Raw genomic sequence first — 236,748 nt, 5'->3', positions numbered from 1 at the left:
ACAATCACCTATTCTAATGGTTATACATGAAAAATCTAAAATCTCTATAGATAGGTGAAGTGGTCATCTCCAGGTCAAACACTTAGCTTGTGATGGAACCAGAATTAGAATTCACTTCTGTCAACTCCTAATTTAGCATTCTTTTTTTTTTTTTTTTTTTTTTTTTTTGAGATGGAGTCTTGCTCATCGTCCAGTCTTGCTCATCGCTGGGATTACAGGCGTGAGCCACCGCGCCCAGCCTAGCATTCTTAATAGCGATTATTTTGCTACACATTTAAAGAGGCATATAGCATATATAAATGAAAAATTCCATTAAATTATGGAAAAAAGTGTGTCTACTGAGATGTTGAGTAGCTCACTGTATCAGATTCTAAAAAGTGAGTTGTTTAGGGAAAGGTATAATGAAATATACCTGATAAGGCAGTGAAATGAGGTAGAGAGAGCCTGATGGGATGCACATGCCATTGCAAAAAGCATTATGATGCAGGCTGCATGATGGAGCTGTAACTTCCAGAGGAAAGCTAGAAATGGAGGAACGGATTAATAGCAGCAAAATCACACGGTCTGGCAGGAAAGGCAGGGCCACTGGAGAGAGCACCTACTACAGGAGTCTTCAGCCTGGTTTTGCTATGAACTAGCTCTGTGTCCTTGAGCCATTGGCTTCACCTCTCTGGGTCTCCTCAGTGTTTTTGCCCTGGAGTTCTCACTGTATGTCAGACATTTTGCTAAGCCTGCTACCTCATGAAATCATTGCAACAACTCCATATGGTGTGCAGAAATCTCCTGCCTGCCCCTCTGGAGCCATTCTTTCCCCCATTCTTCACCTGCTGTTGCTCTGCCCGGGGGACTAACTTTTATGCATGGCATCAATGGAGTTCTTGTGCTCTCTGGATGACCAGGAGTCCAGTGGGAGATGGGAGAGTGGGAGGGGAGGGAAGACAGGGTGTTATTCCTTGTAAGGTTGCCTTGAGCTGGCTGTGTTTTTTGACTGAAAGATATCACTCCTTTCTAAGAGGCCTATCTACCTGATTCTCTCTCCTTCTCAGTTCCTGAAACCTCTCCTCCCCTGCCACTTGGGCCTAGGAGGAAGCAAACTCGTAAAGTGGATCTCTGGGTTTGGGTTGGTCATGAGCAGCTCAAGGATAACTTCCTTGATGAGGGCAAATAGGACCCAGGTAGTTCACAGTAAACGGTGGCATCATGAAGACTCAAATTATCACTGAATGGGGTAGTGAATAAAGTGGAGGGCAAGGTGCTGGGAGATCAAGCAGTTCTAATACTTTGTTACTAGGGCAACTGCGGTATTTTCAAAAATTATGGCATCACCTGATTCTTTGCATGACCCTAGAGAACATACATGGGGAAAAAGACAAATTAAAAGCTATGACTATGCACAGGGAGAACTGGAAGTCCTCCCAGGAAACTTTAAAGGAGTCCCTCCTCTCCTACAGCTGCAGGGACCATAGGGATATGGACCAAACCCAAGTTGCAGCACTAATTAAATGCCAGACCCCATCAGGACTCTTCAGGACACGAGCAGGGAAGGAGTAACACCAAATAACATATGACTTAACCTACCCGTGTAGAACTGGGTACCTTTCCCAATAAATTATATAATTGAACTTGCTCAGAAATATTCCATTATAAAATGGAAATCGTATGTATATAGGGAAAACAGCCCATTCATGTCAAGAAAGCACCAGTAACCCACACAAACAAGCGATTTTGACTCCTGTGGTAACTCCAGGTAACAGCTTTGCTGCCTTTCCCTCAACCATATGTTGACTTCATGGGGAATTCCCTGTGACCAGTGAATAAATGAGAAAAAAGCATGAACCTATTTCTGCACAGTATGCCAGCACCAGCCAGAAGCAGACAGCGTCGTCTGTAACCTTACTCACAGGAGACCATCAAAGACTGTGGTGGATGGAAATTTTCCCAGTGGACAGAACTTCAGGCAGTACATTGAACTGTCCACTTGGGCCTGAATCATGGATCTACACCAACTCATGCAGTGGACGATGGGTGACTGGCTCACTGAGGACTTGAAGCTAATTGGTGGCCAGAAAAATTAGGAATTTAGGAATTCCATGTGTGGAATGGGCCCTGTAGTGTGAAGATATAGTGCCCCATACAAATGCCTATCTGAGAGCAACCATAGTGGTAGACGTTCTCCATACGACTCATGCTGTCATGAGTCATGACTTATGCTTTCATTCATATTAGTTGGCCCCTCTCTCTAGCCACCCTGATGCTGGCTCAGTGGATCCATGAACAAAATGGCCTGTCAGCAGGGATGGAGGCCGTACTTGGACTCAACAGCATGGCTGTCCTCTCACCAAGGCCCATTTGGCTACTGCCACTGATGAGTGTATGACCTGCTCACAGCAGAAGCAACTGATAAGCCATTGATGTGGCAATATCTCTCAGGAAGGCCAGCGGGTTATATAGTGTCAGATTGATTTCCTTGGACAATCGCCATTATAGAAAATGTAGCAGTCAGTCTTCACAGAGGATAGACTCATATTCTGGGTATGAATTTGCCTTTCTTGCCCATAGTGTTTTCACTAGGGTGTCTGTTTATGGACTTTGAATGTTTTATCCATCGCAATGATATCTTTCACAACATTGTCTGACCTGGGTCACTGGTCTTACCACTTTTCCCATTACCCAAAGGTGGAATGACCTGATTCAGGCTCAATTACAGCATCAGCTAGAAGATAATACCTTGTGATATTAAGATGCTATCATACTGAATGCAGTATATGCTGTAATTGGGGGCCAATATCTAGTGCTATCTACCCATAGAAGGGATCATAGTTCTGGACACTAAGGGGTAGAGATGGGTGATGCCTCTCGTTATTATGCCTAATAACCCACTTGAAGAATCTTACTTTCTGTTTCTATAGCTTTGGTCTCAGCAGGTTTGGAAGTCCCAATGACCATTGGAGAAATGCTTGCACCAAGGAAGACTTCTGGTTCTGATGAATTAGAAGTAAATACTGCCTCCTAGTGATTTTGGGTTCACTGAAATGGTGAGGTGAATGTCCTAATTACCTGGGGGAAATCGGGTTGCTGTTGCATAAGGAGAATATGAAGTACTGGGTTTGCAATGTGGGAATTCATCTGATGTACCTTTTCATACTCCATTGCCCAAAAGTACTGGTCAACTGAAAACGCAACATGCCAAGAATTCAAATCTTGTGGGAATGAAAGTTTGGGTTATCTGACCAAGGAAAGAACCTCATCTAACTGAGATGCTGGCTAAGAGTAAAAGGAATAGAATGGCTGGAAAATATGGCAGCACGACGGAGTAGAAGGTGCATGTAGACAGTCCATCTCTTACTAACTCTGTAAGACACAATATTTTAGGGTGACCAACTGTCCCAGTTTTCCAGGACTGAGGGACTTCCTAGGACACAGGACTTTCAGTGGTAAAACCAGGAAAGTCCTAGGCAAACCAGACAAGTTATCCTACTTATGATCTGTGCTTTCTCCTTCACTACCCTGACAGTAAGTAATAACTGTCTTACCTACCCAGCAGGTGCATATGAAGATAATGGTCAATCTAGATATTAAGCCCAGCTCTGCCACTTACTTGTGGAATGACCTTGGACAGATGACATAACTTCTCACAAAGCTTCACTCTCTTCTTCAGGCCCACCGTTACCTAACTTACTTATTAGCATTAATGAACTCCTTTGGCCTGCTGTCTCTTCCATGTCACCCTTTCTTTGACACCAAACATGTCTGCCTCTCTTCTCCACTGTGTCTAGAGGCTCACCTGACTTGGAGGTTCTGGTGTCCCTTGACCATCTCTCCAAATCTTAATACTCAAGTTTAACATTTCTAGGGTGTATGGAAGGTGCTAAACACTGTGGCAATTGATTTGAGAATGGTTTGTTTAATTGTTGCAAAACTGTATTTTTGGATTAGGGAAACTGAAACTCAGGGAGGCAGTCAATTGTTTAAAATTCCACAAGAGGTCAAAATAGTAGATCTGGGCTTCAAACCCCACAGAACGCTGGAGACAAGCATCAACATGCAAAGGCCAAAATGCAATACTTCAAGCCTTGATCCATAGCAGGTGTCATGTGTACAAACGGCCTCAGGACCGGACTCGTCACATGAATAAGAGACATGGGTTGGGTAAGAACTCTAGCAAACTGAGAGAGTAAACACTGTGTACATAGATAGGGTGGCCACTTAGCAGCTCCACTGGATTTGTGGCCTCATAGGAATGCCCACCCAGTGTGGCCAGAGAATCCAGATTTTTACACAACATGTTTCTGTTTTAAAACATTGACAACTATTCCAGTTTTGAAAAAGCACTGTAGGAATCAAGCACATCAAGTCTGCTGGCCACCAGGTTTTAACACCTGCCCCCTAGTCATGGAAGGAGAAGTTGATTGAGTAAGGACTCAGTCAGAGGTGATGATCATAGCAAAAAACAAAAACAAAAACAAACAAACAAACAAAAAACAACAGTTATCATGCACTGTAGAAGCAATCCCACTGATGTAATTTGCAGTTTGTAAAGATGACAGAATGACAACCACTCCCATTGTGTTTTTGCTGAGGTAGAAGCTAGAAAGAACTTGAGAAACAGCAAAAAGGACTAAGATTAGAAATCAGAATCTAAAGATTTGAGGTACCAGAATAGTTTACCTTGGGCTACACCTCCTTTCTAGATTTTTAAGGAAGAATGATGCAATCCCATTTCTGGGAATATATTCAAAGCAAATGAAATCAGCATCTCGAAGAGGTATCTGTATATGCATGTTCAATGCGGCATTCTTCAGAATAGCCAAGATTTGGAAATAACCCAATTGTCTGTCGATGGATGAATGAGTAGAGAAGTTGTAGTGTGTGTGTGTATGTGTACGTATGTGTATATGCACACACACACAATATGCATATAATGGAGTATTAATTGGCCTTAGAAAAGAAAGAAATTCTGCCACTTGTGACAATATGGATGAAGCTGTAAGACATTATGCTACGTGAAATACGCCAGACACAGAAAACACAACTACAGCATGATTTCACTTATACATGGAATCTACAAAAGTTGGAACTCATAGACACAGAGTGTAGAAGGGTGGCTATCAGGGGATGGGTCGGGGAGAGAGGAAGCTGTTGCTCAAAGAGTACACACCTGTGGTTATAAGAGGAACAAGTTCTGGAGACCTAATGTCCAGCATGGTGACTATAGTTAATGACAATGTGTTGAGTACTTGAAATTTGCTAAGAGAATAGATCCTAAGTAGTCTCATCACAAAAAAGGGCAACTAGATGAGGTGACAGATATGCTAACCAGTTTGATTGTGGTGACCATTCCACAAAGTAAACAAATATCAAAACATCATAATTGTAGACCTCAAATATATATAATTTTTATTTGTTGGTTACACTTCAGTAAAAGTATAAGAAAAAAGAAAAGAGAGAATAATGAATTACCTTCAAGTTTACTAGTAAAGGCTGATCTTAGTTTTCATAAAGTCAGTTTGACTTCCCCTCTCCTTTGTTCCTTCCTGAAAATGCCATAAATGCCATATGACACACCTACCAGGGCCGCGTTCCAGGAGTCTTTTTTGAATTCCCTTTGCCAAGAAGATGTCTTTTGAATCACCCCCTCCCTGGGGCCAGATGACACTCCATCAAAAATTGTAATCAGGCTCCTTAATCCAAATCACTTTATCACAGTTAAATTTCTCTTTTGGAAATTTCCATCAGTCTGCCCTTGGCTTTTACTGGCACATCGACCCTTCAGGTGCCCCCAGAGGAAGCGCCTAGCTTAGTTAGAATGGAGACAAAGGAGAGGTGGAGGGAACTGTGGGAGGGTGAGAGAACCGGTTGCTGACTGGCTTCTCTCGCCTTCCCTCCCCGGACCCTGGCTGCCTCTCTAGGGAACATTCTGTCGCTGGCTAGATCCAGCTTCCTCTAAGTCTCATTCTTTGTTCTGGTGTTTGTCGCAAGGGTTCATAATATTCTGGGAAGAGCTTGAATTTGGAATCAGAAAACCTGTGTTTGTGTCTGCCTCTTACTATCTGCATTCTCCTGGGAAATCATCTAACCTCTCAGAACTTCGTTGATAAAATAAGGGTATCTACCACTTGTGGTTCTTATCAGACTCAAACACATGTATATGAAAGGCTTTTTCTAAACCACAAAAATCCACATAGACATAGGTCAGATTGCTCTTGGCCATCGATAGTAAAAATATCTATCTTTAATCACAAAGGGGAGTGTGGCAGAGGCAAACATTCAAACACATTTCATCCTTTTGCAGTATAGAATGGTCAGTGGGAAGTGGCTGCCCTGACAAGGATAATATCTCCTAGTCTCCGTTGCATGTGAGTAGGTTGAAGTGACCAGCTTTTACTAATAAAAAAATATGAGTGAAAGTAATGAGTACTACTTCAAAACCAAGGTAGTCAGAAGTGTGTGTGTGGGCTTTTTCTAATTTTTGTTCCATCTACTGCTAGACGAAGAACACTCCAGGGCCCCAGAGGCTGACAAAGTTACAAAATAGAAGGAAACTGAGTCCCTGAATCATCACATGGATGAAAGCCACCTGCTGACCAAGAACATCTTTATTGGATTATTACAGGAGTGAGAAATAAAATTTTATCCTGCTAAGGCATTGAAATATTGGGGTTTATTTATTACAGCAGCTACCATTGCCTTAATGATAAATGAGCCAAAGAGGTGGGCATGTTGTGGCTATCACTAAGAAGTGCTGAAAATGAACACATGCACAATGGCTAACAACGTCTTCTTCATATTGACTAATACATAGGCCATAGGGCCAAGGAGTTGCAAAGGGGCATCTGCAATGGTATGTCAATTAAGGTAGCTGGGCAGTTTGAGTGTGTGCATGCACGTGTGCATGCATGTGTGCACACGCACACACACACTGCTTTTGTGTATATTCTAGGACCACAATATTAAGCTAGAAGTAATTGGCTTCAGAGGTCTTTTATGAAAACCTCACTTATAGTTCAGGAAATTGTGATCCAGAGAGAAGATGGATCCAAAGAGAAGAGGGATTGTTAGTGGGGGCATCTAAACTAGTACCCAGGGCTTCAGATTCCTGGGATGCGTTCCTCAACTCTCCTCCTATTGTTCATTCCATCTCCTGTTTTGACAAAGCCTAACACCTGGATAACCCAGAAAGGACTCAGAAAATGGTAGTGATGATGGGCACAAATGGATTTTGTGATTTTGTATCTACCATTTAATCTGCTAAAAGACTTTTTTTTTTTTTTTCATTTTTAACTTAGTGACTGGCAAAAAAAACTGAATGAGGCTTTTAGTCCAACCTCTTTCCCTGCCTGCTTTTTGTGCTAATCTGTTACACTCACAAATCCCATTGACATCTCGTTCTCAGGTTCCATGGTAGGAATTGTGTTCCTGATGCTGCTTTCTCAGCCCCATTTTTGGCCATAAGTTTAAGCCCAGGACCCTATTGCAGACAACTTCCAAACCTCAGCAGAAGGCACAGTGGGGCCACAGTTAGGATCCACCTACCCTTAGCCTTCCTCTTGACTTTTATCCTAGCCATGCTGACTGCTGCCATTCCATGACTGTGCCATGTCATGCTTTATGCGTGTGCCTTTGAATGTGCTGTTCACTTTTTGTCCATCCTTCAGTATGAAGCCCCTCACCAAAGTAAATCATGATTTCATCTTCCTTCGAGATCCTACTTACCTGTTACATTCTCTGTGAAGTCTTTCCCAATTCTTCCAGGCTGAGTTAATGTTTCCTTCCGTTGTGTTCCCATGGCACTCTGTTTAGGTCACTTTTAGAGTCCTCAGGGCATAGGACTGCCATTAGCATTTGCACTTTGGTGTCCACATGCATCATAAACCCCTTCCCATCACTTGGCTTTCAGAAGGGGCAATAGTACCTACAATGTGATCATCACCCTCCTCTCCACACCTGGGTTGTTTGTACCAAGAGTGAACATTTGACACAAAGCACCCAATCCACAGGCACCCCAACACTGTGACTGCCTTCTACAAAGGATTCTGCCTTCTCAGAATGGCCCTCTGGAGATGGAGAGTTGGCCATATTCTCTTGATTGAGAATTTGCACTCAGAGGAAAAGAGGGAAGTTCCAGTTCATTGTGGTGACCAAAGCTGTGAGATCATGATATAATGTCAGGGCTGGTGACTGTGCTGGGCTGTGTGTAAGAAAATAAATCAGAGGAAGCACCTTGGGAGATAAAAGAAGAAGATGGGCCCAATGGGCAGAAGGAAGCAAGGGTGAGAGAGACCAGGTGGCCTGGGGAAGGTGGGGAGAGTGGGCTCAGTTCCTGATGGCTTTCAGGCTCCTACAGCCTGGCGGCTGTGCCTCCTGCCTTGGGTTCCACAAGATCCCCCCACCAGGCCTTCGCAGCATTGCCCCATTCTTTGAACAGGTTTAGTGGGCTTCTGGATCACTTCCCTCATGTAGACTGTGAGATTTTTGTTTGTTTTGTTTTGTTTTAGACAGAGTCTTGCTCTGTTGCCTAGGCTGGAGTGCCGTGGCACAATCTCAGCTCACTACAACTTCTGTCTCCTGGGTTCAAGCAATTATTGTGCCTCAGCCTTCTGAGTGACTGGGATTACAGGCATGTGCCACCATGCTTGGCTGGCTAACTTTTAAAATTTTTAGTAGACCTGTTAGCCAGGCTTGTCTTGAACTCCTGACCTCAAGCAATCCACCTGCCTCTGCCTCCCAAAGTGCTGGGATTACAGGCATGAGCCACCATGCCCAGCCTAAACTGTGAGTTTCTTGAGGTCAGGAACTATGTCTTGGTCTTCTTTGTATCACCAGAGTGTCATTCAATATATTCAACATGCTCCTTAATTGTTTGTTGAATGAATGATGAATAAATGAATGAGTGAAGACATGTCTGTTGGTAATAGGTTCAGGGCATTGTTTTCCTAGCTGGAGTCTGGCACGGCCAATGCCTTTCTGATACAGAAACCTCCTTCCTCCATAACTACCACAGCTCTTACTACTACTTACATCTTCCAACTTCGCAAAGTTCAGGTTTTGACAAGTGGCTTTTTCCTGAAGTACTTTTGCTTAAAATATACTAGGTTTGACACATTGGCACCTGAGTGTGAGGGGTGGTGACACCTTGACCTGAGTCACGTCTCCTCAGAAGAAGCCCACTGTGGCCCCCTGGACCTTCCACTGAAGAAACACAGGGAGAAGCAAGCTGTATGTAGAGAGATATAAGTATAGCTTTTATTTTTTTTTGAACCAACCCAACATTTCCACTGGCAACTGTCAACATAGCTTATGACATGAGCACTGTTTCTTTTTTAGTTATTTTTTTCTTAAAAAATGTGTTTAAAATTAACAGGTGTTTTTCAATTTCTCCCCCCCTTAGAAAATGTATTTATGTCAATGCAGAAAGCCTAAAGATCCGTGGGCAGTTTCGTGATGACATCTTATGTCTGTTTATTTGCGTGTATGTGTGTGTGTGTGTTAAAGCCAGGTCCTTCCCACATTTGTTGGGAAAAGGTCTGTAGGGCACAGAGATCTCTTTCTCTAAAAACTCAGGCTCCACAGGATGATGACAACTAAGATTCCTCTTCCTGGAGCAAGAACTACCCCATAGGCTGGAAAAAGAGCTTCATGAAGTTTAAAAACAAGCAGGAACGTGGGAGAAATGAAGAATTCCAGTTCCTATCTTGTAAAAATGCTTTCCTGTGTGACCTGAGGGACCAGGAGAGGTGAAGGGAGCCCCTTGTTCTCTTATAAAATCTCTAAGTTTTTACACTACTTCAAGAAATATAGTCAGCCCTCTTTGTATAGAGCATTAGGAAGCAAGAGAGTGGTGAAGGTGACATTTCTCAGGCACATTGACATTTAAAATACAAACTTTTCACTTAAATCTCTCACTGGTTGGATAGCTCTTTTCTCCTGCCTCAGGTACAAAGTCAAAGATACTAAGAAGGGCTGAATCCCTTTTGTTCTTCCAGTAGCCCTTTGTCATCACACACCATTCCTATTTTTGTCCCATCTCTCCTACTTGGTGGGTCTTCCTGCAGAAGGATACACAAGTGGACATGGACACGGTAAGACACACAGAACTGGAAAGACTTGGGCAAAGAAGGACAATTGCTTTTTGTATTTGACTTGATTCAACATAAGTATAAAAAGCTCCTCCTGCTCCAGTTGAAGCTCCTGTAAGATCTTTAGTACCCTGCATGGGTGAGTGAGCTTATTTCTACCCCAACGCCATCACTCCTCCCGAGAACTCAGAGAAAACAGTGAGATGGGGAACTGGATCTTGATGGAGCCAAGGGGTGGTGGGAGAGCATGTGTCTGAAAATTCATGTTTCTCTCTGTTGGCTCAGACCTGTAATTCCTTCGTGGCACCTTTTTCACTCACCTCAGAAAAAAAAAAAAAAAAAAAGACAAAACAAAATAATAAGCAAAACCTAATGGCAAAATGAAAGCAACCACAATAATGATTACAATGAAAAAAGAACCCCACCCTAGCCACATGAGTGTGACTCATTTTCACGTCTTATCAGCTGAGTGAGATAATAGGGACATATGGAATTGGGCAGAGAGGAGAAACCCTGCCTCCAAAGAAATGAGAGGCAAAGGAATAATCAGAAGGTGGAATAATCAGAAGGAGGTGAAAGGCCCTGACCTTTGCTTTGGGTCAGGGATACGAGGAGGAGATGGGGTGGAGGTGGATTTGTTGCTGTTGTTTGTTTGTATTTAATTAAACACTGTGTAAAGTCGGTGATTCCTCCATTGTTTGATTGATTAAGACTTTGCCCTTTCAGTTCATTGCCAGGGCCTAAGTTGGGTGAAGTTCCTGGGGCTTGGGTCCTGATGCTGCCTCTCTAGGACAACGCAGCCTGGAGAGGTCACTGGTGGGGAAGTGCCCTTCTCTTAGGAGAAGTCCTAGGCCTGCCCTGTCGGAGGCTCTGTTCTGCGGCTCAGAACCCCTTAATGTAGCAATAGGCCTCTAGTGTGGCAAAGAGTATGTAGAGGAGCCACAGGCTTACAAAGAGCCATGTCGTGGCAAGCTTGCAGCCACGGGGGCCACCAAGCTCCCCTCCCAGTTGTGGCCGCCGTCTGTACAAGAGCACGCTGATGCAGACAAATGCAAAGATGGTGAAGAGGGTGACGGAGAAGGCCAGCGTGCCAGCTGATACGTGGAACTCCTGTCCCTGCAGAGCCCAGTAGATGGCGGCCACGGACCAGGCCAGGCCAATGCCCAGGAAGACGTTGACGGCGTTGCTGCCCGTCACGTTGCCAATGGAGGCGTCTGCATATACATCCTGGAGGGCAGCAGCTTTGCTGGCAAACGTATCTGGAAAAGGACAGAGACACATGGGAGCTGGCAGGAGGCTAAGGTGTGCAAGGTCTGTCTTCCAGTATGCGCAAAAAGCAGCTTGAGCTGGTGGGCTGAGCCCAGGAATGAGAGACAAGGGCTAGGGGGCCACTCCTACCTCCTAGCTCTGCCACAAGCAAGCCGTGCGGCTCTGGGTAGGTCACATCCCTAGTCTGGGATTCCCATCCCTCATCTGCAGTGATCTAAAAGGTTCTGAAGGGCTTTCCAGTTCTGATATTTACTGAGTGGGCTTATTGTTCTCCTTTGACTACTTTTTCGTTAAGGGAAGTTTGCCATCCCATAATATCTCCCCAGGGAACCTTGACACCGTGGGAAGCTGCTTGGAGTAGATGCCTGATTTTAACTGTCATATGGGGCATTTATTCACAAACCACCAACAGTTATTGAGCAATGCCTACTGACTCAGCACTGGGCGAGGTACTGGATTTTGGGGACAGAGGACACACTGGGGAAGCATGATGGTGACATGCAGGGTGAACTGTGGATTCAAGGAAGACGGGGCTCTGTCTTTGTGGTTTTTATGTGTATCACAGGGCCTTGCAGGGTGTTTGACTTTAGATCTTGGTACAGATTGTAGCTATAGGGAGGACTGTCAGAGACATCTAGCCCAATCCTTTTATTTTACAGGTAAAAATAAGAGTCAAATAATTTACCCAAGGTCACATAGGATGTTAGCAAGAGACTTGACCCTAAAGCCCACAGTTAAGGACCCTTCCCATACCATCAACTATATCCAAAGAACTTCAGCCAAAGCCACTAAATCAGATGAGTGGATCACAGGATAACCTTCTTAAAGCCTCAAATGCTGTTAGCTGTTGTCTTGGCCAATTGCAAGGACTTGGAGCTGCCCAAAGATAGCTGCCTGGTTTGCTTCATTATTGCCATTTTTTTTAGATCTCCCAGAGAAAACCTCTTACCCTGTCTTGCCTATGGCCTTGGTTTTTTTGTTTGTTTTTGTTGTTGTTGTTGTCGTCGTTGTTTGCTTCTGATCCTCTGATATTTCTTCCCACCTCTATGCTTTCCCCCATATTTCCTCCCTCCCCTCTGACAGTTCAGGTTCCCCAAGGCTTGGAGAACAGAGATCACAGGGCATCTCATCCACAGGCCTTCCCGGGATCATCCATCTAATTTCCAACCTCCTGATGCATTTCCACGATAGCTAAATCTCTTGCATCACTAATGGACAAATAATCCCACTGGTCTGCGCTGGGGTTTTGGAAAGAGGTTTTCCTAGAATTTGATGTGAATTCAGCTACTGTCTTGAAGGATATATTTGCTTGGTACAGGAAAGATTTCTCTTGGTCCAGCCAGAAGAGTCCTGTCTGATGAGATTTAGCCTAACCTCCTGCAGGAGGATGCGCTCTGTTTCTTTCTGGGGCAATTGGGATGCCAGCTCCCTGGCAGAAGTTCAGAGTTCAGAGGCCCCAAAGCCCCTAACTAAATTTAGTAAAGAACCTGGGTTAGTACAGCCCCTCTCTACCTGCTAACTCTTACATTCAGGCCCAGCTTCCGTCCTTATGCAGTACCTTTTCTTTTTCTTCTTAGAATTTAACAAGATAACTTTAATTATAGTAGTTGAGTGTTATCTCCTTCACTAGATTATAGACTCCACGTGGAGAAGGAAGCATGTGTATCTTGCCTTTCGCTATAGTCCCAAAAACTAGCACAATACTGTAACAGGCATAATACGTGCTTAGTAAATATTTATTCAACGAATAAAGGAATGTCTGCTCCTTTTTGTTTGTCTCTGAGTGTTCCTAAGAAAAAGAAAAAGTATGTAATTCATCCTATAAAAAGATAAAAGCTATGGAGCTTCCTTTGCCTGTTCTGCTAGGAGATGCTTTGTACTCACAGTGTCCTTCCAAGTAGAGGAGGCCAAGAATGTATGCGGGCATTTCTCCTTTGATATCTTTGAGTTGGCTAATCTTTAACCTCTCAGAGATCACCAGAGGTAAATAGAAGGAGAACAATATCTACATTCTTTTAATTTCACTGTTTGCACCTATTCACATAATGTGGAGGTTAAGAAATTGGACCACTTACTTGGGCATGTAGCTTAATCTCTGTGGGCCTCAGTTTCTTTGTCTGTGAAGTGGGGATAATAACTTACTATATTTAATAGGGCTTTGGGAAACATTACAGGGAGAAAATGTAAACGTGTAAATTGCTGAACACACATAGTGTCTGTCACATTGAAAGTGCTCAAGAAATATTAGCTGTCATTGCTAATGTCATTAGTTATCTCTTTGATTGACTTTTGTGCACTTTAAGGGCAGAGGCTCTGTTAAGTTCAGATCTGAGATGGTATGGAAGATAATCAGATGGAGTCCAGTGGTCCTTTGAACCAGGTAAAATCCTCTTTGCAAATTCAAGCACCTCTCACTCTCACCTGGGACAGAGGTGCCAAATGCCACGAAAACAACAGCTGTGACTGAATCCTTGAGACCAATGGTGCAGCCAAAGTGCGAGGCCAGGTCCCCAATGATGGCGGTGAGCATGCCGATGATGAGGATGGAGACGGCGAAGCAGGCCCAGCCGTGGCAGTACTCTGTGGGGGGCACACAGGCAAACAGCACCTTCCAGAAGACTGTCAGGAAGTGCATGACGTAGTCAAAGCAGGAGGGCAGCCTCTCCTCCCCGGATTCATCCTCATCCTCATCCCCTGCTGGAGGCAAGATAAACAGGCAAGAGAAAGGGTAGTGAGGTCAGATAATCATTCACAAGGAAGTCAAGTCCAACCTGCACCACAGGCATCATCCGCTAGAAGGGGACTCCAGCTGTCTTCTGGGCAGCTGACGGGGGCCAGGGCCAGGATGCCAGAAAATAGTTGGGAAACAATTTGGTATGCCTCACCGGTCAGTTTGAATGCAGGGCACCAAGGCAGAGTGGGAGAGAGAGGGCCAGGGAATAAGGAAGAAAAGAAAGAAGGAGATTAAGACGGACAAGACAGTGGAGCAGAAAGAAAGGAGGATGCAAACCATCATTCTCAGCAAAATAACTCAAGAACAGAAAACCAAACACCACATATGCTCACTCATAAATGGGAGCTGAACAATGAGAACACATGGACACAGGGAGGGGAACATCACACACCAGGGCCTGTCAGGGAGTGGGGACTAGGGGAGGTATAGCATTAGGAGAAATACGTAATGTAGATGACGGGTTGATGGGTACAGCAAACCACCATGGCACGTGTATACCTACGTAACAAAACTGCATGGTCAGCACATGTACCCCAGAACTTAAAGTATTATTTTAAAAAAAGAAAGAAAGGAGAATGTACAGGCTGCATTTTGTCGTCTAGGCAAAGAAAAGTGAAATCAGGTCAGCATGGCCACTCTTCACTGGACACCAGCAGGGCTCCTCTCAAATTTTCTGACTTGACTGCTGCAGTAACCATTGTGGTTCTGGTCATTATCTGTCCCCTGAGGAATGGCTGTCATTCCAGGTCATGAGAATATATTGCAGAGCCAGTGCCATCCTCCAAATATCTCATGGGAAAGAGCAGGATGGGCCTTGATTGTCCTTGCCAGGAATGTGGGCAGAGTTGCCCACTCAGCAGCCCTGGAGGGGAGGGTGTGCTGAGGCATGCCTGTGCCTTGCCAATGGCAACCTCTGTCATGTTTTGGCATAACCGGTAGAAGCTGGGTTTTGAAAGAACAGGAAGTCAGAACACTTGGGTTCTCATTCCAGCTTTGCCATGAAGAAAATCTGTAAGCTGGGGTAAATAATCTCTTATTTCTGAACCCCAGGCCCCTCCTTTGTAAAAGGAGCGGGGTAGATGATGTGGCCTACATTCCATGTATTGTCTCAAAGGGGCACAGTCAGGTCATCAGAGGGGAGCTAGAAAGATCTAAAGCAGGCAATGAGAAAAGTGGGGCAGCAGCAGCAGCAGCAGCAAACCTCTCTTCCTGGCTGTCCTTTTGCTCTGGCTCTGGGGCCATGGGGATATGACCCTGTGGGTTGCTATGACAACAAAGCCTCTCAATAAAATACAAGGCCAGTAGTCCTCGGCAGTGCAAGGAGGCCTCAGTGGTGCTGAGGTGATAGTGACGGTGGTTGGGAGACCCTTTCCGTCCTTGTTCCAACCAGCAGTCCCCACAGCCTGCTAGGACTCCTGGCTGTGCTGTGGGTCGTTACTGAGGGAGCCTGTCAGTAAATGCCGAGGGAGGGGTTTGGAATCATCCAGGGTGTTTTGTTGGACAGTTGATGCAACACATTTTATAAACTCCTAACTCCCACATCTCTAAATCAGAATTGTCCCACATTTTACAGAAGAGGGGGACCAAACAAAAGAAAAGGAAGAAAGACAGAAATCAGAATTTATTGAGTTTGGATTTTATACAAGACTCTGTACTTTTCTACCTTTCTGAGAAAGGTAGCAGTAGTTCCCCTTTGGGATGAGGACATTGAGGTCAGAGAGGCTACATTGTTCCACTTCACACAGCAGAGCAAGGATTTGAAACCAGAGATAGCCATGTTTTTCAGTTACGCCACGGTTCTTTTCCAAAGTGATCCAGTGAGGCAGTAGGCACCTAGGACTAGAGCTGGGAAGACTGAACACACAGGCCTGCCCAGGGACTGGCCGACTGTTAACGTGGCTTTACGCTTCCTTCTCAGAGGTTGCCTGCTTCTCCCAGCAAGGCCAGCCTGAGACGCTTCTTACCTGCACTGACGGTGATGGCCTCCATGAACTGGTCCCTCCAGGAATGGGTCCCCACAACCAAGGCCAGGTTTGTCTTCTTGATCAGTTTGTCCACCGTAGTCTGTTAGGAAGAGAAAAACTTGGAACCATGAGGTTAGAATGCTCAGAACCAATGAGGAGTCTGGTTCTTCAAAGGAATGAAAGATGCCCTGTCTCCAGGGTGTTCTGACAGTTATGCATGGAATGGCCTTGGGCGATCTCTTTTGAGGCAATCCTATTTCCATTTGTTTTTGGTTGTAATCTTTTTGTTTTGTGTTGTTTGAGACAGGGTCTCACTCTATCACCCAGGCTGGAGTGCAGTGGTGCAATCATGGCTCATTGCAGCCTCAACCTCCTGGACCTAAGCCATCCTCCCACTTCAGCCTCCTGAGTAGCTGGGACCACAGGCATGTACAACCATGCCAAGCTTATCTTCATTTTGTTTTATTTTTTGTAGAGATAGGGTCTCCCTATGTTGCCCAGGCTGGTCTCAAACTCCTAGGCACAAGGGATCCTCCCACCTCGGCCTCCCAAAGTGCTGAGATTACAGGTGTGAGTCCCTCACTGCCTGGCCTGGTTGTGACTTTTGAAATTGGCTATTTAGAGTAATACAATAAAGAATAATAATAATGATGTTAATATATCTTGCCCTGTAGTAGTGAGTTTTAATATTTTTGCTTTAAAAATACAGTTAAACAGTAGTGATAATACATCTCAGGACTTTCTAGCCCACTTATTTCACATTCTATGCTATGTTTCCTCACAATATTCCTCGCATACAAATGGCCAGCACTATTTGTTTCATGTTACAAATGGAGAAACTGAGACCTGGGGTGAGTAAGTGATTTGTTCAGTTTCAACTGCACATATTCACTAGTGAAAGTGGAAAAAAACACCCCAGGTCTTCTGCCTCCCACTTTAATTTATTTATTATTCAATTAGACCTCACTGTTTGCCTGACCTTGAACTCATAGGACTCTTCGATGATGACTTCTAGTTTGGGGTGTTCACCCAATACTGGCTTTCCCATCTCTGCTATCCTCTTGGCCTCTTCTTCCTCCATAGTCAGCTTCCTGTCTGTCAACTCTGCAACAAAACAAAATCGGACTCACCTTAACACCTTTTCCATTCCCTGAAAGGATACAGCTCAGAGTATTAGACATGGGCAGTGGCTACAAAGCAAGTAACTCTTGGGAATGGGGAATTTATATATATTTTTAGTGCCTCTTTTTATGAAGTACTAAACACTTTATAATCAGACCATGAGAATGTGCCTTGCAGGCTGGGATAAGCATTCCTCTTTCTCTTTTATATGTGGGTGGACAACCTGATCCAAAGGTCTCCTGAGAAATAGCATCAAGTGAAGTTCTCAAGACATTCAGTGAGATGTTGGGGAACTGGGAAGAAAGGGCAAGTGTTTTGACTCTGAACTATTTTGAACTGTTGGGCCTGTTTGTTCAACCACTTCCTGTAAGAGTTCTTGAAGGTGCAGAAGCACATTTATTCCACGGAAATGTCTACTGGTTTCACAGCATCTTGACTCATTTACCAATAGTCCCTTCTCATGTTGAACAGTTTTTTTTTTTTTTCCATTTTGGCTGGTGAGTCCATTTTAAGACCACTTCTCCATGAAGACATGTTTTCTGGATTAGAGTGATATAGAGATTGAATCTTTTTATTCCCCTTTGATTTGAAAATTGCTCTTGGCAGCTTGTTTCTTTCAGAGCTCATTTAAACATCTTCCCATCCAAGTCCACATTCTCACAAGCAATTAATTCTTTTATTCAGCTCCTTAATTGTTTTCATTCCACACAGTAAACCTCCCAGGGGAATCCTGTAGTCCTTGGATAATCTCAAGGACAAAATGGGTCAGAGGCCAAGAAGGTCTTTTCTCTCTAGCTGGGTAATTGGTGAAGCAAGGGGAGTCCTGAGACTCCAGCTCTCGAGTTTGCAAGGAAAGAAATTCACTGAAAAGACTATAAGCCAAGGGTTTAAGTTACCAAACAGAGAGCCTTATATTTTATGTAAGAATTTTCCTAGTTGGCCTGCAGGAAGATGGTATGAGAGTGTGCGGAGACTTCCTGAGCTCGCTGTTTTGCTCAGTGTTTCCGGCACCAAACACAGAAGGCAGTCCTAAAATGTCTGGGAGCTGTCCGTGGTGCTGTCCTTCCTCTCGTGCTGGTGGCCAGTTTTGGAAACAATGTTTTCTCAAGGATCCATGTCTTTCTGCATATTTCCAAGTCAGCAGACATCCTCTAGCAGCCTGACTTCATTTAGGCTATTGAATTTGAGTCTCTGATTAGTTAATTCTGAAGGTAAATCTGGGTGAATCTAGGGTTCTGTCTATGAGGTCAGCAACCCTAGAAGCCAGACTGCGAGCTACTCTGGGAAAAAGCTCTTAGAAAAACACACACAGACTCCATTACTTTTCCTTTACTTGCAGGTTTAAGCACCATATCACAATGCCTATCTTAGCAGTGACAGTTTTATTCCACTCCTTCCTCCTCAATTCCCCCATGTCATACTTTACATGTGACACAATAACTTTATACCAATATAATGAGCTCTCCAGTGACATATAAATGTACCTGTCTAACCCCTTGTCCACCTATCAATCTAGCACCATATCCATCTGGCAGGATATTGATCTACTTACTGACCTGTCCACCCCTGTGGTGACAGTCAGTTTTTCCATCTAGCTTTCTGCAAAAAATCCCATTGGCAAATAACCAGTCCTCTATCTTTGGATCTCCCACAGTCCCACAGAGGCTCTCTGTATATATTTGTTAATTGATTGAGTCACATGCCTTTAAGTTAATTCTAGTTTCTAGTTTCTTGGTTTGGCAATAATTCCTGCCTTTTTCTGTTTTTGTCATGATCATTCCTTTAAATTCAAATTTTGTTTATTTCTTGAGATAACTATAAGTCTCCAATTCAGAGGACCATAGTGATTCTGATCACTTGTTTATGTGACTCCTCAGAATTTCAAGTAAAAAGAATAAATGGCAGGTGATCTAGATATTCAGACTGAGTAAATAAACTCTCAGTTCTAGGAACAGGAAGAGAGGCTGGAAGGGGAGAGAGAGATAGAACATGAATAGGATGGAAGATTGAACAAATATTGAAAGGACAAAGAGCTTGCCAGGCCAGGCAAGAATAGGACGTTGTGAACACTCTGCAGAGTGATGCAGCTAGTGCTCTTCCTGCAAGGTGCCTGAGCTTGAGGAGGGTGGCTCAGAATGAACATATTCACTCTCTGTCTTTCACCACCAGGCACATTAATCATGTTTGCCTGTCCACCTAGGAAAATTAAAACCAGGATTTGAGGTTTCCAATGAGTTGAAAGGCTAATCAAGTGCTCCTAAATTAAAGATGTGCAGATTGAAAGAGCTAGGAAAAGAAACATTTCCTTTTTCCCATTTTAGCTTCTATTGATGTTTGCAAATATGTTAAAAGTAGAAAGAAACTTAAATTAAATCACAATCTTTGTTATGCATATATGTGGGGTAGGGTGGAACAAAGAAGGCTTACATACCTTCACAGGCAAGAGGATGAGTGAAGTAGAGAAGAAAAACCCAGTGCTAGGAAATCAATACCCTGGGAGAAGAGTGAAGAACAGAGGGTTGGGGATAGCCCTTATCTTGTTGGTATAAAAAAGAAGCAAAAAGCCAAGGAAGCTGGAGTGATTGTGTTTTCTCCACAAAATAAAAATGTAGGAGTTACCTACATTTTTTTTTTGTTTAAGGCTCCCAGAAGGCAAATGTCCTTACTATGTACACCACCCCTTCCTGAATCCAGGATGTAGCCTGTAGGTGACTTTGAATACCAATGAACTCTGTAAGATGTTTTGCCTCTTAAGTGACCTTAACATTTTTTTTCTGTGTTCAAAGAACTGATGAAATGTAAGATGTTCTTTTAAAATATACTGAAACTGTCTTGTGTAGGCCTCTCTGCTTGCACAAAGAGTTATAGTATTGCTAGACATGCTGAAAATGTTTTCATATCTGCTCAGGAAGTTGAATGTTGTTTATGATTGGTTTCCACTCACACAAGCATACTCTCAAAGTAGGTGCATGTCCTCTACAGCATCTAGATTCTGCATGAGAATCTCTCCAAACTAAATTCTCTAAAATTTATATTTCCAGCCAGAACACTGCCCCAACCCCCTATCCTAATTCATCTTGTTCATGGTACATAGGACTTTAAGGGTCAATGACAAATGAACCAAAATTCTAGCAATTTAAGCCTCTGCTGTGATGAGATGGAAGAGCTCCAGGACTGGTAAAATTCCAGATTATTTAAAAATTGCTTTTCCTATTCTCACAGCAGGTTTGGTGATTTTCCCTGGAGCCCTTGGGATTAAAGCTTTTTTTTTTTTTTTTTTCAAATCCTATCACAATTACGTTAGGAGATTCCAGCTCTGAATCTCACTGTCTCTTCCCCCACAACATGAGATGGCAGATGAATTAAGACTCAGGAGAAGTCTATGACCCACCATCTCCTTGGTAAGCTTAATTTCTCTTCCTGGTCCCAGAGAGGATCAGCTGTGCTTTTACCCACATTCACAGACAGAAGTGATGCTCAAAGAATTGCCTTCCTCACAATTGCTTTCTCATAATTGCTTCATGTGGGAAAATAAATCTCCCAGTCTTTGGGAGAAATTGTCAGGTTAACTTGAGCCTGCAGTTCTTATTCAAAGGACATTGGTCTTAAACCAAATAATGGCACTGGCAAGAAGTGGAAAGAAAAGAGGGGGACAAGACACCTCTTACCTGGAGATAACAGGAGCGCTGTTTGCAAATGGATACCAGACAAGTGGAAGAAAGAAAAGGAAAGAACATTAAGGTCCCATCTTGAAAGTATTCCCAGGTTTTGTGGTTGCTGGCAGCATAAGGAAAGCAGTGAGCTTAGTAGGTGAGAGCTCAGCAGCCACATGCAAAAAGCAGCTTTGGAGCATGCACAGAGCAGCAGCAAGAGGTGTGAGCCACCAGAGAGGCTGCTGAGCACCAGGTCCCTGGTGAGGGCATTTGCTCCCATGCTTTCCTGGCTGCCCTAAGGGCTAGGAATGGAGGAATGAGGATGGGGAACCAAGTGGGTGGGTTGGTCACTCATGACTGTGTAGGATATCAGGTTATCACATCCATTCTGTAAAAAAAGGAGTGAGAATCCAGTTATCATGAAAACTGTGTAAGTTGCAACCCTGCCAGAGTGGCTAACTTATCAGTGGCAAAAATGACCATGGGGCTTGAATGGGAGCTCAAGGAAATAGGTAGTATTGTGCAAGAGTAGAACAGTGCCCAGGTCTATGTCTTCCATCCCTAACAACTTAGTTGAACTCATGCTCAGCTTCTCAGTACCCATAAGGTTTCCATGACCACAAATGCCTTCCTAGCTACCATGTTGACTAGAACTTTGACTTCCCCTAAAAGGATGACTTAGCAAAAATGTTAAGTCCTGCAGAATGTTTTCCTTGAATGGTTTGTCTTTACTATAGATCTATCCTGGAGGTTAGGGCTATGGGCTCCTGCCATTTTGTATCACCTCTGCTAAGCAAAGTCCCTGCATGTGGTAGTGTTCAATTAAGTTTGGCTGTTTGCTGTCTATTTTGGCAACTGTCTTTTCCATAGATCTCATGGTGCTGCATCTCTTGTTGGGTGATCTTTCTGTTTCAGAAAGGACAGGCTAAATCAGAGTCCAGGTATTCTGGAACAGAGAAACAGTCATACCAACATACCAACATAGATGGGAGATGACAAATGCAAGGTTCCTATGTGGATTGGGAAACTGAGTTAAAGACACACCCAATACAGGTTGTCTCTAGCCCTTGAATTTGTACTTATGCTGAACCCTCTTAGAGTTTAAGATCTAAGAATTAAGGAAACTCTTGTGACACACCACATTTTCATTTCTATGGTATCTTAGTACAGCCCCTCACTCCTTGGCTCTCAGATAAAGGTCTGGGAAGAGCTTGCCACATATTCGTGGTGTAGTTGGTGACTAATAGAGATTGCTGAGGAAGGAGTGTGTGTTGTGGGGGAACCAGGAGGGACATGTCTGTGAATTTTTCTTTTTTTTCTAAGAATCTGCAGGAATGCAACTCAGGCCTGTGATCAATCACCCTATATTCATAGCCACTAAGACATATGTGGATCCAGAGTCTCCATGATACATAAACAAGGCAGTTCACTTTTTTAGGTATCTCCCATGTAGAATTCCAAAGGTTAATGGATCAATGATTTTCCTCACTACATTGAGATAGATAAATACAGATAGGCAGATGGATGAATAGATAGATAGATAGATAGATAGATAGATAGATAGATAGATAGATAGATAGACAGACAGATCGATAGATAGATAAGCAAGAGCTTGTTTATTCTGCTCCTTCCAGGAGTTTCCATGGAAGAGCTCCTCCTGGCCCCCAAGTTCCAGGGGAGATCAGAGATCCCAGCACACAAATGAACACAGGTGGGTCAAAGGCAGCTCTTCCAGAAAGGTCCCTGATGCCCTGGTTTTCACTCATACATGCCACCGAACATCTGGCCCATCCCTAGAGTAGTGAGAAGGCCTGCAGTCCGCTGGAATTCCATCATTCTCTGGTCATTGTCTCCATGAATCCAAGACTCTCTGCTTAGCAGTTATAGATGGGTCAGTGAGATCTGGGTAGGCCAGCTTTGACTGACACAATACCTCGAGGGTGTTTTTCCTGCTGCTGCTCATGAGAGAAGCTGGAGCTGAACTTTCCCCTGTATTGATCTCCCAGGTCAGGTGAGAGTCATTTATTCCTGCTCAGACACTCCAGGGACAAGCTGGAAAGAGCGTAGCATGGTGAGTAATTAGGAAGCATCTGGGCAGCTTGTCAAGATGAGCCCATGGATGTGGAAAAAGGAGGACCAAACAGGTCCCATTCTCGAGAGAGAGAGAGAGAGCTTTTCTTTCCACCTCAAGGCTTCCAATGTCCAGGCCCAGGCCCAACAGTTTTGATTATGTTGCTCAGTGTTGCTCTCAGAAGTCCACTTCTAGACTCCAGAGCAATGTGTTTCCTATTCAGTCTCCCTTTTTTCCTTCCCTTTTTTCCAACCCCCAGCTCATCCAGAGCTTTTGATCTCAACTCCGAAGTCTGTTTTGTTTGCCAAAAATAGAGTCTCCTATTTCAAAACCAGTCTTTCATTTTTTAATGCAATTGTCATTTTGACCATGCAGAGACTATGCCATTCTGAATGTTTCAGACTCTCCCATGCAGTAGTGATAATGAAAAGCAATTTCCACTGTTGTGTCTCTCACTCTGAGAACAGCGGGGAATTCTGGAAATTTGGATGGGTTTCCATTTGCTTCTGAGTCTAGACAATCAGGTTTTATGACCTTTCACCTTATGGTCTAATGTCAAAATACGGGAAGGACTGAAGAAACTGGAAATTAACCCCCTAGAAAATGTAGACAATAAAATAGGCAGCTGGGAAATTGACACATTTCTTGTTGGCACTGTTCATCTTGGCATCTCGGTCACTGGGGAGATCTGGAGGCACATCACACAGACAGCTTGCTGAAATCCTTGTCTTCTCACCTACTCCCTCCACCAGGGTGTTGCCAACATTTCCTTGGACAAAGAATCCAGTGCAAAACAGGAAGATGTCCTCAAATGGGGATTAGCCATAGACATTTGCATTTATTTAGGTCTCCTGAAGACTTACCTTGGGTCACTCTCTGTCTTACTGTTGGTAGAGGTTTTTAAGGGAGGCATAAAAGAAGACCCTCTTTACTGGTGGAATAAAGGAATATATGGACTTCCAACTCTTCCTCTTGTCTGGAGCCACTGCCTTCCTTCCTGTACGCTGTACAATCCTTTGTGCTGCTTTCATTTGCATCTAAGTAGTTTGGACTGTGGAAAGTGATGAAAGTGACACTTACAGTTGGCCTTGGGTATCTGCTGCTTCCAACCAATTATGAATATGTGGAATAAATGCTTAAGAGAGGTGGCAATGAGGTAGGACAGGTACTGAATCAACCTCTGAGAATATTATTGGTGGCAGGAACTGGAAGTCAGGCAAGAATACAATGTGGAAAACAATGGAACCAGAGATAATTTCTTTCTTCCAGCACTCTTTGGTAGTCAGGCTGAGGGCAACATTTTATTGAGCGGCTGAGAAGAGAACCAGCAACGGAAGATGGAGAAGAGTTCTGCCCCTAGAGCATCAGGTATGTCCAAACCAGTGCAGGCACAGAAGTGGTCAGCTCTGCAGGAGAGTCCCCAGCAGACAGTGAGAACTGACCTGATCACACTGAAAAGGCCTGTAGAGGATCCTTTGGGAATGTTGCTGAATCTCTTAGATCTGTCCTCGTGCGGAAAGTTTTATGCTGCTCTTCGTCACATGAATATGAACTAGTTGCAGTATGATCACCCCTTTTTGACAAACAGGTGGATTTCACTGCTCCATTTGCTAGGAGGCTCCCAGCAGCATATCTCTCCTGAATGGGAGTATGAATGTCCTCTTGCTATTTCCCAGGAGCACCCTAACCTATTCCCACATCTATGCCTCCAACACATTCAAAGTAGTGGCTTCTAATCATTTTCTTCAAGGGAAGAAATCCTTCCTTATATCTACCCTGGTTGCAACATAATCAGCCCCTGAGGGAAGAGCCCCTGGCAGGTATTCTCGGAAGTATGTCCTAAGGAAAGCAGGAGATGAAGCCACTTCTCTAGTGTGGGGTGAGGGCTATCTTGGGATCTGGGCGATACGCTCACTTGCAGATGCCAAACAAAGGCAGACATCTGTGAACTTTCCAATACCTGTCTTTCAGGGATCAGCACCAACTGCATCATTTAGAGTCTCTTCTGTTGGAAAAGCCACAAGTCAACACTCCAGGCCTACCCAATGTCAGTCCTTTTCTGGAGCCCCTGGCTACAGGAATTTTCATACCTGGAACTACTTCCTTCCCTTCGGGAACTCTCAATTTTCTGCTTTAGAGGTTGCATTGTCCCAAAGTAGCCTGAATAAGGTACTTAACCTTGGGCTAGAAACAAACAGAGAATGGGATGGGGTGGGATGCCCCGAGGAGGAAGAATAGCTCAGGATTCCAGATTGCATGATTACTTCGGAAGTCAACTCTCTCTCCGAGAGCTCTCAGAAGCCGTGGCCTCTGACAATTGGTACACTTTCCCATGCCACAGTCTGCCCAACCGTGAAACAGTCAGACAATACACTTACCTCCTCGAAGGGCAGAGGGGCCTATGGGCCACTCCACAAGTGAATAACCTGCCAAGCATTCAAAGGAAGTTGGGGAATGCAGCAGAAAACTGTCAAAGCATCATTGCAACCCAGGCCCCAACCCCCATCCCAGACCCTCCCACATTCAATCCAGGCTAAAGAGTGGGGGAGGGGGGACGGGGAGGAAGGCAGGGAGGGGGACAGGCATGCACCGCATCACATTCCTTTCTTTTTCTTCTCCTCCCCACCCACCAAGGAATTTTCACATTTACAGATTACAGTGTAGGGGTGGAGTGGTGGTGAATGCAGGGGCCCATGGCAATTGAATAATTGTAAAATTGTAGCAAAACAGGGAAATAACTCATTAGGGTAATGAGGAATTGAGGCTGCAGTGCTGCCCAGAAGGCGGGAAAGGAGGAATTTGGAATAAGCTAAGGCTAAGAAGGCAGAGATGATACCGAAACAGGGTGAGAGCGAGAATACAGGAGGGAAAAGAATAAAAAAATCCGTTGGTCAAAAAGAGAAAGGAGGAGAAGGGAAGAAAAGGAGGGAGACAAAAATATAGTTGCTTTTTCTTTCTTCTTGTTGTTTTTCAGTTTGTTTTAATTTTTAATTTTTATTTTTTTGTTGTTGCTTTGTTTTTAAAAAATCTCACACCTGATATTCCACGTTCCATCCATTTCGGTTCACCAAGGGCAATGAAGAAATTCTCTTGCCTTTCGTATTCCTCCTCATCTACTATTTTAACCCTTATGGTTTTCCTGTAGGGACAACAAGAGAGAGAGTGTGTCGACTGGGTCGGTAGATTGGTTGGTCACCTGGAGCACAGCCTTTAAAATCATTCCCCATCATTCCTGGCACATGCAGTCCAGTCCCACCAAGGTGGCTTTTGACAGGACCATGGTGGATTGTGTTGTTCTCAGGTAATAAATGGTCTTAGCTTTTCTTGTCTCCTTGGTCATAGTTGTTCTTATGGGTGAGAGGGGCAGGGAGCCAGGAGGCAAGGAAAGTTGGGCAAAGGAAGGGAGCCAGAAGGACAGGAGGGGATGAGAAGGCAGAAGGCGGGTAATGGTGTGCAGTCATTTTAGACCTTGCCAACAGTTAGTAGGAAGTGAGTCGGGCAGCACATTCCACCGGGTGTCACATGGTAACAGTGGCATTTCTCTGGGCAACAGGTAAACTACTGACCCACTGGGAATGACCCAGGGTCTTCCCACAACAGGAAATATGTCAGCAGAACCCAGGGTTTGTGTCCCTTCTTTGTGTCTATACTCACTTCCACTGTGAGTTTCAGAAAGAAAATTTTAAAAGAAAAGTATTTATGAGGAAGGGAAACCAGAGAGAGGAAGAGAGGAGGGAGACAGAGAGATAGAGAGAGAGAGAGAGAGAGAGAGAGAGAGAAGAAAGGGAGGTAGAATTGTGTGATCTTCTCATTCTTTATCTCATAGGGCTTCAGTGGTGGGAACTAAAATAAATATATATTAACCCCAATATGACATAGGAATCCTTTACTATTTACAGCTGATGCACTTCTGGGAAAATGTGAAGACAACGATGTAAATCATCAAATTCTAAATCACCTTTGGGCTTCTATCACTTAGGGGTGATGTGTCCCCAAACTGGCTTCCTCAATGTGAATTATCATGGATCTGGGGCACAAGGTGATGGAAGTTTCTGTTCATCTCTGGGTATCTCAACAAAACATAGCATCTTTTAAAAACAAATCACCCAGGGAAGAAAAGGTTCCTTGAAATTCACTCCCCTCCAAAGACTGGCTCTTTGTCATTGGAGAAGTTGCCTTTTGGGCCTGGTTCTTCCTATGTGGTTTCTTCTGGTCCTTCATGGAATCACAATGGTGGCCAGCAGGTCCTACTAGTGAGCCAGAATTGTAATTTTCTGCTTTGTTTTTCTTTTTCTTCTTTTTTGGGGCAGGGGGGAGATTGGGGGAGGGGAGGCCTAAGAACTAAATGCTCTAAAGGGTAAAGAGCATTTACCTAAATGTCTCTTCAGATCCTCTGATGTTCCTGCTACCTTCTGTGGATGTGCTTGGCTTTGCCATTTATAATGTAGTAGACTGACCCAAGGGAGTTTGTAAGGCACAGGACTTGCTGTGCATTTGTGGAGTGTGTACTTTACAAGTACAATCACATGCCACATAAAAACGTTTCACTCAATGAGAGACCACATCCACAATAGTGGTTCCATAAGGCTATATACTACCATATTTTTACTGTACATTTTCTATGTCTAGATATGTTTAGATTCACAAATACCATTGTGCTCCAGTTGCCTGCAATATTTAGTACAGGTACATGCTGTACAGATTTGTAGCCTAGGAGCAATAGGCCCACATAGTGCAGGTGTGTCGTAGGCTATACCATCTAGGTTAGTGAAAGTACACTCTATAATGTGCTCACAACGACAAAATTGCTTAAGGACACGGTCCTCAGAATGTATCCTTATTGTTAAGTGATGCACGACTGTACATTTTTATTACCTTTTTGGGTACTTCTTTCGACATCTTTTTATACCTTGCTCAGCGGACAAAAGACAAAGCTCATGGATTGTCAAGAGGCATTTTTGGGGAATATTTCTGTTGGCCCTAGATATGGGACCCCAGTGCTGTCTACAAGGTGTGAGCCTGTTTTTCTGCTGCAGGAACTCTGCTGTGGGATGGGATTGGGGTGCTCTGTGACCACAGGCATAGACTGGAGGGCATGAGGGACGGCTTGGAAGGGGAAGGAACATTGCCCTCAGTACTGGCAGCTCCCTGCTCCACAGTATGATCTATTCAGGAAAGGACTTCCTGACTTGCCTATTGGAGGCCATGGGATGTATGGGGTCATTGAAGTAGAAGGCAAAGGTTCCATCCGCTCTGAGAAGCCCCCTGGACTTCTTGGGGAAGCTTCCATTTGGGTCAGGATGATCTCCACCACTATTGTAACTCTCCGCCCCACACCTGGGTGTTCTTAATAGGAAACACAGAGGAAGACAAATGGGTATTTGACCTAGATCTGGAACTCAAACTTGTACTTTCAGCTTACTCAAGGTCAGGAGGAGAAACAAGTCTTAATAGTAGCAACACAGCAGATAAGGTGGCTCCTAAAGCCTGCTTTTGGGAGGGGAATGAACTATAATCCAAATCCATTGATTCTCAACTTCCTGGGATTGTAAGCTTAGCCCTGAGAATAACTGCCCCGTGGAAATCTGTGTTGAGAGCCTGTTTCTCAGTGCTGCTCTTCTGCCTGGTGCTGGGCTATCTGGTTCCCTTTCCCCCCAGACACCCAGCCATTCAGAAGCCAAGAGTTGCACATGACACTCCCAGCATTTTGACTCTTTCTTTCCCCATACTCATTTCCTCATCCCAGAAAAATTACCACTGGTCTTGAGCATCCCTTGTATGGATGCCATGTGTCAGGCTGGCAGGTGTTAGGACAGAGCTGGGGGCAGAGAGAGGACAGAGGAGAGGGAGGAGTGAAAAGAGAGCAGAAGAGAGAGCAAGAGAGGAGACAAAGGAAAAGGAACCAGAGAAATGGAAGACAAGAGGAGGAGGAGACAAATGGTTTGGAGAGGAAGAAACAGAAGAGGAGAGAAGAATGTTAGTGTTAGTGTGGAGGACAGGGTACTACACCTTTCTGAAAACTCATATCCACCATGCGGGGGCCCATCATCTCAATGAAGTAATTCTTGTTTTTCTCATACGCCTCATCATCAATTACCTTGATGTGAATTGTTTTGCTGTGGATGGAAAAATAAGTATCATAAGCAAGGAGTAGAGTGTGGGACAAGTCAGTCAGGAGACAAAAACAGGAAGAGAAGGAAACAGTTAAAAGATTCAGAAAGGTCCAAGTTTGCCCCAACACCATAGGGGCACGGAGGAGAGTGGCTGCCTGTGGACCCCTCCAGCCTCACTGGGCTCCTCCTGGGCTTTGTGCTGCTTCATGGTGTGATCATATTTGAAGACTGAAAAGAAAGAGCTCAAGCTTCACAGGCGAGGGCTCTGAGTTCTAATCCTGGATATGCTGTGTAATCTTGAACAAGTAATTTAACTGATAAACAAACAGGATGAATCATGCTTACAGCATCCCAGGGCAGTTGTGAGAGTAATGAAATAACATACACATAAAGGCTCGGCCATGAAGGTCCTCTTATGTCTGCTTCCTTATCCGCCTTGCTTTTGGGACAAGGGAAATGTTTTTGACTTTTGCAATCAGCTGACATTGATCCAAATGGTTTATTTCATAACAGCAGAAAGGGACAAACTGGTTTGTGGAAATCTTGCCCAGAAATAGTAGAACTTCTCTTTTTCTGTATGGCAGTGACTATCCCAGGGGAGCTGGCAGGAGGGTTGGTGGGGCGGGGGGGGTGGTGGATTTGGCTCATGTCACACATTCTGGCAATTCACAGCGGGCCTAGAAAGCTGCTGACACTGTCTCCAAACAGGCTTCTGCAGTCACAGGGATGCGCCGGCTGGATCACATTAACCTAGGGCTCTCAGAATTACGATTCCTTTCTCAGTCCTACAACGATCCTGTGCCTAGCACAATTATATTGCTTTTCATGTTAAAAGGCATTATTTTGTTAATATAAACATTTGAAAATATATGCCCATTTTAATCACCCTGTTCTGCATTTCTTCTTCTTTCTTTCTTCCTTTGTTTATTTATTTATTGGAGCTTTAAAAACAGATGTGGCCCTGGGCCTCTCCAGATGGTTGCTTACTGCAGGGACATTTTGGGACCAGTTCCCAGGGAAGATGTTTAGACCTCTCCTGGTGGGTGTGAGACACTGCTAGGTGTGTGGGTGTGGAGCTGGGTCTCCCCTCAGTTGTGGGAGTGAGGAGGCCTGAGCAGGAGCCCTGGGCAGTGGCGATGGGTCTGCACACCCTTTCAGACTCTGCTACCCCGTGACCTGGCCTTGTTGGAGGAGACCGAGGCCTTCAGCAACTCCTTTTATTCTTTTTTCATAAAATAGGAATCTTTACATTCTAAACGGGGACAACCTCCTTGCCCTCCTGAGCTTTCCTAAGTCACCATTAGACCTTTGGATGTCTACGGAGCCTCTAGTGTACACACTGTTGATCCTGAAGAATCAGATCTGGTCCTTTGATCCTGAAGTGAATGCAACAGCAGTTACCAAGACACCTGGCCCCCACCACCCCACCACACGGACTCCAAACCCTCATCACTTGCCACACCCACCCCAGTCATGGACAAACGTGGCTCGCCACCATAGAAAGTGTAGCTCTTCGACTTGTGAAAGGCCATGATGCTTTGGCCTTCCTTCTTCCAGGTAATGGAGACAGATGAACCGGATTCAAATCCCGCCTCCACCCCTCACTAGCTGGGTGACCTTGGGCAATGCTCTAAAGTTCTTCAAGTCTCATGTGTAAGGTCGAATAATAGCACCTACTTTGTGGTGTTCTTAAATGAAATAATTTACATGAATTGTTGGGCAGGGTTTGTGTTCCCTATCAAAAGTTTCACAAATAGCAACCATTATCACTAAGAGTAACAACAATCCCAGTTTGGTGGTTTGAGAGTAATATGTAAGGAAAGCTTATCATCTTCAGCCATTAAGTCAGAAAACTAGGGGAACTCAATAAGTACAGTTGGTGAACCAAGAGGTGGTTCAAGCTGGAAATAGAAATCAGGTCATGAAAGGTTTGGATAAAACAGTATGATAAATCCTAAATGGACTATTACAGGGGTTTGGAATGTTAAGCGTGGTAACAGAGAGCAACCCCCATATTCTCTCAAAATCTAGCCCATGCCCCTATCAGCAACGAGCTCTGGGCTGGACAGGCAGCATGTCATGTGACATAGCATGACTTGTGCTATTTGGATTGACATCTTAGGTGGGGACAAGAGATGCCATTGACATCTCATGTGGGGACAAGAGAAATGAGGACAGGTGTTAACTAGTGGCAAGAGTAACTTAGGTTAGCCAGCTGGAACCACCATCGGAGCAAGGAATGAATGGAGGAGGCAGGGTATAGGATTCTCCCATTGAGATCATTCCCTGGAAGGGCATCACTGTTGGGACTTATGGTATTACCTTGCCTGGAGGCTAGGAAAATCCCTTCCAGCTCTTGAACACTGGAGAAAGTTCTCACTTCTGCTCAAGTCACAAATGAGGCTTTAAGTTTAATACGAGTCACCAGCCAGATCTTGAGTTTTCTTTCCAAACTTGTTCTTTCCCATTTCTGTCAATGGCACCATCATCTAACAAATTGCCAAGTCCCTAAACCTGGAATCACCCCTCATTCTTTCCTTGCCCTCACGCCTCCCTCTCTTCCCCAGCACAGTTAATTTACTACCACCCTTCCTTCTGCCTTTAAGACCTAGATCAAAACACCATCTCCTGGCCAGGCACAGTGCCTCCTGCCTGTAATCCCAGTGTTTTGGGAGGCTAAGGCAGGTAGATCGCTTGAGGTCAGGAGCTCAAGACCAGCCTGATCAACATGGCAAAACTCTGTCTCTACTAAAAATACAAAAATTAGCCAGGCATGGTGACGCATGCCTGTAATCCCAGCTACTTGGGAGGCTGAGGCAGGAGAATTGCTTGAACCCAGGAGGCAGAGGTTGAGTGAGCCGAGACTGTGCCACTGCACTCCAGCCTAAGCGACAGAGTGAGACTCCTTCTCAAAACAAAACAAAACAAACACTAAAAAAACAAACAAACAAACAAAAAACACCATCGCTTCTCCCTTGGACTTTGCAATAGCCTCCTAAGAGGTTTTCCTGTTCCTGCTTTTGCCCTCTGTATTCAATCCCTTCCCCACGTTATAGCCAGGGTTAACTATTAAAAATGCAACCCAGGTCCTATCATGCATCCTGTAATTGTAGCACATACAGAACCCTGACCATGGCCTATGGAAGCTTGTATGATCCAGTCACTGCTGACCTCTCAGACCTCATTCATAACGTCCTCCCCTTGCTTGTGTGCCCCAGACACACTGGTCTTCCCAGTCCTCAAATCAAGCCCTTTCCCAACTAAGGGCAATCCCCTTGTTATTCCCTCTGCCTGGGACACTCTTCACCAGGGTCTGCGCTTATCCTGATCCTTTGGGTCTCTGAGTAAACATCACCTCTTCGGAGAGACCTTCCATGGCTACCTTATCTAGAGGACTCCCAGCTCTACCACTTTCGGGCCCTCAACACAACCTGAAGTTAGTTAGTTACTAAGTTAGGACGTAAGCTTTGCAAGTGCAGAGAACTTGTCTTTTTTTTAAAAGCCTGCAGCATCCAGTATCTCCAGGCAGTCTCCCATTCAGGGACTAACCAGACCCCACTCTGCTTACGTCCAAGATCAAGCGAGTTCTTGTCCATCTGACTTGCTATAGTAGTCCCAGTGCCCAGCACAGTGCCTGGCATAGAGAACGCCCTCAATCATGACTTGCTGAGTGACTCACAGTGAATTTCTAACACACCTGAGACTTCATAAAATGCATCTACTCATCTTTTTGCAGTAAAAATATGTCAATAGACACAAAAATATTTTGAAGGCTACTTTCATGGAATGCCTGAGGATTCTCAGTGTGACAAAGAAGCTGCAGACCCAGTATCATAAAACCTAGACCCCCAGTTTACTTAACATACCACATTTGTCTACTCCAAGGAAGATCTCTCTAACAGCAACCCAGGATATAACTTACTGGTTCAAGTGAGGGTTTTCAATTTTTTGGGGGGCTCCCTATTTCCAGTTCTTCTTCCAGCATAGTGGCAGTTACTTAATGGTCTTGGGGACAGATTCTCCTGAGCAGCTACTCCTAGAGCCAGTAATGCTGTCAGAGACTCCAGGACCTGCACCTGCCTCTCCTCCAAGCTTTCTGCCGAGGGAGGTGCCAAAGCACACAGTGTTCCCAGAACAGACCTGGCTGAGCTGCTGAGGAAAGCTGCTCCCAGGAGATCTTCTATCAAACAACCTGCAGACGATTAGGAAATGCATGTCTGGGCTGCCTGGCTGGCCTTTTAAAATAGTCCTTTGCATTGAGGACATTCAAATCAGGCCTCTGATCCTCAGGGTACTGCAAAGAGGAAGGGTTCTCCTTAGCCATTGAGTTCTTTTAGAGTGAAAATAGGAGTAGACAGCATTTATTAGTTGAATGGATGATTAATACATTGGAGGAGGCCTTCTTTATACAGCAAGGAAGAATTCTAAGATAATACATATGTTTACATTGTGTTCACCATCAAGAGAACCATGAGAAGAACCTTCTTATTTCATTCTTCTTATTTATTTATTTATCTATTTATTTATTTAGACAGGGTCTCACTCTGTCACCCAGGCCGGAGTGCAGTGGTGTGATCATGACTCACTGCAGCCTCAACCTCCTGTGCTTAGGGTGTCCTCCTGCTTGAGTATGTGGGGCCACAGGTGCATGCCACCAGCCCAGCTAATTTTTAAAAAATTATTATTGGTAGAGATGGGACCTCACTACATTGCCCAGGCTGGTCTTGAACTCCTAGGCTCAAGTGATCCTCTCACTTTGACTTCCCAAAGTGCTGGGATTACAGATGTAAGTCACCATGCCCGGTCTCTTATTTCATTCTCACTTCTACTGTATTAACATAGATATTATTATTACTTACATTTTATTTTATTTATTTATATTTGAGACATGGTCTCACTCTGTCTCCCAGGCTATACTGCAGTGGCATAATCTGGCTCACCACAGCCTCAACCTCCTGGGCTCAGATGATCTTCCCACCTCAGCCTCCTGAGTAGCTAGGACTACAGGTACCTGCCACCACGCCTGGCAAAGTTTTGTATTTTTTCTAGAGATGGGGTATTACCATGTTTCCCAGGATGGTCTCAAACTCTTGGGCTCGAGCAATCCACTGGCCTCGGCCTTCCAAAGTGCTAGGATTATAGGTGTGAGCCACTGGGCCTGGCCAATTATTATTACTTCCATTTTAAAGAAGAGAAAACAGATGCTCAAAGAGGTTAAGTAACTTGCTCATTTGCACAGCTATTAAGTAGCTGAGCTGGGATTTTAGCCTATGTCCTCCTATTACACCTACAGCTTATTTCTTATGTGGGTGGGTAAGCTCTGGATATCATTCCCAAGCTGCAGCCACAGTGAGGAGGCACAGAATTTCTGCACTGAAATCCCAGCAGCACAGGCAGGTAATAAGTGGATCTGCCTCTGTAATGTATCTTGAGTAGGTGGCCTGCGAACCCTTCGGCCCTCCCATGCCAGAAATAATCTCTGAGTACAGGCTGGGCTTCTGACTCTGTGACCTCTTCCCGCCTGATTTCTACTGAACGAGTCTTTACCCTGTCAAGAAGGGTTCCCTTTCATCACTTCTAAATGTATCCTTGCTGCTCCAAGCCAGCTAACGCTCACAGAGCTGCCTTGACCTGGGGCAGCCGGACCGAGCAGGTGAGGAGCTGTGAGCCTTTCTATGGGAGCTTTCAGAAGCCTCACATCTCTGTGCTGAGTTCTTCTTGTAGTTTTCTTTATCTTCCCCATTGGGTGTCCCTGCCCCATCTATTCTCCTGCCAGGTTTCTGGCTCTTTGAACGTGGACTGAACCCCCCACCGCTGCCTGCCACCAACAACCCAACACTGACATTTCCCTGACCCCTCTCCCAAGGTCTGAGGGTAAGGCCCCTGTTCCATGAGAAGGCTTAAGGTCTCTAATCGGTGTTCTCTTTAAAATAAGTGTGTCATCTGGCCCTGAAAGCTGTGCTTCTCAAACTTTCATGTGCACATGAATCACCCGGGCATCTTGTTAATGTGCGGATTCTGATTGGGTAGATCTGGGGTGGGGCCTGACAGCCTGCCTTTCTAACAAGGCCCCAGCCTGTGCGGATGCTGCTGGCCCATGACCAAAAGATCCCTTGGAGAAGTCTTTCTGTCTCTGTTAAAGACCCGGGGAAAGAGGAGCAGCAGCTTGAATGCTAGTGCCAGTCAAGGATGAGGGGCTGGAGTCAAAGTCTAGCATTTCAGCCAAACGCTGGACTAATTAGGTCAATTCAGACACTACATCTTGAGAGGGACTTTGGAGTACATCCAGAGTAGGGTGACTAGGGTGATGAGAGATCTAGAAACCACCTTTCAAATTAACTTACTAATATTTATGTAGTGCTTATTTTGTGCTAGGCAGAGCTCTAAGCGTTTTGCTTATATTAAGTAATTTAATCCTCACAACTAACCTGTCACATAGGTAGAGGCCAGGCCAGGTACTATTTTCTCTGCACATATTATCTCATTTAATATTCATAATGACCTATGAGGTAGGTGCTATTTTTATCCCCATTCCCACACATGAAGAACCAGAGGACCAGAAAAATTAAGAGATTTGCTTAAGGTTATAACTAAGTAAGTGACAGAGCTGGGATTTGAATTCACACAGTGCGGCTCTAAAGATTTTGCGTCTAGCAGCTACTAATAGTTTAACAACCAATGTGTGCAATTACTAAACATTTAAGTCAGCTCTTGCGAGCTGGTAGGAGTCTGCTCTGGTACACCACCGACACTGTCAGATTCTCCCAATGTGTTTGAGAAAGATTGTGGTGGGAAAGAATAGTTCTGATTGATTTACAACTTATTTTACCACATGCTAGTGTTTGCTCAAAGTGGGTAAGTGTCTGATGAAGCGAGGCAAAAATGTGCTTATTCAAAAAAGTCTTTGGGGAAAAAAAGGCTTCAAGATTTGCCCCAGCACTTTGGGAGGCCGAGACGGGCGGATCACAAGATCAGGAGATCGAGACCATCCTGGCTAACACGGTGAAACCCCGTCTCTACTAAAAAGTACAAAAAACTAGCCAGGCGAGGTGGTGGGCACCTGAGGTCCCGGCTGCTTGGGAGGCTGGGGCAGGAGAATGGCGTGAACCCGGGAGGCGGAGCTTGCAGTGAGCTGAGATCCGGCCACTGCACTCCAGCTTGGGCGACAAAGCGAGACTCCGTCTCAAAAAAAAAAAAAGGATTATGGGTGAGTGGGGAGGCAGAGTTTCTAAAATGGTCCCCTAAAGATGTTCTGCCCTAATCCCTGGAATGTGTGAATATGCTGAGGTATCACTCCTGAAATGTTATATGGTATCACAGTTACCTTTAAAATAGGGACATCATCCAGGCGGGCCTGATTGAATTGCATGAGCCCTTAAAAGCAAAGAACTTTCTCTGGCTAAAGAAGAAGGGAAAGCCAGAAAGATGCGAGCCACAAGGAAGATTCAACATGCTGCTTTGGTTTGAAGATGAAGGGTGTCTTGTGAACAGGAACATAGGCAGCCTCTAGGTGCAAAGAGAGGCCCCTGGATGACAGCCAGCAAGGAAATGGGGACCTCTGACTTCAAGCCACAAGAGACGGGATTCTGCTGTTGGCCTGAATGAGCTTGGAAGCGTATATTTCCTCAGAGCCTCCAGATAAGATCCCAGCCTGGCCGATACCTTGGTTTCAGCCTTGCGAGACCTTGGACAGAGAATCCAGTCAAGCCTGCCTGGACTTCTGAGATACAGAACTGCGAGATAATAAATGGGTATTGCTTTAAGCCTCTATGTTTCTGAGAATTTGCTACACAGCAACAGACAACTAATATGGAAGGCTTATTGATTTTATGGAGGCAGGAACCTGAGCTAAATGATCTCTTGGAACTAGCCTGCACCATCTATTCTGTGAACAGAAAGAGTGTTTCAGGGTGTGTGTGAGAGCATGCACAGACTCCCCTTTTGCTTTGGTATCTATTCTGGACCCTCCTTTGAGCCTTCTACTGCATGCAGCTTCTACATACCTGTGACTAGCTGGACTCATCAGAGATAACCTACTGAGGACGTGGCTTCCCCTAGGGAAAGTGTAGGAATATTTTGTCTCTACTGACCGTAAAGACCTGACTGCTGGACATGTTTATGGATGTAGACCCACATATTTGAGGACTTAATGCTCATTCTGTTAATTCTGAAATGTCTGGGTTTATAACTGGGCATCACAACCCATGGGTACCCCTCTGCTCTCCTAATTATCCACTTTCCCAGTGCCCGGAGAGCGTGTTACCTGTGGCTAGAGGGAAAGAGACATCTGAGGTAACTGGATGATTATGGACCTAGGATTCAGGGTATGATCAGAGGCAAGGCAGTGCCAAAAACCTCAAAGGGATCACTCGCTCTGTTTCCCAAAGACCAGGGCAAAATGAGGGAATTTCTAATTTTTTGGACATTAGTCTTTTCAAGTAGATGCCTTTTTCTTTTTGAAGGTTGTCATGCCTTGTCGGGTAGCTCTACAGGGTAGAAAAGATTTTAAAATCACAAAATTTTATTCTCCCCTTCCTTTCTTAGAGAATAAAGACTTACTCCTTCATCCTAAGAATGGAAACTCTCTGTAATGTCCATCCATCTGTCCATCCATCCATCCATCTCTGCAACCTGATCTTTTCCTTTCTTTTCTTTCCCTTTCTTTTCTTTTCTTTTCTTTCTTTTGTGAGAGAAAAAAAAGAAAGCTCGCTCTGTCACCCAGGCTGAAGTGCAGTAGCATGATCTTGACTCACTGCAACCTCTGCCTCCCAGGCTCAAATGAATCTCTTGCCTCAGCCTCCCAAGTAGCTGGGATTACAGGCATGCGCCATCACACCCAGCTAATTTTTGTATTTTTAGTCGAGACAGGGTTTTGCCATGTTGGCCCGGCTAGTCTCAAACTCCTGACCTCAGGTGATCCACCCGCCTTGGCCTCCCAAAGTGTTGGGATTACAGAGGTGACCCACTGTGCCCGGCTCAGGCTGGAATCTTACTGTCCAGAAATGCAGACATTTACTCTGCCCTGCCTCCCAAAGTGCTGGGATTACAGGCATGAGTCACCACGCCTGGCCTGCCACCTGATTTTTTCAAAATTTTCCACACAAACTCTGCACTTCAATTCTCTTCATTGTGCCCTAAACATGTCATTCCTCTGCTCACCCCAAGAATCAATCCTTCCTTCCTTCCTTCCTTCCTTCCTTCCTTCCTTCCTTCCTTCCTTCCTTCTTTCCTTCCTTCCTTCCTCCCTTCCATAATAAAGATTTCCCTCCTTCTTTGCTGCCCTATGGTGGGAAGTGCTTTATATTACTGCTTACGCGTGTATTCACGTGAGTGGGGGTATGATGGAGTGGGCTGAGGGTTAGGAACATTGCACTATACATTAGAGGGAGGATCTGGCCTTCTTGCAAGTAGCCTCTATATGAGTATTACCCAGTTATTCTCAAAAGGGAATTTAATCTTCAACCTTCATATCAGCGGGCCTGTGAAGGTTTCATCTCTGCATGTGACTCAGTTACTTACAGATCCATTTGGGCCCCAAGTTTGTCCTGACTCACTTCAAGGCGGCTGGGGTGGGGGAGACAGGAATATTCACAACTCCAACTCTCTCTTTTTTCTAAGTCAAGAGAAGTAAATATATGTGTGTGTGTATATATGTGTGTGTGTGTGTGTGTGTGTGTGTGTGGTGTGTGTGTATATGCATGCCAATGGTCTGGGAATAAATGATTGCTGTGCCCTGAAGTTGACAAATCCCCTTCTTGGAAAGGCAGTGAGAAGAACCTATAAAATCATTTTATTTAACAGTGTGTCTTTTCCCAGCACTGAAGAGAACAAGTGGCTGGTTATAGGACTCATGGCTTTAGAGATGTTGGATCTCTCTGTCTTGTCTTCTCTCACTGCTGGGAATCTCATTTTGAGATAACAAATTTGATCCAAGCAGAAAAGAGAGAAGTTTGTATTGTATACACATGAAATGTTGGGTCCAAGCAAAACCTTCTAATGATTAGGAAGAGAGAGGAGCTGGCTCTTCAGGACTTGCATCAAATGCAGTCAAAAAGCCCTGCTTTCCACCCTAATTCTCTGTCCACTCAAGCTCTGAGAAAGCCCATATTTCTGGTGGATAATTTCTAGAGATCCTTGTAAATAGCAAATCCAGGAAAGATTGCTGTCCTTGGGTTGAGCAGAGAAAATATTTCAATTAGAGACTTAACTGCATGGGAGATTAGCTGATTCTATAGACATTTTCTTGACTGAACCAATCAGGGACGTCACTAAAGCAGAGCTGCAGCATTGCACAACCGCACTGGGCTTCAGGCACACAGAAGCCAATGAGAATGCTGCCCCCTGGTGTTGTGCAGCGCAGCAGCACTGGATGACAGAACAGCCTGCAAGTTGCATGTTAGCTACTGTCAGCATTTGGGGTGTGAATTGTGGATCCCAAAGGGGTTGTCAGAAATTTCCACCTGTGAGAATTCTAAATGACTTGTTTTCCAGTTCAGAGTTCTTCCCTTCTTCTCCCAGTCAAAGGGGAAATTCTTGTTTTATACCACCTGGAGACAATGTAGGACCCAGGCTACTGAAGGGATGGAGGTAGTGGGCCTAAGTGCTTGTCCCAGCTCGGCTGCAGGAATAGTGGATCCTTTGTGCTAATGTGACAATCTAGCCTGCTGCTAGTTTCACAGAACCTGGTGACCTTGGAAGGAATGTAGTAGGCAAACTTCTTGGGAAATAGACTTTAAAAGCAGAAGCTGAGATTTTCACAAAGGTGTGGAAGGGAGACAGAAATCCTATTTCCTTTATGCTTAAAGGTCTGATATGTTATCCTTATCGTCAAAGCAAGAGACTGATATAGAACAGAGAAGCATAGATCCAGGACAGGGATCAGGGTGAGACTAGTAAGTCAGAGGTGCAACATTTAAGGGTATACCTAAAAACTCAGTAATCAAGATCAATAATATGTTAATGCAATGCTTTTTAAAAGTTGGAATTAATGCAACAAATCCATGAGAAACAAAATATCAAAATGTTAAATAAAGACAGGTTCCTATCCTGCCCTTGCTGACTCACTTCATTTACCTCAGCCTAACCCTAACCCTAGGGAGGCAACTCTAGTGGTCCTCTGATGCCTTGTGGTGTAATAGACAGAATGACACCAGGTAAAGAGCAGAGTCTGAGTTCCGCTGCTGCTACTTACTTACTATAGGTTCTCCTAAGCCTAAACAAGGAAGACAAGAGCCTGTTTCCTCTTTTGAGATTGTTATGGGTCATGACATGAACAAAAAAATACAACTCTTGTTTTTGGAAACTGCAGGTCTCCTTCAACTGTGTGTATGTGTGTGTGTGTGTGTGTGTGGTGTGTGTGCATGTGTGTGTTTAATATAACTAGGGCTTTTAGTTCACCCTCCAGAGCTAACCCCTTAAGCCTTTCAGGAAACCAGACAACATTCTCAGCCTTTCAGGCTCTCTGTTCGTCTCTTCTGTCACTCCTCACTGGCCCTTCCTTGTCTTCTCTCTCACCAAAGGAAGTACCTGCCCTTTGCAAGAGCTCAGCTCTCATGTGCCTGCCCAAGGTTTGCCATAGGCCACATATGTTTCTTATCTTTAGACAATAGGGAGGAAATGGGAGGAGGGTGGAGTGTCTTCTTTGAGGACATTGCCTTTGAACTATACTCTGGACAGGTGTTGCCCAGTTTTCTCTGGCCCTCACTCTTGCCTTCTGCCTTGTCAAGCTTGCATGAATGGCATGCGCTTATTTGTCAGCGTGGTCCCCCTTGGCTTGGAACCCTCTTCTCTGCCACATGACCCTACTCAAACCACTTTCTCTTCCTACCCTGGCCTCTTGCAGTAACTACGTAATTTATCTCCCTGCTTCCATTTCTCTTAGCCTGTTATGGTCCATTCTCCCCTCAGCTGGAATGCTTAAAAACAATTTTTTTTAAAGAAAATTGTAACATGCTGTTCCCCTACTTAAACCTTCCATAGGTTCCCATTGCATTTAAAATTAAAATTGAAACTGCACAATCCAACTGAGGAATTCTGAAACTTTAGCATACTCGGAATCATCTGGAGGGCTCGATAAAACACAATGTGGGGCCCCATCCCAGAGTTTGTGACTCAGCAGGCCTGGGTAGGGCCTGAGAATTTGCATTCCTAACAAGTTCCCAGGTAACACTGATGCTGCTGGCTCCAGAACCACAGTGAGAACTGCTGATCAAGCCTGCAAAGCCTGACCTTGCTGTCCCCACTCCCCTACTCACCTTCCACTACTTTTCCACCACCCTCTTTGCCTGGCCATGCCTGCCTTTGTTTTGTTTTCTCAAATGTCTCGTCCTCATTCCTGCCTCAGGGCCTCTGCACTACCTGCTTCCTCTGCCTGGAGCTTTCCTTCTCCAGATGGTCTCACGACCAGGTTCTTTTTAAATGTCTCAGCTTACATGTCACCACCACCTTGTCTACCCGGTCTGCTTGGCCCTCCAGCTACTCTCCATCATATCATTCTGTTTCCCTTTATCTTGTTTATTTATTTGTTTATCAATAAATGGTGTGTTTCTTTCATCAGAACAAAAGCTCCGTGAGAGCAGAAACCTTGTCTGTGTTCTTTGCCAGCACCCAGCACAGTCTCTGGCACACAGACAATACCCAATATATATTTGTTGAATGAATGAATGAATGATTAGTGAATACCAGTAAGTGGTGGAGCCAGAATTTGAGCCCAGGCCTTTCTAACTGCAGAGCCAATCTTAATGCTTAGTGTGTGATTTGTGCTAGGGATGCTGAGACACACTTGACTGGTCTCCCTGACTCTATTCTTGCATATACTACTCCCTCTGGAGCACTATTATAGGGCTACTCTTAGGAAAAGTTCACCTCGATAGCTCCTGTTTCCCTTCCCAAACAAGTCTAACCTCCTTTTCCTGGCTTTCAAAACATGGATGAAAATAGTCACCTTGGCTGGAATCATGGCTCTGCTGTCAAGTTCATTTATTTGGTTATGACTTTGGTTAAGCATATTCTCCATTGTTCTTTCCGATGATAGATGCCATGAAAATCATTATTCATTTGATCATTTACTGATTAAGAGCCTGGGCCTTAGAATCAGAGACGTCTGGATGCAGTCATTATGTTTTAGAACTTTTGACAAATTAGCGAATCTCTATGAGCCTCAGTTTCCTTAATTTAAGATGAGTGCAATAATAAAACCTACCTCACAGGGTTTTTGAGAGGATTAAATGAGATTATGGAAGCAAAACCACACAGCACAGTAACTGGCGTACAATAAGCAGTCATACATGCCACTTAATTTGATGATGGTCTGTCTGTTTAAGTTATAACTGGAGCAACCAATAAAATGATTTTTTTTTCTTAATGCCCAGGACAGGGTCAGAAGAGGGTGAGAAGTTTGGCAGGTGTTGGTTTGGGACCAGGTAGAGTGTTTTCTGAATTCCGTGGTCTAGTCTGCGGAAGAACTACAGATGAAGGAGTATGCTTTAAGAGGTCTTGAGTTTCCACAACATTTCCTTATTATTTTATCACTGCATATCCTGTCTTAGGAATTCTGTTTGGAAGTGGGATCATCTTTGCACTGTAGGTGCAAAGGAAGCCAAATGCCTTTTCAGGGTAACATTCCCTGTTATCAAACACTGCTCTTTGGTCTCTCACAGGGTGGATTGTGGGCAGTTCATCTCCATGTTTCAATCCCATTAGTTAAACACAGACAGGCCTTCCAGGGTCCTGTTTTTATCTCCATGGAGGTATGTGTGGGAGAACCAATGGTATCAATATGTACTCTGGAGGGCTCCTCAACCTTGGATAAGGAGAAGTTCTCCATGGATGTCCAGAGGTGGCAACTGAATTTACTTCTTTCTAGCCCTGCTTTTATTGACAGATAAACCCCCCCACCCATGCCCATTTCTTTTCCCAGAAATGCCAGAATCTGATCTTTGGGTCCCAGTACCAATTTCTCAAGTTCCTTTTGCACCCTGCCCTCGCTTCAGTGAATTCTCCTGAGTCCTGCTCCTTTACTCTTTTGCCTGGGCAGACTGCAGTGGCAGAAAGAGTGTTTCCCCTGCAGAAGACGTCTGCCCTTCCTCCGATTTCCACTTTTCACCTCTGTTCAGGGACAGATGGCTTGTAGCCAATACTCATTTCAGGTGGACATTTATGTATTCCTGTCCTATTGAAGGAAATAAAATAAGCTTGGAAAAGCCTAGACTTATAGAGAGGTCATCACCAGTCGACAGGAGCCAGCCAGGAAAGCCTCTGGACCCCTCAGTTAAAAACATGTTTGTTTATATGGCACATCTCAGGGCTGCTACCTTTCCAATGCCATTCAGGTCACGAAAGAGTCAGGCCGACTCGTTCACCTGAAACAGGAGGTGGTGAAACTCTGGGGTGATAAAAGAAAGCATAACAATAGTGGCAGTAATATAATACATTTAAAATTCTACATCTACCTGGAGGGCCTTTAATCAAGGATTTCAAAGCACTTTCCCAGATCTTGCCCATTCATCTTTACCACATCCCTGGGAAACAGCTGGCAGGTAGATAGCAGAGCATTAAAATTAGGGTACTGTGTCATTATCTTTGATACCAGCACTATCTGTTTAGACAGCATTTTCTCTGAAGGACTAAAGAGCTCCATACACATTGTATTATCGAATTCTCACTTATTCATACAACATCCCCCATATTTGCTGCCTTGCAGGCGGTTTGGAAAACTTTGGATCCACAGAAATGCACAACTTTACTGCCTACTCCCTCCCCTCCCATTGCTGCATAATTCACAGACATTTCCCAGTGCTGATCTGGCTGACCGTAAGCCACCAATACCATGGGCTGGACCACCTACCTTGTCTATCACCACGACACAAGCACCCTCAGCACACGCATTCAGTTTTATGTCAGTGAAACCAAAGGTGGTAGGAAGAACAAGTCATAAATTCCCTCATCAGATTTCATTTGAGTCTAGTTTGTTGGGTTTTAAAACCTCACTTGTATGGCTATCAGATGGACTTCATGGTTATTATGAAGATACAGCATTGGGAATGGATCTGCGGGGTCCACCGATCATATAAACCCATGGTTGAGGCTAAGCTTCAAGCACAGTCTCTGTCCACCTTGAAAGTGGGCATCAGCTTTACAATTGGCCCAGGGGATTGCTTTGATTTGTAAGAACTTCTGTATTTCCCTTCCACTGAAGTCATCAGGCAAGTGACATTCTTCTGTTATATACTTATAGTACATGTTACAGTTGTAAAGAATCAATCTTGTAATTGTTTTCTTATTTGTCTTCTCCACTATCCTAATAAGCTCTCTAAGGGCAGGAGCTGCATTTGTTTTAATCACCCTTATATCTCCAGAGTTAAGCACACATCAGATGCTTAATAAAAGTATCTGTTGAATGAAGCTGGGCACAGTGGCTCACACCTGTAATCCCAGCACTTTGGAAGGTGAAGGCAGGTGGATCACTTGAGTTCAGGAGTTCGAGACCAGCCTGGCCAACATGGTGAAACCCTGTCTCTACTAAAAAATACAAAAAATTAGCTGGGCGTGGTGGCAGGTGCCTGTAGTCCCAGCTACTCGGGAGGCTGAGGCAGGAGAATGGCGTAAACCCAGAAGGCAGAGCGTGCAGTGAGCCAAGACCGAGCCATTGCACTCCAGCCTGGGCGACAGAGCGAGACTAAATCTCAAAAAAAAAAAAAAAAAAAAATCAGCCAGGCGTGGTGGCACACGTCTGTAATCCCAGCTACTCAAGAAGCTGGGACATGAGAATTGCTTGAACCGGGGAAGCAGAGGTTACCGTGAGCTGAGATGGTGCCACTGCACTCCAGTCTGGGCAACAGAGTGAGACTCCATCTAAAAAAAAAAAATCTATTGAATGAATGAGGGAACGAATAATGGCATTTATCACATTGAACATTCTCTGGCTTAGGGCTTCTAATCACATCCTTTCTGCACTGGTGTAAGTTCCATGTCTGGGCATCATAATGGCCCCCACCCCCATGCCATATCATCATGCACCCTGGGAAACGCAGCCTTGCCAACACTTTCCCCTCATTTTCCTCAGTTCTTGAGACACATAGGCTCTGCTTAGATAGAAGCCTTATATTCGGCCCAGTCTCTTCCAATAATTTAGTTGAGCTCTGGGCTCAGAATATTTATATGGCCTGCTCAAAAAGCCCAGTGCTTCCAGCAAAATCTCTCACTTGCACCTGTCGCTGTGGTATGGCGAGAAAAACACATAAACTCTGGGGCCACAGAAACTTGAGTTAAAATCTTAGTTCTATTGCTTATAGCTGTGTGACCTTGGCCAAATCTCTTACCTCTTTGAGCTTTTGTTTCTTCAGCAGTTACCTGGAGATGATAACATTCACATTGGGTGGTCGTGCGGGTGACATGAGAAAGCACAGGCAGCAGGCTCAGTAAATGACGGTTCCCTTTCCTTCCCTTCTTTCCTTGACCCCTTCCTTTGACTCATCCTCCCTCCCGGCTGCCAGTTATCGTCTGGATGCCTCTAGCTGTCATCCCCTAGATTTTAGGCTCCATGCTGGAAGAGTTGAGACTCAGACTATATTTAGATGCCTTAGTGCTTTCATTTTTTTATACCACTGTGTTGCTATGGTGATGGTGGAGAGGGGAGGGGAAGGACAGCTTGAAAGGAAAGATGGAGCTCAGTGGTGAAGATTGGTGGCCCTGGCTGTGGACTGTTCCTGGCTGGTACTCTCCAAGGAGATTTACCTGTGCATTCCATCAGGAGATGCAGCAAGGAGATAGGAGGAGGCACTGCTTAGTAAAGGCTCTTAGGAAAAGAGAAGATAAAGAGGACTGACTGTTGAAAACTGCTCACTCCACTGGCCCAGACACAGCCTTAACTCCAGGAACCTTCCTTAAGTGGCTTCTCTAGCAATTGAGTCAGGAGACAGCAAATGGGGTTGAGTGGAGAAATGACATCAGTTATGTTGGAGTTTGGAAGATGTTCAGACCAGACTCCTTCACAGGAAGAAAGTCCCATCTTTATACCATGGCCCAGGATTGTCATGGATTCTGTTCATTAAGGAAACCAAAGTTGTACAAGGGCAGAAAAGAGGAGAAGTCCTTGTATTTGGGTACAGAGCTCTATTGCATTTTATTTGTGCACAGAGCTCCACTCACTGGATTTGAATGTAAGCATGGTAGGCTCCAAGCTGATGTAGAAACTTGCACTGTAGAATGATCCAGTGTTCCCAAAATGGTTACACATCATTTCACTGGGTCCTCAAAAATGGCCTGGTGAAGTGGGATTATCTTTACATGAGAAAATGACATAGGTTGGCAACTTGCCCAATGTCACATAGCTGGTAAATGGCAGAGCAAAGAATTGAACTCAAGCCACCTGGACTCCAACTCTAATGTTCTTTCCAGTATACCAATGGCTACCAAAACCAATTATTTAAAGCTGAAGAAAATTTATGTGAAGATGAAAGCCTTTGGTGAAATAGAACCAAACAAAGCGGATATAAGCAGAGATGCTGAAGTTGAAGTGGAGAATCTCCCTTCGACAAAACCTCCTTCCACTTCACCTGCCAGAAAAGAGGGTCCTAGGCAGCACTCTGTAAGGGTGGTGGTTGAAGCACCCATATTAGAAACATCTGGTATAACTGTAAAAGTGCCAATTACTAAGTCCCAGTCCCAGATTCTGATTTGTAGATCTGGGGTACTTTTCTTTGGACAAGCATCCAGGAAATCTGGATAAATACTAATTTAACTGGAGTTAAACAAACAACTCTTGACTCAGAAAATTGGGAGATGGAACAAAATTGCATCACCTATCTCTTTTTCCTATCTGATTCCTCAAGCTCATTTTTAGCAGCCTGAGGTCAGGCATGCCAAAATAATCAGGCTGGATTGTCTTGTGAAGTTTTCCAACTGCCCTCTGGGCCTCCATCAGTGGCTGATCCCTGGGCTCTAGTCTATGTGGGTCATCAGGGTCCAGGTGAGGCCACAGCCACTGTTTGACCTTGGTGGGGTCATCACTGTGCCTAACAGCAGATGCAAGGAGACTCTGGGTGAAGGGCAGGGAAGAAGGGTATCATATTCAAGAGCTCAGGAGGGGATGTTTATCAGATGAAAAGTCCCAAAGAAGCATGCAAGATTGGGACTAAAAATATATTTATTGGCCAAAGCAGAAAGTTTGGGAAAATCTGCAGGGAAATGAATACTTGATTTCTCATTCATCAAAGGGTTGAAAGAACAGTATGGAAAATGAAGGAGATTCTGAAGGTGCTGTTGAAGGGAGAATCAGTGTAAGATTTTTAGTTCCTCTAAATTCTGAGGACCTTAGGATGCTCCCCTCACTTATAAATAACAGCTCCCTGTGGGCAAACACTGTGTGTGACATACATTTAATCCTTCTCGTTGAATCCTTCTCAGAGCACTATTAAGTACTAGTAGCATTTCTATTTTGCCCATGAGGAATCTGAACCTATTAGAAGTCAGGTAACTTTGTCCAAGGTCATCCAGCTAGGAAGTGATAGAAGGAGGATTTGATTCCAGTGGTCTGATTCCAAGACCCCTGCATACTTGTCCAAAACCTACTGACCCTAAATAGATGTAAATAGGCCAATTAAATATCCATGATAAGATTTTTCTTAAAATATCAGATTATTTCAATTTTTTCAAATAATTTGTTGGGGGGTGACCCTACTAGGTGAAGCTTTTAGGTAATCCAGCACCAGGTAGGTAAAGGAACATCTGCAAGGGAGTTATATTCCCAATCTCCTTTGCTGCTTCCTGCTCTGGCAGGAGATTGCATTTGTTCAGTTGTTTTTACAAAGTCTTCTTAAAGCAAAATCTAGTTAAATCAACAATAACAACAACAACAAGGCAATATATTTATTATGCAAGCCCTGCATACGAGGCAGAGCTGAGATTCCATCTCCTGAAGAAACTTTCCTCATGACTCAGGCCCACAAGCCCTTTCCCTCTTCTGAACCTGGTCTCATTTCTAGTCTGTAGCTACCACGTGGCACCCAGCACACACAACTTCTGTCTTCTCTCACCTTGCCCTGTGAGCCCCATGGGGGTGTAGCCGTGTCAGACACCTCTCTGTTTCTCCAATGCTTGGCCAAGTGAGGCTAGCTTAAGCTATCAAGCATTCCGCTGAACCAAAGGGAAAATGAAATTGAAGGAGGCCAAGGAATTATGGGCACAGAGGGAGGTGAGAATGGGTAGCCCAAATTCACCAGCCTTCTGTGTAATTTCAGTATTGATGGAAATGCTCTTGAATGAATTTCTTTCTTCCCCATCTGTACCAATTCCCTTAGGTCATAATTAACTTTCATATCCCGGCACTTTGTCCTGGGGTCAAGGAAGGACAGGTAGGGACAGGAGGTAAACAGGGGCAGGAAGTAGACATGACCTAGTCACAACTCACAATCCAAGCTCATGGTCCAAAGGAAGGTGACCAATTCTGGTTTTAAAACCCTTCATAAGTTTAGGTTCCACATGATTTGTTTCTACTGTTCCATTTTGGAGACTGACCTAGCTCCTCTCCCCAGCATCTCCTTTAGATTCTGACAACATATGTAGAGTCATTGTTTTTCCAAGAATCCATGCCTCAAGCATGAAGCCTTCTGATGAGATTTATCATCTCTGGAGAGCTCTTTACAGTGGACAAAATGCTTCCCCATGCATGACCACTCAAGGGTTTCCCAACCACCCTGTAGGCTGGGCAGGGCAGTTATTAAGGATCTCACTTTATTGCTGAAATGAAATTATGGGGTTAGTTTTGGGGATATATTGGCCTATTTCCTCTCTCCCAAAGGAAAACAAAATCCTGTTGGGGATTCAGCTGTAAATGTCTTAAGTTTTGGAAGAAGAAGAGAAAGAGAGGAGAGTCCTTTTTTCTGGAGACAAAATTAACTCTAGCACTGGTCAGCAGACAATTGACCATATTTCCTATAACTTGTTGCCTACTACCAACTTCTAATCCCTGAAGGGTAGAGAATCCCAATAATCCTTTGCATGTGCACTAGGCACTTCTGTTTACAGTTATTTCATTTTATTCTCTTAACAGCCCAGTGAAGTCTATGCAGTTATGTTCCCTTCCACTTGAGAGTTACAGGAATTGAGACCTAGTGGTATCCAAAAATCTGCCCAAGTTCACATAGATGGTAAATGGTACAGCTCAGCTTAGGCTCATGTCTTCAGAAAATGAGGTCAGGGATCTTTTTAATACTCTATTCCTCTCTGTCTTTGAGCATTACCCAATTCATACCTGGACATTCTGGAGGCAACAGAAGCAGTATCTGAAGATGGTCCATTTCCATGGATCAAGGGTATTACAACACATGAGAGAAGTTAAGAATGAAGATCTTGTAGTCAGGTTAACCTATGTTTGAGCCATGACTGACCACTTATAGCTGAATAACATTGGGAAAAGCACCTTTTTAAGCCTCTAAATTCTCATGTGTAAAAGGATGATGGGATGATTAAGTGAGATGCTCTCCTGCAAATTACTTAGCAGAAATTGCTCAATATAAACTCATTGCTGTTGTGATTCTTGACAATGCTCCTGACATTAATCACTAAGTCTGTTTTAATGAAGGGGTCCTGCATAACATTATATCACCTTGGTTATTTTCCAGGATGGAGGTGGTATCTCACATGCTTAGACATCTTCTCTATTTCACCAACTTTCCTATTTGCTTTCCTAAAAGCGGTATAATGTTGCTTCTTAAGCACACCCTCCATTAAGAGTAGTTTCAATGTCTGTTGTTGTCAAACTTCTAGGGCTTGAGGATATAAATCCTGTGAGTGGGTGGTTATCTTATCTTTTCACCCTGCTGGTCATTATTCAGCCAAGCTGAACACATTTCTTTCTTTTCATTTTTTTCCTCACACTCTGTCTAGTCAAGTTTCTAAAGAAGCAAACGTGTCATTGAAGTGATCAGACAGAACACTTAGCATTTTTCTCACACGCATACATTTTCAAAAGTACTTTTCCATCTCTCTCCAATGCTCAATGTCTAGAGGGAATCTGGTGTTTTGGAGCATGGCATTAAGAGAGGGGGGAAATTGAATGTTTTCTGGAATTGTTACACGCCTAATGGGGACTTGGAAAATATCCATTGAGAAAGAGGAGAAATGGAGTTGGGGTGAGAAATTAAGAAACTGTCTCAGCTCAGAAAACTGGATTTCAGGATCTGAAGAGCTCTAGGTCTCCAGATTCCTAGAATTCTGTTTCCCAAATGGTATTTTGGACCATGGAGCAGTGGAGGTTTCAAGAATGTGATGAAAGAAGATGCTTGAGGAATAATGTTTATAAGGTGGATGATGGGAGGGAAGACATGGTTAGACAAACTGTGTAGTAGGGGAGGGATGGAAAAAGGTTTTTCTGGACCTCAGAAATTAAATTCCATTTACAAATGGCTATTGAGTTTCCAGGGGCAAAGTATGTGATAGGCATTAGGGGGTAAAGAAGTTAAAAAGATGAGTAAGACATTGTTCTTTATCTTAAGAGCTTCACATGAGATGGACAAATATTGAGAAAGAGTGACCCAGAATCCATCAAGGCCAAATTCATAACCTACAGATTCTCTATCTGTGGAAATTTCTTCTGAGCACTGGTGTTGGGAAGGGGAATAGATTAGCACCCCATTTTTCATGCACAACAAAACAAAACACACCAACACACAAAACTGTATAGCAATAGTAATAATAATTATTATTTACTACTGATAAAACACATACAATCAGATTATGATTTCTTTCCTTCTATGCATTCTCCTTGGACTGTACTGGTATTGCCATGAAGGTGAAATATTGACCTGATTTCTCCTGGATAGCAATGTTTGCAGTTCAATCTGGTAACTACTTAATGTGATGCCCCAAGGCCCTTCTCTTACCTTTAACCTGACCCACCTCCCCACCTGCAATGACCCACATTGACCGAATCCCTACAACATGCCCAGTCCTGTTTGGCACCTAGTAAATGTCAGGTATCATAATAAGACGCCAACGCTATGTAGAAATGAATAAAACAGTTTCAAGATTTTACAGTCCAATGGGGAAAGCAGACATGTAAGCAGATATTTATACTGTAGTCTCTGATTTATGAAACTGGGAAGAGCCTCAAAGACTTCAGTGTTCCAATATGTCCTATGCCACACATTGTTTGATAAAATAACAGCTAATACTTACATGTCATTTAATATGCTCCAGGCACTACTATGTGTGGTTTATATGTATTAACTCATCAAATCTCCACAACACACCAGAGTAGGAACCATTATTACTCCTCTCTCAAAAATGATAAAAACTGAGGCACAAGGAGGTTAAGTGACAGCTAATAAATGATAGAGACAGAATGTGAACTGAGGAGGGCTAGCTCCACAGTCCACGTCCTTAGCCACTATACTATACTGCCTTTCAAATGAGATATAAAAATTGCTTTTCAATGAAATGGAGGGGATTGTGGCTTCTCTCGTCACCTCTGAGTCTCTCTCTGGCTTCTTTATAGCCAGCATTTATTAAGTGTTCCTTATGTGCCAGATACTATGCTAAGTGCTTTCAACACATCTCATTTAGGTCTCATTCAACTTGATGAGGCAGGTACTAGCATTATCTTCATTTTACAGAGGAGGGACTGAGAATAAGAGAGATTCAGTAAAATCCAAAGTTGCACAGAGAAGTGAGATGAAACCAGGATTCCAGTCCAGCTTAGTTGGACTCCAAGCCCAAAGCCTTCCCTTATTTAAAAAACATTATTTTCTTCAATTTCTTTTCTTTTCTTTTTTTTTCTTTTTTTTCTTTCTTTCTTTCTCCCCTTCCTTCCTTCCTTCCTTCCTTCCTTCCTTCCTTCCTTCCTTCCTTCCTTCCTTCCTTCCTTCCTTCCTTCCTTCCTTCCTTCCTTCCTTCCTTCTTCTTTTTTTCTTTCTTTCTGAGATGGAGTCTCACTCTGTTGCCCAGGCTGGACTGCAATGGCATGATCTCGCCTCACTGCAACCTCCACCTCCCAGGTTCAAGCAGTTCTCCAGCCTCAGCCTCCCGAGTAGCTGGGATTACAGGAGCCCGCCACCACACTCAGGCTAATTTTTTGTATTTTTTGGTAGAGATGGGGTTTCACCATGTTGGCCAGGCTGGTCTTGAACTGACCTCTCCCAAAGTGCTGGGATTATAGGCATGAGCCACTGCACCTGGCCAATTTCTTTCTTTTTTCCTAAGACAATGTTATAGCACCAAAGCCCCCATTTGACCTGAATATCTTCTTCCTCTGTCATGGGCTATTTTTGCTGGAATCTCAAGAATAATAGGATAACTATCCCTAGTTCCCTCTGCCTAAGACCAGACATGCCAAGCCCTCTGCTCTAGGAATGTGTTTGCATCCACCTCTTGCTGAGATGAATCAGATTCCATAAACCACCCTCTACTACCCAGAGTCAATGCTGAGTTAGGTGTGCTGGAGGGAAACCGATGGGGCTTTCAGCAGAGGAGTCCTATGAAGTTCCAAAGGCCCTGATCGACTGGAGGCAGGCTGCTGCTGATGTCAGCTTTCATAGGTACCACTATCCAAAGCCTTATGATTATCCGAGAAAAGAAATATTCTCAGGAATCTCTAGCCATCTAACATAGTTTTAACATTGCTACAATTGCCCAAAGGGAAAAATAATTCAGAATCATTCTTATCTCCAGATGTCCTTGTCAAAGTCCAGGCTAGCGTATCTTTAGGATAACCATCATAAAACCAAGAAAATAGAAAGCATTTAATGTGAAGAATAAGAACAGGCAGACACAGGCAGATGGCACTCTGAAGGAGCACTGCCCTCCTAAGGAAGAACTTAGGCTGCTGGGCAACTTCCGTTTATCTTCTCAAACTTCCTGGAACATTGGCCGCTGACATACCTTATCTATTTATTGATGGCCCAGAAGCCATATAAACACTATCTATCGATGGCTACCAGGACTTGTGTCCAGCAGGTTCAAACACTTGCCATTTGATCTCATTTATCTGCACTTTTTTTTTTCTTAATGTTCTGCCATAAAAAAAGTTAAAAGCGATAGTCTCCCCTTTTTCCTGTCTTAAGCAGTTACTCTCCATCAAATATTCAAATTCATCTTCTGAATGTACAGAAAAATCATTTGAGCTGTCATTCACAATTTTAGCTCTTAGGTAAATCAAACAAATTGGAAGCAATTGCTGTAAGAGCTATACAGGCAAACAAATTCAGCTCCATCTCTCATATGTTTCTGCTTCATGGAATTTGAGCTCCACGTATCATCCATCATTTCTACTTTATAAAAGACGTGTATGGACCAGAACTTTGCAGCCCATGTTAAATAGGAAATTAACTAACAAGTTCTCTAAATATTCATGGTGCATCTACATATGCAAGAAAATGTGCTACAAATTGACAAGGTATAAATCGGATTCTCTGTCCACCAAGAGACTGCAATATATGTGCATAATAGGTAATATTTCATAGTTATAGAACAGGTGCTACAGGAAGTGTGTAATAAATGGAGGGAATGTTCACTTGGTAGGTATTAAAGGGTTCTTGAAAGGGCTGGTCATTGGATGGAGCAGGTCATTGAGAATACATAAGATTCAGGTAAGTGAGGTGCGGAGATTGGGAAAAGAAGATTATGAACACTGAGGCACTGAAACAAGAAAATATGAAGTGCATTTAGCAGACAATGGGTAGGCCCATGTGGCCAGAGCAGAAGGGTTGTGGGAGCAAGTAATGAGATATACATCTGTTTGGTGATGCTCTGATAACTACCAAAGCCCCTTTTCTAAATAGGAGTCCCTTGAGAATAGAATTCATCTAGGTAGGTTTTCTGGGGAAGCCAGTGCCCACCAGTCTCCTGTGGATACTGTGTTTTCTTTCTTAAGGACTGCTTTAGAAGCAAATCCCTGAGAGCTGTGTCAGCTAGGATAACTCTCTCTGCTACTCTCAGGTAATGGCTCCTTCCCTATTAGGCTATCAACCTTTCTCCTGCTGCTTCTGACACCTGAGTCACTGGGCTCAACATTGAAGACTTTGGTACCTGGCTCATAGGCTTCCTGCCAGCATCCTGGCTGACTTTAGTGGCCCAAGATAACTTATTAGAAATCCTTGGCCCTCAGTCCCTTGACCTTTTCCCTTTTAATAGCCTCAACCTTTACTTTACCCATCCACTCTCAAGTCTATACCCTGAGCATTATCATCACCTAGAACTACTCCTCATCAGAGAAATCAAATTCAAACATTCCATAGCTGAACTTCTTATTTTCTTTACCAAAGCTTCTTCTCCTCCTTTAACCCCCATGTCAGTGGATGGTACCACTACCCATTCTTGACTGCATTCTGGCTTCCTCTCCAGAGTACCCCATTTCCAATCAGGCACCAGATCCTGTTGTTTTTACCTATTTCTACCTCATGCATACATTTTCTTTTTTTCATTCCCTGCTAAAACTCTCATATATTGGCCACCATCACCTCTGGTCTGGATTCTGGTAACAGTCTCCTAACTCATATTCCTGACCTGATTTGTACCCACTCAACTTCATTCACCCAATACAGCTGAAGTCATCTGTTCAAGTGGCAAACCTCACTATGCTCTTCCTTCCCTCCAAATTTTGAATGGCACTCCTCTGTCCTCCACCCTTCTTAGCATGCTGAAAGAGGCCTTTTTCTAGAATGCTGTTACTTGTTCTCTTCCTTGCCCAGTTCCACACATCTCCGGATCTCAGACACCATCTTCTCTGAGATGCTTTTCCCAACCTCCTTAGGCTAGTTTGGGGAGCCTTCCACAGCTGGTGTTTGCCTTTGGGATGGCACTTAATATACTAAATACTCAATTGAAATTACTTGTTTATAAGACCACCTCCAGCACGAAGAACAGTTTCTAAACCATAACAGGAGCTCATAAATGCTTATGAAATGAATGAAAAGAGATGCAAGCGAGAAACACTTTGAATATAGGAAGGGGAAGTAAGACGAAGTAAAATATAAATTTAAGGTTTGCTACTGGTGAAAGAGGTGGGGATTATGGAGCAACGGGCAGAGGAGGAACTTCCAGAAGAGAAGAAGCAGGGTTTGAAAATGACACTTTCAAGTTGGGCATGCTGACTTGGAGAATGAGTAGATATGAGGGAACAGAGCCAGGAAACACAGATTTGAGACTTAGACACAAAGAAGAGATATTTTTATCCATCTGTGTAGATGATGTGTTTAATACATATTGTGTGGCTTCATCACACCATTGAGCCATTGTGACTTCCATTTGCTGTTTTCATACAATATGATGCTTGTTTATTAATTGGCTTCTACTGATTTTCCCCCAAAAGATAATTTCTTTGATCAACACATTGGATGACTATCGATTTATACATTTCTATTTATTTATAGAGAGAGGATCAGAGGACCAAGATTTGTATACGCAGGAAATTTTACCAATTATACAGGTAATTCAGGTATAAACGAGAGAGTTTTTCTTAATTTTTGAAATAATTATTTTCATTGTTTCTGATTTTGAAGATCTGCAGGGATGTTTTTCTCTTACAACTACCCTTTCTGTCTCTTTTTTGAACATACTTTCCTAACTGCAGCTGTTAATTTCCTCATCACACAATCAAGCCATTGTGACTTTTGTTTGCTGTTTTTATGCAGCCTGATGCTTGTTTTTCAATTGCCTTCTATTCTTTTCCCCGAAAGATAATTTCTTTGATCAACACATTGGTTGACCATAGATTTATACATGTTTTACCAGAAATATTCTTGCTTGCTCTCCCTCCTACCTCCTCTAAGTTGATTTCCCATTAAGGAATACTGTATTCTGAATTTTCTTCTCATCCCTTCCAAGTGAATAATTATTAGTACTTAAACTATCACATCATATGTGCATGTCCTCCTGCCTACTAATTAATTTCAGAAACTCAGTGCCCTTTAACAGATAAAAGAATGGTGCATTGGTACTTCACAGGGGTCACATTTTACCCCTAGGATCCCAAATCAGTCCACATTTTCCTAATCGTGGTATACAGGTTTGATTTAGTAAAGTCACAATTATCTTTCAGAGTTGAAATATAAACACAAAGCTTCATGAATCTAATCATATTCCTTCCTGCCACAGGAAGAACTTTTGGTCTTTTGGAAAAACTTGTATATAGTGGTTCTTATTCCAAGTAAATTAAATATATGGAATTCCTGACTCTTATAGAAGTATTACAATATTTCCTTGATGAACTTGTGTAGCTGGAAGCAGACCTGCCATGAAATGTGAAACTGCATCTCGCTTGTGTGAGCAGCCCTGGTCAAATGTGTAAATCTCTAAGTGTAGCAAAACCTCCCTTTGCTCTAGGAAGTAGTTCTTAGCCTTTTGGGGGATCACAAACTGCTTCGATGATTCAGGTGCTTCTTACCAGAAAAATGCACATACTCACACACAATGTTTTGTATATAATTTCAGGGAGTTCAAAGATCTTTGAAAACCTAGCCATCAATCCTCTAAAGGTCCATGGAATGCCAGTTGACAACCCCTGGACTAAGAGCTAAAGATCAATTGTTGATGGATGAGGAATTTCATAAACCTCAGAATGTGAAGAAAACAGCTGCAATGAAAATGTGCACTGCTGGGCAGCAGCTACAACTCACAGCAGGAGATGCGCGGCTTGTGTATAGTCAAGCCCAGCACTGGCATTGAGTGGGCTGCCATCTTCCTTTCTGCAGGACATCATGTATTCTACTCATTCTATTATGCGATTTAATTTTGTGGCAGCAGAGCTCTAATTTTATAATGGAAGTCAACACAAAATGGCTCCTTTTTTTATAACAAAAATTTGTCTTACAATCATTTCAGCTAAAACAAACTCGGTTTTTAGCAGGAGGGAGGATGGGGGAGGAGGAAGCTCCTGAGGTAAAAGAGCTGCTCACTTTGCCTCTTCTCCCTTCCTTCCTACAAACCCTGGCTCTTCACTTTCTTTAATATCTTATACTCCCTTGACTCCTACTCTCTTTTATTAGGTCTCATTTCATTTTCTTGAAGCTGGTACTTGAATATCTTATATCAGTTTCAATATTTCGATGTCTACTATTGATCTCATTTCACATTGCTTTGCAGATATCTGGTTTCAGAGCCACGCACCCTTCCCTTGAATCCTAACAGGGAAGCTTGGTGCTTTTGATCATTTGAATCACCATCTCTTATGTTCTATTTTAACTTGAGGCAATGTAATCTCCCTTCTTCAATACTTACTTCAAACTTAGCTGATCTTTGATTTTTCGAAGTCATGTTTAGAAGTGTGACCTGCAGGATATGCCAGCCTGATAACCACAAATTACAAACTGGACTATTTTGCTGATCTCACCATCATCCTCACAATTGCATTTATTACAATTTTAAATGTACATGAAAGCTCATTAGTTACTGAGACAATTTGAGATTTTTCTCTCCCTTTCCCCAAATCCTCTAAAACACCACTGTGCTGTGGATATACAGTTCTCAAGCCAACATTTCTCACCATGTTACTTCCTATCCAACCCTCACAGACTGTATACTTTGTTTTTCTTTGATTCTATTCTAAAGAAATCCTTGTAGGGTTCATGAAATCCTAACTCCACATGATTTTCAAAGGACTTTGATTTTTCTGTCCTTAACATCAGGACTTTATCACCTTCCTTCATGTCCCTTGGCCTCCAACACTACTGAGCTACTTGCCCTTCCCAGGTGCTCATATTCTTCTGCATTTTTGCTTATGTGATTGTTTCTGTCTGGGGTGCACTTCCTCCCTTGTACACCTCATGACTCCCAGTCATTCTTTGAGGGTGTGCTCAAGTTTCCCTCAGCATCTCCTGGAATGCTTTCCTGATGCCCCTCCTCACTTCAATCCAGACCCACATGGGTCCCCGCCCTGCCCCTGTCATGCCTCTCAGGGCTCTTGCGTTGCAGAGCTGGCAGCTCTGCTTTGTAGCGTTGATTACTTGTCCATGTCCACACCTCCCTCTAGACCAAAAGCTCCTTAAGGTCTGAGTATTACCACCTAGAGTGTCAACCTCCTTCCCACACCCATGGTTTGGGGTACCTTCATGCCTCTAACCCTAACCATGTTGCTCACATGGGAGTGGCTTTTTACATAGACTATCTCTCCCACAGAATGAATGGCCTGAACGTTCTTTGACAATCCATTTCCAACATTTAAACTGAAGATGTGGGCCTGAGGGCTGCCTGTAGTTATGTCTCCAGCCCAGGGGAGGGAACCAGTTTGAGAGAAAAAAGACGGCCTAAAAGAAAAATAAAGAATTCTGGAAACATTTAAATTCCTGGTTTTCATCATTCCTGGGACTTTCTTTCTCATGCTTTGCTTATGCAAGCCAAAAAAATCCCAATTTCTCCAAAGTGAATTCAAGCTGGGTTTCTGCCCTTTGCAGCCAAAGAATCCTCTGAAATAATATGGACCATCTTATTCATGTCTCTACCTTCAGTAGCTGACTCAGGTTTTGGCATTTAATATGGGCTTCAGAAACATTGGCATTGTTAGTTCAAAGCCTGAAATTGTATTTGTTGTAATGTGAAATCAGGAATTGAGGTCGGAGTAAGCACATGTCATACTGTGACAGATGTACAAGGCTTACACCTTAGAGCTGTACAGTGAAGTACTAACTCCACACATTCTGAGCATCTCTTTGGGTCTGAGTTTATTCTGTTGGTATTTGGCCTACCATGCTGCAGAAGTGTTGGCTGTTTCTTATCTAACAGAGAATGATTAGCTCTCCTAGGGTGTAGCCCTGAAAGACAAAATGAGGGAGAGCATAGCATGCATACTCGTTAGATGACTTGGTTGCCCAGTTGTCTTTCTGTTTGCGTGGTGCACAGGGTATTGGGTATGGGAGACAGAACAGCTGCGATGGACACTGTTTACCAGCTGGGTGGTCCTGGGAAGGCAGCTTCACTTCTCTGGGCCATTTTTTCCCCATTTGCCAAGTGGAGAGAGTAACACCTGTCTCACATACCTCACAGGACTATTGAGGGGATGAGATAACACATACGGCAATGCTTTGTTGTTTTCAAATCCTTTCTCGGAGAGTCATGTCTGGCCCTTTTCTAAACACAGAGGGCACTGCAGGGCTGACGGGCCGGCTTTGATAAACACATGGCTCAAGAAGGGGTCACTGCTTCAAGAACTGGCCTCATGCACATTTGTCAAGGAGCTGGGGTGAGCCTTCCCAACTCTGACATCTGCTTTCTGTCTTTTCTGTCCTCTTAACTCAATTGTCAAACAAAGCTTCTGGACACTTCCCATTCTGCCACTGCTCAGAAAGCCTCTCTGCTCAGCCTTTGGTTATGAAAATGGAGCCTGAGTCCCCTGCCTACCTGCCCCATTTGGGTAGAACACACCCTCTGGTACCTGCCCCAGCTCATGAGTTGGGTTGAACCTCAATGAAACCCGACAGGCTGTTCCCTCACAGGCTCCCACTAGTTTGTGCAGTGTCCAGGATGTTTCCGTTGAACACAAGTAACTCTGCATAAGACCCAATGTTGACTGCTAGCCGGACGGTGTGGGCCAGCATGGGAAAGTGGCCAGGGGAGCCCCATCTAGTTCTGACTCTGTTTCCTTCCTTGCTGACCTTTGCATAAGTAGCTTCCAGCAGCTTCCTAGTCTGCTAGACTGGAAAGGACATCTCCGACATCTCTGACACCCAGTCCATGGCCTCCCCTCCAATGGGAGGCAGTGGTAGAAAGATGGAGGCTTTGGAGATGGATTAAAATCCCAGTGCTACAGCCACCTACCTGTGGGAACTAGCACATACAACACAACATTGCTGAGTCAGACTCTCGGCCTGTGAAATGTGGATAATAAAGCTTGCATAACACTGCAACAATGGCTGATGGTTGGGTAGCTGCCTGGTATATAACAGGTGCTCCATAAATATCAGTTTCCTTTCCCATCCTTCAACTATAAAACCAACAGTTCCCATCATTACAACGTCTTACATTTTTGGAAGAAACTTGCATGCACAATCTGATTCCACAAATGAAAATATTTCAAAAAGAAATCTTGGAGGAAGAAATACATTTCCTTATCTCCCCAACCTGCTGAGACCCAAATTCTGGGTTCTGCATTCTCTCAGCAACAAGAGAGAACACAGCATGAGCTATACTCCTTCCCAGCCTGGGGACATTGAGGGAGGAGTGGGGTTCAGTTTGTCAGCCTGCTCAGGGTGAAGGCAGAATGTCCCCGCTGCTGTTGGTGGGGAGGAGGTGCCTCCAGAGCTCTGGGCTGGGTACAGCTCAGCAGAGCCCTCGGGGCTGAGGATGTGTGTCAGCAGCAAAAATAATTCCATCTGCTGGGGCTGCTTATGTTTTCAAAGCACTTTCTCGTCTTTTATCTGTTTTTCCCCATACAGTATCCATGTGAAATGGGTATCATTGTTCCCATCTGACAGATGAGGAAATGAAGCAGAGAGCAGCAGTATTGCAAGTGGCTAAAGCACAGGCACTTAGGAATCAGACACAGAGCTGTGCCCATATCCTGACTCAGGTGCATAACCTTGAATTAGTTGCTTATCCTCTGAGCCTCCATTTGCTTATCTGAAGTATGGATCGGAAAGTGCTCACCTCATAGAGACGTTGTGAGGTTTATGAGGGCTTGTCACATGGTAGAAAGAACACAGGTTTTGGAGATGAGTATTCGAATCCAGGTGTTCTAAGTGTTGGCTGTACCCATTGACAGATTAGCAAAGAGTTTTCTTCCATAACTTCACTTTGGTTGCTTCTGTCCTGGGGCTGTTGACCTGAGACTATTCTAAGAGGGCCCCAGGACCCCCCGGCCAGCCAGTGCTCTGAGTGGGCTCTGAGACAAAGTAGAGAAACCACATTTCCTGTAGAAATCAGACGCCACATCCAGTGACCTAGCATTGACACAAAGGCCAGAGATCTGGACCCCAGCCAGGTTCCTTCTGTGCCTCAGTTTTTCCATCTGTGAAAAGCACACAACTTACTTATGCTTTGAGCTTTTGAATTGTCACTTGGACCATGACAGCATCTTCCTTCCCGGCCTCCTTGCTGCCCATAGGCCTGGCAGTGGCATCTTTAGTCCATTTCCCTGCCCTTTGGCTGAATCCTTGACCCAAGCTTTCTCCCTGGAATGTGGAGTTTTAAGGATACTATGGTTGCATGAAACAACGATATGTCAACTTGGGAGGGTGGATCCTGATTTTTCTATGTGTATGATGCAGCGATGAAAAATCGTCTGAAGAGAGAGGGAAATGAGACAGAAGTGCAGAAAGAAGCAAGTAAGAAACCGTTTGGTTCCAGGGAAAAAGACAGGAAGTTACCGGCAACTTCCCAGTTCTTGTTTTCAGCACCTTTTGAGGCCTGTTTGCCCTTCTGTGAGTTCTACAAATACTCATATATCTTCTTTTTTTTTTTTTCTTTGATGTGGAATCTCACTCTGTCACCCAGGCTAGAGTGCAGTGGCGCGATCTCTGCTTACTGCAACTTCCACTTCCCGGGTTCAAGCAGTTCTCCTGCCTCAGCCTCCCAAGTAGCTGGGACTACAGGTGTGTGCCACCACGCCCAGCTAATTTTTGTATTTTTAATAGAGACGGGGTTTCACCATGTTGGTCAGGCTGGTCTTGAACTTGTGACCTCAAGTGATCTACCTGCTTTGGGCTCCCAAAATGTTGGGATTACAGGTGTGAGCCACCATGCCTGACACCCATATATCTTATACATTCAACTTTATAGATATATAAAAGGTGCCTTTACTGGGTTCCTGCTTCTTATAACCAAAACAGAGTGACAAGCATGCACTTCCTACCCTGCCTTTGGATGGGTTACATGGTCACTGGTTGTTCCTAGTCATGTCCAATTGTCACAGCACCCAGGTAAGTCCTTGGACTCAAAAGGGTGTCACTGAACACAAATCGTTGACAATGAACAAGATGAATGTAACTCTAGGACAGGTGACCACTGCTTTACTGTGCAAGAAGATTTCAGCTGATCTATCTCAACCTTTTCCCTGGATGTTTTCAAGTCAGAGGCAATATAGATTGGTAATTAAGAGCACAGGTCCGAGAATCAGACTGCCCAGTTTCACATCACAGCTCTACCCACTTACTAGTTACTGTGACCTTGAGCAAATTCCTCTATCACTCCACACCTCAGTTTACTCATGTATCAAATGGGGGTATTTACAGTACTCAGCTCACATGGATATTGTAAAGAATAATAAACAAATCCTCAATTCATGCCCCTCTTCATTCTCATGTCCTCAATAGAACAGAGAATGCATTTAGAGGAGAGGCTGTGGCAGGTGGGGCTTCCAGTGGATTCTGGTTTCATCTTTTCCACTTTGGTCTTTTGTGGGATGAGGAGGGAAGCTGGAAACTTCAGAGAAAACCGAGGCCTTGAAGAGGGGCAGGTCAACAAGCAGATAATCAAAGATAAACAAAGAGTCTTGTGAGTAAAGAAGGGGACCAACCTGCCAAGCCAAGTGAGGCCCTCGTAACCATCCTTCTGTGAGGTAACTGCATAGGAATGTGGGGAATTAAATGTTCTGAGGAAAGAGCTGCCGGACTGTGGGCTGGTGGCTGGAAAGGCTCCTGCTGCCTGGCAGTGTGAGGCAGGACACAGTTCTGCAAGAAATGTTGCAGGGACCATGGGCCAAGGGAGACATGGCAATCAATACAAACTAACTGGGAATATGGGTAGAATGGCAATGCAAGACAGTCAGAATGAAACTTGTGAAAATCTTGATCGTAAAGATTTTTATGAATTTAGATACCACCCTCAGAAAACCTCTTTTCTTTAAAAAAAAAAAAAAAAAAAGCCACCTTTTTGAAGATGAATGAAATCCCAGCAGCACATCTGCAGACTACTTTCAGGTCAACAATACAAAGTTACTATAAATGGTTCTGTGTACAGAACGTCATTTAAAATGTGTGACAGGCCAACAACAAGTTACCAATCTAGGACTGCAGATTCTCAAATCTGGTTGTCTGGGTACAAAACCTGGCTCCACCACTAATTAGCTGGAGGACCTCAAATGAGTTTCCCAACTTCTCTGTGCCTCAGTTTCCTTATTTGTACAATGGAGACTGTTTAAGTGTCTAGTCCATAGAATTAGGGAAAATGAGTTAACACATATAGAATGCCTAAAACACCATGTGGCACAGTAAAGGTTCAATAAACATTAGCTGTGACATCTGCCTATTTTTTTTAAATCTCTTTGTCTTGTAATACAAGAACACACAAACATGCACACACACACTCCAACAATCCAATGCAAACAACCACTCCAGCCTAAAGAGCTCTTTAAAGTACAGGGGCAGGTGAGGGCATAGTCTGGCTGAAAAGCACAAGCAAGAGTTCTCAGAACCTCAGCGGCCAAGGGTGCCCTTGGCATCAGATTCCAGCACCAATCACATGGTAGGTGTGCCATCTCTGACCCCCCAGATCCCGTTTTTGAACATAAACTTCCAATGTGTTAGCATTGTCCTCTCTTTCCTGCTATTGCTCTGTCTTCTTCTCTGCTACTATCCTGGCTGCCCCATCAGGTCTGTGGGAGGGGAAATCTGTGAGCAGCAACATCAATCACACTCCCTAGCGTAAGTGACACCCTGGCTGGGCCAACTGAGCTCATGAAAAAGGAGATCAGAGGTTCCCCTGACATGTGACCAGGACAGGTGTTATGGCAAGTGCCCATGGGCTTCCAGTGGGAAGAGCTAACCAGGGAACACCAGCCCCATACACCCAAAAGAGGTGCTCCATCCTTCCTCCAATTCCATAAAACCCTTTTCTTTAGAGGTTTTCCTCCACTTTCACTTAAAAAAAAAAATAACCCCTCTGCCCGTACAGTCCCCTGTCCCTACCCCCAATCCCTATCTCATTACGCAACTGCATGGGCTAAAAATACTTCTGGCAGCCGTGATCAAACCCAAACTGAGCAAGACGCAGATTTAATGAGGCTTCCATGGAAACAAGATTCCTTTTGCCAGGCAGAAGAAAGTGTCTGCGAGGGAAAGGAAGAGGGCAGGGAAGCATGTGGAGAGGAGACTGAGGTGTTGGTTAGATGGGAGCAGCGGGAAGTTGGAGGAAGCCTCTTGGCCCAGCAGCGCTTTCTGGAAGGGGTTCAGCCCACAGCTGGGGACTGCACCCACTGAAGACAGTCAGCTGTCCTGGTCAGCAGCATCTTAAAAGCCACATCGTGTGAGCTCATCAAAGGAAACCACAGCTTCTGCCAGGCTAGAGACAAATATTTACCACTAGAGTCCCTTGAACAGTCAAACACTTAGCAGCTGAAAAGTAATTAAATGAAAACATAAAAATGAAAAGGTGCCGACTCTGGAGTTCCTGACAGTGCTTTGATTAGAACCAAGAAAGTGCAGAAAAGAAAGGTTGAGAAAAGCCAGACAGATGTGATGATTTCTATCCTGCAGGTTTTCCTACTCCCTTCAGGAGGCATTTCCTTGCAGCCCATGGTTCTCTGGGCTGCTGGAGGTGTGAGGTTCCTGAAAGAATCTCAGAGGGAAAGCAGAAATCTTTAACAAATGCCAGGTGGTCCAATGATCCCCAGTTTCATCTTGCCAGAGCAGGGATATCACCTGATGTAATCCTGCTGCCTCTTCCAGGCCCTTACCATTTTCTTGCTATTTTCCATTGCAATTGCACTAATTTTTCACATCCTGAGAAGCAGGGTGCATACCAGTTAAAAAGCGGGGGTCAGCAAATGGTTCACAGACCAAATCCAGGTCCAATTTAACCCATGAGTTGTTCTTGTAAGGTTTGTAAATTTAAAATGTTTTTTACATCCTAGAGGATTGTGACAGAAAGAACAATACGTTACAGAGACCATATGTTGCCCACAAAGATTAAGATACCTACTCTCTTCCCTTTACAGAAGTAGTTTGCTAACCTCCGGTTAAAAGCAAAGACTGTGGAATCAGAAAGATTTAGTTGCAAATCTCAGCTACTTCATGGACTAGCAGAATGACTGTAAAGAATTTACTTAATCTCATTGAGTCTCAGTTTTCCCAATTGTAAAGTTGAGCTAAGAGTGCCTGTCTCATACAGAATGAAGCTAACAGCTTAGCACAGTGTTGGCCACATAAATGGTCTACAAATGTAGTGAGCACTACCATTGGGAAGGATGGAAAAGTAAGCTTGAAACGTGGCAGGAAAATGACCTAGACTTTTTTTTCAAGGATACGCTGCCTGCAAATATTCTGCCCCTTGGTTTGCACTAAGCACCAGATATGCATCCTTATGATTGATTCAGGGATTTTATTCAGAATTCCCAGAGTTCTAAGGCTACAATGCATCCCATGGGTGCAGGGATCCTGGGCCACAAGTTGTTTAAAAAGCATCTGATAATAAACTCCTAAAGCCAGAATCTGCTGCTCACCTAAATCACTACCTTACAGCATTGTGCTCTAAGTCTGGTCCATTATGCACGAGACCGCCTAAAACCAATGTTATCATGTTAAGATCCCTGTGCTGACTTACCCATGGCCTCTAGAATGTGGAATGGCAGAAAGGTGGCAAAGAACATGTACTTAGAAATCAAACAGTCTTTAATAGTACAAAGCCACTCTGGCCTACCTTGTTCTCCTCTTCATCTTTTATAAATGACTGGATAAATAAATGAGTTCAAAAGTCCTGAAGAGACACTAGCACTGCATTAAATCATCCCTTGGAATAAATAACTGGGCTTCTGAGCCAAAGTGGTGCTGAGAAGGTGGTGCTGATGAGGTCAAGGTTAAACCTGGATCAGCCACTCAACTTTGTGAGGTCAAACATTCAGATGGTGTTTCCAGCCTCGGCCCAGTTGTGCTGGGAATGTCTACACTGATCACAGAGGAGCTAGTGGGGGAATGCAGAGCTCAGCACATTCACTTCTACTTAGGGACAACAGCACACAAATGACTGCAGGGCTTCTCGATTGATGGCTAATTTTTTGGCGTAGTCTTTACTGGCTTTTTAAAAAAGATATTAGAATGTTTAAGATGCATTTTTGCAATAAGAAGGTTCAAGCAACTTTAGCTTTTAACAGGGATGGCAAAGAGCCTCACAAGGCCAGGAATGGAAATGGGGAAACTGCTCAGTGTGGGAATTAATGGGAGCAAAATGATTATAAGCCCTCACAGGACTTCCTTTGTGCTCACTGATATTTATTAAGGGCATAAAAAGCCAACATGATTCCAATCTGAAAAACTTAAAACATATTGGAAAAGGGAGATTATACTTTGCACACATTTTGCCCTATAAAGTAAGGATAGAAAGAACCCAGAAGAATGTAAGACCAAGCAGTATTCTGGAAAGAACTCCTGATTAGAGGCCAGGAGATTGTTCTAGCTGTATTTCTGCCTCTGGTACTATGAGCTACTGCCAAATCATCTGGCTTTTCTGTGTCTCAAAATCTTTATCTGATAATATTCACAATCTTCCTTATAGGGTTTTGTGAGGCTCAGAGGAGCTATGCAGAAAATCCTCTTTGAGAAGTATAAAAGACTATATGAATGTAAGGTATTACATTTATCATCAATGATAAAATGAATAGATGATCTAAAAGACAGAAGTCGGTTCATTTATTCAATAGGTACATACTGCATACCTACTAGATGCAGGCACTAATAATACTGTGGATGTGGTATAAATAAAAGAGACAGGATCTCTATTCTCCCCAACTGTGCATTCTGGGAAGGCAGACAGACATAAAACAAAACACACATAATTACAACTTAAATAAGCGCTTTGAAGGAAAAATATAGCATAAAACAAGAGTATGTGATGGGTGATGAAATCTAGACTGACTGAGCCAGGAATGGCCATCCTTAGGAAATGGTGGTTCAGTTATGAGGATGAGTAACAGTGGACAAAGAAAGAGAATGGTGGATCATCATTAATGGGGAAAGAATAACTTGTGAAAAAACCTAGTGGTAGAAAAAACCTCTCTCTCGAAGAAAGAGAGAAGACTAAAAAAAAGGTGTATGAGGGAGAAGGTGGTGCAATAAGAAACTAGAGAAATAGCCAGAATTTGTATCATGTGTGGCCTTGAAGAAGATGTTGTAGATCACAAAGTTATTCTAAGAGCAATGAAAAGCTACCAAGGGGTTTGGGGCAAGAAGTGACATGTCCCAGTTTGTATTTTTAAAATGATCCCTTGGACACAGGAAGGGGAACATCACACACCAGGGTCTGTTGTGGGGTAGGGGGAGGGGGGAGGGATAGCATTAGGAGATATACCTAACGTAAATGATGAGTTAATGGGTGCAGTACACCAACTTGGCACAGTGTATACATATGTAACAAACCTGCACGTTGTGCACATGTACCCTAGAACATAACATATAATAAAAAAAAGGAAAAAATGATCAAAAAAATAAATAAATAAGTAAAATAAAATGATCCAAGTTGAACTCGTATCTCTGGCCATGATGGAGGAACTGGTACTAGAAATGATCTCCCATTGAAAACAATCATAAAACTGGAAAAAATATTTGTAGAAATCATTTTCAGGTATTGAACAGAAAATAGTGCAAAATTATGACATTTGAGACGAGGGAAATGCGTGAAGCAATTACTACACAATTGTCCAGCCTTTTCTCTGCAGATACTTTCCTGTTGTGGAGCAGGAAGATGGAGCCCCCAGAGAGTGGCAGTTTAGCTCCCTGGAGGAGGCAGAAGATAAGAGTTCTGAGTTGTTAAGATGAGTGAAATTTGCAGGATAGGGTCCCTGAGAAAATGAGGCTATACTTGACGTTTAGCTTCCTAAACATCAAATATTGAGAGGGCCCAGATGTTTGCATGGGGATTTCCTGCAAGTCTTTGGCTGAAGGCTGAGCTGTCCAAGTGCAAGCAAGATCTCACAGGACCCAACAGAGATCTCTTCTTACAGGCCTGAGAGATGAATGATGAATACATAGGTAAGCCCATGCCAAGAAATGTTGCAGTTCCTGCTCAGGTGAGAACTCATTGACTATCTCAGACAATAGAAATAAATGTGATAGAAGTAAGGAGCATAAAATAGAGCAACAGACATACCCTAGGACTAACTTTAAAACTGAAATAGGCTCACTCTAACATAGAATAAGATCAAGTTTGACAGGAACAAAAGGTTCTACTAGTAATTTAGCTACTTCCAGAACAAAACTCAATACCCTTAAAAGGAAGATAATGTAATTGATACTGTTTACAATATTTCATTTCAATGTACAGCAAACAATAAATGATTACTAGACATGTGAAGAAACAGAAAAAAATGTGACCAAGAGATAAGGTAAAGATCACTCAATAGAAAATAGCCCCAAGATGACTCAGATGGAATTAACTGACAAGGACTCGAAAGCAGCTATTAAAATATGTTTAAGAGCTTAATATTGTGATCACAATGAATGAATAGACCAAAAATCTTAGTAGAGAAATTAATACTATAAATAATAACCAAGTAGAAATTCTAGATCTGAATGCCCTTAATATCAGATTGAAGGTGGCATAATAAAAAAAGGATAAGTGAACATTAATAGAGATCAAGATAAATTGTCAAATCTGAAGAACACAGAGAAAAAAATTGAAAAATGAACAGAGTCTTAGTGATCTATGGGACAACGTCATGCAGTCTAACATATGTACAATAGGAGTTCTGAAGAGAGTAGAAAGAATAGAGAAGAAAAAATATAAAATAATTGGCTTAAAATTTTCCAAATTTGCTGAAAAATAAAATAGTTCACAGAGGTTAGAAACTCAAAGAACACCAAGTGGAATAAATACAAACAACAATAATACCACTTAGGCCATCATAAACAAAGTGTTGATAACCACAGATAAAGAGAAAAATATCTGGAAAGCAGCCAAAGAAAAATAACACATTATATATAGAGAAAGAGCAAATAAAGAGTGACTTTTCCTCAAAAACAACAGAAATCAGAAGACAATGAAATCCAAGAGTATAGGAGAAAACTGCCAACCTAGATTTCTATGTCCAATTAAAATATATTTCAGAAACGAAGGCAAAATAAAGATATATTAAGATACATGGAAATAGAGAATATGTTGCTAGAAGTTCTGCAGTGAAATGCTAATGGAAATGACACCAGATGAAAACACGGTTATAGGTAAGACTAAAACAGATAAAAATGAAAAGAAAGCAGAAATGGTAAGTATGTAGGTAAGAATAAAATGTTATATGTATTTTTCTACTCATAAAATCTTTAATTCACAAGAGGATTTGGAAAAAGGTTATAACACTCTGTTGTGGATTTTACAATGTATGTAATGTAATACATATAATAGCACAAAGAATGGGGGTGTAAAGGGTCATAGACTGCTGCAAGCTTCTTCTATTTTATGTGAAGTGGTACAATATGATTTCTAAATTGTCTGTGGTAAGTATAGATATTGTTATCCCTAGAGCAAACAATAAAAAATAATACAAAGATATATAGCTATAAAGCCAATTGAGGAATTAAAATGGAATACAAACAAAATTAACTGAGAAGGTAATAAACAAGGAAATGAGGAACAACAACAAAAGATGGGAAATGTGACAAATAACAAGACAGCAGACTTAACTCCAACTGTATTGAAAAGCATATTATATGAAAAGGCAGAAATTGTCAGAAAGTAAAAATAATCAAGACACAATTAACTGCACACTGTCTGTAGACATGGACTTAAGTATAAAGGGATAAATAGTGTGAACCTAAGATAATGGAAAAATATAAACTATGCAAACGGTAAGCATAAAAAGGATGAAGTGGCTACATTAATATCAGCTAAAAAGACTTCAAGATAAAGAATATTACTAGAGACAAATAGGGACATTTCATAAATAATAACAGAATTGATTCATCAGGAATATACAACAGTCATAAATGTATAAGTGTCTAATAACAGAGTTTCAAATTACATGGAACAAAACTGACAGAACTAAAAAGAGAAATGGCCAATCCCACAATCATAGCTGTAGGTTTTTAACATCCTTGTCATAGTAATTCATGAAATAATTCTACAAAACTTAGTGAGGATATAGACAATCTACATAACTTTATCAATCACCTCATTGTCATACATAGAATTTCATACCCCATAACTACAGAATACACTTTCTTTTCAAGAGCACAAGGAATGTTCACCAAGATAAATCACCTGATAAAGATAAAGATTATGGAATTGGCCATTTCTCTCTTTAGTTCTGTCAGTTTTGTTTCCTGTAATTTAGACTCTGTTATTAGACACACATACATTTATGATTTTTGTATCTTCCTGATGAAGCAATTTTTTAAATTATTTATGAAATGTCTCTATCTCTGGTAATATTCTTATCTTCTTATCTCTGGTAATATTCTTAACACATCTGAAAAGGCTGAAACTTTATAATGTATATATTTGGACTGTAGCAGAATTAAATTAGAAATCAATAATAGTAAGATATCTGTGAAAGTCTTCAAATATTTGGAAACTAACTACATATTTCTAAATAGCCTATGGGCCAAAGAAGAACTCACAAGAAAAATTAGAATACATTGAATAAAAGACAATGAAAAGACAATATCGAAATTTGTGAGATACAGCTAAGGCAGTGCTTAAAGGGAAATGTGTAAAGGTTCACAATCAATGATCTCAGCTTCTGTCTCAAAAAGCCAGAAAAAAAATGAACAAATTAAACCCAAAGTGAGGAGAAGGAAGAAAAGAATAAAGATAAGAATTGGAATCAGTATAATGTAGATAAACAATAGGAAAAATTAGCAAAGCCAAAATGTAGTCTCTTGAAAAGTAATAAAATTGGTAAACCTCTAGCAAGACTTCTGTAAAAAAGCGAGAGAGGGAACATCAGGACAGATCTTACAGACATTCAAAGGCTAATATAGGAACATTATCAAAGACTTTGTTCTAATAAGTTTAACAACTCAGATGACATGGGCAAACTTCTTGAAAAACACAATTCATCAGAATTGTCACAAGGTAACATAGAAAATATAAGTACTGTGTATTAAAGAAATTGCATTATTTATCAAAAACCTTTCCCCAAGGAAGCTCTAAGTCCAAATAGTTTCTCTGGTATAATCTATTGATCATCTCTGAAACAAATAATTTCAATGTTGCATAAATTCTTTCAGAAGATAAAGGTGAAAATACTTCTCGACTTACTTTGTGAAGATTGCCTGATCTTGCTTTCTTAAACCCGTACAAAAATCTTACAAGAAAAAAAAATTGCAGACCAACATCTCTCATGAAAAAAGACACCCAAAGTACTTAACAAAATAGTATCAGATTGAACCCAGAAACATATAAAAAGGATAATATATCGATGATCAAGTAGGATTTATGCCACGAATTTAAATTTGCTTCACATTTGAAAATCAATAAATGTAATTAAACCATATTAGAAGCTTTAACAAGCAAAATGATATGATCATCTCAACAGATACATAAAGAACCGACAAAATTCAAACTCATTCATGGTTTAAAAAATTATTAGGAAATAATAGACTGAGTAATAACATCCTGAAATAACAACAGACTGAATTATTCAATCTGATAAAAAGCATCTATGAAAAACTGACAGAAAACATATTAAAGCAAACTGGAAACAAAGCAAGAATGTCCATTCTCGCCACTTCTATTCAATATACTAGAGGTTCTAACCAGTGCAATAAAACAAGAAAAAAGATACATGTGCCTCTTATCTCACATCTGGATAAATAAAATGTATTTTGCAACCCCTTTGTGCTAATATTCTCACATACTTTTTTTATTTTATGAGAAAAGAGAATATTCTTGGAAAATGGACTATATTTAATATCTGTGAATTGGATCTAAGTTTTATTGTAACAGAAATCTTAGTATTTAGAGGCACCTTTGGAAAGTGAAGAATCATTTTTATAATACGAGTAATTAACTCATACAATGTTGGTTTAGAAAGTTCATATATAATAAACTCTGTTTTAGTCATTTTGTGATGATGATGGTGTCAGGTTGCTGCTGCTTGTAGTGAGAATGGTAATAACCTTTATTTAGTAATAGGATAGAGCCTTATGTGCCTGGAAGAGTGCCAGTATGGAATCATGACCTCACTAGAGTAAACTGGGAACCTCATCATAGAGGAAGATCTCAGAGTTGAAGCCCATGTTCAATTTGATTTGATTAAATTCTTTATTTCATACTCTTTTATACCTCTGTTACAAAAAGTTGCACAGGGTGTATTTACTTGTCTGCCTTCCTACCGAATTGTGAGGATTTGAGGACATGGATGCTATGTTACTTGGCTTTGTATCCCAATGACAAACACAGGAACTGACCTATGGGAATCTAGTAGAAACAAACTCTCCAGCAGGAGCAGGAAAATTTTTCAGAAGCATTGAAATTTCAGCTGGATCATAAAAGATGAGAGAAATGTTTCCCGTCGAGAAGTGCGAAAGTACCAGTCTGAGCACAGGTCACAAGTTCAGGATCCCACAAATGGTTTACGGAGTAAGAGTAACAAAGAACAGGTAGGAGTTGAGGCTGGAAAGTTAGTTTGGAGCCAGATTTTGGATCCTTTGGCTCTGATTTCAACAGAATATGATTTAGATGGATTGGTTTCTATCTCCTCTACATAAAACCAAATAACCACACTCTGGTGACTGAGAAAGGACAGCATTTGGGGAGCAACTCTGTTTACTCCACAGACTAAAAGTGAACTAGAAAAAAAAATCCGATAACTGTAGTCAGTTACAGTGAAACCAGGCTCCTTATACATCTACTGTGGCTGATACTTTTTATCAGAATCCTTGAATAGAATAACCACTTCACATTCAGGTTGTAATAAATGTTGCCAGCAGCCACTGTGCAATTGTAGACATGCATCTATACATCAGATCCTATCGACAAGGGCACCCAAGGCATTTTCAGTCTCACTGTAGGGAGACATTTGGCTTGCCCTGTGCACAAAGCCTTGAGACATTTCAAATAGAAGCCAGCCTCTTGATTTGTAGAGACGCTACTGTAGATTAATTCATGCGAATACCATCCAGTGGGGTCCTAACACAATCACAGCAGCTCAAAGGGCCACACAGCACATCTTTTCACATAAGCTGCTTTCTACAATAGGGATGAAAGACAGGGAAGCCTGCAAACTCAGAACCAAAGATTTCCTTTCTGTCCATTTTAATACCAGAAATGACTCCAGCAGGAGCTCCCTGCAATCCTTTCAAATTTGGAGCTGGGGTGGAAAAGGATTAGAGAGAGAGTGAGGCACCACAGCAGATAAACGTTGCCGCCCAGATAATTTCCCTTGTCCTTCCCCTCTATTTTCCTTTCCAAAAACCTACTTTCATCATTCAGGTCAGGTCTGAAAATTCCTTTCTCTCTGATAGATGTTTGGCATCTGTGCATGTGTTTGCCCTTCGTCTTTCTTCTCTTGGATGTCTTTACCATGATTTCCTATGAGAGTTGCTTTCAACTCCCTCATGTCCACTTCATTGTAGGCTCTCCAATGGCAAAGATGTTGCCTATCTCATTCACTGTCATATCTCAGTGCCTGATTCAGCCTGACACACAGTAGAGTCTCAGTAAAAATTTACCAAACAACTGGGTGAGCAGCCAGAGTTATTTCTGAGATTCTCTTCCAAGTTGTCTCCAGCCACTGAATGGAAACTGTGAAGACAGACTCATTTGCAATATCCAACTGAAGGTTGTGGATTAAGAACAATGGGCCTGTAGTCCCAGCTACTCGGGAGGCTGAGGCAGGAGAATCGCTTGAACCCGGGAGCCAGAGGTTACAGTGAGCCGAGATCACGCCACTGCACTGCAGCCTGGGCTACAGGGCGAGACTCCATTTCAAAAAAAAAAAAAAAAAAAAAGAAAGAAAAGATAAAAGAAAAAGGCTCAGTACCTCCCTGCCTCTTTTCATTCTTACAATGTCCCTGTCCTCACAAGCCAACTTCTTTTGCTGCTTCATCTCCCGTTAGACTCATGTACTTCTCCAGATGGATCACTAGGTTCCTCCCAGAGAAAAATACCCCTTTATGAATCAGAGCTTTGTCTCACACAGCGTTTGGCAGGAGGACTGCTCTGAATTAGAGCAGCTGCTGCTCATGGTGGTGTGGTCCAAGTGTACACAAGTTTATTTAAGAATCTTCCATTCTTAGATAAATTAGCTTTAAAATAGCAAGTCATATTATTTTATAATGCAAAACTGCCTTCAATCTTCTATATTTCCCATTGCATTGAAATTCTAAACTACTTCCCTGCCTCTCCACCCTAGCCACAGTCCTGCCACACTAACCTTCTTCCACTTGTCACTTCCTTACCAGGCTCTTCTTTACCCTTGGCCTTTGCAAATGATGCTCCCTCTGCCTAGACTGCTCTTTCACCAATATCTGCCTGTTTAACTTCTATTCTCTCAGGTTGCACCTTAAATGTTGCTTTGTCAAGAGGCCTTCTCAATCTAAAGTTTATCCACTGATGTCTGTCTCAGCACTCTTTTATTTTATGTGTAGCACTTCTCACAAATTGTAATTTTATATTTATTTTTTATTTACAAGTTTTCCCTTCTAAATTGAAAATTCTTCAAGGAGAGGGACTTTGTTTTTATTACCATTGCATCCTAATCACTTAACACAGTTACTGGCACACAGAAGGCTCTTTTTTTTTTCTTCCACTTTAAGTTCTGGGATACATGTGCTGAACATGCAGGTTTGTTACAGAGTATACATGTGCTGAAGGTTCTTAACCTATATATATACACATATATACATATATATGTATGTATATATACGTACCTATACGTGTGTGTGTATGTGTATATATATTAAACAGAGTCTCACTCTGTTTCCCAGGCTGGAGTGCAGTGGCGTAATCTCAGCTCACTGCAACCTCCACCTCCTAGGTTCAAACAATTCTCCTGCCTCAGCCTCCCGAGGAGCTGAGACTACAGTGCATGCCACCATGATCAGCTAATTTTTGTATTTTTGGTAATGATGAGGTTTCACCATATTGACCAAGCTGGTCTCGAAAAGTCCTAACCTCAGGTGATCCGCCCGCCTCAGCCTTCCAAAGTGCTGGGATTACAGGCGTGAGCCACCGTGTCTGACCACAGCCCAATATTTTTAAATAAAAAATAAGAACAGAATATATCCTACCTAGCCATCTCCCTCCTACTTGTTAAAGCAGAAATGACCTCTATAGTATCATGGACAAATAAATAAAGAATCCACTACATTTTTTGACAGTTGTAGGATTAGGCTGCTCTGCATGTTATAAAGTTGTCTTTACATCAAGTCCACAATCCCTTCCTCTAAAGTTAACTGTCTGGTTCCAGTTTTACAATATGGAGACATGTAGAATACATCTACTTTCGTTCTTTTATTTTCTTATATACTTGTTTTTACTTTTACTTTTTGTGGGTATGTAGTAGTTGTATATATTTGTTGGGTACATATGATGTTTTGACAGAGGCCTGCAATGTGAAATAAGCACATCATGAATAATGGCATATTCACCCCCTCAAGCATTTGTCCATTGAGTTGCAAGCAATTTAGTTATACTCAAGTTTTTTAAAAATGTACACCTAAGTTATTATTTACTATAGTCACACTGGTGTGCTATCAAATAGTAGGCCCTACTCATTCTTTCTGTTTTGTTGTACCAGTTAACCATCCCACCCTCTCCCTAAGCCTGCCACTACTCCTCCCAGCCTCTGGTAACCATCCTTCTACTCTCTACGTACATAGGTTCAACTGTTTTGCTGTTTAGATCCCACAAATAAGTAAGAACATAAGATGTTTGTCTTTCTGTGCCTGGCTTATTTCACTTAGCACGCTCTCCAGTTCCATCCATGTCGTTGCTAATGACTGGATCTCATTCTTTTTCTATGGCTGAATAGTACTCCATTGTATAAATGTACCACAGTTTCTTTATCCATTCATCTGTTGATGGGCACTTAGGTTGCTTCCAAATCTTAGCTATTGTGAACAGTGCTGCTGCAAACATGGGAGTACAGATATCTCTTTCATATAGTGATTTCCTTTCTTTTGGGTACATACTCAGCAGTGGGACTGCTGGACCACACGGTAGGTAGCTCAATTTTTAGTTTTTTGAGGAACCTCCAAACTGTTTTCCATAGTAGTTGTACTAATTTACATTCTCACCAATAGTGTATGAGGCTTCCCTTTTTTTCACACCCTCGCCAGCGTTCATTATTGCCTGTCTTTTGGATAAAAGCCATTTTAACTGGGGTGAAATAATATCTCATTGTAGTTTTGATTTGCATTTCTCTGATGATCAATGCATCAGATTTTCGAGCACTAAATTTTTTTTATCAGAGATATCTACTGTAAACCTATTGAGATAATCTGCCGCATGATATACATAATACTTGTATCTACATGCATTTGTTTTTTATCACAATAAGATTACACTATAATACTCTATGTAACTCTTTTGCACTCCATAATATTTTTGTATGTCTTCTTATATATCAGTACAACCACTTTACTCATGAAAACTACAGTACCCTGACTACTGAATGATTCTTTTTTTAATCTTTATTTTATTTTATTTTATCTCTACTGTGTTTTCTTTATTATTATTATTATTATTATACTTTAAGTTCTAGGGTACATGTGCATAACGTGCAGGTTTGTTACATATGTATACTTGTGCCATGTTGGTGTGCTGCACCCATCAACTCGTCAGCACCCATCAACTCGTCATTTATATCAGGTATAATTCCCTATGCAATCCCTCCCCCCACCATGATAGGCCCCGATGTGTGATGTTCCCCTTCCCGAGTCCAAGTGATCTCATTGTTCAGTTCCCACCTATGAGTGAGAACATGCGGCGTTTGGTTTTCTGTTCTTGCGATAGTTTGCTGAGAATGATGGTTTCCAGCTGCATCCATGTCCCTACAAAGGACACAAACTCATCCTTTTTTATGGCTGCATAGTATTCCATGGTGTACATGTCAAGCACTAAATGTTTAAGCTGCCATGACAGTCCACAAATACTGCATTCACCCTATGGATGAAGTCCTATTCCAACTATAATAAGAAAATTTAGCCCAAGTAATAAATTTGTATTTTAAAATGGTGATAATGATTCTTAAATGATAAATATCTTAAGGATCAAGGGCCATGTTTAATTTGAAGCATTTTGTAAACCATCAAGTGTGATGCAAAGGTAAACTATTATTGTTATTTGTTATCATAAGTGAAGATCAATACAGAAGGAAAGATATGACCAATGTAGAAATAATCATTACAAGAGGCAGAATATAATGGGAAAAAATAAAAACAAAGAAGAGTTTGAAGACAGTGACATATGGGCTGGCAACTTACTTTTTGTGATGTCAGTTTCCACATTTGTCAAAGGACTCATAAATTCTTACCCTTCTCAGTTCCAGGATTCGTAAGGCTCAATTGAGAAAGTGAATGTGAAAACATTTTGGAAATGGAAACGCTATTCAAACATATGATAAGGTGACAGTGGTGATGATGGCAATGATAATTTGGGATAACTTTTGAAGTAAGTTCTTGATTTTGACAGGTGGTGCTAGAGGAGGAAAGGGGAGAAGACATAAAGGCTGAAAAACATCAGCAATGCCAGGGAACTTGAGCAGGAGAGTAAGTACAGGAGAATGGTGGGAGCTAGAGCTGCAGTTACAGTAAAGGGATTTGTCAGCCAGCTTGAGTCTTCTGCTGCAGAGGAATTTTTCTTTTTAGTAGGATAGAGGCACGTTCCCTCCAACTCAGACCTCAAGCGGTACTTTGGAAGACCTGCTTGCAGAAGGGCACTAAGAATGGTGAGGGAGAGCGGAAGGGGAGAGGGAGAGACTGAGTCCAGCCATTAGGTGAGAAGAATGGATGGCGCAGGGTCCCTGAGGTTGCCAGAGAAGGTCGAGATCTAGAGCACAGGTGAAGATAAGCAAGAGTTACATGCCTTCCCTCAGACACAGGAAGGGCAGTGCTCTCATCAGTGTCTCAGAACAAATCACCTCTTGAGGACGAGGCACTAGGGTGGATCCGGGGCTGTGCATGAGAAAGGTGAGAAAGGTGTGGACCAGTCACTGAGGGGACGGACTAGGCCATCAATGAGAGGCATGAAAGGCTTGCCACACAGCCCTGACAGTCTAGGTGGGACCAGGGAGCAGGATTTGTGGTGGAGACAATTCATGGGTTTCACAGCTTCCTGTCATCTCAAAGCCTGGATGCAGGAATGAAGAAAATGGGCTGTAGACAAGCCAAGTCTGAGGGCTTCTGGCTCTTTCCATTTGTTCCAATGGGCTTCCCAGACTCCTCTCCATCCTGAATGTATTAGTTTCCTATAACAAAGTACCACCAACTGGGTGGTTTGAAACAATACGCATTTATTGTCTCACAGTTATGAAGGCTAGACGTTTGAAACAATGGTGTCAGCAGGGCCATCCTGTCTCCAAAAGCCCCAGAGGAGGATGCTTCCTTGCCTCTTCCTAGCTTCTGGTGGCTCCTGGCAATTCTTGGTGTTGCCTGTCTTGTAGATGCCTCACTCCAGTCTTTGTCTCTGTCCTCACATGGCCTTCTCCTCTGTCTGTGTCCCTTTTCCTTTTCTTACAAGGACGCTAGTCATACTGGATTTAAGGCCCACTTTACTCTGGTATGACCTCATCTTAACTTACATTTGCAAAAACCCTATTTCTAAATAAGATTGTATTCTGAGGTTCTGGGTGGACTTGAACTTTTGGGGTCCAAAATTCAACTAAATACATTGGTCTTTGTGTCCAATGGAGACTTCAGCTTGGGGATGGTCTTGAGATATAGCACTGTCATGCCTCACTTAACAACTGGGATACACTCTGAAAAATTTGTCATTAGGCAGTTTCATCACTGTGCAAACATCATAGAGTGTACTTACCCAGACCTAAGTGGTATAGCCTACTGCACACCTAGGCTGTATGGTATAGCCTATTGCTCCTAGGTTACAAACCTGTACAACACGTTACTGTACTGGAAACTGTAGGCAATTGGAACACAATGATAAGTATGTGTGTATCTAAACATATTGAGACATAGAAAAGGCACAGCAAAAATATGGTATTATAATCTTAAGGGACTACAGTCACATATGCAGTCCACTGTTGACCAAAACATCATTATGCAGCACGATTGTATCTAGAACTGGCCTGACCAGTACATGTAGGAGAAAGCATATGGCATTTGCCAAGTGTATTAGAGCTGAGAAATCATCCTACTTCTTCCTTTTATCTTCTTTTATTTATAAAGTCATTTGTATTCCAGAAAAGACTGTTATTTAGCCATTCTTACCTCATTGTTGATCCCTTAACACAGAGAAAATGATCCTGCTAAAAGGAAAGAGAGATTAAAAATTAGGTGAATCACTAAATCGTTAACACTATAACCACAGGCTAAATCAATGTGCACAGATAGAGCCAGGATTGCTTAAAATTGGTTCAGAGAGCCACATCTGTGCTGAAGGAAGCTACTAGTTTTAAAGTATTTCATTAGGTCACATGCCTATCTTGTTCAATTATAGCAAGTTCAAGGTCAAATCAGAATCAGCAGCCTAACCTGACTGTAGCATAGGGGACATTTTTTTTCCTGATGTTCCCAGGTGTTCATGGAATTTTCTTCTCTGAAAATTTGAGAATAAGTCTCATGAACTGCCAGCACCAGGACTAACTCAAACCATGCCCTCCCTACATGGCATTCATAACCCAGAAAGCTAGATCCCTTTTACCTTCTTCTCCAAGAAAGTTTGCAAACTAAAGCCCCAGGTTCTTGGATACTTAGATGGGCCTGCAAAGTTGTGTACAGAGGTAACTGAGGAGTCTTGGGTGGAAGAAATAATTTGAGCAGGAAGAGCCTCACCGCCTGCGGACCACCTGACATCTTACCGTGCTGGGCTTCAGCACTGTTGACATCTGAGGATCATCTAGGATTTTAGAGTTGGAAGGGACATTAGGATCATTTGGTTTAAGCTTCTCATTTACAGGTAAGGAAATTGACAGGGGAAGTAACTTGCTCAAGGACACAATAAGGGCTTTTGGCTGAGCTGGGAATAGACTGAGATCTCTTACTCAGCCCAGTCATACTTTCAGTACCTGCAACAGCATTCAAAATAAAACTGTAGCTGCAAGAAGGTGAACCCAGCTCTCACATACACCTGCTCCGATTTAATTGGCATTGTCCAATTTCTGCCCTGAAAATTCAGGTTCAGAAATGCAATGGCTGAAATTGTTGGAGGTTGGTTTCTTTTATTTATTTATTTTTAATTCTTCAGCTAAAAGAGCGGAAGAGGTGATTTATTTTAGGGTTGTTACACTCGGCCACAAACACAGAAATAGTCCAGAATGTCACAAGTCCAGGGCAGAGGACCAACATGGGCAGTTTTGTTTATGAGCAAGGTGGGTCTCAGAGGTGATCGGCGATCAGAGGGCGATGAAGTTCTAGATCCATTGAGACAAGCTCTAGACAGTAGCATGCAGTCCCACAACTTGTACCAGCATCCCCAGCGCCTGGCATTCCATGTTTCTGCTCCTGTGGCCTCCACGATGCAACAAGCTAGCGTTTACTTGGACTTCTGCCTCATCTTTCTTCTTTTGCGCTTCAGCCTGTGCATTCGCTTCTTCCTCCACTTGGCTCTCATGGCACAGAGGTTTCCAGAAAAACGGCGCTAAGGCCGAGAGCAAGAGGTCGGTTTCAAAAGCACTCTCTAACCAGCTCTCCTCCCTGCCCCCATCCCTACCATCCTCTGGCAATTCCATTAAAAATAACTCTGATTTTAAATTGGCCTAGAGATCATCATCGACTCTGGAATTATATAACCCTTCAACTGAACGCATTATCATACCAAGCAAGACCCAAATGAGTTTACAGCATGATTGTACTACCTGAGAGGAAAGCCAGACCCCTGTTGGGAGTCTGCACAGGCTCTGAGGAGACTTAGATGTGCAGGTTCCTCCCCTCCTGAGCTGGTGTGTGAGTGGGAGAGAGGGCGTGCTCCACAGAGTCGGAGCAGTGGAGTTTCCTTGTCTCTTCCTCTCCCATGACCAGGCAGGGCAGATACACAGGGGACTTTGCAGAGCCAGGTGGGGCTGATAGACGAATGTCTGGCTCCCTCATCAGGAGACATGACCTAGAATTCCTTACACAGAAATAATTGGAAGGATATAGAATCCTAGATTCTGAAAATGCTAGTGCTCTAAGGATACTTAAAGATCATTTTGTCTGTAGATCTTTACCCTTGTTTCCTCAGATGAAGGAGCTGAGGCCCCACGAAAGGAGGGACTTCCAGGAAGCACTTGGGAAGATGGCGGCAGAGTCAGGACTAGACTCCAGCGCAGCGCACTCGACTCTCGATGTGCTTTCCTTGCCCGAGCTTTGGATTCAGTCATCTTTCTTCCCCACTCCTCTCCCCTCAAAATTTGAGGAAGGAGCCCCCTTCTTCTGATAAAGTACTAAAGAAATTACCCTTTGCAAAGATGACCCCGGATAGCAGCCTTTTCATTATTGGCTACTTGCGCAACATAGTGTAATGGTTAAAAGTCCAGATTCTTTGGTTTGACTCCCATTGCCCTGGTTTTCCCTTCTGTAATAATGGCTCTAACTTTACAAAGTTATTATAAAGAATAAATGGACAAATTCATGGCAAGTACTCAGCACAATTCCTGGCACACAGTAAGGTCTGATACATACCAGGTGCTCTTCTTACTCCTCGGCCTGTGCATGAGGAGAGGGGTGATGGGAAGAGCAGCAGGAGCAGGTGGAGGCTGCCCTAAGGGAGCCTGAAACGTGGATGGTGGAAATAAAGAGGTAAGTGTGCCTCACTAGCTGAGCACACAGCCAGCGACCACATGGGCTGGGATATTTATGCTGGACTTTTCACTTAGCAATTCTGTGAACTGTGACCTGGGACAAGTTACCAAATCTTTCTAGGCCTCAGACCTGCAAAATGAAAGAGTCCAACCAGCGATGTCTGAGGCCCATTCCAGCTCGAACACCTGTAGATTTCTAGAAAAGTCTTCCTTCCCATTGTGAGAAGGGAAGAAGCAGAGGTCCTCTGCCACCTGAAAAAGCATCTCCCAGACCGTCCCTCCCTCCACTCATTTAACAAAGCCTTTGTCAGATGCCAGACCCAAGTTTCTCAAAGGAATACATAGGCTTATGTTTATTTTGCAACAAGGGATGATGAGAAGAAAAAGATTTGGCACCTCCCTCCCCCACAAATAGAGGTAGTGCTGAAAGCTCAGAGAGAGGGGATAGACTTTGAACTTGGAAGTAGCCTGGGTCGGGGTAGCTGGGGAAATAATAAATATGGCTCTTGGGTCTTCCTGACTCTCCTCCCATCTCCCAAAAATATTAATAATTGTCTGAGAGGCCAGGAGTGGAACCAGATGCCTCACCTATTTGGTGCATACTAACTAAATGGCAAGCACTGAGAACACTGTGTGTGTGTGTGTGTGTGTGTGTGTGTGTGTGTGTGCGTGCGCGCGCGCGCGCATTGTGTGCAGGGTGGAACAGGAAGGATCTGTGGAGCCCAGCAGAAAGCACAGGTTGAGAACTTTGGCTCTAAGGAACACGGCGCTTCCACGTGCAGTGAGAGCTGGCTAACAGCCACGTTGTGTATCATCTCCCCGTCAAAGCAGGCCCAGGCCTTTACAGGTGCCAGACACATCACCCACTTCATCACTGGTTCTCAGGTACACCAGTAAGTCTGTAATATACTGGCTGAAAGGTCGGAGGAAGCAGTGGTATGCCTTTATGTGTGGCTCTCGAACAAGTAATTCTCAATAAATTTTTCTCCTCTCACAAAAGGGGAGCTCCAGCCACCCTTTCTGACAGGGCTGCTGTTTCTCCATTTGAGAGGAAGTTGGTGCTCGCACAGAAGGTTTAGAAAGGGCACGAGCCTCTGCCTTTAAAAACAAATCATTGAGAAAGAAAATGATGCAGATTCGATTCTCCCCATGGAATTTTTAGCAATAGTACTGCTATATCACAAGCATACCAATAGATAAACTTTATCCAAGCAGAATCATCAACAACATCTGAGTGTGATTCTCAGACTTTTCAACATGAGTAAGCCAATCTGGTTCAGTGGCTTTTCCTAGCAGAAAATTGAGATATCTTACCACATAGCCTCAGACACATAGCTTGATTTTTTAAAAAATTACCTGTGTTCTCCAGGGAATCCCTGCCTGGGATTCAGCCTACTTCCAGTTCTAGTGGATGCTAAGGTGTGCAGCCCAGATTCCCCTTTGGGACTATGCCCTCTTCTTCTAGTTGCGGAGAGTCTTGGTGCCCAGTGTGGCTGAGTGCCCCTCTTAGGATGCCCTGTGTCCAAAGAGCTCTCTCACTAAGGTCATGCCCCCATGGGGTGGAGTGGGAAGCCCACATCCAATGACTGGCATGATTCCTTTCCCCAGTTGAAGACATTTCTGAAGGGCCCTCTGTGCTTAGAGCTCCTCATGGCCCAGGATCCACTGAGGTCTTTGTGTTACTGGCATTGTGTTCCACTTTCTGTGCCCAGTTGGACTTCTTTTACTTCCTCCATAGGTATGGAGCCTTAGGGCTTAGTTTGAGCATTAAACCTCCTTCATGCAAATCTTCATCTGAGAATGTGATTTCTGGGACACCTGACCTGCAGCACCAATTATCAACTTCTTTAGGTTGTTCTTAACTACACAAAAACTAGACCTGCGAGTATGAATTAACCATGCTTTTAATTTTTTTTTTTTTTTCTGTATTTTCTGATGCTTTGACATCCGGGGCATTGCTGTCTCTAGAGAGACTGCTCCTCCTTGGACCAGCCAATTTCTAGTGATAGTAGAGGACTCAACTTGCATATGCGCCTTTTGTATACAGATCAACCAATCCAAAGCCTACACCTTCAACCACCTCTTTTAAGGAGCTCTCACACTCCAGACCACTATCCAGCTGCCCTAATCACCCCCAGTGCCAGACAGTAGAGACAGTCTCTACACCCCGCAGCTCAATCAAGTTATTCAAACCCGATAATCCTAAACCTGCTTACTCTGCCCCTCCCATTCTTTGCCACTGAATCCACAGTAGAGCCTCTCATCTGTGTTTTCCTCTTGCTCCTTCTGCCTCGCGACTGACCCTGGTGCTTCCCCACGTGGCCTGCATGGGGCCCATGCTTCCTATTTACAGGGATTTGTGAGTATAAATACTTCTTCCTTCTGGCAGTCATCTCCATGCCTGTGCATCTTACCACATCTGATTAAAACAAATTCCAGGTAAAAATTAAAACAAGGTATTAAAAAGAAGCTTCTCCAAACCAACAATGTATCTGAATCCCTTTATATATTCTGCTCTTTAAGATGACAGAACCATGGGAAAGACGCCGGTGTTACTTATTCCCCAGCAAGCTGCCTGATGCTCTCTGGGCCAGGCTACAAAGGGCAGATTCCAAATGCTCCTGCTTTATACCCTGTTTCCATCCACCCTCTGACTCCTTGTGTTCTTTTCTTATTCTGGAAGAAAGCATGAACAAGAACCCTTTACACCAGAGGAACCTACCCAAATAAGCTCTCGGATCTTCTGAAGCTACTCTTGAATCTTCTCTGCCTAGAGCTCAGCCTTTTCAGCTCTGGCCATGTGGTAAGGTCTAAGCTCAAGTCTCTATTTATTCTCCCTTGTTTCTGTGGGGTCAACTTGATTCTAGAAGCATAATTCATTCCCAAGATGAAGTGCCTTTGCTAGTGACAAATATTAATACATCTCCATATTAAATGAGAAATCCTTTCGGTCATGCTTTTCTTCTGTTTCTTAACCATCTGTCCAACATATCACAATATAAAGCCTCAAAAGACATTCCAAGAGGCCTTTGAAGCATTCCTGCTTCCAAGTTTGGGAATCTCAAGAGGAACCTGAAATGGAGTTTGGGATGCTCTGTGTGGAGGCATCAGGGGGACATAGGTAGAAAGAACACAAGCAGCTGTACACACACACACACACACACACACACACACACACATGCACACACAATTGGTTTTTTAGGACACAGTGAAATATAGCTTTGCTGTATAAAGTCATTCAAGGATTGTCCTTTCATTAAATATTTTGTCCTAGCGTGAGTCTGGAGCTCATACTGCTCATCCGAAACCTCTAAGGAGAAGTAATGCTGGGGAATTCATACACCTCGAGCCCTTCAAGAGCATGGCAGTGCAAGGATCCCACAGGACACTGCTCAGTAAAGTCCTACAGCTTTACTCTTTTATTTAAGTGTACGTATTTTTTTTAGGGGGAGTGGTGGTGGAATGGTATGTTTCCATGTGACATCTTTAGGTTTTATGAAATCAGCATTTGGGGCAAAGATGTACTGTTTTTCCCCCCACCCTGGTGGCAAAAGTACTATACAAAATAAAGTCTTATTTCCAAGGCTGCTGTTAGTCAGTCTGAGGCCTTAGTGGGAAAACACTCCCTTTTTACTATATGTTGATTTCTTTGTTGGATAAATGGAAATACTTTGCCTTGCTTTCCCCTACGTGGACACTGTGAGGCTTCTATTTCTGTGGTATGTTAACAAACCTTTGGAAGGGCTTTGTTATGGTCAAGTATCACTGGGGACCCCACCCACCTGATGTGCCTACCCTGAGATTCATATAATGTCCCAGCTGGCAGGTGACATCAGATTTTATCCAGCTAAACATCCTCACTTTACAGAGAATGAAACCAGGATCCAGAGGGAGGAAAGTAATTGCTGGAGACTACTCAGGCTTAAGTTAAGTTAAGTTACATCTCTACCATCAACTTTTTCATCTGTATGTTAAAGATGATGATAACCTCATAGGATTGTGGTGAAGATTAAATGAAATAATTCTTGGCACATTGCCTGACAAATAATGTTCTGTATAATTGCTAGCTACGTGTGTTGGAGACCAATAACTATTCAGGCTCCCCTTCCAAGTGCAAAGTTGTTGCTGACCAGACAGGGGCTACATTTCCCAGATGCCTTTGCATCTAGGTTGAGCCACATGACTGAATGATGACTAGAGGAGTGTATGTAGAAGTGGTGTGTGTCAATGCTGGGCTAGGTGGTTAAGTGACAAGTTCCAAACCTCCCCCCTCTATTGGCTGGATTATGCCAGAGCAACTCTGTCATCCCTGAATGGTGGAGCCATACAATGGAAGCTGCCTGCATCCCCATCCCCGAGTTGTGGCTTAGATAACTGCCTGACCAGGACATTCAACTTTGTATGAGTAAGAAATAAACTTTCACTGAGTAAACCAATGAGATTTGGAAATTATTTCTGCAGCTAGCATGAAATACCGTGACTAATATACCGTGGCTATTATTGGTAAAACAGGACATATGTTAAGAAAACAAAAAGGGAAATTGGAGTGTTTAGTCAGTGTGACTCTTGGTTACAACTGAGTTTGAAGGTGGGAAAGGTGTGCATTTGCCCATCCTACTTACACTAATCATCATACACAACCACTTACATTCTCCTGGTAATAAGCAGCAGAGGGCAAAGAGGCAGAGTCTAGGCTAGCTCTGTCCTCCCTAGGGGCTCACATAGCTTTTCTGATGAGTAGTAAGAGGCTTCTAATTATTTCAGCCTTGGCAGTACACGCCTATAAAATCCCTCACAAGAATGGCAAAAGAATTAGAAATACTGCAGGAAGTGTAGCAGCCAGTGGGTTGGGACAGCCGGTTCCTGTCCTCCCTCTGCCTTTAGCTTGCTATGTGCCTTTGGCCAAGCTATACAATGTCTTGAGCCTTAGCTTCCTTATCTGTAAAATGAGGGACTAAAGAATCTTAAAGGATACTTCAGCTGTAATGATTTGAAAATTTTACTAGTTCATTCATTCAACAAACATTTATTAAGCACTGTGCTGGGTACTGGAGGCACAACGATCTTTAAGACATGATCTCTGGCCCCAAGATGCTCATAGTCTAGAGAGGAGTCAGGCATGACGGAGGGAGTCTTAGTGCAGTGTTCTCTGTCTATACAGCCACTTCTTGGCATCTTTCTCTATTTTAACTTGATGTAAAATAGAGGAAGGAGGGGATAAGGACTACCTCACAAAGTCAAGTACTCTAAGAAAGGTGCTCATGCTGGAACAGCCCAGAATCTGCAACATGACAACAATTCAGAAATATCTATTTTTCCCTATAACAGTTCAAAAAATACTGCACTTTAGACCCCTCCCCCCACAAATGAGCCTATGATCTCATAACACCTCATTTTACAAGTGAGATTAAATAGCTCCTCTGAGGCCCCTTCCCTGAAGAGATCAGGTCCAGGCTCCCTACGCCAGTCATCCTGAGTCATGGCCTTGGGAAGGAAGGGGCATTTGAAAAAGCACCTCCACTGTATGCCCCATGGAGGAGCCAGGTGATTGCTTCCCACAGCAGTGTCACCCAAATTCCTTGCTTCAAAAACCTCTGGATTTCTTTTGTGGACACTATTGAACTGGAAGACTCTAGATGCTCCTGCTACAGATTCTGATATGTCTTGCTGTCATCAAGTCTCATGTCCACAGCTTTGACATGTGGTTGCTGAGAAACCACTGGGTCAGTTGCCTCCTTAAACCACTTCAGCCTCAGTTTCTGTACATTGAGCCTTTTTTCAGTTAGGCTTAAAAAATCCATAACTGCAAAACTAATCATGTAGTCAATAAGAGTAGGGGGTTTGGAGTGTGGATTGTGGGGAAGAACCAGTGGTTACCTTCTGGTTGAAAGGATTCAATCTTCTAAGGAAAACAAAAAGCCCCTTACTCGGTTGCCATGGGAACAACTCTGCAATGCTAAGGATGCTCTGCAGGAGGCCGCCTGGGAGCCCAGCTGGGGAGAGGGCTTTCTTTTCAATGAAGCTTTCTTTTCAAAAATTTTATACTTTTTTTTACAATTTGTGAAAAAAAAATTCTGTCAGCTCCTCTGATTCCTGCAGGGGCTGGGAATGGTCCCACAGCCTCTGGTCTTAGGACATCTTTTTTTCATAGCTCAGCTGGCAAGAAAAAGGGCCATGGCCCAATATTCACTCCAAATGTATATGGAGTGGCTCCATATTTAAGAATTCAGACTCACTTAGGAGGAGAGCTTCCTCGTCTCCACTGCCACAGCCCTATCCCTGTCCCACCAGGATGAGATGACTGGACATCCCTGTGTGAAGAAGCCAGAGGAGAGCCAAAAGAAGAGCTATTTCAGAGAAAACGGGGGGGATGGGGGCGGTATGTGATTGGAGAGGGTTGCGTCTTTTCTGTGTGACCTTGGAATCCTTTATTGCTTCCACTCCCACACCATACATTCACACAAAAATGGACAATGATTATTGGCTCCTGTCCCATTTGTTTTCTTTTGCTCTTTTTTACAGAGGACTCGTTTCTCAGCCCACTTGCAGATGTTTCTGACTCAGACACACCCATGGGGTCCTCGTCCCCCAACCACCCCTGTAGAAGAACTCCATCTTTACTGGTTCAAGGACAATGGGGAGGGCTCTGATGAGCTTTGATGTCAGACAGACTTAGCCTGGCCTGCTCTGCCACTTCCTGGCTCTGTGACCAGTATCAGGACACTAAAACTCTATGACTCAGTTTCCTCCTCTGTGATGGGTAGTAATAACCCCTACCTCCTAGGATTGTTGGGCATATCCTGTGATATATTGCATGGATGGCACTTAGCCAGGGACCTGGAAATGGACCACATAAACTAAGCAAAACAAACAAACAAAAAAAGTCCAGAGTAGATGACCTTTACAATTTTCCTGCTCAAGGAACCTGTGATTTCTGTTCTCACTTCTCTATAAAAAATATTTTATGGGCCTGGCATGGTGGCTTACACCTATAATTCCAGCACTCTGGGCAGCTGAGGCAGGAGAATTGCTTGAGGCCAGAAGTTCAAGACCAGCCTGGCCAACATAACGAAACCCTGTCTCTACTAAAAATGCAAAAATTAGCGGGGCATGATGGTGGGTGCCTGTAATCCCAGCTACTCAGGAAGTTGAGACAGGAGAATCGCTTGAACCTGGGAAGTGGAGGTTGCAGTGAGCTGAGATCGTGCCACTGCACTCCACCTTGGGTGACAGAGCGAGACTCTGTCTCAAAAGAAAGAAAAAAAAAATTATAAATATCCTCTTCGGTTAGACTTATTCCACCTTTTAAAATAATGTCTTGTTACTCTCTCCTTTTCTCATTTTCCCTTAAAAGTAATTGTTTATGTTAAAAACAAAGAGCATGGAATAAAGAAATACAATGTTAATGATGTGTTTGGGTGGTAGTAGACTATGTGAGGTGGCTTTTTTTTTTTTTTTTTTTTGAGACGGAATTTCGGAGTTTCGCGCTTGTCACCCAGGCTGGAGTGCAATGGTGTGATCTTGGCTCATTGCAACCTCCACCTCCCGAGTTCAAGCAATTCTCTAGCCTCAGCCTCCTGAGTAGCTGAGATTACAGGTGCCTGCCACCACACCCAGTTAATTTTTGTATTTTCAGTAGAGACAGGGTTTCACCACATTGGCGAGGCTGATCTTGAACTCCTGACCTCAGGTGATCCACCCACCTCAGTCTCCCAAAGTGCTGGGATTACAGGCGTGAGCCACCGTGCCCAACTTGGCTTTTTTTCTTTTATAAAGGAAATAAGATAAAATATTTTACAAAGTAGTGTTATCCAACCTTCTGTCTACATGACCTCCATTTTTTCTGACATATATTTAAGAGGACTTAACCATCCTCAAACGTTAATTATCTTTTCTATAGAGAACATTTTCAAGTTTCCATTTCCAAGTCTGGCCTCCCTCCCAGGCTCTGGTCCCCCAGGGCCAGCAGACATCCATGTGGATGAGTCAGAAGAATCCACAATTGTCCAATTGTACATGGTGTATTACAATTTACAAAGCCCTGCCACACTTGTCTTCCTTAATCTCCCAAATAACCCTGTGATATGAGTATGGATATCAACATCCCCATTTTACAGAAGAGAAAACTGAGGCAAATCAAAAGCCTTGCCTACTCCATTTCCATTTCAGTCAGTAGAAAAATAGTGGAACTAGGAATCTAACCCCAGGGATGCTGAAGCCACTCCAGAACAGGTTTCTCCCAGGGTGAAATGTCTGGACACCACAAGTTGATAAAACGAATTAGCAATATCTGCCTCTCTCTTTTCAGTAATAGCATCACCACCTCTTCCCTCACTCAGTCCCCAAACATGGTAGTCATCTGACATCTTTCACCGTCTTCTCCACTGCTTTACTCAATCAGCCCTTCTCCTTCACTGTTTCTCACATTGTCCCTTTTCCTCCGTTCCCACTGTGGCCCCTCATGTTCAAGCCCTTGCTTCTCATATCCTGATGATTCAGCTGTGAAGTTGGCCTCATTCTACCTGCAATCACTTCATCCTTAACGGTAACTAGGTTAATCTCATCTGCAGTCTTTTGTGCGAAAACTTCAATAGCTCTTGATTGCCTATGCAATGAAGTTGAAAATCAATGCCTGACAGGCAAGACCCTCCATGACCTCCTGTAGGCCTGTCTTTCTTGCTTTAGCTCTTATTATTGCTCTATTCAGTCATTCAACTCCAGACATATATGTATAATCTTTCCAAAACCATCAAATAGTGTTCAAGAGATCTGGTGCCAAGAGAGCAAAAGGTGATACTTGCCTAGAGCCCTGGGTTGAAAAGGTTTATAAGACCATATTTGGGTCAGAGAAAAAGGGTGCCAAAATCAATTAGCAATATCTACCATTGTCAAAAGGAAGAGGGATGAGGGTTGGAAGAAGGTGGCAGCCTTCCTTATTCCTTATGTCTTTTATAATAGTTTGAAATCTAGGCCATGACCTTGTCTTTTTCCCCAGTCTAATTTCCCTACAGTCACTTAACATAACACAGTGCCTTGCACATAGGAGATACTCAATAAATATTTTTAAATGGGTTCATAAATTTTTCTAAACTCATTTTGGGTTAAAATAAAGCAAGGGGCCCATAGGATAGGAGCAGTAGTTCTCAGATCTAAGGAGATTTTATTTATTTTTTATTTGTATAAATTTAAGGGATGTGAGGGCAATTTTGTTACATGGCCATATTGCATAGTGGTAAAGTGTGGACTTTTAGTGTATTCATCACCCAAATAACGTACATTGTACTCATTAAGTAATTTTTCATCACTGACGCTCTCCCATTGCCCCCGACCCTTCCAAGTCTCAATGTCTATGATTCCACACTCTGTGTCCATGCATACACATGATTTAGCTCCCAACTATAAGTGAGAACACGTGGAATTTGCCTTTCTGTTTCTGAGTTGCTTCAATTAAGAGAATGGCTTCCAGTTTCATCCATATTGCTGCAAAAGACAGACTTCATTCTTTTTTATGGATGAATAGTATTCCATTGTGTGTGTATGTATACACATTTTCTTTATCCAGTCATCCATGGATGGACAGTTAGGCCGATTCCATATCTTTGCTACTGTGAATAGTGTTGCAATAAACATTCGAGTGCAGGTATCTTTTTTATGTAATAATTTCTCTTCCTTTGGGTAGATACCTAAAAGTGGGATTGCTGGATCATATGGTAGTTCTATTTCCAGTTCTTTGACAAATCTCCTAGGGAGCTTTTTTTTAAAAAACAGAAAAAAACCCACTTATGTCTGGGCCTCATCCCCATGGGTTCTGATTTAATTTGTCTGAAATGGATCCAATACTAGCAGTTTTTTAAAGCTCCCAAGTTTAAGGAAAGTAGAGTGGATCACAGAAGTCCTGGCTTTACTGAATAGCTGTATGATCATGAACAAATCACTTTGCTTCTCTGGGTCTCCATTTCACCTTTTATAGAACACAGTGGTTCTGCTGCATCATTTCTAAGGTGCATTCAGATTCTGACAATATTCTTTTGTTTTTCCTAAAGAGTTTCTGCCAGCAGAGTCCAGCTCTTACATTGGGGGATCCAAAGACCTTTGTCAGATGCCCCAGAATTAGAAGAAATGGAAAACCTAACGTATGTTCTTTTGTTTTGTTCTTTTGCTCCAGTCTGCTCTAGCCATTGAAAATGTTGCTTCTTCAATCAATCAAAACGTTGCTTCAATCAATCAATCAATCAATCAATCAATCAATCAATCAATGATAGTCAGGAGTAACTTGTGGGGAGGGGGATCATTGAGCCCCACCCATTCTTAGAGATACACAATTGACATTTTCTCTTATTTGTGAAATGTGCTTGAAGAAAAGTCCCTAAACTTATCTTGCCATCAGATTCCACCAGATTGTTGTCTCTAAGACTCCTCCTACATAGAGAACTGGGAGCCTTCGGAAATCAAGGACCTAATGAATTCCTTTATTTGCTTAGAACTATATGAGGAGCTGCAGGGAGAATACAAAGAAACAAAACATTTTGTCCTGAGGAACTTAGAATATAAAGGAAGAAAGAATATTCTCTTTCTCTCTCCCTCCCTCTCTCTCTCTCTCTCTCTCTCTCACACACACACACACACACACATACACACACACACACACACTCTCTCTCTCTCTCTCTCTCTCTCTCTCTCTCTCTTAGAACAAATTTGGGGCCCTAATAGTAAGAGTGTTCAAGGGGTGCCCAGAAAATGAAAATTCCATGTTCCTCCCACCCTTCCTAGCTAGGTCTCTTTGACCTTAGCACGCTGATATCCCAAATCTACCACTGGTTGAGTATCCCTAATCCCAAAACCCAAAATTGAAAATGCTTCAAAACTGTAACTTTTTTGAGTGCCAATATGACACTCAAAGGAAATGTTCATTGGAGCAGTTTGGGTTTCAGAGTTTTGGATTAGGGATGCTGAACTGATAAGTATATAATGCAAATATTCCAAAATAAAAAAAAAATCCAAAATCCAAAAGCACTTCTGGTATCAAGCGTTTTAGGGAAGGGATAATCAACCTATATTGAATTTATTCATGTTATGATCAATTCCTGGCCACTGGGAGGGGCTTCTAGAATTCCTCCTAATTGTTGAGCACAATGTGAAGTAACAAAAAACGTCTTGCACTCTGTTCATCATATCTGCCTTCTATTTCCCTATAATGGCTCTCAAATAATTTACAAGCAAATTAAACTATAAGGGGGCAGAAAGGATTGGGGGTAGGGGTGGGAGAAAGTAAGCTGTATTCCAGTCACCTACCATTGAGAACCAAATGTTCTGTTACTTGAAAACAGAGACTGGGTGATACCAAGACAGGATCCGTAGATGAAGTGGTTATCGTGGAGTTGGTAAAGGTCAGATGTCTGGGCCCCATGTGCTGAGCAGGTAGACTTTTTGACCCTGCCCAGGCATCTTACTTAGCACTTTATTGACAGTCTTGTAGACCAGTGTTTTTGACCATTTCCAAAGAGTTAGCTCTCCACTCTAATTGCTTTTCTTCCTGTGAGTGTGGTCAGTAGTAGCTGAAAGCTACTGATGGTGATGGTGATGTGTTAAACTGAACACTGCCTAACTGGGACTGGCACCAGAAAGTGTTTTCCCCGTGCTGGATTTCCTTTGCTTAGTTCTGCCTCAGGATGTCCCCTTCAGATAGTAGCTTGTTTGTTGTATGCTCTCCAAACACAGTTAATAGAATATGGACCACCCTGTTCAACTCTCTATTTTATAGAGGAGGAAACCAGGCCCTTGTAGAGAGGGGACTTGCCCATGTAGTGTTATCATGACACTCACTTATGGTTTGTGCCCAGGTCTGAAGGGTATTGTGAGGAGAAAGAAGAGCACAGGCTTAGCCTTTGGTCTTTTCATTCTAAACTCTCCCCTTTGGCAAGCTTATCTATGCCGATATCTTCTATATCACCTCCATTCTGAACTCCAGGATAGGATTGCCAAGATCTTTTTCATATGAATGTCCCATTGGTATCTCCGAAGCAACATGCCCCAAATGGAATTCATCATTGGCCCCCAGAAACGTTACAAACTTCTTCCTCATTTTTGGATTCCCCATCTTACTTAAGGGCAATCCTATACATTCTGTTATTATGGATTGAAATCGGGCTGTCATTTGTCTTTGACCCTGTTCTCTCATTTCCTTTCCACCGCACCACTTGGTCTCCGAATCTATTTATCATCATAGTATGTCTTCTTATCTATCTCCCTTATCCTGTCCCTTTCAATGGACACAAGTGCTGTCAAACTAACTTTTCTAGAATACAGATCTATCATGTCACCCTATGGCTTAGAAACCTCTGTGGTTGCTTTATTGCCTAGAATGTCTATACCTTTCAGCCTGTTTATTCAGTCATTCTCTGAAGTTCTTTCCCTCTGCACCCTGTTCTAGCCATATTATACTACTCATTCCTTCCTCAATAGGCCCTGCACTTTCTTCTCTTGACCAAAAATGTCCTTCCTTCCATACTACCATAACAAAGCCCTGCTTTTGCTTCAAGACTCACTTCTTTAATAAAGCCATCTCCCATCCCACCCATTCTCTTAGAGTGGTTGCATTTTTAGCATTTTTCAGTTAATTTGATGGCATTTAAGACTATGGTGAGATGTTCGAAGATGCAAAATTATAAAAAAACTTGGAGAAGGTGGTTATAGGGTGGTTTTTGAACATGTTTCCTCTTCACTAATCAATGGATCAGGCCTCAGGCTATTAAAACCCTTCTTTCCTGCCTTTGTTCTTGGTATACTTGTATTTTAGCTCTCACCTTCTGCTTTCCATGATAGGTGTAGGTATAAAAGCTTTCCTTCCTTACCAATTTGAAAGCTCACGCAAAACACACAGGATGCCTGAACATAGGATGTCTTGACATTTGTCAATTATCACCAGGTTAATTGGCCTCTGCTGTAGTTATGGGCATGATAGTTGTTATGGTGATAGTAGGAGGTGGCCATGTGTGAGAAGGGGGTCCCATTATTGGCTTGGGCTCTGGGTCTAAAACCCAACACATAGCTCCTATACTTTAGGCCAGGGAGACTTTGGGAAGGCACTTTTTCCTATACAGGGTAGACCAAAATATAATTTCCCTCTATGCCCAAGCCCATCTCAGATCACACCCTTCTCAAGCTTGGAAAAGCCACACCCAATGCCTGAGTGGAGGAAGAGTGTAACAGTATGAGCTGAACCCGATTTAAATTCCGTATTTATTTTCCTGGGGAAGCTCCCACAGAAAACATGGTGTCCTGGAATCTGACCATTCTGATCTGCTCTCCTGGACACAGGGTGAAGGAGGGCTAAATAACGCTGAGAAAACTTGCCCTTGAGGTTACCATTACAGTAGTAGCTACTATTCCTGTGAGTCAGGTGTTCGTGCTAAGAGCTTTATATATATTATCACACTTAATCCTTGCAGCAATCCTATAGGGGTGTTATTATTATTATCCTTATTTTACATAAGAGAAAAACAAAGTTTAAGACACTTTATGTTTCATGGCTCATAAGGCAGAACATTTAGTAAGCTTCATGAATATTTCAATGCATTTATTGGGTGTTTTACACCAGGTACTGTGGAAGAGATAAGGATAAATCAGATATGTTCCCTAACACAAGAAATTCACAGGCCAGCGGGGAGACAGTTGTATATCCAAGTAAATCAGACTTTGTTAGGGAGAAGGAGAGGTCACCACTGGCTCAGTGGTCTTACTTAGAAAACAGAATTGGGCCAGTGGCCTTGAAAGATAGGTCAGTCTTCAAGAGGCAGAGACAGGAGGGCATGTGCTTTCTGTGAAACTAAACAGTAAACTCTTGGAGGGAAGAATCCAGTATTTTTTGCATAGCTCAATTCAAAAGATATTTTCACACATCTTCTATGTACCTGCCAGGGCAGTATGTGTTGGAGGAGAGGGTGGGACACCAGGATAAATAAGACCAAGCTATTGCTTGCAGGCCTTAGAGCAAACTTCTTCCATAGTCACCAGCAGTATTTCCTCCTCTAACTGTCCAGTGACTCTCCTCACTCTCTTTCCCTCAATGAATTATTTACTGAGTTGTTTATTCTACTGTCCTTTGCTTCATCTGGGTCAGACAACCCAGAACAGCACCAGGGGCTGAAATTCTGAGATCTGAAAGATGATCGGAAGGAGCTTCAGACCCTAAACATTTGCATGTTAGTTACTGAGCCCACCTATGCATGCATTTTGGAAGAGATTTAGTAACTTTCCTTAAGGATTTAAGATTTAATGACTTTTCTCAACTCACCTGAAATTCACCTGCTGACCAACAAGTTCCTGCCCCCTATAAAGGTATAACAATGCTGATGGCTGGGTAGGTAGATGCTAGGTTGCCCTGTGTTTGTTTATGTCCTGTGCATTCACATGTGTGTGCACATGTGAGCTAGTGTTTGTGAGGCAGCACATGCAGATACAAATGATACTTCTCAGGATCACCACCCACTTTGGGGGAACCCTGTTCAGCTTTCCTGCAGTCCTCTGCAAGGGGGATACCCATATCCAGGAAACTACCCTTGAGCCTGGCTAGCTGACCTGCATGTCAAGGCAACTCCACTGGGAATCCCCAGGAGCTTGTCTGAGGAGAGCCATGAACACTCATAATACAAAGACAGAAAAAATAACAACAGTCCATCTTGGCGGCCTGGCTGTAAATGGCTCATTTACTCTGGCAAGAGGAATGGAGTTTTAATGACAAATTGTAATGCTGCACAGCAGGCCTGCTTGTGTGCTGTAAATTATTTTGAAAGCGGCACTATGCCTTAATAAAAAGAGTATTGCTTTCTGCTGTAGTCTGGACTTAGAGTAAGAGCCATAGAGTAAGAGCCACTGGCATGCCTGTAAAATATTCAGGTAGGAATGCCTAGCAGGCAAATGGATATATGGCTAGAGATGCAAATTTGAGTCTTGACAATACAGAAATTGTGGACCAAACTTGAGTAGATAAAGTAGATCAAAGAGGTTGTACAACAAGAAAGCAGGGGACAAGGATAGGACCCTCAGGAGCACCCAAATTTATGGGGCATGATGGAGAAAAAGATACTGGTGAAAGAGTGAGATGCAGAATGAAAACAGTCAGGAGAATGATCTGTTCTGGAGAACATGGGAGAAGGAGACTTCAAGAAGGTCAGGGATCAACACAGAAGAGAAGCCTTGGGTGATCTCAGAATGGAGCTCGGACTGCAGAGGGCCAAGGGATGAAGCTAAGTGGGGGCGCAGAGACTGTGAGACATTCAGTTTGGGTGGGAATTGGAGGTGGGAGAGCGAAGAAGCTGAAATGATATAGAAGACGGAGGCTGAACATGGAGCCTCTGCTATGCTTTAGAATTAGACAGGGTTTGGTTAGACTCCTAGGTTCCAGGCTGTGGGCCTGAGGTAGATAATTTAACCTCCAAGCCTGTTTCTTCATCATTGAGGTGAACATAATAAAAGCTAGCCCACAGGGTATACAGTAGGTGTTCTCAAATGGAGCTGGAGGAGGACACAGGTCATAGGAGAGGTTGTGTAAAAGACAGGTAGTACAGAAATGACAGGGACAGACAGGACAAAATCAGACATCAGCCCCAATAACGTCAAGTTGCATAATTCAAGTGCTGCTGATTTTTCTTGTTGAAACTGAGAGAAACTGTGGGCTTCTTCCATTGCATTTGATAAAGGGAAATGTGTCAGTTACAGAATGTGTCAGAGTCTATAAGTGTTTAGGAAGACATTGTATATGCGTGAAAATCAGGTTGAAGTTCAGGGACATTAAAAAGACAATCGGGGATCACAGTGATAGCTCAGAAGTGACAAGCACAGTTAGAGAACAATTGAAGAAGCAAGAACAAGAGGACAGATAGGGCAGGGCCACAGAGAAGGAAGTGGAGGTGGGTCAAGGTCTGTCTTTAACTGGGAGGAGAGACAACTCCAGGAAATAAATGAGTACATTTCCATCTGGGGGAATAGAGTGATTGGAGATCTTCCAAGTTGTCCCTTGATCATGCAAAGCAAGAACCTGCAGACCAGTATGGCTGACTTACACATGTAGTTAATGGCAGGGCTGGAGCTAGAGCCTGGGGCCCTTGGCTCTTTCTTTGGTGTCTGTTTGGTTGCAATGAATTAAAAATGAAAGAATTAGCTTGCCCTGGTTTGGTGAGTGCCCCTTTTGGTGGTCACTTCTTGCTTGATTAGAATGAGAGAGAAGAAACCAAACTAAGAAATAAAAGCCACTCACCAGAAAAAGCAGCAAGGTCAGAAAATACTGCAGCCTTCTCTGTATTATTTGGGAGCCCATCCCTTTGCACTCCTTTAGTATTTGAGTTTAGCATTTGAGTATTTAGTGAGAGTCCTAATATGTTAGTGCTTTTAAAAAAGTTGCGGAACAGCCAATTCATTTTACAGATGAGGAAACCTGTTTACCAAGCACACAGAGAATCTGCAGCCAAACTGAAGTGCTGAGGTGTTCCGATCTGCAGCCACAGAAGCAGCATTGCCTGGGTGCAGGCATGGTGGGCAAGCAGGTGGGCTCTGGCTACGGTGACCTGCTGCTCTAAGTAGCTCAGAAGGCAAATGTGGATGAAACAGGAAATCTTTTGTTCTATTTGTCAATTGCACTTCAGGGTAGTCTTTTGAGGTCATGATCCTGGCAATCTGGTGTTAAAAGAGGGGTAGGTATCTAAATTAACCAGATAAATTAAGCTCTTTGCTCCTGAATACCTGATACTGTGAGCAAATGTGTGCTGTGTGTCCACCCCAAGGTAAGTGAGCTGAGACAGTGGAGGCAGGAGCTTAAGTAATCACAGCCCACCCTAGGCACCTGGGGATTCACTACATGACAGAAGGAGATCTTCAAATCTGTTTTTTGGGGGCCAGCCACCAATTCCCCTCCCTCTGCTGCCTGCCTGTGGTAACACCATTGGCTTCTCTGCTTACCACTAACTGTTGTCTTCTGATTCTAATTTACTGCCGGGTTTGACACTCAATGAAAGCCCCCCAAAACGCCCACCAAACAGATGTTTTTAAAGTTATTTGAAGTAAAGGAGTACTTCCTTCCCCAGCAGGATGGCCATAAAACTAAGGCAAGTTTGGCTTGGTACCTGTAACAGAATGGCCTTTACCATTTGTTCAAGCCAAAAACATGAGGCCTTGACAGAAAAGAGAAGAAAGACAATACAATAGGATGCAAATGATGCTAAACACTCTCTTGTGCTCGCAGTTTAGGCAGAATGACGTTCACTCAACAGGCTGGACAAATGGTCCTGACACCAGGCCCTGGGATGGTCAGTCCACAGGCAGTAAGCTCTGTAGGTACCTCCTTCTTTACTGTCACCCAGAAAAAAACTGCAAGAGGCCTAAGGACCCCTTCTGGCATAGGGGAATGCCCTAATATACTCTTAGGGAGTAATATCCTATTCAGAACAAGGTGCATTGAGGCTGTAGGAAAGCTGATACTGAGGATGTCTTTTGATAAAGTCCGTGCATGGACCACAGCAAATGTGAGGGAGAGACCAGTGGGGTCACACTGTGCCAGCTGCCAAAGCCGGAATGCCACCCTTGATGGTTTTTCACCCCAAATGTCCAAATTCAGTTGACTTGACAGGAATTCAAACAAAATAGGGCAACAGAGATACAGGATAAAGGGGAGGCTCTGATGAAAACCCAGCTCTGATAGAAGCACAATTCTGGGCTTGGGAGAGCTAGTTCCAGGAACACAGAAGAAGATAGGATATCAAAAACAATCAAGTCAAGAGAAAGCCCTGGTCATGTTGGGTCAATGGTGGGTTTCTAAAGAAACCTTAGCTTTTAGCCTAGATTTCACTCGAAACCCTTTTCTCAGTTTTATGTGCTCCTCTCACCATATTCCCCATCCCCAGGGGTCAACTTCTCCTCTATCTTCCTTTCCAGCTGGTCTCTGCGGAGGGAACTTGCTACCTTCTAATTCCATCATGCTGGTACTTTTGGCAGTTTGCTTTTGGGCACTGGTCCTGACCCAGCACTGAGATGGAATTAAATTGAGCACTTGCTCACAGCCAGTTTAAGGAAAGACTGTGATGCCAAGACACTGCCTCGTCCTGCATTGCTCCTTCTGTCCTGAGCATGTTCTCTCTGATGTCCCGTGTGCCACTCTGTCTCATCTCCAAATCAGTGGCTGCTTTTGGGAAACGTGCTCAGTGTGTTTCTTCTCCCAGAGATGTCTGCATTTTAACAAGGATTGAACTTTCCAACAAAAGGATGCTTTTTTACTTAGTATTTTTCAGATAAAAGTAAGAGAGTATTGACTGGGGAGGGGGATTTCTAATTTTTCATCCCTGCATTCTTCCCATTCCTTTGCCATCCATACCACTCACAGCCCTTAACCTGATCCTCTCCAGGTGTGTCCCAACAAGGTAAATGGCACCAGCTTTCCTTCACGATTAAAGTAAAAAGCCTAGCCACCACCCTCGAGTCCTTTCTTTTCCTTACCCCATGTCCAATCCATAGGCATATTTTGTCATTCGTTCTGCAAAAGATGTCTAATCTCCATCCACTTCTTTTCTCTCTTCTGCTATCACCTTAGTCCTGCCATCATCACGTCTCACATGGACTTTCTTAGCACTTTCTTAGTCCTTTACGACTCTCCAACTTCCATCCTTATCACCCTAAGGCCATCTTCACACAGCAGTCTTTAAAGCATACATCACACCAGGCCATCTACCTGTGTAAGACACTCAGAACTTGCAAGTAGAATAAAGTTCAAACTCCCTACCATGGTGTCATGTGTTGAGCTGTGTCCCACTAGAATTCATATGTCAAAGTCCTAAACCCTAATACCTCAGAATGTGACCTTACTTGGAAATAGAGTTACTACAGATGTAATTAGTTAAGCTATAATTTTTCATACTGAAATAGGGTGGACCTCTCTAATCATATATAATTGGAGTCCTCATAAGAAAATGGCTGTGTATCAGAATATATAAGAAACTCAAAGAACTCAGTAGCAAAAAAAAAAAAAAAAAAAAAAAATCCACTTAAAAATGGGCAAAAGGCCTGAATAGACATTTCTCAAAAGAAGACATATAAATGGCCAACAGGTATATAAAAAATGCTCAATATCATTAATTATAAGGGAAATGCAAATCAAAACTACATATCATCTCACCCTAGTCAGAATGGCTATTATCAAAAAGACAAAATATAACAAATTCTGGCAAGGATGTGGAGAAAGCAGATGCCCATACACTGTTGGTGGAAATGTAAAGTAGTACAGCCACTATGGAAAAAGTATGGAGGTTCCTTTAAAATCTAAAGTTAGAACTGCCATATGATGTAGCAATCCTACCACTGGGTATATATCCAGGGAAAGGAAATCAGTATGTTGAAGAGATATTTTCACTTCCACGGTTATTGGAGCATTATTCACAATAGCCAAGATATGGAATCAACCAAACTATGCATCACTGGATGCATGGATAAAGAAGATATGATATACATACACAATGGAATATTATTTAGCCATAAAAAATAATAAAATCCTGTCATTTGCAGCAGCATGAGCGGAACTGGAGGTCATTATGTCGAGTGAAATAAGCCAGACACAGAAGACAAACACTGCGTAGTCTCACTCATATATGAGAGCTTAAGAAAAAAAAAAGATTGATTTCATGGTGGTAGAGAGTAGATTGGTGGCTACCAGAGGCTGGGAAGGGAAGTGGTGAGGAGGACATAAAGAGAAGTTGGTTAATGGGTGTAAAAGTACACCCTCAACAGAAGGAATAAGTTCTAGCAGGGAAATTATAGTAAACAATAATCTATTGTATATTTCAAAATAGGTAGAAGAATTATAATGTCCCCAATCAAAGAAATGAGAAATGTTTGAGGTGACGGATATTCCAATCACCCTGATTTGATTATCACACACTGTACACATGTATCCAATATCACATGTACCCCCAAAATATGTAGAACTATTATGTGTATCAATGAAATAAATAAATAAAAACTTCTGTGCCTCAGAGGGGACACACACAGACACACAAAAAGAAGAAGAAGAGGGCTATGTGAAGTCAGAGACATACAGAGAAAACGCCCTGTGACAACCGAGGCAGAGCTGGAGTTACCCAGCCAAGGATTGCCAGCAACCCACCGGAAGCTAGGGACAGGCAAGGAAGGATTCTCCTCTACAGGTTTCAGAGGGAGCACAGCCCTGCCAGCACCCGATTTTGTTAATTCTGGCCTCCAGAACTGTAAGGCAATACATTTTTGTTGTTTTATGCCACCCAGTATGTGGAGCTTTGTTATGGTAGTCCCAAGAAACTAACATGCAGGGCTTCTGAGAGCCTGCGTAAGCCTGCGTGATGAGGCTCCCGTCCACCTCACTCATCTTTTCATGCCATCTTACTCCCTCTCCAGCAGCACCCACTTTTCGGCACATTCTAGAACATAATGAGCCCACTCGCCTTTGCAGCCTTTGTGTGTGCTAGTCCTCCTCCATAAAACACTGTTCTTCCAGCCCTTCATGTGTTCCACGTGTTCTTGGTCTTTTTGGTTTTGCTTTAAACATCACCATTTCAGAGAGGCCTTTCCAGACCATCCTACCTGCATAAGTTCAAAGCATCCTGCTTATTTTCCTCACAACACCCATCTCAACCTACAACTGTTTAACTTTTACAGCTGTTTTCTTAACTTGCTCTTCTACTAGAATACAAGCTGCCTAAGGGCATGGGCCATTAAAATGGAATTGTTCTAAGCCAAGCTCACGGTCAGGGTCGGGGAAGAGTTGGTTCACCAAACATCTTTGGCATTTCACGCAGTGCTTGGCACATAGAAGGTTCTTCATGAAAATGTTTTGAATGAGTGAATGAAAGAAGAAATGCATGCTACTTTTAAGGCCCATCCTGTTATATCTCTATTGAATGAAGAAAGCTAGTGGTCTTGGAGCATCTCCTACGAAGTACAGAAGGGCTAATCAATGTCGGTAATGCTATACCTCTTTAGAGTCAGAAATACAACTGGAAACCAGGCCTCTAAGACCTAAAATCACATGCTTTTTTTCTACTAGTTCATATTGAGAATATTGTAAAAACTTGTTTATATATCTTTTTTTTTTTTTTTTTTTTTTTGAGATGGAGACTTGCTCTGTCACCCAGGCTGGAGTGCAGTGGCATGATCTTGGCTCACTGTAACCTTCACCTCCTGGGTTCAAGTGATTCTCCTGCCTTGCCTCCCGAGCAACTGGGATTACAGGCACGTGCCACCATGCCTGGCTAATTTTTGTATTTTTAGTAGGGACGGGGTTTCACCATGTTGGTCTTGAGCTCCTGACCTCGTGATCCATCTGCCTCAGCCTCCCAAAGTGCTGGGATTACAGGTGTGAGCCACCGTGCCCAGCCTATCAAATTTTTATAAGCAAGTCATATTTCAAAAGTACTGGGGTAGCTGGCTACTTAAAAGGAATCCTGAGGGAAACCAAATTGTAAAATGAGCAACAATTTCCTGATTCGCAATTTGTGAGCCTTCAGCATTGTGGTTATTGAGGTAGTTGGTATCAAGGTGCAAATGTGGTTCCTGCCTCTGAGAACACAACGATGTGCTTATTTGTACCACCTGCTCAGAGGCGGATGAGCTTTCAGCAGAAATTCCATGTTTTCTTCTCTATTTCAAGGTTAGATGCTAAATACAATGATCTGCTCCAAAAAACAACTCAACTGCCTGTCTGTTTTGAGAGCTGGTGGTGACTTTTTTTTTTTTTTTTTCTAATTTGGAAATCTCCCAACACCTTGTTAATTTGGCTCCCTGGGAAAAACGGGAACTTCGATTCACCTCCTTAGGGGAGAACGATGGATGACTTAGCATGGCTTGTCCTTTAAGCAAGTCTCCTCATTCCCGTGTCAGGCAATGATTCACTTTCAGAGTGCCTCGATCCATCACTCCACTCAATCCCCTCCATACACCTTTCCTGTCACTCCCCAGGGAGGGAAAATGGATGGCAGATGTTCTCTGAGATCTTGTTTTCAGGAGAAAGGAGGCAGCAGAGAAGGGAGCAGCCCTGCTCACACTGCCAGTAGCTGCAGCCCCTGGTCTTGACTGAGGGTGGGGGTGGCTGGCAGAGCATCCTGATGGCCTGTGTGCCTCTGTGGAGCCATTAGCCCTAGGATGGGAGGAGAACAGCCCATGGTTTCTCAAATAAAAGACAGCAACCACTGAGAAACGGACTTTTGATCACTAGAATGTAAGCTCCGCCGGACAGGGATTGTATCTGCTTTGTTCACTGCTGTGTCTTCAGTACCTAGAAGAGTACCTGGCACATAGTAGGGACTCAAGACATCTTTATTGACTGAAGGAAAGAAAGAAAGAATAAATGATTATGCATGCTTCCCAACAGGCTATACAGCAGCTTCGACGTGACAGACACTTCTTTGAACCAGTGGTTTCTCCCGGCTCTGAGCTCATGGCTCTGCCTACTGCAGCATTCATCGGAATCAAGCAGATTGAATCCAGGTGCAGACTTCTCCCACCATTGCATCAACTATAAGCTTCTGGAAGGTGTGGACTTAGAGCTTTGCTTACAACAACCACCTTTTCTCTTGGTCTCCATACTTGAAGTTATTCCAACCATGTGCCCTGATTTGGAGTTCAGAAAAGATGGTCTCCGTAGCTGTACAGTGCTTTGAATAGAACAAGCTTCAGTAAACATTTGTGGAATGAGTGTGTCTAGGCTTGGCTTTCCAGATTCCCAGGTGGGATAAGGACACAGGGCAGAAAGGACCACAGTCTCAGTGCTCTGTTTATCTTGCTATGTGAGGACAAACAAATGGTCTTAGTCACCTTGTAGGTTAAGCAAAGAGGAAAATAATAAAGTAGGCTTCCCATTGGCTATCACTTAGAAAACGCCTGCCCAGTGCCAGGCACTGTGCTAATACACACTACATATTTAATGGGATGTTGGATGGAACTTTTCCTGCTGTCCCAATGTTGGCAATTGGAGTGCCGAACTGAGGCAAAGAGGCCTTAATTCTCCTCAGGCTTAAAGAAAGAAACCAGCAGTTGAGGACAGACACCTCCTTCAGGACTTAGCAAAAGGCAGCTGAACTGGCTCTGCCACCTCCAACAACCATCACTCCCTTCCCAGTCTATAAAACGAAGGAGAGAAAGGGGGGCGGTGCCTGAGTTGTTGACTAGTAGGGAGATTTTTGGCTTCTCCCCCTCCTTTCATGAAGGAAAGGAGAGAAGTGCCCCCTCTTGTCCTGGCAAAGCCAAGTGAAGGGGTGCCAGCAAAATTGTTCAGAAAGATTAGGGGTACCTCTAAAAAGGGGACACTGGTGTTCACTCCCAGCTGGTAACTTGCAAGCCCTCTTTGGTGGCATCAAAATGAGCAGAGCAGAGCATTGAGTTCTTACAAGAGCTGGTGTAATCCCAAGAGTTGGGGGCATATGAGAACACAGGGATTCAGGCCTGCAGCTTCTTGCCCAGCAGAAGGTCTGCTGGACTGTGGAGCCAGCCAGGCAAGGAGGAACAGTAGTGTCAGGTGTCTGCAGAGAGGGAATGAAGCCCCACCTTGACCTTAGTTACTTGTGGATCTCAGTGGGTATGAGACAGGAAACTAGAGGTTCCCATGGCTCCCCAAAGCAGATCATAAAGGCTAGAGGGTGAGGAGGAGGTGTGAGTTTGGTCAGACAGCTGCTGGAACAAACAAGGTGATGCCCCCAGGAGAGGGGTTAGAGGAATGGACCCGACCTAAGGGAAGTACAATTGCCCTCTTTGAGAGGGTCTACGGTGACTGAGGGGCTATAGTGGCACTGAATACCATCTCCAAATAATCAACATGTCAATAGAGGATGAAAGACAGAGTGTGTGACAACCCCAACATCTCCCCCTTTCCCTTGAAATTCCCCTACCCCTCTGCAAGTTCGTTGAATCATGAACCTGGTTAACATCAGAGTAGGGAGTTTCAAAATATTCGGCTGGTGCCAAAGTAATTGCGGTTTTGCCATGAATTTTAATGGCAAAAATTGCAATTATTTTTGCACTAACCTAATACCTTTGGTATTAGTGCTTTAAAATGGATGGGCAGAATAATTTTAACCACAAAAATTTCCAGGAAATTGCAGATTCTGATGTCATTAAGGTATGAGCTAAAACCATATGCTCCAAAGAGGGAGGGCAACTCAACAAAAGACTTTCAGAGACAATGAGTGGAGAAAAAAACACCTGTCCCATTGTGATACTAGAAGCTAAATGCTATCATTTTAGGCATTTTAGGAATATTATCATCCTTTCACATCCCCAGGGAATCAGTACCTGTCTTAGGTCAGCTCTCTCTCTTCCTCCCTGGCTGACCTCACAGTGTAACTTTCTTTCACTTTGTAACCTGTTTCTCTGAAGAGGATGCCCACCTAGCTGTTATCCCTGGGGTCTGTAGATCCACCCCATTGATTCCAATGACCTCCCTCTCACCAGTGACCAGAGCCCTGCCTTAGGACTCCACAGAGCCCAGCACCACTGACCAATGGGTTCCACAGAGTCAAGCCCAGTAACTAATGGCCAATGCAGCCCTTATGTGAGCCAGGAGAGAGAAATCAGAGGGGTGAGACCCAAGTTGGGCTGATCAGAAACCAAATGGGAGAAGCAGGTCTGATATGGAGGGTGACCATTCAACCAATTCATGTTACTGCAACAGACAAGTTTCCAATCTCTCCCAGACAGTCTGCCCTGAGCTCTCTTGGGAGACACTGTTCTTGCAGAGCTCAGAAAAGGAATTTCAACCCTTCAGAAACTCAGACTGACTGTGATCGTTCAGATTCAGGTGAAAGCAGGATGTGGGGGTGAGGGTGGTGGTGTAAATGAATCACTAGTTTATCTGAAATAGTCATCATTTGATCACCAGTTCTCCTTGAAATAAGATACAAAGTCCATACAACTTTGCAAATTTGTGTGCAATAAGGCATCAGGTAATTCTTTGCTAGAAGGAGTGGAAGACTGCATTCTTGGCCCCACTAATCTTGACCGAGGAGAAAAAATATGTATAATTTAACCATAGACCAGCTGATTTTCTCAAAGGCAAACACAGAAAGGTCATTGATTTTCTTTTGGGGATTACACTTAAGTCCACGCATTACCTTTTGATGACTGCACTGGAAGAGAAATCTATTCATTTCTGAGGGAACCTCCTCTCCAGGAGACCTAACTAAAAAGTCATCTGAATGTTAGTATTTTGGTGGAAGGGTCTTTTATTCTTTCTCTTATTTTACTTTTTTCTCATCAAGTCTAGAGGGCAAGGTTCTGTCCTATGTATTGACTTAGACTAAATATGATCTAGATTCTTCTGCTCCCTTAAAAAAGAAGTCACCATTTTAGAGTTTTTCCTCATTGGATGCAAAATTAACTCATTGCCTTTGCCTCACCAACAATGTTTAGGTCTAGGGCTGTACTCATTTCATTATTTTATTGTTGAGCACAAATGAATATAAATGAGATCAATATTCAAGTGTTTTCCTGAGCCTTATTCTGTCCCCAGCTACCCCCAGCTTACCCTGTGGGGCTCAGTCTTCTCTCTGTAGCTCGCCCACCCCTTAAATGAGCGTTGTTGGAGACAGGCTTTTGCTTCTGAGCAGTGCTCACAGATTTTTGACTTGATGACATAAAATTCCTTAGATATGGCTGTTGCCTGTAGTTGCATTAAGTTTTGAGGGACTAGCCCATGAGGCCTGTGCAAGTGCTTATTATGAGCTGAGATTATCCCATGTAAACCTCATAATAATCCTGTGAGGAGGTACTATCATTGCCCACATTTTACAAGTTAAGGATTTGTAAAGCTTAGGCCATTTAGTAACTTGCCCAAGGTCGCTAAGTAGGCACTAAGGAGCCAGGCATGCTTGGCTCCAGAGCCTTGGCACATTTGTTACCTCGAGACACCTGTCCACTTACAAAGGGATGGGCCTGGGAGCACCCCTGAGTGCAGATGGATAGCTTAGGGGAAGGGTTCTCAATCACAGCTACGTATCAAAATCACCTGGAGTGCTTTAAAAATATACTAATATCCTAGCCCCACGTCAACACAATGAAATCCAACTCTCTGGAGGTAGATTCCAGGCATCAAGCTTTTCAAGCTTCCCAGGTAGTTCTCGGGAGAAGCTAGGCTGAGAAGCATTCATCCACAGGAAAGAACTCATCCCTAGCAGAATGGTTTGGTTGTGCATCCATTGCTGATCTGAGCACTAACAGCTCCAATAACCTGCTGGTTTGGTGCTCCTGTTCCAGAATCCCATACCCCACTCTTCCCCCCAGAGAACCAGTGGCTCTATTCCCCTCTACCCAGGTTCTGAGCTGTCACACAGCTGTTAGGTGTGTACTCATTTCACAGCACCTCACTGCTTACTTCTCCTCTGTGAACACTTCCCCTGCACTCTGGTCCTCTCCCTCTCCTTCCCCACAGTTAGTCATTCCCTCTCATGGGTTCCCACGACACCGTGGCCATGGCCTCAGACAGTACTGATCTCATGGCTTCATCTCTATCTGTTTCTAAGTCCGTCTCCTCCACTGGATTGTGAGCTACACGGGAACTGGGGCTGTGTCTGACTCTTCTCCATACCCCACTGTGGGGGCAGATCACTCAGTAGGATGGACCCAGACAATGTGGATTGAAAGGATACATTCAGGTCTAGGGGACTGGGTTCTGATATCAGAAAAGTCTTTTTCCGTCTGTTGCCACAGCCTCTCTTTCCATTTCCCTCCACGTGACACAAATATTTTTTATAGGAAGTAAAACAAACAGACAAACAAATGAAAACTTCCTGTTTTTTTTTTTTTTTAAAAAAAAGGCCAGGCACAGTGGCTCATGCCTGTAATCCCAGCACTTTGGAAGGCCAAGGCGAGTAGCTTGAGGTCAGGAGTTTGAGACCAGCCTGGCCAACAGGGCAAAACCCCATCTCTACTAGAAATACAAAAATCAGCTGGGTATGGTGGCACACGCCTGCCTGTAAGCCCAGCTACTCAGGAGGCTGAGGCAGGAGAATTGCTTGAACCCAGGGGCAGAGGTTGCAATGAGCAGAGATCATGCCACTGCACTTCCTGCCTGGGCAACAGAGTGAGACTCCATCTAAAAAAAAAAGCAATTAAACCTTCAAGATTTGGCTCCAAACATATATCCAAAAAGAAGTCTCTTGGAGTGCCTCAGCTCCTCATGGTCTCTTTTCATGATATTTTACAGTCATCACAATCTATATCATTCAGTTGCCAATTGCATGCCTCCATTACTGTCTTCAACAGTTATTTTTTAATGCCTATAGGTTTATGTTTCACTTTCCTAACAAGACTGTGAACTCCATGAATTTCAGACTATTTCTAACATGGCAGTATCATTTTGCTGGCTCACTTGTTTGATGTCTCCTGACATACTGTAAGCTCTTGAAGGCCTGACACGCTCTTACATTAATCTTCATATGACAGCCCAGGCACAGTGCTGGCACCGGTAGGAGCTCAGCTGGACTTTGTTAGATGAAGACATTTGGTAACCCCTTTCAGCCTAGTGCCCTGAACTTACCAGGTACTCACAAATCATATTTGTTAACTGAGTATGAAATGAAAAAGCATAATTCTTATTATAAGATGTGGTTCATATGAGGCATGGAAATTATTGGATTAAACCCTCTTTCAATTTCTTTTTTGGCTATTTGTAAGTGCTTGGTTATTTGGCTCCAAATTTGAATAAGTATTGGGGAAGAATCCCTTACCTACTTCCAAATCCCTTACATGTCAATTTTACACAAAGCCCCTAAACCTTCAGTTCCAATCACTCTGAATTTCATATACCTCCATTATTAAATTCAATGCTTCACTGCAGAGAAAACACAACGGTGCCCACTGGGTTTGGTTGTTGCCTGCACACCCACAGTGGCATCTAAGTGTAATCTCTAAATATGGAATCAGGTCTGCTGTTTCATTTTTTAATGAAGGAAATAGAAGCCCTGGCACCCTCACTGGAGATGCTTCTCTGTTGTATCAGCTACAAAACACAGGGTCCTGCTCCGTTTTGCTGACTGATTATACAGTAGGATTCCCCGTAGATGGCAGGTTTGATGGCCAAGGATAGAAGCACTGTCAAACAGATCGTTGTTTTCTGTTTTCCTTTGGGGCAGTAAAAGTCTACGTGGGAGGAAGGGGACATGAAAGAAATGTATAAACTCAACTGCCCCAGAAAACCATCCCAACACCCTGTACCCCAGCCCCATCTTTGGCCCTCCAGCTGCTGTGCCTCAGCACACAGCTGTTGTTGTTGTGGATTAACAAGCTACGGTTAGCAGGGTAGGCAGGAGGGACGATTGCAATGGCACTAATGAGGGGGGCCAAGACAGGCACTCAAGGCAGTTAGTTTTAAAGCAAATGGAAGGAAAGAAAGAAGGGAGGAAGGAAAGAAGGAAGGAAGGAAGGAAGGAAGGAAGGAAGGAAGGAAGGAAGGAAGGAAGGAAGGAAGGAAGGAAGGAAGGAAAGAAGGAGGGAGGGAGGGAGGGAAGGAAGGAAGGAAGGAAGGAAGGAAGGAAGGAAGGAAGGAAGGAAGGAAGGAAGGAAGGAAGGAAGGAAGAAAGAAAGGGAAGGAAGACAGGTCCAGAAGACAGCATGTCCGAATGAGAGGCTCTGTAGAAGGTGTCCCCAGGAGCACTCTGGGTGAGCTTCAAAGCGCTGCCAGCCAGGGTTGATTACAATCCTTCACCACAGGCAGAGGAAATGGAGGAAAAGACATCTTGTTCAGCCCACCCGTAGCCAGCTCTAACCACTTGAACATTAACCCTCCAGCATTCAGCTGAATAAAATGGTAATTGACATAAAAGTGGAAGACGTGTAATGTCGACAATGCCATGGCTGGGAAGTTCCAGCCAAATTACTTTTGGCAGGAATCTAGGTCTGCAATGAGGTTAATGGGGCTGAGTCCCTGTCTTCAAAAGGCTCCACCAGCACATTTCACCTGTTAGTATGAAGTGACTGGCAAAATTGGGTTTTGTATCTGCAGCAAACTCATCCCATGCCTAGAAGAGTTGTGAGACACATTGAGGAGATGATGGCTCTCCAACGAAGCCCAGCAAGGGAAAAGGAGGCAGGGCTCTTGCTCCTGACCCTTACTTCAGCTCTTCTATCTATTCATTTAAAGAAATTAGAAAAATGACTTGAGGAAAAAAATAACTCTGTCTTTTGTATATATATATATATTAGAGTATATTTATACAATTTGAGTGACTGGGTGACCTGACTGCACATTCACAGCTGAAGTGGAACAAGGTGATTCTCTGTCTTCTCCTTCCAGCTTTCATGCTGTAAGCCAGTGTCCTTTTTGCAGTCTCTTTAGTGCTACATTTTTCACATGCTGGTGTTTGCGTTGATGGGTTTGCTGTTGAAAATGGCCCTTAAGCATAGTGCTGAATCCTAAGTGCAAGAAGGCTGGGATGTGCCTGAGGAGGAAATGTGTGTGTTAGATAAGCTTTGTGAAGGCATGAGTTATAGTGCTGTTGCCCAGAGAGTTCAGAGTTAATGAGTCAACAGTATATATGAAATAAAGTGTCTTTAGGCAGAAACACACATAAGACAAGGTATATATTGATCAGTTGATGAAAATATTGTGACCAGCAGCCTGTATTTCCTCCAGGAGCAACGCTTTAGGATTCACTCATTCGGTGTTTGTGATAACTTTGTGGAACAGAACTACTACGAATAATGAGACGTGACTATTTGGGGGCATGATTTGGGCTACTTGGAAAGGTTTTCTATGGTATTTGAAATGACAGAGACTGCAGGATAGGTGAACAACAAAAGGAACAGTAGGAGGGAAATTGTTATACACTTGTGTCTACTATCTGCAAGACTTTTCCAGCCTATTCTATCTCATTTAGAGAGAGATAAGTGTTCTGAGCATGATCAAGTAGGCTAAGCTAAGCTATCACGTTCTGTGGGTTAGGTGAAATAAATACATTTTTGACTTATGGTATTCGTAACTTACAATGGAGTTACATCCCTTGTGATGGGTTTATCAGGATGTAACCCCATCATAGGCTGAGCAGCATCTGTAATATCACCTTTTCTTTGTTGTCTGCTTGCTTGCTTGTTTAGTTGGCATGGGAGAGGGTTGGCAGAAGAGGGTACTTTTTTCTTTTGAGGAAAGGAATACAGAAGACATTCAGATCCAATGACTAAGGTTTTAGCCCTAACACAAAGAAAGTCTCTTCAGCCTTGGATGGTGGCAGTAACTGTGACCAGTAAAAACATGGGGGTATGAGCCAGTCTTTTACCTCCTTCTGCTCAGGAAATAGCTAGCAGAGATTTGAGAGCAGCAGGGTTCACAAAGGGACAAGGTAGGAATGCTGGGTCCCTCATGTTGAATGAAACACATAAAATTGCCAATATGATTATTATATTTTTGATGTACACAAAGAGCAAAACGTATGATTCCATCTGCTATGTGCAAGCACAAAGCTTAGCCAGTGGTTAGACCAGGGCTGGTCAGTGACCAGAGCAGGGCAGCAGCAAAGTGTTCTACAGGAAAGAACTTCTAAAGTGGGAAGAAATGTGAGTGAGACTGTGATCAGGGCGTGAGTATGACAAGTAGGTGTGTAGAGCCAGGAGGAGCTATGTCAGTAATTGCAATCATGCCTGAACAGTGGCAAATTTCAGTTAAGGACTCTGCACAACTCAAGCCTAACCTGGAACTCCTGACTTGGATTTAGTGACAAGCTGTGTTGTGAAAAGGGAAGCGTAGAGTGGTCAGGGCTGGGGTTGCACCATTGCAGGCTTAGTGTAAGGATCATGCATCATAAATGTCAGACACCTGCTGGAGTTCCTGGCACACAGTAAGTACTAAATAAATCACAGTATTGTTTGGCACTTCATTGGGTGACAGGAAACTGCCTTGCTTCGGTAAAATGAAGGCAAGGGTGACTCATCTCCAAATATAGGGATAAAAAAGAAAGGTATAACGCCCTTACTGGAGAAAGCAGAATCGGGCTGGAAAATAGTTAATTCTTTAGTTACTGAACTTCCTCTTCCGGGGATGTGTGGGGAGAGGCAGCACCACCCACAGCACTATGGGAGAGTCATGGGTCTTGCCCCAGATCACTTGGCCATTAAGAGCAAGGCCCTCCACGTGAAGCAGTTCCGGCCCGAAAGGCTTGTGGTTTTCATCACAGGAGCCCAAAGATATGGTTCCACTCTGAAACTGTAATTGTTCTGTTTAAGCTTCTTGATCATCAACAGGCCCCAGTGTGGATGGTGTGTATACTATGGGGTCTGGGAGACGGGTCTAGTGAGAGAGGCCTCAGTACTGCCTACAGACTGCTCTAAGACATGCCCAAGAGCCCTCTGCAACCTGTACTGTAATTATTGTAGCTGCTCCAGCCCCAGAGTCCCACTGGCAAGTGATTTCACATGTAATTATCCTTGAGACCAAAGACTTTGCCCATCCTCCTTCCAGCCCTTCTTCCTCCCGCTTCTTTTATTCTCCTTCACTTTCTACATTCCGTCTTTCTTTCCCTTCCTCTCCAAAACAAGTCCAATAAAGTCCACGTCAGGATGCAGAGGAGTCAACCTTAAGGTCACCTTCTGCCCTGTCCTGGGGCTGCTCTCTCTTTGGGAGCAGCCTGTCATGTTCCCTGACATCGTCAAAGAAAACCCAGATAATGACATCTCCCTCTACCTTCCTCCAGACAGTACTCTGACTTTCTATCTTTAGATCAACTGTTTCTTCCTAAAAGCTAATCCTGGTATTGGGGAGGGAATGCAATTACTGATAGGGGAACCTGTGCAAAACGCTGGCCCAGATAACTCAAATGGCTGTGACATGTCCAGGATACCAATTACTTAACTAAAAACTAGTACATCATACCCCTGGTGAGGAATTTAGACTAGGCACTATGCTAAATGTTTTATATTGCATAATTGTATTCAATCCTCACAATAACCCTGTAAGGTAGGTGCTATTATTAGCCATGTTATGTAAATGAGTAAAATGAAAGGTTAGATAACTTTCTCTAGCTCAGGTCTCCAACAAGTAGCTGGCACTCCAAATCAGCCTGTCTGATAACAAGGCCACATATTTAATCATGCTGTTCTATTACCCTCTGTGTGCATATGGGCTTCCACTCACATCACACTTCTGTTATTGGTTATAAGTGCTTTCACACTTCTGTTATTGGTGATTTTATTGTGGCAATGATGAGGCAAACTTCTGTCTTCCAGTTCCCTGACATTAACTCAATGCCTCCTACCTGCCTATCACTGCTACTCTCCTCTTGTCACAGACAGCCATGGCCTTGGCTGCCCTTAGGTTGGCCGTGATATCTTCAGCTGTGCCCCAGCCAGGCCCGCCTCTCTTTGCAGAGGATAGCAGGTAACATGCCTGCATTTCGGGATAACCTGCAACTCAGGACAAGCTTTAAGGCACCAAGGAACTCCAGAGGGCAAGGGGATTTGGGGAATAGGCCCTTTTTTGTCTCCCTAGTCACAAAATGACTCTTAACTACACAGTGGGGCCTTGTTTTCCATGGCCTAGAGTTCAGCCATCAAAAGGGTCGAAAAGCAGAAATGAGCAATGCAGTTCATGGCTGCTCCTGCCTAGGCTGGAACCTCTGGGCAGTTGTTTAAGAACTATCTGGCCGGGTGCGATAGCTCACACCTGTAATCCCCACACCTTGAGAGGCTGAGGTGGGTGGATCACGAGGTCAGGAGTTCGAGACTAGCCTGGCCAACATGGTGAAACCCCGTCTCTACTAAAAATACAAAAAAATTGGCCAGGCATGGTGGCAGGCACCTGTAATCCCAGCCACACAGGTGGCTGAGGCAGGAGACTCACTTGAACCTGGGAGGCAGAGGTGGCAAGTGAGCCGAGATCCTGCCACTGCACTCTAGCCCAGGCAACAGTGCGAGACTCCGCCTCAGAAAGAAAAAAAAAAAAAAAAAAAAGAACTATCAAGGAACCAAGGCTAAGGAGATTGGAAGATAGAAGAGGAGGCCATTATAAAAGCTGTAATAAAGTGGAAAAAACAGATTGGGTACATGGCTTAGAGAATATGGCCATTTATTTTTCAACCATCATCTACTTGCAAACAGGAATTCAAAAGCTTTACAACTGGAGCCCCTATATAACAAAGTTGTTGAATGAGCTCTGGCCTACTCCTGCCTTGAGAGCTGCGGGTCAGCATCCCGAGGGACAAGCAGCACAGAGGTCGCTCTTCTATCAGTCCTTTGGACATAGTTGCGAGGCCCTTGACTTGCTATGGAAGGTTGGAGTAGGCATTGTGCAGGTCGTACGTATTAGTTTCCTGTGGCTGCTGTGACAAATTGCCACAAATGTGGTAGCTTAAAACAACAGAAGTGTATTCTCCCCGACAGGTCTGGAGGCTAGAAGTCCAAAATCCAGGTATCAGCAGGACCGATTACTTCTAGAGGCCCGAGAGGAGAATCTGTTTCATGCCTTTCTCCAAGCTTCTGGTGTTTCCTAGCAATCCTTGAAGTTTCTTGGATGCCTCATTCCATTCTTTGTCTTTGTCATAACATGGCCTTCTTGTAAGGATACCAGTCATAGGATCTAGGGCCCAATCTAATCTAGTATAACCTCATCATAACTATTAATAGTTACACCTGCAAAAGCCCTATTCCCAAACAAGGTCGTTTCCTGTGGTTTGGAGTAGACATACATTTGGGAGGAGGAAGGACACTATTCAACCCAGTACAGCTTGCCAATGGCATTTTGGGCAGATCTCACATCAAGGAAAGGAAAGAATTTGGGTTCCTCAAAAGGAGGGCTCAAGTAAACCCGGGCTACTGGTTTCCAGTGGTGTGGGGAGTGGGAAGCAACCTCCCTGAGCAGTGTCCATGTCAGACTACATTGCACAGAAAGGAAGCCCAAAGGAGCAAAGAAAGTCATGCAGAGAATTAAGGCAACTTTCCCCAAAACTCAGACAGAGCAGGCACACTTCCCACACACCCCCACACCTCCACCAGTTCATGAGCATCTTACCAGAGAAATCTTAACCAGAGAAATCAGAGTATCTTACCAGAGAAATGTGAACATCTTACTTGAGAAATTCAAATGATGAATTTGTGGGGGAAGTGTGCTTGCTCTGTCAATCAATCTTATACCCTCTCCCCACAAGACAACATAGAAAACCGGCAAACAACAACAACAAAAAACAAAACAAAACAAAACAAAACAAGAAAAAGTTCAGTCTTTTTTTTCCCTCTCCCTTCTAACCCCCAGGAGGTCTGGGAAGACCAAGGGGTTTAGCCATGAGAAGAAAAGGGAGCCCTCTCAGCCTCCCACACATCCAAGAGCAATCCTGGGCAGACAGATCTGTATAGCAAAGAGCAGTGCAGGACCAAGAGAGCCCTCAGTTCCCCTAAAGTGGGCCTGTTCTGCCAGTGAGGACTCCTTTTGGAGGCATTCAGGAAAGTGCTGTGCAGAACTGCATCCGGTCTGGGCTAAGCAGATTAGTTCCCTCCCAGGGAAAGGTTCCGGGCAGCTGAGCAGGGCAACTCCCTGTGCAGTGGCAGGGGGCTGTCATTACAAGGCCCAGATAGGACATAATTACATGCTCCCTGGAGAGAAGGCTTAATTGAATTACAAGGTGTCTCCTGAGCATCAAAGGCAGCCCAGGCTCAGAGGTAGCTGAGCAGCACAGAAACACCCTCTGAAGAGCTGGTGCCCGGGCAAGGGTCAGGCTGTGGAGAGGCTCAGGGTTGCCAGGGCTCAGAGGGCTCTGTGGATCTTGCTGAAGCTGGGACAGGAGAGGAGGAAAGGCTGAAGAATGCAGAATGGTGGGTGCTCCCTTGTCCTTATGCCTGAGAGCCACATTCCAGTCCCAGGTGTCCCCGGGCTTGCTGCAACCTGGTGTGGCACACAAGCAGAAGAGGTTCCAGGAATTCACTCATTCGTTCATTCATTCATTCATTCATTCCATTCATTCTGCAGGCATAAATTGTGTCCTTGTGGTGTGTGAGGCACCTTCACTGGAAATGGGGAAGAACCAGGTGCTGCTCTGGTCTAAGGACACAGCTTGCATGGGGATATACTTACTCCTAAGGCCACCTTCCACTTCTGCCTGTGTGTGCCCCACAAGTTGAAACTAATTCATCATCCTGCTTACCAAGTCCTTCTGAATTGAGTGCAGGAGGGGGGGTGTGCAAGTCACTTCTAATGACACCAAACTGAATCCCTGACAAAAAATAAGAAGGGGGTGTTGCCTCTGTGTGGCCACAGCCCTCAGTGGTTCCCCCTTCTATAGCAGCTAGCACATGTGATTGTCTTCCCTATCAACTGTGACCTCCCTGAAGACAGGGACTGTGCCTTTCTTCCCAGCGCTTAGCCCACAGTATGAGTTCCCCAAATGTCTGCTGATTGTACATTGAGCGATGGACACTCACCCCTCTGCCTCCGCTCTCCTGTGGTTTCTGGCCTCCTTGGTCAGGAGGGCTGGCATAGGCTCTCCTGGGGCTGTAGCTGAGCCCCTCCTGCTCTCATCTCATCATTGCCCCGTCCAGCCCTTGATCCTGGCTGCCCTCGGACATCACGGACATGGCGTCAAAGGAGGCCCCCCGATCTGAAAACATGGTCCTGAGCCAGCCTCGCCCTGTTACCTAGGCAGCAGGCCAAAGCATCATCTGTCAGTAGTTCCTGGTGATGAAGTGACAGAAACAAGAATCCTCTGCAGACCAGCTCAGGTGAGGGTGGGTCAGAGCCAGCAGTCAAGGATGGTAAATCCAGATTTCTGAGCTGGGCATTAAGGACTTTATTTGGCCCTTGCTAAACTCCCTGGGCCCAGTTGCCCCTGTGTTAAAAGGAAAGAAGCCAACTCCTTAAGGAAGAAATGTAGAATGCATTGTTAGCTTCCCCCATATGAGGGAAAGGAAGCCTGCTACTTTCAGCTTCATAACCTTCTTCTCATGCTAAAATATGTAACACAATAGAAAGAATATGCAGTTTAAAATCAGAAGATGTAGGGTTAATTTTTTTTGTATTTTTATTATTAAAGAAATGCATGCCCACATTAAAAATTTAAAAGAGCACAATGTATAAAAGATTAAAAGTTGTCTTTCCACCATCTGGACCATCAGTCCCACGTCCCAAAAGAAATCACTCTTAGAGGTTCTTAACAATGCATTAATACAACATGCAGCCTTTCCAGTCCACACCCAGCTGAACAATATATATGGCTCCCGAAGCCATCGCACATGTGAGAATGCCTGCCTCTCCTAACCACTTGCCATGCTGGGTGCAAAATCTTTCAAAGCAAAAGGCCAGAGAAGTACCATGCAGTAGGAAAGTTATAATCTGCTTAGGACTCAGGTCTTTGCACTTTTTCTCAACTGTACATATTACTTCTTATTGTACTTTTTCAAGCATAATCTTATACTGTAATTTTATCACACCCTTAGATATAATTTAAACCATTATTAATAATAGTTTTATATAATAATTTATGTTTTGTAAATACACTGAAATGATTTTTTTCCTTTTATTTGTAGTTGACACATAATAATTATACATATGTATGGATACAGAGTGATATTTTGACATATGTATACAAAGTATAATGATCAAATCAGGGTAATTAGCATATCTATCACCTTAAATATTTATCATTTATTTTTTCTTTTTTTTTGAGACGGAGTATCACTCTGTTGTCCAGGCTGGAGTGCAGTGGTGCAATCTTGGCTCACTGCAACCCCTGTTTCCTGGGTTCAAGCGATTCTCCTGCCTCAGCCCCTTAGGTAGCTAGGACTACAGGTGTGCGCCACCATGCCCCGCTAATTTTTTGTGTTTTTAGTAGAGACAGGGTTTCACCATGTTGGCCAGGCTGATCTCAAACTCCTGACCTCAGGTGATCTATCCACCTCGGCCTCCCAAAGTGCTGGGATTACAGGCCTGAGCAACCATGCCCAGCCGAATATTTATCATTTCTTTGTGAATATTCAGAATCCTGTCTTCTAGTTTTTTTTGAATATACACTAAATTACTGTTAACGATATTCACCCTACGATGCTACAAAACACTAGAACTTATTCCTCTTACATAACTTCACATTGTGTCCATTAGCCAACCTCTCCATATCCTCCTTCCCATCCTCTAATAACTACAATTCTACTCTCTACCTTTTTGAGCTCAGTATTTTTAGCTCCCACATATAAGTGAGAATATGTGGTATTAGAAGATCAAGGTTTTGATACTTACCCTTAAAACTCTGTGTTCTCAGGTAAATTACTTAATATTTTAGACTTGGAATCAAGTGATCATAGTGACCCTAATGGTATGACAAAATCCTTATATCTTTAAAGATGGAATTCTGTTTTCATACAAATATTAGAAGTTTTATTATGTAAGAAACATAGCAACAATAATAGTACGCTTTCTCAGAGGCCTGAATAACAGTGGTAAGGCCCAGGTAACCAAGGCTGTGCCCATTCTTTCCAGAATGTTCTGATCTCCCTACAGAGTTACCATCATCAAAAACAACTTTAAACAATGAGTGCCCAATATTTTCAAAGTATTTTACATCCGTTAAGTGTCGTCTGACAGTCGGCCCTTGACTGTATTCATTCTTCTCTCTACTCAACCCCCAAAATAGAAAGTCTATATTCTTCCATCAGTCCACACAGGTTAATTAAAATGTTGTTTCTCTCTGCTTTGGTTATAATTACATTAACTCATCATAATATCACTAGCTATCTTTTGTTGTATTTTATGAGAAAAAATAGAAATCCAATTATCAGCTAATAATCTAAAACATGGGTTCTACAGGGAGGGGTAGACCATGAAAACGGCCTGTGGTGGGGAGCTGGCTTGAGAACCACCTGTCTAGAGTATAAAACTCACTAGGTTAGCAGCGCTTCTGGAAGATTCTAGTCTGATAAGGAAATTATCTGCTTCATGTGTCCAACAAGAATTTCTGTCCCTGCGGGTTCATCCGGGGAATAGAAAAAGCTTTTGTGTTACATGTAAGATAAAGAAAAGAGAGACTCAAAAAGCGTTTTCTCATTAGGATTGGTCTAGTATTGAAGAAATAGTGACAATAATTTCATTCTTATGCATCTCAGTGAAATGGAGACTCCCAGTTTCTTCACTCCATGCAGTTCTTTCTATCTCAAATCCCAGGACTAGGATTGGCAGATATTTGGCCTTTTCTTCTCACATCTACAGCTGAGCCCAGATACAGCCTCACAAGTCCTTTCCAAGATGGACTTCTGGATGGCCACTACTCATCGACCGGAACTGACACAAAAGGAGGGTCCCTATTTTCCACCCCAGTCCTATGCACTGGAACATGGACACCCAACAGAGCCATACACTGTGCCACCTGTAGGTGAGGATACTCCAGCTTCTGGGGATTTCCTGGAAAGGCATCAAGTTTGCAGCTCCCGGGATAAAGACGGGGTGCCTGCCGGCTCCAGCTGAGTCCAGCAGATCAGCTGCCAGCAGGGGAGGGGTGGGAAGGCAGAGCCTCGGGAGTGTTGTCATTCTATCCCTGGCAGACATGAGTGGCAGGGAAGCTTTCTGTCTTGCTTTACAGCACAGGCTGGTCTGGAAATCCAAACCCAGGAAGAAGCTTTGAAAGTGACTCAGTACCCAAATAGTGTACCTGAAAATGATGGAAGATTATCTTCTGACGCTAGTGTTCTGGAGAGGACAGGCCAGAAAAAAGTAAATGGGGAGAGATGACCCTGGTAGCCTTGAGATATGTGTCACTGAGCATCATTCACTAAGAATGTTTTCTGTTGATGTGAGCAGAAGCCAGCTGAATCTTGGCTGCAGAGTCTATAGTCAGCTTGATGCATTTGGGCTGGGGGCTTCTGAAGTGGCTATTTCTCCCATTTGCCAGCCTACTGCCCCAGTACAGGCCACTATAAAATCAGTGCTCTCTCCAGGGTGTTGCAGACCTTAGAATGTGTGCCCGTTTGGAGTTGACAGGTGCCTGTCTCACCTGGGACTCCCTTCTAAGCGACACTGTCTACCACTTATAGATAAAACTGTTTAGATAACTTATCATGGATTCCCATGGCAACTTCAATTTCCCACTCCATCATTCATTTATGACAGACTAGATAGGGGAGGGGAAAAGGGTGCTTGACACAGGACAACCAACTCATATGTGGTCAATGGTCTTTGACATGACCAGGTTAAAAAAATTAGACGTCTTCTCTTGAAAATTTAAACTAGAAGAATAGAAAGAGCCTTGTGGGTGGGAACAGAAAGCATATATGCAGAGAGGAGCCATGAGCTAGGACTTCGGGGTACCACTGCAAGCTGCAAGTAATAAAGAAGAAGCCCACAGAGAGAAGCAGAGGTGCCAGGAGACAGAAAGCATGTCACCCAGGAGGGAGAGCATCGGAGAGAGAAAGCGATCCCTTGAGCGACCTCAGTCCCTGATGGCTTTATGATACCAGTCCCAGTCTGTGCTGCATCCTTACAATTAAACCCTCTCATCTTCACGTACAGGCAGACAAACACTTCACAGTGAAGGCAAAAAGAGCACCACCATGAGTGGTTTGTTTCCTGGGAGATATCAGTCTTCCTGGTGCTATCATGAAGCTAGTTCGTTCTGGCCAAATGACAGCCTTTCTTAAAGGATCCTTTCACGGCACCTTCTTGATCACGCAAAGAAATAAGAGATCAGAGAATAGACTGAAAGCAACCCAAGTACAGATGCCAACAGAGTGAAGGACAAGACTATTCGGAGTAGGTTAAGATTTAAAGAGGAGACATGGCAAAAGGAATTGAGAAGGGAGGCTCTGAGTGCAAGGAGGAATGAAAGGAAACCCAGCACTAGCCTCTGCAGCACCTAGAGCACAGACAGCTAGAGAAAAAACAGATGCAGCAGAGAATGTTTAGAAGAGACAGCAAATGTAAGAAAACAGTGTACAAACATGAAGTAGGGTGTAAGAACAGAAATAATGTGAACATAAATGAAGATCTGCAGCCAGGGCACGGTTAGCCCTTGTGATGGTGACAGAATACATCTGCATCCCCACAACTCAGAAAGACATTTGGAGATGGAAGAGGGGTCGGTGAAGGTCATGTGGAATACACGGAGAGAAATCTGAAAGGTTGACAAATCAAGACCAAACAATCTGGCAAAAGATGGATTGGTATGGAGAGATGGCAGTAGTAGTCACCCATAATCTACAATTTGTTTTGCAGCCATATTTGGAATATTAAGTTACTATCTGGATGTCACTTATTTTGAAAGTACCAACTAAAGAACCTACAATAGAGTGTTTTCTATACACTCTGCAAATAACTGCTTCTTCATGAACCCTACCCACCAAAAGGTAACTGAATTGGGTCCAGGTAGGGTTAGTCAAGTTGCACCTATGCATGCTAATCCTTAGCTAGGAAGAGTAAGGGTGGTTCCAAAATGACAGCTGAACTTAAATATATACACATATCTAGTTTTCAGAAAAACACATTTTTCCATAATAAGTGAGTTCCACCACATTCAACTTTAAATTCTCCTTTGCTTATCCAGGTAATTTCTTACTTGGGTCCCCAGTAAGTCATAGGAGTGGAAATATAATTCCTGTGAATGATAACTAGCATGCCATCTGAAAATACTTGTCTAGTGCTTTCTTCCACGGTTATTTAGCAAACTCCTCAAAGCATTTGATTCTTGCAAAATGCTTCTAGAATGTGCAGAATTTAAATATGGGGCCGTGCTCTATTTGCAGATCAAGGAGCTCTCTTTCTTCAACTAACAATTATATGTCACTGGCTCTATGCCAGTTCTTCGAACTTTCAAACTGGGTTCTGGAAGCACAGCTTAGTTTCTCTTTTAAAAACCAACAATAAGGAGCCAGGTGCAGTGGTTCATGCCTGTAATCCCATCACTTTTGGAGGCCAAGGTGACTGGATCACCTGAGGTCAGGAGTTTGAGATCAACCTGGCCAACATGGCAAAACCCCGTCTCTACTAAAAACACAAAAATTAGCCAGGCGTGGTAGCATGTGCCTGTAGTCCCAGCTATGCAGGAAGCTGAGGCACTAGAATCACTTGAACCCGGGAGCAGAAGTTGCAGTGAGCCCAGATCATGCCACTTCACTCCAGCCTGGGCAACAGAGCAAGACTCTGTCTCAAAACAAAACAAAACAAAACAAAACCAAAAAACCCAAAACCCAAACACAAAACACTAAGGAAACATCTTGAATAAGCAAAAGACCACAGCTCTGACCTCTTCTACCTTTCTTGTGGAGTTGACAGGGCCTAGCTAAAGGGTGGAGAAGGAATGAGTGCTTATGTCCCATCCAAATACCTTTGGGAAGTTGATGAAAAGTTGGACAACCAGGGAAGAGTCCTCCTCATTTACCTGCCTTGCTTTGCTCACCTTGCTGTTGTTCTTTTGAGTGGACGAGGAAACTCGCCTTAAGACCCAGAAGAGTCCAGAGAAAGTAAGCTATGCCCATGGCAGGATCCCCACCTGCATCCCCTTATTATTGTTGCCCGAAGCCCCAATTAGCACCTTCCCAAGCAGTGCCCAGGAGAGCCTGCTTTGAGGATGAGACCCATTCATTTTTGAAGTGGCCATTCATGTGATCCTCTCCAACCACAGTGTGTCTTTTTTAACCCACAGTGACATTCTCCCCAATGGGATCTCCAACTCTGCACCTCTGAGTTTTCTCACGTTATCAGCCCTTCGCATCCATGGGCTCCACCAACCACAGGTTCCACCAGCCAACTGTGGGTGCCACAGGTAGAAAATATTTGAAAAAATAAAATATAAAAAAGGATAATGCAACAATAAAAAACAATACAAATTAAAAAAGCAATACATTAAAACAGCTATTTGTATCAAATTTACATTGTATTAGATATTATAAGTAATCTAGAGATGATTTAAAGTATATGGGGGGCCAGACGTGGTAACTCACGCCTGTAATCCCAGCTTTTTGGGAGGCTGAGGTGGGTGGATCACTTGAGGTCAGGTGTTTGAGACCAGCCTGGCCAACATGGTGAAACCCTGTCTCTACTAAAAATATAAAAAGTAGCCAGGCATGGTGGCACACACCTGTAGTCCCAGCTACTTGGGAGGCTGAGGCAGGAGAACTGCTTGAACCCAGGAGGCAGAGGTTGTAATGGGCGAGGGACAGCCTGGGCGACAGAATGAAATTCCGTCTCAAAATAAATAAATAAATAAAGTATATGGGAGAGAATATGCCTAGGTCATATGCCAAATACTATGCCATTTTATACCAGGTACTTGAGCATCTGAGGATTTTGGTATCCTCAGAGTAGTTCTGGAATCAATCTCTTGTGGATATTGAGGAATTATTATTCTGGAGAGAAAACCAACATGAACAGACCAGGGCAGGGGCACTGGATACTCTGCTGCACATGGCGTGGGACTGACTTCGGTAGAAGGAGAATTGCTGATTCAGTGTTGCCAGGGGATACCGCATGCCTAGTCCCTAAAACAAACTAACCAGAAGGCTCTGGACTTCCTGGAGAGTTTTGCAAACATGACAGGGTCTCCACAGAACTTGGGGTGCTCTCTGGATCCTGGAGTTGGAATATGTCATGCTTTGACACATTCTTTGACAGTCTCAGTAATTAAGAAGAAAAGAGACCAAAAAAAAAAAAAAAAAAAAGACATTTCGTCAGGACCTGGGGCCCTTTGGGACACAATAACCAAAGCTTCTGCTAAAACTACATAGCCTTCGATTATTCCTTTGGGCCTGGAAAGTGGGCAATTGTGGTTGAACAATCCTACTGGAAGTGCCTCACTGTACTGCTAAGTATCCCCATTCAACAACTGGCTCAGAAATGAAGTCCCTTCTTCAGGACAAATCCATGCCAAGTACATAGCTCCACTCTGAGGGTTTTAGGAAGCCACAATTCTAGTGGCTGACTGTCTACCTAAAGAGAAGGAGGGCTTTTGCTACTGGCACTGAAGGCATAAGGAAAAAGAAAGAGAAAGATGTTGGCTAAGGGAGAGATGTCACCACCTCTACTTGACTCTCATCCTCCATGAGCTTGCAGGCTGTGACTCTCTGAAGTACAGAAAGGGTATTCTAGAGGCAAATCATCTCCCTCTGTGGGCAGAAAGAGACTATCTTAAAACCTTGCTAAGCCAAAGAAAAAGAAAACAAAAAATCAACTGTGTTTTAGTTAAATTGGAGAATGTGCAAATTGTATCCTGGAACACTCCAGATTTTTTAAGATTTTTACAGAAAGATTTCTTGGGGTTAAGACATTACAGAGAAAGCATCCCTGGAAGGGAATGGTCTGCATTATTTTGAAAATTTTTATTAGTTCATGGAACAAGGCCTAGCCTGAAGTTCACCAGCACTACCTAAAAGATGTTCCAACTATGCCTGTCACCTTTTCTCAATTCAGATAGAGAAAGACTTTTAAAAAAATTTCCGTGGGCTCAATATTTTCCTTCCTGAACAGTTCAAGGTGAAGCAAGAGATTAAAAATAGTCCATAATATATTATTATTCTTAGTTAAGACATTAGTCACATAATACTCCCGGACTCACACTTCCAGAGCATCTTTTACCTAAGAATTGCCATATTATTTTAGAAGTTAGCATTTTATTTATGGATAAAAATAAAATGGAGAAGGCTAAGATGGGAAAGGGCGGAGAGAACATTCAATTGGCAGCTTCTAAAGTCCTTTCCAACCCTTTCTTTCTAATGTCTTTTCCAGCTCTAACTTTCTATCATAGCTAGCCATGTGATCTTGGGTAAGTTACTTTCCCTTTCTGAATTTCATCTTCATAATTTAAAAAATGGGAGGTCAGATACCTTCAAGCTTTAACATTCCGATTTGGTTGGAGAATGTGCAGCATAGCCAATATTCTCTTTTTCTTTGAAGGAGGCCTGTGCTATTTAATTATAATAGATCTTGGCATTTACATATTTGACATCTGTGGCTTTGACTATTCCCAGAGACCTCAAAGGTCCAAGAGCTGCAATAATCTGTTATTTTGCAAAGGCGTGCTGAGAGCCTGGGATATAGGAGCCATTCACTTGTTTAATGAGTGAAATTAGTGTGCAGGCAGAACCCATACCTCTGTGAGGTTTTGTCATTGTACGCTACAGTCTTAAAGGCCGTAATTCTCAAGATGTGACTATAGTGATGGTTGCAAAGGTGAGGATTCTTCTGGATCATGAAGACATCAATAATGTCCCTCTCAAGTGTTAAGGGTTTATTGTAATATGGACGTAAATTAATCACGTACCTATCCCCACTTCACCTCTGTCACTACTACGTCCTCAGTGAAGGTTAATTTAGAAACTTCAGTGGTACCACACACATTGCAGGGAGCTCTCGCTGCTCCTTTATTCAATCCATCTCAGCCATACCACTTCTCCCGTGTTCCTTGATTTGCCTGTACTCTTTTATCCTCTCCACTTGACAGTAGGATCCTTGAGAGCTGAAATGTCAGCTTGTCTTATTCACTTATTTAACCCCAGTGCCTAGTAAGGTACCTAGTACATAGCAAATATTTAACAAATGTCTGTTGAATGACTGAGCACTGTCTATGAGAAGGTACTGTGCATTTTTTTCATATTTATATTTAGTATTCCCGTGAAGGATAGAGGACATTATTTCTGTTGTCCAACAAAAACCTGGTACTCAGAAAAGTGATGAAACTTGTTAAAAGTTACTGGTAGGTGATGGATTCACATCTGCTTTCATATTCCAAAACTCGTGCTTTTCTATTCTTCCATGCTGCTAAAAGCACCTTTGAAGAAGTAAAGCATACAACCAGACATGTGAATTCGTGGATCCTATATTATTGATAGAGCACAGGCCTGGCCTCAACTTGATTATATCTAGGGGAGTATAGTGAGGGCAGATTTTCAATACTACCAGGCTTGATAGGCAAATAAAGTTACACAAAGAGGAAGAGACTGGAAAGCAGATGTTCCAAGTATCACACAATTTTGTCCAAGTACCCTGAAGGTGTCCATTTCGGTTCCCAGACTGATATGGCAATTAGCACAGCCTCTGGGTTCTTGCTAAGTTGGGGTTGAAAGTTGGAATTAAAGAGCAAACAATCATTATTCAATTAAGCAAGTTGTTTGAAAAACCACCTCTTTGCTGGGTCTCCTGATTTGGTTAAGAGCGTTAGAACCTTTCACCTCCAAGTTGAGGTGAAAGGGCCAGCAGCATCCAGAGCTTGTTAGAAATGCGGCATCTCAATCCCTCCCCTAGACCTCCTGGAACCTAATCTGCCCTTCAGTGAGATCCCTGGATGATTGAGCAACACATTGAAATTTAAGAAGCATGACTGCAGAAGCTATCCTAAGGTCCTTTCTAGCTCTGATATTTTATGAGTTTAGGTAAGTACTCTTCATAGTAACCCCAAACTGGCATGCTCATTACTTAGGGTCATACAAAGAGCCAAGTAACCTAAACAACTCAACAGTGTCTTCTGAAGAATATTGTTAATTCATCAATATTACTATGAAGAGTCTTGTTTCCTGAGCATACACCATGTACCAGGTACACGGCATATAATACCTTGAATCATTTTAATGGCCTTGCAAGAGAGAGATTATTATCCCCATTTTGCCAGTGAGGAAATAATTTCATCAGTTAATAAAATTTCCCCAAACTACATTGTTAAATCAGTAGTGGAGCCAGAATCCTAACCCAGAGTACTTACAGCCCACGATTTTTCTGCTCCATAATACTACCTCTAGTTGTAAAACTGCAATTTAAAATATCAAGAATGGGGTGCCATGTGAGAACAGATGAACAGGTTTTGGACTCATTATTCTGCAATGAATGAAGTCTAAAAAATAAATGAAAAGGGATGGATGGGAACATAGATTTGTTCACCAAACCCTAGAATATCTAGACCAGAATCTCAAACTTTTGGAGGTTGACATACCTTTAGAGCAAGTATCACCCAGAAGTGATAATTTGCAAGGCTCATTTACACCAAGATATTATACAAACTGAAAACGCAAATGAGTTTGAGGAAGATTTAGTCATATTCAGAGATCCTAGGTGCATAATTGATTATTAATAGAACGAGGAAATTAATAGAATGAATTAAGCCTCTGATCTCTGAAAAACAACCTATCCGTGTCATGGGTAGAAAGAGTTCTGAATCAGAAGAACCACAAGTCTGTCAAATTATGGCAAATTTTGTGGTCTTAATGTCATTTAATGCCTTACCATATCTTCTTCCACACTGATACCGCCATAACTGTGTGAAATTCCATGGAGTTTGTTTTCCCAGTGAAGCCCTGTCCTTCACTTGTATGTATAAACTCTCTCCCCAGAGTACATATAAATGGATAGTATTCTCCGGAAGGCACAGGTTTCTACTTACGTTAACAAATGATTATCCTTCCCAGCAAAATGACTAAACAGAGCTCTAATAAATCAATTTGTCAATGGCCATTTCCCTTCAGGAGACAATATCCCCTGATACATTCTTGGCGAGTGCAAATATGACCTACGCTGAGTGCTTATGTCTATGGTTCAGAAAATCTTAGAGCTGGAAGGAACTGCAAAAAGGACTGACCTTGCCTCCAGGCAAGGAAAGTATTCTTATTCCCAGTTTGCATATGAGAAGGTTTAGTTCCAGACCCACTAAATGACCTGCCCCAAGTCACATTATTAGGAAGAGATTGAGTAAGAATAGGGGCAGGGTCCCCGGGTCACTCAGCTCTGTCGCCAGCAGTGCCCAGTTCTTTTTGAGCTCTGTCTCATAGCTGGACCTGGGCAGAAGCACTCCTAGGTCACTTCTCCCTAGCTTCTATGGCTTCCCACTTTTCCATGAATTCCTTCCTCCTCCTCTTCTGGAGGTTATATAGCTTCATTTCCCACTGAAAGTATAATGAGCAGGTTCTTGAAACATTGGACACCCCCCACCACAACTTCCTATATGCTTCTTTTACTCTTCACACCATCTCCTGCCACTGCTTATTACTTGTGGATATGTGCAGTCATTCAGAGGCAGTTCTGTTTCTCATCTCCACCTTTCTAGGCCACCCTGGAAAGTCTACTTTCTCATAAGCTACAAATCCTGAAAAAAGTCATTCTGCTTTCCCTTTTAAAGTTATCCAACTGGAAAAAGGACAGAATATCCAATTTGCAAGAGGGTTCCATGGGCAGAGGCCTTAGGGTAATAGAGGTGACAGAAGTGTAACACCCAGTTTCTGAAGGGCAGAATAGGGCAGTAACCCAAGAAGAGGTATTTCAGGAGAGTCCTAGACTGTGAAAAGAGATGACCACACAGAAGATATATTTTCTCCCACAATTCCTAGGATGTTTCTCCTTCACTGCTTCACCAGATTTTGGAGCTTAGACCTGTGACTAAAGACAAGTGGCCACTGCCCTGGGAGCTCTGCTTCTCCAAGATACTTTCCAGTATCCAAGCCATACTGACTCAATTCAACTAGCCTGGGCAAGCCTCACACCATAAAATAGTCTATGGGCATTTAAAAAGATTGCCAAATTTCTATCAATTTTGCAATTTCAAAATTAAAGATGTGCCTGGAATCTGGTTATACAGTGAGACTGGCAATATAGTACCAGGGAACACAGCCAATGCCAGTTGTTTTCTTGAGAATGTTCTGATTGGGCTATTGCTGCCCAGAATGGAAAGAATTGGTTTCAAAGCTCATAGACACCCTTCATATGAGGAAGGGAGGAAGAAGAGGCCCAAGCAGTTCTCTAGTCCTTCTTAGTCACAAGAATTCTCCAAAATCTGATATCATGAAACTTCTGTCATCCCACAGCTCCACCAGCCATCATTTTGTGTTTCAGAGAACAAAATGTTCTGTGTCCTTAGCTCTTGTCACAGGATTCCTTGCCCAGAAATAATTTAGAGTGAAAACTGAAGAAGAGTTTGGAAGCAGAACCTGTCCAGTGGTGTCTGCTGCTCCTGCATACCTGTGATGGAACCAAAGTTTGACATTAACATAAACACAAGGAAACGTTGTAAAGTGCAGTACAGAAGGACAGAAAGAGATGGCAAAAGATGGGGTCGGGGAGGGGCAGAATACAGGAATGTTACTTACACAGTTTCATCATTCTTGAATTCCAGCTCCCCATATGTGTCTTCAAAGTCCTCACCGCCACCCTTGGCTGTCCCTTCTACTGTCCTAAAGGGGACGATGACTGTACCCCGCGCACCTGATGTCCGCAGAACCTTGACTTCCATAACACCAATACTCTCACTGACATGAATAGTATCACATTCAAAAGTGAAGATGCCTGCATGGTCATCATCCAAGATGGTAACTGTGGCCACACAAGGGGAGGCTAGGACAGCCCGAGGCAAGGGAAGACTGTTGAATATTGCTGGAGGCATCCCCTCCTCCGGCTGCTCCTCCTCTATGCGGATATTGCTCAACCTTACAAAGAAGTGTTCATCCTCCTCAAAAATGTCATCATCAATAATGCCTACGGAGAACTCCTTCTGGGTCTCTCCTGGCTTCAGAACCACCGTGCCCTCTGTGAACTCATAGTCAGCCCCTGCATTGGCAGAACCATCCTCTGTTTTGTAGTCCACATACATGGTCTTTGACATATCTCCGCCTTTCCTCACCACTGTCAGGAGTACAGCCCCACAGTTCTCCAGGCACTGGTAAGAACACGGGTCAAAGAAGACCTTGGAAATAAAGTCCTCAGGCTCATCAGTATGCACCTCGCTCATGCTGGAGGCCTTCTTGGCTTGTTCTGCTGCATGTTTCTTCAGGATATTGCCTGCACCAGTCATCATACGGGTGGCTTGGATCCGGTAGAAGGCGCGGCTCTTCTGTTGGTGGGAAAGAGCATAGTAATTGGCCATCTCCACCAGCTGATCTAAGTCTTTCTCTGGGTGTTTTTGCTTCAGATCCTTGAGAATCCGGATCATCTCTCTGCGGGACTCATCCACTTCCTTCCCTTCCAGGGGCACCAGGTTCCCATCTAGAAAATGGGAATTCATCATTTTCCCATCCATCTCAATGCCCTTAGGGTGGTCACCCTCTGTCTCTATGATAATTCCTCGGTGTTTATCTGTGCGGTACTTTTTGTGCATGTATTTGTAGAAGAGCAGTCGTTTATCTGCCACCCAGGCCAGAAGGACACACACTGGAAAGAAGAAGAGAGTGAGGAGGCCCTCCCAAACCTGGACCACACCAGGGGAGAAGACTGCCAGAATCATATAGAGCCAGATGTAAGCAAAGATACTCCAAGCAGCAGTGATGAAGAAGACTCGTAGGTGCTTGATCTTGCGAGTCTCTCCATCTGGGATCACGTAGACACAGATGCCAATGATGATGAACATGTTGAAGGCTGCACTCCCTACAATGGTAGAAGGTCCCAGATCACCAGCAATGAACCCATGACCACACACCTCAATTAAAGAGAGGAGTATCTCAGGAGCAGAGGAACCCAGGGCCATAAGGGTCAGGTTGGAGACAGTTTCATTCCAGACCCGAATAGTGGTTGTGCTGGTTTCTCCATTGGGTTTTTTAATTGTCACCTCTCTCTCTTGAGAGGTGATGACTTCAATAGATGCCATGAAGCGGTCAGCAATGATGGACACCCCCAGGAACATGTATATCAGGGCCACAAAATAGACAATGACCCTGGCAATCTTGTCCCCAAGGGAAGGGTTCTCCGGGTACCAGATTGGCAGGATGACACCCTCCTTGCAGTCCGATGACCCTGAACAGGACTCATTGTTCTGCCCTGTGCTTGGCACATCCCCTGAGCCACCAGCCTCTGCTCGAAGACCATTCAGGAAGAGTACAAAGGTAACCAGGCCAAAATGGAGGAAGGCAGAGGTGAGAGGCTGCAACCTTAACCACGCCATACACGAGACTTAGCCACTGGCTTCTATTGCAGCACCAGTCGTCCTCCTGATAGGCCAGAGACCTAGAAAAGATCAGAGAGGCAGGAAAAGGCATGAGGAAAAAAGGGACAGCAAACGGCAGTTTCCCACCAATACAACTGATGCTTCACCTCCAGTGACATATTGCACTAACATATGGGGCAGTCTCTCACTTGGAAAAATAGATGTCAATGGGAGGCACAAATAACTGCTCTGTCCTCCAAACCATCTGGTGGAGACTCCGTTGAAAAATGGCTTGAAATAGCTGGGAATACTGGGGATGGAAATGCAGCAATATCCTTCAAGTCCTGTCTCCCAAACCTCTATTACCTGTGAGAGTTATCAAGAAGCAATTTAAAATAGGCAATGTATAACCTGAATCTTCATCCCCATCTATACTGTTTCTGGGGTGTTCGGACTTCCTTACCCTGTTGTCATTATACTCAAGAATCTTGGATAACATAGGTTTGCAAGAGTATATTGAATTGAATTTTCATGGACTAGTCCCCGAAAAATTGAAAACCTTGCTCTGCATATAATTGAACTCCCTTGGAAAGAAACTTCCTTCCCAAATGCAAGACTTCTGGAGGCAAGCCATAATTCTGAGATAGCTTGGGAAATCAAAAGAGTTGATTCATAGTGAATGCCACCCACCCATAGCCAAACAGAGGCCCTGTAAGATGTGCCCAAGACCAAGTTCACAGCAGCTCTGAGCCCTCCAGTAAAACCTGCTTATGAGCAGTTTAAGCAGGCAGTAACAGGAAGATGATCATCTGCCAGCCACTCAAATTTCAAACCCAAACATGAAAAGGAACAAGTGGTAAAAATCATTATTAATAAAACATGCAAATGTCTCTCAGATAAGTTTTGTTAAACTGGAGACAAGATTTTGGGGGTGATATACAGCCTCATCTACTGGCCTCAAACCACTAAAAGGTGAGCTTGAGCTCAGAAGAATGGGAAGAAATGCAACTGAAACTATTACATACTCATCTTACCACCCACTGCCTCATTTGGGTGGAATGAGAATGAAAATAACCATGCAATAGCTAAAAAAGGAGGGGGATCTTTCTCCCTCTGCTACAACTGTGTAGGGTACCCTTGGTAATAAAGGAAAGCCGCTTTGGATTTGTACAGCACCTTAAAGACTCAAAGTCTTCATCCCCCATATGTGCTCCTTTTTCTCCTGTTTCCCAGCTCAGAAAATAGCATTTTCAGCCACCCAGTTACTCATGCCAGAAAGCAGGTGTTAGTCTGCAAGGCTTCATCTCTCTTCTCTCCCTTATCTAATCATTAAATCCTCTCAACTCTTCCTGCATTTCTACCACCGTCATCCCAGCCCAGGCCACCATCACTCCTTACCTCATGAATCTACTTCAGTAGCCTCCTAATGGAGCTCACCACTCTAACACTTGCTAGTTCTCGATTCCACTTTCCTCATATAGCCACTGTAATCTTTTTTTAAAAACAAACAAACAAACAGACTTAAGCAAATCACTCCCCTATTTGAAGCGCTTTAGTAGTCTTTTCTTGCTCTTGATATAAAGAACAGGTTCTTACGCATGACCTTCAAAGCCTTGCATGAACTCATTCCTTCCCACTCATCCCCCTTCATCCCATCACTCTCTCCCTTATTACATTTCAACAACAATGGCCTTCATTTCACTCCTGGATTATACCAAGTGACTGTCCACCCCAAGACCTTTGTACATGCCATTATTCTCATTCATCTTTGAAATGAGGGTTTCTTCTTTGCACTCCCCACCCTTAATAATGCTTTAGATCTCATCCATTAAACAGTGAATGACATAAGAGCAAAGACTGTCTCTTCTGTTTATCATAGTATCCTGAGTGGTTAGTAGGTTCTCAGTAACTGTATGTTTTCGGAGTTAATAAATATAGTCACCAAGGAAGCTTCCTCAGACATCAGCCTTCTTTATTTTTTATCTGAATTATAGCCATTTGCTTTGCAAATACATATACATTTCATAGACAAATCCTGACTGGATTTTAGAGGCTATGTGGGACCTCTTTAAATTCCCAAAGACTGTTCTCAAAGAGAAATTCTCTTCGGGACACAAAACATCAGGGTGTATATTGTCCCCATGAAGACCTCCCTCCCAAAGGGCTGAGGGTTAACTTGGTTTAATCCCTAGAGTGGCAGCCAAGTGCTGAAGCCCACATTCCCCACTAGGTGCTGGGGGCATCTCAACAGGTGCTGGGGGCCTCTGCCTTTGTCCTCACTCAGAGGAAAAGAGGTTATGAGGATGACTGTGGAGGAATAGAGTGGTTGAAGGTGTTCAGCATCCATCGTCAAAGCTTAAGAAAGCTCTTGTCATCAATGATGTGCACAGAGGCTTTCATTCAGAGGTTTGACATTCACCCACCCCAGAGAAATGTGGAGAGAAAAGGATCTTGGCTCCTTACTTTGACCTCTGAAAACTCTGACACTTTGTGGATTCCAATGAGCCCCATGTAGCGACGACAGATGGTAGGCACAGCTGAGCAGCTCTTTCATTAAGTGCCAACCCAATCACAGGGGGCGGCTGCTGTGAGAGCCAACCAATCCCAAGAGGATGAGTATCCATAGGGGAGGGAAGAGAGCTGTTCTTCCAGAGTAAAAGGACATGGAACATTGGGATGGTAGAATCATCTTGTTGAACAGTGGACTTGGAGTCCTATTTATCTTATGGACCAGGAGAATTAAGGAGGATGACAGTCTTTGTTCTCCTTTGGCCCTGTAGACACTCTGTGGCAACAGGTTTTTCTGGGGAAAGTGCTATCCTATGATCAGAATCAGAGGCCAGTTTAAAAAGACTATTCCATGAGAAAATAAATGAACTGAAGGAAAAGATTAAGGAAAACAAGGCAAGGCTAGGTGCCATGGCTCACACCTGTAATCTCAGCACTTTGGGAGGTTGAGGCAGGTGGATCACTTGAGGTCAGGAGTTCGAGGTCAGCCTGACCAACATGGTGAAACCCCGTCTCTACTAAAAATACAAAATTAGCTGGGCGTGGTGGTGCACGCCTGTAATCCCAGCTACTTGGGAGGCTGAGGCAAGAGAATGGCTTGAACTTGGGAGGCGGAGGTTGCAGTGAGCCAAGATCACACCATTGCACTCCAGCTCGGGTAACAACAGTGAAACTCCATCTCAAAAACAAAAAAGAAAAAGAAAAGAAGGCAAGGAGGTGAGATGGCTAGTAAATGCATGCAACAAGTTTTTGAAATTGAAGGTGGAAAATGCCCTGTGAATGCCCAGTTCCTCTCTGCAGCCCTGCTAGGAAATGGTTTCTGGCTGAGATGTTAGAGAAAGCAGGAAAATCTCTAATGACCAAGCCAGTGGTCATTTTTTATGCAATTGCCCCTGGCCCAGACACCAATTGAGATAGATTCCAACATCCTGGGGGTCCAGCTCAACCCTTTAGAGACCCAGATGATCTTCGGTGGTTCCAGAAGGCTATTAACCCCAAGGCATACTCAGGGATATGACTCAACTTGAGACCCTTCCCCCTCCAGGACCACCCCAAATCATAAAGACATTAATAACAGTAATTAGCATCTACAAGTGTTTATTGTGTGCATAATGCTGAGTGCTTTCTCATTTAATTTTCATAGCAACCCTATGAGGTTAGTAATATTTTTATACCTATTTTATATTTTGGGAAACTGAGTCTTAGCAAAGTCATTTATTTGAAGTACAAAAGAAATAGAACTAGAACTCACAGACAGATGACATAAAGTATGGCTTTAACCATCTCATTCTACTAAGCTGTACCACTTCGTTGTAGGACATCCATGGCCTCCAATCAGTTTCCAGTCTGACGTGGACTTAGAAGTAAGATGACTGTCCCACACCTGTTCAGAGGAGAAACTTGGCATTTCAATGCCTAGTTCCCAGGCTTACTGGGGTTGTTCTGGCTGCCTGCTGCAGCCTCCCAACAAATATTCTCCTTCCCATCAGTTCAGTTTGACAAACATTGACAAAAGTCTGTGATCTGCTAGACCTGGTATTAGACGCTGGTGGATTAAATGAAAAAAAAAAAAAGAGAGAGAGAGAGAGAGAGACACCACGTTTGCCCTCAAAGGTACAATCTAGCAGAGGTATACAGATGTACAAATAGGCACTTTTATTGTAAAAAGAGGAGGTAGGGCAGAATACTATGGGAATGTGAAGAGGGCACTGAGCCAGCCTGGGGATTCAGGGGAGGCGTTCTGAAGGAGGTGATCCCTGAAATGAGACTTCAAGCATGAGTGAGCTTTAGTCAAAAAAAAAAAAGGAAACTGGGAAGGGCATTCGAGTCAAAAAGAACAGCCCAGGCAAAGGCAAAGACATGGAAACATGATGGAAAAGGCTGCTGTGGGCTGCTGGGATTACAAGACACGCAGCGTGAGGCAGGAGGCCCAGTAGATGTGGCTAGACAGTAGGGAAAACTTCACTCATGGCAAGCTTTAGATGCCAGGCAGAGAAGACGAGGTTTTATTCTAAGGGCAATGAAAAGCCAATGATAGTGTTGTAAACCAAAGAATGACATGGTATGATTTGTCTTTCAGAAATACCAATTTCACCTAAGGGTTTAGGACAGCAGTAAAGGGGCAAGACAGGAGCAGGAAGGTCAGACAGAACTCTACTGCAAACTGAACAGATACAGACAAGCACGGTGGGCCTGGGTAGATTCTGCTCATGAAGACCGTCTGTCCTCATGTCACATTCCCCTCTCTCAGCCAAACTGATGCCCTGGCTCAGCCCCCAGCCTCTCATCTCTTTCCCAGATCATCTTCCTAACGCCCCTGAGGCCATCTACAAGGTGTCTGTGTCCTCAGCAGTGGCTCCTGACATCTTTTAATATCACTGGCAAATTTAATTAAAGTCACCGTTCCTCTGCTCTTCCAGATCATTAATAAAACAGTGCCACCAGGACAGACTGAGCAAATTATCCCTCCTGCTATGCCCTCCACTTTCTCCAATGGGAACACTGCTCCGGGCATGTCACCAGCCTGGGTAGAGTTGTACCTCTCTGCTTCTAAATCTGGGCCCCTGCACAGGCATCATAGCCAATTTACATTAAAGTTTTAGGTCCAGCCAGGCTGCACTGGCTCTGATGTGTCAACCGAGTCCAAGCACACTGCCTATTCTCCTGCACTTCCTCTGCCTCCAGTGGGCGGAAGTCAGTGCAGTCCTGTCCTCGGCAATACTCCTCGAGAGCCACAGGAACGAAGTGTCTGACTCTCTCAAGAGTAGGAAAGATGTGACCTCCACTGCTTAGGTAGCTTGATTGCCACAACTGGAACTTGTATCCAAGGAGGAAAATATAATGATATTAAATGTTTTTCTTGCATTATTAATGTTTTGAATCTTCACAGTGAAGGAGGTGATATTATCACTACACCTGTTTTAGAGATGGCAAATTGCAACTCGTAGAGGTTAGGGAATTTGCCCAAGACCCCAGTTAGTAAACAGAAAGGTAAGCATTTGAGTTCTGGCAGTCTACCTCCAGTTTGAGGGCCCCTTTGAGCAAAGGCTCAAGGAGGGCAGGCTGAGTCTTTCTAGATGTTGAGGCCCCCAACAAGGTTGGAATCTCTACATACAGGCAGAGTGGATCCATGGTAAAGCCCTGGATTTGAAAATGGACAAGAACTTCCTTTCCAGCCTCGCTCAATGAGGTGTGAGACCTTGGGAAGTCAGTGACTGTCAGGGCAGCAGCTTCCTCATCCATAAAATACAGGTTTGGTTAGATGATCGCTATAGTTCCTTCTGGGTTAGATGATCACTATAGTTCCTTCCAGTCAAACATGCTTTGATGATAGGAAAGGAAGAAGTGAAGGGACACATTTATTTTAGGTGGGCCCAGAGCCACATGAAAACCAGGTGTGGAAATTAGACTCCCAGAGAGACCTCAGAGGATAAGAGAATAAGCTAGGAGGGGGTGGTAGGAAGCGGGCACCAGGGAAAAGTCAAGGAGAGCCTACATTCTGGATTTACCAAAAGCTCCTTGGACCAAATCCATTTTTTTTCCCATTAAGGCCAAACGCTGTGCTAACAATTGCAGGTACAGCCATGAACCACCTCTCCAACCTCTGAGAGTTTATTTTCTGATGAGGGGTGGAGATAAACAAGCAATTATTCTAATAATTGATTACAACTATGTCTTAGAAAGTAATATGATTTTCTTCTGCTGCTCTAAGCGCTCAGGTTGGTGGCTCTACAGCTGCCTCAACCTGTGTGGGCAGTGGCTGCAGTGCAGCAGGGCTTTTAATGTAGAGAATGTTGCAGTCATATGTGAGATAATATTATACTGTTCTTGCTTCTCTGATCTCATGCAATTGTCATATTTTGCCTTCTCTGAAGTCTCTCAGACCTTTAATGACTTCCGAACCATCTGACAGTTTCATGTAACCCTGCTGACATTCTCCCAAGTACTACTACACAAGAAGAGAAAAGAAAGCTTCCTAGACAGACCAGGGCATCAGCAGGCCTCCATCTCCTCATGCTTTATATGGACAAAGGACTTTTAAAAAGTGATGACAGCAATGATCATATATATTTATCAGGCGGCTACTCTATAGCCACACTGCTCTAGGCACTTTTATATCTGTTATTTAATGCCTCACAACCCCACCATGAGACATGTCTTGTTATCTGTTTTAGAAAAGAGGAGACAGGGGCCTCAAAGATTCATAATTTACCCAGGTCCATTAGCTGACCAGGTAGCAAAGAGGGGCTATGAAACTTGGTATGTCAAATGCTAAAGTCTGCTTTTAAGCTCCAGGGGATGAAAGGGATGGTGGAAGAGTAGGCTAGGAATCAAGATCCCTTAGGTCAAGAACTTCGGGCTCCAGAAAGTTCTGTGTCTTCTGGGAAGCCTTCCCTGAAAATGTGTCTTCCTCTAATTATAAAGTGAGTCATTTATTCTCTTGGGTTCTTCTAACACTTTGGTTACCCATGAAGCACTTATCACACTGTACTGGGCGTATCTGTTTACCTATCCATCTTCCACACTCTTCTGGAAGCCCTATGAAAAATTTCAACTCAATATAGGGAAGCTTTTTTTTTTTTGAGGAGTCTCACTGTGTCGGGCAGGCTGGAGTGTAGTGGCACAATCTCGGCTCACTGCAACCTCTGCCTCCCAGGATCAAGTGATTCTCCTGCCTCAGCCTCCCAAGTAGTTGGGATGACAGGTGTGCACCACCACACCCGGCTAATTTTTTGTATTTTTTAGTAGAGGCATGGTTTTACCACGTTGGCCAAGCTGGTCTCGAACTCCTGACCTCAAGTGATCCGCCCACCTCAGCCTCCCAAAGGGGAAGCTTTTTTGTTTGTAACAATGAATCGTCACACTCTGTGAAACTCTATTGATAGGATGAAGAGGTTGAACTTGATCTCTGATACCCTCTCTGCCTCTAAAATTCTATGATTCAGAGATGACTGAAATGTGCTAGACTTGTGTAAACCAGAGGACTTTGCCCTCTGCAAATCCTTGACAGAGGAGTTACAAACACTGAAGAGTGGGCCAGAAAGCCGGGAAGAGAGAGGGCTTAGCTCAGCTTAATTTAAGTTTTGCTTTTCCCATGGCTGGATCTACATCTGCATTTAAGTAATCCTCCAGTTGGAGACAGTGATGGAACCAGGATCACATTCTAGAGATGGCTGTACATCTGAATAATCATGGAGTTCTAAAAAATACAGACATCTGGATCCTACTCCAGACCTAAGTTTTGAAATCTCTGGGAGAGGAGCCTAAATATTTATGTTTTTGAAAAGTTCCTTAGTTGATTTTAAGACACAGACAAGGTTGAAAATCCTGGGAGAGAAGAGAAGGAACCTCACCTGACTATGACATTTGCATCCCAGAAATTCCAGCCACTAGAGACTTTCTTTGGACTGGGAGAAGGACTTATAGCAGATCATGTACTGACTCGCAAATGGGTACCACAAGATATTTCTATGCTCTGGACAAACATCTCACCTTCTTGAAATCTCACTTCCTTTCATACCTTGCCAAGAATAGTCAGCATCAATTCTCTACCCACATAAGCAGATTTTCCCTTTGTCTTTCCCTAAACTTGCTGTCTACTTGGTTTATACTTGACTGATGAAATATAAAAGATCCATAATTCCCTTGTCTTTGTAGGAAAATGATGCTATTCATCCATTTTCAGCAAGTTGTATTTCTAATTATTTTTCCTTTCAGTGATAATAGCTTAGGTCTACTTCTTCACACTTCCTCATGGCCTCTTTGTTCATTCACTCGCTTACTCATTTATTCATTCATGCAGGCATGCATGCATCTGTATGAAACCCAGCTTATGTGTCACAGGCTGACTTTCACTGAATTATGTTGAGAAGGTTAATTTATTCCAAACTCATTTTTTTCCACACACTCAAAAAAGTTAGAATATAAGTTCCAAGAGGGTAGAAATTTTTATCTGATATTTCTGTATCCCCAGTGCCTAAATCAGTGCCTGGCATATCGTAGATGCTCAGTATATATTTATTGAATGAATGAGTACATCGAGTGAATGTGCAAAAATAGAAGGGATAATATCCAGTGATTTCTCCCATCTTTGGCAGTGTTCAAATTGGAGGCTGGAGAACCATCTGTCAGGGATGCTGTGAGCATGGTTTTCTGAATTTGAGTAATATGAATAAAATATAATCCCTCTAGAGAAGCACACACTTCACTGGAGAACAGCGACAGAAAACCAAATAATTACAACAAAACAAGTACCAGATTTAGAAGCATGTGCAACGTGCCAAGAGATCACAAGAAAGGAAGGTATAGCACTGCTTGGGATCACTGGGGCCGGCTGCATGAACCAGCTAACATTAGATCTAGGATTTAATGAATGAACAGGAGTTAACTGGGTAGAAGCCAATACATCTCAAACAAAGGCCATAGGAAGCCCATGCTAAAGGGCATGGAAGCCTGAACAAGCAGTGTCTGTTTCCAGAAGGATGAGCAGTATGGCTGAAAGACTTGAGAGAAGCTGTGGAGATAAGTGAGGAATCGCTGGTAAGAGGCCTTGTGTGCCTGGCCAAGGAATGTGGGCATTCTCTTGGAGGCATAAGGAAACACTGAAGGTTTTTAGTCATAGGAGGGACAAGATCAATGTTTTTCTTTTGGATAGGCAGCCTAGAGTGATGACAGTGTGGGAACAGGATAGGTGAATGAAAGCAGAGCAAGACTGGAGGCAGGAAGACCAGTCCAGACTCTCCCAGGACTGGGGTGAGAGGCAATGGAGACCTGAACCAAGGCAGTGGGAGAAGGGCTGCTGGGGAAGGCTTGGATTTCAGAGGCACTGAAAGGAGAATCCATGTAAGTTGGAGACCAATGGAAACAGAAGATGATGGTGAAGAGGAATGAAGAGGCCTAGCAAGGACCACACCACATCAGGCCCCTTCCTCCACTGACCCTGCAAAGTTCATCCTGATCCTGAGATCTCCAGGCCCCAAGGAATGGAAGCTGAAGGAATCAACACGAAACCATCCAACTTAGATATCTTCTTAGCTTTAGGACTTCCTGTAACTGTGGGACGAATGGAACCCAACCAAGGCCTTAGAGTGTTCCTCAGTCTAGTCAAGGGAATAACCATTTGTGGATTCAGTAGATCAGACTGTGATAAGTTCTGGAGATGCACTGATGAAGCAGGTCTGGTCACCCCTCTGGAGTGACACACAGAAAGGTATATGAGATCAGTATCTAAATGTGAGCAAAGGGTTTGGGGATTTATAAACACTGCCTAAAGATTGTGGAGTTAGACATCTCAGATCTGCTTCAAATGACCGCACAGTTTCACACAGGAAAAAATGAACCCATGGAACATATTGCTCCTAAGAAATAGTGCTAGCTAGAAAGATAAGAATTACTTGTAAAAGATCCAAAATATTGAGATTAACTTCAAGTTAATCTAGAGTAGCTACAAGAAAGCCTGATGCTGTTCACTGATTCATGAACAAAAGTATTTGTCGAGCACAGTGATGTGCCCATCACAGTTGTAGGTTCTTTGAAGATCATTTCTGCCTGGATGCATTCTCAAATTTATTGAGTGCCAAATACATGTCACGTTCCATTCTAGTTGCTGGAGATTTAATATTTAATACTACATCTCTCACCTGGACTACTGCAACAGCTGCCAACCTTGTTCCACCCCTTATAATCTACGTTCCACAAAATAGCTAGAAAGTCTCTCTTTTTTGGGCTGGAGTGCAGTGGCCGCATCTCAGCTCACTGCAAGCTCCGCCTCCCGGGTTTACGCCATTCTCCTACCTCAGCCTCCCGAGTGGCTGGGACTACAGGCGCCCGCCACCTCGCCCGGCTAGTTTTTTGTATTTTTTTACTACAGACGGGGTTTCATCCTGTTAGCCAGGATGGTCTTGATCTCCTGACCTCATGATCCACCCGTCTCGGCCTCCCAAAGTGCTGGGATTACAGGCTTGAGCCACCGCGCCCGGCCAGAAAGTCTCTTTAAAATGTAAATCAGATAGATCATGCCATTCTTTGTATCCTCTCTCTTTCTGTGGCACCCCACCTCCTACTGACTTCTCGTCTAGCTTCTAACTCGCTGACCTTTCAAATCTCCTACCATTTTGTTTTGCTCCATCCATACTCCACTCCTATCTAGATGAAATACTTGGAAGTTTCTAGAACAGGCAAGCATGTGTCTTAGGACTTTTGCATCTACTGTGCTCTCTACTTGGAACAACCTTACCCTAAATATCCACAGAGGTCACTTTTAAGTTTCATTCAGGCCGTAGATACCCCTCTCTGAGAGACTTTCCCCCACCCGTCTTATCTAAAGGCAATCTTTCCCTCCAGTACTCTCTTGTAACATCACTTTTCATTTTCTTTATACCCCATATGCACTTGATGAAATCATCCTTGTTTTTGTTTGCTTGTTTACTAGTTTATCATCGAATATATACTCCATAGTAGAAGGAATCTCGTCCCTTTTGTTCACCACAGTATTCCCAGTGCCTTGGCTAGTGCTGGCAGAGGGAGTACTCAGTAAGTATTTGTTGAATGGATGCAAAATGACTCTACAGGAGTTTTCATTAAGTGATTCTGGAAAGATGTGTCTAGGAAGCGACTTCAAACTTCCTGGCAAGCCTTATGGTTAAAGCCAATGACCTCAGAGTGCAGATAGTTTTGTTCATTCTCAAGAACCAATGGGACCACGTAATGTTTGGACAAAAGTCACGAGTCTAATTCTAAACACAACCTCCTCTCCCAATCCTAGTCCTCTCATTGGCACCTCACTTTTCCTTCAGAGTATGGCATAATGATAATCGGCATTTATACTGCATCATTCATTCAATAAATATTAAGCAATGCTATTTGCCAGGGGTTTACAAAGATCTTCTCACTCACAGGATCTTATTTAATCCTTCTTGTGAGGATGATCACACAGAAGAAGAAATTGGGGCTCAGTTTATTGCTGAGTGTTTCTATGCCAATAAATAATGGAGCCAGAACCAAACTTTGGTGCTCTGAATGCCAGATGTCTCCTTTCAGCAGGCTGAAGGAGTGTGTCATGTCGGGAAGGGCCAAGAGAAAGCATCCTCTGCAACTGAAAGGAAGTCAGGGCTGGAGTTAGAGGAGCAAGAAACCCAGGGCAGCCTCAGGTAGACATTGTTCCTGCCCTTCCCTGTTGCCAAGAGCGAACCACTTGGGCTCTATCTTTTGAGGTTACCCATGGGGGAGGCTGACATCTTCTGCCCTGTTGCAAAGCCATCAAGGGATGCTGGTGATCAGCCTCCTTTATGTACATAGTTCTCATACTATTCTCCAGAAGCCAAATGTATTTTAATGCCATTTAATTTATTTTAATTTTTTAAATGTTGAAATATGGAATTAAATCATATCATTGCCTGATTGAAGAACAAATAAAACCTGGCAAGCAGTCAAAGTCATCTCTCTGAGACAAGTCTGGGTAGTTCTCTTGTATAATCAACCCTAGGGATGCTCTGGGCCCTCCTATTACAAGGGGGTGCTAGGAGCAGATTCCTCAGACTCCCAGCAGATCTAGCTACTGTCTTCACAGATGTGCTCTCCCCTAATGATTTCCCCTTGAGGTTGATTCCTCTATTAGTTTCTTTTCAGGGGCGAAAAGGCACTGGCTCAAGAGGATTCTTCCTGTCTCACTGGGGAGGGAGTACAATGGTATGTTTGTGGTAGGTGGAGCATCTGGAAAGCTGCTGAGCAGAGTGATTTTACTAGACTCTCAGCAGAATCTACATGGCTCTAAACACATCTTTTCTGGGGGCTCTATGAAAGGCAGAAGTGCAGGGGTTGAGATAGAATGTCTGGAACATTTGGGAGCCTAGAGCACTACTAGTCATTCTGAGAATGCCCTAGAATACTGCAGTGGGAGCTGACTGATGACTGCACATTGAGGAGTGCCAACCTGGGGCCCTTGGGGCACTCTAACCAATTTAGGGCAGCTTACAGGCTGGACAGCTGAGTTGACTGGCCAAGTTGATCTCTAGAGACTCAATGTGGTGACAGATACACTAGAGGCTTCAAGTTACAGTTGGAAGTTTCTGAAATGAAAGATACTGTCAGCACTGAAAGTATTCTCAGCAGTAGACAATCTGTATGCTAAGAAACAAGACTCACAGAATACAGAATTGTCAGGTCAGGGAGGAGCATAAAAGTCAACACATCCAACACAAATTCTTTTGATGGATAAGGAATCCAAGGCCCAGAGAGCAGAGGTGAGTCTCACCTGTGGTTGTCAGAAGTGATAAGAATTAGAACATAACCTTTTATCACCAATTCGTTGCCTCCTCTGTTACACCATTTTCCTGTCCCTGGTTTGAATTTTGACTCCACCATTGTCTTATTTTTGGAAATAGTATAGATCCCCTTTCTTGACCTTGTTTCACCTGCTTCATGGGTGAGGGAGTATATTCACTCCAGTTTTTCATTGAACACCTACTGTCTATCAGGCATCATGTGACATAGAGTGGGAGACAGAAAAAGCACTTGCTCTGGGAGGGATGATAAGCCACATGCAAAAAAAAAAAAAAAATGCATTTCAGAAAGTGTAAAGGGCTAATGAAAAACAGATGTCACATTATTAAAATTCACAGGAGGAAGGGACAGTTTCTCCATAAAGCCTTCCCATCAAGAAGAGGCATTTGAATTGAACACTGAAGAACAAGCAGAAGTCTTAGGGGAAGGTAAACTGTGAACAAATGCACAAAGGCAGAAAGGGCAAGGGAACTGTAAAAAGTGAGGCTAGATATGGAGTGGGGCACCTGCCCATACAGGGCCTTGAATACAAGGAACTGAAAAAAATGGAATGCCCTTCAAAGTTTTTTACGCAGAAAAATGGTAAGTTTACAAGGGCATTTTAGGAGGTGAATCTTGTAACTGATTAAAATGAATTGAAAGAGGGAAAGGTTGAAGTTGGGAAGATGGCAGAAAGCTGTTTTTTACAGTATAATAATAGTAACTACTTCGCACAGCCATAGTAAGGACTAAATGGGAAAATCAAGGTAAAGCACTTTGCAACAGAGTAGCTGACAGATGGTAAACACACACATATTATTATTATTTTTATACAAGAGGTGATAAAATCTGCACTTGAGTAGTGTTTGAGATGAAGAAGAGGGGCACAGGCTTATAAAATACATCAAGCAATACTTGGGGAACCAGGGAGATGAGTTCAAAGATAAACTTGGAGATTTCAAGTCAGGGTGATTAGAAGTTTGTTGGTGCCATCAAGAGAAAGTGGGAAGTCAGGAGGAGAAGCTGCTAAGGACAAAGATGATGTCAGGTTAGTAAAAATTCAGGAGGAGTTAACAGGACATCTTGTTGGAGATATTTCCAGCCATGTGGAAATCAAGACAAGAAATAAGACATCCGGCTTGGAGAGCTAGAGTCACAGACTCTGGGAACTATCCACACTGCAGTAACAGCACAAACCATTTAGGGAGACTGCCAAGGGATAATGGAGAAAGGAAACATTGGGAGAGAGGAGAGAATCTTGGAGTGGAAGTGGAAGAGGGGCCATGTAGAGGTAGTGAGACTTACAGAGCTCTGTGTGAAAGAAGTCAAAAGAGGAAAGACTTAAGGAGCTAATTGTCAATATTATCTGATGCAGGGAGGGAGAGAGACAGAGAAAGAAAGAGGGAGGACAGCAGGCAGCTATTTGGAATAAGTCATTACATTTTGGGGAATGAGAAGTCCTTGGTGGATGAGAGTTGGGGAGAAGGTGGAGAAAAGTGGGAAGTGAGTGGATGAATGATGAGAAAATAGGGACAAATGATCAAAATGTCAAGAGTTTGTTGAAGGCATGACGGGGAAAGAGTATAATGGGGAAAAGGAATTAGAGAAGTGATACTCTTTTTAAGACAGGGTTTGTGGAAGGAGAGGATTCTGTGTTGAAGGAGAAAGACACTTCAGATAAGAGGTGGAACTGGGGCAGTTTACCAAACTAGGGCAAGGGTGAGCTCCTGGGCACTGTAGGAAATGAAGCATTTTGTTTTTGTTTGTTTGTTTGTTTTTTACTCTAAGATTAGTGACAGGGAAGGATGAGGAACCCAGTGGATAAATCAGGGTGCAAAGGAAGAATGCTGACCAAGCTCACACTGTTTGGTTTCATTCTTTTGGACTTTGAGGTCCTCTCCTGTTGAGTGATTTCGAAATTATCACATGGAAGCCATGGCAGGAGCACAGCTTCTGGTCCCACTTCCAGATCTAGTCCCGACATGACCCAGCATTCCTGAACACAACTAGGAAAGCCCTATTTGTCATTCCAAATATCGAGGCAGTAAATGCTATTTGGTCTGTTCCAAATTATATATAGATGAAACAGAGCTGTTTTCTTCTTACTAGATGCGATTCTGTATGCCATATCCAAGTACCCTGGATTCTAGAATTAGCTTTTATTCACTCACCATATTATTTTTAAATACCCATGTACATACACATGTGAGTCTCCTATCTAGATGTCTTGCTCTATAGTCTCCATGGACCTAAATTCTTACCCTTCCAGACTCCTTCTTCAGGCCTGTCTCAGCCTTCACGGATCTCTCCATCTTAAATCTTTGAGAGTTTGCTTTGCTCTGCAGTTCAGTTGGCCAGGAAATATGTCTTACACTCTGTGGAGCCCTTTCTCTTTTCCCCTAAGGCATCTGCCCAGTGTTGAGTCTAGAGGGCCCATTCAAAACACTAATGAACAACCAAACATAAACCAATCTCATTAGAGAAAATTAGTGAAACGCTTTCCTAGAAGGGTATCTCTGGTTTGTGTGGAGTCCTAATTAGGGAAAAGAGGTCAGGCTGGCAGGACCAGGGGAAAGCAAAAAGAGAAAGCAGATAAGCTGTAAGTCTGCCTTTTTTCATGGTCCAGGACATATAGCCCTCCTGTGCAAATAACTCACAATCTTCCTGTACCCAGCTATCACCAGACCATCGGCTGATAGAAAAGTGCAAGTTAACTCACTGCAAGCTTGGCATTATCAGTACTGCACATAGCTCTCTCCAGCACAAGCCCCATCCTGTAAGTCCCCAGCAAGCCTTTGTCTCCTTGCAGTCAGCTCTTTCTTTTCTTGCTGACCTGCCTGTTGCTTCCTTCATACTATCTTCATACTTTCTCTAATACATCTGACTTTTATTTTTTAACCTACATACTTTTTTAACCTACATACTTTCTCTAATAAATCTGACTTTTATTTTTTAACCTACAACTGTCTTGGTAAATTCTTTTTACCTCCCATGCGACACTGCCCCAAGTAGTTGCTACCCGTGACAGTCTGTACATTGAAACAGAAAGAGGAAACCCCTGCCCTCACCTTCATAGGCTGCCAGGACCATACACCTGGGTTTCTATACAGTTCCCCTTTACCTCCCTCTCTCTCCTACGTTCCAGTTTCAGTACACTATCTAAAACGCAAGTCTGACCTTTCAAATCAGTAGTCAACATTTTCCTAACCCTGCATTGGAAACTCAGTGGAAATTCTTAGCATGGAGTACAAGCCCTTCAAGGTTTGACCCCTATGCCTTCTCCAGACTTAACTCCCCTGCATTTTAATCTCTGTCTTCAGTCATTTGGAAGAGCTCTTATGTATGTTAGGTCTTTACATACTAATCCCTTCACTCATAACACTTTCTCCCTCCACTTTCCTCTCCTCTTTTCTTCCTCTCCTCTTCTTTCACCAAAGCTAACTCCTACCCATCCTCCCTTTCTGGGCTTAGCTGTCCCTGCAAGTCCTCATTAAGCCCCTAGGAAGAGGTGCTCCTCCTGTATGCTTCCATTATCATGGGGTTTACCCTCTACCGGCAGAAATCACTTTATACAGTAATCGTCCATTCACTAACTGGTCATGCTTGCTGGAATGTGTGTTTATGAGGAAAGAGGCCATTCTATTTTATTTGCCTCTCTACTTAGCACATGCCTGGCAGAGTAGGTGGCTATTGAATATTTATTGAATAAATGGCTAGCTGAGTGAATAAACGAATGCTTTTTCTTTTGGAGTCCAGTGTTTTTCTGAGCCTCATCACATATTTGAATCTCTTAGGCAAAGCGACCAAGCTTAAGTGAAGGGGGTTATTCCTTTTTTTTTAATTATTTTTTTGAGATAGAGTCTCGCTCTGTTACTCAGGCTAGAGTGTAGTGGCATGATCTCGGCTCACTGCAACCTCCGCCTCCTAGGTTTAAGCAATTCTCCTCCTTCAGCTTCCCGAGTAACTGGGATTACAGGTGCCTGCCACCATGCCCAGGTAATTTTTGTATTTTTAGTAGAGACGGGGGTTCACCATGTTGGCCAGGCTGGTCTTGAACTCCTGAACTAGTGATCCACCTGCCTCGGCCTCCCAAAGTGCTGGGATTACAAGCGTGAGCCATCGCACCTGGTCTATTCCTTTCTTTTTATCTAATCTCAATAGTTTGAAAAGAAGTCCAGATGTGTGATACATTTCCCAAATCCTGATCATGGGCAATGACTAAAGCATGAAGGCTGGAGAACATGCCCACTATCAGTGCCCATAAACAATACCAACAACTGTGCCCAGAGAATGCAAAAGGAACCACCCTGCACAGGCACAGGGCAGGGCTGGGGGAAGAGGACAACCTATCAGCTTTAGGATCCCATCCCTTGGAGGAGCACAGGGCATGGGAATAGTTTTTACAGGGTCAGTTCAGTAACCATATTCTCCCTTCTCCCACCAGGAAGCTGTAGGTGGCAGTGTAAAGGAGAGCTCAGAAGAGCAGGAACAGAGAAGGAAAGAATGTAGTTGCTCCTCTAATTCCACTCACTCAACCAACATTTACTGGGTACCTATCCTATGCCAGGCACAGTGCTAGGCCTTGGGGACACAGTTTCCTCCCTTTGTGGAGTCTGTTGTCTAGAGGTGTGCCTGGCATTACTTAATCACATACATAAATTTAATGTGCATCTTTAATATACTTCAAAAATATAACTTCAGATTATGAGTGTTTATGAGGAAAGGGTCCATTCTATTTCATTTGCCTCCGGACTTAGCACATGCCTGACAGAGTAGGTGGCTGTTGAACACTTATTGAATAAATGGCTAACTGAATGAAGAAACAAATACTTTTCTTTTGGAATCCAATGGACTCCATGGCCAAATATGGCTTGGCTGTGTCCCCATCCAAATCTCATCTTGAATTGTAGTTCCTATAATCCCTACGTATCTTGGGAGGAAGCCAGGGAGGTAACTGAATCATGGGGGCAGTTACCCCCATGCTGCTGTTCTTATGATAGTGAGTTCTCACAAGATCTGATGGCTTAACAAGGGGCTTTTCCCCCTTTCTTTGGCACTTCTCTTTGCTGCTGCCGTGTGAAGAAGGACGTGTTTTCTTCCCCTTCCACCATGATTGTAAATTTCCTGAGGCCTCCCCAGCCCTGTGGAACTGTGAGTCCATTAAACCTCTTTCCTTTGTAAAGTACTTGGGTATGTCTTCATGACCAGTGTGAGAACGGACTAATACAGATGTAAAATAAGCAGGGATCTGGCCTAGTCAGGGAGGATATGAAAGGCTTCCTTGAGGAAGTAACTAGTGAGCTGAGAGGGAAGCTTGAGTAGGAGTACTTTAGGAGTATGTTGGGAGAAAAATAAAGGATTCCAAGTGGAGGAAACTGCATGAATGCCCTTCCCTTCTCCATCAAGTTAAAGAAAGAACCACTTCAACCAAGTTCAGTTCTATAGGCCTTATCTGCTTCTTCTCAATCCAGTATCTACATTGTATTTAAAGAAAAAGGAGGCTACAAAGTGGACTTGTATGAGGGGACTGCTGCTGGGCATTGTAGATTGCAATGAGGGGCTGGGTGATCAGTCAACATCTAGTTACCCTAAGCTCTGACCATCAGCCATCCTCCTTTGGAGACCTGCAATGCATGAAGGGGCAGGTTCCTCTCAAACTTGAATCCAGCCAGTGAGGCCAGCAAAAAGAAGCCCTGGCAGAAGGCCAAGAGCCCAAAAAGGGTGAACTGATCCCCCTATTTCAGGAAGAGCATGGCGCAGCAGCTATATTTGAAAATCGAGGTAAACAAGAGCTCAGCTCAAGTGGATGGGGCACGACAGCTGTGGAAGATTAATCACACGCCGCTGCAAGTCACCGGGTCGCCAGGCCGAGGAGGCTTCCCTTTTGGTGCCCCACCAGAAGGCCGGATGTGTTCCTATCACGTACCCGCATTCCACCCTCCTCAACTCCCTCCTCCCCCCACCCCCTTCGGGGTGTTTCTTGACCACCCAGGAGCTTGGCGGCGCCTGCTGAGGTCTGCGTTTCTGATAAATTGAAACCAATTTCAATTCTTCTGCCCGGGAGACCTAACCGCCGAATGCGTTCAGAGGTTTGTTTATTAATCGCCAGGAAAGGAGAGCGAGAAGAGAGAGAAAGGGGAAAGGAGGAGAGAAGAGAAGAGAAGGGTGGGGGTGGGGGGCGAGGAGAGAGAGAGAGAGAGAAACAAGCTGCGATGAGCAGGTAAATTTATGGTACTGCATTAAAGGCATTTCTTCTATTTAACCCCACCCCGCCACCACCACCACTACCACACGGTTAAACATAAAACACAATGAATTAAGACGAAAAACTGCTTTTTCCCCCGGAGCAAATTGCTTTCATCATCTCTCCCAGTGGCTCGGGTCCTCTGGGCAGGTCAGCCAGGGCCTGCAGGAGCAGCAGCGCTAGCCTCTGAATGAGTGCTTTGGCTGTGTGTGTGTGTGTGTGTGTGTGTGTGTGTGAGAGAGAGAGAGAGAGAGAGAGAGCGAGAGCGTGTGTGTGTGTGCGCGCGCGTGTGTTGGGGGATCAGGGGAGGGTTAGTTATATATTTCGATTCTTTCCACCGAGCCCCAGACCACGCAGACCACCAGGGGCTGAAGAGTGCAGGACTTGAGAAACCCTCCTTCTTCCCCGCCCCCTTGGCCCCAGCGGTCGGTGCGCTGGGGCTGCAGCTCCCGACCCGCGGCGGTGGAGTCCCGAGATTGGGGTGAGCGCGTGCGTGCGTATGTGCACGCGGGCGCGCGCGGAGTGGATAACCAGCTTCCCTGCTAGCCCCCAAACCCGGCGGACACTCACAGCACCAGAAGCACAACACGCCCTGGCCCAGGCGGCACACGTATGCCCACATGCATCCAGCACACAACACAGCAGTCAGTCTCCCCAAACAGCACCCGCTACCAACCCAACAAGCTCACGATCCGACTGCACTCATCTGCCCAGGCATCTATCTCTCTCTGCCCCTCCCCACCCGGCGGCACCCTCCCGTGGACACCCACTCTGCCAGATCTGCCCCCCCCCAACACCGCATACACAATGTACACTTTCCGGGGCACCCTCCCCCCACTTCTCTTGGCACTAAATCCACAGGAAGGTGGTTCATATGAATGATCTTGAGAAATAACTTAACCCCGTTATTCACAATCAGGGATCCTCTTAGGGGCATCCCAAACCCCCCAACCTCTACCTCCCATAGTTCGGCTGCCCGCTAAGGGGGAAGGGCAGGAGGCTCACCCCATTACTCACCGTTTCCTCTCGGCCTCCCGAGCGGAGTGGGCAAGTGAGGGGGGTGAGGAAGGTACGCGATGCCCCCGCCACCGGGCGCCTCACCGGCCGCAGCGGCTCATCGCCCCCGCGGGCTGCCCGCCGGCCGCAGCCGCGTCCGGGGCAGGTCAGTCCGCCGCCGCCCGCCCGCCGGGGTTCGTGGGCTCGCAGCTGTCAAGGAGCTGCCGGGCAGCGCATCTGGAGCGCGGGGTCTAGGCGGGCGGGTGTCTGGGGCCAGGGCGAGGGGCCCCGGGAGGGGTCTTTCCGCGCGGATTTCAGAAAGAGGGAAACCCCTACCCAGAGCCGGGGCTGGAATCTACGCCCTGGAGAGGCCCGGAGTCCCGGCCGCGGGCGGCGGGGGATTCCTGCCGGGAGGGGCAGGAAGGGGAGCAGCCCGGCGCGCCCTGGCGGCTCCGAGGGACCCGGGCTCGGGCTTGCGGTCGCGTCGCCTGGGCTTTCCCGGGGCTGGGAGCGCGCCGGCTCTCCGCCTTGCACGCTGTCACCGCGGGAGACGTCTCGGCCTCGCCGCGCGCAGAGGGGACGCGCGGAGAGGCTGGTTTCTGGGCGAGCGGAGAGCTTTGCCCATTAAGCTGCCGCAAGAAGCCAAATCAAAAAGCCAATCTCCAAGCCTCCAAACGGAACGTCACCCTATCAGCTGGGAGAGAGCGCCGCACCGAATGACAAGCCGTGCATATTTATCCTCACGCGCCGAGGGGAGACTCTCAGAACGCTCCTCTACCGGCGACGAGGAAGTCGAGCCCGCATCCCGCAACCCGTATCCAGAGCCCCCGAGGGCCGAATTCAGATCGAACCCCTGCCCCGCGTCCAGCCACCCCAGTCGCTGGAGCCTGGTGCCCACGCCTCCCGGCCGGCAGCACATCAAAACGGCGGCGCGTCCTGACCTGGATTCCGCCGAGTTGGGAGCTCCAGGCAGCAGGCGGGCGCGCGGCATCGGCTTTCCCCTTGTCCTCAGGAGACGCTGCCTGCAATTCCGAAATTAAGTCTCCACCAAACACATCTGTGGTTTTTAAATATAGCAGGGAACTATTACCCAGGCAGGGTCCACCCAGGCCTAGGGGAGGAGTTGAGGGGGATGGAGGTTGGCAGTAGAGGGAAAAGAAAACTCCTTTTTCCCCCTCTTTTTTCTTCTCGTCTTGGTGCACAACCCAGCCTGTCATTTTCTCAACCCAAGTCAAACAACAGCTTGTGAGAGACGCTTGGGTGAGCTCTGGTATGTTGGCTTTTCGGGTTTTTAAAGCTAAAAATAAGAGGGGGCTGCCTCCCAAATTGCTGCTTACTCTGGGCCCGGAGGCTGGAAGAGAGCTGGTCCTTTGATGCAGCAACGGGACTAGGGCTTGGGGCTTGGCTCTGGCGAAGTGTACACACGTAGCCTTAAATCAGATGCCTGTAATTTCTGCTATATTTGTCAGGCTTGGTCCTAGAGGCATGCGGGGTGGGCAAGCCACTCCTAAGAATGGGGTTGCAAGGCCTTAGCTTATCGGTGGCATTAGGCAAATCTAAAATGAGCCTGGTGGCTGGCCCTTTGTAGCGACGCCAGTGCAGAAAAGTCAGAATGTAAGGGCAGGAAGTTGTTCTCTCAGGCCTCTCTGCTGCCTGAAGCTAAGTGTGAGGGACCAACAAATGATCATAATACTTACCAAATATCAGCATCTTTTAAGGGCCAGGAGTGGTGCTAGTGAATTTGATTGTATTATCTCACGCCATCCTGCTAAGACTCTGTGAGCTAGGGACAATTACCAACTCCATTTTTCTGTTGAGGAAATTGAGCCTTAGGTTAAATAACCATCCCAAGGCCATGTGCAGCAGAACCAAGGGTTAAAATAAAATGCAACCAACTGGAGTTGTGCTGACACCTCAACAGTGTGTGTGACTCCTGAGATCCCTGGCTCCCCTGCCCAGCTGCTCTGGAGCAAGGCTTGGTTCAAAGATATTAAGTGGGGTATAGAGACTAGGGAATCTCTAAGCCTGAGATGGCAGGAGGTTTTTTCTGGTCCTTTGACTCAATGTTCCTTTAGCAAGCTGTGTGGTGGTTTCTGGCCTGAGTCCCGAGGCATAGTCCTGGATGTGCTCAGTAGGAGTGCTTTCAGACCCCTGAACCTTTATGGGTCTTGAATTTCATTTAAAGTTAGGGCTGGGACTAACTTTGAAAGGTTTCAATAGCTTCTAAAGTTGTGGGATCTCGGGATATGTCAATTACTGGGACTTACCTTGTGTCTGTTCCCATGGAGAGTCACAATGCTGAGTCTACACAATGAGAGTCTACAGTAGAGACAAAGAGATGGCTAGTGGGCATATAAATTGATACAGTTTTTAGGGAGGGCAATTTTGAAAGATACATCAAATTCCTTAAAAATGTGAATGCCTGTGACCCAGTAATTTTACTGGAAGAAAATTATTCTGTGGCAATCATTAAGGATATGCTCAAATATTTAGTTACAAGGATATTCATGGTAGTGTTTATAAGAGTGAAAAATTGGAAACTGGAAACATCTTTTTGTTGTTGTTGTTGTTGAGATGGAGTCTTGCTCTGTTGCCCAGGCTGGAACGCAATGGTGGGATCTCAGCTCACCGCAACCTCTGCCTCTTGGGTTCAAGCAATTCTCCTGCTTCAGCCTCCTGAGTAGCTAAGATTACAGGCACGTGCCACCATACCCAGCTAGTTTTTGTATTTTTGGTAGAGATGGGGTTTCACCATGTTGGCCAGGCTGGTCTTGAACTCCTGACCTCAAGTGATCTGCCCGCCTCGGCCTCCCAAAGTGCTGGGATTACAGGTGTGAGCCACCGCGCCCAGCCTAAATTGGAAACATCTTAATTTTCCAACACAGCAAATTGGTGAAGTAAACATGTTTTGTTGACATAATGCTGTATTCTACCACTGTAAAAATACCGATGCAGCATTCTGTGTACTGGCATGGAAAGGTTTTTATAATATATCGTGGACAGAGAGGAAAAAAAAACCCAGAACACAGCATGTGCAGGGGCGGCAGAGTGGGGATGAATGCCCTGGCAGCCTAAAAACACCAAAATGGTACTGGTTATCTCTTGGTGGTGGGATTTCTGGTGATGTTTTTTCTCTTTAGATCAATCAACTTTATTGAGGCATAATTTACATACAACAACTCACCTTTTTTGTGATATATGCTTTATGAAGGCATCAAAAGCAAGGTCTAGCACACAGGCTAAATGACTGTCTCAGTAGTGAGGAACATGAATCTGCAAAACTCAGTAGTGAGGAACATGAATAATATTTCAAGATACCTGCAAAAACTAACTGATGATATTAAAATATCTAACATTTCTAATGGAGATAAAGTTACAGGTATCCAAACATCACTGCTACTACTAAAATCTCACCTGTTTTAAGTATATAGTTTGATGAGTTTTTATACAAGTACATACATGTAGAGCAACAACCTCAATCAAGATATAGAACATTTTCATCTCCCCCAAAAGTTCTTTCAGGCCCCTTTATAGTCATCTGCTCTTCCCACAGGCAACTATTGATCTGCTTTCTGTCACTATGGATTAGTTTTACTTGTGTCAGAATTTTATTTGTTTGCTTGTTAATATCTATTGGTATCTTTTCAGTGAACATTACCTATTCACTAAAACTGAACCAGCAACAACAACAGAATTGGTCATGTCATTTTTTTATAACTACCAAACAGAACAGACAGGAGCCTTGTCTTCCTCTTGTCACCTGTCATAGGGCAATGCTGGGGGGAGGAAGGCAAGAGGTGCCAAAGCATGTTCAGCCAATGCTGTGGGCAGAGCTGATTTGCATGGGTTCCTCTGAGTTCTAGGTAGACTGAAATAGCAAAGCCCAACTCTGCATTCTGGGCCTCAGTGTCCTCACCAGTACAATGGGAATAATAATAATTAATTAATAATAATAATGCCCACCTCATGAGGTTGTTGTGAAAATTCAGTGAGTACAGACCAATCCCCAAATATATATCAATTCTCCTTCTCCCCTACTTTTTTCTCCCCCAACCCTGCTTCTCTCTCATCTTAAGTTCTATAGCCAACTTTCATGTGGCCTATGAAGTCTCAGACTGCTTTTAATTCTGGACATTCTCACTTCTTTTTTTTTCTCCTCACTAGATGCATACAGGGTTGGAAAACATTAAATGTAATGACACCATACTTCCACTTCTGCCATTGTTATTTATATCTGGTTGTACTGGAACCCAAGGAGATGTTCACGGGAAAGCTGGAAAGCAAGCTATTTATCATCAGCATTGGGAGTAAAGAGCCACAAACCTCCTTTGCAAGTCAGGAGGAAACTTAGGACCCAAGAAGCTACAGGAATCAGCCCAGTCACAGAGCTTGGTAAGAACTAGACAGACTCTTTTAAAAACAGACTGAATTGTGTCTCCCAAAACTTGATGTTGAAGCCCTAACCCTTAGTACCCAGAATGTGCCTGGGTTTTGAGATAGGGTCTTTAAAGAGGTAATAAAATTAAAACAGTGCCATCAGGGTGGGCCCTAATCCACTATGATTGCTATCCTTATAAGAAGAGGAGATTAGGACACAGACAGACAGAAGGACAACCTTGTGAGGACACAGCGAGAAGGCCGCCATCTGCAAGCCAAGGAGAGAGAAATCAAATGTGCTGACACCTTGATGTGGGAGTTCTAGCCTCCAGAACTGTGAGAAAATAATTTCTGTTATTTAAGCCACTCAGTCTTTGGTATTTTGTCATAGTAGCCCTAATTCTGTGAGTCCTTGTCAGAGAATACCCTTTCTCCAGAGCCTGAGCAGCAAGTAATAGGGCAGATGGGATGAATAGTGGGAAGGGACCACGTGGCTTCTTGGTGAGGCCCCAGTATTTATCATTATGCTGCAGAACTCCGCAAGTTAGTGCCTCCCTAAAAGTGGGGCCTCAGGCACTTCACAAGCAGCAGACCTGCCAGTCCTGGCCACCAGTGGCACTGCATCCCGCACAAGCCATAGTGTCTCTTCTCACAAGCAACCTAGGTGCCAGCATTCCGCAGCACTTGGAGTATACAATCTGATAGCAGCTGAGAAACAAGAGCAGTCAAGTTGAAGCTAAAGGTAAGTTCTGGAACAACTCTGTGGGGAAGATGGAAGTTTAGTAAGCCCTGTCTGATAATAGGGTATTTAGTGAGACATAATTCTTTCCTATGAGTTATATTATTTTTAATCTCGTCATATCTTGTATTTCAAAAATTTGTCACTTCAATATCATTTCTTTTTTCCTTTTACAAAGTTTATTGCAGTAGGATATACATACAGAAATGTGCACAAGTCATAACTATAGCTCAAAGAATTTTCACAATGTGAATATATTTTATTTAATCATCATCCAGAACAATATATATTACTAGTACTCCAGCAGCTCCCCTCGTGCCTCTCCCAGTCATGCTTCTTCCTCTTCTCCAGAGGGAACGGCTGCCCTGACTTCTAAAACCACACATTAATCTTATGTGACTTTCAACTCTATGTAAATAGAAGCAGATGGAAAGTACTATTTTGGGGGGTTCTTTGCCCAACATAATTTTGGTCATGTTCATCCATATTGTTGTGTGTAGCAGCAATTTGTGATTTATCATTGTTGTCTAGTTTCCTTTGAATGAATATGCAACTCAACTTTGTACTCTGCTCTTGATATCTAAATTGTTTCCAGTGTTTTATTTTTTGAATAATGCTGCTGTGAACATTTGCCTATACTCTCCCTCTCCAAGACTGTTTGATCACATTCTTCTCAGCACTTAGTATTGTCAGACTACTTAAAGTTAGTCATTCTGGTGGGTATAAATTTAACTTTAATTTGTGGCTTTAATTTGCATTTCAAAAAAATTTTACTGTAAGTTCTGGGATACGTGTGTAGAACGTGCAGGTTTGTTACATAGATATACGTGTGCCCTGGTGGTTTGTTGCACCCATCAACGCATCATCTAGGTTTTAAGCCCCGCACGCATTAGGTATTTGTCCTAAATGCTCTCCCTCCCCTGGGCCCTACCCACCGACAGGCCCCCGTGTGTGATGTCCCCCTCCCTGTGTCCACGTGTTCTCATTGTTCAACTCCCACTTACAAGTGAGAATATGCAGTGTTTGGTTTTCTGTTCCTGTGTTAGTTTGCTGAGAATAAGCAATCATCCAGCTTCATCCATGTCCCTGCAAAGTACATGAACTCATTCTTTTTTTATGGCTGCATAGTATTCCATGGCGTACATGTGCCACATTTTTCTTTATCCAGTTTATCATTGATGGGCATTTGGGTTGGTTCCAAGTCTTTGCTATTGGGAACAGTGCTGCAATAAACATATGTGTGCATGTGTCTTTATAGTAGAGTAATTTATAATCCTTTGGGTATATACCCACTAGTGGGATTGCTGGGTCAAATGGTATTTCATTCTAGATCTTTGAGGAATTGCCACACTGTCTTCCACAATGCTTGAACTAATTTACACTCCCACCAACAATGTAAAAGCGTACCTATTTCTCCGTATCCTTGCAAGCATCTGATGTTTCCAGGCTTTTTAATGATCACCATCCTAACTGGTGTGAGATGGTATCTCATTTTGATTTTGATTTGCATTTCTCTAATGACTAGTGATGATGAGCTTTTTTTCATGTTTTTTGGCTGCATAAACATCTTCTTTTGAGACGTATCTGTTCATACCCTTCACCCACTTTTCATAGGGTTGTTTGCTTTTTTCTTGTAAATTTGTTTAAGTTCCCTGTAGATTCTGGATATTAGCCCTTTGTCAGATGGATAGATTGCAAAAATTTTCTCCCATTCTGTAGGTTGCCTGTTCACTCTAATGATAGTTTCTTCTGCTGTGCAGAAGTTCTTTCGTTTGATTAGATCCCATTTGTCAATTTTGGCTTTTGTTGCCATTGCTTTTGGCATTTTAGTCATGAAGTCTTTGCCCATGCCTATGTCCTGAATGGTATTGCCTAGGTTTTCTTCTAGGGTTATTATGGTTTTGGGTTGGACATTTAAGTCTTTAATCGATCTTGAGTTAATTTTTGTGTAAGGTGTAAGGAAGGGGTCCAGTTTCAGTTTTCTCCAGACGGCTAGCCAGTTTTCCCAGCACCATTTATTACATAGGGAATCCTTTCCCCATTGCTTGTTTTTGTCAGGTTTGTCGAAGATCAGATGGCTATAGATGTGTGGTGTTATTTCTGAGGCCTCTGTTCTGTTCCATTGGTTTATATATCTGTTTTGGTATCAGTACCATGCTGTTTTGGTTACTGTAGGCTTATAGTATAGTTTGAAGTTAGGTAGTGTGATGCCTCTAGCTTTGTTCTTTTTGCTTACAATTGTCTTGGCTATATGGGCTCCTTTTCGGTTCCGTATAAAATTTAAAGTAGTTTTTTCTAATTCTGTGAAGAAAGTCAATGGTAGCTTAATGGGAATAGCATTGAAACTGTAAATTACTTTGGGCAGTATGGCCATTTTCATGATATTGATTCTTCCTATCTATGAGCATGGAATTTTTTTTCATTTGTTTGTGTCCTCTCTTCTTTCCTTGAGCAGTGACTTGTAGTTCTCCCTGAAGAGTTCCTTCACGTCCCTTGTAAGTAATATTCCTAGGTATTTTATTCTCTTTGTAGCAATTTTGATTGGGAGTTCACTCATGATTTGGCTCTCTGCTTGTCTATTGTTGGTGTATAGGAATGCTTGTGATTTTCACACATCGATTTTGTATCCTGAGACTTTGCTAAAGTTGCTTATCAGCTTAAGGAGTTTTCAGACTGAGATGATGGGGTTTCTTAATATACAACCATGTCATCTGCAAACAGACAATTTGACTTCCTCTCTTCCTACTTGAATACCCTTTATTTCTTTCTCTTGCCTGATTGCCTTGGCCAGAAATTCCAATACTGTGTTGAATAGGAGTGGTGAGAGAAGGCATCCTTGTCTTGTGCCAGTTTTCAAAGGGAATGCTTCTAGCTTTTGCCCATTCGATATGATATTAGCTATGGGTTTGTCATAAATAGCTCTTATTTTCAGATATGTTCCATCAACACCTGGTTCATTAAGAGTTTTTAGCATGAAGGGATGTTGAATTTTATCAAAGGACTTTTCTGCATCTATTGAGTTAATCATGTGTTTTTTGTCATTGGTTCTGTTTATGTGATGAATTATGTTTATTGATTTGCATATGTTGAACCAGCCTTGCATCTCAGGGATGAAGCTGACTTGCTTGTGGTGGATACACTGTTTGATGTGCTACTGGATTCAGTTTGCCAGAATTTTATTAAGGATTTTTGCACTGATGTTCATCAGGGATATTGGCCTGAAATTTTCTTTTTTTGTTGTGTCTCTGCCAGGTTTTGGTATCAAGATGATGCTGCCCTCATAAAATGAGTTAGGGAGGAGTCCCTCTTTTTCTATTGTTTGGAATAGTTTCACAAGGAATGGCACCAGCTCCTCTTTCTACCTCTGGTAGAATTTGGCTGTGAATCCATCTGGTCCTGGCTTTTTTTTTTTTGGTTGGTAGGGTATTAATTACTGCCTCAACTTCAGAACTTGTTATTGGTCTATTCAGTGATTTGACTTCTTCCTGGTTTAGTCTTGGGATGGTGTATGTGTCCAGGAATTTATCCATTTCTTCTAGATTTTCTAGTTTATTTGCATAGAGGTGTTTATGGTATTCTCTGATGGTAGTTTGTATTTCTGTGGGATCAGTGGTGATATCCCTTTTATCATTTCTTAATGTGTCTATTTGATTCTTCTCTCTTTTCTTCTTTATTAGTTTAGCTAGCAGTCTATCTATTTTGTTAATCTTTCCAAAAAACCAGCTCCGGGATTCATTGATTTTTTGAAGGGTTTTTTTGTGTTTGTATCTCCTTCAGTTCTGCTCTGATCTTAGTTATTTCTTTTCTTCTGCTACTTTTGAATTTGTTTGCTTTTGCTTCTCTAGTTATTCTAATTGTGATGTTAGGGTGTCAATTTTGTGTCTTTCCAGCTGATATTGGCATTTCATGCTATAAATTTCCCTTTTAACATTGCTTTAGCTGTGTTCCATCCAGAGATTCTGGTACGTTGTGTCTTTCTTCTCATTGGTTTCAAAGAACTTCTTTATTTCAGTAGTCATTCAGGAGCAGGTTCTTCAATTTCCATGTAGTTATGTAGTTTTGAATGAGTGTCTTAATGCAGAGTTCTAATTTGATTGCACTGTGGTATGACAGACTGTTATGATTTCTCTTCTTTTGCATTTGCTGAGGAGTGTTTTACTTCCAATTATGTGGTCGATTTTAGAATAAGTGCCATGTGGTGCTGAGAAGAATGTATATTCTGGTTGATTTGGGGTGGAGAGTTCTGTAGGCATCTACTAGTTCTGCTTGGTTCAGAGCTGAGTTCACGTCCTGAATATCCTTGTTAATTTTCTGTCTCGTTTATCTGTCTAATATTGACAGTGGGGTGTTAAAATCTCCCACTATTATTGTGTGGGAGTCTAAGTCACTTTGTAGGTCTCTAAGAGCTTGTTTTATGAATCTGGGTGCTCCTATATTGGGTATATATATATTTAGGATAGTTAGCTCTTCTTGTTGATCCTTTTACCATTATGTAATGCCCTTCTTTGTCTTTTTTTTTTTTTTTTTTTTATCTTTGTTGGTTTAAAGTCTGTTTTATCCGAGACTTTCTTTCCATTTGCTTGGTAAATATTCCTCCATCTTTCATTTTGAGCCTATGTGTGTCACTGCACGTGAGATGGGTCTCCTGAATACAGCACACCAATAGGTCTTGAATCTTTATCCAATTTGCCAGTCTGTGTCTTTTAATTGGGGCATTTAGCCCATTTACATTTAAGGTTAATAGTGCTATGTATGAATTTGATCCTGTCATCATGATGCTATCTGGTTACTCTGCACTTTAGTTGATGCAGTTTCTTCATAGCATCATTGGTCTTTATATTTTTGGTGTGTTTTTGCAGTGGCTGGTACCGGGTTTTCCTTTCTATATTTAGTGCTTCCTTCAGGAGCTCTTGTAAGGCAGGCCTGGAGGTGACAAAATCCTTCAGTATTTGCTTGTCTGTAAAGGATTTTATTTCTCCTTTGCTTATGAAGCTTAGTTTGGCTGGATATGAAATACTGGGTTGAAAATTCTTTTCTTTAAGAATGTTGAATATTGTCCCCTACTCTCTTCTGGCTTGTAGGGTTTCTGCAGAGAGACCCACTGTTAATCTGATGTGCTTTCCTTTGTAGGTAACCTGACTTTTCTCTCTGGCTGCCCTTAACATGTTTTCCTTTGTTTCAGCCTTGGAGAATCTGACAATTATGTGTCTTGGGGTTGCTTTTCTCGAACAGTAATGTAAAATATATAAATATACACATTTTTATGATATATCATTCTGTCTTAGAAAGCTGCCATTCCATTTAGATATCTTCTTTTCATATTTTAGTAAGATTGTATAGTTTTACTTATTTAGGTCTTTTGCCTTTCCTGTGAATTTTATTTCTAGGTATTTTATAGTTTTGGTTTTTATTAAAAATGGGATTTCCTCCCTGTGACATTTAAGTTTGTTTACTAAAAGTAAACCTACTAATTTTTGTATTTTTATTTTGTATTCAGTTTCTCTATTCAATTCTTTTAATAATAATCTTTAACATTTATGGAGAACTTACAATGGGCCAGGCACTGTTTTAAGTGTTTTATGTGTATTAGCTCGTTTAATCCTCATAGTGTCTCTATAAGGCAGATACTATTCTATCAGTTCTATGGACGAGGAAACTAAGGTCTAAAGTAGAATTTCTTAATTTTTCTAAGAAAACAATCATCTAATCCGAAAATTAAAAATTTGCTATATGTTAATATTTATACTGATTGTTTCATTGTGTTTTTCTGTGGGATTGTCCAATACTTACAAGACAATGTTGAATAATAGAAGAAATAGTAGACATATTTGACGTGTTTCTGATTTTAATAAAATTGCAATGTCTCTCTAAATTAACCTTGAGGTCTTTCTCTTGAGACTGACCATAAGGGCACCCCGATAGCCACTCTCCAGGAGAGCCTAGACCCAGGAGAAGAGTTAGGCTCAGGTGTGTGTGCCAGGTGACATGCAGAAGAGGCTGCAGAGCAAAACACAGGAAATCACAGACACCTTCTGTTACTCACAGATCCGTAGAAGAAGGGTACCCATGAGAGCCAGCAGCAAGTCTGGAGGTGGCAGGGTGCCCAGCCAGCAGGTAGAAGGTGAGAGAGGGAGAATCTGTGGCACTAAAGCCCTTATTGGGGTCAGGGTATTATCCAAGCAGGTTTCTTCAGGAGAGTTCTAGTTGGTGGGCTTAGAACAAATAGGTACAAGTTCCATGGGCTCGCTTTGTAACTGAGAGGTGGTCAGTGCTGCATATCTGCACAGTCCATTCAGGGTGAGTTAGTGGGGCCAGGCAAGTAGGCTGTATCTAGTTGTTCCTCAGGGTAGTCGCCACCAGTAGGCAGTTGTTTGAGGTAGATAAATGGATTGACCACCTTGAGGAACTGGGAGGAGGAGTAGAACTAGAAACTGTGCAAAGGGAGACTGAGCCCTGCTCCTGGTATGAGATAGTACAACTTCTATTCAAAATGGACTTGGAGCAACATAAAAGTACAAGAATTCACTACAACTCTGTCATAAAGAGAAATTACAGATAAACCCAAATGTACACTGATAGTTTGATAAAGAGTCTATTTGCAAATAATAATAATAACATTAACAGTAACTAGGAAACAAAAGAAAAAACAAAAGGATTTATACATAAAAATTTGTGCAAGTATCTTCTATCCTCAAAGAAGTTCTTGCTCAACCCCACAACTCTTTTAGTTCTTCTTCCTTCTGAAGTAATAAAGTGCCCAACCAACAGCAACTTAAATCATAATAAGTCCAGAGGAATGTGGTCTCAGGGTAGTTGAGCTCAGTATTGTCATCAAGGATGCAGGATCTTTCTGTACTTCCTGCTCAACCCTCCTTAGCTTGTTGATGTCCCCTTATGCTTGTAACTGCAGGATCATGAGATAGCAGCCAGAGTTCCAGATATCATCTCCAAGTTCGAGGCAAAAAGAAACGGGAAGGAAGTTCTATACCCTTTTATCAATAAATAAACCTTATTTGTAATAAGCCCCCTCAGCAGACTTAAAAAAAACTCATTGTCTACCTCAGGGTCACAAAGACCCTTCTACCTGCAGAAGAGGCTGGAAAAAATGAATACAGACTCATAATTTCTTATTGGCAATTCTGAAACCAAAAAAGTCTGAAAACTGAAAAGTCCTTTGTAAGTTTGGTGCCAAAATGCATTTGGTGGTTGATATGGTTTGACTGTGTGTCCCCACCCAAATCTCATCTTTAGCTCCTATAATTCCCACGTGTTGTGGGAGGGACCCAGTGGGAGATGATCAAATCATGGGGGCGGATGTTTTCTGTGCTGTTCTCATGATAGTGAGTGAGTCTCATGAGATCTGATGGTTTTAAAAATGGGAGTTTCCCTACACAAGCTTTCTTTTTGCCTACTGCCATCCACGTAAAATGTGACTTGCTCCTCCTTGTCTTCTGTCATGATTGTGAGGCCTTCCCAGCCACGTGAAACTATAAGTACAATAAACCTCTTCCTTTTGTAAATTGCCCAGTCTCTGGTATGTCTTTATCAGCCTATGTGTATCTTTATCAGCAGCATGAAAATGGACTAATACAGTGGCAAATCTGACCCAAACAGAGATGACACTATTTATAGTCCTTATTCATCATAATTAATGTGACAATCTGTTTTAATACCGAATTATTAATATGTTTGAAACAGGATGCTGTCGAACACTTACTGTGGTGTTAAATGACATATAGTACAGGGCCAGGCATGGTGGCTCATGCCTGCAACCCTAGCACTTTGGGAGGCCAAAGCAGGAGGATTGCTTAATGACAGGAGTTTGAGACAAACCTGGGCAACATGGTGAGATGAGACCCCATCAATATAAAAAATTAAAAAATTAGCCAGATGTGGTGACACATGCCTGTAGTCTCAGCTACTCAGGAAGTTGAGGAGGATCGCTTGAGCCCAGGAGTTCCAGACTGCAGTGAACTATAATTGCACCACTGCACTCCAGCCTGGGCAACAAAGTGGGGCCCCATCCAAAAAAAAAAAAGAAAAAAGCCATACACTATATAGGCACTGTATCACTTTATTACTCCTCTAAATGTCCAAAAGTTTATTCTGAAACATATCTGACCCCAGGGGTTTCAGATAAGGGATTATAGGCCTGTATCTGGCAAAGGGGAATGGGATTGTCATTTTTAGTTTATGTCTGTCAGATCTGTTTACTGAGGCAGGGCAGATTCATGTCCTGAACAAAAGCAGGGCTCTGTTAACAAAGAAAAGAGCAGGGTGCAAATGGTTATCAGGAAGGCAACAGACCCATGTGATCGGTTTCTGGAGTAAATACTATAATGCAGCAACTTAGTTTTTTGACCACCCCTCCCAATTATTCAAAAGACCTCTTCCAAAGAGGGTAGACAGGACTCAGAGACCTAAGGACTGGTTTTTGGAGCAGATTATTGTATTTGGTATGTAGCTTCATTGTCATCTTCCTCTCTGCTTTGTCAAAACCAACTTTCTCGAAGGAGCTGTTCATGAATCCATGTCTCGATTTCCCCTGAACCCTTAACTGGAAGTTCGGCATCTGCTTCAACCAATTGAGTTCATCAAAGGGACTAAGCTACTTTACAGCTACATGGTTATAGCTACTTCTTATTCCTCATCTGACTTGGTCATGATGCTCTTCATGGAAAGGACTCTGTCTCTGCCTTCAATAACCCACACTCTTAGCTCCACTTTTCTTCTCTATCCAATTCTTTTAGATATCTTTGTGGGCTCCCCTCTTTCTGTCCATATTTTTAATACCTATTTTCTCCAGAGTCCTGCCCTTGGCCTTCTTTTTTCCTCACTTTACACACTCCCTGGGTGTTCTTGCCTGTTCCCATGGCCTCAACAACCACCTAGATGCTGATAGGTCTCAAATCTGTGTCTCCAGTCAGTCTTCCCTCTTGAGCTTCCCATGCATATCTCCAGCTGCCTCTGAGATTTCTCCTTCGAATATTATGCCAGCTCCCCAGGTTCGTCAGGGCTCCATGCCCTCCAAACATGTTTCCTCTCATATTTCCCAAGTCAGTGCTGCCATCTTTCTAGTTTCTCAAGCCAGACACCTGGATGTCATGCTGGATTCCTCCTTCTCCCTCATCCTTTATCCAATCAGTATACAAGGCCTATCTGCTCTACCATGGAAATACTTTCTCTGGAGTGACTCACATTCTAGCAACAAAATCTTTCTGAACATGTGTCAGAATTACATAAGAGGTAAAAGGATGTGTTGCTGGATGTTAGATGAGGATGCCTAGGGGGAGGTTCCAAGATGGCCGAACAGGAACAGCTCCAGTCTACAGCTCCCAGCATGAGCGATGCAGAAGACGGGTGATTTCTGCATTTCCAACTGAGGTACTGGGTTCATCTCACTGGGGTTTGTTGGACAGTGGGTGCAGCCCACAGATCGTGAGCTGAAGCAGGGCAAGGCATTGCTTTACCCGGGAAGCATAAAGGGCCAGGGAATTCCCTTTCCTAGCCAAGGGAAGCCCTGACAGATGGCACCTGGAAAATCGGATCACTCCCACCCTAATACTGTGCTTTTCTAATGGTTTTAGCAAATGGCACACCAGGAGATTCTATCCCGTGCCTGGTTCAGAGGGTCCCACACATACAGAGCCTTTCTCACTGCTAGCACAGCAGTCTGAGATCAAACTGCAAGGTGGCAGCGAGGCTGGGGGAGAGGCGCCAGCCATTGCTGAGGCTTGAGTAGGTAAACAAAGCAGCCAGGAAGCTCGAACTGGGTGGAACCCACCGCAGCTCAAGGAGGCCTGCCTGCCTCTGTAGACTTCACCTCTGGGAACAGGGCATAGCTGAACAAAAGGCAGCAGAAACTTCTGCAGACTTAGACGTCCCTGTCTGAGAGCTTTGAAGAGAGTAGTGGTTCTCCCAGCACGGAGTTTGAGATCTGAGAACGGACAGACTGCCTCCTCAAGTGGGTCCCTGACCCCCAAGTAGTCTAACTGGGAGGCACCTCCTTGTAGGGGCCGACTGACCCCTCATACGGCTGGGTGCCCCTCTGAGACGAAGCTTCCAGAGGAACGATCAGGCAGCAACATTTGCGGTTCTGCAATATTTGCAGTTCTGCAGCCTCCACTGGTGATACCCAGGCAAACAGGGTCTGGAGGGGTTGTCCAGCAAACTCCAACAGACCTGCAGCTGAGGGTCCTGAGTGTTAGAAGGAAAACTAACAAACAGAAAGGACATCCACACCAAAACCCCATCTGTCACCATCGTCAAAGACCAAAGGTAGGTAAAACCACGAAGATGGGGAGAAACCAGAGCAGAAAAGCTGAAAATTCTAAAAATCAGAGTGCCTCTTCTCCTCCAAAGGAATGCAGCTCCTTGTCAGCAATGGAACAAAGCTGGACAGAGGATGACTTTGACATGTTGAGAAGAGAAGGCTTCAGAAGATAGGTAATACCAAACTTCTCTGAGCTAAAGGAGGATGTTTGAACCCATCACAAAGAAGCTAAAAACCTTGAAAAAAGATTGGACGAATGGATAACTAGAAAAAACAGTGTAGAGAAGATCTTAAATGACCTGATGGAGCTGAAACCATGGCACGAGAACTATGTGACACATACACAAGCTTCAGTAGCCGATTCAATCAAGTGGAAGAAAAGGTATCAGTGATTGAAGATCAAGTGAATGAAATGAAGCGAGAAGAGAAGTTTAGAGAAAAAAAGAGTAAAAAGAAATGAACAAAGCCTCCAAGAAATATGGTACTATGTGAAAAGACCAAATCTATATCTGATTGGTGTACATGAAAGTGACAGGGAGAATGGAACCAAGTTGGAAAACACTTTTCAGGATGTTATGCAGGAGAACTTCCCCAGCCTACCAAGACAGGCTAACATTCAAATTCAGGAAACACAGAGAATGCCACAAAGATACTCCTTGAGAAGAGCAACCCCAAGACACATAATTGTCAGATTCACCAAGGTTGAAATGAAGGGCAGCCAGAGAGAAAGGTCGGGTTACCCACAAAGGGAAGTTCATCAGATTAACACTGGATCTCTCGGCAGAAACTCTACAAGCCAGAAGAGAGTGGGGGCCAATATTCAATATCCTTAGAGAAAAGAATTTTCAACCCGGTATTTCATATCCAACCAAACTAAGCTTCATAAGTGAAGGAGAAATAAAATACAGACAAGCAAATGCTGAGAGATTTTGTTACCACCAGGCCAGCCTTACAAGAGCTCCTGAAGGAAGCACTAAACATGGGAAGGAACAACTGGTACCAGTCACTGCAAAAACATGCAAAATTGTAAAGACCATTGATGCTAGGAAGAAACTGCATCAACTAATGAGCAAAATAACCAGCTAACATCATAATGACAGGACCAAATTCACACATAACGATATTAACCTTAAATGTATATGGGCTAAATGCCCCAATTAAAAGACACAGACTGGCAAATTGGATAAAGAGTCAAGACACATCAGTGTGCTGTATTCAGGAGACCCATCTCATGTGCAATGACACACATAGGTTCAAAATAAAGGGATAGAGGAAGATCTACCAAGCAAATGGAAAACAAGAAAAAAAGCAGAGGTTGCAATCCTAGTCTCTGATAAAACAGACTTTAAACCAACAAAGATCAGAAGAGACAAAGAAGGCCATTACATAATGGTAAAGGGATCAATTCAACAAGAAGAGCTAACTATCCTAAATATATATGCACCCAATACAGGAGCACCCAGATTCATAAAGCAAGTCCTGAGAGACCTAAAAAGAGACTTAGATTCCCACACAATAATGGGAGACTTTAACACCCCACCATCAACATTAGACAGATCAACGAGACAGAAAGTTAACAAAGATATCAGGAATTGAACTCAGCTCTGCACCAAGCAGACCTAATAGACATCTACAGAACTCTCCACCCCAAATCAACAGAATATACATTCTTCTCAGCACCATATAGCACTTCTTCCAAAATTGACCACATAGTTGGAAGTAAAGCACTCCTCAGCAAATGTAAAAGAACAGAAATTATAACAAACTGTCTCTCAGACCACAGTGCAATCAAATTAGAACTCAGGATTAAGAAACTCATTGAAAACCACACAACTACATGGAAACTGAACAACCTGCTCCTGAATGACTACTGGGTACACAACGAAATGAAGGCAGAAATAAAGATGTTCTTTGAAACCAATGAGAACAAAGACACAACATACCTGAATCTCTGGGACACATTTAAAGCAGTGTATAGAAGGAAATTTATAGCAATAAATGCCCACAAGAGAAAGCAGGAAAGATCTAAAATTGACACCCTAACATCACAATTAAAAGAACTAGAGAAGCAAGAGCAAACACATTCCAAAGCCAGCAGAAGGCAAGAAATAACTAAGATCAGAGCAGAACTGAGGAGATAGAGACAAAAAAAAAAAAAAAAAAAAAAAAAAAAACCCTTCAAAAAATCAATGAATCCAGGAACTGGTTTTTTGAAAAGATCAACAAAATTGATAGACCACTAGCAAAACTAATAAAGAAGAAAAGAGAGAAGAATCAAATAGATGCAATAAAAAAATGATAAAGAGATATCACCGCTGATCCCACAGAGATACAAACTATCATCAGAGAATACTATAAACACCTCTACACAAATAAACTAGAAAATCTAGAAGAAATGGATAAATTCCTGGGCACATACACTCTCCCAAGACTAACCCAGGAAGAAGCTGAATCCCTGAATAGACCAATAACAGGCTCTGAAATTGAAGCAATAATTAACAGCCTACCAACTGAAAAAAGTCCAAGACAAGACGGATTCACAGCTGAATTCTACCAGAGGTACAAAGAGGAGCTGGTACCATTTCTTCTGAAACTATTCCGATCAATAAAAAAAGAGGGAATCCTCCCTAACTCATTTTATGAGGCCAGCATCAACCTGATACCAAAGCCTAGCAGAGATACAACAAAAAAAAGAGAATTTTAGACCAATATCCCTGATGAACATCAATGCAAAAATCCTCAATAAAATACTGGCAAACCGAATCCAGCAGCACCTCAAAAAGCTTATCCACCGTGATCAAGTGGGCTTCATCCCTGGAATGTAAGGCTGGTTCAACATATGCAAATCCATAAACATAATCCATCATATAAACAGAACCAAAGACAAAAACCACATGATTATCTCAATAAATGCAGAAAAGGCCTTCAACAAAATTCAACAGCCCTTCATGCTAAAAACTCAATAAATTAGGTATTGATGGAATGTATCTCAAAATAATAAGAGCTATTTATGACAAATCCACAGCCAATATCATATTGAATGGGCAAAAACTGGAAGCATTCTCTTTGAAAACTGGCACAAGACAGGGATGCCCTCTCTCACCACTCCTATTCAACGTAGTGTTGGAAGTTCTGGCCAGGGCAATCAGGCAGGAGAAAGAAATAAAGGGTATTCAATTAGGAAAAGAGGAAATTAAATTGTCCCTGATTGCAGATGACATGACTGTATATTTAGAAAACCCCATTATCTCAGCCCAAAAGCTCCTTAAACTGATAAGCAACTTCAGCAAAGTCTCAGGATACAAAAATCAATGTGCAAAAATCACAAGCATTCCTATACACCAATAACAGACAAACAGAGAGCCAAATCATGAGTGAACTCCCTTTCACAATTGCTTCAAAGAAAATAAAATACCTAGGAATCCAACTTACAAGGTATGTGAAGGACCTCTTCAAGGAGAATTACAAGCCACTGCTCAATGAAGTAAAAGAGGACACAAACAAATGGAAGAACATTCCATGCTCATGGATATGAAGAATCAATATCATGAAAATGGCCATACTGCCCAAGATAATTTAAATATTCAATGCCATCCCCATCAAGCTACCAATGACTTTCTTCACAGAATTGGAAAAAACTATTTTAAAGTTCATATGGAATCAAAAAAGAGCCTGCATTGCCAAGACAATCCTAAGCCAAAAGAACAAAGCTGAAGGCATTATGCTATCTGACTTCAAACCATACTACAAGGCTACAGTAACCAAAACAGCATGGTACTGGTACCAAAACAGAGATATAGACCAATGGAACAGAACAGAGCCCTCAGAAATAATACCACACATCTACAACCATCTGATCTTTGACAAACCTCACAAAAACAAGAAATGGGGAAAGGATTCCCTATTTAATAAATCCTGCTGGGAAAACTGGTTAGCCATATGTAGAAAGCTGAAACTGGATCCCTTCCTTACACCTTATATAAAAATTAATTCAAAATGGATTAAACACTTAAATGTCAGACCTAAAACCATAAAAACACTAGAAGAAATCCTAGGCAATACCATTCAGGACATAGGCATGGGCAAGGACTTCATGTCTAAAACACCAAAAGCAATGGCAACAAAACCCAAAATTCAGAAATGGGATCTAATTAAACTAAAGAGCTTCTGCACAGCAAAAGAAACTATCATCCAAGTGAACAGGGAACCTACAGAACGGGAGAAAATTTTTGCAATCTATACTTCTGACAAAGGGCTAATATCCAGAATCTATAAAGAACTTAAACAAATTTACAAGAAAAAAATCAAACCCCATCAAAAACTGGGCAAAGGATATGAACAGACACTTCTCAAAAGAAGACATTTTTGCAGCCAACAGACACATGAAAAAATGTTCATCATCACTGGCCATCAGAGAAATGCAAATCAAAACCACAATGAGATACCATCTCACACCAGTTAGAATGGTGATCATTAAAAATTCAGGAATCATGGCATGAACCCAGGAGGTGGAGCTTGCAGTGAGCCAAGATCGTGCCACTGCACTCCAGCATGGGCGACAGAGCAAGACTCCATCTCAAAAAAAAAGAAAAAAAAAAAAAGTCAGGAAACAATAGCTGTTGGAGAGGATGTGGAGAAATAGGAACATTTTTACACTGTTGGTGGGACTGTAAACTAGTTCAACCATTGTGGAAGACAGTGTGGTGATTCCTCAAGGATCTAGAACTAGAAATAACATTTGACTCAGTCATCCCATTACTGGATATATACCCAAAGGATTATAAATCATGCTGCTATAAAGACACATGCACACGTATGTTTATTGTGGCACTATTCACAAAACAAAGACTTGGAACCAACCCAAATGTCCATCAGTGATAGACTGGATTAAGAAAATGTGGCACATATACACCATGGAATACTATGCAACCATAAAAAAGGATGATTTCATGTCCTTTGTAGGGACATGGAAGAAGCTGGAAACCATCATTCTGAGTAAACTATCGCAGGGACAGAAAACCAAACACTGCATGTTCTCACTCATAGGTGGGAAATGAACAATGAAAACACTTGGACACAGGGTGGGGAACACTACACACTGGGGCCTGTCATGGGGTTGGGGGAGGGGGAAGGGATAGCAGTAGGAGATATACCTAATGTAAATGATGACTTAATGGGTGCAGCACACCAACATGGCACACGTATACATATGTAACAAACCTGCACATTGTGCACATGTACCCCAGAACTTAAAGTATAATAAAAAAAATAAATAAAATGAGCTAACATAAAAAAAGATGAGGATGCTTACATGTTTTTAAGAAGGTCACTAAATGTCAAGTTTAACCTATGACTAGAAAAGAATACATAAAAAAAGATGAGGATGCTTACATGTTTTTAAGAAGGTCACTAAATGTCAAGTTTAACCTATGACTAGAAAAGAATATGTATGTCAGAATCTAGGGAGAGAAGACAAAGAGGCTGCCATAATACTGCAGGCATGGCATTCTTCTTATTCCATGACAATCTTTTGTCTATCCACTGTTGGCAAAAACAGGCTACAGGGGCAGCCCTTTTCACCTTTCTGAAGTATCCCATAGACATTTCATTTAGGGAAGCCCATTTGGGTTAGAAGAACACAGCAGAAAGAGGGGCTTCAAAGGCATAAAATTCAGGGGCTCCTCTTCAAGAGAACGGCTCTCTTCCACAGAAGATGAACAAAGATCTTCTATCCCTTTGAATGTCCTCAGGGTCATGGTGCACTGAGAGGGTGGGAAGAGGGTATGATAGCCAAACTGAGACAGAAACCTGGATAAATAGGAAACGTAATCACCAAGAATAGAATGACAAATCTCTTCACTGGTCTAAAATGGAGGTAAACTGCTTCCTGATCTTGTATGATTTGACTTAGAAAATATGTAATAATTATTTGGCATTTATATAGCATTTTATAATTTTAAATTATATTCACAGATATCATCTCCTTAGAAACTAATAATAACCCTCAAAGGTAGATATTCTTTCATTCGACAGATAAGGAAACAAAGGCTCATAAACTATTAAGCAATTTACTTAAGAGCACATGGTTAGTGGGGTGTTGGGACTAGAACCCGTGGCTCTGTTTCTTCCATTGTACACTCCGTTCTGCAGAGGAGTCTTGCTGTCTTTGATAGTCTTTATTTGCTCCAAAAAAAAAAAAAAAAAAAAAAAAAAAGCATTCCCCTTGGTAAGAGGTTTCAATGCAGAACTGCCTGTTCCATTTTTTAAGAGGAGAAAATATTGTCACAATGCCATGTTAAGTGCCCAGGATGCATAAAACTCCACAGAAGTTCCTGCAGCCACAAGGATGCCATTGAGGTCTTCTCCCATCACTGCCCTTGGATACTAGTAATTGTCTCTGAGGTTCAGAGGCTAAGTCCTGATCAGAAGGAATAGGCTTGTGTCATGATAAACAACACAAAGGAAACACTCAGAAACACTCAGAAAAAGGCTGGGACTCTAAAGGGATTCCCCAGAGGAGAGGATAAAAGAAATGAACTAGAGAAAAACAAAAGAAAGAGAGGTTAAGGACAGGGACATGTTGTTCAGTAGTGATGACACATCATGGTGATGAGAGAGGGAGATGAAAGGTAAGTGTATCTCTAACACCAGACTTAGAGCTCCTACCTTGGTGAGAGGTGGTAAAGCTGCTACAAAATCCCCTTCATAAGTGAGGTGGGGTGGGGGATGATTTGTTCATTCGTTCATTGATTACAGAATTTTCTTTTCGAAAGCCAATTATGCAGGCAACCTGAGACATTATAGGTTTAATTCAAGATCACAACAATGATCAAAACAAAGAGAGTTGCACCAATTTTTTTGTTTCCCAGTGCATGTAAAAGGTATGTGTACACTATACTGTAGTCTATTAAGTGCACAGTACCATTACGCCTTTTAAAAAGTCCATATCTTAATTTAAAATACTTCATTGCTAAAAAATGCTAACAATCACCTGAGCCTTCAGCAATGTGTAATCTTTTTTGCTGGTGGAGGGTCTTGACTCAATGTTTACGGCTGCTGACTGATCACAGGGGTGGCTGCTGAAGGCTGGGGTAGCAGTGGCAATTTCTGAAAATAAGACAACAATAAAGTTTGCCACATCAATTGACTTTCCTCATGAAAGATTTCTCTGTAGTATGCAATGCTGTTTGATAGCATTTGCTTTGTAAAACAAAAATGTATTGAATTTATATTATATGTATTATATGTATATATTATATATGTGTGCATTGTATATATTATAGATGTGTATATATTATGTGTGTGTACATACATATATGTATATGTGTATGAGGGTTGGACATATATGTGTGTGTGTATATATATAACATTATAAATACCGAGAGAAGACAGAAAGTGAGATATTTTAACAACAGGGAAACTTTTTACAAAATTGAAGTCAGTCCTCTCAAACTGTGCCACTGCTTTACCAACTAAGTTAATGTACTATTCTACATCCATTGTTGTCATCTCAACAGTGTTGATAGCATCTATACCAGGAGTTGATTCCATCTCAAGAAACCATTTTCTTTGTTCCTCCATAAAAAGCAACTCTTCATCCATTCAAGTTTGATCATGAGGTTACAACAATTCAGTCACATCTTCAGGCTTCATTTCTAATTCTAGTTCTCCTGCTATTTCCACCATATGTGCAGTTACTTTCTCCACTGAAGTCTTGAACTCCTCAAAATCATCCGTGAGGGTTGGACTCAACTTCTTCCAAACTCCTGTTAATATTGATATTTTGACCTCTTCCCATAAATCATGAATGTTCTTAATGGCACCTAGAATGGCGAATCTTTTCCGGAAGGCTTTCAATTGATGTTGCCTAGATCTGTCAGAGGAATCACTATCTGGGGCAACTATACCTTTATGAAATTTATTTCTCAAAGAATAAAACTTGAAATTTGAAATTCCTCCTTGATTTATGGGCTGAAAATGGAAGTTGCATTCACAAGCATGAAAACAGCACTAATCTCCCTGTACATCACCATCGGAGCTCTTGGATGATCAGGTGCATTGTTAATGAGTAGTAATATTTTGAAAGAAATCTTTTTTCCTGAGCAGTAGGTCTCAATAGTGGGCTTAAAATCTTCAGTAAACTGGCCAGGTGTGGTGGCTTACACCTGTAATCCCAGCACTTTGGGATGCCGAGGCAGGTGGATCACCTGAGGTTGGGAATTCAAGACCAGCGTGATCAACATGGAGAAACCCTGTCTCTACTAAAAATACAAAATTAGCCAGGCGTGATGGCACAAGCCTGTAATCCCAGCTACTCCGGAGGCTGAGGCAGGAGAATCGCTTGAACCCAGGAGGTGGAGCTGTGGTGAGCCCAGATCATACTACTGCCCTCCAGCCTGGGCAACAAGAGCAAAACTCCATCTAAAAAAAAATAATAATCTTCAGTAAACTACAATATAAACAGATGTGCTATCATCCAGGCTTTCACTGGCAGAGTAGATTTAGCATAATTCTTAAGGGCACTAAGATTTTTTGATTGGTAAATGAGCATTGGCTTCAACTTAAGTCACCAGCTGCATTAGCCCCTAACAAGAGAGTCAGCCTATCTTTTGAAGCTTTGAAGCCAGGCATTGACTTCTCCTCTCTACTATGAAAGTCCTAGGTGGCAAGGCTATTTCATCTACACTGAAAATCTGTTGTGTAGTGTAGCTACCTTCACCAATAATTTTAGCTAGATCTTCGGGGTAACTTGCTGCAGCTTCTACATCAGCACTGGCTGCTTCACCTTATACTTTTTTGTTAGGAAAATGGTTTCTTCCCTTAAGCCTCATGAACCTACCTCTGTTAGCTTTCAACTTTTCTTCTGCAGCTTCCTCATCTCTCTCAGCCTTCCCAGAATTAAAGAGAATTAGGGCTTTGCTCTGTAACAAGCTTTGGCTTAAATAAATTTTGTGGTTGATTTGATCTTCTATCTGGACCACTAAAACCTTTTCCATATCAGCCATCATGATTTTTTTTTTGTTTGTTTTTGTTTTTGTTTTGTTTTGTTTTTTATTATACTTTAAGTTCTAGGGTACATGTGCATAACGTGCAGGTTTGTCACATATGTATACCTATGCCATGTTGGTGTGCTGCACCCATCAACCCGCCAGCACCCATCAATTCATCATTTACATCATGTATAACTCCCCAATGCAATCCCTCCCTACTCCCCACTCCCCCCTCCCCATGATAGGCCCCAGTGCGCGATGTTCCCCTTCCCGAGTCCAAGTGATCTCATTGTTCAGTTCCCACCTATGAGTGAGAACATGCGGTGTTTGGTTTTCTGTTCTTGTGATAGTTTGCTAAGAATGATGGTTTCCAGCTGCATCCATGTCCCTACAAAGGACGCAAACTCATCCTTTTTTATGGCTGCATAGTATTCCATGGTGTATATGTGCCACATTTTCTTAATCCAGTCTGTCACAGATGGACGTTTGGGTTGATTCCAAGTCTTTGCTATTGTGAATAGTGCCGCAATAAACATACGTGTACATGTGTCTTTGTAGTAGAATAATTTATAATCCTTTGGGTATATACCCAGTAGTGGGATGGCTGGGTCATATGGTACATCTAGTTCTAGATCCTTGAGGAATTGCCATACTGTTTTCCATAATGGTTGAACTAGTTTACAATCCCACCAACAGTGTAAAAGTGTTCCTATTTCTCCACATCCTCTCCAACACCTGTTGTTTCCTGACTTTTTAATGATTGCCATTCTAACTGGTGTGAGATGGTATCTCATTGTGGTTTTGATTTGCATTTCTCTGATGGCGAGTGATGATGAGCATTTTTTCATGTGTCTGTTGGCTGTATGAATATCTTCTTTTGAGAAATGTCTGTTCATATCCTTTCCCCACTTTTTGATGGGGTTGTTTGTTTTTTTCTCGTATATTTGTTTGAGTTCTTTGTAGATTCTGGATATTAGCCCTTTGTCAGATGAGTAGGTTGCAAAAATTTTCTCCCATTCTGTAGGTTGCCTGTTCACTCTGATGGTAGTTTCTTTTGCTGTGCAAAAGCTCTTTAGTTTAATTAGATCCCATTTGTCAATTTTTGCTTTTGCTGCCGTTGCTTTTGGTGTTTTAGACATGAAGTCCTTGCCCATGCCTATGTCCTGGATGTTTTATTGTGTTCACTGGAGTAGCACTTTTAATTTCCTTTAAGAACTTTTCCTTTGCATTTGCAACTTGCTAACTCTTTGAAACAAGAGGCCTAGCTTTTGGCCTATCTCAGGTTTTAACATGCCTTCCTCACTCAGTTTAATCATTTCTAGCTTTTAACTTAAAGTGAGGGATGTGCAGCTCATGATTTCACTTGAACACTTAGGCCATTGTAGAGTTACTATATGGCCTAATTTCAATACTGTTGTGTGTCAGGAAATAGGGATGCCCAAAGAGAGGGAAAGAGATGGGAAAATGGCTGCTCAGTGGAGCAGTCAGAACACATACAAAATTTATCAATTGGGTTTGCCACCTTACATAGATACAATTTGGGGCACCCCAAAATAATTACAATAGTAATATCAAAGATCACTGATCACAAATCACTATAACAGATAAAATAATAATGAAAAAGTTTGGAATATTGCAAGCATTACCAAAATGTGACACAAAGACACAAACATGAGCACAGGATACTGAAAAAATGATGCAAGGGCCATGCACAGTGGCTCACGCCTGTAATCCCAGCATTTTGGGAGGCTGAGTCAGGGGGACTGCTTGAGCCCAGGAGCTCAAGACTAGCTTAGGCAACACAGTGAGACCTTGTCTCTACAAAAAATAAAAATAAAAAAGTTAGCCAGGTGTGGTGGTGCACGCCTGTAGTCCCAGCTAGGAGGCTAGGGTGGGAGGATCACTTAAGCCCAGGAGGTTGAGGCTGCAGTGAGCTGTGATAGTGTCACTGTGCTCCAGAACTGGGTGACAGAGCGAGACCTGGTGTCAAAAAACAATGATGCCAATAGACTTGCTTAATGCATGGTTACCAGAAACCTTTAATTTGTAAAAAACATAAACCTACAATGTGTAATAAAATGAAATGTGATAAAACAAAGTATGTCTGTTTATGGCAGTGTTCTAGGTGCTCAGATAAATAAATAAATAAGAGAAAATTCCCACTGTATCATGCTTCTAGTATAATGGAGAAGGAGAGGGATAATAAACAAGTAAAGTAGGGTATATGTTTTATAAAACTTCAGATAAAAGTAAGTGATATGAAGAAAACCCAAGCTGGGTATTAGAGAGTGACTGTGGTGGGATATGTTTTGGTGGCAATTTAGATTGAATTTTAGGGAAGCTACTATGTACTGAATGTGTGGCCCCCAAATTCATATGTTGAAGCCTTAATCTGCAATGTGATGGTATTTGGAGGTATGGCCTTTGGAGGGTGATTAGATTTAAAGGAGAACATGCAGGCGGAGCCTCCATGATGGCATTAGTGCCCTTGTAAGGGGATGAAGAGGCTGAGAAATTTCTCTCTCTTCTCTCCATTTGAGGATACAGCAAGAAGGCATTCCACAGAAAACCAGGGAGGCGGCCCTCACCAGAACCTGAATAGGCCAGCACCTTGATCTTAGACTTCCCAGCCTTCAGAATTGTGAGGAAGAAATATCTGTTATCTAAGCCACCCAGCCTCTAGTAGTTTTGTTATAGCAGCCCAAAGTGACTAAGGCAGAACGTCTCTATAAGGAGGTAACATTTGAGCCATGACTTAAATGAAATGAAAGAATGAACCATGTGCAGATTTTGGGGCCAGATGAGCAGCCATTGTTTCTGAGGAGCAAGAAGAAGCTGTCTTGAATAGAACCTAGTAAATGATAGAGAGAGTGGTGAGAGATGATGAGGAAAGACCTGCACCTCTGGCTGCTGGTAAAGCTGGATAGCCTATAATCCCAGAGGTCTGGAGCTTGATTTCATCTTCTCTAAATACTTTCTACCTAAGATATGACATCATTCTTGATTTAAGTAGTCTTCTTTTTAAGGCTGCTACCCTTCATGGGGCCTTGGTTACCTACCTGCAAGGTACTCAGCCTGTTGCATGTTTGCCCAGTTTGGAAGTCAAAAGAGCTAAAAATAGCAAAGTCTCTAATGAAGCACAATGATTAATCTGTTAAATTCCCTGGAGGGCTAGGAGCCGTGGCAGGCCAAACGAGCCGGGCCTCAAGCACCCTGGGCAGTCCTTCCCCTAGGAAATCATCACAGACCTTCTGGTGTTGATCTGTTTATTAATCTCCCTTTCACCAGTGAGAAATGCACTACTTGATGAAAAGAAAACAGCTTTTGAAAGGTATGCTCCTTCCCAAGATGGTGCATAGACCAGCTGTTGTGACAGCATCTTCCATGGCACTCATTAAAAAAAGGAAAAAAAAAAAGCTAATGATTTTACCTGATTATGAAAGCAGCACATATTTATTGTTGGGAAATTAGACATGCAGAAAAGTATAAAGAAAAATCATCCAAATACCACCACCTGGAGATAACTATTATTAAGGTTTCTAATTTTATAGAATTACACACATATATGTGGATATATCTGAGGTCATTTGGTAGCTACGATGTGGTACTCTAATTTTAAATTTTGCATTATATAGTAACCACTCTCCCATTGACACTGCCTTTTAATTTCACAGACTGGCCTCTAGCTAGGCTTTAGAGGCACCAAAGAAAATAGTGCAGGGAGAGTCTGGGATTGGCAAAACCCAGAATTATGCTCCATGTGGTCATTTTCTGGGGTAAATGTCATCATGTTACAACCTTGGCAGGTTCCTGGCTCCCCTTCTCAATTTGTAAGACCTCATCCAAAGTAGATAAGGGAGACTCAGACTTGGAGACTGGTTTTCAGAGCAAATTATTATACTTGGTGTGTAGCTGTCAGTCAGACTTGTTTCAGTGCATAACACATGCTGATGAACACACACATGCACACACACATATACACACACACACGTGGCATTCAAAGCATTTAAAAGTGCCCGTGATGGCACACACATCCTGATCTTTACCCTAATAAGCTGGTCTTTCTAATCAGGGGACTTGGCTGATTCTTAGTCTTAAAAGATAAGGGGAGCTGTCTTCAACTAAAATACGATCAGAGATTTAGTGTTCTCTGCTTGACTTATAACCACAACTTCAGTTGCTTCCATATTTTTGGCCCAGCTGAGACTCTTATTGGTCTTTAGAATGAGTCAGCCTATAGAAGATTTTGGTCTTCACATTTTTACCTTTTTTTGGTGTCTTTGTTATTTTTTTCATTCTGTGGCCAAGGATAATGCAGGAACCACACAGAGGCATAATCCACTTCTTGACCAGCCCTAATTACAGCATATAGGTAGGTAACTTTATTGCCCTTTCTTGCTTATCAGAGCTCAGAAGATGGTATGAGATACCACATCACATGAGTAGCAGAGACTCTTAACTGCCTGACAGCCATTTCCCCTTTCTTTTGCCTTGACTGCAGTAACAGTGAAGATCAAAAAAGGCACCCAAAAGGTAGGAATTAAAGGGCTGAATAAATACAAATTATAATTGGTCTAAGCCAGTCATGGGACTCTGAAGCCTCTTTGCCAGATATTCACATTTTGCCCTGCCTTACAGTGAGAGATGGCCATGTGATTCAGTTCCCACCATGGGGACAGGAGAAAATCTGGGAAGTTTTTCCTTCCTGATGAACAGAAAAGGTATTTTTCCTTTGCTCCCTTTTTCTCATCTTTGAATGTAGTTAGCGTGAAGCCCTGATGCTTAGAGCTGTGGCGGCCTGCTCGTGAGTGAGATGATGAGCATGAGGATGAGAAGTCAGCCTGCTAATAATGCTGGAGTTGAAGGGTGGAAAGTGTCTGGACTCCTGATCACATTTGTGAGTTGCCGATCAGCTCTGGAACTGCCTACTTCAGGAATCTTTCTTAAGGAAAAAAAAAAGAGAGAGAATTTCTTAAGGCTTAAGACACTCTTTCTTGCAGGTAAACCTGTCTTAGTGGACACATGCCATTGGTGGTCAATGAAGGAAAAGCCCAACTTTTCTGAAGGGCAGCCTCAATATTATAGTACCTGCAAACTACAAATACAAACAAATTCAATTTCAAGAGTTGATCAGTTGGGCTAACAAGATGGATTTGTGCTTCTACTGGAGGAAACTGACCTTTCCAGAAGAAGCACAAATCCATCTTCCACAAATCTGTGGACAGATTTACATTACAGAGTGGGCAAAGCAGAACCAACCAGAATCTATATTCCACAATGCCTTGAGTAGAGGTGACATGACAGACTTTTTTTTTTTTTTTTTTTGAAACAGCGTCTTGCTGTGTCGCCCAGGCTGAAGTGCAGTGGCGTGATCTCGGCTCACTGCAACCTCTGCCTCCTGGGTTCAAGCAATTCTCCTGCCTCAGCCTCCCCAGTAGCTTGGACTATAGGCGCATGCCGCCACATCAGGCTAATTTTTTGTATTTCAGTAGAGACAGTGTTTCGCTATGTTGGCCAGGCTGGTCTTGAACTCCTGACATCGTGATCCGCCCGCCTTGACCTCCCAAAGTGCTGGGATTACAGGTGTGAGCCACTGCGCCTGGCCCTGAGAGACTCTTAAATGTGTTCTGTGTTGTTAAGTCTAAAACAGGCTGAAATTAGTACTTACATTTTTTATAATAACTAACAGAAAAGAGTTAGATTAATGAATAGAGAGACCTCTCAAAGAGCTTTGAACAGGCACTGAGGAAGAGCATGGAGTTTAGCTTGAGCATGTATCCATCTCAAAGCAGATGGTACAAATTAGAAATGCCTCTTGATTTCAGTTACCTGATAACCAAACATTTTGATTTCCATAAATTTTTTGTTGGTGAGTGGTTATTCATTTTGTAAATTCATTCACTGACAGTTTTAAATGGTCATTTTTCTCACAGCATCTAAAATATTATTGGATGTATACAAAAACTGAATCATAAAATCTCTTCAGGAATATTGTGTTTAAGGAAAGTGCCTGAAGTTTGAAGTGAAGCCAGTAAGAATTCAAATTTTAGTCCTGCTACTAACTATATGTAGACTTGGGCATATTATTTTGCTTTTTTTCACCTTCATTTCTTAAATGAAAATAAAAATACTAATCACAAAAATGCTGTTGGGTGATTTAAGTAAAAAATATAAAGTACAGGACACATAGTAGATACTGATAAGTAGTAGCTTCTGTGTCAATTAGGGTCTAACAGAAACAGATGAAATATTCTAATTAGGATATTTTAAGATTTTTTTCTCCATTTGACCTAGCAATCCCATTACTGGGTATATACTCAAAGGAATATAAATCATTCTATTATAAAGACATATGCATGTGTATGTTCACTGCAGCACTATTCATAATAGCAAAGATATGGAATCAACCCAAAGGCCCATCAGCAATAGACTGGATAAAGATAATGTGGTATATATACACCATGGAATACTATGCACCCATAAAAAAGAACGAGATCATGTCCTTTGCAGAGACATAGATGAAGTTGGAAGCCATTATCCTCAGCAAACTAATGCAGGAACAGAAAACCAAACACTGCATGTTCTCACTTATAGATGGGAGCTGAACAATGAGAACACGTGGACACAGGGAGGGGAACAACAAATACTGGGGCCTGTTGGGGGAGGGCAGTGTAGGGGAGAGCATCAGGAAAAATAGCTAATGCATGCCAGGCTTAATATGTAGGCAATGAGTTTATAGGCGCAGCAAACCACCACGGCATATGTTTACCTATGTAACAAACCTGCACATCCTGCAGATGTACCCCAGAACTTAAAATAAAATTTAAAACAAAAAACAAACAATTTTTTTTCCCACAAATAAGCTATTTTCAAAAGTGAGAAGAACTTAGGAGAATAACATCTAGGAAAAATGTCCAAGGTAAATAAATGTAATTTACAAGGATGTTTATCACATCATTGTTCTCTTAGTGAGTGAATCAGGAAACAATTCAAAGTCCAGGTACAGGGAATTGATCACATTCATACCGCTGAATAACAAAAAAACACTGAAAAAACACTGCAGAAGTAAATGCATTGACATTAAGATATATTAGTGATGTAGTGAAAAGAGCAGATTTTAAGCTATCATGAAGAGTAGAATCCATTCGTTAAAATTGTACGTATTTATATTAATATATAGGTGTAATTATTTAAAGCCAGGCCTTTAATATAATATAATATATATATAACATAATATAGATTATTATATATAAAATATATATATAATATATAATAATATATATTATATATATCTATATAATATAATAGATATAATATAATCTTATATTAATCTTATAATAATCTTGTATTTTATCTATTATGTTATATATAAGATTATATTATATATAGATATATATATAGGTGTAATTATTTAAAGCCAGGCCTTTAAGATTCTTGTGGAATCTTTAAAAAATTGTCAGCTTTTTTTTTTCAGCCCTAAAGGAGGTAGAGAGTGTATTTTATCATCTGGAGGCAGGGTGAGGGAATGGGGTGAAGGGAGCGGATGGGACACCCTTAACCTCATTCAAATGATTTAGATGGAATGGTCAATATTCTGTTTGGTAATGGGTCTTCTGAAGTGTTGGAATCAGAGCTGCCTCTGAGACTCTGTAACTTCTTTGGTGTGGAGTTCAAGATAAGGATGGAAAGAATGTTGTTTGCCTGTGTGGATTTAGAGATGTAGATTTAGAGACTGCCTTGCCTTATGTTGCTTGTTGTGGTGAAGCTATTGATGTTCCTTTTTGATTAATTATATGCAGGGTAACTAAATCTGAGAAACTAAAAACTGCAGAAGGGACATGAAGCAGGATCTTCCCTGATGAATAGAAACTATAAAAAGTAATTGCACTGGCCATGGTTCAGCTCAACATGGGCTGGATGACTGATGCCCATGTGTGGAATGACTTAGGACAGAACACCCGCAAAGGCACAGTTGCTGGACTCTTATGATCTGATCTAATTGTCTGGCTGAGGCGATCCCTTTGAGGGTGGAGGGACGGAGTTTCCTTTACAGCAAGGGATCCAAAGTGAAGTGACTACACTGTGACAGGTAGGAATTATAATAATAGGAAACATGTATAAATGGCAAGGAGTGTTCTTAGGGTTTTACTTGAATTATTACAATAGATCCTTTAAAAACCCCATGAAGAATATATTATTTGTAGTTTAGTTGTAAAAATGAAGAAATCTATACACAGAAAGGTTAAGTAATTTGTTTATTGTTATAGAACCAATAAGCGGCAGAGCTTAGATCTGAATCCATCTGGCTCTAGAGCCCTGTCTTTAGCCATTATGGTAGGCTACCTCTTTAAAGGAAGTGTAATGTCCTTGAGCAAGGCTGCAGGAGATGGGAAACTGGGCAGACTGAAGATGAATGTCCTGACTAAAGAGACAGCTACAGGCTAGCAACTGCTGCTGTGGAGAAATGTGGACCCAGTGTTGCCATACCATTTGAGTTTTCAAGAGAAAAACAAAATCTGGATTTATATATGAAAATTCCCAGTTTTAAAATGTGCTGCTGACCAATAACACACACAAACAGGCACTCAGGTGTATGCAGGCACACACTTAAACTCACACTACCATGGACTACTAGTTTTGGAAAACTGTATTAAAGAGAATGGACAGTTTTATGTTCAATCATCCTAAAAAGAGGAAATAATTGAGTAGATAAACCTTATATGGGAGGGAGAAAAAATTCCATTTATTTTCTTGTTGTTTAAAGCAAGTTACTTAATATCTCTGAGCCTCTGTTCCTTCATCTATAAATTTGTGTGAGGAGTTTGGAGTGGATAATCGTATTATCTACATCATGGAATTTATGTGGGCGTTAAATGAGCAGCCAACTATTTACAATGCCAACCTGGGACACAGCCATACCAGAACAAAATAAATTAATACATATATGTTTTATACAATAATGTATTATTATACATATACACTATACATAATTAGAATTAGCACAATTATGTTGTATTACTTTAACAAAAATATGAAAATCAATGGTATCTGAAATTATGCATCATTGTGTATTACTTTTCTATTACATAAATGCTATTATTTAAACAAAACAGGACTAATTGGTAGAATCAGTAATAATAGGACTAATTAAATAAATCATATGTAAGAAAAATAAAACAATATTTTTACAATGTTGTTTTCTGCCTTCTGATATAGGCAATTTATTTGAACTCCTTTGAAAACGTTGTACTGGATATCTAAATTTAGTAGACTATAGTATTGTGTATTCTTTTTAAAACAGTTTTATTGATACATAATTCACATACTACACAGTTTACTCACTTAAAGTCTACAGTTCAATTATTTTTAGCATATTTGGAGACGTACAGCCTTTTTCAAAGTCAATCTTAGAATATTTTCACCACCTTAGGAATAAATTCCATATTCTTTAGCTGTCATCCCTCTCCCCTCCCATGACAGCTCTAAGCAGCCGCTAATCTACTTTGTGTCTCTATGAATTTGTCAATTCTAGATATTTCATGTAAGTGGAATCATCCAATATTTGTCCTTTTGTGTGTGGCTTATTTCACTTAGCATGCTTTAAAATTTCACTCATACAGTAGCATGTATCACTACTTCACTCCATTTTATGGAATGAATGTTATTTCACTATATGGATACACCATATTTTGTTCATCCATTTGTCTGTTAACATTTGGGTTATTTCCACTTTGGGCAATTATGAATAATGCTGATATAAACATTCATGTATGAGTTTCTATGTGGACATGTGTTTTCATTTCTTTTGAATATACGCCTAGGAGTAGAATTGCTGGGTCTTATAGTAACTTTATGTTTAATCTATTGTTGTACTGTGAGACTTTTCCAAAGAAGCTCGACCATTTGAAGCTTGTTCCCACAAGCAGCATATGAGTGTTCCAGTTTCTCCACATATTGCCAATGCTTGTTGTTATCTGACTTTTTTATTCTCAGCATCTTATGGGTGTGAAGCAGTATCTTACTGTGGCTTTGCTTTGCATTTCCATGATGATGAATGATGACCAGCAGCTAATAATGTCAAGCATCTTTATTTATTTATTTTTTTAAGAGACAGGGTCTCCTCTGTCACGCAAGCTGGAGTGCAGTGATGTGATTATAGCTCACTGCAGCATTGAACTCCTGGGCTCAAATAAGCCTCCCACCTCAGCCTCCTGAGTAGGTGAGACTAAGGTGCTCCCCACCATGCTGGGCTATATATATATATAAAATATATTATGTATAAATATATATTATATATATTCATAATATAGTATATATAATATATTATGTAATATTCGTATATATAATAAGGTACACCCCACCAAGCTGGGCTATATATAATATATTATATATGTTTATATATGTTAACATATAATATATATTCATATATATTATATATATTGTGTGTATATATATATGTAGCCCAGCATATATATATAGGAGAGATGGTCTCGCTATGTTACCCAGACTGGTCTCAAACTTCTGGCAACAAACAATGCTCCTGTGTCAGGTGACAAATAATAAATGGCTAGGATTACAGGTATGAGCCACTGTGCCTGGCCTTGGGTATCTCTTTATGTGCTTTACTGGCCATTTATATGTCTTCTTTGGAAAGATCCTTTGCCTATTTTTAAATTGAGTTAGTTGTCTTTTTATTATTGAATTTAAAACTTCTTTATACATTCTAGACACAATCCCTTATCAGATATATAATGTTCAAATATTTTCTGCCATTCCGTGGATTGCCTTTTTCACCTTCTTCATGATGTACTTCGAAGCACAAAAGTTCTTAATTTTGATAAAGTCTAATTTATTTTTTCTTTTGTTTCTAATTTATTTTTTCTCATGCTTATGGTGTCTATATCTAAGAATTATTTGCCAAATCTGGCCAGGTGTGTTACCTCATGCGTGTAATCCCAGCAGTTTGAGAGGCCGAGGTGGGCATATCGCTTGAAGTCAGGAGTTCGAGACCAGTGTGCCAACATGGTGAAACCCAGTCTCTATAAATACAAAATTAGCTGGGCGTGGTGGTGCATATCTGTAATCCCAGCTACTCGAGTGGCTGAGACAGGAGAATTGCTTGAACCCAGGAGGTGGAGGTTGCAGTGAGCCAACATGGCACCACTGCATTATGGCCGGGGTGACAGAGCGAGACTCTGTTTAAAAAAAAAAAGGCATGAGGTAGTGGTCTGCATTAGGCTGTTTTTTGCATTGCTATAAAGAAATACCTGAGACTGGGTAATTTATAAGAAAAGAGATTTAATTGGCTCACAGTTCTGCAGGCTGTACAGGAAGAATAGTGGCATCTGCATCTAAGAAGGCCTCAGGGAACTTCTAATGATGGTGTAAGGCAAAAGGGGAACAGGCACATTTCATGGTGAGAACAGGGCAAGAAAGAGGGTGAAGGCAAGGTGCCATACCCAGGCTCAGCCATTTATGAGGGATACATCCCCATGATTCAAATGTCTCCCACTAGGCCCCACCTCCAACACTGGGGATTACAATTCAACATGACATTTGGGCAGGGGCATATATTCAAACCATATGAGGGTCCAGCTTCATTTTTTGCATGCAACTATCCAGCTGTCCCAACACCATTTATTGAAAAGACAATTCTTTTCTCATTGAATGGTCTTGGCACACTTGTCAACTATAAGTTGACCATAGATGTATATTCTAAGATATATAAATGTAAGGTTTTTTAAAGTGCTCATGTAAATCAATAGGACTAATTAACAGATATTGCCTATATTGAATAAAAAATAATGACATTTCTTTCTGTCCTATATTTTTACTTTCTGCTTCCTTTACCATAATCCTTGCCTGAACTGCTTGTAGCATTTCGAACATGCTTCTTTTCTTTTGTGTAATACTGGTACTGAGCAGTGAAACATAAAATTCACTTTGATTTGCAACTCTGCTCTTAGCAAGCCCATATTGTGCTGAATCTGGATATCAGTCCAATGTGATGACATAAAGCTAAATATTTTTTCACAAAACCATGTGAACATGGAATGCTTAGGATTTTACTTCCTGCCAACAGCAGAAAGTTTGGACTTGTAGGAATTAGTTTCCATCTCTCCAAAAATGCCTATCCACTTTGTTTCTACAGGCTTGTTTTGACAGATTAGTTCTTTGTCAATCAAGCATCTATAAATTCATCATATAGGCTATCCACAGTTTAAATGCTCACACACACACACGAAGTCTAAAACACTTTGGATGCCATCCTAAGCTGAACTTTTCTTTCTCACAGAAAATGGTTTTGAGGCATATAGGTAATTTGCACTTGTGAAATTGAAATTGGAGTCCAAGTAAGTTACAAGGTGGTAAAAAAAAACATTGAGAAGTCTTGTTGAACTTAGCTTTTTCCAGTGCTTTTTTTTTTTTAAGTTCTAAGGCTGCACACTTAACCTGCATTACTCGAGGATGCAATAATGCATGATTAATTATTGTAAATGCAAATTACAATTGCTAGCATCAGTGGGCAAGGGGAAATCAGAGACAGTGGCTATGAAAAACAGATAATTTATGTTGCATCATTTGATAACAAAAGCAATGTTGTTTTTAGCCTTTGTTCTTTGAACCACTGTATGAATTTTGTACTTCCACCCTAAGCTTTCCACATCCATTACTGAAAACTAGGGCTTTTCTTCCTAGGGAGACCAAGGAAGTCTTTCATGGGACCAAGACTTGCGATACTAAAACTGGGACAACCTTGGGCAAAACAGGATGGTTGGCCATTTCAGTCAATTAAATAACACAATGCACGTAAACTACTTAGGATGATGCCTAGGATGCAAAAGTTTTCATGAGGGTGTCAGGGAAGTTGAATCTGAATTTAGGAGCACAGAGATACTCAGAGTTTTCCCAATTATGCAAATGATTTCACTCTACCTTCACTGTACTGAAGGTAGGTAAAGAACTTGGAAGAGTGGTGCCCAATAAGGGACTCTGAGATGAGCTCAAGCTTGTAGTCTTATTTTATTGTTGTTTATAAATCTCTAACAAGCTAGACAGAGAGCTTTAGCTAGGCTTTTTTATGAGAACCATTAGCAAGGATGACAGCAGTAGGGCAGCAAAAATGACAACAGGGAAAGACCATGCCGGACTATTTCTTAACACATGAAACTTAGAAAAAAACAACTGGGGGCACATTTTCATGTTAATTCCTTGCATTTTAGGGTTAACAAGTAAAATTCAGGATACCCAGTTAAGTTTGTGTTTGAGATAAACAACAAACAAATTTTTAATGTAAGTAATGTAAACAAATTTTAATGTAATATTAAAAATGTAAATTTTAATATTGCATGGGACATACTTATACTAAAAAAATTCATTATTTAGTTGAAATTCAAACTGAACTAGGGATCCTATATTTTTATTTTCTAAATCTGGAAACTACAGGCAGGTAGGAACTTAAGAAACGGAAACTTATTTTTAAATTACGACATGGGAAAGCACAGAAATTGAGTGACCATCTAATGGACTACTGAAAAGATAGAAATCATATGTTAAAAACTGTTATTGAATGTCAACGTTACCGTGATTTTAATTTACTTTTCCTAATTTCTCATTTTTCCTACATTATTATATGTTTTTAAAAGTAATATAATACATAATTATAACTAATATATCATTAAAAATAAAATATAAACAAAGTTTCAATGATGAAAAGTTCTAGAGAACCTCCTAAAAAAATCATTAGTCATAACTGGCTAGCTGTTATAATACACAGCCTCAAAATTTCGGCAGCTTACCCCAGTGAAAGTTTGTATCTTCCTCACATAAAGACAAAACGAGTATTTCAGATCAGAGGGCAGCTGTTCATCGGATGAAATTCAGGGACCCAGGTTACTTCCTTCTTGTTGTTGTAGGAAAAACTCGGTTCTTGAGACACGACCAGGAAAGATTAGGCACGCAGACACTTAAGGGTGAGAAGTTACGGAATGTATTGGGTGAAAAGGAAAAAGACTTTCAGCAAAGTGAGAGGAGCTCCTGAGTGAGAGGGACTCCTGTTAACAGGCCCCCATGTCACAGACTGACTTACCGGTTACCACACAGGAACTGGAGGGACCGGCTCCTCCCCATGCAAACAGCGGGAACTTCCCGAAGCCCCACTGCTTCCTCCCAGCGTGTAGGCCAATGGGAGATTCTCCAGGTCAGTAATCCGATTTTTCGGCCTTCAGGCTGTTTTAGGCTTGAAGGCGGGTTTTGCAGGGGACCCTTGGCCGCCTCCTGTCTCTACACTGTGGCTCCCCTATCTTCAATACATGGCTTCCAAAATTACTGTGAGGTCGTTGCCATATTTATACCAGCCATGTCAAAGGGGGAATTGAGTATAGAGAATTTTGAGGGGAAGGACTTTGAGGTGAAAGGACATTGATTTTAGGGGCAAGGCTGGACATCCCATATATCACTTTAATCCACGTTCTAGTGACCAGAATTCACATAGCAGTTTCTGCCACTAAGGACATGAATGAAAAAACTTAAGCAAACTAAAGGTACAACATGTTCCTAGAATGTTTCATGATTTTATGGCTGCTTGATAAAGTGATTTCTGAAAGTCATCTGGAAGAAAAAACATTTATAAAAAAAGGAAAAATTTCTCAAAAGAAAAATGACAATACTGAATAAATACATAGAAAGGGTACCTTCAGAATCATATATGAGGATATAGTAAGTTTATAATATTGAAATAAGAATGGAATTCTTATAAAAATAGACCCACAGAGAGAATGGAGAGCGCAAAGGTGACATAATTTTCAAATTAGAAGTTACTTTGAGTAGTGTAAATAGGCTTTTTTTTTTTTTCCCTCAGGACCAGTTAGCAAAACTTACATCTAATCCTCGCTGCCTCCTCTTTTATTTGACAATAGAAAGAAATCAAGTGCCTAAACTTAAGCATCTTGTGTGTCTTGACCTGGGTGGTGGTTACACAGGTATTTACCTATGTAAAAAATTCCATCAAGCTAAACACTTAAGATTTGTTCACTTTATTTTATATAAAGTATATCTCAAAGAAAGAGTTTGGAAAAAACAAAAGGAGAGGATCTCTGAGCACTTATAACAAAAGAATCTAATTAAACCAGGACAACCAAGGAGCCTTGTTTGAGGAAGTCATTTATAAGCTGAAATCTGAAGGGTGAGTTGCAGTTAAACAGTCAGAGGGCATAATAGAACATTCTGAACACAAGGACCAGCGTGTATAAAGGCCCTGGAGAACTTTTATAGTTGCCTTTGACATTTAGATTCTTGAGCCATCTGATAGATGTTAATTTTTGTGTATAATATGAGTTATTTTTTCCATTATTACAGCATCATTTATGGAAGAAATATCCTTTTTCTGTTTATCTGCTGTCAACCTTATTATATACCAAGTTTCAATATTTGGATGAGTTTTTCCAAGGCTTCCATTCTTTTCTTCTGAAATACTTGTCTACATCTCCACTAACAGTACACGCTCCCTAATTGCTAGAGTTATATAAAGACTCTCCATATCTGATAGGTATTCCTCCCATCTTGAAGTTTTTTCTTAAGAGTGTTTTGGCTATTTTTGGCACTTTATTCTTCCACAATATTCTTCCCGTAATATTGATATGGGGGGGCAGGGAAATGCTGGGAAGGGAAGGGCATGGTCCCTGGGTAGGGCTCCACCCCAGACCTAGGTGAGGACAGACATTTCTGTTTTCATATTCAAATGTTGCATTTCCCAAGACCACCTGGCCTGCCACACCCCCATCCTGTGCCCATAAAAACCCCAAAATCCTAGTGGGCAGAGACACAAGCAGTTGGATGGTGAAAGGAACACACCAGCGAACCTAGACACAAGCAGCTGAACATCAAGAGGAATGCATGGGCATAAGAGCACACCAACAGATGCCAGCAGGGGACTGGCAGAACAATGTGGAGTTTGGCTGGGGCGGTCGGAGGAGAGCCCGGCTGCTGAGCACCTAACTCCAGGGGAAAACCACCTTCCCATTCCATCTCCCTTCTGGCTCCCCCATCTGCTGAGAGCTACTTCCACTCAATAAAACTTTGCACTCATTCTTCAAGCCCATATGTAATCCGATTCTTCCTGTACACAAAGGCAGGAAACCCTGGGATACAGAAAGCCCTCTGTCCTTAAGGGACAGATAGAGGAAGGGGTCTAATTGAGCTAACACAAGCCACCTATGGACAGCTAAACTGAAAGAGCATACTGTAACACATGCCCACTGGGGCTTCAGCTGTAAACATTCACCCCTAGACGCTGCCTTGGGTTCAGAGCCCCACAACCTACCCATCAGCATGCTCCTGCTAGAGGTTTGAGCATCCAGGCACCTAATAAGCAAGCCACACCCCCATCGCATGCCTTTCCAGGGGCATAAGGGAACTTTCCCATTTCAATATCAGCAAAATACTTTTTAAAGTTTTCACTGGAATTGCATTAAATAAATACATCAATTTGAGACAGAACTGACATCTTTCTAATACTGTCTTCCAATCCATGAATATGGTATATCTTTTCTTTTGGTAACTAATTTGTGAAAGAGTTATAATTTCCTTAGTAAAGGTCTTGTGTACCTTTTGCTAGCTTTTCTAGGTACTTACATATTGAGGATCCTGTAAATATTATTTTTAGTTTCTTGTGGTCATAATAAAACATTTTATGTAACTGTATTTTATGTAATAGACATGCTAATTGCTCTTAATCAAGTAATTTATATGTGGATTATTTTGGATTTTCTACAAAGAAAAATCACAACCTTTGTAAATTATGACAGTTTTACTTTCTTTTTCAATCCTTATATATTTATTTCTTTCCTTGCCTACTGTGCTGGCTTGGAACTCCAGAACAATGATTAATGAAAGTGGTAATACATAATCTGTGCCTTGTAATAAATCTTAAAGAGAATGCTACATTGTTGCACAGATAAGTATGATGTTTGTTGTAGGTTCATTTTAGTTTGCTAATGGTTGTTTTTTATTTTAGTCATGAATAGATGTTGGATTTTAGCCAAGTAATTGCATTATTGGATCTGATTATATAGTCTTTCTTCCTTAACCTTTAGTGTACTGAATTATATTGACTGATTTTCAAATGTTGAAACAATGTTGCATTACTAAAATAAATTCAACTTGGTTGTAATATACTATCTTTTTTATACATTGCTAAATCTGACTTAATATTTTGTGCAGGATTTCTTTTTTAAGATGGAGTCTCACTCTGTCACCCAGGCTGGAATGCAGTGGTGCAATTTCGGCTCACTGCAAGCTCCAGCTCCCAGGTTCATGCCATTCTCCTGCCTCAGCCTGCCAAGAGGCTGGGACTACAGGCGCCCACCACCATGCCCGGCTAATTTTTGTATTATTTTGTGTAGGATTTTTAAATCCATGGTCATGATTGAGAGCAAGCTATAATTTTCTTTCTTGTGCCCTCTTAGATTTGAGTATCATGATTATACCATCTCTTAAAATGAATTGAAGAATGTTCAATGATACAACACTGGAGTTATTTATTTCTTGACCGTTAGGTTTAGCTTCTAAAACCACCAAAGCTTGTTTTCCTTTTAGGAAGATTTTAAACTACTCATTCAAATTTTCAATTGAAAATTTCATTGAGATAATTATACATAGTGATAAAAATAATAGAGAGATCTCATATAGCTTTTACCTAGTTTCTCCCAATGGAAGAAAAATATAGTTATTAAACTGTAGTACAATAACATAACTAGGTTGTTGACATCAATACAATTTACTGGGCTTACTCAGATTGCCTCAGTTATATTTGTACTCATTTGTGTGTGAAAGTATGTAGCCACTCCTGCTTTTTTAAAATCAATGTTTGCATGGTAAATCTTTTTCAATTCTTTTACATTCAGCCTATTTGATTAGATTGGAAGTGAATTTTTTCTACACAGCATAGTGTTGTGTCATATTTATTTATCCACTCTGCTTCTCTCTGTCTTTAGATTGGTGTATTAAGATCATTTACATTTAAGGTAATTATTGTTAATGCTTACGTCTTCCATTTCATTATTTATTTCTATTTGTTATAGCTATTACTTATTTGTATTTGGTTTTTGGTTTTCTGTTACCTCTAGCTGTGTATTTGTTCATTCACACACTGCTATAAAGAAATACCTGAGACTGGATAATTTATAAAGAAAAGAAAGTAATTGACCCAGTTCTGCAGGCAATACAGGAAGCATGATGCTGGCATCTGCTTGGCTTCAGGTGAGATCTCAGGAAACTTACAATCATGGCAGAAGGTGAAGGGGAAGCCATCACTTCATATGGCTGGAGAAGGACGGACAAAGAGAGTGAAGGGGGAGGTGCTACACACTTTTAAACAAACAGATCTCATGAGAACTCACTCACCATTACCTGAGAAGATGATGCTAAACCATTCATGAAGGACTATCCCCATGATTCAATCATCTCTCACCATGCCCCACCTCCAATGCTGGGGATTACAATTCAACATGAGATTTGGGTGGGGACACAGATACACATCGTGTCAAGCTGCATCTATGTTACTGCAAAGGCATGATTTCATTCTTTGTATGGCTCTATAGTATTCCATGGTGTGGATGTACCACATTTTCTTTATCTAATCCACCATTGTTGGGCACCTAGACTGGTTCTATGTCTTTGCTATTGTGAATAGTGTTGCAATGAACATACAGGTACATGTGTCTTTTTGATAGAACAATTTATTTTTCTTTGGTATATACCCAGTAATGGGATTGCTCAGTTGAATGGAAGTTCTCTTTCTAATTCTTTGAGAAATCTCCAAACTACTTTCCACGGTGTCCTTTGGCCAATCTTTAACAGTAGATCCGCTAGCTGCAAACTCTTGTAGTTCTCCTTCCTCTCAGAATGTCTTTATTTCCTGTTCATTCCTGAAGGACAGTTTCACATGATATAAAATTCATGGTTGATAGCTCTTTTCTTTCAGTACTTGAAAAATGTTGTGCCACTTCCTTCTCACTTCCATGTTTTCTGATGAGAAATCTACTGTCATGGCTAACCTAGTTTTCCCAGCACTATTTATTAAATAAGGAATCCTTTCCCCATTGCTTGTTTTTGTCAGGTTTGTCAAAGATCAGATGGTTGTAGATGTGTGGTGTTATTTCTGAGGCCTCTGTTCTGTTCCATTGGTCTATATATCTGTTTTGGTGCCAGTATCATGCTGCTTTCGTCACTGTAGCCTTGTACTGTAGTTTGAAGGCAGGTAGAGTCATGTCTGCTGCTTTGTTCTTTTTGATTAGGATTGTCTTGACTATATGGGCTCTTTTTTGGTTCCATATGAAATTTAAAGTAACTTTCTCTAGTTCCGTGGAGAAAGTCAGTGGTAGTTTGATAGGAATAGCATTGAATGTCTAAATTGCTTTGGGCAGTATGGCCGTTTTCACAATATTGATTCTTCCTATCCATGAGCATGGAAGTTTTTTTTTCATTTGGTTGTGTCCTCTCTTCTTTCCTTGAGCAGTGGTTTGCGGTTCTCCTCGAAGACGACTTCAGGTCCCTTGTAGGTTGTATTCCTAGGTATTTTATTTTCTTTGTGGCCATTGTGAATGAGAATTCACTCATGATTTGGCTCTATGCTTGTCTATTTTTGGTGTATTGGAATGCATGTGATTTTTGCACATTGATTTTGTACCCTGAGACTTTGCTGAAGTTGTTCATCACAAAAGCAATGGCAACAAAAGCCAAAATTGACAAATGGGATCTAATTAAACTAAAGAGCTTCTGCTCAGCAAAAGAAACTATCATTAGAGTAAACAGGCAACCTACAGAGTGAGAGAAAATTTTTGCAATCTATCTATCTGACAAAGGTCTAATATCCAGAATCTACAAGGAACTTAAACAAATTTACAAGGAAAAAACAAATAACCCCATCAAAAGTAGGGCAAAGGATATGAACAGACAATTCTCGAAAGAAGACATTTATACGGACAACAAACATGAAAAAAATGCTCATCATCACTAGTCATTAGAGGAATGCCAATCAAAACCACAATGAGATGCCATCTCACGCCAGTTAGAATGGCGATCATTAAAAAGTCTGGAAACAACAGATGCTGGAAAGGACTCAGAGAAATTGATACTCTTTTACATTGTTGGTGGGAGTGTAAGTTAGTTCAACCAGTGTGGAAGACAGTGTGGCAATTCCTCAAGGATCTAGAACCAGAAATACCATTCGACCCAGCAATCCCATTACTGGGTATATACCCAAAGGATTATAAATTATTATACTATAGAGGCACATATACACGTATGTTTATTGCAGCATTCAAAATTCTTTTAAGGAGAAGTTTCCACTTTCCTTATCATTGGATACGCTTCCCTCTTTTAATTACATGTTGAGTCCTTCCCTCATTTAGGCTTGAGAAAAATGTCCTTAAGTGTCCTAAACTTGCATCAAACCCACTTACTCATCAAACCCCACTTATGACTTCCTCAGAGGACAAGGGACATTTCAGCTCACTTATACACTGCTATTCTCAATTCCTGCCATTTTTTTCCTCTTCCTTTGACCCCTGGCCTAGGTCTCCAGCTCACTGAAAACAGCCTCCCCTGATGAGCACACCATTGTTATGTAATAGCCTAACCCTTCCCACTCACCTATCAGGGGGTGCCAAGCCTGCAGACTCACTCTGCTTTCCTCATAACTGCCCTGAGGAGAAGGCTGAAGACTGAGGAATTCTCTTTGTGCCTCCCATTTGATTGCATTTTCTTTGGTCAAAGGTTCCCTTATTCATGGGACCTGCCTGGGTTCAGGACCCCTTGACAGGTGCTCTCTGGCTGCCTGTCCTCTGGGCACTCTTGTCCCAGGTCTATTGTTTTCATGACCCACCAGGATGGCGCTTTACTTCCTCAGAAATTGTGATCCCCAGGAAAGTGCCCCACAGGAGGCGTGGAGTTGAGATGCCAGACCAACTCTCTTACAGCATGCGTTTCCGGGGCCGAAGACACGTGATTCACATGAATCTCAAGAAGAACATGATGCCCAGACATTTACCTGTTTTTACTGATAATGACCAGGGGGCCATGCAGGAGAACTACCCTTTCGTCCCGCGAGACTGTTACTATGACTGCTACCTGGAAGGGGTTCCTGGGTCTGTGGCCACATTGGACACCTGCCATGGAGGGCTGCGTGGCATGCTGCAGGTGGATGACTTGACTTATGAAATCAAACCCCTGGAGGCTTCTTCCAAATTTGAGCATGTAGTATCTCTGCTTGTGTCAGAAGAAAGACCGGGAGAGGCTAGTAGATGTAAGACTGAAGGGGAAGAGAGAGATCAAGAATCTGAAAAGGTAAAACTGGCTGAAACTCCCAGAGCAGGCCACGTTTATTTGTGGAGGCATCACAGAAAAAACTTGAAAATTCACTACACGGTTACTAATGGATTATTCAAGCGGAACCCTAATGTGTCACACATAATAGAGAATGTAGTGATTATTAACAGCATCATACATACCATTTTCAAACCAGTTTATTTAAATGTCTATGTACGTGTTTTGTGCATATGGAATGCTAATGATATAGTAATGTTTTATAAGATGCCTGCCGAAATTGCTGTAGGAGAGTTTGGTTTGTGGAAATATTATGAATGGTTTTCAGAAATTCCACATGATACCTCAGTTGTTTTTACAGCATATCGACTTGAAAACCGAGACTGTTATACCACCTTTGATGGAATATGCAACCCCAACTGGGGAGCAATGTTTGTGTATTTAATGAGGTATCACTTATTTAGGGGGGCATGTCTAACAGCGCATACACTAGGTCATAACTTGGGCTTGACACATGATTCTGCTGGTTGTTATTGTTTTCGACGAACCAACTGTCTCATGGCTCCTGTTCCTGATCTTAATGATATGATGAGCAATTGTTCTTATGAGGAGATTCAAAACAGGTTGAATAAATGGGATCCTTGTCTGAGTGAACCAAATGTTCCATACACTAATTTTCCTTATGTAGCTGATCGTTGTGGAGACAAGATCAAAAATCAGAGGGAAGAATGTGACTGTGGCTCCCTTAAAGATTGTGCCAACGATAGATGTTGTGAGACCTCTTGTATCCTTTCTCTTGGCAGTGTTTGCAATACAGGACTTTGCTGCCGTGAGTGTAAATATGCTGCCCCTGGAGTGGTTTGCAGAGACTTGGGTGGCATATGTGATCTACCGGAATACTGTGATGGGAAAAAGGAAGAGTGTCCAAATGACGTCTATGTCCAGGACGGAACCCCATGTTCAGCAGTATCTGTTTGTGTAAGAGGAAACTGCAGTGACCGTGATATGCAGTGTCAAGCCCTTTTTGGCTACCAAGTGAAAGATGGCTCCCCAGCATGCTATCAACAATTGAATAGGATTGGTGACCGATTTGGAAACTGTGGGGTTATTCTACGGCGAGGGGGAAGTAAACCTTTTCCATGTGAACAAGATGATGTTTTTTGTGGAATGTTGCACTGTAGTGGTGTCAGCAAGATTCCCGGTGGAGGTGAGCACACTACATTTCGTAGTATATTAGTACACGATATAAACGAAGAAAAATGCTTTGGCTATGAAGCACACCAGGGGACAGACTTGCCAGAAATGGGACTGGTAGTGGATGGTGCAACCTGTGGCCCAGGGAGCTACTGTCTTGAACACAATTGTACTTTTTATCAAGACCTGCATTTTGAGTGTGATCTTAAAACATGCAATTACAAAGGAGTATGTAACAACAAAAAACATTGTCATTGTGTGTTTGGGTGGCAACCACCAACATGTGAACTGAGAGGAACAGGAGGTAGTATAGATAGTGGCCCTCCACCTGACAAACAATATCGTATTGCAAGCAGCATACTTGTGAATACAAACCGAGCACTACTTTTAATATTTACTCGTTACATCCTTTTCCTGGTTTCACTTCTCTTTGGTGGCTTTTCACAAGCAATAGAATTTATGGAAGAGAAAGTATTGAAAACTACTGAACCTGAGGAGTAAATACTAATGGGAGCCCACACAATGGAGAAAATCACATTGACACTTACTGGGAGTTGTAATCAATAGTCATTCTGATGGTTACATCACCTCTTAGCAATTTGATGTCATCTTGAAATAAAATCACTTGGCAATTTAAAAAGGGTCTGTGTGTTTAAATTTACTTAACATTTCCTGTCTGGTCATATTCTCAATACTTCTATAGATGATGGCAGAAACTCCTAGATTCACTAACAAGAGGACCTGTACTCACTTAAGATTTGGGGCTAATGTTTTCTAGATACCCCTGTGGCAAATCCCATGTACACTAATACACATTTGCTCACACTCCTAATTTTTTTTTTTTTTTTTTTTTTTTTTTTTTTGAGGCAGGGTCTCACTCTGGTGCGTAGCCTGCCAGGTTGGAGTGCAGTGGCACAATCTCGGCTCACTGCAACCACTGCATCCCGGGGTTCAAGCAATTCTCCCACCTCAACTTTCTGAGTAGCTGGGATTACAGGCACGTGCTACCATGCCAGATTAATTTTTGTATTTTTAGTAGAGACAGGATTTCACCATCTTGGCCAGGCTGGTCTCAAACTCCTGGCCTCAAGTGATTCACTCAACTCGGCCTCCCAAAGTGCTGGGCAATTGGTACATGCTATCTGCTATCATTTTCATTATTCTCAGTATTTTTGCATTATGCTAAGCCTGGGGAATCCCATATGTAATGTCTCTGACCTTTTGTCTTTACTGTTAAACTATTACAGAAAGGGTCATTATTCACTGATAAATCACTTCTCAATTTATCTGGAAATTAAAGGTATGGGATATCATATTTTAAATCTCCAGGAATTGCCTGAGCCCAGCCTATCTATAAGTTACAGGATGGAACTGACAGTCTGATAAATGTACAGACACAAAATCTTACCTAAAGGGAAACCGGAAGAATCGCTCCAGAAATAGTGCACTAAGGTGGGGTACAGTAACTCACGCCTATAATCCCAGAGATTTGGGGGCCTGAGGTGGGAGGATTCCTCGAGGCCAGGAGTTTGAGACCAACTTGGGCAACATTGCGAGACTCTGTCTCTATAAAATATTTAAAAACAAAAAAAAATTATCCAGGCATGTGTGGCATGGTGGCACACACCTGTAGTCCTAGCTATTCCAGAGTATGAGGAGGGAGTATCAGTTTGAGACCAGCCTGGGCAACATAGTGAGAATCTATCAACACAAAATATAAAGAAATTAGCGAGGCATGGTGGCACATGCTTGTAGTCCTAGCTATTCAGGAGGCTGAGGCAGGAAGATCACTTGAAGCCAGGAATTCAAGGCTAACCTGAGCAGGATAGCATGACCCCGTCTCTAAAAGAATTTAAAAATCAGCCCGGTGGAATACTGTGTCTCTATAGACCCAGCTACTTGGGAGGCTGAGGCAGGAGGATCACTTGAGACCAGGAGCTGGAGGTTACAGTGAGTCATGACTGTACCACTGCACACCAGCCTGCATAACAGAGTGACACTGTATGTGTGCATGTGTCTGTGTGTGTGTGTGTGTGTGTGTGTGTGTGTGTGTGTGTGTGTTTAAAACTTTTCTCTTGTTTTTAAGGCTTGTCATATCCAACAAGAGGTGATGTTCCAGGTCAAATAGTACGAGGTGGGTGGAGATGTGGAAGAAAAGAAGCACGTGGGACTTCAAGAAGATAGGGATCAGGATAGAAGGGAGGTGAGAATCAGAGGCATAAATAGAGGTAGACAGAAGGGAGGAGGCCTTTGGGAAAGGAAGATCATTGAAGTTGTTGAAAACAGGACTCAAGACTAGAGATTGTTCAAAATATTTCTTTTCTTGGTTTCTTCATAACAAATGAAGTAAGTTATTTGTGGAGTGTCAGCTATTCTGCTACCCTTTTCTTCTAAGGTGACACAAAAATGCACAAGCTTGACATGCCCCAAGTAACCAAAGGCACTTCAGTTCAAATTTATACCTGATGAAATCACGCCACTTAAGAATTTAACAGATTGATCGACATTGCACCAGACCGTATGTCTACACAGATCTGACCAGGTGTTTGGGTTGAATAGGAGTTTCCGTAGTAGAAGAAATTTGAGATAATTAAAGAGTCTTGTCCCACCTTAGGAAAGTTACCTAAACTCTCTGCACATATCTAAAGCATATATCTAAAGAACTCTGAAAGATGGAAGGAAAATGCTGACTTCAGTCTGACAAAAGGGTACCTAGAAAAAAGTCAAAGCATGCAACCACCATGCTATGAAAGAAAGTCAGGTGATGGGACGATGTGTGCAGCAAACTGCCATGGCAGTGTTTACCTGTGTAACGAACCTGCATAGCCTATCCTGCACCTCTACTGCTGACCTTAAAATAAAAGTTGGAAATCAAGAACAAAAATAAAAATGAGGGAAAAAAAGAATCAGATACCAAGAGCAGGGCTTACCTCTCCACCCAGGGAAATTAGGGTTCTTTGATAATGCTGTCTTTGGCACAAAACTGGGCAGTGTTGGCGTTTTGTACAAAACTATTCCAAGTAACAACACAAAATTATTAAATATATATATTATATAAGTTTTTTAAAGTGACTCACATAGAGTTAAAGGCTTTATTCAGTTGAACTACATGAGGGAGTACCTGAAAACCAGGCGATGTCACAAGTGAAGCAGGGTCAAGGTTTTTACAAGATGGGAACGTTCTGAGTAGCTGTCCTTGTCCTTTCCATTTTAGCACCAGTGTTCACCTTAACCAAGACCATAGATGGAGACTATTCGTATTTACTTGTACCTTCTTTGGAGTCTAATAACCAACAGAACAATAATTCTGAGAACTGTCTTTACAAACCTTGTGGGTTTTTGGATAGCCATGGGCTGTGAGAGGTACATAGTTTTTTTAAAAAGGGGTTGGGACAGGGCGCTGTGCATGGTTGTTCATGCCTATAATCCTTGCACTTTGGGAGGCCAAGGTGGGAGGAATACTTGAGCCCAGGACTTTGAGACCAGCTTGGGCAACATAGCAAGACCCCATCTTTATAACATTAATTTTGTTTTAACTTAAAAAAATAAAGAGAAGAAGGAAAAATAAAAAGGACAAAGTGGGAGTCAGGGAGGACCCAGAGCACTTGCTATAATGTTTGTTTTAAATCTTTTGCACCTTCATCCCAGGAGGTCAACACTGCTGCACATATCCATTCACAGTTACCATTGCATTGGGTGGTTCCAAGTGACTCCCAAGTGAATCCCCTAGTTTCTCCATATAACCCTCCATGCCTCTACTGGGGCTCAGCAGCCTTACCTTCCCCTGCTCTTCAGGGTCAGTTACTCCTGCCAGAATGACTCTTCTTTTTATCTGCGGGTCCTTGAACAGAAGATGTCCCAGATGCCCTGAGGGCAGCTTGCAGGTCTATGGAACTTATGCTGGGTCCTCTGGCAAAGATGCATTCTCTTTGTGGACCAAGACCTGCCTAGAGAACAGGTAGTTGCAGGGAGGGAAGCAGATCAGTGGATCATCAAGTGTGATGATAAGTGAGGCCACCCGGCTTCTCTTCCTTGGCTCTGGGCCCCATATATTCTTTCTATTGCATATACAACACCATGTAGGAATCTCTGACTTAATATACACAATGCATTGTGAAGGCTGGCACTCAATTCTTTCAGAATATTGTTTCTGAGCTGGCACTCTGGCTCTGCCTTCTGCAGGCCATTCTAAGCACTTTAGGAGAATAGATGCTACCAAATATTGAATATATGATACAAACAATATAATTCATTGCTATGTACCATTCCAGCACCTCATACACTAAAGGGTGAATGAATCCTCTATTCATATGCCAAGTTGTATGAGACTCCATGCTTAAAGATCTTACAGTCCATATGCCCACAGTAGTGGTGCTGGCTCAAGCTCTGTAGACAATATCATAACTAGAATATGTATATTTTCTTGTGTGAACTAATCACTGGCCCTCCCAGGATAAAAGGGGCACAAAGTAGTCAATGTCTCACTAATTCACTGTTTGGTTTGCTTGAATAGCACCTTCCCAGAAACTCAGCCTTGATCTGTGTCACTGGCAAGTTGGACATTCATGACAGAAGTGTCTTGATTAACTCCCTTGGCAAGTGGGAGTCCATGCTATTGAGCCCAATGTACCTCTATCTCTGCCACTATGGCTACCTGTTTGTGTGCCCCTGGAGAATTCATATACATGGATATCTTTTCGAGAGTGAAAAGACCCAAAATAATGGTCAAAGCAGAAAGTTTTTATACTAGAAAAAGAACAATAAATTTGTGAAGAAATGACAAGACAAAAGTGTAGAGAGCCAAAAGCCTGTGGGTTGTAACCTACTCAGCATTCCACTGGAGGCTATATGATCAAACAACAAACTGTTTATCGTGAACGCAGGATGTGGGCAAACTCACAGTCGCCAGAAGGTATGCTGAGTGCAATCACTCCCTGGTACCGTTCTCCTTGAGGTTATCTCCTGGAACATCTGAAGACTACTGTTCAGAGAATGCAGTCGTGCAGGCCTACACCGAGTCAAGCAGCCTACTGACAACCACCTCCTTCTCCCTATCTCCTTTTCTCAATAAATATGAAGGAAGCTAGAAGCTCAGGGCCCTTGTTCACTAGAAGCAAGGAGCCCCTTGACCCCATCATCCAAATATACTCTTTTGTGTTTGTCTTTATTCCCACGTTCGTCCCCCTTTGTCCCATCCAACAGGGACTGGGGCCATGACACAAAAAGATCTAAGCTAGAGACAGTGAATTCCAGGGAAGTCACTAGGAGATCTATTGGGTGGAGTGTCAAGGAGGAGTTATAAAGCTAGTGGGAGATAAGAGTTACTTTAGTTTATTTGTACACGTCTACTGCAGCAAAAATTTCCAAACCTGGGGATACGGTTATTTTCTTGTCCTGGCACAGGGAAGGCATCTTTCTCCATGGAAGTTTTATGGCTTGCTATATGCAGGAAAAGGCAGGTCAGATAGTCACTTCTGGAACTACAGTTTCCAAAGTGCTTTGAGCTTGAAGTAATCAATACACTAATGTGGCATATTTTAGAGTGGCACACTTTTAACTCCTTTATTTTCCCTGTCTGAAACTTCCCTAACAGTTTCAAATTAAAAGCTGAGTTGGTATTTGTGGAGAGAAGAGTTGTGTTAGCAGCTGAGTGGCAAGGGATCTGCAATGGGAGAGAAGAACACAGATTAGAAGGAGAATTAATAAGCAGAAAAGCACAATCTAAACACATTTACCCACACTCCATTCAAGCAGTCTCCTATCCCTGACAATGGGTCAGGCCAATTGAATGGTTTAGCTTCATTTATATGATGAAGAGTGTTTATCTTGTCTTTCAAAAAGTTCAGATTAGATTCTATTTGTCCCTGGTGGTTTACATATAAGGAGTGTTCCTCACCAATGATTGCACAAGCTCCTCCTTCTTGGGCTGTCATTCTATCCAGGACATGGTGATTCTGAAGTACAACAGAGGCTAAACTGTTAACTTCTGATTGGAGTCTTCTCAGTGCTTGCATAGTAATACTGACTCCTGTTCTATTACCATGGAAACATTGAGAATTGCCCTTTCCCTCTCATAAGTTCCAAAGCCTGGGAAAATGGATCTCAGCATGGAAAGGAACTTAGAATTGTGACATATAAGGGAATTTTCTATAACATCTCATTTAGTATGCTTGTGTGACACTACTTTATAAACAAAGGAGCCCAAGTTTATAATTTGGCTGGCACTGAAGGAGGAGTACCTGGTGACAAAGGCATTAGGTATCTGAGTCCCCATCATTCTGACCATGTAGGTGAGAACCCTTCATAGACCTTGTCACCACGCAAGATAAAAAGACCAGTGTGGTTCACAAATAATATCAGAGTCAAATTTGTGACCCAACAGATTGGGGTTTGTTGTGCCTGGTCTTCTGTCATATTGGCATTGGTGAATCTGTATGTGTCCCTGTCAGTCCATAGGAGCAGAACAGATTGCACAATATCAGATATAGGAGATCTTTAGTTTGGTTTTGGCAGCTATAGGGCTTGATTTTGTCACCTGGCCAAGTTATTCCACATTTTTTGAATACTCACCATGCTATCACCATGTAATCTTTGGTGCCTATCAGTCTACTGAGGAGAGCAAGTGAGCAAATCCAAGTTGCACAGGGCTGACTTCTGGGCCATCCATAACACCTGGTGATGTGGCAAGTGTTTGTACCATAAGAGTGTCAGGACCATTTATGACCTTCGTGAGAGGCTTATATGCCATCTGTGGCATCAAGTCACAGGGTTTGATTGTGCTACTGCCTTAGAAAGTTACCTGTGAAAGATCCTGCATCATCTCTGCTTTCAGTACAAAGGGAAAAATCCCCTTCTAATATCTTTACCTAAAGAAACAACATTCTGGCCGGGCGCGGTGGCTCAAGCCTGTAATCCCAGTACTTTGGGAGGCCGAGACGGGCGGATCACAAGGTCAGGAGATCGAGACCATCCTGGCTAATACGGTGAAACCCCGTCTCTACTAAAGAATACAAAAAACTAGCCGGGTGACGAGGCGGGCACCTGTAGTCCCAGCTACTTGGGAGGCGGAGGCAGGAGAATGGCGTGAACCTGGGAGGCGGAGCTTGCAGTGAGCTGAGATCCGGCCACTGCACTCCAGCCTGGGCGACAGAGCCAGACTCCGTCTCAAAAAAAAAAAAAAAAAAGAAACAACATTCTTCAACCTTCTACACAGGTGTCCAACTCACCAAAAAGAGAGGTAGTGTGACGTTGTTTTCTTTTCATGGAAGCCATACCTTGTCATACATCCGTGCTCCGGACTTGACCCACCAGGCACTTGCATCAGCAGGAATGAAAATAAGTTCAGATAATTTTGTATAATCTAGATGCTGATATACCAGCAATCAGATGGCTTAGTTCACGTGGGCAGGGTTTGGAAAACTCGTGCAAAGCAATGTTAGTTCTGTGCCTAAACTGTTAAGAAAACAGTAAGGGTTAATAACAATAAGACACAGTTTGAAAGAAAGTCCATAGTGGAGGATCAGAGGGAGAACTGAATAGACTGAGATAGTCTCCAGTCAGCTTTTTCAATAAGTGCTCAAAGAACAAAGAGGACTTTGTGAAGAAAAGAAAAGGGTTTTGGGTTTTTTTGTTTGTTTGTTTGGGTTTGTTTGTTTTTGTTTTTTTGTTTTTTGTTGGTTTTTTTTTTTTTAGGGAAGGTAGAGAGAACCCGTTCCTGTTATACTACCAATGTACACCCTGTCTTGGACCCCAACGCCACATAGAAGTCCCATGAGGACTGGGGAAACTACCATGCTCATTCACACAACATCTCTCATTGGTCCAGAGTTGCTTTCAGATGATTTAACTCCTTCTTGTTTCCAGCTTGCTCCATGAGTGCACTGAGCACACCCCCGTAAAGTAGAAAGCCATTAGTGTGTATAGGACTTGTCATCAATGCTACAGACAACCTCAAGGTTCAGCCTAAGAGGATACAGGCAGGTACCACCAGCATCTGCTGTACCAGACTTTCCAGCCCCAAATATGTTTACTTTTACTCTCATTTCCCTAGGACTGTATTTTCCAAGTAAAACATTTAGATTTAATCCTTGCCTCAGCATATGTTTTCTAAGGAACCTGGGTACAGTAGATGCTAAAAGCCCACCCTACATCTTCTCGTCCCACTTGAGTTCACTTGCAGCCACAGTAGACAATCTCCATGCTCTGAGAGTTTACCACTTCACGTGCTTATATCTCAGATATTCTTTTCCTTACAGCTTTCTCCTGAACCATGGAGTATTAATCAAAGGTGTGTTTCACATGACTTCTCAGAAAGTGCACAGGGATGGCTCCAGTTGTACACAGAGAAAACTTGTTCATTAGTCTACCCTGTTATGTGCTTCCCCCTAAAAACTAACTCTACCTAAATCCTTGTCTCTGGGTCTGCTTTTTGGGCAATCCAAATCAAAACAGGAGGTAAGACTCTATGCTTGTTATAACAAGGTTAATTCTACCCACCAATCCTGATATAATTGACTGATAGAGCTCTAATTAACTCAACGAATATAAAATAATTATACATCTTTTCTTAAAATAAGAATATTGCAAAATGCACTGCTTCTTGTAAAAATTTACAAATAAAATAAGGTGACTCTAACAAATTAACTTTAAAATACAATACAGGATCCCAATTTACCAGCAAAGCACTGATAAAGGATTTATTCTATAAAGTGTATCAAGACAACTGGCTACCCATTTGGAAAAGTATACGATTAGATACCTATCTCATTTCTTATAGAAAAATAAATTCCAGAATTAAGCATAAAAGCTGAAACCAATATAAACCCAGAAAAAGTGGATTATTTCAATGTAATCTCAAGCAGAAATACAAAACACAGCAAATATAAAAGAACAATAGGCTGATAAATATAACTATAACCAACTTCAATGGTTTATTTGATCTATACTTTAAGTTCTGGGGTACATGTTCAGAACATGCAGTCTTCTTACATCGGTACACATGTGCCATGGTGGTTTACTGCACCCATCAACCCGTCACCTACATTAGGTATTTCTCACAATGCAATCCTTCCCCTAGCCCTCCACCACCTGACAGACTCCAGTATGTGGTGTTCCCCTCCCTGTGTTCATGTGTTCTCATTGTTCAGCTTCCACTTATAGTGAGAACATGCAGTATTTTGTTTCCTCTTCCTGTGTTAGTTTGCTGAGAATGATGGTTTCCAGCTTCATCCATTTCCCTGCAAAGGACATGCACTCATCCTTTTTTATGGCTGCATAATATTCCATGGTGTATATGTGCCACATTTTCTTTATGCAGTCTATCATTGATGCACATTTGGATAGGTTCCAAGTCTTTGCTTTTGTGCATAGTGCCACAAAAAACATATGTATGCATGTGCCTTTACAGTAGAATGATTTATAATCCTTTGGGTATATACCCAGTAATGGGATCACTGGGTTAAAAAGTATTTCTAGCTCTAGATCCTTGAGGAATTGCCACACTGTCTTCCACAATGGTTGAACTAATTTACACTCCCACCAACAGTGTAAAAGCGTTCCTATTTCTCCACATCCTCTCCAGCATCTGTTGTTTCCTGACTTTTTAATGATCACCATTCTAACTGGTGTGAGATGGTATCTCATTGTGGTTTTGATTGGCATTTCTCTAATGACCAGTGATGATGAGAATTTTTTCACATTTGTTGGCTGCATAAATGTCTTCTTTTGAGAACTGTCTGTTCATACACTTTGCCCACTTTTTGATGGTTTTTTTGTGTAAATTTGTTTAAGTTATTTGTAGATTCTGGATATTAGCCCTTTGTCAGATGGATAGATTGCAAAAATTTTCACCCATTCTGTAGGTTGCCTGTTCACTCAGATGATAGTTTCTTTTGCTGTGCAGAAGCTCTTTAGTTTAACTAGATCCCGTTTGTCAATTTTGGCTTTTGTTGCCATTGCTATTGTTGTTTTAGACATGAAGTGTTTGCCCTTGCCTATGTCCTAAATGATATGGCCTAGATTTTTTTCTAGAATTTTTATGGTTTTAGGTCTTACGTTTAAGTCTTTAATCCATCTTGAGTTGATTTTTGTATAAGGTATAAGGAAGGGGTCTAGTGTCAGTTTTCTGCAGATGGCTGGCCAGTTTTCCCAACACCATTTATTAAATGAGGAGTCATTTCCCCATTGCTTGTTTTTGTCAGATTTGTCGAAGATCAGATGGTTGTAGATATGTGGTGTTATTTCTGAGGCCTCTCTTCTGTTCCATTGGTCTATATATCTGTTTTGTACCAGTACCATGCTGTTTTGGTTACTTTAGCCTTGTAGTATTCTTTGAAGTGAGGTAACGTGATGCCTCCAGCTTTGTTCTTTTTGCTCAGGATTGTCTTGGCTATGCAGGCTCTTTTTTGGTTCCATATGAAGGTTAAAGTAGTTTTTCCCACTTCTGTGAAGAAAATCAATGGTAGCTTGATGGGGATGGCATTGAATCTATAAATTACTTTGGGCAGTATGGCCATCTTCACAATATTGGTTCTTCCTATCCGTGAGCATGGAATGTTCTTCCATTTGTTTGTGTCCTCTCTTATTTCCTTGAGCAGTGGTTTGTAGTTCTCCTTGAAGAGGTCCTTCACATCTCTTGTAAGTTGTATTGCTAGATATTTTATTATCTTAGTAGCAATTGTGAATAGCAGTTCACTCATGACTTGGCTCTCTGTCTGTTATTGGTGTGCAGGAATGCTTGTGATTTTGCACATTGATTTTGTATACTGAGACTTTGCTGAAGTTGCTTATCAGCTTAAGGAGATTTTTGGCTGAGACGATGGGGTTTCTTAATATACAGTCATGTCATCTGCAAACAGAGACAATTTGACTTACTGTCTTCCTATTTGAATACCCTTTATTTTTTTCTCTTGCCTGATTGCCTTGGCCAGAACTTCCTATACTATGTTGAATAGGAGTGGTGAGAGAGGGCATCCCTGTCTTGTGCCAGTTTTCAAAGAGAATGCTTCCAGCTTTTGCCCATTCAGTATGATATTGGCTATGGGTTTGCCATAAATACCTCTTATTAATTTGAGATACATTCCATCAATACCAAATTTATTGAGAGTTTTTAGCATGAAGGGGTGTTGAATTTTGTCGAAGGCCTTTACTGCATTTATTGAGATAATCATGTGATTTTTGTCATTGGCTCTGTTTATGTGATGGATTATGTTTATTGATTTGCATATGTTGAACCAGGCTTGCATCCCAGGGATGAAGCCGACTTGATTGTGGTGGATAAGCTTTTTGATGTGCTGCTGGATTCAATTTGCCAGTATTTTATTGAGGATTTTTGCATCGATGTTCATCAGGGATATTGGCCTGAAATTTTCTTTTTTGTTGTGTTTCTGCCAGGTTTTGGTATCAGGATGATGCTGGCTGCACAAAATGAGTTAGGGAGGAATCCCTTTTTCTATTGTTTGGAATAGTTTCAGAAGGAATAGTGCCTGCTCCTCCTTGTATCTCTGGTAGAATTAGGCTGTGAATCCATCTGGTCCTGGACTTTTTTTGGTTGGTAGGCTATTAATTACTGCTTCAATTACAGAACTTGTTGTTGGTCTATTCAAGGATTCGACTTCTTCCTCGTTTAGACTGAGGAGGTTGTGTATGGCCAGGAATTTATCCATTTCTTCTAGATTTTCTAGTTTATTTGCATAAAGATGTTTCTAGTGTTCTCTGATAGTAGTTTGTATTTCTGTGGGAATAAACCATTTCAAAAAAGAATCAATACACTGGAGCAGCTATCTTTTGTCTCCCTATGGATGTGTACACTTACAACATGTGGAGCTTTCTCTGATTTAACCAGATTGCATTCTTGGTTCACTCCTCCCTCCTTGTGTGGCTCCAGTAGCTGTCCTCTGCTTCTTTTTGCTAGCACATTGTTGGACCCTCTCCATCTCTATTCCTGGAGGTCATCAAACCATAAAGGGGTGACTACAAAGTAATGGGGCACACAAGTGGAACATTTACCATTTCATAAGGAATGCTTCCACAAAGATATAACATTTAACCTCTATTGAGAGAGAATAGGAGTTTTCCAGGGCAAGAGAGTAGGGGCAGCGTGGTAAACAGCATTTTGGGAATGGGAATTTCATGTACAGATATGCAGAGAATGACACAGCCAAATATATTGTAAACATAAAACAGGTAGAAGACACAAAGTTGGCAAGTGTAATGAAAAATGATATCCAAAAAGTTGTTTGACTGAAGTTACAGAGTGCCATTCAGAAGTTAACTGATCAATACAAAGGGTATCTGATTCACTCTGTGTTTTCAAGAGACAGGCTTTCCAAAAACACGGAGAATAGACTGAGGGGAAGATACACTGGGGACAAAAGACCAGCAAAGTGTGCCACGTTCAAACAGCAGCATTTTAAATAAACACATTTTAAATATTCAAAGTTTATTTTTGAGCAAGAGTTCCAGTAGTTAAAAGAGAGGATCAGAATGATATCCTCAAGTTAGCAAAATATTATTTTTACTTTTCATAATTAATTCATGTATTTAATACTCCATTGAAATTCATTGCTTCATTTAAGTATTTACTGTGTAGTAAGCACTGTGCACTGTTCAAGCTATTGAGGACACAATGGTGAGCAAAACAGATAAAAACTACCCCACCCTCATGGAGATTATATTTTGGTATGCAAAGCAAATCCTCCAAAAGGATATCCAAACTGCCAAATTAAGACAAAGAGCTAGGAAGCACACAGGGAGCAAGTCAAGAGCTTTTATCAGACAAACAACAATTTTTTTATACTCAAAACAATTCACTTATTTGTTTCTTTTGGTAACCAAATAAACCCAAAGACTTGAGTGGGACAAATATTATTATCACCCCTACCCCCTTTTAGATTTTGAAGCAAAATGTCAGGAAAGGTAAGTAATTTCCCACATTGATAATGTCAATAGAGAGGTAAACCTCACCCCTGGACACTCTGATGCAGACACATCTCATGCCTTTCTCGTAAGTCATCTCTAAGCATGAGAAACACAAAAAGGACTAAAGGGAGGGAGGGATGTAGCTTTATTTGCTGTTTAAAACAATGAACAATAGAAACAAGTTAAGAATAACCTGCAATTAATGACAATGCTTGTGGTTCTGACGTAAGAGAAGATCTTTGCAGCTTTCTGGAAATGGTAAAAAATGTGCTCAGTTTCAGGGATGTACTACCATTTCTACTGCCAAGAGACTAAAGTGTAATAATGCATGGAATATTAAATTAGAGACATTTTGTTAACCTGATGAATGAGCCTTAGTTTCTTTGGGACCAGAACATTGTCGTAGATACATAAGAAGCCCAACAGTAAACAGGAAAATCAAAACAGACAAAGAAGGAATCACAATCAGTGGCAAAAAACCTCTTTTCTTTGCAGATGCTGGACCACTGTCAACACTACCCCCATAGCCTCTGTGCAGGCAGTAGGGAGGGGACCACCCATAGCCACAGTGGCAGTGATGTTGGTTATTGCAGATCCCCTTCATGTTGCAGGTCTCAGGAAGGCAGACGTGTGACAAGACAGACAGACTGACACACTTCTTGTGGATGCAGATCTTTCCTGGGCCACACACAGTACCATCTTTCACGTCACCAATGTCAGGTATGTTCATCCTTAAATGATAGTCAATACCCCAGCAGGTGACGCCATTGATACGAGTGTGCTGCAAAGTAAAATGATCTTGGAGAAGAGGAATGTCTCTCACATTCTCACATTGAACTCTCTCACAAAAGACATCAGAGATATGACATTTTAGGTATGTTGTGCCATTTATACCACAGTGACCAAAACGGTTTCCCTGAGAGTTGATTTCTTTATAGCAATTCTGAGATGCACTTTTTGCATCTTTACCAAAAAATCTCCCTGCAATGCTGGTCATGGTTATTACATCTCTTTTGATAGCAGTAGGCACTATCACTACAGGGGATACAGTCCTGCACATATCTATCTTCTGGACACTGATGGGATGTTCCATTGCACCATTCTGGGAGGTCACATTCATTGACCTACAGAGTTCCCCTGATGGCATGAACTTGCAGTCTTTGCAACAAAGCCCAAAAGCACAGGCATCCCCAGGCAGAGTGCAGTTCAACAGACAACAGGCATCTTGTTCACATTGCTGTATGGATCCACAGTCACACTGCTCTTCTCTTTCAACCACACCATTCCCACAGCACTTTAGCATAAAGATTTCCCCCAATCTTGGAGGATTATGCAGACACGATCCCTGGTTTAAGGTGGTCTTCATAAAATCAGCATAACTGCAATTGGTGAACTTCTCTGCTGGCACTCTAAAACTACACATGATACAACCTCTTTCCCCACAAAAACATAATTCTTCATCATGCTGCATACCCAAAGAATGACATAACTCATGGGACACAGTGTTGGCAAAAAGAGACCAGGTATCTCCTTGAAAATTATCAACTCCACAATCAATAGGTGGACGACATATTCCTGCAATGTAGGCTAGACCAAGTATACTTATAAGTGATTTTTTTATGAACATATGTGCAGCATCATGCTGTAGTTGGGAAAGACTGATTTGTTTCCATTGAGAGAAATCATTCAGGACCTGTTCCATGCTTGTCATTGGGAAAATATTTCCTTGATTCCAAATTTCAATTCCAATCAACATTATATAAGTACATAACTGCTGATACATGTAATCCACCATGCTGACAACAAGAAATACATCCTCTTGCACCTTTGAGATGTTGCTTTGAGAGTAAATGAAGAAATCATGGTTCACCACAACAACTAGCTCCAGAAACCATGCATGGGTCCACCAGTCACCAGCAGATTTTGGTTCCAGAGCTGAGTTCTCAGCCTCTTCAAATGCCAAATGTTGGCGTGCTACTTCCTTCTCTGTTAAGCCACATCTCATAGCTGGGAATTGTGTCTCGTTACTGTTTATCTCATAAACCAGGTGTTCAAATGTGGCAGAGTGCCTGATGGGTTCAATTTCATAGGTGAGGCCATTTATTTGTAATATACCTCGAAAGCCCCCAAAACAAGCACTGAACACAGCCAGAGACTCAGGGACCCCCTCCACGTAACCATGATAGTAACAGTCATCTGGGATGAAGGGCTGATCCTCCAGGAGGGCACGCTCATCTGTGTAGGTGAACACTGGGAGGTGTCTAGAAACCAAGAGCTTCTTGACCCTCATATGAACAACGTGTCTCTGGCCCCCAAACTGTAGTCTATAGGAGAGCCATCCAGGAACCTTTGCACTTCTGCCACTGCTGATCATCTTCAAGGGGATCACCACTTCTGGGGAAGTGAAATGCTGGGAGGGCCCAGCCTGACAGTAGCCAGAAATGGACAAAAACACCCCAAGCCAGAGCAGCAGAAGAGTGACCCTGATGTACACTAGGGTCCCATCCACTGCCATTATGAAGTTGTCGTCATGGAGCCATCTGTCCAGAGCAGAAGAGGACAAGGTGTGAGGCACTTCTGGTCTGGCTCCTCCCTCTAAGCTGCTCAGGATGCAGGGCTGACCCTATGGATCTGTGTCCTGGCAGAGTTAGATCAGAACTGCAGTGCTGGAAGTAAAAATAAAAAGATGGGTTGGAAAGGTGATAAGTAAGGGATCAGGAAAGAAAAAGAATGGAGTGGTGAAAAACTGGTTGATGAATCAAGAAAATGCTTTGGATTTGCTTTTAGTAAATGAGGTAGGGAGTCTGGGGGTATAGAGAAGACAACATTGGCCACGTGGTGATAATAGGTGAAGTTGGAAGATTGGTACTTAAATAATTATCTCAATCTTTACAGGCAGTATGAAAATGTCCATAATAAAAAGAAAAAGCAAAAGTAAAGAAACTTAAGAGTAGGGTGACTCTATATCTCAATTTGTCCAAGATAATATTAGTTTATGCCTGTTGCCCTTGCAATAACTATTGATAGTGTCTCCTTTGAGTTTCAAAACTGGAGAAATCAAAAACAATCGGAATTCTGTGTCAAGTTGCATCAGTTTTATGATATACTTTAGTGTCTTTATCGCAAAGTTATTTACTATTCCTCATTGTATTCATCCTTACTCATGATTTTATTAGACTGCAAGATTCTTGACTGCATGGTTTATGATTTTCATTTATTTTAGTATCCTCTATAATATCTTGTATAGTTTTGTGTACAATGAAAAATGAAAAAAGAGAGGACGGGTGGTGAAGTGTTTTGCATTATAAATTAATGCTACTGAAATGTATTCATATTGTATTATAATTTTAGGAAAAGAAAAAAATTCATGAAACACTGACATCCTTTTAAGGGTATGGAGAACATTATGTTTTTCTCCCCAGTTACTGACAGGAAAGTCCCAAAGACAAAAGCAAAAGCTTTCAGAAGAGAAAATGAGAATCTGTGCAGTTTAAAGGTCTTGGGAAAAGGAACTCTTGTCTTATTAGGGCAAAACCATTGGAGAGTCTGGCATTTTAGGATTGCCAGGGAAGAGTCCCAATGTTTGCTCAAATATATTTACCAACAGTTTTTGAAAGTGGAGAATTTCTGCACCTGTCATACAATCTGGCTGGCAACACTCATCCATTTCTTTCTCTATTAAACAAGTCTTTATGTGTTTGGAGCATACAAAGTGCAGGACATGTGCTAGATATTAGAGAAAGAAAACAAAAATACAGAGCATTAAATAAATTATCAATTTAGTGCAGGAACAAGAATAAGCTTTAGGAGGCCTTTAATATTGTATTCAATATTTTATATATTTTGTGCCTTTTTTTGCTGAGGAGAGTGTCCATATATTTCATCATAGTCTCAAAACTGTCAAAAGTGAGGCTAATAAGCACTGAGCATGTGTAGAAACAAACAAATAAACAGGTAATTGTAATATGATCAAGACCAGATTAATCTGAAGATAACATAGTTTATGATTCAGGAATCTTCGTTGTACTGGCCTCAATAAAGACCCTGAAAGGGCCTCAGTAATGGACTTTATGAAACTCCTCAAATTACGAGTGATCAAAATTAGTCACTATGCAAGAAAAATCAGAAATATTATAACTGAAAAACTCTGAAATACTATAACGCATATAAAAAAAAGACTTAACAAAGGCTTTCTAAAATTTGACGATAGTAAATTTTATTATTTATCTCATTAGCAATAACAAGCTATGAAGCTGAATTTTCTTCTCTAAACTATTAATAATACAAACTAAATTTCTATTAAACATACTAGGGAAAGGCAAATGCCTTTCAGTTCTTGTCATAGAAATTATAACAAAATAATTCTCTTAAGGGAGGCAATTAAATAAGAAGCAATTTGAAAACTGTAGGGAAAAGGTATCATGGAAGTGAGTCAGGAAGTTGATTAGTATAAATATGAGGGGATTAAATTTTGTGATGTTTATGGCATTTTCAACCTTTTAATATTTATAATTTGTTGCAGCTTCTTTCTTATGCTAAATAAATCCTCATTTTCATACTTATTTTCTGCAATTGTAACTTGGTATTGTTTTTCTCAAAGTGGGCCCTCATCTTGTAGGTGCATCAGGCCCAAAAACTTAATTTCATCTCTGACTGTGATCAATGTATTAATGAAGGTAGGTGCCATTTCTTATAAGAACAAAAAGGAAAAGCATTTAAATCAAGCTAATCTAAGAAGACTTACATAGAAGATATAAAAATGAACATGCCTGACCCAACACCAATCATCTCCTGGATTTTGAATCCATTTCTAATCAATGCTTTCTTTGCCCTGATTCAAGTTTCCTTATATTCTCTTCTTATAACTTCCCTTGTGCTTTCCAGAGTCTTCCTTTAAAGACAAAAGGGGGGGGGGGGAAGAGAGAGAGAGAGGGAGAGAGAGAGAGAATGAACCAACTCCATCCTGAACCTCTTCACAGAAAGCTCCCTACATCTACCTACCTTATTAAACCTGAGCTTTAATAGAATTTACTGCTTGCCTAAAGGCTTCCTCTTGAGAAACCCCATCCTCAGAAATCACATGTACCACAAGGTCCAGAGTTCCTGTTCTCCACAGCCCACAACATCAACACTAAATCATTTATCCTGCAATATTTGACCACACTGTTTTTTAGATTTCTCTTATCACTCTTGGACAAAAATCAAAGACTTTGGCCCCTGACTAATAAAATTACTCTCCACCAAAAATCCTACCCTCATCTTAAAGTACTATCAGCAAGTATATAGACAACCCATCTGAAAACAAGACAGGGTTTTTTAAAGTTTTTTTTTTTTTTTTAACTTCTTAAATTCGTTTTCAGTGTAATTCAGCCTACTCCCTCATAGTCATAAGCCATACCTTGTCAACACACAAAAAATTTCATATACCCTAAGCAATTTACCAACAATTTTAGTTCTCCCAGGTCTCCCTTACTCCTGCTATACCTATTTCTCAAACCCAAAGAGAACTCACTTTTTTCTTTCATTGTCTCCCATCTCACTCAATGTTCTTGTCTTCCAATCCACTCGAGCTCTGCTACCAGTTTCATCCCTTCAAGCACTGTATGCCAAAATCTTTAACTCTCTAAAGTCCTTATTATAACACAAATTGTAGGGGGTGGGATGGGCGATGGGCAGGAACTGCATTAATCCTTCACATACTTTTTCCACTCCTACATCAAAGCTACCAATGCTACTCTGAAAAAAAAATCACAAACCAATGTGTTTGTGAAAGGTTTAGAAAGAGAACATAGAAATCAGAACTGATATGGTTTGTCCTGGACCCCCAGCCTAAGGAATAGAGATATAAAATTCAACAGATATGTCAAAACCTCCTAGGCCATATTGCTCTTTTCTTTATTCTCCTGGGCATTGCATTCCTTGTTTATGTATCATGTTCTGAGTTTCCTCAATGTTCTAAGTTTCATCATTTATCTATAGTGCCAGCAGCTGAAAATCCATTCTCATTGTCTCTCAATCACAGTAGAGTTAGTTAACCGAGTACCTTTCCTTTCAGATATAAAGTATTTAAGGTTTTTTTCTTTTCTTGTCCTAGATTGGCTATGTGGATGCTGGAAGATGGGGAAAACTTGTTTCAGTCTGAACATTATCCTTGCCATCAACTTGCCTAAAGAGGCTGGATTCATCCGGGCGGTTTTCATTGCTGCAAGTTAGCTACCTTATTCCACAAGGTGTAAGTAGCATGGAAGAGAAAAGCAAAGTTCATAGACAAAACTTGCAAGAACAAAGGTCTCTGAATTGGGATGAAAATCTAACTGCCAGATTTGCTCTCGGTATCTCTCTTGATATGTTTTCTACTTATTATGGAGTGACAGTTGTTGTGGTTGGGAGGATTGAAAATGGGAAGAACTAATCAAAGATATAATGTTGTGGAAAGGACTGATAAGCCACACAAACCCGTGTCATATTATTCTTTTCTTGGAGCTCAGCATGAGAGCAGGCAATAACAGAGAATAACTTCAAAAAAATCTGTAAGCCAGACTCATTGTCTTCATTCCTAGGACTTACAGAGACCAAAGCTCCTGAAGTACCATCATTCTACTAGGGATACTGTGAGGTAGTACCACTCTAAATCCATGTCCTCTAGCATCAGTGGACTGTCAAGTGAGCCAACAGCCCTCTTCTGCATGTGTGATAAACTCTTCCCTTCCCCACAGCTATTTCAAATTCATCAAGACCCCTCTCTACCCATCTTCCCTCTTATTCCAATGCCTGAAAGCACTGTTTTCCTATCTGTCTGTCACTAGTATCTGTCCCATTAGAGAGTCATGGAAGTAATTCAGCTAGTTATAGCCTGCAGGTTTTTTTTTCTTTAAGGAAATAGAACAGAAATATCAGAAGGCACCCCTAGAAGATCCTTAGCAACTCTTGCACACACAGTGCCAAATATTTGGGGTGTAAGTGTGTGTAAGGCCACAATGTCACAATACAAAATGGATTTCTTTCTCTGAAATACGGTGTGTGTGTATATATATATATACCTCCTATGCCATATTGCCCTTTTCGAGCATATATATATATATCTTGAGGGTATATATATATATACCTTGAGGGTATATATATATATCTTGAGGGTATATATATATATATATATATGCCAAATTCAAAGCAAAATGGTTTCTGGGACTTTCATCATCTGAATCCACCTATATCTACCTCTTCTCTACCTCACTCCCTCTCCAGTCTCATTGGAAATGTGATCGTCCCCCAGATTCAGGTAGCAACCCCTCATGGTTCCAGGTCATCTCTCCCACATACTTAAGGACTGTTTCTATCAATTTTCCCCACACTCAACTGTATCTTCATCTTCTACTACTTTACCTATTCCTTACTGGCAATTGGGGCAACCAGCTCATTCTGATTTTCCCAGGACTGTCCTGGTTTTAAAACTAAAAGTCCTGCACCCAGCAATCCCCTCAGGCCCAACCAAACTGAAACCAAACTTGATGAATGACTCGCCATCAGAAGAAACAGTAGTTTTCATGGCGCTTTCTGTCTAGATGGTTTGTACCACCCTTTATTAATGAACAAAGGTTTGTAGCTGTGACCACAGAACAAAGGGAAATGTAAGCCCTCCCCCTTTTGTCTCTCAGGTGACTAAATTTTAGATTTAGCTGCTTAGCAACAAGGATCTTTAACTTCTTAGAGAAATAATAATAGGCTCTCAAGAATATCTTGCTCTGATCCGACCATTTCTATACTCATTTCCAAATTCAATATGATTGGAATGGGTTGTCTCCTCACCTCCAGTCTACGTCCCCTGACAGCACAGGTTCATAATTTTGCTGGTGCCATTGCATTGGTCTAGACTGTCTAATCACTTTTCCCATTGAACTGAATTACAGTAACTTTCTAGGGCAAGATCAAATTCCACTTCCATTATCAAATCTTTCCTAAATAATCCAGAAAACATTAGCGTCCTATAACTCTTTATAACTATAACATGCAACACATTTTTGTGTGACAAAATTTATATCCTTGCTATTTTCTGTTTTATATGTGAGTTTTAGTTGCTGGAGAGGATGTAGAAAAATAGGAACCCTTTTACACTGTTGGTGGGAGTGTAAATTAGTTCAACCATTGTGGAAGATACTGTGGTGACTCCTCAAGTATCTAGAAGCAGAAATACCATTTAACCCAGCAATCCAACTACTGGGTATATACCCAAAGGATTAGAAATCATGCTGCTATAAAGACACATGCACACATATGTTTATTGCAGCACTATTCAGAATAGCAAAGACTTGGAACCAACCCAAACACCCATCAATAATAGACGGAATAAAGAAAATGTGACACATATACACCATGGAATATTATGCAGCCATAAAAAAAAGGATGAGTTCATGTCCTTTGCAGGGACTTGGATGAAGCTAGAAACCATCATTCTCAGCAAACTAACACACAAGAACAGAAAAACAAACACTGCATGTTCTCACTCTAAGTGGGAGTTGAACAATGAGAACACATGGACACAGGAAGGGCAACGTCACACACCAGGACCCGTCGGGGGTTTGGGGGCTAGGGGAGGGAGGGATAGCATAAGGAGAAATACGTAACATAGATGATGGGTTGATGGGTGCAGCAAACCACCATGGCACATGTATACTTATGTAACAAACCTGCACGTTCTGCACATGTATTTCAGAACTTAAAGTATAACAATAATAAAATAAAATTTAAAAAAATAAATAAAAATAAAAAATAAAAAAACAATTATAGTACAATGATTGTAAAGACAAAGAAACAAAACTTGAGTTACTTCAATTCGTTATTCTTTGTGATAAGATAACATTTTTATTTGTGTTTAGAATTTTAGATTATAGACATTTCAAAACTGGTAGAGTTGATACCAAAAAAATAAAGACATGGACAGTTTGAAATTTTTTATTTTTATTGTGAAATTAGATTCTTATGAATCTCTGCTTATCTTTTGTGTAAAGCTTTTCTTAACTATTTTATTATCTTCAATTTTCATATTAGCAAAACTTTTGAAGTTAAAATAAATAAAAAATTAATGGATAAATCTGGGTGTACTATCCTTCGAGTGTAAGTATGTGAAGATCAATTTTGTTGAAGTCATGGACAAATCTGTGGAAGTTAAAACTCAAGAAAACAGAAACTGTAATGTTATGATTTACTTATATGATAGGCCAATATGAAGTAAGTTTTCCTATGTGTTTTAAAAATATATATTAATATATTTAATTAGTATTAATTTATTACCTTTTCACTACCCTATTCTTTTGGTACCACTCTATTCATTTTACTGTTTATTTTTAAAAACTTTTTCCATTGGTATGATTGTATATGGAAAGGTCAATGAAAAAAAATTCACTCTCTTCCTTTTCTGAAATGGCATCTTTATTTTCATTTATTTATTTTTACTGACATGACCATACAAGGGTCAGTAAAAGAAAATGTTCATGGCCGGGCGCGGTGGCTCAAGCCTGTAATCCCAGCACTTTGGGAGGCTGAGACGGGCGGATCACGAGGTCAGGAGATCGAGACCATCCTGGCTAACCCGATGAAACCCCGTCTCTACTAAAAAAAAAAAAAAAATACAAAAAACTAGCCGGGCGCGGTGGCGGGCGCCTGTGGTCCCAGCTACTCGGGAGGCTGAGGCAGGAGAATGGCGTGAACCCGGGAGGCGGAGCTTGCAGTGAGCTGAGATCCGGCCACTGCACTCCAGCCTGGGTGACAGAGCGAGACTCCGTCTCAAAAAAAAGAAAGAAAAGAAAATGTTCACTATTTAAAGTTTCCTGGCCATTAATTATTTGTTTCATTTCATGATTATTCCCAAAAATAGCTATGCCATGTAGAGGTAGAAAAGTTAAAACATAATCCACCCTATCTGTCAAACACACTAGATAGAACACTGAGGCTTGATCCAAAAATACGTGGAGCCTATTTCCAAGGCAGTTCAGTTAACTTTTTCCCCTCAGCCATCAGGGTTCCCACCTCACCCTCCTCTCTTCTTACTGCTCAGTCTTTCCATTCCCCTCCTCCTCACTGCCTCACCTAGTTCCTAAGTGCCATTTTAATATGATGGATCCCCTGGTAGTAAAAGTGACTCTGAGGTGAATTCATCAGAAAGGGTTGCACTGGAAACTGAATGAAGGACTCTGCATCACAAACCAGGGGACCCGGAAAGGGCAGAAGAGGGTGCTTTGTCAGGTGGTCACCTTTCAGAGCAGAGTGCTGGGCTCAATTTCCTGTTGGAGGACTCTGAATGGGTCTGACCTAGATGTTTCCACAAACTCTTCAAAAGGGCAGCCCTGTGAGGCAGAAAGAGAAGACAGCCAGGGGGATTATGAGGTGGGAGAAGAAAAGAGAGCTTGAACAAAATGCGCCATAAGAAAAGGAAGTGTCTTTTCAGAAATACAATGAGACAAATTCCTCTTTTGTAAATGCTTTCTCATCCTGGGGGTTAAGACGGGGTGATGGGATGCTATATATCCAAACTGGAGCAAAATGACTCAGAAAAAGTAAGTGTTTCTTCATTAAGGATACTCATGGAAATCCAAAAAAAGAAATAAAAACAGGCAATAAATATGTCGGTAAATTATTCAAAATCACTACAATTTTAGAAATATAAAGAATCAAATTGTCAAAGATTGAAAATAAACTACCAAGTGTTCGCATCATAGATAAGCAACTCTCTAAAACAGTGTTTTAATTAAATATATAATAGTATATCCTTTGACCGGAAATTTATCCAGTAATTTAAAAATTCTGTGTTATCAAACATTTCAGGACATAGAAAATAGATTCAAGTAAAAAAAAATTACTAAACGTTACATTATCCCTTGCGCTTACCAAAGTGACTGGAAAGATGTATTTTGAAGTAGAAAGAAAATCTCTATTCTTTTCTTTCACTCTCCCTTCTCGCTCTCCCCGCGCCCCCCATGCATTTCAATCCCAAGGAGGAACGTCTATGTTTTGTCAACTTCTGGAATACTGTCTGCGCTACCGTTGGCAGCCATTGCGTATTAGAAAGGCATATGTGACTCCCCATCTCTTGCTTCCTAACGCCCCCATGTGGTAGGATTGACAAACTTAATCCAGGCCCGTTTGTACTAAACACTTGGTGGTTCACTTAATCTCTCCTTTGTACTGAAAATTGGTTAGGCCTCCTGTACCCTGTGGTGAGTCAGAGAACGGACGAGCCCAAGAAATGGAATTAGGCCTGGGGAGAGGTGGAAACTGCTACGTTTCTAGGCAACAGGTGCCTTGGCTACCCCTCAGGTATCTAAGGTCCAAGCTGTCTAAACCACAAAGGGAGGGGAGGACATCTATAAATCCAACCAATTGGCCCGGCACGGTGGCTCAAGCCTGTAATCCCAACACTTTGGGAGGTCAAGGCCGGCGGATCACGAGGTCAGATCAAGACCATCCTGGCCAACATGGTGAAAACCCGTCTCTACTAAAAATGCAAAAATTAGCAGGGCGTGGCCGTGCACTCCTGGAGTCCCAGCTACTCAGGAAGCTGAGGCAGGAGAATGGCTTGAACCCGGGAGGCGGAGCTTGCAGTGAGCTGAGATCGGGTCACTGCACTCCAGCCTGGGCCACAGAGAGAGACTCTGTCAAAATAAATAAATACATAAATACATAAATAAATAAATAAAATCCAATCAACTGCTTCAGGGTAGAAGGAAATAAAAGTTCAAGCAGTGGAGGCTTTTAGGGTGAGGAGACATTTTCTACTGAATCCTTTTGTAACTAGACTTTGTTCAAAGGGCAATGAAAAATGATAGTAAAAAAAACTTTTTGTTTATCCTGGACTTTTTGTTTTTCTTATTTTGATCCAAGCACCATGGCTTCCTCCACTCAGGTTTTTGCCTTGTGTAAAGCTAAACCCTTTCCTGGCTTATCAGTTGTCACATGGCATAAGCCCATCTGGTAAGAGTACTGCATTCCTCTGTCCATAGTATCTTATCAGAAGGAAAACATATGCACACAAAGAGAAGATGTTTCCTTGGAACTATGTACCATGTGAGAAACACCAACACAAACTGCAACGCTAAAGTCTGGAAAATCTGTACAAGTAAAAAGCACCTATAAAGAAGCCACTGAGGGCCGGGCGCAGTGTCTCGAGCCTGTAATCCCAGCACTTTGGGAGGCCCAGGTGGGTGGATCACCTGAGTTTAGGGGTTTATGACCAGCCTGGCAAACATGGAGAAATCCCGTCTCTACTAACAACACGAAAACTAGCCGGGTGTCGTGGCATGTGCCTGTAATCCCAGCTACTCGGGAGGCTGAGGCAGGAGAATCACTTGAACCTGGGAGACGGAGTTGCAGTGAGTCGGGATTGTGCCACTGCACTCCACCCTGGGTGACAGAGCAAGACTGTCGCAAAAGAAAAACGGAAAAGAAGCCACTTAAGGTGAGAAGTTGAGAACCCTTGTGGAATAGGAAGTAGGAATATGAATAGATCAACATATAGTACATAATAAGAGATGTCATAATATTAATACTAGTATTGCTAATAGTAAAATAAACAATCTTAAAGTATATTGGGCTTTGGATACTAAAATTTGATCACTGTCAGAAGACTGGTTACAGGTCAAACTACTGGTGTTTTTCTGACTTTTCTCCTTGAGTGGAGAAGGCTTTTCTAGGGCACAAGTCGGGTAGCTAATAACAGAGTAGGATGACTGGTGCAGGATCTGCTCAAGTGGAATGCTTAGTTTTGAACGTAAAAAGCAGAAACATCAATGATGTCAGCAAAGGCAAATTCTAAGAAGTATCAAAATATGAAAACTCAGAAAGTTACATTTGTGTTCAACTCCAAGTGGTCAATTTTTGGTTTATAATGAAAAACAAAGACAAAGGTCAGACTCTGAGTACAATCTAGATTCAAGTGGGGGCAAAAACAAGAAAATGGACAAAATAATAGAGGGTCAAGGTAATTGCTTAGAACAGGAAGTGCTAGAGATTCTTCTTAGAGGATCAAAGCCAGTGATTCCTGGATAGATCAGTGTAGTTTAAAGCTCTGTGAAACAAACACCAGTTCTCTAATGGTTTTCTAGTGCACTTGTTTAAAAATAACAGAATAAATGATAAGAAAAAAACAAAATTTGGAAAACTGCACTTCCATATTTGGCACTATGGCAGACAACGTGTCCAGTTCCTAGCTCATGCAGCAAAATAATTCAAAATTCTACCTAAATTTTTTTCACCCTCCCAATATTTTAATTCAATTTTAATATAAAATACTGGGAGGGTGAAAAAAATTATGTGCTATGATAAAGTAAGGGAAATTCTTACTTTTTTCAAAAGGATTTTAATGTTCCTTTTTTCAAAGGAAATTCTCACTTTTATTCCAAAAGTGGAATAAAAGCAGGAACCCAGAAAGGAAAGCGACCCTGAAGTTGGTACCTTCTCTGAGGTATCTTTCCATCCCTGGTGAAACTGAGCTGATATTTTGATGACTGCATGAAATGATGGGAACAGTAGGCAATGTCTCGGCTTTGCCAAAGAGGAGATGTTGTTAGGAGAGCCATAGGATAAAAACAGGGTAAATGAAAAGAAAATATAACCTACAGATGAGGATAACAAGGATAACCGCCTTTTACCTTTGATGGTGGTAGAAGAGGAGACAAATTCCCTGTGTTTCCCTACACATAAGTTAAGCTTTGTACCATTTAGGGGAATAAATTGATACCACTTATATGGCACTAAAAACTTTGAGCAATATCTATTTTGAGGAGATATTGAGAGTTGTGATATTTTCAAATCATGGACGTAAAAACATGCAAACTCTCTCTGGAAAAATACATTTTCAACTTAGGGCTCATAAAATTCCCACTTGAGTTTTTGAACATTACAAAATACAGAAGGAAACACAGTCCTATGGATAAGTCAACAATAAAAACAAAAGCAGAATGAAACCAATAATTCTGCTGCTCATATTATCAGGCAGAATATTATGCAAATTGGTTTTACAATTTCAACAAGAGAGTATTGGAGGTATTAGTAACAAACAATAACAATGGCTAGACAGTTTTTTTGAAAACCAAATGGAACTTGAAATGTACATATATGATCAATATGTACATTTAAATAATATATAAATATATATAAATTCAATTTGCATAGAAACAAAAAATGAAAATGTGTAATGGCAGATTACATGCAACTAAAAACAAAATTAGTAAACCGACACATAGTTTTGTTTTTTGTTTTTTTTTTGACACTTTTTTTTTTTTGAGACAGAATCTCACTCTGTCTCCCAGGCTGGAGTGCAGCAGCATGACCTCAGCTCACTGCAACCTCTGCCTCTCGGGTTCAAATGATTCTTGTGCTTCAGCCTCCCAAGTAGCTGGGATTACAGGTGTGTGCTACCATGCCCAGCTAGTTTTTATGTTTTTAGTAGACATGGGGTTTCGTCATGTTGGCCAGGCTGGTCTCCTGACCTCAAGTGATCCACTCGCCTCAGCCTCCCAAAGTGCTGAGATTACAGGCGTGAGCCACCATGCCTGGCCCTGACACATGGTTCTAAGGAAATTATACAGTATAGAGAAAAGACAGGCAAAGAGATAAAAAATGCAAGATAGGTGAAAAATCCCTAGACATTAGAGTAAGATCTATCTTACATCTAATCAAAGCTTCAGGACAGAATTGACAAAGACAATAATCCTAGGTATAAAGGCTGAAAGTTTTCCAGATTGATGAGAGACAAGATTCTACAGATTTAAGGTTTCCAAACCCCAAAATGGGTAAATTAAAGATCTTCTGTACCCAAACAAATTATAGTGCACTACAGAAAAGCAAAGAAAAGAAGAAGCTCACAGGAAAGGAAGATTAGATAAATGTTAACTTTACAGTTGAATTCTCAACAACAATGGTACTGTCAAGAACAGTAAAATCATACTTTCAAAATCTGAAATGAAAGCCTAGAATTGAGTGTCTAGGAAAATAAACTCTCACTTTAAAAAAGGAAAAGGTGATGAAATAAAACCTTTTCAGACAAACAAAAGTAAACAATTTACTACCAACAGACTATCAGTGAAAGGATTCCAAAGGGCATATTTCACACACACACAAAATTGAACCCATTATGATGTAATATTGCAGAAGGAAGAAAGTAGTAAACACGGCCTGGCACAGTGGCTCACGCCTGTAATCTCAGCACTTTGGGAGGCCAAGGCAGGTGGATCACTTGAAGTCAGGGGTTCAAGACCAGGCTGGCCAACATGGTGAAACCCTGTCTTTACTAAAAATACAAAAATTAGCCAAGCATGGTGGCGGGCGCCTGTAATCCCAGCTACTTGGGAGGATGAGGCAGGAGAATTGCTTGAACCCGGTAGGCGGAGGTTGCAGTGAGCCAAGGTCGCACCACTGCACTCCAGCCTGGGTAACAGAGTGAGACTCTGTCTCAAAAAAAAAGAAGAAGAAGAAGAAGGAAAATGGTAAACACATGAATCAATCTAAATAAAGATTGGCTGTAGAAGACAATAATATTAATAATATCTAATAGGGAGATAAAAAAATTAGAAAGATAAAACTGATATTCTGAGAAAATTTTATGTAAGTTAGGAGAAATCAGAATTAAAATCTTCTAATGTCCTTATATTATTTTAAAAGTGGCTAAAGATGTTGTTGCAGATGTTAATGTTACCCTTCAATATTTATGGTTCTCTTCTCCTTTGGGGCATGCAGGTTCCTGGACCTCCTTGCCTACTTGGAAGTTAGCCTTGCCTAAAAACTAGCTTTGATCAATGAGGCATGAAAGTGTCACATGCCAGAGAGTATTTTAAGACCTAGTTTGAGTAACCATTCTCTTTCACTGCCACGTTTACCAGAGCCTGGCACTATTCCTGTTGAGCCTTCATAGCCTGTAATCCAGGGTGAAATCTTGGATGAAATCTAATTCCTTCTGAAAACTCAGGGTTATTCGTGTGACAGTATAACTTGCCTTATCCCAACAGAAATAAGCATTGGTATGGGAAGCAGAGAAGAAATGTATATTGAAGGTAAGAAAGATGTAATGCCAAAATAATTGGTGAGATGTAATCTGTCAGAACTTGGGAGTCATATTATGTACCCAACAAAGATATATGTAGCTCTAGAGGAAGAGGATGGAAAAAGAAAACTTTACTAGTGAGTGTTGGGAATAAAAAGAGATTTAATTGGAGTTAGAGTTCCACATGTTTCACCTCAGAATCTTGGCGGGAGGGAAAAGGCACTTCTTAGTTGGTATCAAGAGAAAAATGAGACAGAAGCATTGTTGTTGGCTGCATTTGGCCATTTTCAAGTTCAGTAAGGAATTTGTTTGCAAACAGGAATAAAAGCAAATAGAGAGAATACAAAAATCCATGAGCTTTCAAGGATACAAAACTAGTTCACCACCCCAAAAAGTAAAACGTAAATATAAGAAAATCTTTGAGTAGCAAAGGCCAATTACAACTCAGCCTTAAGGCAGAGGTCAAGCAGTATAGACATTATAGCTTTGTGAGAACCACCAGATGGATTAAGGAGGGATCTCGGGGTGATATGGTTTGGCTGTGTCCTCATCCAAATCTCAACTTGAATTGTATCTCCCAGAATTCCCACGTGTTGTAGGAGGGACCCAGGGATAGGTAATTGAATCATGGAGGCCAGTCTTTCCCATGCTATTCTCATGATAGTAATTAAGTCTCACAAGATCTGGTGGGTTTATCAGGGGTTTCTGCTTTTGCTTCTTCCTCATTTTTCTCTTGCTGCCACCATGTAAGAAGTGCCTTTCCCCTCCTGCCATGATTCTGAGGTGGAACATGTGGAACTCTAATTCCAATTAAATCTCTTTTTGTTCCCAGTTTCAGTTATGTCTTTATCAGCAGCATGAAAATGGACTAACACAGTAAATTGATACCAGTAGAGTAGGGCATTGCTGAAAAGATATCTGAAAATGTGAAAGCAACTTTGGACCTGGGTAACAGGCAGAGGTTGGAACAGTTTGGAGGGCTCAGAAGAAGACAGGAAAATTCAGGAAAGTGTGGAACTCTCTGGAAACTTGTTGAATGGCTTTGCCCAAAATGCTGATAGCAATATGGATAGTAAGGTCCAGGCTGAGGTGGTCTCAGATGGAGATGAGGAACTTGTTGGGAACTGAAGCAAATGTGACTCTTGTTATGTTTTAGTAAAGAGACTGGCAGCATTTTGCCCCTGCCCTAGAGATTTGTGGAACTTTGAACTTGAGAAAGGTGATTTAGGGTATCTGGCAGAAGAAACTTCACAGCAGCAAAGCATTCAAGAGGTGACTTGCGTGCTGTTAAAATAATTCGGTTCTGGCCGGGCGCGGTGGCTCAAGCCTGTAATCCCAGCACTTTGGGAGGCCGAGGCGGGTGGATCACGAGGTCAGGAGATCGAGACCCTCCTGGCTAACACGGTGAAACCCCGTCTCTACTAAAAATACAAAAAACTAGCCGGGCGCGGTGGCGGGCGCCTGTAGTCCCAGCTACTCGGAGGCTGAGGCGGGAGAATGGCGGGAACCCGGGAGGCGGAGCTTGCAGTGAGCCCAGATTGCGCCACTGCACTCCAGCCTGGGCGACAGAGCGAGATTCTGTCTCAAAATAATAATAATAATAATAATAATAATAATAATTCGGTTCTATAAGAGAAGCAGAGCATAAAAGTTTGGAAAACTTGCAGCCTGACTATGCGAAAGAAAAGAAAAACTCATTTTCTGGGGAGAAATTCAAGCCAGCTGCAGAAATTTGCATAAGTAGCAAGGAGTCTAATGTTAATTCCCACAACCATGGGGAAAATGTCTCCAGGCCATGTCAGAGACTTTCACAGCAGCCCCTCCCATCACAGACCCAGAGGCCCAGGAGGAAAAAGTGGTTTTTGTGGGCTGGGCCCAGGGTCCTTGCGCTGTGTGCAGCCTAGGGACTTGGTGCCCTCTGTCCCAGACACTCCAGCCATGGCTGAAAGGGACCAATGTACAGCTCAGGCTGTGGCTTCAAAGGATGGAAGCCCCAAGTCTTGGCAGCTTCCATGTGGTGTTGAGCCTGCAGGAGCACAGAAGTCAAGAACTGAGGTTTGGGAACTTCTGCCTAGATTTCAAAAGATGTATGGAAATACCTGGATACCCAGGAAAAGTTTGCTGCAGGGGTGGGGCCCTCATGGAGAACCTCTGCTAGGGCAGTCCGGAAGGGAAATGTGGGGTCGGAGCCTCCACACAGAGTCCCTACTGGGGCACTGCCTAGTGGAGCTGTGAGAAGAGGGCTACCATCCTCCAGAGCCCAGAATGGTAGATCCACCTACAGCTTGCACTGTGCACCTAGAAAAACTGCAGACACTCAATGCCAGCCCATGAAAGCAGCTGGGAGGGAGGCTGCACCTTGCAAAGCCACAGGAGCAGAGCTGCCCAAGACCATGGGAACCCACCTCTTGCATCAGCATGACCTGTATGTGAGACATAGAGTCAAAGGAGATCATTTTGGAGCTTTAAAATTTGACTGCCCCACTGGATTTTAGACATACATGAACCCTGTAACCCCTTTGTTTTGGCCAATTTCTCCCATTTGAAACAGTCGTATTTACCCAATACCTGTACCCCCATTGTATCTAGGAAGTAACTAGCTTGCTTTTGATTTTACAGGCTCGTAGTTAGAAGGGACTTGCTTTGTCTTGGATGAGACATTGGACTGTGGACTTTTGGGTTAATGCTGAAATGAGTTAGGAATTTGAGAGACTGTTGGGAAGGCATGACTGGTTTTAAAATGTGAGGACATGAGATTTGGAGGGGGAGGGGGCAGAATAATGTGGTTTGATTGTGTCCGCATTGAAATCTCAACTTGAATTGTATCTCCCAGAATTCCCACGTGTTGTGAGAGGGACCCATGACTCATGGGGGCCAGTCTTTCCCGTGCTATTCTCGTGATAGTGATTAAGACTTACAGGATCTGATGGGTTTATCAGGGGTTTCCGCCTTTGCTTCTTCCTCATTTTTCTCTTGCCGCTAGCATGTAAGATGTACCTTTCACCTCCCACCATGATTCTGAGGCCTCCCCAGCCATGTGGAACTGTAAGTCCAATTAAACTTCTTTTTGTTCCCAGTTTCAGATATGTCTTTATCAGCAGCACAAAAATGGACTAATACACAGGGCAAAAAGCCAAAGTTAAGGGTGTGGTACCCAATGAACTGCTTCATTCAATAAAATAACTCAGGATAAAGAGCCTAAGGGTGAGTCTTTCCTGGTGACATCTAATAGCTGAGAAGGCTGCATAGCCCGCACGTAGCTCTGTTGTCCTCTATTTCAGATGAGGCCAACAAGGACAATAAAAAAGGAATAACTTTTCAGAATGTAGAGTCAGGGCCACAGAGAATAATGGAAAAATAATTCCCTCCACCCACTAGAGAGGAGATTTAATCAAGGTATATCCACACAAACTTCCCATCCACGCAAGGATGGAGGTCTTAACAATACTCACCAACTGGAATTTCAATTGTTATGTACCAGCGATTGTTACATATCAGGGAGTTTTTCTTTTCCAAGTGGAAGTGTTTTTCTGGTTATGCTATATTGTTTTGTCATTGTATATTGGGTGCTTGTAATGAATCCAATTTGTCTTTTTGGCTCAACAGGCTTATATCAAGAGTAACTAGGCCAAGCATGGTGGGTCACACCTATAATCTGAACACTTTGGGAGACCAAGGTAGGAAGATTGCTTGAGCCTAGGAGTTTGAGACCAGCCTGGGCATCATAGCAAGACCCCATCTCTAAAAAAAAGTGAATTAGCCAGACATAGTGGCTCATGCATGTAGTCCCAGCTACTCAGGAGGCTGAGGTGAGAGGATCAGGCTGCAGTGAGTCATGACCATGTCACTGCACTCCAGCCGGGACAACAGAGTGAGACTCCATCTCAAAACAAAGCAAGACAAAAACACAAAAGCCCTACTCAGAAGTGGAACATTTACCTCTACTTGGTTTTAATTGGTTAAAAAAAAAATCACATGGTCAAGCCTATTAATGGGCTTACATGTTAATGGAGCTGGAAGTTTATACTTCAGCAGGGATATAGCAGGGAATAGACTGCAGCAGGGAAGAGGCAGTCCTTGCTAGGAAGGGTCAGTGAATATTTTGATAATAAAAATTTCTACCATACCAAATATAAACGTGTCTTAATAGAAATTGTCTAAACTCTCCAATTAGAAGTCAAAGATGTCAGACTGGATTAAACATAATACAACTCTATGCTCTTTGTATGTGCCTCACCTATAAACCTATAACATAGGGACATTGGAAGCATGAAAGTCAACGCATGGGAAAAATAGACTAGGAAAAAACTAAACAAAGAAATCTGTTGTAGCTATGCTAATATCAGACAAAAAAATGGACTTTAAACCAAAAAGCTCTTCTAGAGATATAGATGGTCACTGCCTAATGATAGCAGTTTTAATCCATTATGAAAATATAACAATTCTAAACTTCTATGCATTTACTAACAGTTCAAAATATAGAGACAAATTTACCCTCACAGAGGAAGATTTTAACTAATTCCACATAAGAAATCAAAGAGACATTCTTTACACAAGAATGTAAAGAATCTGAGCAACACAATTAACAAGTTTAATGAAAACTGTATTCAACAGCTGCAGAATATACATTCTTTTCCAACACAAAATATTTACGGCAATGCGTAAAACTTATCTCAATAAATTTTTTGAATTAGTATCATACAAAATACTTATCTGACAGCCATAAAAGTAAGTTTAAAAATCAGTTACAAAAAGACAAGTAGAAATCCTCCATGGGTGTTTGGAAATTTTTAAATGTATTTGTAGGCCAAAAAAATTCATAATGGTGAAATTAATTCTTAGAACTGAATGGTAAAGAATGTTGCTAAAGTCTCCCTTTGAGCAAAATGGATCATTATATATTCTCAAATAAGCAAAAAGGCTTAGAATTATGAACTAAGAATTCCAATTTTAGATATTGCGGGAAATTATTGAATGAACTTTTATAAATACTTTATAAAAGAAGGACAGAGATAATCAAGTATTTTATTAAGACAGAAATTGCATGATTACCTGAGAAATCTGTGGGGGAATGAGGAAAACAGAAGAGGTCAAGGGAAGCAAGTCTACAGTTCCAGCTATAGCATTAGCCTGAAATGTCCAGGAGCTCTGAAGTACTGAGGGATCATTCCTACCTGGTGGCAAGGGAGTGAGGCTTTTTTTGTACCTCCATATCAGACATCAGGCAGTCACTGTTCAAAGGCTGTTACAGAGATGAGTGCATAACTTCCAGACACCTCCTGATGATGTTGCTTCAATCTGCCAAGGGCAATCCTCCTGAGACTATTGCGGGTGTGAGCTGTTAGCAACAGAACCTGCAGCATCTGGAGAATGGACATGCTGAACCAATGGAAGGAAACCCAGGAGATCTGGACAGAACACGAGCATTGTCTGCTATGCTTCACTCCTTGCATCACTCAGGTCCACTTCCCTCACACATTAGGTTCCTTTCAAGCTTTTACTTCTCCAGGATTCTGGTTGATTACAATTTCTAGGAAATCTGAAAATAGAAAGTTAGTAGGGAGTTAGATTATGATCCCAGAAGATATAATCCTGGATGCCACAATCCTGAATATTGAAATCCTGAAAGATCAAAATCCTAAAGTCTAAATGCCTAATGTCTAAAATCCTGAAAATCAAACACAGGACAGTTGCATACATGTTAAACAAAACCAAATAAAGACATGCTATTGTCTTTATTTGGAAATTAAGTCTTGTCTGAAGACATGCCTGTGGCTGCCAAATTGATAAGGATTGAACTGGTGGACTTCATTTTAGGTGTCAGCTTCACTGGGTTAAGGAATACCTAGAAACCTGGTAAAGCATTGTTTTGGATGTGTCTGTGAGGGTGTTTCCAGAGGAGATAGAGTGTGAGCCTGAATGGATTAGGTGGGGAAGTGTTGGTGGACATCATCCAATAGGTGAGGGGCCCAAAAAGAACAAATACTGAAGGCAAACTGGACTCTCTCTGAGAGCTGGGACAGACTTTTCATCTGCTGCCTTGGACATCAGAACTCCAGGCTTGCCAGCCTTTGAGCTCCAGGACTTATACCAGCAGCCCCCTGAGCCCTGAGGTCTTCAGCCTCTGATGGAGAGTTACACCATTGGCTTGTCTGGTTCTGTGGCCTTTGGACTTGGTCTTAGCCACACTTTCAGGATCCCAAGGTCTCCAGCTTGCAGATGGCTTGTGTGGGATTTCTCAGCCACCATAATTGCATGAGCCAATTCCCCTAATAAATCACCCCTCAAATATCTACATTCAGATCCTATTGGTTCTGTCTAGAGAACCCTGACTAATATAGATTTGGTATTGGGGAAGCTGAGTATCATTCCTTCTTACTATATTCCTTACAACACAATGGAAGAGATCTGTGAAACTGTTCCCTTGAAAAAAGGCTGTGATAAGTTAAGTGTATGAGGCTACTTAATGTTGAAAGATAAAAACTTAAAAACTAATTCTAGTTGGTGCTATGAAAGCAGAAAATAGCTTAATTGCAACAACTGAGCAATAATCAGACTTTCAAATGGATAGCATATAGTTAGAAAATGTGGAGACCACAACCTCTCTCCAAATACAAGTACAGCAAGTATTTCAATAATTATAGTAGTGAAAATCCAAGTGAAAAATACAAGAAATCTTCCTTGTCAAATGATTCAGTCATGTATGACTTCTGCCCCTTCACACATAGTGCCATGCTTCCCTTCGAAAAACATCTTTTGTCAGAGAATTAAAAGAATTTAACAACCTTAATAACCTTCTAAACCAAAGACACTTACTGATACGGAGGTTCCTCCACATCTTACAAAATACATGAAATGGTGAACTATTCTTGATTAGGGATTTGACTGTCGAAGAAGATAGAGTTCTGACATTTATCACTAAATCTAACATAGAAAAGCTAGCACATGCTTTACTTTGGCTAATGGATGGTACATCAAAACTGTCACCATTGTTTTTTTTTTATCAACTAGATACAATTCATGACCCTGTTGGATCAGAAAATACTAAAACGTATCCACCTACTTACATATTAATGACTGGAAAAGTGAAGTAAACACTTATTTAAAGATTTGGTGGACTTCACAGAAGAAAATGGATTTCTTTTTCCTTTTCCTTTTCCTTTTCCTTTTTTGTTTTTGTTTTTCTTTTCTTTTCTTTCTTTCTTTTTTTTTTTTTTTTTTTTTTTTTTTTTTGAGACAGGGTGCCCCTCTGTCACCCAGGCTGGAGTGGAGTACAGCAGTGCGATCTTGGCTCACTGCTGCCTAGACGTCCCAGACTCAAGCAATCCTCCCACCTCAGCCTCCTGGGTAGCTGGGACTACAAGGGCAGGCCATCATGCCCAGCTATATTCTTGTATTTTTTGTAGAGGTTATAAAAAGTTGTACCCTCTACAAAATACATTAGTCATGTTGCCCAGGCTGGTCTTGAACTCCTGGACTCAAGTGATCAACCTGTCTTGGCCTCCCAAAGTGCTAGAATTATAGGCATGAACCACTGCCCCTGAGCAGAAAATGAATTTCAATTTAATCTCCAAACCATAATGGCAGATTTGGAATTAAGTGCAATCAAGTCTTCTAAAAGTGAATTTCAAGGTGTTAGCAATAAAGTTTGTTTTTTCCATTCAGCCCAATGCATTTGGCAGAAAATTCAGATGAGTGGATTGGCCATGTGATACTGCAAGATGAAAACTTCAGTTAAAAATGTGTCATTTGGGCCAGGTGCAGTGACTCACGTCTGTAATCCCAACACTTTGAGAGGTCAAGGCGGAAGAACTGCTTGAGTCCAGGAGTTTGAGATCAGCCCGGGCAACATGGTGAGAACCCATTTCTACAAAAAATAGAACAATTTAGCCAGGCATGGTGATACGTGCCTGTAATCCCAGCCACTCAAGAGGCTGCGGTAGGAGGATCAATACAGCCCAGGGGGTCAAGGCTTCAGTGGGCCGTGATGGAGCCACAGCACTGCAACCTGGGTGACAGAGCAAGAACCTGTCTCAAAAGAAAAAAAATGTGTCATTTGCCTGCATTGGCCTTCCTTCCAGCTGATGGCATACCAGAAGCTTTAATGAGTTAAAGTGGAATTGACCTGAAGAATCTAGTGAAGTTACTGACTGGTTCAAAAATAATTATTATGAGCATGGTAGGATAAGAAGACACTTTATACAAGGATGTTGCTATTCGATCATAAGTGTTGCTTCTGCCAAATTTGTAGTCTGTATACGAGTGCATGGAAAATGGATTTCTGAGTGCCAGAACAACATGGGAGCATGGCATGGAAGGTGGGAAGCTTCACAGGGAATGCTCATGTTTGTGTATATTGAAACACAAAAGAGAATTTCAAAAAGAGCAGCACCACGTAGAAAATATGAGTGTATTTTCTGAGGGGAACCATGCCCTAAAAGAAAACCAGCTATTTATTGTGATGCAAGACTTCAAAATATAATGATTATGGAAGTTGGCCAGCTCTTATGTACTACCTCTGCACAATTACTCATAATCTATTCCTGTAATACACTGTTTCATTTGTCAAATTTTCCTTTTAGTTTTTTCCCTGCTATTTTAAATAGTCATCATTATTTTTAAAAATTTGCTATGATGACCAGGCACAGTGGCTCACGCCTGCAATCCCAGCACTTTGGGAGGCCAAGGCAGGTGGATCACCTGAGGTCAGGAGTTTGAGACCAACCTGACCAACATGGCAAAACCCCATCTCTACTAAAACTACAAAAATTAGCCAGGCGTGGTGGTGGGCATCTGTAATCCCAGTTACTAGCGAGGTTGAGACATGAGAATAGCTTGAACCCAGGAGGTGGAGGTTGCAGTGAGCCGAGATCGTGCCGTTGCACTCCAGTCTGGGCCACAGAGCAAGGCTCCGTCTCAAAAAATAAATAAATAAATAAATAAAGTTTGCTATGCTGTTACATCTTCACATCATTTCCTGGAGGTAATATACTGGAGGTGTAAACTGTGCAAAGACTTTCAGAGTCCTAATTTGTTTTATGAAATTTTTGCAAATTTGACTTCACAAAGATGCATTATCACAATGTTAACTTTGTGTGTAAATATTGTGCATGTACACAAAAACATTGAAATCTCTGCAATAAATGAGATGTTCTTTTTGCACATCTACATGTGCACAAGATAAAATTTCTTGAGATCTTGGCTCTTTGGGGACTCGTCAAAAGACTTAAGTTGTCCATCACGATATTTCATATTACTGCAGTTATATAAGCTGTTTCTTTACATAGGTTATATGTTGTGACTGTCATTAGTGTACCCATCATTAGGTAACCTGAGTGTTTTTGCTTGCAAAAATGTTATTTATTGCCTAT

General features: G+C 42.2%; 3 protein-coding genes across 8 annotated transcripts; 1 reads left to right on the top strand and 2 right to left on the bottom strand.

The window, feature by feature from the left end:
* Positions 1–9,216: 9,216 nt before the first annotated feature.
* Positions 9,217–152,245, bottom strand: SLC8A3 (solute carrier family 8 member A3). 6 transcript variants are annotated; one of them, XM_010359753.2, is made up of 8 exons: positions 151,557–152,131; positions 129,762–131,607; positions 28,899–29,005; positions 20,834–20,851; positions 17,023–17,147; positions 16,044–16,143; positions 13,767–14,042; positions 9,217–11,335 (listed from the first exon to the last, which is right to left on the bottom strand). In XM_010359753.2, the coding sequence occupies exons 2-8, from the start codon at positions 131,543–131,545 to the stop codon at positions 10,959–10,961; spliced, it is 2,787 nt and encodes a 928-aa protein (XP_010358055.1). In that variant the 5' UTR covers positions 131,546–131,607; positions 151,557–152,131; the 3' UTR covers positions 9,217–10,958. The 6 variants fall into 6 exon arrangements, with proteins under 6 accessions (XP_010358055.1, XP_010358056.1, XP_010358057.1 ...); XM_010359754.2 differs by having other exon boundaries at positions 13,767–14,039; XM_010359755.2 differs by lacking the exons at positions 20,834–20,851; positions 28,899–29,005 and adding an exon at positions 25,925–26,028 and having other exon boundaries at positions 151,557–152,245.
* Positions 152,246–196,701: 44,456 nt separating this feature from the next.
* Positions 196,702–198,979, top strand: LOC115897394 (disintegrin and metalloproteinase domain-containing protein 21-like). Its single transcript, XM_030929742.1, has one exon. The coding sequence runs from the start codon at positions 196,702–196,704 to the stop codon at positions 198,931–198,933; it is 2,232 nt and encodes a 743-aa protein (XP_030785602.1). The 3' UTR covers positions 198,934–198,979.
* Positions 198,980–211,646: 12,667 nt separating this feature from the next.
* Positions 211,647–214,045, bottom strand: LOC115897395 (disintegrin and metalloproteinase domain-containing protein 21-like). Its single transcript, XM_030929743.1, is given in 3 exon segments — positions 211,647–212,323; positions 212,325–212,473; positions 212,476–214,045. Coding segments are annotated over 3 exon segments (2,157 nt in total). The 5' UTR covers positions 213,866–214,045; the 3' UTR covers positions 211,647–211,705.
* Between the last annotated feature and the right edge of the window lie 22,703 nt (positions 214,046–236,748).

The sequence above is a fragment of the Rhinopithecus roxellana genome, chromosome 5, assembly GCF_007565055.1.
Source record: "Rhinopithecus roxellana isolate Shanxi Qingling chromosome 5, ASM756505v1, whole genome shotgun sequence".
In the NCBI taxonomy this organism is placed as follows: domain Eukaryota; kingdom Metazoa; phylum Chordata; class Mammalia; order Primates; family Cercopithecidae; genus Rhinopithecus; species Rhinopithecus roxellana.
Note: the sequence above shows the minus strand (reverse complement) of the source record. Positions and strands in the feature narration are given on the sequence as shown.

Excerpts from the sequence above, each read along its gene's own strand:
- SLC8A3 (XM_010359753.2), bottom strand. The coding sequence starts at position 131,545 with ATGGCGTGGTTAAGGTTGCAGCCTCTCACCTCTGCCTTCCTCCATTTT. Across the intron at positions 14,043-16,043 it reads GGCCATCACCGTCAGTGCAG|CAGGGGATGAGGATGAGGAT; the intron begins GTAAGAAGCGTC and ends TCTTGCCTCCAG. Across the intron at positions 11,336-13,766 it reads ATTTGGCACCTCTGTCCCAG|ATACGTTTGCCAGCAAAGCT; the intron begins GTGAGAGTGAGA and ends GTCCTTTTCCAG.
- LOC115897394 (XM_030929742.1), top strand. The coding sequence starts at position 196,702 with ATGGGACCTGCCTGGGTTCAGGACCCCTTGACAGGTGCTCTCTGGCTG.